We start from the raw sequence: 288,358 nt of genomic DNA on the forward strand, positions 1-288,358 counted from the left end.
GGAATACTTGGATACTAGACATAAGGTTGATATCCTTTTGACTAATAGAGCTAAACAAGACATACAGATGTACAAATATCAATTGCATAAGTGGGACAACAAGGCGGGCAAACTGTTGGCTAGCTTAATTCGAAATAGAGCCCCAAAGCAGGTAATCAACAAGATTTGTACTAGTCAGCAGTGAAAGGGACATCCACAGTGCCTTTGTAAACTTTTATACAGATTTGTACAATAAAGACTGTAGTGATACGAGGAAAAGGGAAAGTTTTTTCAGTGGGCTGGAACTTCCTGCTCTGACCCCGGCTCAGTTGGAGGCCCTTGATAGCCCGATATCAGGTACAGAAATGCTGCATGCGTTGAAGCACCTTAAACTAGCAAAAGCACTGGGACCGGATGGGCTGGGCCCTGAATTTTATAAAATATGGGTCCTTTCCAGGCATTGTGTCATGCTTTATTTCAACCGGAGCAAGATGTAGGAAGGTTGGCACATGCCACCATTGTGATTCTACCCAAACCGGGGAGAGATACAAAGTTATTGGGGTTGTACCGACCTATCTCCCTCTTAAATCAGGATCTCAAGCTATTTGCGAGTATACTGGCTGCCAGGTTGGGGAAGGTCTTGCCTATACTGGTGCATACAGATCAAACTGGGTTTGTGCATCCACCAACATACTGAGAGCGCTAAGTGCCTTGCAGGTGAGGGGGGGAGGGGAGGCCAGGGGATGCGATTATTGCCAGTCTAGATGCTGAAAAGGCATTTGATAAGATCTTGTGGGATTATCTATTTTGGGTTTTGCCTCAGTTTGGAATCATGGCAAATTTTCTAACAGGAGTACGTACGCTCTATTCTAAGCCTACGGCGCAGATTTTGGTTAATGAACCGCTTACCCCCTCTTTCACACTAGAGCGTGGGACGAGACAGGGATGCCTGCTATCTCCTATGTTGTTTGTACTGTCTCTGGAACCCCTGGCGTGTAATATTTGGCAGTCTGAAGCCCTTCGAGGTATAAAGGTAGGAGACCAGGATTATAAGATTAATCTGTTTGCAGATGACATGTTAATATTTCTGGAACATGTTTCCCAGGACGTAGGTGTCATGGTGAAGCTCATTCAAGAATTTGGCTCCTTTTCGAGGTTACGGATTAATTTTGACAAGTCAGAAGCGATGGCACTTTCCTTGGGTTGCCCTTGCAGAAGTCTAACTTCCCCCTTGCATGGAATACAGGCCCCCTGAAATATTTGGGCATGTTCCTTCACTTAGATGCTGGAATTAGGTATCAGAAGGTTAGGGATCGGATAGCTAGTATTAGATCTTTGTGTAATAGTTGGAGAGACCTTCCTTTGTCTCTGCTGGGAAGGAGGGTTGCCCCTGGTAAAGATGGTGTTACTGCCTCAATTATTGTATCCTCTTCAGATGATGCCTCTGTGGGTTGCCAGGCAAGATGAGGCGGTGTATAGGGGTATAGTGTCTTCTTTAATTTGGTCAAATTGCAGGGCACGGATAAGCTACTCTAAGTTGACGAGCCCTAGAGAGGGGGGAGTGAACCGCCTAGATTTGCGCTTATATAATGTAGCAGCTGCACTTCGTTGGTTCCATGAATTACATACTGGGGAATCATGATATGCTCCAGTGGGCCTATGGGATCATGAAGCATCACCATATACTGTCTTTAATGCGCTTGCATGCTAAGGCTAGGGGGCCTACTATATCGCCATTACTGCAGCTGCTGCGTAGGCTTGGTGGTGCTCGAAACAGGGAGGTGCAGTGGGAGCCTCGCCCTTCTTGGAGTTGGTGAAAAATCCAGATTTCCCCGCAGGACAAGGTTTTAGTGTTTGGGAGTTGTGGCGGCCAAGACGGTGTAGATATGTGGGACAATTCTTTGAAGGGGGTGCAGGGGCGATACCCTCTTTTGGGGAGTGTCAGAAGTGGGGGTTACCTGCCAACTTTCTATTCTCATATCTCCAAGTACGACACTATGTATTGTCATCCCTACGGGAGCAGGGGAATCATTACCCAACTTTTACCCAGCTAGATGAAATGTTTTTGCAGCTGCCCCCTGTAGCAAATAAACTCTGTGTGGTATAGGATGGGAAAGAAATTCCGGGAGTTTATCCCCATTGAGCAATTAGCGGAAAAAATGGAGTGAATGTTTGGGGGAAACTATGAGTGGGCGAGACATCTTGTTTTCGTTTAGCATTTCAAATCACCCCAGATGCGAAGTTGCAGGAGACGCAATTTAGGATACTGAATGATTCGTACATCTCAAAAAGCTGAGGGAGGGCTATGGCACTTTGGGACACAGACGTATGTGATAAGTGTGGGGTGGGAAAGGGCACAACGGTTCATCACTTCTTAGAGTGTATTAAGTTGCAACCTTTCTGGGCTGAAGTTTTGGATGTCATTGAAATGATAGTGGGCACTCAGTGCGAATGGTCCTACGCAACCCTGCTTCTGGGGTTGGGTGGGGCTCTGGACGCTCAAGGACTGTTACAGTACCAGCAAAGATTTGTACTAGTAGCATTGATGCTGGCACGAAAGGTAATTCTTCATCGCTGGGTGGGGAGCGATCCCCCATCTTCGGCTGAGTGGAGAACCAGTATGATCCAGTTGGCTATATGGGAGCTCCACCGCGCACAACATCCCATGAGACGCTCTTCCTCAAGATATATGGATGTTTGAACACTAGCAAAAACTTACTTACAAGGACAATCAGTGGTCGCCCCAGTGAGCACGGAGGGGTACAACAACAAAAAGAAATGAATGGTGCATATATTTTGGGAATCTGTTATTGATACTGCATCATTGTTTCATTACCACCTTGAAAGGAATGTTTAACGATACTGTTTTTGAGAGTTGCTGAGCACGTCACAAGTGTTTGACTATTATGTTGTGCCATTCTTCAATAAAGATATAAAAAATAAATCCTTTAAGTGATAAGCCTATGCGGTCCTTGGCTAATGCTGATTTATCTAGCCCTAATTGCACAGGCTCCACAACAGTTGGAATGTGTACCCTTACAGAATGCCGTTTTTCCTTTTTTATTTTTTACCTTATTTAAATTTGTATTTTTGTTGATTTTGGCCTACCTTTTCCCCCTTTGTTGTGGACTTAATATTTAATTGGATTTCATATTTTGTTGTATTAAACTTTCTTTCCCCCTCTCAAACCTGTTTACTGTACATTGTAGACTTTGAATTTAATTTGAAACATGTAATAAAGAGTAAGCAAATTGAAAAGTGCACACTTATAATATGATAAAATAGCACATTTTTCTCTTCCTCCATGGGCAATCTCATACATGTCTATCTGGGGACTAGGTGTGAAAAAACTTGGTAAAATATGTCGCTTCTTAGGTGTTAGGGGTGTGAAGCATGCCTGTGTACAGTCAGACAGATGGAACCTCCCATAAGATGCTATCGCTTGGGTAAAACATGCCTAAAAAATCCACACAAATCAAGAGATGGCCATATTTTTTGCTTAACCAATTTGATTGGTGGTTAGGATAGGTTTAAAACTCAAAACATAGTTACAATCTCATTGACCCAACAGATCCAGAGGACAAGGATGGGCAATGTTTCTCTTTATTGAAATGAGAATATAGAGAAAAGGGAGTTGCTTACCTGTAATTGGGGGGGGGGGGGGGGGGGGGGTGGCGCATAGGATTTCTAAGTAGACAGTAGGTCAATGTAGTCACACTTGTTAGTGATGTAATCCTGACATCACAGTGCCAGAGCCAGCTCATGAGCATGTGCAGCCCTTCTCACCCTCACTGTTGCGATTATATATATATATATATATATATATATATATATATATATATATATATATATATAACATAAGAAAAGATCACAACAGGAGCAGAGGCTACCTGCTCGGCTCCTCTGTCTTCCCACCGATAAAATCCACTGTTTTGATCTATATCTTTGACAGAAGTTGGTAATTTTTGCATCCTGCTTTTGTTCCTCCTCTTGGTTTGATGGGAGGTGTGTTTGAAAACCTTAGTCGTTGAGATGCCTCACTAGAGGAAAGTTGTGCAGAAAGGAGTATCAGCTAACATGGCGGTTATATCGCCCCCACCGAGTCCTTCAGTAAGCATTATGTGGACTTCAGAAATTGTATCAGAGGTGTGGGCTGCGGTGGAGGCGATGTTGGATGTTAAATTACAACAGCTTCATGATAGAATAGAAGCTGCATACAAGCATTTGGATAATCTTGATTTGGAATTGGATTCACAGTAGTATTAGAATCCCAGGCCCAAAGTTCTTCTCGGGAAGTGGAGCAATTGTGTCTTATGATATCATCAATGGAACATAAACTGGATGACTTTGAAGGACGAGCAAGACACTGTAATTTACGTCTCATGGGCCTAGTTGAAACTTTGAGAGATGTAGATGTTTGGGGTCCCTGGATCCCTCTTGGAAGTTCTTCCGCATGGCAGGTAGTCATTCTATAACTCTACTCTGTGTTTGGAGTGGCAACAAAGTGCCCTATATAGGGTAGTGCACACAAGCTTTTGTTCTCTGTTTCCATCTACAGGTAGAAGGGCATAACCCATCTGTTCTGGGCTGGAGTGGTAGGACTCAAGGAAAGGAAATCAGTTTGCCATCCTGCCTGAGCACTCTCTACATTCACTTTAGATATTAACATTTCCATTTTATAGTAAGTACCAGAATTTACTCTCTTGTACTTGCTCAGGTGAAGAATTCTTTTAACATTTTTTCAGAATAGCCAGTCAGAAAGACAATGTGCCCTAAAGGGAAAGCAGGAATTAACATACCTCTTAGCTAGTGCACATTTCCAATTTGAAGATGCTTTCTTTTTGCCAAGTAGTAGTACCTCATGTGAGGGAATATACATTTTCATTAGGGCTGCTAGATGATCGATTAATCTTGTGATTACAATTTTTAATCTTGATTTAATTGGTCCAGCATTGCTGTACTTGTCTGGGTCATGGGCCTGTGCAATAGAAGTGTGTTTCTTTTACCTGCCTTGAGAGCCTTCCTGCAGCCATAGTCCGCGTCCTCTGATGCAACTTCCTGTTTCTGTAGCTGCAGGAAGGCTCGTGAGGCCAGTGGAAGAAGCCTGCTTGCACTGCCTGCAACCCAGGCAAGTACAACAATGCCGGACCAAGATTAATAGTGATTACAATTTTTAACAGCACAAACATTATACTAGTTAATCGCGCTAGTTAATGCGATTAAATCTACAAGCCTAATTTTCATGTAATGGGATATGAACATACGAAAATATTATTTCCTCGAAAATATCGATCAGCAGAAGGATGGCCTTGTGCCAAAGGAAAGCCAGACAGCAAAAGTTTAGAAACCTGAAAGTCTTTATTTACTTTTAGGCTTTGCTTTCAAAACATGCAAATCCTATAAAATGCCCACAGTTGACAGAAATGCAGCACTGAGTGCAGTTCCTAAAATAAGCAGGCCCCTACTCTCAATGGGAAGCAGCTACCTGGAGCTAAGGCCTCTGTCCTGGGATCCCCCAATGGTTTAAACAAGGATGGAGAAAGCTTTTTCCTTTAGATATCAAAACTTTTATAAAACTTGCCAGCATCAGAGGAAGAGATGGAAGGTACAAGGCTTGCTGCCTGGATATAACTATAGCCATTAACTTCCTCCCCTCCTCCTAACAGATCTGCCATCAGTGCTCATTTCTTTCAGACTACTCAAGTATTTAAATTAGAAGATTTTTAAAACCTAGCAGGTTACTTGTTTCACTCTGCTCAACATAAAAGCCACCCCTAGGTGGGACCCAAACCTCAACACTGGTGCTTATAAGATACATTGTTGTCATATTTAAACTCATAAGAAAGAGGCAGACACACACACTGTATCAAATCAAGGTCTAATGTATTTATCAAAATTAAAATAATTCAAAAACAAAACAGGGAAACACCACACTGAAAAGGTAGCAATGTCTACAAATAAAGCTGGAGCTTGAAATCATATACAGCAGTAAAAAAACATAAGTACCTCGGGTTTTTCACATCTGCAACAATAAATTTGCATTGAAGATGAAATTGAAACCTAAAAAACCTAATAGTTTATTAGCTGCTTTTAGATGCAAATGCAACATAATTATACTTAAATCATACGGTGCTGACAGAATTTCATAGCTCCTGAGCTCTTCCATTTACATAAGCTATTTGATACTGGCCTTAGTTAAAAGAACAGGGAGATAAGGCCTTCACCACCAGCCACATGTCCTCCCACCAAAGAGATATGAGGTCACCTCGCCCACACTCTAGAGGCATAAAAGCTGCTACCCCCCACCCCCCCCAAAACCAGAGAAGTACATATGCCTATCTGACAGCAGCAGAGTAGCCAATTTGCAAGAGGTCACACCGCTTCTGTCACTTTTGCTACTCCAGATTAACATGGTGCTCCCCCCCTCTCAAAGGTTCATCATCACAGATGCTTATAGTGTCACCCATTCGAACACCAGCAGCCAATCACGTGGTCACAAAATCACAACAGGCTGGGCCGCCTGGATTAGAGAGCAAAAGCAAGATTAACTAAGCTCAGGGAGCAAAGCAGTGTTCTGACTGCCTTCCCAAGGGACCTCCAAATCTCTTCATGTGCCTGACATCACTCCAGTTTTTGTATCACATAAAGCTACGAAATATCACAAAACCTGTCAGTCCTAAACAGCCCAAATGGCTCTACTGGCACCAGGCAGGTGACGGGAGCCACAGGTTAGCAGAACATTGCTGCAGAGGAATAACTAATTTCAGACTCACATTTAACTTCACTCTTGTTATAGTCTACACATATAAAAATGGATTTGCACTTCCAAAACGTGTTTCCCTTCAAAACTTAAATGGCTTGATTTTCAAAAATGAAGAGACTTTTTCTATCTACACAACACAAGCATGTTTACTTGCCCTCAAAAGGCAAGCACATACTACTGAATCCAGCAAATCCCCTTCCCCACAGACGAGCAAAAGCAACGCTTTCCACGCGGACTGTACAGGTAGAAGAGAGCAACAGACAACCAGCCTTCACATACACAAATATATCTCTCCTCAAATTGGAGCAGCCCTACAGTAAGTACACTGTACAAAACTGATAGAAAAGAATATGCACCATCAGTAACCTAGTGCTCATTTTAATATAAAATAAACCAGCTTACATCTTTGCTGTAAACAGGCTATGTACAGAATTTTGTATAGATACAGCTACATGTATAAAGCTTCATTGTAAGCATTTGATACATAGAACAATGGTTTCCAGAACCATTTTAGAGAGTCTATTGGAAAACCACCACTTTTTCCTTTTTTTTCTTTTTCTTTTTTTAGTAATATGAATGTGGAATAAATACAATAGCAAAACATGAATCTCTTTCAAAATAGTTAAAAAAAATCTGTCTTAAAACAGGATTTGTGTGCTAAAAATTAAAATATGAAAAAGGCAATATTCCACTTTTTATCATGATAAAAAGGGAGCAGCGAACCTGCCACAGGCAGAGTATGAGGTTGGCGCCCTGCAGGCGCACAGTTGCTTCCACACACGCTCAACCCTTGATCGTGATTTTGTTCTCTGCAGCAGCCAACATGGCATAGAATCGTGAGTTTTCATTGGAGAGGAGGACAGAGGGCATGTCAAATTCCATCACCTAAAACACATGAGGACACAATGCTTCTTCAGTAACAGAAATAAAGGAAGTCACTTTCAGCAAACGCAAATGAAGTTCTGCATACTAAGAAAGCAATTATTCCCCCCCCCCCCCCAAAAAAAAAAAACAAAAAAAACAAAAACAGAACATAGCAGAAGAGGACTGTATGGTCTATGGAGCCTGTATGTCCACCCTTCTTCCTCTGCCTTACACTTCCCTTCCCCTCCCCTCAGCTATCTTGTCTGCTAGTCCCATACTTTCTTGGGTTCAGATATGATCCTTCTCTATCCCTTCACTAAAAAGTGATTTCACACCCACTACTATTTATAAAGAAATATTTCTTTAGATTACTTCTACCCCTCCTTTTCAGCCTCATCCTATACTAGACCCTCCTTTCTAATAAAAAAAAATAAAAAAAAAAAAAGGCCCGACTCTTCTGTCTTTCTACATTGGGGATCCATTTTCTCCAAGGACAACCAGGATAGCATATTCTCATATGTGGATGACGTCAAGTGATGGATCCCGGCGTGGGAACAGCTATCCAGCTTTGCAACAAACTTTCGAGAGTGTTCACTGCACATGAATGTGATGGGAACCACACACAAAAAAAAAAAAAAACTATGTGGAAATTAGGCAATCGCCTAAGTAATATCAAATTACCCGTTTTTGACCTGCATATAAATACAAATGTATCTCAGTGCGTAATGTTATTAGTCCAGTAACCTAGTTTAGCTGATGTCTTGGCATGGCATTGTATTCCTATGTATTTCATTATTTTACCTAATATTAGTAAACTGCATACTCTTTGTTGAAACTTGACCTGCATTCTGAGCTAGGTCAGAGTAACAGCCAGATTCCTCACATTCCTTCCCATTTGATAAGAAAAGAGGTCCTGGCCTGGAAGCAGGTTTTCCCTACATGGTCACCGAAATGCTCTGATGTTTCACTTATATATACTGTCACCTACCAACATTTGCTTATTTCCGATCCGACGACGAAGGGCAACCTTCGAAAGCTAATCAAGAAATGTACTAAGTTATGCCCAATAAAAGGTATCATCTTATTTTCTTTTCCATGGTTTTATTTTGTTTGATTTCTATTGATTACCTTTAAAAGTGGACTAACACGGCTACCACACCTCTCTACTCAATAATATATTAAAAACAATTTGCTTTCTTATTGACCTCTAAATAATCCTCCCCTTCACCTCCAAGTCTTATAATTGTATTTTTGCACTAACATGTCAAGTTTTGCCTCCTTGTTCTATCATATTAAATATATCAAAGTCAAGTCAAATATAACTTTTCTTCTTCCCATTGATCCTCTGTCATCTTATTTTTCCAGCTTCTCTTATCTTTGCAGGACTATGTTGCCTGTTCTCCTTTTTCTGTGATCTACTATAAAGGGATGAAGCTAACCTTTTCCCCTCTTGCCTTTCTAGCTACCTCTTTAGAAAACCAGAGTGGCCTACGTTTTCCTCAGATGAGGAGGGTGGAGGCAGCCAGGTAGAAACAAAACACTGGCTTTGGTGCCCTTCCCATCTAATCAACCATCTTCACTTTTGTGCCCAAGAGAAGTAACGCTAAGCAAGCTACAAACAGATCAGGACTGGCTTCAAGGGCTTCTGGGTTGTTGGTCTGGTCTATGCTACAAGGAAGCACTTGTTTCACTCTTAGGTCTGCCTCCTCATTTCTTGCTGCAAGCCATACAAGGCAGGAGACCTGGGTTACATTCCAGCTCCAACTGCTGCTTCTTAGGCTCTCCACCACCAGACAGGGGACTGGAATTCAATGCCCAGTAGGGGAATCACTATTCCTTGTGCCAGCCTCACAGACCCCAGGACTCACCTGTCCTTGTGTTAGTACCATAATGCGATCAGAGCCAAGCACAGTGTGAAGGCGATGAGCAATGGTCAGCATGGTGCAATCTGCAAACGCCTCGTGAATTGTCTCCTGGATCAGTAGGTCAGTCTCTGTATCCATTGCAGCAGTAGCTTCATCTAAAATCAGGATCTAAAAAAACAAAACACCCCAAAATAAAACAAAAGGTGCTAAATTGGTTCAAACAAATGGCCTGTCAAATTCAGCATCCTGTCTCCAACAGTGGTCTCTCTGGACCATTTCTAAGTACAAATCATGTTATTCATATCTCCTATAATAATTTGTCACTCTGCATCCCTGGATGGCTGGCTGGGTTTGCAACCGTATGCAAATGAGCTACCACCACCACACACTGCTCCAGGGAAGCAGAGGCACATTCCAACCTATTGTACATCACACGTCATCTACTGCAACACACCTTAACTACTATCCACCACGATCTGCCAAATTTAAAACACGTGTCTCTGTCGGTTCTGAAGTGCTGAACTGAGTCCACGTGTTTTCGTCTAACGCAGACCTCCCATTTACATTGCGTCGAAAGCAGTTTCCTGTAAAATCGGCTTTTGCAATTAACAAATCACAAAATGTAAGTGGCATTTTCCCAGAGTTCGAAAGTCTTCGGATGCAATTATAAAAGTCATAGATGATCCTGAGCAAGGAAAGCCTTGCTAGGGAGGGCTCGTTTCATTGTTTCGCGAAACAGGCTTTTTTTGCTTGTCACAAATAAGGCAGCCCATGCCATTTTTAAGGCTCTTTGGCCCCCTGAATTGAATGAAGAAGTACTAAGAGATTAGTGCTCCTTTATTGGTATACTTTTGGGCTCATCTGTTCTATCTCTGGCTGCCTTCACAGCATCAGAAGATTTGTCCCATTCACCTGCTCACCACTTCCTGCTTCACCTGCAAGACGATGCTATCAATGGAGCATCCCAAAGGGATGTACAGCCACTGGACAACCTATTACTATTCCTGCCTGATAATCTATACTTATTTTCAATGTGGTTTGATTTTGGTATGCTGTTTGGACTAAACAGAAAAGACTGATCTGGTGGCTATCTCCAATTGTCCTTCTCTACTGGCAGAAGAGGATTATAATTTACTAGAAGAAAACTTGAGCTACGAAGCGAGGGAGATTACGTTTATATCAGTCAATATGGTTGATCTGAAGGCTTCTCTCTAAGATGCTGGCAAACTTTGTTACCGCAGATTCTAACTCAGCATCAGGATGCTTTGGATGCTCTTTAAGTGGTTCTTTATTTGTCTGGCAACGTACCCCCTCCAGATAATGGTGGCACCTAGCTTGGTTTATTACAGATTCTGATGGCATTGGAAAGACCTCCATCTCAACAAAGTGGGTTCCAGCTAATTATAATGAGGAACTCTTTCTTTTGCACTCTGTTGCTTTCATTTGGGCATTTTGTAACTTGTTCTGCATATAATCTTTTCTTATTAAGTTATACAACTGGATGATTATCCAGTAAGAAATCAAGCCTTTTACTGGACATTTTAACACAAGGGTGAATTTTTCTTCTCTAGGCTATTTTAAAGAGAAGTAGTCTTGGTTCTTACTCGATATTTGGAATATACCTCATTGACACTTTTCTCTATAGACGTTAGTCCATATCAGCTTACCTATTGTCATTATTTGGCTCGATTACTCCAACCACCACTGATTTTAACAATAACTACCAGAATTATAATGGTAAGGATTATTTATAGTTCTTATTTTCTTCATACGCTTCCATTAGTGCTGTTCTGTGGTGGTGGTGGGTGATGGGAAACAAAGCAAACTATGTGGAAGTAAGGCAGTCGCTTAAATAATACTAAATTACCAGGCTAGCATATCAAACATATAAACGGCGAGTGACCGTACTCAATCGCAAATGCGCAGTAGAGACTTCCCTCTCTGCCCCGCCCCCGCTTCAATATGTGATAATGGGGGCGGGACAGAGAGGGAAGTCTCTACTGGCATGCTGCAGACGTCGGAACCGCTCCCCCTCCCCCGGAGTCGCCGCCGCCCCTCCATCTGGCCCGAGCACTGTGAACTTACATCACCACGCAGCAGCAGGCACATCAGCAAAGCTGCCGTCAGCCTTCCTTCTCTGCCTTTGTCCCGCCCTCGCCGACGTTACGTCACACGAGGGCGGGACACAGGCAGAGAAGGAAGCCCACCCCGATGGCAGCTTTGTTGATGTGCCTGCTGCTGCATGCTGATGTAAGTTTACAGTGCTGCTCGGGCCGGGTGGAGGGGCGGCGGCGACTGGGGAGGGGGGGGGCTCGGGACCCCCCCCCCATTCCAAAAGTAGTCCGTTTTCACGAGCTCAACGGCTAGTCTATATATATATGTATACACCCACGTGTCCTAGTTTCAGTATATACCATGTTATTAGTACGCTTGCCTAGTTTAGCTGGTGCCCAGGCAGTTGCCTAGGCATGGCATTGTATTCTTGTGTATTATATTATTTTAACTACCATTAGTATAATAGTAAACTGCATACACATACTTTTTGTTAAAACATGAATTTCATTCTGAGCTAAGTCACAGCAACAGCCAGATTCCTCACATCCCAGCCTGAAAGCAGTTTTTCCCTACATGGTCAGGGATTTCCCTATTGGCTGATAGCAATCTAGGATGGTCACAGATGGGTATATCCTTAAGTGTCTTGTCTCTTTTTGCGTCCGTTTTCCCTGACTCTCTGCCTTCTCGTTTATTGCATTAACATCTCTTTGTTGGGACTACTGACCTTATTTTATACAAAAGAGCTCTGCAGCTAGGTAGAGCTCTGAAGACAGACATGAAGGATTTTAGAGTTTGCTGTTCTTATATTTTCTTGTAATCCTTGGTTCCTGGCACCATACCAGTATGCAGACATTCACCAATTCTCCAGAATGCAAATTCAAGCTAAGTGGTTCTATTTACCTATTCTGACTGAGTGTTGCCTCCATATACCTATAGGAAATCAAAAACACTCTGAGGAAAAACATGTTATCAGTGGTGTACCACAGGGATCGGTCCTTGGGCTGGCTCTTTTTAACATCTTTGTGAATGATATTGCGTAAGGACTGTCTGGTAAGGTTGGTCTCTTTGCAGATGATACCAAACTCTGTAATAGGGTGGACACACCGGAGAGTGTGGATAGCATGAGGGAGAATCTAGCAAAGCTTGAAGAACGGTCCAAAAATTGGCAACTAAGATATAATGCTAAGAAATGCAGGGTCATGAATTTGTGTCGCAAGAACCCAAGGGAACAGTACAGTACAGGTGGTGAAGTGCTTCTGTATATGAAAAAAGACCGGGACTTCGGGGTGATTGTGTCTGATGAACTTAAGGTGGTCAAACAGGTAGAAAAGGCGACACTCAAAGCCAGAAGGATGCTCGGGTGCATAAGGAGAGGGATGACCAGCAGGAAAAAAGAGATGATAGTGCTCTTGTATAAATGTCTGGTGAGGCATTTAGAATACTATATGCAAGTCTGGAGACCGCACCTATGGAAAGATATAAACAAGATTGAGTCGGTTCAGATGGCGGCTACAAAATTGGTTAGTGGACTCTGTCATAAAGCATATAGGGACAGGCTCACAAACCTCAAGATGTTATGTGTATAATTATGGTACAGCCAGAGACCCCCCCCCCCCTCACTGGAATGGTGGCGGGCCCCAGTCATAGAGCTCAGGCTATTACAGACATTGGCTGAGTCAGAAATCTGATGGCTGACATAACTGGGAGCTTACTGGCAAAGTATGGCCTAGTTGTTAGCACAGATAGAGGCCTGATGGTAAAGCCAAGTGTAGTTGTCTGGCTTAGGAAAAGGCCTGAATGACTTAAATTGAAAAGTTAGGTCAAGGAAAAAAATGAAACAAAATGGAAGATTAGAGAATTAAAATGGAAACTATCAGTTACAAAGTGGACTTTTCTCTAATATAAGTTAGAAAAACAAGTTGAGAAATGAGTGAGTCATGCCAGGTGCAAAGAAAATAGGGAACTAGCTGTCCAAGAGGGGAGGGAGACTTTCCTGTGAGCAGGATTGTGGTCAGCCAGTTTGGAATTTACATTAGAGTCATTGGTTTTCTATGTACTTGAAATTGTATAAGAGAGGGCAAAAACTGAGCATTTTAGAAGACCTTCTGACTTGCTACACGAAGTGCTGTCCGGCCGTCCACCTATCTGCTTGTATTCCTGATCCTACTGTGTTATTGTGGTAAGATATAATAAAGGTAATTACCCTTGCTATCTGTCTTCTCTCCTTCTTAACTAATGACTAGCAGGATGCTTAACCTCCTGAGCCTAAATTAGTTATGGGTAGGACCCTTACACATCTACTGATATTGACGGATATCAGGAGTCAGATGAAAGAGGTCATGTTAGAGGAATATATTTTAAGCCTTCTGGGAGACTCCCCTCGTCCATTTGGACACATGTCCATTGTGGGAGAGGGGCAATTCTTCCCGGGATAGAAAGGAAGAATTAAAACATATGTTACTATGTATATGCTGGAAGGGAGGCGGGAGAAAGGGGATATGATGAGACGTTTAAATACCTCAATGACATTAATGTTAGGAAATGAGCCTTTTTGAAATGAAGGAAACCTCTGGAATGAGAGGGCATAGGATGAAGTTAAGAGGAAATAGGTTTAGGAGGAATCTGAGAAAATACTTTTTCAAGGAAAGGGTGGTGGAGACGAGAACTGTGTCAGTGTTTAAGGCGGCGTGGGTTAGACACATGGAATCTCTTAGGAAAAGGAGGAGTTAGTGATTACTGAGGATGAGCAGACTGGATGGGCCACTCGGCCCTTATCTGTCATCATCTTTCTCTGTTTCTAAAAAGAAAAGAAAAATAAATAAATATACACAAATTTCTCTCATGCATATTCATTAATACCTCCCCAAAAAGTAACTACAAAAACTATTTTCTTATTCAACTTTATTTTCTAACAAAATATTTTAGAAACATCCTCTAAGTACTGAATTCTATACAGCTCACCCTTGCTGATTATATCTTATAGATTCATACACACTCAACCTATTTACACTCTACCAATACAGAGTAGTTACTTACCTGTAACAGGTGTTCTCCGAAGACAGCAGGCTGCATATTCTCACAAGTGGGGTGACGCCACGTCGGCCCCGGAGGATTTTAAAGCAAAATCTCAAAATCTCTTTACGGCGTTCCGTCGCGCGAGCGATCGTACTGCGCATGTGCGCACACCTATTCCCGCTCGCCGAGCGGACACGCCCCTCAGTTATATCCAAAAGATGGAGGAGACAACTCCAAAAGGGGAAGGTGGGAGGGTTTGTGAGAATATGCAGCCTGCTGTCTTCGGAGAACACCTGTTACAGGTAAGTAACTACTCTTTCTCCAAAGACAAGCAGGCTGATATTCTCACAAGTGGGGTATCCCAAGCTTTCAGGCTTACACAACAAACAGTGGTCAATAGAGTCTCGCAACGGCGAGGCCAGAATAAACATTGACCCGAAATATCAAAATGAGTGTAGCCTGGAACAGAACAAACATGGGCTTAGGAGGGTTGGAGTTGGATTCTAAACCCCAAAGAAGTTCTGCAGCCCCGACTGCCCAAAACCGACTGACGCGTCGGCTATTCTGCTGAAGGCAGTAGTGAGATGTGAATGTGTGGACTGATGACCACGCCACAGCTTTGCAGATCCCTTCAATAGTGACTGATTTTAGATTAGTCACCGATTCAGCCATGGCTCTAATTTTGTGAGCCGTGACATGGCCTTCTAGAGTCAGTCCAGCTTGGACAAAAATGAAGGAGATGCAATCTGCCAGTTAAGAAGAAATGATGCGGTTTCCGACAGCAACTGGCATTAAAAGAAATAAACAACTGGGCGGACCTTCCGAGGGAGCTCGTCTGCTCCACGCAAAAAGTGCGCAGCTTGCTTTCGCCAGGGCTTGTAAGATGAGGGAGAAAGCATGTTGGCAAGACAATTGACTGGATCAGATGGTACTCTGATACCAGCGCCAGTAAGAACATTGGCTGCATGCGGAGAACTACTCTGTTAAGATGAGAAGTAAGGTAAGGAGCTTGAGCTACTAGAGTCTGAAGCTCACCGACCTTTCGAGTTGAAGGAACAGCCACCAAGGAGAATGACCTTCCAGGTCCAATACTTCAGATGACAGGAATCCAGTGGCCCGAATTGAGCTTGCAGCAGCTGGATGAAAACGACATTGAGACTCCAAGATACTGAATAAGGAGTGATAGGGGCTCTGACCGAAGCATAAGAGCCAACTTGAAAAATTATTGTGGGTGCTAAGCCCAACAGAAATAATCCCCCTTAGATACAGACAAGGAATTCTCTCAATACTGTGGGAGAAGTAAACGTCATGAAGTGGACAGCTGAAGGCTGACGTTGTACACGTTGATGATAAGCTCTTATTGCACGAAGATGAATACAGACCGAGTTGGTCTTGAGACCAGATTCAGACAGGTGTGGAAAGAACTCAAGCAAGGTCTGTATAAGACTAGAGGCAGGATCTAGGACCTCGCTGTCACACCAGACGGCAAACCTCTTCCATGAAAAGAATAACACCTCTTTGTGAAATCTTTTTCTGGAAGCAGGCAAGAGTCGGGAGACACTCTTCTGGAAAAGTCAACGAAACCTACACTCTGAACATCCAGACCGTGTGAGCCATAGATTGGAGGTTGGGATGTAGAAGTGCCCCCTCGTTCTGCGTAATGAGAGCTGGAAAACATTTCAACTCCAGAAGAAGAGGGAATCGTATCTGACGTAGCTAGAAAGGAGCAATCAGAATCATGGCTCCACAATCTTGCTTGAGAATCAGCAAAGTCTTTTCCATCAGATGTATGGTAGGATATGCATACAGAAAACTTGTCCTCCAAAGAAGGAGAAAGGCATCCGATGGTAGTCTGTCGTGAGCCTGCAGCCTGGAACAGAACTGAGGGACTTTGTGATTGAACTAAGTTGCTCAGCCTGTCGGCCAGACTGCTGTTTACGCCAATTAGATAAATGGCTTGGAGAAACCAAGCCGCGTTGGCGAGCCCACCGCTACATCTGCATGGCATCTTGACTCAGAGGACAAGATCCAGTACTCCTTTGTTATCGAGTACATCACAACCCGATTGTTGGTTGATTAAAATAATTAGGTTGGATAGTCAGGAGGGATGCAACCTTCGTCAGCAGCTTTTGACTGAGTAAGGTGGACTGGACACCTCAGAATCAAAATGGAGAGAATTAACCACCTCTGAGGGGAATTCCGAAGACTGGCGAACAGTTGGGTTACATCCTCTAGATGTGCAAAAGTGTCAAGGGAGTGACGTGAACTGTGGAAGCCATGTGTCTAGAAGTCTCAATATTACTGTGCTGTAATCTGTTGAGACGGGCAATCAACGTGGTAAGGGAACACTTGCACTCCCAGTCCATGAAGATACGCTGCAACAACAGCTAGGCACTAGGAAAAACATACTCTGGACGCAAAGTGAGTAGAAGTATCTTGTAAGTCCAGAGAGCATAACCATTCGTTTTCCTGAAGTATGGGAAGAAGGATGCCCAGGGAAATCATCCTGAACGAAATCTGTTGAGGCCCCTTATGTCTATGATGGGACGGAACCCACAAGGAAGGACCTGGGATAGAAACTCAATCCTTCTTACCCTTGTGGAACAGGCTCGACTGCATTGGTACTGAGAAAGGCAGAGAGTTTCTCTGCAAGTACTCACTGTTGATGGAAGCTAAAGGATTAAACTTCCAATGAACAATGTGGAGGGTTTGATTCCAGACTGAGAATGTATCCTAACCGGACTATTTGAAAAAACCCCCCGGTTGGAGGATATAGAAGTCACCTGTGGTGGAGAAAATTTGAACTTCCCCCCGACAGGCAGATTGGCCGGTACGGACATTTGTTGCCCCTCTCTGGTTCCTGCGGAATAGCTGCAGGAGCCTGATTAGGTGCACGCCGCTGACTAGAACGAGCGTGCTGATCTCTTTAAAGAAGTTCCGAGATGAGGAAGTGTATGCACAGCATATCAACAATTTTCTGCTGAGTCTCCTCCTCCAGGTGAGAGGCACACAGTCATGAGAGTCTGCGCATCACCATACCTAGAGCAGAAATCTAGGTGTTACAATACAAGTGATGAAAACGCCATTGGACAGGAACTTGCGACACTTGGAAAAAAGATGTAGCCTACTCCGGTGGGAATGCTCATAAATATCTGGCAGGACTTGGTCTTGGATGCGATCATGCCAGCCTGGTACGCCAATCTCCAAAGGAGGCTAAGGATGTATGCTCTGGCCTCGGGGGCGCCGAAGCAAGTTCTTAGAACTGCTATCAGTTCTGAGTTGAAGATGGTAGTCCAGGACCTCGAGCATCTGGCATTGGGCTGATTGACAATCTCCATTGCAATGTGTCAAGACAAATAGAGGATCTAGAGGATTCTCAGCAGAGAAAACCCCATGACCTTCATATGTTCATCAGATGAACCATCATTGAACTGAGTCAACTACTCAAACAGAGCAGGTCAGATGCAAACATTGACCAGTATAGAGCAACTGTCATACATACAATTCTAAAGAACAGCTATGGAAAAATATGTTCTCCTGTAGCAAAATGGCTGTTCTTAACATGCATTTCTGGGCCTGGAAGCCAAGGTATGGAGGCGCGGTAAGTTCTACGAGCGAACACCCATACCAGAGGCAGCATCGGTGAAGGAGACCAGTTGAAAAGCTAGATGCCGCGGGAGGCGGTAGCATCCATGGCGTCCAATGGTACCCATGGTCTCGAAGCCAAGGACAACATCTGGCAATGCAAGGGAATCGAAACCAGACTGCCAGATGACTTCCATAACAGAGATATGACCGATGGTACTGATAGTACTCATGGCACCGACGGTGCCGATGATACACATGGTACCGATGACCCCCGGTACCAATGGAACCCATGGTACTTGGTACCGATGATAGTCATGATATCTGGTATCGATGGTACCCATGATACCCTAGTACCGAAGGGACCCTTGACATGTGGTACCGATGGTACCCATGATATTCGGCACCAACAGCACCGACGGTACCTATGGTACACATGGTATCGACGGTGCTCAAGACACCCGGTACCAATGGCACCCATGGTACCGATGGTACCTGGTCATGATATTTGGTATCGACGGTACTCATGTACCGACGGTATCCATGATAGCTATCCATGGTACCGACGATACCCGATACCGATGGACTCGTGATACTCGGTACCGATGGGCGATGATACCTGTGATCGATGGTGCCCATGATATCTGATGCCGATGGTGATACCTGGTGCCGACGGTGCCCATGCACCGAAGACACTCGGCACCGATGATACCCGGTGCCGATGGAATCCATGGCACCGATGGTACCGGTACCGACGGGACCCATGGCACCGACCATGGTACCAATGTTCCCGGTACCGATACTCCTCGGTACCGACGCACCGGTGACATTCGGCACCGACGGCACCCATGGTACCGATGAAACTCGGTACCGACGCCATGACACCCGGTACCGATGATACTCGGTACCGACGGTACCCATGACACCCGGTACCGATGATACTCGGTACCGACGGTACCCATGACACCCGGTACCGATGATACTCGGTACCGACGGTACCGATGATGCCCGGCACCGACGGCACCCATGGTACCGATGATACTCGGTACCGACGGCACCCATGGTACCGATGATACTCGGTACCGACGGTACCCATGACACCCGGTACCGATGATACTCGGTACCGACGGTACCGATGATGCCCGGTACCGATGCGGTGTATCGACGTCCAATGCCAGGATACCTCCATAATAGAGGGAGCAACGCTCTCGGCACCGACTGATGTCTGAAGCCCGAATACCTCCATAACAGAGGGAGCAAAGCTCTGGGCACCGATGGTACCGACACCCGCTGATGCGCCCGAATGACCTGCCAAGCAGGAGGCGCCGAGGCAGGTGGAGACCTACTCGATGCATAACTATACCCAGCGTGCATCGGTCTCTGTCGGACTCCCTGACAAGTAGCATAAGTCTCGTCTTTGAGACACTACTTGCGCTTCACAGGGAGATGATCCGTCCTTTGGGCATCCCTGGCAGAGTAGAATACGTCTCGGTACTTTGAGACACTACTTGCGCTTCACAGGGAGATGATCTGGTCCTTTGGGCATCCCTGGCAGAGTAGAATACGTCTCGGTACTTTGAGACACTACTTGCGCTTCACAGGGAGATGATCCAGCCCAAGACACTTCCGCCGATGCGTCCGAATGACCTGCAGAGCAGGAGACGCCGAGACGGGTGGAGACTCACTTCAAAGGTTACACCACTGATATTGTGTCACCAGGCTGCCCATTCAGTGGCTGTGACATACACCTTCACCATGAAGCAGGCTCTCACAGCTCTCGAGAGCAATTTGTATAAGTTTTAATAAATGGATCAAAAAATGTGGGCTTGTTTTATTTGCTGGCTAGAGAGAGCCCACAGATAACAATATACCAGCACTTTTCAAGTAAAAAGAAAAAGAGAAGCTTATAAGCTTCGTTGAGGCACAGCCCCTTGTGACTCTGGCAATTACTTAAATTTTTTTTTTTTTTTTTTTTCTTGCCTCAGGTACAAAAAATACCTGTATATATAAGCCACAATGAGCCTGCCATAAAAATAAAAAATAAAAAGAGATTTACTCCAAAGACCTGAAGAAAACACGAAGCCCTAACGAACTCCGTGTCTCCTCAGACGCGGAAAAAGAAAAACTGAGGGGCGTGTCCGCTCGGCGAGCGGGAATAGGTGTGCGCACATGCGCAGTACGATCGCTCGCGCGACGGAACGCCGTAAAGAGATTTTGAGATTTTGCTTTAAAATCCTCCGGGGCCGACGTGGCGTCACCCCACTTGTGAGAATATCAGCCTGCTTGTCTTTGGAGAATAAAATGATATCATACTCAGGGGTGTGCTGGTAAATTTTTAACAACAGGCTCTTTCTCCGGATGTAGCCAGCTCTGCAGTTGGAAGGGCCAGGGGTGGCCAGGGTGGGGGAGCAACACTTGCATCTCTTTCCTCCCTTCCTTCGTGCGGGCATGCTAGGCACACCTTTGCTGGCAGCCAATAAATGGACTGCCACCACTCCCATCGTCTTGCTCTGAGCAGCATGCTGGAACTTCTCTCACATGCTCGAGAAGTCCCAGCCTGCTGCCCAGAGCTGGGAACAAGGAGCGGGGAGCAGCAGTAGTCTATTTACTTGGCTGGCAGGGCTCAGCATCCCCACCAGCAAAGTAAAAGTAATTCAGCAGGGGGCCCAAGCCCACATTTTGGGAGCCAGTTGTTAAAGTAGCCATGGAGGGCCCTACTTTAACAACCAGCTCCCAAAATTCTTAAAAACTTAACAACCAGCTCTTGCGAGCCTGTGAGAGCCTGCTCCAGCACACCACTGATCACAATCCTCCTTCTGAGGAAATGATGTAAAAACACATACAAGCTCCATAACATATACCACTAAACAAAATATTCTTCTACAGCTTTCAGATATGAACAGCAATTATAAATCATCCATAGTTAACTGAAACAACTTGCTAGCTGTTACAGATGTAACATTAATAGAACCTCTTTTAAACCTAGATTACTAGCCTTAACCTGCCACCAGAAGGGAAGAGTGAGAACAGGAATAATTAGCACTCCCACCCCAAACACCCTCCACAGCCAAAACTGTGACAAACATATCATGTACCTTGCAACGGCGCAGCAGAGCTCTGGCAATGCAAAGAAGCTGCTTCTCCCCTACAGAAAAATTGTCACCATTTTCCAGCACTTCAGACTCAAGTTTTAGAGGTAGCTGAGCAATCTGAGGAAACAGAGAAAGTAACAATAAGATTAGGGAGGTGCGTAATATACAAGATCACCATTCTACCCATTACGAATGCCTCTTACAGCAAACAGGATGAGAGAAGCAATTATATAACAGACCGACCAGTGGCTGTAATCCATATGGCAGACATTCTCAACCGTTTTCAGCACCGAACAGGTAAAAAAATTGGTAGCTACTCTCTAGTGCTGTTGCCACCCACCTGCTCCAATGAACACTTACACATTCTTTCATATGAGTCCTTTCCAAGGAATCCCAGATCTGGTCCTCACTGTACTGGTTAAAGGGATCCAGGTTTGATCTAAGAGAAGCATACAATTTAGTAAGCTACAGTTTTAATTCCAAGCTCTACCTATGCTAACAGAATTGGGTGCTGCCCTCATTTCAGAGAGAGAATGTTCTGGTTATCCTCCCAATGACACAGCTTCTGTGTCCTAGAATTACATTACTTATGGCTAACTGAACATTGCACACATCAGAAAGGGAATGAAGGAAGACAGGTCTGCAGAACAGTGGATATGCCTGTGACAATACTAACCTGACTGTACCACTGAATAAGACAGGCTCCTGAGGGATAATAGAAAGTTTGCTGCGCAGATCTGCTAAACCAATGTCACTGATCTTCACCCCATCTATTTTAATGCAGCCTCCAGACAGCTCAACAAGTCGGAAAAGTGCCATACCGAGTGAAGATTTTCCTGTGGGTAAAGAGTCAAGTATATCAGCACTCCCTTATTACTTCATCATGGTTTGTACCCCTGACAAATGTCTTTAACTGGTACTTCTAGGGCAAAAGAGGTGGGGGGGGGGGGGCACTTTTTATTTATTTATTTTTTTAAATATGTTCCCACTAAGGCCTGTTGTTTCACTAGAAATATATCTTGAAAGTGGCAGTCTGACTTCTCTCTCTTAGGCTAGCTAAGATGGTGTACTGAAAAACTCAGAATTAAGCATGGACAATACGTTTCTCAAAATTCTCCAGAACTTGTATGGCTGCAACGTTTCTCCAGTGTCACTGGTAAGAGGGCTACTGCTTTGTCCTTTGACTGATCCTTCAAACACAGGCTATGAGAACTAACCCTGAAATGCTAAATCTTTCAGTCTTGGCAGAGTGAAGGAGTGGCCTAGTGGTTAGGGTGGTGGACTTTGGTCCTAGGGGACTGAGGAACTGAGTTCGATTCCCACTTCAGGCACAGGCAGCTCCTTGTGACTCTGGGCAAGTCACTTAACCCTCCATTGCCCCAGGTACAAATAAGTACCTGTATACAATATGTAAGCCGCATTGAGCCTGCCAAGAGTGGGAAAGCGCAGGGTACAAATGTAACAAAAATAAATAAAATGAAGTAGACTTATCCGTCTTATCCTGAATGTCCCCAAGCTACTACCTAATTACTGTGAAACATGTCTAGATAGCAGCATTTGTATGAATTTTTGACATTTACCTGTTGGTTTACAAAATTAAATATTTTTCTCGCTTGCTCTTTGTTAATAAACTTTTTGGTTTACTTATTCTGATGGCAGGACTCCCCAAGTGTCTAACCTAATGGGTAGTAAGGGTGGCATTAACACCTCATCTTCCCTTTTGAAACGCTTCCCACCCTCAAACTTCAACCCCACTCCCACCACCTTCAACGGCAAACTCCTGCTCTTTACCCAACACTGTTCCTTTTCTTATTTGACCGTATCCTCAGTTGCAGAACAGTCCTTCAACCTTACCTGAGCCTGTCCGCCCAACAATGCCAATTTTTTCTTTGGGTTTGATAGTGAAGGACACTTTCTTCAAGACCAGAGGCAGGTTCTCTCTGTATCTCATCTCAGCATTTTCAAAAGCTATTTCCCCTTCCTGGGGCCAGTCGGCAGGGGGAGATTTGTTCTTAATCCGAGCTGGAGCCTCCAGTGTCAGAGTCTAAACAAAACAGAGCAAATGAGAACGCATAGACCTTCCACACCAGCAGGTAATCACTGAACACACAAAGGCCATGAAGCAAAGAAAGGCCTTCAGATAAGAGAAGTTACAGAAAGTCTGAAACTGACCAGTATTTGTGACAGATGTCTTCTATTGGAAAAATAAAGTATATTCTGTTTATCTAAAAGAAATCTGGTTGAAAAATGCTATGTAATAGGTTTCCCATTGACCTATGCCCTTAGACTTTTTTTTTTTTTTTTTAGCATACTTGCTTTGATTAAGTTCAGCCTTTTGCTGATGCTATGGAATTTTGTATAGATGAAACAATTACCTCCTATGTGTTTAAGGGGTACAAAGGTAAGCACTAGATTGTCATACTTGAGGGGAGATTTGTAAGGAGAGAGCCTTCTCTACCAGTCTTCACGCCTTATTGCAGTAAGATATATATTATGCAGCTCTAATTTTACTGATCCTGTGTGGGACAATGTAATACCTTCTATAGGTTCTTTTGGTTTTCTAAGAACGGGATTTGTCTTTCTTTGTCCCCAGTCTGGGGCGTAATACAAAACACTATATATAGCAAATCGCCGAGGCAGAGCGGCTCAGGAAGATGAGGTAAACCTCATGTAATTGCAAATGCTGGCTCTACAAGACCAATGAGGTACTGCTAGAAAGAGTGGAGTATCAGGAAAACCACACCTGCCCCAGGGACAGTAAAAGATGATAACTAGTAAGAATTATTGAACACAGGTTGCCAGAAGCAGGGAAGCACCTTGGTTATGAAAAGGTTCCCAGGATTAGCCAGTTGAATGAGAATGAGCAAAAGCCTAGACCAGTAACTGCAAAAATGTTGTGAAAAACGAGCTAAACCTCATGCAGGCCTTCAGGAAGGATGTCTGCTATGAACAGCATAAACTACTATTCAACTTTTAATTGTGCAAAGTCGAGGCACAAAGGAAAGTGATGGGCCATATATGCGCAGCCTGTACTGATGAGGGGTGCGATTTACCCTTATTTCTGGCAAATTTGAAGAGCAGGGAAAGCAAAACATTTGAGCAGTAGAGAGGAAGCCCAGAGTTATGTGGACTAGTTCAACCATCCAGAACTTGAGCCACATTAAAGACATAGCCGATACACCCTGACCTTCCAAGGAGAATAAGATTGAGAGAAATTTCACTTTTATTTCAATTTACTGATCCGCCAGTCAGAAGTGCCATCTAGGCAGCTTACAAAGTCTTCAACTATAAGAGAAGGTAATAGTGTGTGCACGCAGACAAATAATCAGAGAATGAGGTAAAAGGGGAGGAAATCCATTTATTTAAGAAAAGGAAAAGGATGGAACAGACAATACAGGAGTAAAAGCAAGTGCAGGCATCTTACCGACATGTTGTGTAACAGACTGGCTCCTCTGCCCATGGACGTCACTCTACCCTGATGAAACCCCAAAATAGGAGAGGTAAAATGTGATCCTTTCCCCTCAATCCTTTATCCTCTGCCTCAACCCTACTTAAGGACTAACCTGCAAGGATGAAAGACAAGGAGGAATGGATGGAGCAAGATAGGAAGGCAGGCCAGACATGCAAAGAATACTCGAGAAACAATGTGGACTAAGAAGTGAAGTAGTTGATGGCAGTATTGGCTTGGGCTTGGGGCACCCATACCAGAGAGATAGCAAGAAATGAACGAGGCCTCTGCCCAAATGGTTAATGGGATCAGGAGTGGGGAAATTAGAAAAGACAAAAAAAACTGGAGTGTGAAAACTGGGATATGGGCAGGGGAGTGGAGGTGAGGAATGTGGGCTGGCAGGGAGGAAATATGAGAAGGAAATAAAATAATAAAGGGGAGGTCTATCTGGGTACAGGCTACGCAATGGAGCAAGGAAGAGGGGAACACATGGTGTGTGAATGGAGGGGGGGGGGGACTGAACAAGGGACAAGGAATAAGAATGAAGAGAAGAAGATAATGTGAGAACTGGTGTGGAAGGCGGGGGATCAGGGGAGCAGGAGAGACAATGTGATAGTTATAAAGGAGGCAGAAGTAGTGAGCAAAGTAAAGGACCTGAAGAGATGATGGACTGGGCTCCAAGATTGGTTGGGGGAGGGGGGTGAGACGAGGAGAAATTAGACCTTACCTACTAATTTACTTTCCTTTAATCCCTCCAGACCAGTCTAGATGATGGATTATGCACTCCTGCCAGCAAGCAGATGGAGACCGAAAACTACAGAAGTCTGGGGGAGCTTATAAGTCCCTCCCAGAGTCAGTGTGAACGTAACAAGCAGAAAGAACTAACAAACAGAATAAGAATCAATAAATCTCCTCTAACCCTTCTCTCCCATAGCTTCAAAAACCCACACGATGTGCAGGAATGCTGTGCTGCAAAGGAAGCAGCTGCCTCAAACAGCAAGAGCTATCACAAAATCTGCTGCCGAAACCGAGCTATACAGTATACTCTGGTTTCTTGTCTACTCTCCACGAACAGAGCTCTCTTATCACCTAAAGAGGGGTTTTTTTTAAAAGTCAAAAACAAACACTTCCATCCAAAAGGCAGCACCCCCTCAGGAAATACACAAATTCCCCGCAGAGATAACAACCAAAAGAAGGAGGCCAGACCCTAACAGTACGAGTGGGTCCAGGCCAGTCTGGAGGAACTAAAGGAAAGCAAATTAGAAGGCAAGGTCTATTTGCTTCCATAACAGGACTAAAGGTAGCTGAAGGGAAAAGAATGAAAATCCAGCTGGTACTAGAAGATACGTAGTTGAAACAGTTAGGCTAAGCCACTTGACATGTGGAATTGATAAAACAGGACAAACGCCTACAGAGTACAAGGAGGCTGGGGGGAGAAGGTCAACTTAATCTTAAAAGAAAGGTTCAAATGGGACCAAAAGGTTAAGGCCCAGTGAGGTTGTGAAATAAAGATCAGGTGAGCCTGTGCGTTCAGAGACAGAACAGACTACAAGGTTAAGTGCAGATGTGTTGTGAAACTGCAAAAGATAACCCAGCTAGAGAACCCAAATGCACTGGGCTTCAGGAAAAGCAAGATATGTTGGTAAGCTGTGAAGCCAAACAACTGAATAGCTATAAGACAGCTCCCTCGAACAGCAATGTGGTATAGCTTTCTCAGCAAGCTGTATTTATTTATTAGGAGTAATGTACTGCCTAACTGCATTATCCAGAAAAGCAAAGAGGCTGGGTTCCACTGAAAGGTTAAACCCTTAAAATCGTTGTCTTTTTTTTTTTTTTTTTAATAAATATGACTGACCAAGTAAATGGAAATAAGTCTTACCAGACTAGCAACGGTTGCATGGGAAGCCTACCACCTGCTGGAGAATGAGAAATACTGACTGGCCAGGGGTTCTTAAATATGGGCAAGGGTCATGCATTTAATACACTGCCTTTCTGTGGTACAAAGTGGTTTACATGCTATATGAACGTATTTCTCTGTCCGTCATGGGCTCACAATCTGGGGCAAAGGAGGATTAAGTGATTTGCCGAGGGTTACAAGGAGCTGTAGTGTGAATTGAATACGGTTCCCAAGGTTCTCAGCACAAATCCAAATGTCTGGACTGGTCTAGTGGGACGATGAAGGTGATTCTGAAGAACTGGGTGGGTGAGAAAAATCTGTCAGAGGAACCATGGGTGAATGCTATACATGAGATGGCTGTTTCAGGATGCAAACTTATAAAACCAGGAGTCAGCCAGAATGGAGAAAGTATATATACTTATGGGGCCAATTTCTGATTCAGTATCGGAAAGTGCAAGGAATCAAGGACTTGCAAATGAAGGAGGAAAGAGCTAGGAATGAGCGGGAGTGACTAGAAGACAGGTTGGACTGGGAAGGAATAGGGAGAATATGATACTGCTGAAATTGAAGGGAAACTCGATGTGGATAAATGATAGATTATAAATGTTTTGTTAAGGCGTAGCTATAAGTGATAGCTTTATTTTGATCTAGTCATATTACAAATGTTATGAGTCCGCCTTGTTGTCCTGTGGTATGAATAAAAAAAGTGTTAAGAAAACATTTGTTCCCCAGTAACACTTCCTTTGTCTTGAAATCTTTGAACTGACAGGCAGGAGCAGACTAACTCCTTTCCTTTAAGCTAAGCTTGCAACACTGATTCACTCCCCCAAAATTAGTTTGCTAATTGCATATCTGCAAGGGCAATTGTAGCAACTGTTTTATATTCAGTCTTTAGGGGCTGAGGGTATTTGCTTGTTTCCAGAGGGCTCACTTCTAAATTTGTTCTTCAGGCAATGGGGGGGGGGGGGGGGGGGGGGAGTGATTTTCTAACATGAGCAGAGCTCTACCATGTCTGCTGCAAAGCACACCACCTGCTATATGCAGTACCTTAATATAATGGCTGATCCTCTCCACAGATGTGAAACGTGCTTCCGTCTCTGAGGCTAGTCTAACAGTGAACTGGAAGAGCCCCGTGAGCTACAAAGCAAGAGAAGAAAACCGTCACATGTACGGTATAATACATAGTAACATAGTAGATGACAGCAGAGAAAGACCTGCACGGTCCATCCAGTCTGCCCAACAAGATAACTCATATGTGCTACTTTTTGTGTATACCTGACCTTGATTAGTATCTGCCATTTTCACGGCACAGACCGTAGAAGTCTTCCCAGCACTAGCCCCGCCTCCCAACCACCGGCTCTGCTGTCACCTCCCTCCTATCCCAATTGGACAAAAGCATATCAAGAGATTATAGTCTAGTGACTAATCCAGGATCAAGTGAAAGCCCTGGGACCTAGGAAAGAGCCTTGTACTATCGCCGCTAGGGTAGCACTATAATTCATCATTCAAGTGTGTTCTGGTTATTAAGTTGTAAACAGCAGGCTCCTTCCCTTGCTCCTCCCAAAGAAAAGACTCAAATTAGAACCAGGAGGAAACCAGAATGAATACATATAGCTTAAGCCAAGAGCAATCAGATACTGCACTTTAGAAGTGCAAAAGCCCACACTGTACCTGGTCACCCACAAACAGCATTTAAAGCAGGAGACGCAAGTGTCAGCACTGACAGAAGATCATGTAAGTAAAGCAGTAACCAGGGTGATGATATCTGGTTTCCTTCCCTAACCCCTGAATTGCTATGAAACATTCTTTAAAACTAGGAACCGTATTTCTAATGAAACTCCTAACCCTTATTCACTTGTTCAGTACCAATGTCTGTTTTATCATTCCCACCTTAGTAATTCCCTTATTTATCCTGTTTGTCCTGATTAGATTGTAAGCTCTGTCGAGCAGGGACCGTCTCTTACATGGTCAAGTGTACAGTGCTGCGTATATCTAGTAGGACTGTAGAAATGAAAAGTAGTAGTAGCAGTCAATGCAAAGCTCCCGAATACTATCTAGGGTAGGGCTGACCAGGGCCGTGCCAACACGGTAAGTGAGGTAAGCATGGCAGGAGGGCGCCATCCTCTGGGGGGCGCCCCGCCGCACCATGCTTACCTCACCCTCTTCTCCCCAGATCCTTTTCCTTTTTTTTTTTGTTTAAATTTACCTCTGTCTGGCAGCAGCGTAGCATTAGTGAGAAGGATGCGGTGCTCCCCCGCCCCGACGTGTCAGTCTTCCCTTCGCTCAGTTCCGCCTTCTTCTGACATCAGAAATGACATCAGAAGAAGGCGAGACACTGAGCGAAGGGAAGACTGACACGTCAGGGCGGGGGAGCGCCGCCTCCTTCTCACTAATGCTACGCTGCTGCCAGACAGAGGTAAATTTAAACAAAAAAAAAAAAAGGAAAAGGATCTGGGGAGAAGAGGGCAGGTAGTGTAGTGATCGTTTTTGGGGGGGGGGGGGGGCCCAACTGCAGGGGGGCACCGGAGACCCTAGGCTCGGCCCTGCACCTTTATGCTTCCTATAGGCTACTTTCACCATACACAAAGAACCCTGCTGTCTCTCCAATCAGAAGGGATAACATGCACATGCTTTCAGAGTGGTTAGTTGCTGACCTGGACAGCGTAGGAGATAGCGAGTCCAGCGAAGGCTGGAGAGAGATTGCCATGCATGAGGACAATCATCAGCCCTGTGGTGGTGATCAGACACACACTGATCACATCCAGCCGTACAGCCAGCCATCGCATAGCACAGCTGAAGAGATACAAGGGAGCTTGATTCTCATCCAGCAGCTCCTGGTACCTGCATAAATATATAACATTAAACATCTTCATGTTCCTCAGAATTTGTGAACACCCAAGATCCCCAAGTCCACTCACAACAAAAAGTGGCAACAATTATGAACAGAACGAGAGCCAGAGAGATCTACACCAACCATATACAGACCTGGAACAGGGGATTTGGAGGGGGGGGGGGGGGAGGAGGGAGGGGACTGAATTACACAGAAATAAAAGATGAGGATAAAGGGGAAAAGGGAAATGGGACTTGATATACCACCTTTCTGAGGTTTTTGCAACTACATTCAAAGCGGTTTACACATATTCAGGTACTGAGGGACTACACTAAAGTACTTTGAACTTGAACATTTGTATGTTATCTCTACGGTAACGTCTATCCAGAAGGACCCACTGGATAACTGATGGTTTAGCTTCTTGTTTGTGTAATTTGCAGTGAACTGAGTAGGAAACTGCAGAATATAAAACTCGAATAACATAAACTTCTCTCGTGATATTGTGCTGTCAATGTTCAAGCTTCAAATTTTGACAAATTAGGGTTTACCTGCTAATTTTCTTTAGTTTAAGCACTCCAGACCAGACTGTTGGGTTATGCTCGCCTACCAGCAGACGGAGACTATGAACACATGACTTTGAACTGGATAAACCTGTGCAGTCCCTAACCAGCCAGTATATCAAATAGCAAAGCAGACAACCTCATGGGTCCCCCAAATGGCTGTTTCATTGACTCATCAGGCATATGCATGCAACCATCAAAATGACTGCCTAACATTCAGTTTATGGGGTTTTACAGATTTCCTTAAAAAAAAAACCAAAACTATTTACATCTCTTTAATATCTATATAAGCCAGCTGGGGGGTTATATTTGAAATCACTGACAATATTTTCTATGTCATATGCGGATGACATTTTTGTCTTATGTCCGGTACAGGAATCATTTAAAATTAGTGGAAAACTGGTCAACTGCAAACTTTCAAAAACTAAATACTCAAAAAACCAAACTAGTATGGTTTGGAAATTATCACAAAGTATCTACTGAAACAATACAACTTTCTTCAGATATATCCTTGAAGATAAGATTCCAAATCTAGGGTTCTAGGTGTAATCCTAGACTCAAAACTCACTTATGAATTCCAAATGAATGTTCTTATAAGGAAGTTCTTTTTTTCTTTCATATAAACTTTGAGCGATTAGATCATCATTGAGACCACTAAGATTTCACATTATTCTACGGGCAATCGTGATTCATCTTCTTGATTACTGCAATTCATTGTATCATAATATTAACAAACAAATTTATTGTCTTCAACTTATGCTCAGAAAGTCTACCTACACATTGTCGACACCCACGACATGCGCTGCCAACAGATCCAGAGGGTGAACTTCTGCTCATGTTAGGAGAGCAGTTGCCTCCAGTCACCTGACAACTGACATAGGCCACTATTATGGCATTGTCAGAAAGCACTCTTACCGCTCTGACCTGTAGAGAACTCCAAAAGGCCTGTAGGGCGGGGAATATTGTTCCCAAGAGGGACATTGGAACCAGGAGCCGAAACAGAGCCTGGGAGAGGAGACTCTGATGCTACCCGTGGTGTTTGATCCTCTACACGGGACAAATCAAACATGGCAGCATGAAACTAGCTGCCCTGAGAAACCACGGTGGTCCCCACCCACAGCCTTATGACACATCGCCTAAGCCGCTAATGAACCACTGCCTGGACTTCCTGCAGAGTCTACACTGCACTCCCGCGGAGCCTCGATGCCCTTTTTCCCCCACAGGCCTGACACCGGCAGGAACGACCAGTGCTCAACATGTAGCTGCTGACACATGTGTAGGACCCGCAAAGATGATTCCTGCTCACCTGTCGCAATTAAGGGAGAGGCGAGACGGGCAGGACCTTTGGTACAACCTGGCAGACTTGGCAGCCACCAAGGCTCTAAGGATTTAATCCATCAGAGCTGATATACAACAGTCCTCCCCATTAGGTGGGGGGAGGGGGGAGAAAAAGGGGAAGGACCAGGCCACCTGGATATGGGGTCTACATGGCCCCCACAGACCGACACTCCCTGCTGTGAATTACTACCAAAAAGGGTCAGCCACAAAGGTAAGAAAATCTGATTTAAATTTTTTTTTTCAAATCAGGCACAAAACAATCTCAAAACAAGGGACCCCAGAATCTCAACCCTCCCCCCCTTTGGGCCTACCAGACCAGCACAGACTGCACATTCACCATCTGTTGGAGACTGAGAACAAACTGGCTGGCAAGGGACTGTACGGAATTATTATTCAGTTCAAAGTCAGATGGTAGGCGAGCATAACTCAACAGTGTGGACCCGTCTGGAGTGCGGCAATGAAAAAAAAAAAAAATATATATATATATATATATATTTTTTTTTTTTTTAAGAGGCCGCAACAGTCGGCCCTTTACACCAAAGCAGACATTCTAAAATCTTTTCCTTATACACAGGGCTGGATTAAGGCATAGGAAAACCAGGCACATGCCTAGGACCCAAAAGTGTAGAGGAGCCATATTAGATGTGCTCAGGACTCAGAAGGCTAGGATTACTAACTATCTGGAAGTTTCCAGGATTGTAGTTTTATAAACATCATTTGAACATTAATACATTGCCGCGTTACCTGTTATTCCGATAATGTTATCTATATATATGATGCTTTTATACACTATGTTTCCCATGTTCTTATGAAATTAATAATTGTATATGTTATTCTGTCGTGGTGACACCATGGCAGAACAATGTGAGCCACAACGAGCCTGCAAACATGTGGGAAAATGTGGGATACAAATGCAATAAATAAATAAATAAATCATCTATCTTGAAGTCAGGAGAACAGCAGTTAAGTGTTTGGATATTTTTCAGAGTTTAGCCTTCTAAAGCTTCCCAAGCCTTCCCCTACCCCCATCTTATTATGTATGTTAATTTTGTAAACTGCCTAGCACTGCTGATAGTGCGGTACTATAACTGTGTAAATAAAAAAAATAAAATAAATCTTCCAGTGCAGACTGTGACGGGATCCAGCCAGAGGAAGGAGGGAATGAGGTGCAGGTGGTAAGTGTGAAGCGTGTAAGGGGGCAGCTGCAGGCTGAGAAAGCTGACGGCTAAGGTAAGAAGTTTATATTATGGTGGGCAGAGCTGCTTGGGGGTGGGCACCAACTGAATTAGCACATTAACAGCGCAGCATCATAGAAGTGTGTGAGAGAGACTGAAACGTGTGTGCATGTCAATGAGAGTTAAGAGAACATACATGTGCATGCGTCTCTAAAGAGTGAGAACGCATGCATGACTATGTTTGTCTCTCTGGGGGAAACAGTCCCATATAAATAGTGCTTCCCTGATTGTAAAAGCTCACTGGTAAATATGCACTTGTGTGTATAGTAAGTGAAGGAAAAATTTCAGCCCAGGAAATTTACCCAGCTAACTATTAAGCTATCTGGACGAATTTCTTTGAAACTGTCCTAATACTGCCTCCATTCTGCCTATACCCTTTCACAAGCACCGAAGAAAGCCAAGTATCACCTTTTTTTTTTTGTTAAATTTATACCTCAGGCATCACCCAAAAATCCCCCTTCCTTGGCATCTCTGATTTCTACCAGAGGAAATGGACAGTGAAAGTGACTTGCTCAACTTCTCTGGTCTCAGCCCATTGCTCCAGAGCTGCCAAGTTATCCTGCTTCAGGAGGGAGACTTGCTCAACTTCCCTGGTCTCAGCCCATTGCTCCAGAGCTGCCAAGTTATCCTGCTTCAGGAGGGAGACTTGACTGTTTTTGAACCTATATCCCGCTTCAGTATTTTATGTGTAGTCCTACTGAAATGAGCACTACACGTCCAGGACAGAGTTATCAGCCATCCAGGGTCTTGGGTAACTGGGCAGCTCTCCAGCTCTAACCATTAAACCTCTCCATTTGAAGTACGTGCCTGCCTTATCCCCCCCACATTCATTCACACATTACTGCTGCCACACCCATAGCCAGGCTCTGCACTTTTCCCTGATACTTTTGGGGAGATGAAATGTAGGGGGTTAGGCCATGACTGAAGACCCTTAGGAGATGGGGGGAGGGTGTGCAGAGAAAGTTAGTTAATGTGACTCAGGCAGAGCGTTAGGGAAAAATAAACCGGGGCACCATGTTTGGGAAAAGGGGTGGGGGGAAGACATAAATGCATGTTTGCCTAGAGCCCAATATAGTGTTAATCTGGCCCTGCCTGTACCATGGCATTAGAAACCTAGGGCCCGATGATCAAAAGTAAATGTGGGTGCTAGAAGCCACTAGCGCCGGAATGAGCTCTCCGGTATTCCATCCGTATGATCAGAGCACTGTGCTCTTATCATACGAGCTGAATAGTGCCTTAACCTATGCCAGCTTTGAGCTGGCCTTAGGGTTAAGGCTCTTCCTCCCCCGTCTATGCTAGGTAGCCCAGGCTGTCACTGTCAGCCCGGGCTGCCACCATCAGTCCTGAGGACCCCCCATACCCTCAATGGTTGAGGCTCTGGTGGCCTAGTGCCCCACAAGCCCCCACATCCCTCGCTGGCCTAGTGCCCCCCACACCCACCTCTAACACAAGGATGCACTGGGCAGGGTATCGCCATTCTAAAGGCAGCACTAGGTGGTACGGGGGAGGGAGCCACTAGACCACCAGGGTGGGTGGGGGGTGGGGTATGTAGCCCACTGGGCCACCATGGATTTTTTTTAGGGCGTCAGGGAGAGTACAGGGGCTGGAGACTCACTGATCTCCAGCCCCCTGTGTCACAGTTTGGGGGTGGGGCACTAGGCACCAGGGCCTTGCTTTGGAGGGGGGGTGTCCCACAGGCCTCGATCTCCTGTGTTTGACAGGTCCAGACTTTTCACAACCCAGACTTGTCAAACAAGTGCACAGGCACAATCCTCCCGCACTTTTCTCCAGATGATCAATGCTAATAACACGCCTAAATTAGCACTGATCACTGAGGAGTTAATTCCCAGCGTTATTTTTAGGGAGCTGTTTCGGAATAGTGCAGGGAATTGATCATCGGGACCCTAGTTAGCAGAAAAACCGACTACCCTGCGAAGAGTGAGGGGAGTTACCGTGTGTTAGTTTATGTCCTTTTCAATAGCCAAACAATGCTCAAACATGGTTACCATTCTCTAAAATTACTTTACTACATTAACCTGTAAAATTAATCACATTAAAAGCAGTAATTCTCAACTTTTTTTTTTGTCCTGTGGCACACTAAAGTTCTTTCAATCCTCAGGGCTCACTAACCCAAGTTTTTATGATCCACGCCACCCTACTGCCTCCAACAAGCAGCAGTCAAGTAGTGCTTTTACAGCTGTGTGCCATCACCTCCTTCTTCCGGCTTCACCCCAGCATAGAGAGTTCAGTGGGCCTGTGCATTCAGACATCAGATTGAGGTTGTACAGACACAATGCACTCCTAGCAGGACAGGGAAAGGAAGGAGGGAAAGGTTGTTCCCCTTGCAGCCTAGGGCCGAGTGAGGATAGGGAGAGTCCAGTAGACTCTCTCCATGGAAAATTGTAGTAATAAACCTACTCTCAAACTATAGTTAAACACATCCCTGAATAGACAGCCGACGGTGGTTGTTTATTTATTTTTTTTGAACGGTGTTCGTCGCTGGCTAAATTATCCTCCGAGATTCAAGGCTGGGCCATCTCAGGACACTAGCACTGAGTATCATGGGATAATTTTGGGAGGGCTGGGCACCCAAAATCATGCGGGCCTGGCTGATATTCAGCTGGGGCCTGCATAACTTTATTTATTTTTAATTTAAAAAAACAATACAGAGCCCCTTCCTGCGGCAAGAACCCCCCCCCCCCCCCCCCCCGGGCTTACCTGTATCCCTAGTGGTCCAGAGCGGTCATTGGGGGCACGAGCACAGAAACCTCGCAGCACCTCTCCAAAATGGCTGCTGCAAACAATTGCGGCAGCTCATGGTAGTACTGCAAGAGGTCATGACAGCCATTTTAGAGGGTGCTGCAAGGGGCAGGAATGAAGGGGCTGTGCTCCTGCCCCCAATGCCCCCACCCCAAGACCACCAGGGATATGGATGGTTGGAGGGGGTTCTTGCTGGGGGAGAGAAAGAGGGGGCTCTAGATTTTTTTTTTTTAACATATTCAGTGCTGGCACCCAAACAGCTAAGCGGCCTTATTTAGGACAACTTTTCAGCTGTCATACATTAAGCCGCTTAGCGAATTGGGTGCTGGCACTGAATACTGACGGGCACCCACATAAATCAAATCAATTCTTGCATACAGCTAATATCCCCTTTCCAGGGTTAAGTGCAGTTTACATTCTAGGTGAGACAAAAGCCGATAATGTTAGTGTGAGGTATGAGAACAATTCGAGATCACTGGTGTTATGCATGAAACCAAAAACATTACAGGAAAGGAGGTAGAAGTCAATGGGTTGTTATGAAGTGAAATTTTAAATGTGTGTGGCAGGCTGTCCCCAGTGCAGTCCCTGACCTGTCCACTTTTTATCTGGGTGGTCTGTGGGGATATTCAGGGGCATTCTCTGGTTAAATGCCACTGAATATCCCAACTTAGGTGTCGGGAAGAGATTTAAGGGAGCAGGAGAGGCTCCTGCCCACTTATGTTTCAACATTTTTATTGATGACTAAACAAAAGAACAAATTCACCATAATGAATGTCATAAAAAATAACAATATGTTCACAAAGGGCAGCTCCTTCCCACAAATTGCTTTGAATATTGGCCTCACATTCTTTAAACTTAGGTAACGCAATATTTTTTAGACCAATACAATAGACTCGGGGCTGGCAAGTATAAGAGAATTAAAGATGCCCCATAGAAAAAGTCACAACTAGCGAACACAATCCAACATGTAACTGGGAGTCACATCCATAGCACCCAGTTTACTGCAGCAGACAACAGTAACTAGATCACTGATTTGCATATTCCAGTCACTAAACTGGAAAAAAATGCTTCTTTCTTTTTTGTCTAGGAGGGATTTTTCCCCTTATATTGGTCTCAAGACTCTTTTTTTCTCAACTCCTTCTCCAGGCTCTCTTCTTTTACAATTCTTCTACCTATCTTAATCATTTCTTACTTTGCCCCCGACATTGGTCTCTGTTTTATTTCCCTTTTTCTCGTCTATCTCAATCTCAAACCTGGATCTCACCCCTCCTTCTCTCCTTTATCATCTCTCGTCTTCCAATTCTTCCTCTGTCAAAAATTTGTCTCTCTCAGCTGTACATTTCCCCATCTGGGTGGCTCCTCTATCAACACCCTACTATCTGGATTCCTTTCTTTCAAACAGACATCACATTTCTGGCTTTCTCTCCATTCTGACTCAATCCTCCAAAGCTACCACCCTCTCACTATCATCCCCTGCCTTCAACCATCTCTTTTCATTCACCTCCTTCCTTTCCTTCAGTTTGAGTCTCTCACTATTATGTTCTATTATGCTTCCCAAATCATCCTCATTTATTTTCATACCCAAGCCATCTTCTTGCATAACACCTCCCACCTCCCCAAATATCTTTCTCTATTTCACCACCACCCTTGTTTATTTATTTATTGCATTTGTATCCCACATTTTCCCACCTCTTTGCAGGCTCAATGTGGCTTACAATATATCATGAATAGTGGAAATACATAAGAAAATATACTTTTGGCATTACAGAATGCTCTTGGGTAACATGATAATAGTAGAACATAATAGTAGATTAACATTCAGTTATTAAAGACAATTCTGGGTGTATGTATAGGAGTTCATATTTGTTGTTCTTTGTGGTATATCTTGTTGAAGAGATGGGTCTTCAGAAGTTTGCAGAAATTGGTTAGATCATAGGTCGTTTTTAAGTTCCATGGTAGCGCGTTCTAGAATTGTGTGCTCAAGTAGGAAAAGGTTGATGCATACGTTTTGTATTTTAGACCTTTGCAGTTGGGGAAGTGTAGATTAAGGAATGTGCGGGATGATTTTTTAGCATTCCTGGGTGGTAGGTCTATCAGGTCTGACATGTAGGCTGGGGCGTTTCCGTGAATGTTTTTATGAACTAGGGTGCATATTTTGAACGTGATGCGTTAAGTGGGAGCCAGTGTAACTTCTCTCGTAAGGGTTTAGCACTTCCGTATTTTGTTTTTCCGAATATTAGTCTAGCTGCAGTGTTTTGAGCTGTTTGGAGTTTCTTGATTATATGCTCTTTACAACCAGCGTAGAGTGAGTTACAGTAGTCTAGGTGACTTAGTACCACTGATTGTACCAGGTTGCGGAAAATGGTCCTTGGGAAAAAAGGTCTTACTCTTTTTAATTTCCACATTGAGTGGAACATCTTCTTGGTTGTGTTTTTCGCATGACTCTCAAGTGTTAGGTGTCGATCAATAGTGACCAAGAATTTTTAGGGTGTTCGAAATTGGAAGAGTCAGTTTTGGTGTGTTAATGGTAGTGAATTTGTTCGTGTTATATTGCGAGGTGAGTACTAGGCATTGGGTTTTTTCTGCATTGAGTTTCAGTTGAAATGCATCCGCCCATGTGTGCATAATGTGTATGCTTTGGTTGATGTCGTTGGAAATTTCTTTTAAGTCTTGTTTAAATGGGATGTAGATCGTTACGTCGTCAGCGTATATATATGGGTTGAGGTTATGGTTTGATAAAAGTTTGGCCAGTGGTATCATCATTAAGTTGAATAATGTCGGTGAGAGGGGGGATCCTTGTGGAACTCCGCATTCAGGTTTCCATGTATCTGATATATTCGAGTTGGATGTCACTTGGTATGACTGTGTGGTTAGGAACCCCTTGAACCAATTGAGAATGTTACCTCCAATTCCCTTCAGGCTCTCACACCCCATTAGCCCCCTGTGTTTGTTTCTCTTGCAAACCTTTGAACTTCCCAACTTCCCAATCACTACCTTCTGACATGTTCTCCACTCCAATGCTATCTCTGCCTTTCTTTCACATACTAGCTCTTGTACCCTTCTCCCTTTTGCACCCATTGAATCCCTTTTCATCAGCTCTCTTGTGTTCCTGTAATTAACCACCGCACTTTCTCACACAGACCCCCTCCCAATATCTGATTCTCTAACAATCCCTACGCCTTGACTTTCCCACACAGCATACATTCAAAATTCATCCTCATCAGCACTTTTATCTTTCTACTTCCCCATGATCTCTCACTTAAGTGACAGCTATGCCCTCAGGTCCTTGCTCCTCCTCCTGTCCCTGCAGGCAAAAGACACATATTTGGAGGAGAAGAGGAGAGCCTCTTCCCAGAAACTGCTGCCTAGGGCAGTCTTTGTTCTGCAGTATCTGCTCCACTCATATCCCTGAATGAATGAAAGGAAAGGGCAGATTAGCAGGGTGGTCCTTTACTGCACATACTCCAGACTCACCCCCTCGCCTCTTACTCCTGTGGAGGGGATGGTGGGGGGGGAGGATGAGGATTGCAGCAGGTGGTTGTTCTCTGTGACACTAATAGAAATAGGGCAACGGCCTCAGGATCCTGTGCCTAGCCACACACCAATGTTACCACCAAGGTACAATGGTTGAGAAGCACTGGCGGTTTCCTTAGCATTTGTGCCAAACACAATAAACAATTCCTTTGTGCTTAATAGGAGGAGTGGCCAGATGGTAAGGGCACCAGTCTTGCAATCCAGAGGTGGCCGGTTCAAATCCCACTGCAGCTCCTTGTGATCCTGGATAAGTCACTTAACCCTCCACTGCCTCAGGTACAAACTTAGATTGTGAGCCCTCCTAGGACAGAGAAATATCCAGAGTACCTGACTGTAACTCACCTTGAGCTACTACTGAAAAAGGTGTAAGCAAATATAAAATATATAAAATAAATAATAATACTTCCTAGTCTCAAGCACAAGCGGCCACTCACCTGTGCAGAAATTCTGGGCCCTTGTTATAAGCATGGATAGTGGAGAGGCCCTGAATACTAGATGTTATGTGTGAAAGGAAAGGTGACTGTGTGATGTTATCCAGTCGCTTCAGTTCACGAATAAAAACTCTGCAAAACCAAGAACAAAGGTAATATAAGAAACAGAACCTACACAAACAACTCTGCTCTTTTCACCAGTCAAAACAGTATCTGTTCGAAAGAGTGCACCTCCTCCTAAGTACTACCCCCACCTGCAGCTCAGCACCCTCAACCCCCTACTGCTTGAAGATACCACCATCAGCAATGCAGGCAATTGACTTTTTAACAGTGCCAAAGACTTAGTCTTAAGCACAGTGGACAAGGGAGGAAAAATAAATAGCCAACAGTAGCATAGGATTAATCAACTAATTAGTATAACAAAAAGTAGAACCAAGTGTAAAAGAATGTGCGTGTGTATTCTATATATATAGTAAACCGCTCTGAGTTCCAGGTGATTGATTGGCCACAACATTCTTTTCCATAGGCATGGGCACTGTATTGAAGGCAAAGGGTTCCTCACTCCATCAAACTGGCATCAGTCACCACTACAATCCAAGGAGGGGAAAGGCAGAGAGGTGCCTTTGAAAAGATTTCTGGAGTGAAGCTACCATGAAATGCTCCTCTTTGCTTGCAGAGTCCAAAGCAGATGAACATCGTAATTCTGAGACACGTGACCACACGCCCGGGTTTCACCGGAAATGTCCTCCTTTTCAGGGGTCTGTCGGGGTTCCAGGCAGTTTTTTCAATCCTGCTCGGTTTTTTTTTTTTCAGGTTTCTGGGCTGGGCTGTATCTCCTCCCCCCCCTCCGGAACTTCAGGGTGCCTTCCCCGAACCTACCTTAATGTGCCCTGGTGGTCTAGCGGCCTCTTTGAGGCAGGAAAAAAATCCAATTCTTTCCTGCCTGCTGCTTCTTCAAAAAGGCTGCCGAGACTTAAGCACAGCAGAAATCTTGGGAGGCCACCACTTGAAGTCTTGGCAGATCAGCAACAGCGGTGAGGAAAGTAGGGTTCTTAGACCACCAGGGTGTGTAAAGGTAGGTTTGAGGAGAGCAGCATGACTCAGGGTGGGAGAGGAGATGGGTGGGTGTGTGGATGGAGTGTGGGCGCAGGGAGGGGAGCTGGAAACAAATTGGTATGGAGGACACATATCAGGGGGAAAGGAAACGGAGGACATACAGCACATGGATAGAAGGGGATGGAGAGAAGAGGAGAGTAGGGGGACATGATGCTCATGGATGTTTGCTTTTTTGGAAATTTACATCTTTTCTAATTTTGTATTTAGCAGAGTATGGAAGAAAATGCATTTCTGTTACTTTTATCACAATTTTCACTGCATATAGAACTTGGCTCTCTTGGGGGGTTCAAGGGGACTGTGCGGCGGGGTGCGGCATGGCATGGCTGGGGTGGCATTTTATTTTTTGTGTCCTCTTTTTTGTCTCTGCAAATATGGTAACCCTACCCATGGTACCACATCCAAAATTACTACCACAGAGTCCAATACCTGGATATAATTCCATGTGCGAGGGCTCAGAGTTTGCAGTAAGAAGCAAATTTAACACTACAGCTTGAGCATTCGCTGTGCCCTGGGCCATGTCAAACAAGGTATTCCAGAGTATGCGTAGGAACTAAGTGACGTTTGGGAAAATTGATACCCCAATGACTCCAAAAGAGATATTACCCTGGAGGTGACCTGACTACTTTCCTGAACCGAAGCCCTGATCAATTGTCCAGTTAAGGATGTACCAGCTTGTCTCAGAAATGCCGTCTCTACCATCCTCACCTTCGAAAAAAGTCCTGGGTGCAGTAGTGAGACTGAAGGGCGGAGCTTGAAACAAAGTGCTGCCCCAGAATTGCAAACCAAATGGTAATGCTGATGTGGTGGCAAAATGGGAACATGTAGGTAAGCTTCCTTGAGATCCAGCACTGAGATATTCTCCCAATTGCAGTGCCGCTATGATGAGCGTACTATTTCTATGCATTAGTGTCTGACTCTCAGAAATCAACCAAACTTTTTTGAGGTCTAGAACTGGGTGGTGGGGCCCTCCTTTCTTTGGCACCACAAAATAAAATGGAGTAACGACCCTGATCCTGTTCTCGAATGGGCACTGGAATCACTGCTCCAAACTCCTTTAAAGAGTGAAGGTGGAGAGAACCACTGCCCACTTGCGCAAAGCACTGTATGGAGACTCCAAGAAAAAAAAAAATCTAGGATGGGAGGGGCGAACTAAAATTTGTGACCTTCTAGAATTTGTGAATTTCTAGAACACATTGGTCTGTAGTAATCTTGGTCCACTCTTTGTAATAACAGGACCGCCACCCTCTGATGTTGTGTAATAGAAAGTGGACCAGAACCCCATCAATGTGAAGGAGAAGAAGTAGGAGAGGAAGATCAGTTAACAGAGCAACAGGATTGCTTCTGTTGATAACGAAGTTTCTGAAAGGAAAGCGACTAGCCAGGGTGATACTGTTCAGCATCCTTAAGACGAGGATGAGCTTGACTGGATCTGAATGAACTCTGTTTGTTCTCAGGTAAATAAATGATGAGCTTTCGAGTCACCTAGATCTTTGACTAAATATCCCCAAATCCTCTCCAAATAAAAGTTTTACCTGAACGGAAGCTTAGTAAGACACTACTTAAGAGACAGAATTCAAAGTCCAGTGGCATAGCCACAATAAGCGTCAAAATGTAATTACCAAACTCTGTTTAGCAGATGCTTGAAAGAGATCATAGAGGGTGTCCACCAGATAAGCAAACCTGTCTTCATGCTAGGGAACTCAAATTCCAGCAGAGTCTGCCAAGGTGTCTGCCACCTGCTGAAGCCAGCTAAAACATGACCTGGCTACATAAGAACTTCAAATTGCCACCTGCAGAGAAAATGCAGAGACTTCAAAAGAGTTTCAGTGATGATTGATTTTCTATCCTGTACATCATCTTTCAATGCAATACCACCTTCCACAGGTAACGTGGTCTTTGTTACTGCAGCCACTAAGGAATCGACCTTGGTTAATTTAAATTTCTCAAGTTCCTCCTGAGAAATGGGATAAAGATGAGACATGGTTCTGGCAACCCTAAAGCCAGCATCTGGCATTGTCCATTGCGCAGTAATCAATCCTGCTTAGCCTCATGTACAAGGAAAGATTTAGGAGGTTTCTTGGTGCTGGCCATCTTAGGGTTGGAAGAGGAAGCCTGTGAATCCAGAGCAGAAATATTGAGAACTGGCAATGCCTTTGTAATAGAGAAAGATAATTCTTCTTTATGGAGCACCCTAACAGCTGTAGGATCATCAGTTTCATCATTCAAAACATCTCCCCCCCCCCCCCCACTAACCAGGTACCTGACTAAACAGTGAGGCCAGTGACATCTAGAGACTGAGGAGAAGAAATAGTGTCAACCTCAGAAACAGCCTCTGAACACCTGTGCTTAGAGGAAGGGTCAAGCTGCAGAGGCTGAGAAGCTTGTACAGACCCAGGGAACTCCATTTGTTCAGCAGGTAATGCAGTCCCAGACTCCGAAAGCTGATGTGAGCATTTAAGCAAACAGGCTTTGTGGAGTAATAAAACAAATTCTGGAAAAGAACTGTTCTTGATTAGCTACAGAAGCATTTAGCCCGGGTATGGCAGAGAAAGAATTCAAAGTAAAATCAGCAATCTGACCCAGCAAAGAAGTAATAGCACCCATGGGAGATGAATCACGCTGCTGTAAAATGGCCACAGGAGCTTGTGTACAATCTGCATCAGAGGAAGACAACAGTTCCTCCATATCGGAAACACACATAGCTGAATTTGAGCCGTACAGCCCTCCGGACATTGCCCCAATGCTACTCTACGCTTTCCACAGCAAGAGCAGAGCATAACAGCCTTTGCTGCCATTGAGATAAAAATGAAAGTAAAACCGTGAGTTGACCCAAAGTGATATTAAAACTTAAACACACCCAAATGTTGATAAATGAGCAGTATTCCGTTTTCTGTTGCAAAAAGATTCACTACCAGCTCTCCTCACTTTTGGAAAAGAGTTTAAGAACCTTGTTGTCTACAGACTATTCGTGCGGGTCCAACTGTTGATTGAGCATGTCTTGATACATATGGAGTGGAGTTTATTTGGTGCGGGGGGGGGGGGGGGGGGGGGGAGAGTTTAAACACAACTTAATAAAAGTTACATTTTAAACATGTTTTTAAAAAGTTATACCAGGACAATGATTTGCGAGTTCAAAAAAAAAAGTCAACACATGGCATTTTAGCATGCTTTTTATGAGATTTTATATTGCTGCTTGCTTTAGAGAAATTAAAAAGGTGTTATTTTATTCTTTGTTGATAATGTAACTCATTTCAAGGTAATATGTGTAAACATATAATCAAAAATACATAAATAGAAACACCCATTTGAACAGCCAGGTCCATTTCCCAGACTGAATTTAGGGTCAGCAAGCTGTCAGAGATTACCTGGATATGACATGTAGAACCGTGAAGAGGACAACAAGTGGTCCAACTGCCAGCAGAAACCAGGGGAATACACCAGAGATGACACCCAAGCAAAAAAAGACCAGGATCACATTCTGCACAAACATTTCTGCCTGAAATGGCAGGCGGACATCAACTAAGAAGACAGAAAAAACATGTGTTCATCCTCTGAAACCTGATCTTTGTCACCACTTGAAAGAAATTTGCAACTTCCCACTGAGCAAGGGTAGTATGCAGACACGTAGCCAGAACTCAGATTTTTGGGGGTCCTGGGCCCAAGGTGGAAGGGAGGGAACAAAAATTTTGCCCTACCCACATCCATGAGCCAGCAGGGGTCCCTAAGCCCCAGCAATAGAAGCCCTCCTTCTCACGAAGCCAGGTGGTTAGCGGCCCTTTTCCTGGGCCACTATAGCCTGAACTCTTCCTCCCCGCTCCCCCCTTCCCATCATGTACATACTTGTTTTTTTGTGAAACTGAGCATGTGCAAGAGAGGTCCTCACCCCACACATGCAGAAAAGCCGAGCACGTGCAGGGGGTGTACCTTCCTTATGTACGCTCAATTGCACAGTGTGGGGTGGGGGAGGTCAGCCGGTGCGGCAATAACCCAGGAAAAGTGTCACTAACTGCCTGGCTTTGCAAGGAGGAGGGCTTCCGCTGGCAGGGCTTGGGGACTCCTGCCAGCCAAAGCAGCAGACTGAGTCTCAATTTGGAGGGGGGTGGAGGCCTGAACCCAAATTGGGGGGTTCCAGGCCCTCAAGATCCTCCCCTCTGGTGGTATCAAATAAATGAAAATGGATGTCATCCCTCCAAACCAATTGGGTTTTCAGGATACCCACAATGCATATGCATGAGATATTTAGCTTTACTTAAAATTGTTAAGCTCACAGCAGTTTACAAATAAAACAATTACAAAACATACATATCCTTTCACTGATAAGCCTAAAAAAGACATTTCTTCTTACATCATCATCTTGACAATAATAGAAACTTCTGACTAGGTTCTTCTATTTCCTTCAAGAAGCAGTTCACTAAGACTGGGATAAACCATGCCGCCCATCTATTACAGTGGAATTTTGTTTTTAATCCAGCAACCTTTGACAAGCCCCTACTCCAAATCAGTTTTTTCTTTAAAAACATACAACCTACTTCTCAGTTTCTTTGACGCTTTGAAATGAGCAAATATGCACAACATACATTCTTTTGTCCTTCCTCCAAGCAGCTCCAAAATAAAGTGAAACTTGCTCAAATCTTCAAGGCCAGCTATATTTCTGACATTTCTCTTTCTAGCAACAGTAGCAGGTCTGCACGTTCAGTTGATTTTTTTTTTTTTTTTAAGACTGTAGGTTGAAAACAATCAAATCCTGGTTATTTGCTACTATTTTGTTAGTTTGCTTTAGTCTCTTTTCCAGAATCAAATTTGCGTCTGCTCTTTCAAGTCATCGCCTACAAAAAATGATTCCAGTACTGGTTATCTTGCATCCTCTGCCAGTAACCCCCCCCCCCCCCAAACAAAAGAAATAGTTTTTTGTGATTGTCTTAATCCCTCTTGTCCCTCTTATTTCCTAGTTGCAGCTAATGGCTGTTATGTAGTCTTTTTGCTTTGGATGCTTAAGGTTATTAGATTTGGCTTTTTTGATGTTTCATCGAATTCTCAATAAAATTTGAAATGTTTATTCTTTTTTCCTGGGCTGTCAGAATGTATGGACATGACAGGCAGCTGCTTGGTGTGCCAGACCCTTGGGGGAGGGGACCAAAAAAAAAAGAGATGCGCCAATGAAGCTTTTCATCCCGCCACTCCAGCAAGCCTCTCGAGTTCTTATGATGATGTCAGCATGTGACCATGTCAGTGGAGATGTGATCTTAGCTAGCTGGCTCGCTGCATCAGAAAAGGGTGACCCATCACCTACTGATGGATCTGCGTCCTTTATTCCCAGGGCACCAGCACACCTAGTGACATCCTCATCAGAACTTCCCCCCCCTCCCTTTTTTTAAGGATGCTGGCTCTAAAATCCTCTTTTACAGCACTATTTAGCCACACAGTCACTGGGTGTACAAATAATAGTTCTAAAACAAGTCTGTCCTGCCAAAAAACAGTGGTTTCTCTTTGTGGAGCTAGCATTTGACTGGATGTTAGGTAAGCGGATGAGTAGCTTAAAGGTTAGAAAGAGAGGCTGAAAACCAGGGGATCTGATTCAAATCCCTCTGCATTTTCCCGTGAGCATGAGCGAGACACTTAACCCTCCATTGCCCCAGGTACAAACTCAAATTGTGAGCCCTCCAGGGACTGGAAAATGTCTACTGTAGCTGAATGTACACCACTTTGATAGCTTCTGGCCTTGCAGGCAGTACATATAAGTTGAGAGTTTGCCCACTGCAGCTGCTTGATTCATGTGAAACAGTCTGTGTTGTGTTAAACTTTGCTTTGGAAATTGCTATTTTGCTGGGTTAATGCAAGACATTCCTTTGCCAGTTCTACTAGCAGAAACAATTACTTTTCAGCAAGATAGACTTTAGGACTGCTTTTTTATTGAGATCATTCAAAACTCATTAACTCCCAGGTTAAGGAATACATCTTTTTCTTCAGCTTCGAAGAAAAAGATGTGTCTGTCAGTCCAGACAGGCAGAGGCAATAAACAATTGTTTATTTTCTTAAAAATATATTGAACAATGAACAAAAAAATATGCAATCAGCAAACAATAACAGGTAACTGAAATATGGCTCAATTATAACACTAACTAAACATTTGTTTACTTCCTAAAAAGTACCTGGGAAGATTAGGACATATAGTTGCTCACTGAGTCTCTGCAAAGAGCTCCCTCTCTCTTTTCTTCCTGGCTAAGACTGGAGGCAAAACCAGAATACTCTAAAGGAAATGAACTTCTGGGCCAATCAGAGCCCTGTCAACAAGATTTCAAAAATATACTGCCTCTTGCTTCCTGTTTGTGTTAAACTAAAGAAAAGAACATTCAGTTCTCTGTAACAGCTTTACAGCAAAAGAAACTCCACCTGCTAGCCAAATATGAGAAATACACTTCATGACATAATTAAGGAAGGAAAACATCCAATGTGAACGATTACAGGAGGACCTTGCGAGACTGGGAGAATGGGCGTGCAAGTGGCAGATGAAGTTCAATGTTGACAAGTGCAAAGTGATGCATGTGGGTAAGAGGAACCCGAATTATAGCTACATCTTGCAAGGTTCCGCGTTAGGAGTTACGGATCAAGAAAGGGATCTGGGTGTCGTCGTCGATGATACGCTGAAACCTTCTGCGGCTAGGAAAGCAAATAGAATGTTGGGTGTTATTAGGAAGGGTATGGAGTCCAGGTGTGCGGATGTTATAATGCCGTTGTATCGCTCCATGGTGCGACCGCACCTGGAGTATTGTGTTCAGTACTGGTCTCCGTATCTCAAAAAAGATATAGTAGAATTGGAAAAGGTACAGCGAAGGGCGACGAAAATGATAGTGGGGATGGGACGACTTTCCTATGAAGAGAGGCTGAGAAGGCTAGGGCTTTTCAGCTTGGAGAAGAGACGGCTGAGGGGAGATATGATAGAAGTGTATAAAATAATGAGTGGAATGGATCGGGTGGATGTGAAGCGACTGTTCACACTATCCAAAATAATAGGACTAGAGGGCATGAGTTGAAGCTACAGTGTGGTAAATTTAAAACGAATCGGAGAAAATTTTTCTTCACCCGTGTAATTAGACTCTGGAATTCGTTGCCGGAGAACGTGGTACGGGCGGTTAGCTTGACGGAGTTTAAAAAGGGGTTAGATAGATTCCTAAAGGACAAGTCCATAGACCGCTATTAAATGGACTTGGAAAAATTCCGCATTTTTAGGTATAACTTGTCTGGAATGTTTTTACGTTTGGGGAGCGTGCCAGGTGCCCTTGACCTGGATTGGCCACTGTCGGTGACAGGATGCTGGGCCTTTGGTCTTTCCCAGTATGGCACTACTTATGTACTTATGTAATACATTTTACAGGCTTAAAACACAGTTTCTTCACACTATGCTAATATTCAAATAGCTCTCTCACATATATTCTTTCATTTTTTGATTACAAGCAGTTCTAAGTTCTAGTGACTTTTCTTTTCCTAGTCCTCTCAGCTTTACTCACTTATGTAAATATTGGAGAGATTTCATATACTACAGAGCATAACAAGATGCAGACATCCAATCAATTTTATTAACAGCTATTCAATGTTGTGCAACTGAAGCATTCCAAAACTTAACCAATTCATTCAAATCCTTGCCAGGAGGAGCATCCTCCTTATAAGGACAATCCTCATAAAATCTCTCAGCATCAAATTTAGAGCACCGAAATTTCTGTTTTACATTCCCATTGACTTAACGGGTCCCACACAAAGATTAAATGGAAAAACAAATACAAATCAAAAGAGGGGACTGGTTGGCCCTTGTCTCTTAAAATGAAGTGCATTACTGCTCTCTGGGAAAAACAAAGATCTAATGTGTAGAAACATAGAAATATGACAGCAGATAAAGGCCAAATGGCCCATCCAGTCTGCCCATCCTCCGTAACCCTTAACGCCTCTTTTTCCTAAGGGATCCTACATGCTTGTCCCATGCTTTCTTAAACTCTGACACAGTCCTCGTTTCCACAACCTCCACCGGGAGGCCATTCCACATTTCCACCACACTTTCCGTAAATGAATACTTTCTTAGTGTATGCCCACCCTTGTGAGTCTTAAAGCCTATTTTTTTTATGTAAAATGAAGTAAAACTCAGCCCCCCAAAAATGCTGCATAGTATAGGAGAAAGAATCATCTTTATGTTAAAGTCATAATTATATTAGCTAAGCCGACATCCAGTGCAAGCTGCCATTCAAGAAATAAGGGAAAGTTAAATGCTAAAATATAACAGGGAATATATACTACACATATTCCCCAAGTGTTGTTGCTAATATGCCTTCAGAGGTATGCATATAAATTGTCAAAATTCTTAAATTCTTGCCTTGTAAGCATCATAGGCAGACCTAATGAAGGCCCCCTAGCAGCTGGTGGTGCTGCCGACACAGCCCATTCACTTTGACTGGGCTGTGTCAACATTGCTGAACGGCTTTGTAAACAGAGGTGCAAATATTCTTGAACCCCTGATCTTTTTGAACATTAGGTAAATAGTTTTGCACCTTTTCTAGTACAATAAAAAAATGTTGCAATTCTGGCATCATCATATTTAGGAACAGTTTCCTTCCTATTGTGCTCAAAATCTTGATGTCTTCCTGGAGGGGGGAAGAGGGGAGAGATAATGGAATGGTTACTGGAACTTTTACATCTTTAGAGAGTTGACTGAACTACCAACACCAGTGAGGAAGCTGGGGATTTCCATGAACCACACCTGACTGTACTCTGTACTTTGTTTCCAATTGAGAAAGTAGATAAAGGAACTTGCCAAATTTCCCCCTGTTGGTCTAGAATAATTTTGGGGACTGAAGTGCAGCTACATTCTTCAGTGCATAAAATTATTTTATCAAGTTCAAAAACATCTTGAATCTGGCTGCTCATTAGATATTTTCAAGTGGGATCGTTGGGTATGATGTCTTCACTTTCAGTCTCATTCTTTGGTTGCTGAGGGGACAGATTAGACCATCATCCTGGTGAGGGTAAATCACTGTAACTCCAGCACAGTCTACGGGAAAGGAGTAAGTCTGATTCCCATCTACTAGATGCAATTATCGGGGCACGTCATAATTTCCTCTTGAAGAGATAGACAGAAAATATAGTAGTCTAGCAATTTTTCATGGAATATGGACAGAAGATTTCTTATGTATTCCAGACTTACGTTTGGGGAGTTACCAACCTAGATTTAATCAGAGCCACATCGTTCCCTTTAACTCCCCCCAGAGTTATGGTCAGGTGTGGCTGTGATAGAGACGATTTCTCCTTGGAAGAGCAAGGGTCCCTCGAGTGTCTTGTTAGTGGAGGAGTATAACATGCTGTTTTTGTTTCTCGTTGTACTCAGGCAGAAGCTTGAGAATTAACTTGTAGTTTCTTGGGCTGGGATTGCCATTACACTTTTTCATGGAGCCTGATCTCTTTGGCACTGAAAAATCCCTTTCAATGTGGTGCTGCTTCGAGGCTGAAGATAAGCAGTCTCTTGCTGGAGAAGCCCTCTGGTTGCATCAAATCAAGACTGGGGAGGGGGGGAAGGGGAGGCCTTGGTCTCTAGAGTCAGTGCCAGAAAAACCCTTACTGGTCTGCATTGTTCTGAGGCTTGGGGGGGGGGGGGGGGGGGAGAGCAGTTATCAGCATCAGAGGAAACCAATTGTCTGTCCTGACTACTTATATTCCAACTCAAAATTTCCCTTTCCGAACGTGTGTCATCACTGGGGCCCCTCCTGCTTGCTCTCCAAACATACTTTTAGCTTATGGATTCTGGATCTGCGAGATTGTGGTGACATTCAAACACATTTACTGCGATTCTCAACAGCATGTGAGTGCCCCATACAACAGACACACAAACTGTGTGTCTTGTCAAGAATGTACTCTTACAAACTGGAAACTACTTGAATCCTGGTTTGTCAGACATTCCAAAGATGATCTCTGTGATACTGAACTTGGTTTTGAAGTACACATAGTAACGTGTCAATTAAGACAGGGGCAACAGACCTGACTGACTGCTGTGGAAGAAAAATAACTGACAGGATCTCAGGTGCTGCAGTGATGGAATATCTGCTCAAAGGTTTCTGAATTCTAGGAGTGAAGACCTGAGTTAGTTGCAGCTGATGATGGTGGTGTCCCTCCCCCTCCTCCCACACACCTGTGTGTGGCCGTAATGATTCTGGCTTGATCATACAGAAAACATCCTTGCCACTGGTCCGTCCCTCATGAAAAGCTCACAGTACAGTTATTTCTAGACCAGGGTTTTCTCAACCCAGTCTTCAGGACATAACCAGTCAGTCAGGTTTTCAGGATAGCCACAATGAATGTGAATGAGATAAATCTGCATGCAGTACTTTCACTGTATACAAATCTATCTTACGTATATTTATTTTGAGCAACCTGAAAACAACTGGCTGAATGTGGCCCAAGGACTGGATTAAGAACCCCATCCTATACACTATCCCTTGACAATGACATAATGCTGTTTCTCTCTCAATCACATTAGACAAATTTTGAAAAATGTACAACAAGACACTCAATCCTGTGAGAAGGGTGACTGTTTCTGAAGCTAGAAAACAATAAGATGGGGAGGCAACTTGTTTTTTGATGGAAAGAAAACTGTTGTATTATAGATGTTAATAGAATACCTTCATCCATGTCTTTTGAGAAGCGGTTGAGAATACGCCCCGTGGGTGTGGTATCAAAGAATTTCATTGGGCTGCGGAGGATACGGCGGAAGAGCTCATCATGAAGTCGGGAAGAGGCTCTTAGGGTGCCCTGGTGAAGAAAACATAGTCCAACCTTAATTCTAGGACATTCCTGACATCCTTCCCATCTCATCCCACCATTCAGCCTGGTCTCACTCTTTTATGCTCCCCTAGCTCTCTCAAGCACCTCATTCTCACCATGCTACTTGAATAGGCATTCATCCTTTCATTTCCCCTTCCTCCTCCTAGTCCTCAACATTCCCTTCCCATCACCCCTCTCTCCTAACCCCACTTCATTAAAAAAAAAAATCCTCATTATTTTATTCTCTGAAGCCAATCGTTTCTATCCCCATATCCTGGTGCATTCCATTACTCATTCCTCTTCTTCACTGTTACCTTCTGTTCAGCAATTATTTCTCTCCCTTAATAACATTTAGAGAGTATCAATTATATTTGAGACAATACAACAGTTTCTAAATATGACCCAACACACTCTACATCTGTAGCAGCATTAAAAAACGACATGCTTCTCTTTAGCTTAGAAAGAGAGAGTGTTCCAAGTATTTGGGGGGGGGGGGGGGGGGCAGCAGGAATCAATGTTCCTGTACCAAAACCAGGCTCGATGACTAGTGGTGGAGCAGGGGATAGGGGCAAAGTATCACAGATCAGGTACAAAATAAGAATACTAAATGGCAGGTGACGAGACTCTAGTCTATTTCTCTGCTATTTTTACTATCAAAACCCTAAAAAAAAAAAAAAAAGGCTAGGTAGAGGAGACTTTAGGAAGCATACCTTAACAAAGGCCACACCACGAATTGCTTTCAGTATCAGCATGATTCCCATGGAAAGTGCATAAATGCCAGCATAGTAATTCAGGTCAGGGTTATCTTTCATACTTTCACTCACTAGGGTCTTGTTCCCTACCAGCACAGATGTGTTCTGTGGGGAAAATTAGGTTACACATGGTCAATCTGCTTGCAAGCCTGGGCTATTAAAGCCAATATCAGACAGATTGTTTTGTTTGCCCCAGTTTCTGTTTACCCATTCAGCCAAGACCCTGGGGAAAACAAGACCTGCACGTCTCATTTTCACACTGTAGCATGACTGTATAATCTTACCAATAAGTTATCTTCTAATTACCTAAATCAAAGTAACTACATGCTATTCCTACTTTTTTCAGAGAACAAAGAACTTGAGAACTCATCCTCCCATAAAAACATGAAAAATAATTGTGCCTCAGTAAATGGTGTACAGAGATGGCTCTTCACTTTACCCCGCTTCCTTGCTTGATCCAGTAACTCAACCACCAGTTGCTGAAGGCAGTGCTTCCCACATTCAGGACAAACAGCATCACTATAAGCAGGAATGCAAAGGGCCCTCCAGCTGACTGGATATAGACACCATAAACAGACCATGGCACAGAACCTCTGCCCTTCTCTTCCAGCTGTATCAGCTGACCTAAAGAGCAGAAAGAGATAATATTACTGCATAAAACCAGCAAAATGTCAAAAGTTCTAACTGCAACAAAAAAACAGCTTGCAAAATCATAGGCTGCACCTCACTGTTCAAAAACCAAGACTTGGTCTCAACAAGAGACAAAAGTTAAGGGTAAATTAGTTCTTACCTATCTTTCCTTGAGTCCCTCAGATTTGATATAAGCTCTGGAGTAAGTATGCACAGGAAATCCAACACTTAAGCATTTAACTTTCAAAAGGAAATTATGATAAAACGAGAAGAATGGGTTAAAAAAAAAAAAAAGAGGAGCAGCTACAAAGGTCAAAAATTTACATTAGGCATGGATGATGTTCAAAAATATCATCATGGAAGCCCAAGCCAGATATATTCCATGTATTAAAAAAGGAGAAAGAAAGGTCAACTGACAGCCGGCATGGTTAAAAAGTGAGATGAAGGAAGCTATCAGAGCTAAAAGAAAATCCTTCAGAAAATGGAAAAAGGATCCAAATGAAAATAACAGGAAACAGTATAAGGAATGGCAAGTCAAATGCAAAGCCCCGATAAGGAAGGCAAAGAGAGATTTTGAAAAGAAGATTGCACTGGACGCAAAAACATATAGTTAAAACTTTTTTAGATAAATTAGAAGCAAGAAGCCGGTAAAAGAATCAGACTGCTATTTGACCAAGGAGTTAAAGGGGCACACGGGAATGACAAGGCCATAGCAGAGAGACTAAATGAATTCTTTGCTTCGGTCTTCATCGATAAAGATGTGGGAAAGATACCGGTGCCAGAAATGGTTTTAAATGCAGATGAGTCAAAGAAACTGAATCAAATCTCTGCAAACCAGGAAGATGTAATGGGGCTATTTGACAAACTGAAGAGGAGCAAATTGCCTGGACCAGATTGTATACATCCCAGAGTACTGATAAAACTGAAAACCGAACTTGCGGAACTATTGTTAATAATATGTAACTTATGTTTAAAATGAGCCATGGTTGAGGGAACCTCATATGACAAGACTGGTTTGAGACTTTTTATTTTCTCTCTTTTGCTTTGATGTAACCTTCTTAAAACCTTAATAAATATTTATTGTGGAAAATAAATAAATAAAATAAGGCATGGCACCGGAAGATTGGAGGGTGACAAATGTAGCACCGATTTTTAAAAAGGGTTCTAGAGGTTATCCTGAAAAAGTATAGACCAGTGAGCCTGATGTTGGTGCCGGGCAAAATGGTACAGACTATTATAAGGAACTAAAATTACAGAGCAAATACATAAGCATGGATTAATAAAACCAAGCCAACATGGACTTAGTGAAGGGAAATCTTGCCTCACCAATCTATTACATTTCTTTGAAGGGGTGAACAAACATGAGGATACAGGTAAGCCAGTCAATATTGTATACCTGGATTTTCAAAAGGCATTTGACAAGGTACCTCATGAAAGACTCCAGAGGAAATTTGAAAGTCATGGGATAGGAGGTAGTATTCTACCGTGGATAAAAAACTGGTTAAATAGTCAGTATTCCCAATGGAGAAGGGTAGATAGTGGGCTCCCGCAAAGGGTCTGTACTAGGACCACTGCTTTTTAACGTATTTATAAATGATCTAAAGATAGGAATAACTATGAGGTAATTAAATTTGCTGATGACACAAAGTTATTCAATCGCAAGAGGATTGTGAAAAATTGCAAGACGACCTTACGAGACTGGGCATCTAAATGGCAGATGACGTTTAATGTGAGCAAGTGCAAAGTGATGCATGTAGGAAAGAGGAATCCGAACTATAGCTACATGATGCAAGGTTCCCCATTAGGAGTCACCGATCAGAAAAAGGATCTAGGTGTCATGGAATGGAAAACAAAAATGAGGATGTTATAATGCCTTTATATTGCTCCATGGTGCGACTGCACCTCGAGTACTGTGTGCAATTCCGTTCATGGCATCTCAAAAAAGATATAGTAGAATTAGATACGATACAGAGAAGGGTGACAAAAATGATAAAGGGTATGGGAAAAATTCCCTAAAAGGAAAGGTTAAAGTGGCTAGGGCTGTTCAGCTTGGAGAACACAGCTGAGGGGAGATATGATAGAGGTCTTTAAGTGGAGTGGAGTGGAATGGGTAGGCATGAATCGTCTGTTTATGTTTTCCAAAAATACTAGGACTAGGGGGCACGCAGTGAAGCTACAAAGTAGTAATTTTAAAACAAATCGGCGAACATATTTTTTTTACACAATGTGTAATTAAACTCTGGAATTCGTTGCCAGGGAATGTTGTAAAAGTAGTTAGCTTAGTGATGTTTAAAAAAGGTTTGGATAACTTCCTAAAAGGGAAGTCCATATGCCATTAATAACATGGCCTTGGGGAAAATCCACTGTTTATTTCTAGGATAAGCACCATACAATGTATGCTACTGTTTTGGGACCTTGCCAGGTACTTGTGACCTGGGTTGGCCACTGTTGGAAACAGGATACTGGGCTTGAAAGACCTTCAGTCTGTCTCAGTATGGCAAACACTTATGTTCTTAATTGTCCCATCAGACCTGTCCAGACGCTTGAGATGTACGAAAGCAGAGACTGAAATCTCTGCCGCTAACACATTGGCCCCAAGGGCTGTTTACCTTGAGCTTAAACATCTACTCTGTAGCAATAGACAAAAGACTGCATAGATTTACAAGATGCCACTTTGCAAATTTCACAAGGAGCGCTCTCTCTAAGAATCAGATTGACCCCTAAAATTTATAGAACTGGATGACCACAAGAATATACATAAAAGCTACAGACCAGATATTTGAGGAAATGCTTTGCCATGGCCTTAGGCAACGCAAACTAATATCCAATATTATTTGCTGAAAACCTGGGGCCTCATGTAGTTAAACATATCCAAAACTGGGAAAGAGACTTGGCATATTCCCTTTCTGATCACGGCTTGTCCACTATTTATCAGAACATGTTCTGATTTTCCATATCAAACCTAGGGCCCTGTTTACTAAGGCACATTGGTGTTTTTAACAAGCCTACGTTAACCGTGTCGGCGCCTATAGGAATACTGTAGGTGCATACACGGTTAACGTGCATTAAGGACGCTAACGCACCTAAACGGGCACTTAGTGGAAAATGGGGTGAAATCACTGTATAGGTGGTATATGTCCCTGTCCCAATTCTCATGGAAACCTCTGTTGGAGAGAATGTAGGCAGGAAGGCACCTACGTATGCATATCCGGTGGGAATGAGCTCCTGTTCATTGTTTGCGGGAGGACTGTGCAGGGATTTTTTTCTAATTTGCTGGCTTTCCTGTAACAGCTAGTTCCGCCCTTTTTCTTTTACACCTACCACAAGCTTCGGTACCACCAGAGATTTTTACGGTGATTTTGTCTTGTATTGCGGTTACTTACCATGAGGTGACAAAGTGCTGGTGTACTACAGAGCTCCCTATTCTCTCCTGTTTGAGGAGTACATTATTATTTCAGCAAGCTGACCTCCCAGAAATCTGGCAGGTTACTGAAATTCGACAAGCTGTGGGCACCTTTTCTGTTGCGGCTTCAGCAAAATAAACTGACATGTATTCATGTGCTTCTGTTTTTGATATTTACTTCGCTGTTCACAACACTTTGATTTTCTCTGACTATGGCCTTTGGATTCTCCTTTGGGAATTTTCCTTCCATTACAGTTTTGTTTTGTTTTTTTTGGGGGGGGGGGGGGGATTTTATAAGCATTTTTCTTCAATTCGTTTTGGAATTTTGCTGTACGTTTACAATCTGTAACAATAAGAAAAGTAAGAACCTGAGGGCTGCCCTACAAATTTTAAACTTTTTTTATATTGTTTGCAAGCAGTGCAGTTGTAGAAATACTTTTGTTTTTCTTTTATTGCCTTTAAAAATGGACTAACACGGCTACCCTACCACTTTACCCAGAAATACTTTTATTTACTTAAAAGTTTCTATACCACACAATCCAAAAGTTCTCAGCAGTTTACAAGATATACATAAAATCAAAATACAATTCTTCACTCGACATAACATTACTGACCTGACTAAAACAAAATAACAAAAAACAATCAACATAAAAATCTTTCAAACTGTAATCAATCACTCAAATCTGATTTCTTCCACCTTCTCAAATCAGATGATCTTCAGCCTTGTTATGTATCTAGAGGTGGGGGCAAAGGACAAGATGCTGCTGACTTCAAAGGTTAGGAACTGTACTTCTAACAATATCTTGCAGTTTAAAGAATTACCTTCCTCCTTCTTGACCGTCTTTTCCTTCTTCACAGAGCCTGCCTTGCTTCCCTTCTCCAGAGGCTTCTTAAAGGAACTGCTGTTCTTTTTAACATTAATCTGGTTGTAGGAGAGATAATGAAAAAAGAAGTTGTATAAGTGCATTGCTAAGCTCTTAGAAAACCAACCCACCTGTTTATTGGCTTCACTGCTTTTCTTTTATTCCTAGATCTACTTCCTTTGTGCTCCCATCATTTCTTTACCTTCTAAAACTTAAAGGGAGAAATTTCAGAAAGCCCAGATAGCTAAACAGACCACATATCCTGAGGGCAATTCTATAATTGGGTGCTTCAATTTAGACACCCTGAGGGCAGGCATAGGAGTGTACTGCAGTAATGAGGCGCCTACCCTTACAATATTTTGTAAATTACATGCTTGAGAGCCCTGCCTCTGTTCTACCCATGCTCTGCCCAGGTGTATGTCCCTTTTGCAAATACAAACTATGTATGATAGTTGCATATTTATAAAGTAGTGCTTAGGCGGCATACTGGCTCCCTCCGCCCTGCCCCTCTCTATTCTGGACTATGACTCCTTCCCTTTTCCTGATTCCTCGTTACTTCACTTGGATTGTTCATAGCCTATTTCCTGGTTCTTTACATTCTCCCTTCTTCCCATGCCTCTACGATGCACTACTTCCTACAGTGTCTCACAGATGTCTCCTTACGCTTCTCTCACTTATTTTAAGTGACTTAACTTTCATTTGGACATCCTGACCATTTCACCTATAAAAGGGTTTTGACCCTGTTATCTGAACTATCCCTCCACCAATACGTATCTTTTCCAACCCACAAGGCTGGCCATGCTCTGGATCTGGTCTTCTCATCCCTCTTAACTCTATATCCTTGACTAATTTCTCTTTTTCTGCTCTACCTTGGATGGATCATTATTTAATTAAGTTTACTGCCTCTCTGTCTGGACTAGTTTCTTCTACCCCTCAGACTGAACTTTAGTTCTGTGGATGCTAATTCTGTTCCCCTCTCAATGTGGTCTTTCCTTCTGATTTTGAGGATTTACCACTCTCTACCCAAGCTACCACTTGGAACACTCCTTTGTGCTGCGCTCTGACCTTTTATCACCAATTGCATTACTTCATCGATTTCATCGCATAAACCTTGGTTCAATGGTGACCCGAGAGTGACAAAGTACCAGCTGCACCACACGTTCTTCTGATCATCTCCATACCTATCACTCTCTGTTTAAGGATTGTTTTTCTCACCTGAAAATTGCTTGTCGTAACTTCTACTCTAACATGATCTGTGATTCTCCTAACCAATCTCTTAATAAGCTCTCTTCACTTGGTCCCCGTAACTCACTTCCAGCTACTTTGAGCTCTGATGACTTTGCCAAATGCTTCACTGAAAAGATTCTTAAAATAATTCATGCACACTTTCCTCCTCCTTCTGACTCTCAGCCTAGTCCTTCTGTCTCCTCAGCCTTGCCTTCCTCTCCTCCTTCTTCAATGCTGGCTTCCATTTCTGGTTTAACTTGGTCTTATTTCAACGTACCTTCATGCTCTGAGATCTGTGAAGTATTTCAGCCCTTAAAAAAATCTTTCAACGCTCTGGATCCTCTACCAACATCCTAGCTGGGCAACCCGCTAAATAAACTTCTACCTTTAGCATCCGCGTTAATTAGAAAGTGTCTTTCCACAGAGATTGTTCAAACACCCTGGAAACCCTCTGTTGTTCATCCTGTACTCAAAAAATCTCTCCCTTGATAAGTCTGAATCATCAAATTATAGACCCATTTCTCATAGTTCCTTTCTGCTGAAGCTCTTCAGCTAACAGATCATGTTGAAATTCTAATACCCTGCACCCCATGCAATCGGGCTATTGCTAGGACCACTCCATGGAAGCTATTCTCATGTCCCTTCTAAAGGATATCCACACAGCTTTCAATCAATGTCAAGATTTACTAATAATTTCACTAGACTTGAGAGCCGCTTTTGATCTGGTTGACCATTCGCTGTTTCTTTCCTGTCTTGCCTCTATAGTTTTCACTGGGATCAACTATTCATGGCTCTCATTTCTCTCTAATCAACAATTTGCAGTACACACACCTGCATCCTCTACTCTCTTATGTGGGGTTCGATAGGGCTTTATTCTGTTCAATACCTTCTTGGCTTCCTTAGCACTTCTTATTCAGAGTCTGGGTATAAAATTCTACATCTTTGCAGGTGATATCCTTCTGATTTCTACTCATGATGATCTCTCACCCAAACTCTCTACTTTACAAGCCTGCCTTAATTCCACTGATAGCTGGCTTTCTTCTAATCATTTTAATCCTCAACCCTTCCAAGTCACTGGCACTGTGGGTATCTAAGCGCCCTCAAACCCCCAGTGGCATCTACTTTGCACGGTTCTCCTTTGAAGCTTGTTTACTCTTTCGGTCACTTAGGAGTCATTTTAGACTCCCAAGTTTCCTTTGCCCCTCAGGTCTCATCTGTTCTTCTTTTGTGTTTTGCGTCTCCATTCTATTTGTATTCTCTGCTCCTTAGGTGATAATGCTTGTTCTATTCTTCTCCATGTTCTTGTAATTTCCAAACTTGATTACTGTAATGTCATATATGCTGGCATTCCGTTGGTCCTTCTCACAAAGTGGAGGAGTGGCCTAGTGGTTAGGACGGTGGACTTTGGTCCTGGGGAACTGAGTTCGATTCCCACTTCAGGCACAGGCAGCTCCTTGTGACTCTGGGCAAGTCACTTAACCCTCCATTGCCCCATGTAAGCCACATTGAGCCTGCCATGAATAGGGTTAAATGGTCAGTATTCTCAATGGAGAAGGGTAGTTAGTGGAGTTCCCCAGGGGTCTGTGCTGGAACCGCTGCTTTTTAACATATTTATAAATGACCTAGAGATGGGAGTAACTAGTGAGGCAATTAAATTTGCTGATGATACAAAGTTATTCAAAGTTGTTAAATCGCGGGAGGATTGTGAAAAATTACAAGAGGACCTTACGAGACTGGGAGTCTAAATGGCAGATGATGTTTAATGTGAGCAAGTGCAATGTGATGCATGTGGGAAAGAGGAACCCGAATTATAGCTACGTTATGCAAGGTTCCACGTTAGCAGTCACGGATTAAGAAAGGGATCTAGGTGTTGTCGTTGATGATATGTTGAAACCTTCTGCTCTGTGTGCTGCTGCGGCTAAGAAAGCAAATAGAATGTTAGGTATAATTAGGAAAGGAATGGAAAACAAAAATGAGGATGTTATAATACCTTTGTATCGCATCGTGGTGCGACCGCACCTCAAATACTGTGTTCAATTCTGGTTGCCGTATCTCAAAAAAAAGGTATAGTGGGATTACAAAAGGTGCAGAGAAGGGTGACGAAAATGATAAAGGAGATGGGACGACTTCCTTATGAGGAAAGGCTAAAGCGGTTAGGGCTCTTCAGCTTGGAGAAAAGGCGACTGAGGGGAGATATGATAAGAGGTTTATAAAATAATGAGTGGAGTGGAACGGGTAGATGTGAAGCATCTGTTTACGCTTTCCAAAAATACTAGGACTAGGGGGCATGCGATGAAGCTACAAAGTAGTAAATTTAAAACGAATCAGAGAAAATATTTCTTCACTCAATGTGTAATTAAACTCTGGAAGTTGTTCCCAGAGAATGTGGTAAAGGCGGTTAGCTTAGCGGAGTTTTAAAAAGGTTTGGGCGGCTTCCTAAAGAAAAAGTTCATAGACCATTATTAAATGGACTTGGGGAAAATCCACTATTTCTGGGATAAGCAGTATAAAATGTTTTGTACTTTTTTGGGATATTGCCAGGTATTTGTGACCTGGATTGGCCACTGTTGGAAACAGGATGCTGGGCTTGATGGACCTTTGGTCTTTCTCAGTATGGCAGTACTTATGTACAAAGAAATGTGTAACCTCTTCTCTACACAAGACAGGGGAGATATACAAAGTCAGTTCTGATACTCATAAGTTCTCTCCCTGTGGCCAGCTCCTGTAGGCCCATGGCACATGCTTGGTCACTCCTCCACCGGGCAACCCAACCACCTCGTCTCTTCCTGGAATCCCCACTGCTCCAATTTCAATATTCCACACTGGACAACACTTGGCCCTGATTTCTAATGCGAGAAAAGGATGAGAATGAAAGTTCCAATTGTGTTTTGGGTCCCTGAATGGCGTCCACCCAAAATGCCACAAAACATTTTTCATGATGCAAATACACTGATCCAAGGAAACCAGTGGATTGCCTCAAAAATAAATACCTTCAATTCAAAAAGATAAACACTTAGAATCAGAAGCCTCTATCATACCTCAATATGTGAGGTCTCTCCCAGCTGCAAGTTGTTAAATATGGCAGCATAGTCACCATTTAAGTTAATCAATTGCTCATGGGTTCCTCTCTCTGTAATGCAGCCCTCTTTCATGAAAATCACATCATCACAGTCACCAAGGTACTGCAGGGAAAAAGAAAAAAAAGAAGTTAGCTACGACGGTGATGATAGCAGTCATACATCTATAACTTACATATTATGGATGGGATAAGATACAAAAGATTCCTATTTCTTCAACAGATATACCTCTCTGATCTTTACAAAAGCCGTAACTTGAAAACTGGCTTTACATACATCCTTTATTTACCTCTCATCATATGCCAATTGTCATACATGTCCCCCTCATGTCTCTATCTGCTCTCCGTACCTTCTTTATCCCCTATACCAGTTCCCTCACCCCTACACAAAAGATACCCCTCCTTGACCATCACTACACAAGGTTCTCTCCTCATGTTCCTGCCCCACCATGTACCTGAAGCTGGTGGGTAATGAAGAGCACCGTTTTGTCCTTGAGATGTTTCTTGATTGCACTGTTGAAGATGTGATTTCCCACATGAGCATCTAAGGCACTGAGGGGATCATCCAGGATGTAAATACTTCGGTCACTGTACAGAGCACGAGCCAGACTAATCCGCTGTCGCTGTCCCCCACTTAGGTTAGCCCCCCGCTCTCCAATCTAAAACAAAAACATCAATGCCATCACAAAATCTCCTTACAGTGCTGGTCCTCTGAAGTGGAATGCATTACCATTGGAGATTCGGTATGAGAGAAACCAGACAGCTTTTCAGTGTTAGTTAAAGCGGCGTTTATTACGTTTGGCATATGGACTATCTTGACAGGACTGACAGCCACCATTCTGACTTAATGTATATGCGGTTTTAGCTTTTGTGAAGACTGATTTTTTTTATTGACAATGTTCACATTTATGACTATGTACATGTTCTCTGCTCTGAATAAGGGTGAATCATAAATACTAAATCTAAAACAGAAAGCATGTCCACAATAAGTCTCCATGTTGGTCATCCTAGTGGCTCAGTGGCTACACTGCACCTCAGAATAGCAGGGGAGGTAGTTTTCACAGCTCAAGAGAGAAGTCGTGGTCATCAATAAGGGTGACAGGTAGTGGTGGCTTGATCTAAAGCCTACTGTAGTTTGCAGCCATGAAACTGCTGCTGAAGTTACCAGACTTCTCAAAATGACAAACAACAACAGGAAGGCCCTTACCTCTGTCAGGTCACTGTTAGGTAGGATTGCTAGGTCTGGTCTCAAGCAGCAGACATTCAGTACAGTATTATACCTGTGAAGTACAGAAAGCAACATAAAACTATCAGTGCTATGTACAATCATCCTGGTTTGCTCTGAAGCGGGTCAATCAGGAGAAACCATGGGCTAGAAGGAATTATGTCCGACTGAAGGTTACTCATAACTGAGCTCCAGGGTATATTACTGTCTCTAGGATAGCGAGTGTGAGAAAGGATCAACTCCTCTGGGCCTTGCACGGAGGATACTGTCCTGGTCAAGGGCCATCTTTCCATAACATCTAAAACTGGATTTTTGGTTTCTCTCTTTCAATTTCTGTTCCATCTGTTTTACTGACAGGTCTGTGCCTGTGGGTTGTCTTGTATCCACAGAACTTGTAACCAATACAGAACCTAGTTTTGCAAAGATGTGGAGGCATTTATCAAGACCAGGATCATCAGTTTCCTGTGTCAAAAAACTTCTAAAGAATCAAAAAGTTAAACACACACACTAAACAAATGTAGAATATCTCCTGAAATACAGAAGATCCTGAATATCACAACTAATGCTAAAATGAGAGTATTATAATGTCAAAGCATAGAGGGAATTAAAATAATCAACATGAGACATACCTACAAACAGCATAGGGAGTAAGCAAAAATAGAACATAGAGATAGATGTCAGGAGTAACAGGAGTTAGATAATAAGGGGACCAATTTAAGGAAGTTGCATATGAGGTCAGAAAGATGCTTGATTATTATCAGCTAGGGTAGGCGTAGATAAACATGTCCTGCAATATGTGCAGCCAATGTTAGTACTTGTGTGTATGTGACTAGAAAGTTCATTACCTTTTCCATTAAAGGCCTGGGTGAAGAGCCAAGCTTTCACCTGCTTCCTGAAGTACAGGTAGTCTTGTATTAAGTGAAGCCTTTCAGGGAGTGCATTCACAATGTGAGGGCTACTCTGGAGAAGGTTTGCTGGTGGGTATCACAATCACTGATGTTCTTTGAAGAGGGTATGGTTAGGGATACTCCTTGGGAGGACCTTAGTGACCTTGGAGGTGTGTAAAGGGAAATCCTGTTCTTCAAGTAATCTGGGCCATTTCCTTCAAGAGCCTTGAAAATTAGACACAGTTTTAAATTTATTGTAGTCAGTGAAGTCCTTGCAAAAATAGTGTGATGTGTTCAAATTGCTTGCAGCCTTCTATTAGTCTTCTTGTAGCATTCTGAATCAATTAGAACTGGAGTAAACCCTTTGTAGTCAGAGACAACCTAGTTGTTTCAAAAGATAGAAGCAGCTCTTGAAGGTTGCTTGGGGGATGGGGGGGAAATCAGCATTGACTCTAGAACTCTAGCTGTATTCCAAGGTTCCTGGCGTGATTTGAAAGGGAGTCTTGTATATCCTAAAAGAGATTTTGATGTCAGATATGTGCCCACTTGTGTTATGGACCCATAGAAGCTCAGTTTTACTTGGGTTCAATCAAAGTTTGTTTTTAACCTGTTCTTAAATTGATGTTAAATAGGTAGTCAGTTTATTCAGGACTGTGGGTAAGTCAGGTTCAGTGGGTATGAGAAGCTGCATGTCATCCGCGTAGATATAGAATGGAGTGTCCATTGACCAAATCAGCTTGACTAGTAGCTTGAAGATACTGAACAGAATAGATGACAGTATCAACCTTTGTGGTACCCACAGGTCAGCGTCCAAGGTGGCAATGAGGTTATGCCGAACAGGACTGTTGCCTGTCTGATGGGACCTGAACAAATCAAGTACTGTTTCATGGATACAGTGGGGGAAATAAGTATTTGATCCCTTGCTGATTTTGTAAGTTTGCCCACTGACAAAGACATGAGCAGCCCATAATTGAAGGGTAGGTTATTGGTAACAGTGAGAGATAGCACATCACAAATTAAATCCGGAAATCACATTGTGGAAAGTATATGAATTTATTTGCATTCTGCAGAGGGAAATAAGTATTTGATCCCTCTGGCAAACAAGACCTAATACTTGGTGGCAAAACCCTTGTTGGCAAGCACAGCGGTCAGACGTCTTCTGTAGTTGATGATGAGGTTTGCACACATGTCAGGAGGAATTTTGGTCCACTCCTCTTTGCAGATCATCTCTAAATCATTAAGAGTTCTGGGCTGTCGCTTGGCAACTCGCAGCTTCAGCTCCCTCCATAAGTTTTCAATGGGATTAAGGTCTGGTGACTGGCTAGGCCACTCCATGACCCTAATGTGCTTCTTCCTGAGCCACTCCTTTGTGCCTTGGCTGTATGTTTTGGGTCATTGTCGTGCTGGAAGACCCAGCCACGACCCATTTTTAAGGCCCTGGCGGAGGGAAGGAGGTTGTCACTCAGAATTGTACGGTACATGGCCCCATCCATTCTCCCATTGATGCGGTGAAGTAGTCCTGTGCCCTTAGCAGAGAAACACCCCCAAAACATAACATTTCCACCTCCATGCTTGACAGTGGGGACGGTGTTCTTTGGGTCATAGGCAGCATTTCTCTTCCTCCAAACACGGCGAGTTGAGTTCATGCCAAAGAGCTCAATTTTTGTCTCATCTGACCACAGCACCTTCTCCCAATCACTCTCGGCATCATCCAGGTGTTCACTGGCAAACTTCAGACGGGCCGTCACATGTGCCTTCCAGAGCAGGGGGACCTTGCGGGCACTGCAGGATTGCAATCCGTTATGTCGTAATGTGTTACCAATGGTTTTCGTGGTGACAGTGGTCCCAGCTGCCTTGAGATCATTGACAAGTTCCCCCCTTGTAGTTGTAGGCTGATTTCTAACCTTCCTCATGATCAAGGATACCCCACGAGGTGAGATTTTGCGTGGAGCCCCAGATCTTTGTCGATTGACAGTCATTTTGTACTTCTTCCATTTTCTTACTATGGCACCAACAGTTGTCTCCTTCTCGCCCAGCGTCTTACTGATGGTTTTGTAGCCCATTCCAGCCTTGTGCAGGTGTATGATCTTGTCCCTGACATCCTTAGACAGCTCCTTGCTCTTGGCCATTTTGTAGAGGTTAGAGTCTGACTGATTCACTGAGTCTGTGGACAGGTGTCTTTCATACAGGTGACCATTGCCGACAGCTGTCTGTCATGCAGGTAACGAGTTGATTTGGAGCATCTACCTGGTCTGTAGGGGCCAGATCTCTTACTGGTTGGTGGGGGATCAAATACTTATTTCCCTCTGCAGAATGCAAATAAATTCATATACTTTCCACAATGTGATTTTCCGGATTTAATTTGTGATGTGCTATCTCTCACTGTTACCAATAACCTACCCTTCAATTATGGGCTGCTCATGTCTTTGTCAGTGGGCAAACTTACAAAATCAGCAAGGGATCAAATACTTATTTCCCCCACTGTACCTTTTTCTGCCAGTCGCACTAGCACGAAATCGTGATCCATAGTGTCAAAAGCTGCTAAAAAAATCTAGCAGTACTAAACGTCAAGGAAAATCCCATATCTTGGTTTCTGTGAAGATCATCTAGTAGGGGTACAAAAACCATTTCTTTTCCATAACTGGGTCCTGAATGCAGATTGACATAGATCCAGCCAGTTTCTAACCAATCAGTGAGTTAAGCACAGACTGACTATAAGTTTTCCTAGAAATGGTATGTTAGATACTAGCCAGTAACTTTCAAGCTTGTATTGGTCAAAGCTGTTTTGATTTAGCAAAGGACCCACCAATTCCCTTTGTAATGCTGTTGGTAGCTGCTCATTAGAAATAGAGGCGTTCACAATTTTTGTGGTGTCTTCTGTGAGGCTCCTACTGCACTATCTTTGAAGGGCAGGAGTTGAGAGAGCAGGTAAGTTGATCGAAGGCCTCTTAGGAGTTTTTCAAGGCCCTCCTCTGTTGTTGGGTTAAGAGAGTCCCATGTGTCTTTGGCATGATTTCCACCAAGGGAAGTGTTGTCCCACCAATCTGCTTCATTTCTTTGAAGACACGAATGAATATGTAGATAAAGGTGAGCCGTTTGATGCAGCGTATCTAGACTTTCAGAAAGCTTTTGACAAAGTTCCTCATGAGAGACTCGTGAAAAAATTGGAGTCATGGGATAGGAGGCAATGTCTGTTGTGGGTTATTGGACAGAAAGCAGAGGGTAGGGTTAAATGGCCATGGAAGAGGGTGAATAGTGCAGTGCCACAGAGATATGAGACCAGTGCTATTTAACATATTTATAAATGTTCTGGAAATTGGAACAAGTCAGGTGCCTAAATTTGCAGATGACAAAATTATTCAAAGTTGTTAAAACACATATTGACTGTGAAAAATTGCAGGAAGGCCTCAGGAAACTAGAAGACTGGGCATCCAAATGACAGATGACATTTAAAGTGGACAAATGCAAAGTGATGCACATTGGGAATAATCCAAATCATAGTTACCTGATGCTAGGGTCCACCTTAGGAGTCAGCAATTAAAAAAAAAAAAAAAAAGGATCTAGGTGCCACTGTAGACAATACACCTAAATCTTCTACCCACTGTGAGGGGGCGGCCAAAAAAGCAAACAGGATGCTAGGAATTATTAGGAAAGGGATGGTAAATAAGGCCATACTATGTGTTGTTTTTTGTGCTTTTTATTGTCAATTCCTTCTGATACAAGAAGTTTTTTTTTTAATTTATACTCCGCTTTGCAACTCAAGGGTTAACAGTGCAATATAAATTCATTAACACAATACAATAATGCTTTTGTATCGCTCCATGGTGTGACCTCACTGAGTATTGTGTTCAGTCCTGGTCACCCTACCTCAAAAACAGATATAGCAGAATTAGAAAAAGTTCCAAGGAGAGTGACCAAAATAATAAAGGGGATGAACTCCTCTCATATAAAGAAAGGCTAAAGAGGTTATGGCTCTTCAGTTTGGAAAAGAGACAGCTGACGGGAGATATGATTAAGGTCTACAAAATCCTGAGTGGTGTAGAATGGGTTAAAGTGAATCAATTTTTTTACTCTTTCAAAAAGTACAAAGACTAGGGGACACTTAAAGAGGTTACATGGAAATACTTTTAAAACAAATAGAGGAAGTATTTTATCAACCAACAAACAGTTAGCTCTGGAACTCGATGCTGGAGGATGTGGTAACAGTATGGCTATCCTTATGATCAGGCCATTGCCAGGGGCATTGAGACACCAAGTATGCCTGATTCGCTGGAAATCAGTGGTGTAGTTGACATCAACTCCATGCCGAAGTATCTCCTGCAGGCAGTGCATGGGTCTTTCAGTTGGATCACGTCTGTTCTCACCATCGATGATGAAGCAGAAGAATCATGTCGAGTGAAAAAGATGATGGTCTCTATCAAGCTTGAAGTAAGGATGACCGAGACACTCAAAGTCAATGCATCCAGTGTTCAATGCAGCACTGGGAGTTATGGATGCGTCCAATGCCAAAGTCGATGGATTGGTCCTCACTGGAATGAGTAAGGATTATTCTATTTGAGATCTGACAATACAATGGGCTAGATGGATCATGATCAGGTCCCAGGCATTGTAGGCAACAAGAGTGGATATTCGTTATGGATCTAGTCAAACTGCATTGAGAAAGTTTTTTTTTAAACCAATGGGAACTTTCTTTTCTGGGAAATGTCCAGAAAAATAACCACAGCAAAAAGAAACCTAAGCAGGTGCTGAAAGCCTACTATGGTCACAACTGAGCTGATGAAAAAATAAAGGAATCTTTAGAACATCTGAAAAACCTAAGGCACTAATGGGAAAGGGAGACACTGCACAACAGCAACAGGACTTATACAATGTAACACAAGATAAAAACAGTAGAAAGAACTTTGAAAAAATTCTGACATGAGCTAGGAGAGTGTGGAAGAAAACTGCAAATGTTAAGCTCTACAGAAAAATGGTAACTGGAGAAGTCCAGCACGACAGCAACAAACAGGAAGGCACACACACACATGCGCAGCTCAATGCTCTCAAAAATTTGTGTAAAGCTGGAGAGTGGTTCCTATGGAGGGCTCTGTCAGATGACATCATACACCCTTGAGGGTATTTATAAATTGATTGTCCTTGCAGAAATCCTGGTCTCGTTTCAGGCCACTCAGTCTCACAAAACTAAATTCCATTTTGGTTTCAAGAAAGTACACAATACTGAAATCTCAACCTCGTGAGCAACACACAATTTCCTCTCAAAACTTACCTTTCTTCTTCAAACTCTTTGCCAAAAAGGATATTGTCCCTGAGTGTAGCATTGAGAATCCAAGCTTGTTGAGCCACGTAAGCAAAGGTCCCATTCACTGCTAAACTGCCCTCCAACAATGTCATCTACAGTAGAACAGAAGAACAAAGATACGTTCTTATAGAAGGTCCTGTATTTCCTTAAACCATGTTACAGTCCAACACAGCCTACAACAGCAGTTGAAATCAGTTTATGAACAATGGCACTGCAACAAGGACCTGTCCATCCCAAAAGCATCATGCTATTTTTAAGCATTATACAGGCATACTCAATCTGAACAAACCTAGCTGATTCTGCATTACAATTAAAGCAGTCAAAGCCATTTCTTTATTTGAATCCCTGCCATGAAGCATCCTACTTTATACTGCACCAAGAGGATAATAAATGTTCTCTTACCTGCCCCAAGATGGCAGAGATCAATGAGGTTTTCCCACTTCCAACACTGCCACAGATTCCAACCAATTTGCCCTGCATGCAACAACAAAAATTACAGATTTATAACTACCAAATAAAATAACTACTAATAAACTTAATTCACTGAAAGAAGTTCTCTTGATCTCACTTCTGTTACGTTTACCATGTACACTAATTCCTGCCTTCCCTTCAGTAGCTCACGTAAGCTTGCCAAATTTTGAACCGCTCAATTGCTATAAAATAAAAAAATCACACAAGAAATTCTTGTGACGGTGTCAGGGCCTAAACTTGCTGCACATTAAAAACAGGGGTGGTTAATCTTTTTTGGTTCCTGTAATCCTTTTATATTTAAATTTGTTTATTAAAATTTTCATTTATCAAGAATAGTCAACAGCATAACATAGGAGAACATAATACATAAGACGTATTGCATTACAGAATAATATCTCAAAGGGCCTTGTTTCTTATAGCCCGACTTCGAGACATCTCTGGTAAAAACATATTTATTGTATGTCCGTGCATTGAAATCTTATCAAAGTTTTACGCTCAGCTAGCAAGAATATTGTAATGTTTTTGCCTAACAGTGCTTGCTGACAGATATAAGCACCTTCTGTCTTCCGTTGATCAAGTTATGGTACCAAAAATGTTATAAACATCATAATGTCTCAATCCACATTTCAATACAACCCTTAACTTTATTTCCCCCTTACCTCCTCTCCCCTCCTTTCTTCCCAATCTATCCCCCCTCCTCCCCCACTTCCCTCCCCCTCCCTCAGCAAACCAAGCCTAATTAGGAGTATCCTCTGGGAGCCTCTGACAAATGGTTCCTGTAATCCTTTAACTGATCAATAAAATCCTCACACCCCCTTCCTAAACCACTGCTGACTTACAGCTACATATGTCACTTATAGCCACTAACAGTATAACATGTCACTAAAATGAGAGCAGTTCTACTACCAATAGTTGTCCTAATAACCCATTTCAAGCCCCCTCTCTGTACCCCACTGGGCCTCTTGGCATCGCCGATTAAGAACCCGTTAAAAGACATTAAAACAGAGCTGTTTCTGCATTACCGCAACAATTTAATAAAGAATGGAAAAGGGAGGATCCATAGTGGCAAGATAACAATGAAGCATAGTGAGGCTAACCTGTACATAGTGAGTGTTTGACCCTCAAAATCTTGAGGTGGTGGAGATAAGAACAGTATCAGAATTCAATAAATCAGTTCAAATACTGAGGACTTTTAAGGGAGCAGGAGTGGTGCAGACTGGGAGACCAATTTGGATGGATAAGCCCATAAAGTCTGTTATATTTTTATGGCTTTACTAAGGCTGCAAAAAAACACAAAGGGAATTCAAAAATTCAAACATCTGTCCCAAGCATGACCAAAAGTTATAAGAGGGTGTTAAGACATGGGCAAGAGTGAAGCTGTTACTGGCCCAACTGAATGGGTCATGTTCAACTTTCTAACGTCAAGATTCAATTTATCTGATAAGACTTAAAATGCTACAAGTGATTTACAATGATAAAATCATAATAGTACGGGGGGGGGGGGGGGGATAGGGCAGTTCAAACACAGACAAGACAAACAAGAGAAGAACATAAAAGAAGAAATAGGAAGGAAACATTGCAAAGTATTTGAAGGGGAAGAGGAGGAGGAGAAGACACTTTTCATTCTGTGATTAAACGGTAAGCCTAGCCAGAGCAAGAGGAAATGCAAAAGTGGAGGACGCCAGTTTCGTGGCTCAGTGTGAAATGCCATGAAAAAATATGCTTTATATGTGTGACCTGATGGCTCTAGTTCCAGAGAGAGAGAGAGAGCTGAGACAGTGAAGCATGAGTTCCAGATGATATTAAGAATGACATGACAAAAGGATGAAACAGACAAAATAGCGTTTTGTTTTGGGTTTTTTTTTTTTTTGGGGGGGGGGGGGTGTATAGAGGAATGAAGTGCATGAGGGTAATAGGGTATGAGACGGTTAGCCAAGAATACTGCAGAACCTAGGGACTGGAATCTGACAACATAATACTAAGATCTTATAGGATATTCTGTGAGTGACAGGGAACTAATGCTGTTAGAAAAAGTGAGGGGGACAATCACATTTTTTTGCAAATGTAGAGAATTTAACGGCTGTGTTCTGTATAACTGAACTCTAACTATGAGTTTGGGAATCCAACCAGAAGTCAGAATAAACAAGGCTAACAGTAAAACGTGAATAGATGAGAGCTCCAGAATAGGACGGAGTGATCAGATCTGTCCAAGTTGTAAACACATTTGTTACAGTCATAAGATTTATCCAGTCAGCTTTGGGATTTAACCAGATACAACCAACATTAAAATTTAGGGCTGCTGAATAGATGCCTGGATAATTTTTGTCTGGCCAAAGGTTAAGTAGCGAGCAGGGGAGAATGGGGGAGGCTACAAGGGTCCTCAACCCTTCCTAAAACTGGAGGGGACACAAGCTGCCAGTGAGTTTTGTGGCCCCCTTCCTAGTTTCTGCTCTGGGCCTCAGCATGTCTAACACCAGAGGCGTTTTAGGAGCGAACCAGAAAGTTCAACTAGATAGGACTGTTAACTCAAACTGCATAAACAGGTTTCCTACATATAGCAAGTTCAGCTACGTGATTGAACCGGATGTGCTTGTGCTGAATTAGGCTCACAGAATAAGCTTGACACTGGAGTAATGCAAACTGCCTTTGAGGTTATTTCTTACCTTCTCAACCTCAAGACTGATGTTGTACAATGTCCTCTGCAGCCGCGTGGTAACTTGGTGGACGTTCTTGTTCTCCTCCTCAGGGCTGGGATGGTCATCACTGTACAGAAGCAGATGTCCCTTCTGCTCAGCCAGCACTGCCTGGGCTCCTTCATGGTGCTGTAGCTTCAGTCTCTCTTTCTTGCCCTTGGTGATCTTGTCCTTTTTCAGTTTGGGAGTCAGTTTTGGCGAGCTCTGGGCACTGGCATGGGAAAAGTCCCATGCCAGTGTAGCATTTTTCAGCTCTATGGTGATGTGAGGGCTGGCTGGCTTTTTCTTTATCATGTGAACCTCTTCCATTAGAAATAAACTCTGATAGGAGTTTGAGAGAGGTGCAAAGATGAGACAGCTGGTCAAGGTAATGGCACACTCAGGCAGCATAACACATCAGGCTATACAGTGAGAAGCAGCTGCTGAGGAGCAAAAGGTAGCTCATTAGAGTCAGCTAACTCCAGGATAAAGCAGATGTATGCACGTAAAGCGGGACTTGCACACACTCATACAGCATGACAAGTTACGGTTTCAGGCATCCAAAATTACATAAAATTCCATTTCATATAGCTTGGCCCTTTAATGAACAGCTTACAAAATCTGATGTTCCATGGTGTTCCGATGCCTAGGAGATAACTTGCATTAGAACAAAGAATCTTTACCCACAAAGTTTACGGCCAAAAACAGAAAACATGAGTGGTTTTTCTTTGAAAGCTGTTCACAAGATCTACTTTATCCATGGATGGTGGAATCAGGCAACAGTGTGTGTGTGTATAACTGAAAATGCAATCATATGGGGGGATTGTTTTCTTTTCTTTTTGCTTTTCCATCCTAAACATCCCTAGCTGCCCCATCCCCTCCTTTCCCCTTTGGATCCAGATGAAAAGGTTCATACATTAACACATATTTTTAAACCAGTCAGACGAACAGTTCTTACCCAGAACAATCTTGCCAGGTGACTACTGAATTGCATAACTAAACCCCCTTGAAACTTGTCTTCCCTGTGAATATGAGGTGATCTCTTGCATGCAGTAGCACAGCAGAAGTGAACTAACTGCTTTCTGGAAAAGACCACAAAGCCAAGCTGAGATGGCAGGCAAGACAAAAAATTCCCCTAAATCCCATAACATATTGGAAGGGGATCAAAAGCAACAAAATGTGCATGAAAAGTATTTTAAAAGACATAAGCCCACAATCACCACGCTATCTCTACGTACATCAATATGGTTAACTTTTAGAAAAATAGGCGGGTGTTCACTAGCTATACCTTCAAAAGGAGGATGGAATCATCTGGTAGCTTCTGAAGGTTCTAAGCCATAAAACAAACCAAGTCAAGCAGCCTGAAGGAGAAAAACTAAATTCCTTCCAGCAGTCCAAGACACCAAGACTAACACAAGTAGACAACTGCAGCAGGACTCCCAAACTCTGACAGCTCTGCAAGAAGCTGCCTCTACTAGCTAAGGACTCAAAGATATAAAGCAGCAGCTTTTGCTTTCCATTATTCATTGCTGAGATGCAGTAATGAATTCTATTCCCATTCTCCTATGCCAAATAAAGGCAAACTGGGACAGGTACCAACTAAGCTGCAAACACAAAAGCAGAACGAAACCGCTCAGCAAAAAAACAGCAAAATCTGAAAATATGGTTGTGCCAAAGGCCCAGCAAAATCCATCACATTCTGCAACAGAGAACATCAGCTTGTAGTACACAGAGCGATGTAGACACTGGCAATGCAACATTCTGCCCCATTATGACTGTCAATGGCATCCCCTAGAACAAGGATATGAGCACTGCTGAATTGCTTCTGTTCAAAAAGCCAAAGGTAAGGTTGTTAATATTATAAAACTTCAAATAGTTCAAAAAGTAGACTAGCCACATTTGCCCCAATACAGGTTTGTGCTAGGACTGCCTGAAAGCGAAAGCCAGAGCCTACCGTATACTGCACTTGCTGGGGATGCAAGAGAAGCTAGCCAACATTACTCAAGACTACCCTTCCTCCACCTATTCCACTGGAGACATCATGCTACACCTGAGGAAAGCTAGCTGATGAGACAACACACGAGGGTAGGATGCATGGTTTGTCCCAAGTTAGCAGATTGCAACATACACCTATGGGTGCAGGAACCATCTCTCAGAACAAACTTTCCCACTATCACAACGGACAAAGCTGGTATAACTTACAAAACCTATGGTACCTGAGCTGTAATTACTGAAGGCTCTGAGACTGCTGACACACACAAGAAAAGAGCTATAAGAGACAAAAAGGTAACTTACTTTAAAACGTTCAACAGCAACAGAAGCCTCTGACAGAGACTTCACCGAAAACGGAGTTACTTTAAGTGCAAATGTCATGGAGTTGAAAACAGTAACAACTGTAAAAGCCTTGGGAGAAAAGAGAAAAAGGAGAAAAAGAACACCTTACATAAAAGTTGAAGGGCAGTTGTAAAGCAGAACAATGTGGCCACAGTTTGGAGAGAAAACTTCTGCTCCATCACCAGGCTTGCTCAGGATTTTAAATTAAAAGCAGCACAAAAAACCTGAACCCCCTCGTTTTATAGAGCTATTTCAATACCTGAGGGCAGGTTCTACTATCACAGAGTTCAACTGTTGACCCAAATATCGCTGTGAAGTTACTCACCTGTAGCAGGTGTTCTCCAAGGACAGCAGGACATGTATTACCACAGATGGTTTTAAGAAATGACAGCTGTTTGTCTTAGGCATATCCCACTTGTCCTTGGAGAAAAGGTCACCCTAAAAATGAAAAGAATGCTCTACCGGTACTATAGAAAACGTTTTGTGGATCAGCAGCAAAGTGGTTGTCTACTATAACAAGACATACATAAAAGCACTGAAACCTGAGAAGAAAAACAAAGTGTCACCTGCGCAGCTGTGAGGTCATATCCAAGGACCATGTGAACAGAGAATGTCACCACACTGGCAATAACTACCACAATGGGAGCCACACCCACAGTAATACTCTGGAAATAGCCAGCACGCTCCAAGATCTTCCGTTCTTCCTCCCGGATTTCTAGGAATAATTAAAACAATGTTTCAAAAATTCTGCTCTAGTGTTTACATCAAACAATACGTATTATAAATTCTATACATTAAAAAATGTTAAAATTAAAAAAAAAACATCTTTGGCAGCTATCCTGGCAAGTAGAGCGCTTCCCAAAGCCATAATGGCTCCCCTTGTGACTCCACTGGGAAACCATATGGATGAGCGGACAACTTTATAGAGACCATGTTGGTCCTCTCCAAAGCACCCTGTGCTCTTCAAGGGCTATCTTTGAAAATCCAACACGGAACCAGAAGACTGGAGGGTGGCCAATGTGATCCGGAAGTTATAGACCGGTGAACCTGGCATTGGTGCCAAACAAAACAGTAGAAACTATTATAAAGAACAAAATTACAGAGCATATACATAAGCATAGATTAAAGAGAAAGCCAACATGAATTTAGTCAAGGGAAATCTTGCCTCACCAATCTACTACATTTCTTTGAAGGGATGCATAAACATGTGAATAAAGGTGAGCATGTCTATACTGTGTAAATGGATTTTGGAAAGTCATAGGAAAGAAGGTATGTCCTATTCTGGATTAAGAATGAGTTAAAAAGAGACAAAAAAAGAGAGTAGGGTTAAATGGTCAGCATTCTCAATGGAGAAGGGTAGGTAGTAGGGTTCCCCAGGGGGGTCTGTGCTGGGACCGCTGCTTTTTAACATATTTATAAATGATCTAGAGATGGCTCTAGTGAGGTAATTAATTTGCTGATGACACAAAGTTACTCAAAGTTGTTAGTTGGAGGACCTGGAAAACCAGAGCCAGCGCTGGAACCTCCCACCTATGCAGATAGTGAGACAGTGGTGCAACAAGACAGCCAGCGCTCTTCTGTCCAATGGACAAACTACAATGGATCCCACTACAAGTCTTCTGGAGCACGACCTTGGGGAGTCCACGAAATAAACAGCCTAAAGACACCGTAGCTTGTTTTTGTGACTAAAGCTTCAAGGGTGGCCAAAATTTCCAATGAGAATCCTAGCAAGTGCAAGTTTAGCAAGATTTGGCTAGCACTATCCTCAAGCTCCGGTCTGAATTACAGTCCTTCACTGCCCATCAACGGGAGCTAGGATTAAGTATAGATAGTGGCATCCCTTTACTCTCCTGTTCTACACGGATGGCCAGCCTTCCTTGGCGGTGAACGACCACCCAAAATAGCAACAGGTGGCGAAGGAACATAACAATCTGCAACGTCAACAATCTGCTAGCAAGCTACCATGACTGCTCCCTATGGGCACGATTCCTGCTGTGTGCCTGTCTGTGCAATATTACTGGCTCCTCTCTGCACCTTTGAGCCTTACCTCATCAGGTTGAGGCCTTGATATGAGCAGGGTCTTGCCTTCCTCAGAGGGAGAAGACCTTAGCAATTCCAATGCTCTGGATTGGGATTCTTCATGTCCAGCTGCCATGTTTTGTTCTGATTTTGCTCTTGTTGCTGTTATACTTGCTGTTGTTGGGGAATTAGAAGGTGAGATTTTGAAGGCACTTCCTCGAGCTGGTGCCTCCCTTGGTATTTCCAAGGATGCTCCAGATTGACGCCGGGGGGGGGGGGGGGGGGGGGGAATTGCAAAGGTATGGTTGGGTCTTTGGGTTTAAGGTCAATATGAGCAAGTCAGAGATTTTGAATATTACCCTTCCGGATCTACAGATGAATTGCCTCTGTGTCCAGTTTCCCTTTCGCTGGGCCCCCCCACTATATAGGGGTCAATCTCACCCATCGACTGGATGACCTTTATAGGGTTAACTTCCCAGCTAAGGTCTGTGAACTTTTGGCACAGTTGGAGAGACGGGAGGACTTAAGGAGAAATTAGACCTTACCTGCTAATTTGCTTTCCTTTAGTCCCTCCGGACCGGCCCAGGATTGGACTGATGGGTTGTGCACGCCTACCAGCAGGTGGAGACTGAGAAAAAAACTCTGACTCTAGAGAGCCAATGAGAGCCCTGGTCATGTGACCCTAGTCTCAGTATTTGAATAACCAAGCAGAAAGGAAAAGAAGGACCTATATTCTGTGCCCTGAGGAATTTAAGCAGCCAGGCAGCACGAGAGAAACCAACGTGCTTAAACTACGGCTTTGCCGTGACACTGGGCGCACCAACAACTCAGTTCAGAGCCGTGGCATGGCCAATTATGTACAGAAATGTGTATCCCATAAACTGTGCAAGTTGTATAAAAATATGAACTGAATAACCAGAGAACTTGCAAAACATTTAACTTGTAGAACATAATGTATTTCTTGTAGAACATAATGTATCTCCTTTAACTGTCTAACTAGCAGAACAGCTCTGTAGACGACAGTTGCATCTCTGTACACAGTAAAATTGAGAACCATAGAACACGGGAGGGACCTGGGCCGGTCCGGAGGGACTAAAGGAAAGCAAATTAGCAGGTAAGGTCTAATTTCTCCTTCCTTAGCATCCCTCCGGACCGGCCCAGGATTGGACTGATGGGACGTAACAAAGCAGTAGTCCTAAGGGAGGGACCCCAGCAAACCCGCTGTGAGTACGCGAGATGCAAAGACGGTCTCCTGACGACACTGTACATCTAGCCTGTAATGCCTAGAGAAAGAATGAAGTGACGACCAAGTCGCTGCCTTACAGATCTCCGCTGGAGGCACCAAGGAACACTCCGCCCACGAGGCTGCCTGCCCCCGGGTAGAATGAGCTTTAAGCGCTGCCGGAACTGGTCTGTCTGCCAAGAGATAAGCAGACGCTATCATTTCTTTGATCCACCGAGACAAAGTAGGCTTAGAAGCTGCCAGGCCCTTGCGGTGACCAGCAAATAGCAGAAAGAGGCGGTCCGATCGACGGAAGTCCTCCGTAACCGCAAGATACCGTTTAAGTACTCTCCTAACATCCAGAGTATGCAACTTTCGCTGCTCCTGCGTTCCGGAGGAGGATCCCAGAATAGGAAGAAAAACCGACTGAGACATATGAAACCGAGATAGTACCTTGGGCAAAAAGGAAGGAACCGGCCGAAGGACCACTCGCTCTTTAGAAAATTCCAGAAATGGAGATCTACAGGAAAAAGCTTGCAACTCTGACACTCTTCTAGCTGACGCGATAGCCACCAAAAACACCGTCTTAAGCGTTAAATCCTTCAGAGAACATGTTTGTAAAGGCTCAAAAGGAGGCTTTGTCAGAGACGAAAGCACCAGATTAAGGTCCCAAGATGGAAAAACCGATCTGACTGGAGGACGAAGAAGGCAGACCCCCTTCAAAAAACGAGCCACCTCGGGAAGACTAGCCAAAGACTTACCCCTTATTTTACCTCTGAAACAGGATAGAGCTGCCGCCTGCACCTTCAGCGACGAAAGAGAGAGCCCCTTATCAAAACCTCGCTGTAAAAAGTCTAACATCTGAGGTACTGACGCCCGAAAAGGAACAATGTCAGCTTCTGCACACCAATCCTCAAAAATTCTCCACGTGCGAATATAGTTTAACGAGGTGGAACGGCGACGAGACTGCAGCATGGTAGAAATCACTGGCGTTGAAAATCCTCGCTTAGTTAAACGAGCTCGTTCAAGAGCCAAGCCGTAAGACAAAATCGAGCTGGATCTGGATGTAGAACTGGTCCTTGAACCAGCAACGCCTTGTGTGTCGGAAGACGAAGAGGAGACACCACGGACAGACGCTGGAGATCCGCGTACCAGGGACGCCGAGGCCAGTCCGGTGCCACCAAAATGATCGGCCCCCCGTGGTCTTCGATCTTCTGAAGGAGACGACCTATTAGTGGCCATGGAGGAAACGCGTAAAGAAGGCCGGAGGGCCATTGCTGCAAGAGGGCGTCTACCCCTGCCGCCCTTACATCTTTTCGGCGACTGAAGAAGCGAGGAACTTTGGAGTTGAGCCTGGAGGCGAAGAGATCTAGTACTGGAAGACCCCAGCGCTGTACTATCAACTGAAATGCCCGATCGCTCAGAGCCCATTCCCCGGGATCGAGAGTGTGACGACTGAGGAAGTCTGCTTGCACGTTGTCCACTCCTGCCACATGCGAGGCTGAGATGGCCGTGAGGTGAATCTCCGCCCACGCCAGGAGACTCTCCGCTTCCCGACACAGGAGACGGCACCTCGTACCTCCCTGGCGGTTGATGTAGGCTACTGCCGAGGCATTGTCCGAGAGAACTCGCACAGCTGTGCCCTCCAGAAGAGAACCGAAGTGCAGCAGAGCTAACCGAATCGCCCTGGTCTCCAGAAAGTTGATGGATTGAACTGCTTCCAGCGGCGACCAGAGGCCCTGGGCCCACTTGTCCAGGCAATGAGCCCCCCAGCCTCGGAGACTGGCATCTGTTGTTAGAGGAATCCACCGCGGAGGCTCCAACGGCATCCCCACAGTGAGATTCTGCATCCGTAGCCACCAAAACAGAGAGATTCGCTCCCGGAGCCGCAAAGGCAGTCTCACCAGAAGGGAATCTGTTTGAGCAGACCACCGGGTCAGAAGAGACCACTGAAGAGATCTCATGTGAGCTCTGGCCCAGGGAACTACTTCTATCGAGGCAGCCATGGAACAGAGAACCTGAAGATAGTCTCGAGCACACGGTACTTTCAGATGCAGCAAATTCAGAACTTGAGACCGGAGCTTTAGGATTCTGCCCTGCGGAAGAAAAACTCGACCCCTCGCAGTATCGAAGGTGACCCCCAAATACTCTAGAGACTGAGAGGGAACCAAACGGCTCTTGGCAATGTTCACCACCCAACCTAGAGACTGCAGGAACGATACTACTCGCTCCGTGACCTGACAACTTTCCTGATAAGACTTTGCCCTTATCAACCAGTCGTCCAGGTAGGGATGAACCAAAATCCCTTCCTTCCTGAGAGCCGCTGCCACCACGACCATCACTTTGGTAAATGTGCGCGGCGCCGTCGCCAGGCCGAAAGGCAGAGCGCGAAACTGATAATGCCGGCCTAGAATTGCAAAACGCAAAAACTTGTGGTGAGCAGGACGAATGGGAATATGCAAATAGGCTTCTGTCAGGTCCAAAGCTGTTAAATACTCTCCCTTGCGCACTGCTACTATGACTGACCGAAGGGTCTCCATCCTGAAATTGGTGACCTTGAGAGCGCGATTGACAGCTTTGAGGTCGAGAATAGGACGATAGGAGTCCTCCTTTTTGGGCACCACAAAGTAAATGGAATACCGACCTTGCTTGTACTCGGCAGGAGGAACTGGATAAATCGCCTGAAGATCTAAGAGCCTCTGGAGAGTCTCCCGAACCGCACGCGCTTTGAGGGGAGAGCGACAGGGAGACTCCAGAAAGGCGTCTGAAATAGGCCTTGCAAATTCTAAGGCATATCCGTCTCGAACCACCTCCAAGACCCACTGATCTGATGTAATGTGGGCCCACCTCTGATAAAACTGAGAAAGCCGAGCTCCGACAGGTACCAGAGAAGGGGCCCTCGCACCTTCATTGGGAAGTACGCGCAGGGGAGCGAAAATTGCCGCTTGAGAATCTGCCTCCTCTGCGGTAACCTCGAAAGGACTGGTTCCTGGTAAAGAAACGCGATCTCTGAGGCTGAGAAGCTTTATCAGGCTGAAATCTACGGAAAGACCTTAGCCTACCACGTCCAAACAAGGTACCCCGACTGGATAGGCGAGGCCGATCTTCAGGGAGACGAGGCACCTTAGAGTCTCCTAGGGAGTGAACCAATTTGTCCAAATCCTCTCCAAACAAAAATGAACCCCTAAAGGGAAATTTACTCAACTTAGATTTGGAGGCCGCATCTGCCGACCAACCTTTCAATCAAAGAGAGCGGCGAGCTGCAACTCCCAGGGCCAAAGATTTAGAAGAAGCCCTCAACAGGTCATATAGGGCATCGGCTAAAAAAGCAGAGCCCGTTTCAATCTTTGCCACCTCGACATCTATAGCTGCAAGATCATCCAAAGATCTATCCAAGACTCTCTCGGCCCAACGAAAGCAGGCCCTGGCCACTAAAGATCCGCAAATGGCCGCCTGCACTGCCAGAGAGGAAACCTCAAAATTATGCTTCAAAAGAGAGTCCAAACGCCTGTCTTGAGTATCTTTAAGCGCCGTTCCTCCATCTACTGGGACTGTGTTGCGTTTAGTAACCGCCGAGACCACAGCATCAACCACTGGCAGCTTAAGAAGTGCTTTATCAGCTTCGGGCACTGGATATAAACGAGACATAGATCTAGTAGGCCGAAAAGCAGCATCCGGGACCTCCCACTGCGCTTTAATGACATCCCAAATGTCCTCATGCATAGGAAAGGTCTTGCTGGAAGCCCTAGAGCCCTTAACCAACAAATCAACCTTACGGACTTGTGAAGCTGGAGGCTGATCATCAAAATTTAAAGTAGTAGCCACCATAACAATAAGATCCTGTAAATCTTCCTTATGAAACACTCTAGCCACCGAGGGATCTTCCCCCTGGCCCAAAGGAACAGTGTCAGGATCTAAAGAGGAAGGATCCCCCCAAGCCAGCTCATTAAGTGCCGGTCCTAAGTCTTCCTCTTCCTCCAAAAAAGGCATGTCTGAAGTATGCTCTGGTACCAGATCTGAAGGAAACTCACATGTCCTAGGCTTAGCTGCAGTAGGAACCAAACTGCCCATAGCCCCTGACAGCCCCGCTGTAGTCCCTGTCAGTCCCGCTGCTGGCCCCTCTCGCTGCATCAGGAAGGCCTGGTACATCTGAATAACAAACTCAGGGGGAAAACCTCCTCCCTGAGTGGCTGTCGAATGTGCCAGGACCTCCGAATTTAAATCTCCCAAAATCGCGGAGTTTAAAGGGCCAGACGCGGCACCCGACGTTGAAGGAGCAGGAGACAAAATGGCCGCCGTTCGCGCCACTTTCGCCGCGGGCGCTTCTAAGCCAGAGATCTCCGAAGTAGGAGCGAGGGAGCGCGACGGCGAAATCGGAACCCCCGATGGAACCGAAGGCAAAACCGGCGGAGGAAGAGAAACGTCAGGCATGTCAAGCGCTGTACAAAATTTACAGGCGCCGGAGGCATTAACCCCCCGACGCTGACAGACTGCACATCTTTTCAACTTCTCCGCCATCGCGGCAACAAGCAAGCACTGGCGAGAAAGCGGCAACGCGGTTCGCGCCTTTTTTAAAAACGCCAATTTAGCAGCTAAAAAAACCCAAGGGCTGACAGGAGCAATAAAGCACTAAAAGAGTAGCTTAGAGTAGCTTGCCTTCGTTCGCTTCCCCTATCTCAAAGCTCTTTTTTTTTTTTTTTAAACAGGTGCTGAAACCCACAGAGTTGAAAACACAGAGCTGCCTGACAGAGCTGCCTGCTCGTTAAGTCAGCGGGGAACAGATGGCTTACTCAGCTGTTTCAGTTCTTTTTTTTTTTTTTTAAATACTGGCTGCCTCTCCCAAAGGCAATACTCCTTTACAATGAAAGGGTAGCCCTTCCCTTAGTTATTAATAAAGCTGTGTGGGGATACACCAGAAGGGAGATGGGGAGGAAATAGGGGGGAGGGACTCGGGACACCCGAGTTTAACACCCCAGAGGCTGAACACTAAGGCACTTAGTATCAGGAATGACCTCAATAAAATTCCTGGGCACAGAAGAACCAATAAAGAAAATATCTACAAATACCAACAAGAGAGACTAATAGGCTCACGTCCTACCTGCTGGGAGACTGAGAAAATACTGAGACTAGGGTCACATGACCAGGGCTCTCATTGGCTCTCTAGAGTCAGAGTTTTTTTCTCAGTCTCCACCTGCTGGTAGGCGTGCACAACCCATCAGTCCAATCCTGGGCCAGTCCGGAGGGATGCTAAGGAAATCTCTCTTGGATAGGCCACATTCACGCAGTTAAAATAATGCTCCTCCCCAAGCTGCTCTATCTTTTCATGGCATTACCCCTCTCAATTACAAGAAAATCAGGCATTGACGTTATTCAAAAATTCTTGGAAGCCCAGTCCAAATACATTTTACGTATTTGCAAAGGTGGAAAGAAAACGACAGCCAGCGTGGTCAAAAGATTGCCCTTCAAAGAATGGAAAAAGGATCCAAATTAAGAAAATAAGAAGTGAAGTAAGCTCTACAAGTCAAATGCAAAGCATTAATAAAGAAGGCTAAAATATAAAGAGAAACTTGCCACACAAGCTAAAACTCACAGTAACTACTTTTTCAGGTACATTACAAGTAGAAAGCCTGCGAGGGAATCCATGGGACCGTTAGATTACGAAGGAGCAAACAGGTTGCTCCGGGAGGACAAGGTCATAGCAGAGAAACTGAATGAATTCTTTGCTTCTGTTGTTATTGAAGAAGATGTAAGAGATCTGCCTGTACTGGAAATAGTTTTCAAGGGTGATGATGCGGAGAAACTGAAAAATTTGGTGAACCTGGAAGACGTACTGAGCTATATTGACAAATTAAAGAGTAGTAAATCACCTGGACTGGATGGCATACATCCAAGGGTACTCAAGGAACTCAAGCATGAAATTGCTGATCTGCTGTTAGTAATATGTAACCTGTCGTTAAAATCGTCCATAGTACCCGAAGATTGGAGGGTGGCCAATGTGATGCCGATTTTTTAAAAGGGTTCTAGGGTTGATCCAGGAAATAACAGACCAGTAAGTCTGACGTCGGTGCCGGGACAGAGTCAGCATGGGCTCAGGCAAGGGAAGTCGTGCCTCACCAATTTGCTTTGTTTCTTTGAAGGAGTGAATAAACATGTGGACAAAGGTGAGCCTGTTGATATAGTGTATCTAGATTTTCAGAAAGATTTTGATACAAGATCCTCATGAGAGAAGCCAGAGAAAATTATAGAGTCATGGGATAGGAGGCAAGGCTCTGTGGTGGATTAGGAATTGGTCATTGGACAGAAAATAGAGGGTAGGGTTAAATGATCATTTCTCTCAGTGGAGGAGGGTGACAGTGGAGTGCCGCAGGGATCTGTATTGGGACCAGTGCTATTTAACGTATTTATAAATAATACGAAATTGCAACAATGAGTGAGGTGATTACATTTGCAAATAATACAAAACTATTCAAGGTGCAGACTGAAATATTGCAGGAAGACCTTAGGAAATTGGAAGACTGGACGTCCAAATGGCAAATGAAATTTAATATGGACAAACGCAAGGTGATACACATTGAAAAGAATAATCCGAATCATAGTTACCTGATGCTAGGTTCCACCTTGGTGGTCAGCAAGCAAGAAAAAGATCTAGGTGTCACTGTAGATAACACACTGAAATCTTCTGCTCAATAGGCTGCGGCGGCCAAAAAAGCAAACAGGATGCTAGGAATTATTAGGAAAAGGATGGTGAATAAGACTGAAAATACTATAATGCCTCTGTATCGCTCCATGGTGAGTATTGTGTTCCGTTCTGGTCGCCCTATGTCAAAAAAGATATAGCGGAATTAGATAAAGGGGATGGAACTTCTCTCTTATGAGGAAAGGCTAAAGAGGTTAGGGCTCTTCAGCTTGGAAAAGAGACGGATGAAATCCTGAGTGGTGTACAACGAGTAGAAGTAAATCCTTTTTTCTTTTTTTTTTTTACTCATTCCAAAAGTACAAAGACTAGGGGACACTTGCGGAAGTTACATGGGAATGCTTTTAAAACAAATAGAAGGGAAATATTTTTTCACTCGAATAGTTAAGCTCTGGAATTTTTTGTCTGAGGATGTGTTAACAGCGGTTAGCGTATCTGGGTTTAAAAACGGTTTGGACAAGTTCCTGGAGGAAAAGTCCACAGTCTGTTATTGAGAGACCCGGGATTGGTGGCATGGAATGTTGCTGCTAACTGGGTTTCTGCCAGGTACTTGTGACCTGGCTTGGCCACCGTTTGGAAAACAGGATACTGGGCTACATGGACCATTGGTCTGGTCCAATTTAGATACTCATGTTCTATAAACCAGGTGCTCAAATTTACCTGCACATTGCACGCAAATGGTTAGCATGATAACAATATGCATAATATGTAAATGCCAATATCCTGCAAATAGCCATTAAATTGATATAGCGCATATCTGCAAAGGAGTGTTCACAGGGATGGGACATGACATAGGCAGAGTTCCCACTTACGCACTTAACAGAATATGTATAATATGCGCATCCCTGCCAAATTTAAGTTTCTGCACTCAACACCAGTGCTATTGGCTGGCGTTAATTGCCAGTGTCACTTGTGCTGCAGAGAAAAATAGTCCGAGGAAGATGGTAGAATGTTGGTCAGTACAGGAGCCCCACACATGCTCAGAAGCTCTTCAAAGCAATGGTTACCTGAGCTTAAGGAGAGCACTGCAAACAAGGTCCATCCAAAGGATGTCACCAGTAAGCGTGCCTGCATCTCCCCTGCTCGTCAATGGAGAAAACTAGGGTCCCGATACTCAAAACTCCAGTGATAGTTCAACATGGCCGCAGAATTCTGAACGATCTGAAGTTTGGAAAGTTGTTTGGCCATTATTCTTAAATACAAAGAGTTGACGTAATCCAACAATGTTTGGATTGACAGTTGAACAATTACTATAAATGACCATACAAAAAGTATGAACATAACAGTCGAAACTGTCTAAGCTTAAACTATGTCTTACAAATTACATGTTTTATCTGTGAATCCATGAAAAGCAAGAAGTATCATACCTAAAACTCTACACTCCTGACTTGAATGGCAGTCTTTCAAATTCTTATAAATAATTGGTCAGTGGTGAATATCGTTTTTGGTGAAGTTAAGAGATACTATTGTAATAAGTCAATTGAATAGACATTTTGAGGTAATGGTCTTCTTGGCCCAGCTTAATCTGGCTTTTGTAAGGCCTTCAGCAATGAAGACAGTGCTGCAGCTTTTCTGGAAGAGATGACAATGTCCTGAAACAGGTATAACTGAATTTCAAAAAAAACAAAAAAAAAATTCCTTACTAGCCACTTATAATATTTATGATTCCCTATTGCTAGTCCAGCTTGTAGATTTTGAAGGAGGCGGCCTATTTTTCTCCTTCTCTCAATGGGTGAAGAAAATTTGGCAAGATGGTTATGGTTCCTTCTCAATTCTGGTCTCTAGAACGTGGAAACACCAGGGTTCTCAGTTGTCCCATATGGGGTTTTTTTTCACAATCAATTGGGGAAATCACAAGGCTGGATATTAAACTTAGTAACTACACTGACATTCAAATCTACATACTTTGTGAGGTTTCCTTGCAGGATACCTATTCCAAAATTGAGTTGTGTTTGAAATAAAGACACCAATGGATGCTAAAAAATCAACTGGAATGGAACACAACAAGAGTCCTCCTACAGGTCAGGGGAAAATAGAAATCACTGCCCAATTATTGAGAGCTATACTTCACCTTTACTGAATAATATTCATAGACTGGGGATTCTTTTAGGCACTTGATCTTGAAGATCAAATAAAGGAAGTAAAAATAAAACCAGCCTTAAATTACAGTAGGATTTAACTAATTAACACATTCCTTAGCTAGTCATATTAATGCCACATTGTACAGGTGACTGTCACACATTGATTATTGCAATATTTAATTGGGTCTTCCAAAGAGAATGTTAGGTCACTTGCAGCTTGTACAAATGCTGCAACAGAGTTAATCACAGGCAAAAAAATGGACAGGTTACATTGGCTCCCTATACATCAAGTGATTTTAAGTTGCTTATATTGGCTTTAAAATCTTGACTAGACAAGGGTCAGTAAACCTACTCATGTAGTTTGGAAAAACATATTCCCTCATAAACACTGAGACTTCAGTCCAAGGAATGCTTGGCAACTGCTTTAGCCAAAGCTCTTTACATTCGGGGATTATGTGACGTTTTCAAAGAAACTCAAAACATAGCAGTTCAACTTACTGATGCTGATCTCATAGCAGAAAGTGTGTCACTTTTTACTCATAGCTACTCATTTTAGTTTTAAAAAACACTATTGCTGATGTAAAAAAAACTTTGTATCAGATCTACACAGCTGGATTTGCTAGACATAGATACCCAATTTTCTTTTGCTGGCTTGTAAAGGGTTAATATTGGCTCCTATGTCCAGTTCTACCAGCAAGAAAAACAAAAGTTGCTTGCTTAGTTGGCGTGAAGGCTGTAGAGAAAATGGGGCAAAAATAAATATTTTCTGCATTGGAGAAATGGGCCTAAGTTGACAGCTACTAGAATTCTGCAGTGCTGTATCTGTCCAGGACAAATCTAGTTATTTGGGCTTTATACATTAAAATTCAAAGTGACTTTGCAAAAGTGCACTTGTCAGGCACTGTGTAATTTTTCATTTAATCTGACATTTTTTATTTTAAATTAATATAGCATTTATAGTCCTGCTGAGCCAAACTAGTAGAAGGCAGATTACGATCACAAGTAAAAAAAAAAAAAAAACTTTACCAAAGTGCGGGAGCCGTTCATCCTCTGGCACTCCAGTCAAGGAGTTCCGCGAGGCATATTCTTCATGTTCTCTGTGCTAGTCGGGAATCATCCTCTGGGGGGCGGGGGGGGGGGGGGGGGGGGGGGGATGTGCCTTACTTTCCTGTAGTATTATACCAAAGAGTGCTTGTATGACTTTTTACATTGTTATCTGATATGTTTGCTGTATTGCTCTGTTTTGCATTTGGAATTCAATTAAAACAAACAAAGAACTAACTCCCCCCCCCCCCCCCCCAAAAAAAAAAAAGGGAAAAAAATTAACATCTTCCTCAGAAAAATAAAACATACAAATTAACAAATGGCAATAGTGTTTTTTAAAACTAAAATGAGTAGCTATGAGTAAAAAGTGACACATTTTCTGCTATGAGATCAGCATCAGTAAGTTGATTATTCTACAATAAAAGACTTGGATTCCCTCCTCAGCCAGTTGCCTTCATAGCACAGGGTATGTATGTCATTGCACTAACACAACCAGCAGGGTAAAATTACACATACTCACTTTGGACACTCTGTGAGAAAGCTTTGACCCAGGCATACATTTTAATAAATTTAATGTAATTCAGAACTTCATTCATCTTTTGAACACGTTCATCAGTGATGGCTACACACTTTCTTCGGAAGTAGGCAGTAAGTCGTGATACAAACATCTGAAATAAAGGCAAGGAAAATGGAAATTGCAAAGATAAATATTCATTTAAAACAACAAAGCGAAGGTACTCACATTTGAGTTCTTCGAGGAGAGCAGGACTTGTATTCACATATATGGGTGATGTCACCCGGAGCCCGGTGCAGATTCTACCCAAAGTTCTGTAACTTTTTAGCAGCATCGCACCTCACATCAACAAGTGACTTCCCGCCCAATGAGTGCGCAGGGCCAGCAGTACAGTAACAAAGCCAAAAGAATACAACTGCTGGGGAGATGGAAAGGAATATGAGAGTACATGTCCTGCTGTTCTTGGAGAACACCTGCCACAGTTGAACACTTTCTCAGAAGACAAGCAGAACACTGTTTATCACCACCAAAAAAACCAAACACCCAAAGACAAGGAGAAATTACCTGACAATTTTCTTTCCATTAATCCTTCCCACCAGGGGCGTAGCCAGCCTTCCATGGGTGAGGGTTCCAGAGCCCGGGGGGAGGGGGCACATTTTAGCCCTCCCCCCGGCGCCGCCTCCCCTCCCGCCACGAACCCGCCGCCGCTGCAGCCTACCTTTACTTTTGCTGGCGGGGGATCCCACTCCCCGCCAGCCGACGTCTTCTTCTCAGTCGCTTCCTGCTCTTCAATTTGTTTGCTGACGTCCTGCACGTACAACGTGCAGGACGTCAGCAAACAAATTGAAGAGCAGGAAGGACTGAGAAGACGTCGGCTGGCGGGGAGTGGGATCCCCCGCCAGCAAAAGGTAGGCGGCGGTGGGGGTGGGTTCGCCGGGAGGGGGGTCCTGGGGTGAATCTGCGGGGGCCCCGGCCCCCTCAGGCCCCACGTAGCTACGCCACTGCTTCCCACTATCCTAGAACCTGTGGGGTAGTTGTGTCCCTTCAACCAGTAGGTGGAGATAGAAAACTGAAAACTCAGCTGAGACATCTCTGTCTTGGTACCTAGTCCAGCTCCTCAGTATTTACAAAGGTAAACAGTAAGGAGAAAGGCCGAACACACACAACAACCGTAAACAACTTCTTAACACTAACCAGACGAGCAAATGTGTGAGCCTCTCTCATCTCCAGACAACCTGCAGAGAACAAGAGATATGCAGGAATCACCATGCAAGGTGATAGCTGTTAATTGACCCATATTTCACACCGACTAAACATCTTAGAAACCTTGGGCAGGTCTCTGGAATAGTGGGAAGGACTCATGGAAAGAAAAAGATTTTATTTATTTATTTATTTAATTTATTGCATTTGTATCCCACATTTTCCCACCTCTTTGCGGGCTCAGAGTGGCTTACAATAAGATATGAATAATGGAAATACATTTGTTACAACTTGGTTATGGGTTACATTGCACAAGTTATGCGAGACCATCGAAGTATCGTTAGGTATTTAACAATGGGTCATCAACATAGAAACATTGGAAGGAGACAATGGGAAGCTTAAAGGGCAGTATTAAGACACAAAGACATATGGTGTACATATTTCTGTGAGTAAGTGTATGAGTGATGTGGAATTACGGGGGATGAGGGTCAGAAGTGGATGTATGATGCATTGATGAACAGTGAGTGTGGGACTCTATGTGTTTTGGCTCTTTCCGTAAATTGTTTCCAACAGATGGGTCTTCAATAATTTGCGGAAGGAAGCTTGTTCGTAAATCGTTCTTAAGTTGCGCGGCAGTGTATTCCAAAGCTGCGTGCTCATGTGAGAAAAGGTTGACGCATGTAGCGTCTTGTATTTCACACCCTTGCAATTAGGGAAGTGGAGGTTGAGGTATGTTCGGGATGATCTTTTAGCATTTCTGGGTGGTAGGTCTATCAACTCGGACATGCAGGCTGGGGCTTCACCGTGAATGATCTTGTGGACTAATGTGCATACCTTAAAAGTGACGCGTTCCTTAAGTGGAAGCCAGTGTAGTTTCTCTCGTAGTGGTGTTGCCCTTTCATATTTTGGTTTTCCGAAGATGAGTCTGGCTGCTGTGTTCTGGGCTGTTTGAAGTTTCCTCAGTATTTGCTCTTTGCAGCCTGCGTATAGCGAGTTGCAGTAATACAGATGGCTGAGGACGAGGGATTGCACTAGGTTGCGAAAGACGAATCTTGGGAAGAATGGTCTTATCCTTTTCAATTTCCACATGCAGTAGAACATCTTCTTAGCTGTGTTGTTTGCGTGGGTTTCGAGTGTTAGGTGGCGGTCGATAGTGACTCCAAGGATTTTTAGCGTTTCTGAGATTGGAAGGTTTTGGTGTGTTTATTGCGTTGAATTCATTTGTGTTGTATTGGGAGGTGAGTATCAGGCATTGAGTTTTTTCTGCGTTTAATTTCAGATTTTAGTTTAAGATCAGGAAAGACCTAATTTATCCTTCCATTACATAGCTTCCCACTATTTCAGAACCTGTGGGATGTTCAAAAGCAATCCATACAGTGGGTGGGATCCTAGCATCACCGCCCTGAGGCCCGAAGTCCCAAAACTGGCTTCCGAGCATCCCACAATGTCCACCCTGTAGTGCTTGGCAAAGGTATGCAGTGTTTACCACGTCGACACCTTGCAAATAAGATATCACTGTAGGCCTTGTAGAATGAGCCCACGAGGCTTGAGGAGCCTGCTTCCCCACAAGCAAATAGGCAGACGTGAAAGGTTTGCAGTGTCGACCACGTCACCACATTGAAAATATCCTCCACAGACAGTAAGGTAGTCTCCACCCAGGATGTCGCTGTACACTGCGTAGAATGAACCCGCAAGGCCCAAGAAGCCTACTTCCCTGCAAGCAAATAAGCTGATGTGATAGTCTCTCCTTTGGCCATCTAGAATCTGTGGGTTTGGAAGCTATTAGGCCAAGCTTCTGCTTCTCAAAAAGTGCTTCTCAAAAACCTCTCTCCTTTTGGCTTCAATTTCACATCTTGACTGAAGCCAGCAAAGCAGACAGACAAAAGTAATTGATGGTAAAGCATGATATTTCCAGCATGTGCCCTCAAAGTACTAGCAACTGCAGGTTATCACTTGCACACATTGGTCAGCAGAAGAGCAAACTCCTTCTGCAGAAACTGTGAGCACCTTTCTTCCACCTGGTGGTTGCAGCTTCCAATGCTCCTATTCAAGCCATTAATCTCTGAATAGCAACTGATCCTTAGTATTTTCTCAGTCTCCACCTGCTGGAAGGCGTGCACAACCCATCAGTCCAATCCTGGGCCGGTCCGGAGGGATGCTAAGGAAAAAGAAGTTAATACAGCAGAAAACCTACTCAAAAAATAATGGGGAGGATGAAGAAAGGACGGGAGGAGTAGGGGAACCAGGAGAGAAGAGGGAAGGGGAATGTGTCCAAAATTGTCTCTAGATTGATGCACATCCAACAGTGGAGACACACGCTGAGTCCTTGGGATAAACATTTCCAAATAACATGGTCTTAAGTGATTTCCTGAAAGTTAGGTGGTTGTTAATGGTTTTTATGGATTTTGGCAAAGAATTCCAAAGTTGAGTGCTGATGAAGGAGAAGGATGTAGCATACGTGGATTTGTACTTTATTCCGTTGCAGTTTGGATAATGAAGGTTTAGATATGAACGGGAGAGTCTAAATGTATTCCTGGAAGGTAGGATGATGAGATCAATCATGTAACAAGGAACTTCATTACATTTTATATGTGTACTTCTGGTCTTATTTTTGGTTAAATTATATGTTGGAAAACATGTTTTGCTTCTTCCTTTCACCAGTCATTGGTCACCCAGTGACCAGAAGGGACTGAATCAGCATCATGCTTCAAATCCCCTTATCTAAAATAACATTTCTAAACTTGACTAAATACACTCTAGCCTATTTCTATACCATCTAGTTTAGTTAAAAGTGCATCATTTGAAATTCTCATAGTCGAGTGATCAGCAACCACTAAGTAGCAAACGATGAATCTGGTTTGCTGTACCAGGAAGATCAAATGAATACTAATGTGTACTCTGAAATAAAAAGGTTGAAAAACACTACATTATAGAATGATTGTAATTAACGGGTGTCTTTTCTGTTCATTACCATACTGCCATAAAGAATTTCTTTTTTGGTTTTTAATTTAACCTTTATGCCATTTTAATAGTATCTCTGAATATTTTTTAAAAAAAGCCTTTTTATGGAAGGATCAGGGGTGTGGAGTCAGAAGCAAATCTGAGAGCAGTCCAAATGTGTAAAATGTACCAACTTCAAAATAAAAACGTTCATTATCATATAATAAATTTTATCATTTTACACTTATTTTTGTTCAAACTTCAAAACATATTTTGTGGTCTATTAGTCCTAATTTTGTACATAAAAATATTCTCTGTTTCTGTAATTATTTAAATTTCTCTTAGATCTACTATACATAGTAGGAGTTGGGTTGGTCAGTAGAAAAATAGAGGAGGCAGAGTTGAAGGTTTGGTGTATTGACTCCACAATCCTGAGTAGGATTAATGACAGTTAATCTCTCCCAACCACTGCTGACATACGACAAAAGCCAACAGTCAAGTGTCTCTAACTAATGCCTATAGATCATAGTGCAAACTGCCCATATTTCACCCTTTTCACTTCTTTATGAAATGAATAATATCTACACACTTACCATTGCTGGATAAAAGAGGACAAAGACAGCAGACCCCAAGAAGCCTGTTGGACCCAGAATGATGACATTGTAAACCATCCCAAGGATGGCCACGATAGGTCCACCAGCCAGCAAGCTGCCCACCGCTGCTGCCTCAAACATTCTCTGCCCATCACTGGAACACACATTTATCAACTGAAAAACAAAGGCAGTCCAAAATGCTTAATATTCATCTCATTTATAATCTCCTGCTTACTCACAGCTCTTTCAACTGCCTATTCTACTACTACTACTTATCATTTCTACTACTAATCATCATTTCTATAGCGCTACCGGAAGTACGCAGCGCTTCACACTTGAACATGGAGAGACAGTCCCTGCTCTATATAATAGAGCTTACAATCTAATTATGACAGACAGACAGGACAAGTAAGGGATAAGGGTTAGGACAGACAGGAAATATCAGGGATAGGGGACAGTTGAAGGTTTAGGTTTAGGAGTTAAAAGCAGCATCGAAGAGGTGGGTTTTTAGCCTAGATTTGAAGATGGCCAGAGATGAGGCTTGGCGTACCGGCTCAGGAAGTTTATTCCAGGCATACGGTGCAGCAAGATAGAAGGAACGGAGTCTGGAAGCGGTGGAGGAGAAGGGTGCAGATAAGAGAGATTTGCTCAGTGAGCGGAGTTCCCAGGGAGGAGTGTAGGAAGAGATGAGAGTGGAGAGGTACTGAGGAGCTGCAGAGTGAATGCACTTATCGGTCAATAAGAGGAGTTTGAACTGAATGTGGAAACGGATAAGGAGTCAATGAAGTGACTTGAGGGCTAATATGAGCATAACGACCCTGGCGGAATATTAGTCGTGCAGCAGAATTTTGAACAGATTGAAGAGGAGAGAGATGGCTCAGTGGGAGACCTGTGAGAAGCAAGTTGCAGTAGTCTAAGCGGGAAGTGATAAGAGTGTGGATGCGGCTTTTGGCTGCATACTCAGAAAGGGCGAATTTTGGTGATGTTATAGAGGAAGAAACGACAGGTTTTAGCATTCTGTTGAATATGTGAAGCGAAGAAGAGGGAGGAGTCGAAGATGACCCCAAGGTTATGTGCTGCTCACTCCTTCCCGCTACCTCTCCCAGGGAAATCACTGCCCTGCTCCTCCACCCCCTTCCACAGCGAGCTCACCTCTCCTAAAGATTTCTCCTTTATGTTCTTCAGCATCAGGATTTTTTTGAAGGCCATGGTCAGAACAGCACCACGAAGTCTGGCCCCAGTACGATAATTCAAAGCCCAAGTGAGAGCCAGTGACCAGGAACGAATCACCTCCGTCACAAACAGACCAAACACCAGGAGCAAGCTGTACCGCAGGTTGGACTCACTCTGCTGTGTGTATTCCAAGAGGCTCTTCACAACAAACGCCTACAGGAAGAAAAGCTGCAAGCGTGAGGACCTCCACTGGACTCAGAAACGCTTCCAACGCCTTTATGTTAAGTTAGGACCAAATCAAATTTAGCTTAAACACACCAATAAGATACAGATGTAATCATAATTTATACTTTCTCTAGAAGCTGGATTTGCATTCAAGCAGCTCTACTATAACATCTTTTAGAACTGGTCAAGGCAATGGAAATTTAGCAGAAAGTCATCTTGACATGGGACCTCTCGGTATTTACATACCAAGCTTCTGAGCTGCCAGGTCTTCTAACTTAACATAAACTGGAAAGTCAGTTGGCTGAAAGCAACAGATCATCATGTCAAATTATTTAAAAGAAAAAAAAAAAAAAACAAGAATTATTCTGTATTCATAGAACTAAGCACAATAAACAACATTCTACTGTGAGCTTACATCCATTGTTTGCTTTCAACGTGCTTTATTTGAGAAAAAGGAACGACTGTACCTACAGTTGTAACGGGGGAGAGTGAGAAGGACATTTTGCAAAACTTTCCTGAAAATAAACATCAGCAGTTTAATCAAACAGAACAATGACAGTGAAACACCAACCAATAAAAACAGTTAGTTACAGCCCAAAAAAAGCAAGCACTCCCCCTCCCCCAACCCCATCCCCCCCTTCCCTTCCCCCCTTCCCCCCAAAGAAATAATTACCTCAGGGTATCACATTTCAAACAGCATTTGCAGAACCTGAGCGGACAGCCCCCAATAATCACCACCGCGACTCTCACCTGTGTAGGCCAGCGGGCATAGTACAACCACACAATTGAATTCATTAGCAGTATTAAAATACTATTAACTGGGGAACAATATACTTTTATTAAAGAGAAAAAAAGGTATCATGTTAGGAACAAACACTTGTACAACAGAATACCAGTGCAATAAACAAACAGTTTTTCACATACAAAGTGAATGGCTATGAATGGTGCCCTATTACTACAGCTTTAAGCACACACAGAAAACTTTACTGAACAGCTGTAAAACTGCCTTGCTCTTATGGAAACTTTTGTTCAAATATATAATGCTGCTCTTTGCCAGAGTTGTGCAACTATCAATTCTCCAAAAATTTCCCAGACGTAAGCTCTCAGACTCTCCATCAGCTTGGTGCCTTTTGGTCCTTCGGTATGCAGCAGAATGCCAAAACAGAACTAAAGAAAAAATGCTGGCAACGGCAAAAGACTGCTTCGTGAAATCAAGTCTTTGAAGTCTGTGCGCATCTTAAACCAGTTTGCAGGTCTTAGGAAAACGGGGCATATTAATTGAAAATTAGTGTGAGCATCCAGTCTAGCTCTGATTGGTAGATGAATTTTCTGCCCAAGATGCCTTAAATCCAGGAGTGATACGAAATCTCAGTACTACAAAGCATTTCCCAAGCTTTTACATTTTCTTAGCACACAAAGTTGTGTATCAGAGCTCTGCAATGCATTGTGGATACATTCTCATCAGTCCTGGCAGAGTAATAAACACAGTTGGTGCAAAGATTCACAGACCATCCAAGCGCTTTAGGCTTCTCTTGCCTTATTTTCTATCCATTGGCCCAATCAGAACCATGGCCAGTTAGTATGGAGTTAAACATGAGAAAACTTAAAACGTGACACGACAGCAAGAGTCACGGAATACCTACTGCTCTCCTGCAGTAGCAACAAGTATTGCCCGACCATCACAGTACACACTGCTCAACACAAGAGAGCAGGAATTTAAGAGAAGTCTGAAGGGGCACTATATTGAACAGGAACTTTTCGATCTTTCTTGTGTATATTTCAGTACTGTTTTTGATGTACCAGCCTCTCCCGGCGTTGTTTATGAGAATATGTTAACACAGAAAACAAACCTACTCTTAAAATAGCAAAACCTTTTAAAAAAGCAAAAAAAAAAAAAAAATAAGAAGGGAAAAGATTAAAGAACTTGGAAAAGAAAAATAAACTACCACCAGTTGCACAATGAAAAAAAGTTTATATCAAATATTACTTTTTTTTTTTTTTTAATAAAAGCTTCTCTTAATAATAGGAAAAGAAAAACATGAAAGCTGAGCTGATTTTCATGAAGGTTTTCAGAGGGGCCTCTGGGCAGATGAAAGCATTCCCATGGAATAAATGTCACCTTACCTTGGGCGTGAGGATTGTAGGCTTTCTGCACAGCTGGACTGGCTCAGTCTGATCGCAGAACACAGCCACCCTGAAATTTCTAAAGAACAGCTCCTGTCATTGCTTCCACTACAGAGGATGAGCCCCTGCCCATGCTGGCCCAAGAACTGGCAAAGCTCGCCCCCCAACCGCTATCAAAAAAACAAATATTTGAAGAGAAGTACTTTCAACATTTGCAAAAAAATTTCCCAGCAATTATGTCAGTACTAGCATACAGTCAGGGCAATAAGCTTCCACACCCTCTTCCTACCCCAACAGGGCTACTCTTAAAAACAGGCAGAGCTAGCTAGCTACAGCTACCTAAATCTTGGAATTAAAGCCCTACATCATTTCAAAGAGAAAATAGATTTAAAAAGTCAGAGGATACAGAATATGTAAACCATGTGGGAATTTTATAGGTAAAATCTGGGTAAATTAAAGTCATCTTTAAAATGCATTAAAAAAAATAAAACATTTTACTTGCCCAATTAATAACTCAGCAGGATGTAAGCTAATGAAGGTTCCTCCTTCCCCACCCCTTCCATCACATACAGCTAGAAGACACAAATACAAGCAAAAGTTATTGAAAAAGTCAATAATGTACACGAGCCCTGAAAACAGATCAGTGCTGCATGAAATAAATATTCCTGGGAATGCCTGCCACTCGCGCTACGAGCAGGGATCTGCCTTTACCGTTTTCATTTGACTAACACAGGCATATTATGTAGCAGAGCCTTCTAGGGATACTGCCAAATTACAATTATTTCTATTACTTCCTAAAAAGTAATTCTTTTCTATTTGATTTTGGCACTTGTTTTTAAGATCTGAGACTGCCACAGTTTGCCCTGTTCTCCTTACGAAGTTTATGAACTCATGTTTCATAATGTAGGAGAGTTAGGACTACAAATTGCAAACATTTAGACTGGATCCTCTGGAATAATTCTGTTTCACCAGACTCAGGCCCACCAGAAAGAATTACTGCTGCTGCCACTCATTTTGGGGGGGGGGGGGGGGGAAGACTCCTCCCAGCAAGCTCAGATCTGCTGAAATAGTAGCTCCTTCTTTACAGCTGCACCAACAAGGGAGGCTATTTTTAGGCAGCAGAGCAACTTCCTTCCCTGAAAGATGAACATCATCTGCATAACTGCTTGGGCCATAGCCATTCCCCAATTAGTCATTCTGTTAACGCCTTCCTCTCATCAAGGCAAACCCAGAGACAAGTGGCCAAAGCCCTGCCGTTTCATACCACTGGATGTGAGTATTTTCATTTCCATTTCTATACATGTTAAACACACAGCCTACTACTTCTGTGGCTACAATAACGTTTTAATAAGCAAAGCTGAAATGTTAGAAGTATGGCATCTGCTCTGAAAACAGGATCTCACTGCTCATCTAATCACCAAGAAGACCTGTCAACTATTCTCTAATAGCTTGGGCAAAGGGTCACTTTACATCACTAGATCTGGCATTTCAAAACCCTCAAATAAAGGTTTGAGTACTCCATTACATCAACAAAAGTTGCTGTCTGCCTAATTTATTCAGGTCCACACAGTGAGCTCCGAGGGCTCATGTCACTGCCCCAGCCTTTCCTCCTCTGCTGCCACCAGGGAATTGGGCAGAATCAGCCCCTGCTGTGAGCACTGGGGGAATAAAGCCGCACACCCCTGTAGTGTAGCAATGACAGAAGCTCTTCTTGGTGAAGCTGGCGTGGTTAAAGCTTTAAGCAGGTTAATAAACAGGTGTCATAAATGCAGCATTTAGTAAAACCAAAAGATACTTCCACGGCATCAATAAATGCTAACACTCAAATATCACTAACTTTAATTAGCAAAAGGATGAACTTCAAAAATATTAAAACAGAAATGGCCCAAAAATGAAAACCTTATTTTGTTCTAAATCCTAACAGCACAGCACCGATACATACTTACCCAGCAAAGACCCTTCCAGCTTAGGAGCTTACTGAAATTTTGTACTACAAGTAGCAAACTGTTCGTACACCTCAAAACAGACTTACAAGAGAACAAAATTTTAGTGAGCAGATTACTCAGTTATTGATCTGCACAGCACAAGCAACAAAGAGATGGAAAAGTGAAGTGGCAAAAGTGGAAGGTTCTGCCCCTGAATCTACCCACTACTCAGGGGCTTTACACAGCTATCAGAGGGATCTAACCAGTTTGGAAGAACGCCAGCTCTAAGGGTTTCTCTGACTTGCCTCAAGTGAGATCCTGGCACAATCCCTTCCTTACATCAGCTATAATTCTTGACTAAACCTAAGAATACCCTCTGGCTTCTAACAACTAACCACAATTTGCTTCCTCAGTAAGATCGCAAAACAATTTCTTCTCTACCTCAAATCCCAAAACAGCCTCCCTTTCTAAATGAAGCATCCATCGAAACTTCATACTAAAGTGGTAAAAGGCTACAAAAGACTCTTTATAGTCTGAAAAGCTCTTCAGGAATCTATACCTGCTAGGAAACCACAAAGCAGTGAAGCTGTCCACCAGCTATTCTGACCCCTGTCCATTCTCAGCAGGCTGAACTTCCTCATCCGGCCGCACAAAGCGATATCTATATGAAGGCAAACCCTGCAATGGGATGGACAGATGTTCAAGCTGGCCATGGAATGAACACCTCTGTGGTCAAAACAGGATGGATGTTACTTACTGGTCCAATGAAGCCCGCCAGTTGGGTCAACATCAAGCACGAGATAGAGATGAGGAGTCTGGTGCGGCAGAACTTCCACACCACTCCACAGAGCGAGGCTTCCTCAATGGTGCATGCCTTCAGCTCTTCCATCCACAGCTTCTCTAACCTAGGCAAGAACACATGTTGGGTTGGTCCTAGCAAGAGAAATCTTCATACAGTGCTGTCTCTCTGTATCAGTCAATTTCAACAAATGGGAAGGCCAGATACAAATCACAATAAAGATGCTCAAATGTACACAGAAAACAGCTTCATCTACTGGCTTACGTTAATCTATAGTTAAACACTTATATTCTGCCAATCTCAAGTATCGTTATTATAAAATGTATAATAGCATATACAACACCACAATGTCCAAAATATACACTACAATGAAAACAATTCAAAACCATTACACAAATCATTTAAATAAAACTTAAAATATCATCCAGATACCATTAAGAGACAAATAGCCACGTAATAACTGTTGATAATTTTCACATCCTTTTGAAAAAGGAAAAAGCTTTTAAGTATAAATTGAGCAGGACAAGAAAAGCAGTCTAAGGGTGCGATTGCAAGCAGGATTTTCCCTCTGATGAAGAAATTAAAAAAAAAATAATAATAAGTTAAGGGTTTCATACCTTCTGCTATTAACTTCTGAAGACTCGTGCTTGGACAGGGGCCACACATCCTCCTGGAAGAGCTCCCCCTTCTTGTAGGCTTTATGTGCCAGAGCAGTGAGCCAGGAAAACGTCATAAATGAGAAGAGACCTGCGTTGTCTACAGGATGCTGATGCCTACCAACGACAGAAATTTTTTTACCATCACAAAAATAAATAAATAAAAGCGCACGATCAGCAATAACTAGAAAAGGAAGACTACTGCAGAGCAATAAAGACGCTGCAGATCCTTATGCCTCCATCACACAACCCCAAAATATTACTAGCTCTAATGATTCAAAGCAAAATCTCAAGCAGCAGGTAAGAAATTGGGCCATCAGCTGTGATATAGCAGGGGTTCTCAACCCAGTCCTCGGGACACACCCAACCAGTCAGGTTTTCAGGGTACCTACAATGAATATGCATGGGAAATCCGCATACAAAACTATCTCATGCATATTCATTGTGGGTACCCTGAAAATCTGAATGGCTAGGTGGATCCAGAGGACTGGGTTGAGAACCACCGGTCTATAGGGATAGGTATCTACAAGATTTTTGTGTTTGTTTAGTTTTTTGTTTTCAAAATGACATCAAGAGAACGCAGTATGGTAAAATTATGTCTTACCTGATAATCTTCTTTCCTTTAGTCGCAGCAGATGAATCCAGGAACTGGTGGGTTGTATCCGCCTACCAGCAGGTGGAGATAGAGAACACTGAAAGCAGTGACACTGGACGCCCAGCTCCCTTTCTCCTCAGTATAGGTCGTATCCCAAAGCAGAGAAAAGGAGACAGAAAAAGAACACTCTCCTCACAACAAAATGGCAACAGGCCAAACATAAAAACTTGAAACTGTATTAAAGTACAACTCCAGGAACTCAAAGGAGTCGAACGAACGGCTGAAATTCACAGTCTTCTATCAAATTCTTCTTCGTTCTTGTTTACATGTCAGCAAATGCCAACAATTACGGCGCGGTATCAGGAAACAGGGAGGGATCCAGGATTCATCTGCTGCGACTAAAGGAAAGACCTTCCTTAGCATCAGATGAATCCAGGAACTGGTGAGATGTACCAAAGCAATCCCTAAACAGGGTGGGAAGACGCCACTCCCTGAGAGAGCATTGCCGTTCCAAAACGAGCATTCTTCCTCACCTCTGCATCAAACCTATAGTGCTTAACAAACAAATGGCACGAAGTCCAAGTAGCTGCACGACAAATCTCCTCCAAGGAAAGAACTGCGGTCTCTGCCCGAGAAGCAGCCTGCACCCGAGTCGAATGAGCTCGCAAACCCTCTGGAGGACAGGAACCCTTCAGCAGAAACCCAGAAGATATGGCTTCTTTAAGCCAATGAGCAATCGTCACTTTGGAAGCTGCATAACCCCGTCTGGGACCAGAAAAGAGAACAGATGATCTGAGCACCGGAATTCATTAGTCCAGTGCAGATACTGGACTAATGAACAACGAACATCTAAAAGATGCAGTCAAGCAAAGTGGTCAGGAAAATCCGCTCTTTGAAAGGAAGGGAGAAAAAGAGGCAGATTTAAGTGAAAGGCTGACACTGCCTTAGGCAAAAAGGAAGGAACCGTTCTCAAGGTGACGCCAGATTCAGAGAACTGCAGTAAGGGCTCTCAACATGACAGAACCTGCAATTCCAAAACACTACTTGCCGAGGAAATAGCCACCAGCAACACCGTCTTCAAAGTGAGATCTTTCACCACAGCGGAATGCAATGGCTCAAAAGTAGGGCCCTGAAGTGCACTAAGGACCAAATTTAACTTCCAAGATGGACAAGGATGCCGAAAAGGAGGACGAAGGTGAAGAGAACCTTTCAAAAAACGCACCACGTCTGAATGAGCTGCAAGAGAAACACCAGCTAGGCGCCCCCGGAAACAGGCCAGAGCTGCAACCTGCACCCAAAGAGCGTTATAAGCCAGCCCCTTTTGAAGACCATCCTGCAGAAAGGCTAAAATCTGAGAAACAGAAGCCTTAAAGGGAGACCAAGCACAGTCGGCACACCATGTCTCAAACGTGCACCACACTCAGGCATAAGCCGTAGTTGTGAAACATTTGCAAGCATGTAGCAACATAGCAATCACCGAATCATCATAACCTTTCTTCCTCAATTTCACCTTCTATTTAGCATTTCTATAGCGCTACAAGGCGTACGCACCGCTGCACAAACACAGAAGAAAGACAGTCCCTGCTCAAAGAGCTTACAATCTAATAGACAAAAAATAAAGTAAGCAAATCAAATCAATTAATGTGTACAGGAAGGAGGAGAGGAGGGTAGGTGAAGGCGAGTGGTTACGAGTCAAAAGCAATGTTAAAGAGGTGGGCTTTCAGTCTAGATTTAAAGGTGGCCAAGGATGGGGCAAGACGTAGGGGCTCAGGAAGTTTATTCCAGGCGTAGGGTGCAGCGAGACAGAAGGCGCGAAGTCTGGAGTTGGCAGTAGTGGAGAAGGGAACAGATAAGAAGGATTTATCCATGGAGCGGAGTGCACGGGAAGGGATGTAGGGAAGGACGAGTGTGGAGAGATACTGGGGAGCAGCAGAGTGAGTACATTTATAGGTTAGTAGAAGTTTGAACAGGATGCGAAAATGGATAGGGAGCCAGTGAAGGGTCTTGAGGAGAGGGGTAGTATGAGTAAAGCGACCCTGGCGGAAGATGAGATGGGCAGCAGAGTTTTGAACCGACTGGAGAGGGGAAAGGTGACTAAGTGGGAGGCCAGCAAGAAGCAGATTGCAGTAGTCTAAACGAGAGGTGACAAGGGTGTGGATGAGGGTTTTGGTAGAGTGCTCGGAAAGAAAGGGGCGGATTTTACGGATGTTGTAAAGAAAGAAACAACAGGTCTTGGCGGTCTGCTGGATATGAGCAGAGAAGGAGAGAGAAGAGTCAAAGATAACCCCAAGGTTTCGAGCTGAGGAGACAGGGAGAATGAGAGAGCCATCAACAGAAATAGAAAACGGGGGGAGTGGGGAGGTGGGTTTGGGGGGAAAAATGAGAAGCTCGGTTTTGGTCATGTTTAATTTCAGGTGGCGTTGAGACATCCAGACAGCAATGTCGGACAAGCACGCTGAAACTGTGGTTTGGATGCAAGGTGAGATATCAGGGGTAGAAAGGTAGATTTGGGGGGAGTCAGCATAGAGATGGTAGGAAAAGCCATGGGATGAGATTAATGAACCAAGGGAAGAAGTGTAGATAGAAAAGAGGAGGGGACCTCCATCTGAACTGGACCTTGATGACATAACCCCAGAAAAAAAGGAAGCCACGGCGGGGACTCTACAAGGCGCATTAGATCCACATACCAAGGCCGACGAGGCCAGTCTGGGGCTACCAACACCATGAGACCCCAATGAAGCCTGACTCGATGTAGCAGTCATCTGATTAGCGGCCAAGAAGGGAAGACATAGAGCAGACCGAATCTCAGCGAAGGCTGCAAGAGAGCGTCTAGATATGCAGAATCTGACTCCAGCCTTCTGCTGAAGAACTTGGACACTTTTGCATTCCGTTTATTCGCCATGAGATCCATCACCGGAGTGCCCCACCGCTGACAGATTAGACGGAAGGCCTCCGTCACCAGCTCCCACTCTGCCAGAAGATGACAAATATAAGCCACTGAGAGACAGATGATGATTTTCCACCCAAAGAAGCAGGTCAGATGCCTCCGAGGCCAAAGCTACACTCTGAGTGCCTCCCTGGTGATTTATGTAAGCTACCGCCGAAGTGTTGTGTGACAGGACTCAAACCGCTTGACCCTCCAGAAGATCTTGGAACATCCTGAGAGCTAGATTGATTGCTCTCAATTCCATTCGGCTGATGGACCATGTCACCTCCGAGACCACTGTCCCTGAGCCAGCCAACGAAGTCAATGTGCTCCCCAACCCAAGAGACTGGCATCTGTAACCACATCTCCTTTATCATTTTCGTCGCCCTTCTGTGCACCTTTTTTAATTCCACTATATCTTTTTTGAGACGCAGTGACCAGAACTGAACACAATATTCAAGGTGCAGTCGCACCATGGAGCAATACAAAGGCATTATAACGTCCTCATTTTTGCTTTCCTTTCCGAATAATACCTAACATTCTAGTTGCTTTCTTAGCCGCCGCAGCACACTGAGCAGAAGGTTTCAACGTTTGATCAACGATAACACCTAGATACCTCTCTTGTTCAGTGACGCTCAATATGGAACCTTGCATTACGCAGTTATAATTCAGATTCCTCTTTCCCATATGCATCACTTTTCACTTGCTCACATTAAATGTCATTTGCCATTTAGATGCCCAGTCTCCCAGTCTCGTAAGGTCCTCTTGTAATTTTTCACAATCCTCTTGCGATTTGACTTTGAATAACTGTGTCATCAGCAAATTTAATTACCTCAATAGTTACTCCCATCTCTAGGTCATTTATAAATGTTAAAAAGCAGTGGTCCCAGCACCAGGATGGCGTTTTTGAACAGCATCCACGCCTGATGTAAATTTTTGACCCTTGCAGCTGCTCCTCTAAGTTTTTTTTCACCGTTCCTCTCATTTTATCATAGTCTCCTTTTTTAAAGTTAAACGCTAATGTACTGGATTTCCTGTGTACACTTACTCCAAAGCTAATATCAAGTCTGATCATATTATGATCACTGTTATCAAGTGGCCCCAGCACCATTACCTGCCGCTGCAGATCATGCACTCCACTAAGGACAAGGTCTAGAATTTTTCCTTCTCTTGTTGGCTCCTGTACCAGCTGCTCCATAAAGCAGTCCTTGATTTCATCAAGGAATTTTACCTCCCTAGCATGCCCTGATGTCACATTTACCTAGTCAATATCAGGGTAATTGAAATCACCCATTATTATTGTGTTGCCCAGTTTGTTTGCATCCCTAATTTCTGATAACATTTCTACATCCATCTGTTCATTCTGGCCAGGAGGACGGTAGTACACTCCTATCACTATCCTTTTCCCCTTTACACATAGAATTTCAATCCATAGGGATTCCAAGATGTGTTTTGTTTCCTGCACAATTTTCAATCTATTTGATTCAGGGCCCTTCTTAACATACGCTACCCGCCACCAATTCGATCCACCCTATCACTATGATATAATTTGTACCCCGGTATGACAGTGTCCCACTGGTTATCCTCCTTCCACCAGGTCTCAGAGACGCCTATAATATCTACTCTTTCGTTTAGTGCAATATATTCTAACTCACCCATCTTATTTCTTAGGCTTCTGGCATTCACATATAGACATTTCAAACTATGTTTGTTGTTTCTATTTACATCATGCTCAGTACATGACAGTATTAATTTGCAATCTTTTGTCTAATTTTTATTTAAGGACACCTGATCTACTTTGGTCTCTTTTGCAACCTCATTATCGGGATACCCTTTCTTTCATGTTTTGGTGATATCTTTGAAAGATACCTTATTCCAAACCATGCGCTTTTGAGTGACTGTCGGCCTTTCCCCAGTTTCTAGTTTAAAAGCTGCTCTATCTCCTTTAAATGCCGATGCCAGCAGACTGGTCCCACTCTGGTTAAGGTGGAGCCCATCCTTTCGGAATAGGCTCCCCTTTCCCCAGAATGTTGCCCAGTTCCAAACAAATCTAAAACCCTCCTCCCTGCACCATCATCTCATCCATGCATTGAGACTCCGGAGCTCTGCCTGCCTGTCTCTGATGATTTTAGGTTGGTTCTCCCCAACCCTAGACAGGCTTATTGGGAGATAACAAGAAAAAGAGCCTTTTATTTTATGGCTCCTTCTTATGGAATGGACTTCCTTTAGAAATCTGATGTGAGCAATCTTTGTATTAAGGCTTACTTTGACATCTGAGGATTTACTGGGAAAGGCAGGTGGCCCCTTAGCATTTCAGGGTACAGTGTTAGGTCATAAGTACATAAGTAATGCCATACTGGGAAAAGACCAAGGGTCCATCGAGCCCAACATCTTGTCCACGACAGCAGCCAATCCAGGCCAAGGGCACCTGGCAAGCTTCCCAAACATACAAACATTCTATACATGTTATTCCTGGAATTTTGGATTTTTCCAAGTCCGTTTAGTAGCGGTTTATGGACTTGTCCTTTAGGAAACCGTCCAACCCCTTTTTAAACTCTGCTAAGCTAACCGCCTTCACCACATTTTCCGGCAATGAATTCCAGAGTTTAATTACACGTTGGGTGAAGAAAAATTTTCTCCGATTTGTTTTAAATTTACTACACTGTAGTTTCATCGCATGCCCCCTAGTCCTAGTATTTTTGGAAAGCATGAACAGACGCTTCACATCCACCTGTTCCACTCCACTCATTATTTTATATACCTCTATCATGTCTCCCCTCAGCCGTCTCTTCTCCAAGCTGAATAGCCCTAGCCTCCTTAGTCTTTCTTCATAGGGAAGTCGTCCCATCCCCGCTATCATTTTAGTCGCCCTTCGCTGCACCTTTTCCAATTCTACTATATCTTTCTTGAGATGCGGCGACCAGAATTGAACACAATACTCAAGGTGCGGTCGCACCATGGAGCGATACAAAGGCATTATAACATCCTCACACCTGTTTTCCATACTTTTCCTAATAATACCCAACATTCTATTCGCTTTCCTAGCCGCAGCAGCACACTGAGCAGAAGGTTTCAGTGTGTTATCGACGACGACACCCAGATCCCTTTCTTGGTCCGTAACTCCTAACGTGGAACCTTGCATGACGTAGCTATAATTCGGGTTCTTTTTTCCCCACACAGGTCTTTGTGTGAATGTCCGTGATATGATTGTGTTCCTTTTCTTTAACTGTCTGCTTTTAATTATGACTGTACATCGCTTTGATTTACTTGTTAAAAATAAAAAGCAATTAAGAAAGTTTAATAAAGTATATTATATCCCCTCTCAGCTGTTTCTTTTCAAGCTGAAGAGCTGTAACCTCTTCAGCGTTTCCTCATAAGAGTGGACTTCTATCCCCTTTATCATTCTGGTCATCCTTATTTGAACTTTTTCTAATTCTGCTATATCTTGTCTGAGATACGGTGATCAGAACTGCACACAATACGCAAGGTGAGGTTGCAGATAATGACCTGCACAGTCCACTCAGTCTGCCCAGTAAGACAAACTCATAGCATATGATGCAATATCACATATATTCTTGCTCTTGACCAGTCTTTGTCATTTTCATGGCACAGACCTTAGAAGTCTTCCCAGCACTGGCCTTTATTTCCCCAATTACTGGAGTTATCATCTAAGCACCGCTAAGATTTGTTTCAATTCAAGGTCTCTTTCCATACATGAATCCTCCGTGTTTATCCCAAGTATTTTTGAATTTTGTTACCGTTTTCATCTCCACCACCTCCCATGGGAGTGTAGTCCAGGCATCTACCATTGTCTGTGAAAAAGTAATTCCCGTCATTACTCTTAAGTCGACCTCCACTACAACCTCAAGTCATGTTCTTATGGGGGGGAGGGGTTGTATCAATAAATTTTATTATAAGAAAACAAGTATATACACACCCCATCCAACCCCAACAAAATACACTGAAATATCAAACTCCCCCACCCCCTGCACAAGAAACTCCACACTTGTGACTCTGCAGTGCCCCCAGCATCTCAAGCAGAAGTTCACTCCTCTTCATCCGATCATAATTTATCCGATTGAATTTCGACTATGCTATTTTCTATGACATCTCCACCTTACCTACTATCAGTAATATTTTTATACTTATATTAACTTGTCTGAATTTCAATCATACTACTTTCCATGTAACACTAACTGCTATCTCCTAATCTATTATCTACTAATAACAACAGATTGTAAGCCACACTGAGCCTGCAAAGAGGTGGGAAAATGTGGGATACAAATGCAATAAATAAATAAATAAATATCCCATGTAAGCGATCAGTGAGTTTTTCCAGGTCTCATAGATAAGCCACTCTCACCAACCAATCCAACTCTGTAGGTTCAGTTGTTTGTTTCTAATGGGCAGCGATCACTCCCTTTGCTGCAGCCAAAGCAAGTCGTTTGAAGCAGACCTGCCATCGAAGACCCGCTGCATTGTCAGACCCAACGAAAAGGCCTGAGGAGTCAGTGGAAACCATTTGCCCAAACTCTTGGTCAGGTTCTGAACCACTCAAGTCCAATAGTATTTAATTGTCCTACATTCCCACCAAATATGAAAGAAAGTGCCTTTAGCAGCTAACCTCCAACATTCATCAGTATTCACATTGGGAAACATTGCCTTCAGTTTCACCAGTGTATAATACCAACCAGTAACCACCTTGTAAGCATTCTCTTTAATCAACACACAGATGGAGGCCTTTTATACCTCTTTAAATACTCTTTCCCTTTCACTCTGGGTAATCGCCATGCCCAAATCAGTCTCTCAATGAGCCATAAACCCAAATTGTTTAGAAGTCCAACCCGTAAAAAAAACCTATATACCATTGAGAGGGGTCTAGGCCACTTTGAAAATTTATAGAGGGCATTGGCTAAGTGTTTGGTGTCATCTGGGTCAGATTTAAGCCAGCCTTGTCCTAGCATATAATGCTTAACCTGTAAATATGAAAAAAAAAAAAAAAAAAAACACCACCTGCATTTAAACCAAAAGTGCTCTTCAAATCCTCAAAGGGAATAAACTCTCCAACTTCCAAAAACAAAGCCCCTTCTCCTCCAACCTCTTAAACACCCCATTTTCTCTCCCCACTTGGAATCTGGGCTCAAATTGAAGCAGAGCCAGAGAAACTCCGATTCTGAATCCCCCACGCTCCCCTGGGATTACTAATACGCCTCATACATGCCGAAGGTACTCAGGACATCCAAAGTAAATAATGAACAGGAAAAAAAGAAAAGTGATCCTGTCCTAGTAACACTCCCCCCTTAGCTGGGGACCCCTCCCAGTCCCATATTTGTCGATTTGGCCCACCCAGTAATACCACAAAATATTCGGCACCGCCTTAATCCCCCCATTGAAAAGCCCTGCCACAACACTTTAGCCAATCTAGGTGATGTACACCCCCCCCCCCCACAAAGATAAACTTAGAAAAATCCCCTTACAGCATCTGTAACATCCTCAGGAACCGCTATAGGAAGCATTTGAAATAAAAAAAAGTGGGGGGAAGTACATTCATTTTTAAGGCAGCAATCCATCCCCACCAAGATAACCAAAGAGGCTGCCATCTTCGCGAGTCCTCTCTAAGGGTCCAAAGCAAAGGATCATAATTAAGGGAATAAAGTTGCTGAAGATCCCTAGGCAACTGAATACCTAATATGAGTTGTCATCCATTTGAAAAGAAAATTACTGTGTAATAAAACCACTTCCTGAGAGTCAAGGGTAATCTCTAAAATCTGTTTTATCTAGGTTCACTTTAAAACCCGCTAGACCCCAAACACCCGTAATTCCTGTAATATAACTGGAAGAGAAAGGTGCGGATGCCTCACATATATCAAAATGCCATCTGCAAATAATGCCAACTTATGATGGTTCTTCTCACCCAGCTGGAAACCCTGAATATTCAGATTAAACTGGATCCGCTTGGCCAAAGGCTCAATGGATAAGGCAAATAAAAGAGGCAAGAGGAACACCCTTGACGGGTCCTTCGCTCTACTGCAAATGGGATAGTATATCCCTTATTAGCTAGCATCCAAGCAATAGGGCTAGAATAAAGACTACAAATCCAAGTATAAAACATCCCCCAAAGCAACCTTTGCCATCACCTACAATCAAACCCCCCAGCGGACCCAGTCAAAAGCCTTCTCCGCATCTAGAGCCAAAAGCAACAGTTTCAAAGTCCTTATGTTCTTAGAAAACCAGCAATACTAATTCACCACAGGATTAAAATAACACCCTCTAGTAATAACAAATGTAAAGCTTAGGGAGGGTTACTAGCTCATGTTCACTGCTCCACGCAGCATCACTCTCCACCCCAATAAAGTCAACTAAGAAGAGGACAAGAATGATTCAAATCTGTAGATGACTGATCAACAAGATACATTACTGGTAGCTTTTAACCTACATAAAAATTCTGACAGAACTGAAATCTTACTTGGAAGTTCTGCGTATGGGCTTCAGCAAGTGGAGACCCTGGTGGTATTTTCCCTTGTGGTTTTCCTCATCTAGTATTCGCAGCTGAGAATGTATAGAAACATCCAAAGGGAGGCCTTCCACTCGGGCTGCAGTTTCAAGTGCATCCTGGCAATCCAAGTGCTTCTACAATAGAAGAAAGCAAAAATGAGCGACAGTGCTCAAACACACATAGGAATACAACATCGACAAATGGATCTCAATGTGCATACATACCCCAATAGACACAGGGCAAAAACTGGCTAGGAAGAGGCAACAGGGTCCTTTTATGCTTATGTTGTGATGCAGTGGTTCTCAAAACTATGGGCAGGATGCTGGGCTTGATGGACCTTGGTCTGCCCCAGTGTGGCAATACTTATGTACCACAATTAGGGACACATCAGTATGGTGGTGGGGGAGGGGGGTGTCGCAGAAACAGGGCTGCACCTCCTCCATTTGGATCTCCACCTGACAAGGAAGGGACCTGCGAGTCAGTGAACCGGGCCCTCACCCCCATGAATACACACAGGTTCTTAGTTGACTGCTGCTGCTGCCTTCATGCTTTAAATAAGTGAGGGAGGAGAAAGTGGATGAGAGGGAAGAGGAATGGGGGTCATTTTGTTTTCTTCATAACTGGCGTTCATTGTAATTTTGACTAGTGGGAATTTTAGGATAGTGGTCCCAAATATTGTGACTCCTTATTTTGATTACTGAAACAGTTTACTTTCTGGGATTTCTAAACAGAGTTTAAAACTGTTACAAATAATCCAGAAAGCAGTTGTGCATTTCACCACATTACACCTACTTGATCGCCTTACACCGGTTACCATATGTTGTAACATTCTGATGTTGGTGTTCAAGGTTTTATATAAGATTTCGGTTGTGGTTTCTTCTAATTTACACTTATACCAACCTTCTCGTATAGGTCATTGCTCACAAATCTTTTGGATGTTCCTTCTTTTTGCGTAATACGGTTAGAATACAGAAGTGGTAGCTCCTAAATTATGGAACAAACTGCTACCTATATACGTTCTTTAAAGAATTTGAAAAAGTTAAAGTTGCCTAAAAGACACTTATTTCAACAGGCATTTGAACAAAGTCCGATTGATTCAATTTAGTGGAATTTATTTTAAATGATTGGAAACTGATAAATGAGTTGGCACTAACTGATGTTTTTCAGTAGACAGTAGGAATGAAGAGACAATTCTTTCCACCTCCCTTATTTGCATTCCCTTTTCTCCAAAGACAAGCAGGCCAGCAATACTCACATGTGGGGGACGTCAATGGACAATAAATGAGAAGTTGAGCAACCCTGAGCTTGGGAGTCAGTGCGTGACTCAGTGGATGGAGAAAGCATTGTTGCTTAACCTGTAACTGATGTTTTTCAGTAGACAGTAGGAATGAAGAGACAATTCTTTCCACCTCCCTTATTTGTATTCCCTTTTCTCCAAGGACAAGCAGGCCAGCAATACTCGCATGTGGGGGACGTCATCCACATTGCCCAGTGTGGAACACTGCAGTAGCGTATATAGCTTTAAGAGCCATGCACCAGTGTGTGAGTGTACTTAAAATCAATTAGGAACAAAAGCAACATGAAACATGCTGTGTACCTACTCCTTTTAATTAATCACAATTCTTCAAAAACAGCATTAAAAAGGAAATAACGAAGTGTTACAGGTTAAGCAACAATGCTTTCTCCATCCACTGAGTCACGCACTGACTCCCAAGCTCAGGGTTGCTCAACTTCTCATTTATTGTCCATTGGTTTATGGTTTATTTAGACTTTCTATACTGCCTATACTGATGTGCAGAGCTGGGTGGTGTGCAATCAAATAATTCAGAAACAGAAAAGGAATTACAATTAAGGACAGAAAACATTCACTCAGGAGGACAGAATTCAGTCAACCTCTAGGCTATTCTTCCCAAGGACCGTCTTCCGTAATCTGGTACAATCATTAGTACTCAGTCATCTAGACTACTGCAACTCACTCTACGCTGGCTGCAAAGAGCAAATACTCAAAAAACTCCAAACAGCCCAGAACACGACAGCCAGACTCATATTCGGAAAATCAAAATACGAAAGTGCAAAACCCCTACGAGAGAAGCTACACTGGCTCCCACTCAAAGAACAAATCACGTTCAAAGTATGTACCCTAGTTCACAAAATCATCCATGGCGATGCTCCAGCCTACATGTCAGACCTGATAGACCTACCACCCAGGAATGCTAAAAAATCATCTCGCACATTCCTTAATCTTCATTTCCCCAATTGCAAAGGTCTAAAATACAAATTAATGCACGCATCAACCTTTTCCTATATGAGCAAGTAAATCTGGAACGCGCTGCCACGCAACCTAAAAGCGATCTATGAACTGACCAACTTCCGCAAACTACTGAAGACCCATCTCTTTGACAAGATATACCACAAAGATCAACACATGTGAAACTCCCCACATATATCCAGAAATGTTTAATAATGCCTTCTGTTATATTACTATCATGTATTCCATTACCATGCAACCCAAAATCCTTCTGTAATACCAAATGTCTATTCTCTTCTTATTTCCACTATCCATGATGTATTGTAAGCCACATTGAGCCTGCAAAGAGGTGGGAAAATGTGGGATACAAATGCAATAAATAAATAAATAAACAAACAATCAAATTCAGCAAGTAACTATCCTATAAGAGATAGGATGCCAGAAACAGAAATGTCACCCACCGCGTAGATCAGGTCTCAAATGCCTAGCCGAAGAGCCAAGTTTTTATTGCTATTATGAACTCCTTTAAAGAAGAAATACTACAGACATTTTAAGATAGTTTACTCCTAGTGACATTGTAAAAGGAGAAGCCACACCACCAGGGAGGAAAAAAAAAGCACGAGTTGCAGTACCTCCACAGACAGCTTGACCAGCATAGCCCTGTCTTCCTGCAGATTGGTTCAAGCAGTACTGAGATGAAAATATACGATTGTGTTGGAGGTCTATAGACAACACCAATGTTGTCACAGGCTCCATCATTTCTTTTCAAGGTGATCCATATCCCTTCTTCCTTTCCCCAGGCCCCTGGCATGTCAGTCACTGTGATATCGTTTCTCACATATAGAGCTACTCCTCCACCTATGTGACCATCTCTATGCTTCCTAAATAGATTGTAGCCTGGTATGTTTGCATCCCATTCATGGGAATCATTGAATAATGTCTCCGTGATTGCAACAATGTCTGTCTGCCTCTAACATCAGGGCTTGCAGATCATGAACTTTGTTGCTTAGACTGTGAGTGTTTGTGATCACCGCTTTCCAGCTACATTTCAGTGGCAGTCTCATCTTCTGTTTTTTTTCTTTAGTTTCACTTTTGCTGTGTTATTAAAAAGTGATTTGCTAAGATACAGTGGTGGAAATAAGTATTTGATCCCTTGCTGATTTTGTAAGTTTGCCCACTGACAAAGACATGAGCAGCCCATAATTGAAGGGTAGGTTATTGGTAACAGTGAGAGATAGCACATCACAAATTAAATCCGGAAAATCACATTGTGGAAAGTATATGAATTTATTTGCATTCTGCAGAGGGAAATAAGTATTTAATCCCTCTGGCAAACAAGACCTAATACTTGGTGGCAAAACCCTTGTTGGCAAGCACAGCGGTCAGACGTCTTCTGTAGTTGATGATGAGGTTTGCACACATGTCAGGAGGAATTTTGGTCCACTCCTCTTTGCAGATCATCTCTAAATCATTAAGAGTTCTGGGCTGTCGCTTGGCAACTCGCAGCTTCAGCTCCCTCCATAAGTTTTCAATGGGATTAAGGTCTGGTGACTGGCTAGGCCACTCCATGACCCTAATGTGCTTCTTCCTGAGCCACTCCTTTGTTGCCTTGGCTGTATGTTTTGGGTCATTGTCGTGCTGGAAGACCCAGCCACGACCCATTTTTAAGGCCCTGGCGGAGGGAAGGAGGTTGTCACTCAGAATTGTACGGTACATGGCCCCATCCATTCTCCCATTGATGTGGTGAAGTAGTCCTGTGCCCTTAGCAGAGAAACACCCCCAAAACATAACATTTCCACCTCCATGCTTGACAGTGGGGACGGTGTTCTTTGGGTCATAGGCAGCATTTCTCTTCCTCCAAACACGGCGAGTTGAGTTCATGCCAAAGAGCTCAATTTTTGTCTCATCTGACCACAGCACCTTCTCCCAATCACTCTCGGCATCATCCAGGTGTTCACTGGCAAACTTCAGACGGGCCGTCACATGTGCCTTCCGGAGCAGGGGGACCTTGCGGGCACTGCAGGATTGCAATCCGTTATGTCGTAATGTGTTACCAATGGTTTTCGTGGTGACAGTGGTCCCAGCTGCCTTGAGATCATTGACAAGTTCCCCCCTTGTAGTTGTAGGCTGATTTCTAACCTTCCTCATGATCAAGGATACCCCACGAGGTGAGATTTTGCGTGGAGCCCCAGATCTTTGTCGATTGACAGTCATTTTGTACTTCTTCCATTTTCTTACTATGGCACCAACAGTTGTCTCCTTCTCGCCCAGCGTCTTACTGATGGTTTTGTAGCCCATTCCAGCCTTGTGCAGGTGTATGATCTTGTCCCTGACATCCTTAGACAGCTCCTTGCTCTTGGCCATTTTGTAGAGGTTAGAGTCTGACTGATTCACTGAGTCTGTGGACAGGTGTCTTTCATACAGGTGACCATTGCCGACAGCTGTCTGTCATGCAGGTAACGAGTTGATTTGGAGCATCTACCTGGTCTGTAGGGGCCAGATCTCTTACTGGTTGGTGGGGGATCAAATACTTATTTCCCTCTGCAGAATGCAAATAAATTCATATACTTTCCACAATGTGATTTTCCGGATTTAATTTGTGATGTGCTATCTCTCACTGTTACCAATAACCTACCCTTCAATTATGGGCTGCTCATGTCTTTGTCAGTGGGCAAACTTACAAAATCAGCAAGGGATCAAATACTTATTTCCACCACTGTAGCTGTTTTCATTACTACTGTCACACCTTGTCTTTAGCTGGGGGTGACCATTAGAAGTGACCTGCCTCCATATGCCACACCCACTTTCTAGTTTAAACGCCTAGATACATATTGTCTGAATTTTTCTCCAAGGATTTTTTTTCCTGCCACAGTGAGATTAAGTCAATCGTTACAATACAGACTTTTGTTTTTCTATGTATTGTCCCATCCTCCTATGTACCTAAAATCATTATAAACTACAGCTTCAAAGAGTCATGAACGAGCTGTCTCCTGTCTCCAATTTGAAAGGTATAGTTTGGGCCATCTCATGAACAAAGCCAGGGAAGGATATACTTTCTGGAGAAGACTTGCGTCTCTCTCAGGTGGCTGAGAAGGATCAAATGGAATGACATAGAACTCCTCAGTTAAGAGATCCTGTGGATCCTGGCTCTGTCTCCTAGGAGAGGTCTGAGTCCGACTCTTCAAAGTACTGTTCTTGGGAAGTATATGGAAGACTGGAAGACAGAGTCAACTACAGTGTTGGCTCTTTGTTGAAGTGCATCGAGCCAGATGAGTCTCCGAGGCTGGAGAGAGTTCCTCTTTCTATGTTGACGCATGCACTGGTCGAATTCATGATGCCCTGGTGTGCGGGACTCTCCCGTGACTGTCTCTCCAATGTATCTTCAGGCTGTGCCGAGACCGGTGCAAGCACTCTGTAAGTCTGAACAGACTGCATATGCAGTAGTCCTGAGAGCTCCTCTTTGAGACAGCCTAGATTTCCTCCAGTAGAGTGGGCATTGGTACCGGCTGAGAAAGCAGTGTGGACGAAGCCTGAGTTATAGCCTGTGCAGGCATAGGAGATCTCAAAGATCTTGAAGGCTCTTGATGAGCAATTAGGCTTCCTGTGCAGAGGACACTGATGCAGGGGAGGTGTTGGCAGAGTGCCTGAAAGGAGAATGATGGTGATGCTTCTTAGGTTTTTTTAAACTGCAGATTACTCGATGCAGACGGCAGTTATGTGTCCAATCCCGGACTTTGTCGATGCTGCATCGGTGTACCCAGTGTTGATGCCAACACAGATGAAGGTTCTGCATCGAGTGCTGAACCTCCTGTCATGCTCAATGTCAACGCAGAACCAAAATGTTTTTCACCCTGGACTCTGTGGGATTTAAGTGTCCTCGGCTTGCATGCACGAGCTGAGGTCACACTATGTCCCGGTGCTCCAGAACCAAGCACTGAACACACCAGTTATGGGGTCTGTGCCTGAAATGGTTCTATTGCATCGAGTACACTTGCCAAAGTCACATGGCACCCTCGTTGACACGGAGGGAAAATACTGCCTACACAAGGTTCAATGGCCCAGGGAGCTTGAGTAGTTCTGTACCTGAAAACTGTTGATGCTTTTCAGGCAAAAGAAGGGCTCAGCGGCCTGAACAGCCTAAAAAAAAAAATCAAATCAGTAAACTTAACAAAATAAAGAATATTAAGAATTATGAGAAAAAAAATCCCAAAAAAGGGAATGTAAAAAAAAATGTAACGTTTGATCAGACGAGGAGATTAGAAATCTAACCTCTCTGCTCAGTGGAATAGACTGCTGGTCCTGTGCACAAGCGTCAGGCAGGAAGGCACATGTGTATGCACAGTGGGGGGGGGGGTTAAAGTCCAGGTTCCATGGACATCACCCATGCCTGCTTGTCCTCAGAGAAAAAATATAATTTTATTTTTATACAAAACAGGTATCTAACATGTAGTAGCCAGACTAAAGATTTTAGTTACTCCTTTCTTCAGTTTTAATATGTATAAAGGAAGGGAGATTGGTTTGGTTAAGTTCAAAGAAATTCACACATTGTCGCATGTATTGTTCATTACAGAATATTTGTGCACATGTGATGTAATTTTGTAATGTCAGTTATAATACAACTAGAGATTTGTACAGTAAGGGGGAAAGGGAATTCGCTTCTTTATTCATGGCCATTTTTGAGAAATATGTCAAAATATGTCTTGTCTTGCTTAATTGCTCTCTAAAGGTTCAATGGCTTATATTTGTATTATTTCAATCAAAAGATTTAAACATAAAGTAGCCGGACATAAAGTGCCACTGCCAAGGCCGTCAATGTAATGAGGGTCCCTTGTAATTATAAACAAATGTAAAGGGCATCAGTGCGCAGCAGAGACTGCTTTCAATCAATCAAACTGGAAACTCAAAGAACTGGAACTTGCTGGGCCAATAACTTTGTAGTTTTTTTTTTGCTGTGAATTTGGGTGCTGCAGTCACAGAAAACTGCTGCCTGCAGTGTTCTGAGTGTTAACCTTATTTGTCCTTTTTCCTCCTCCTCCTTTTTTGTCTGCACAGCATGACTTGGCAAATTCTGTTGGACAAACATTACTCGGCAAACTACTGTAGAACAGCGACAAAGGCTTTAAAAAAAGTGTGTGTGTAAATTTGGCTCAGATTCATCTGACTCTGGATTTCTGAGTGATGTGCCTGCCTGTACTTGGTTGATTGGCTCCAGACACTAAATCAGTCATCCAGTAACAATGGTGCACTTTTTCTTCCTGGTGACAACAGTGTTGCCATTGGCACACAACATGCAGAGTAATGTCCACCTGTAACCTTAGCCTAGGGAAAGGCATTTGATTGGATGTCTTATGTGTTGCACTATCCACCTTCCCCAGAGACAGCAGTTGGGAAGGAGCAGAGACCTATAGAGAAGAAAAGCTGGAAAGCACAGAGCAGAAAGGTCTCTAGCTGTCAATCCTTTGAGTCTCACAAAATAGATGCAGTACACTAAGCCAGGGGTTCTCAACCCAGCCCTCGAGACACACCTGGACAGTCAGGTTTTCAGGATACCCACAATGAACATACATGAAATACATCTCTTTGCCCTACCTCCATGCTATGCAATTTTTTCTCATGCATATTCATTGTAGGTATCCTGAAACCTTGACTGGCTAGGTGTGTCCCCGCTCTAAGCAGATTTTATTAGTTTGAGCTGCTGTCCCCTCGTAAGAACATAAGAACAGCCATACTGGGTCAGACCAATAGTCCATCTTTTCCTCCAGGAACTTGTCCAAACCTTTTTAAAAACCAGATACACTAACTGCCTTACCCATCCTCGGGCAGTGAGTTCCAGAGTTTAACTGTCTGGCACTAGCCTTTTATATGTTGGGGTTTTTTCTTTTTTTTTTCACATTTCTCTTCGCTGCATTTTTAGTCACCCATTTGATTTTACCCTCATTCTCTTTCTCTAACCCTATAATCCTTAGTCTCCTTTTTACCTCATCTACAATACTGGCTTTTCCCCATGTACCTTATATCTCCCTTCCAGCACTCCCATTACCTGCCCCCCCCCCCCCCCCAGCTCCATCCCCATCTCTCCTTTCTTCTAGGCCATTCTTCTCTCTTACCCTCTATCCCATCTCCTACTCCTCTGTCTTTCACCATCTTTTTAACCTTATTTCTACCCTCACTCAGCCTCTTCATAGACCCATCCTCTTCCTCTCATAACAACATTCCCTAGTATGCCCACCCCTTTTCAATGCCTCTCATACTCTCCCCAGTCTTTCAGGTCAATCACATTATGTATCAACCTTTCCCCACACTTCATATCCTCTCTCTTGCCCACCGTATTCATATCCTCAATCTTTCTCCAACCTCCACTCAAACCTACCAATTGCCAGATCCTCACCATCCCCTTGACATTCCCACTTTAACAGAAAAGTTCCTACCAGACCAAGAACCAGCTGCACAGAACTTGCACTTGCTAGAGACGGAGAAATACTTATTAAAGGGGCTGCATGGGATATTTATAGATGAGTACATACAGCAAGTCAAAAAAATGTTTACTTCAAAATCCCATCAATAAACCACGGTCATCTTATCCATGAGTTATTCTCATCAGTACCACAGTACTCTTGCTATTGCTAGCTTCATGAAAGTAGTCAACACCTTCTGGCTGTGCTGAAGTTGCTTGAGAAGACACAACCAGTGCTATATGTGTCCCTCGTGTGGAAAGAGGACAGGACAACTTCCCTAACAGGAAAGGTTAAAGTGGCTAGGGCTGTTCAGCATGGAGATGAGACGGCTGAGGGGAGATACAATAGATATACTGAGTGGAGTGGAACAGAACGGGTGGACATGAATTGCTTGTTTACTCTTTCCAAACATACTAGGACTAGGGGGCATGCACAATGAAGCTATTAAGTAGTAAATTTAAAACAAGAGAAAAATTTTTCTTCACTCAACATGTAAATAAACTCTGGAATTCCTTACCAGTGAATGTGGTAAAAGCAGTTAGCTTAGCAGGGTTTAAAAAAGGTTCAGATAATTCCCTAAAAGAGAAGTCCATAAGTCATTATTAAGATGGACTTGGGGAAAATCCATTGCTTATTTTTAGATTAAGCAGCATAAAAGTAGTGTACAATTTTTGGATCTTGCCAGGTACTTGTGACCTGGATTGGCCACTGTTGGAAAATGGAAGGTAAAATTATGTATCATACCTGATAATTTTCTTTCCATTAATCATAGCTGATCAATCCATAGACTGGTGGGTTGTGTCCATCTACCAGCAGGTGGAGATAGAGAGCAATCCTTTTGCCTCCCTATATGTGGTCATGTGCTGCCGGAAACTCCTCAGTATGTCGATATCCAAGCTCCATCCGCAGGACTCAGCACTTAGAGAATTACACCCACGAAGGGACACTCTGCCCAGCTCACCACCGCCGAAACGGGGGAGGGGAATTAACCCAGCTCATCCCCACACAAGTGGGGGAGGGGAATCCGTCCAGCTCATCCCCGCGGAGCGGGGGAGGGACACCACACCCGCCGATGCGGGGGGATCTGGCTTATCCTGCAACCGCAACCGCGGGAGGAGCTGACTGACCCTAACACCGCCGAAGCGGGAGGGGTACAAAACTGCCCTACTGCCGCACGAAGCGGGAGGGAGCGCCAGCAGAATTTAAGTCTCAATCCAGCCCCGTAAAACGGAGGGGAGAGGAATGCAGCAGCTCACTGTAACACAAATTCGTCTCAACTCTTGAAGAATTCATTGAAAAACTTGAACACGAAGTCCTCCTGAACAGGAACTGAAGACTAAACTTGAACCTGAAATGCAACCAGAATATAAACAGTACAGATATCTGGGAGGGGCTATGGATTGATCAGCTATGATTAATGGAAAGAAAATTATCAGGTATGATACATAATTTTACCTTCCATATCATCATGCTGATCAATCCATAGACTGGTGGGATGTACCGAAGCAGTACTCACCCAGGGCGGGACATTGAAATCCCTGACTGCAACACTGAAGCTCCAAACCGGGCCTCCGCCCGAGCAGTCACAGTCAAGCGGTAATGCCTGGAGAAGGCATGGGCCGAAGCCCAAGTTGCCGCCTTGCAAATCTCTTCCAAGGAGACGGACCCGGCCTCTGCCATCGAGGCCGCCTGAGCTCTAGTGGAGTGAGTCTTCAGCTGGATAGGCGGCACCTTCCCCGCGGCCACATAAGCCGCTGCAATGGCTTCCTTGACCCATCTTGCCACTGTAGGCTTAGTAGCCTGCAGACCCTTACAAGGACCTGCAAACAGGACAAACAGATGATCCGATTTCCGGAAATCATTGGTCACTTCCAAGTATCTGATGATGACACGTCTCACATCCAGATATTTGAGAGCAGAGTATTCCTCTGGGTAGTCCTCCCTACAAAAGGAAGGGAGACAGAGCTGCTGATTCACATGGAAGCGAGAAACAATCTTGGGCAGGAAGGAAGGCACTGTGCGAATAGTCACTCCTGCCTCAGTGAACTGCAGAAAAGGCTCTCTACATGAGAGCGCCTGGAGCTCGGAAACTCTTTTGGCTGAAGTGATAGCCACCAAAAAGACTGCTTTCAACGTCAGGTCTTTCAGAGATGCCCTCGACAAGGGTTCAAAAGGCGGCTTCTGCAATGCTCTTAGCACCAGGTTGAGATTCCACGCAGGCACCACTGAGTGCAGAGGAGGGCGCAGGTGATTAACTCCCTTGAGAAAGCGCACCACATCTGGCTGCGAAGCCAGGGAAACACCCTTCAGGCGGCCCCTGAAGCAAGCCAGAGCCGCTACCTGGACTTTAAGGGAACTGAGCGACAGGCCTTTCTCCAGACCTTCTTGCAGGAACGTCAACACTGAAGAAATTGGAGCAGTGAGAAAGTGAGCCTGCTTCACACCACGCTGCAAAGATACGCCAAACCCTGGCGTAAGCAGTAGAAGTAGAGCACTTCCTCGCTCTCAGCATAGTGGCGATGACCTTGTCTGAGAAGCCCTTCTTTCTCAGACGCTGCCGCTCAATAGCCAGGCCGTAAGACCAAAGGGGGAGGGATCCTCCATCACCACGGGACCCTGATGTAACAGGCCCTGCTCCACTGGCAGCCGCAGAGGATCGTCGACTGAGAGCCTGATCAAGTCCGCATACCAGGGACGTCTGGGCCAGTCCGGACCCACCAGGATTATCCGGCCCGGATGCTTTGCCACCCGGTCTAGCACCCTGCCCAACATGGGCCAGGGCGGGAACACATAGAGAAGCTCTTGTGTCGGCCACTGTTGGAGAAGAGCATCTACTCCCAGGGATCGAGGGTCCCGTCCTCTGCTGAAAAAGCGCGGCACTTGGCAATTGGCCGATGACGCCATCAGATCTAGGCTCGGCTAGCCCCAGCGCTTCGTGATGTCCAAGAACGCCTGAGCAGATAGCTGCCACTCTCCGGGCTCCAAGGTATGGCGACTGAGAAAGTCCGCCTTGACATTCATGACTCCGGCAATGTGGGCCGCTGACAGCTGTTCCAGGTTCGCTTCCGCCCACTAGCATAGATTCATAGCCTTCTTGGCTAGAGTGGCGCTCTTGGTACCTCCCTGGCGGTTGACATAGGCCACAGCCGTGGCATTGTCAGACAGGACCCGTACTGGCTTCAACGCCAGTACCGGGATGAACTCCAAAAGCGCCAACCGAATGGCTCTGAGTTCCAGGAGGTTGATAGACCACTTTGCCTCTGCAGGAGACCAGAGCCCCTGCGCTGTCCTTCCCAAGCAGTGGGCTCCCCAGCCCGACAAAGAGGTGTCCGTCGTGACGACAATCCACTCCGGGGTCACCAGAGGCATTCCTGCAGACAACTTGTCTGTCTGCATCCACCAGCTCAGCGCCTTGCGCACTGCTGGGTCCAAGGGAAGGCGCACAGCATAATCCTCCGACATCGGAGTCCAGCGCTGCAGCAGAGAGTGTTGTAGTGGTCTCATATGAGCCCTGGCCCAGGGCACTACTTCCATCGTGGCCGTCATAGAGCCCAACAGCTGCACATAGTCCCAAGCCCGAAGAGGAGAGGCTACTAAGAACTGGTCCACCTGAGCCTGAAGCTTGACAATCCGATTGTCTGGCAGGAACACTCTGCCCACTTGGGTGTCGAATCGAACTCCCAGATACTCCAGGGACTGAGTCGGGCGCAGCTGGCTCTTCTCCCAGTTGATGATCCACCCCAGGGAGCTCAAAAGAGCAACCACCCGGTCCACAGCTTTGCCGCACTCTGCATAAGAGGGGGCTCGGATCAACCAGTCGTCCAGATAAGGATGGACTTGTACTCCTTCCTTTCGCAGGAAGGCCGCGATGACCACCATTACTTTGGAGAAGGTCCGCGGAGCAGTAGCCAACCCGAAAGGGAGGGCTCTGAACGAAGTGTCGGCCCAGGACTGCAAAACGCAGAAAGCGTTGATGAGGAGGCCAGATGGGAATATGCAGGTACGCTTCCTTGATGTCCAAGGAAGCCAAGAACTCTCCTGCCTTCACTGCCGCTATAACAGAGCGGAGAGTCTCCATGCGAAAGTGCCGCACTTTCAAGGCCCGATTGACCCCTTTGAGGTCGAGGATAGGCCGGACAGAACCTCCTTTCTTTGGTACCACAAAGTAAATGGAGTAACGTCCCTTGCCAGTCTGATTTTCTGGCACCGGAACGACCGCACCCAGGCGGATCAGGTTGTCCAAGGTCTGCTGCACTGCCACAGCTTTGACCGGAGACTTGCAGGGAGAGAGTACAAACCCGTCTCTTAAGGGTCGGCAGAACTCTAACTTGTAGCCGTCTCTGATGACTTCCAGCACCCAAGCATCTGAAGTTACTTTGGTCCACTCGCCCAGAAACGAGGACAGGTGTCCTCCAATCTGCACTGGGCCATGGACCAGGACCCCGTCATTGGGTACGAGACCCTGGGGGAGGACCGGAGGGCGTACCTCCGGGACGGCGGTCTCTGCGAAAGGAATGCTGCTTGGGGGAGAAGTTCCTTTTGAAGGAAGAGGGGGCAGAGGAGCCCAACTTGCCCGGGCGGTACCGATGGGCTTCTTGAAACCGTCCTCTGGAGATACCAGGGCGAGCACTGGCCCGAGCCCTGACCTCTGGTAACCTCTTGCCCTTAGACGTGCCGAGATCGGTCACGATTTTGTCCAGCTCGACCCCAAAGAGCAGCTTGCCTTTAAAAGGCAACTTAGCCAGGCGGGACTTAGAGGCGTGGTCCGCAGACCAATGTTTCAGCCAAAGCCAGCGCCGCGCAGAGACTGTCTGAGCCATGCCTTTAGCTGAGGCTCTCAAGACATCATACAGTAAGTCTGCCAAATAAGCCAAGCCCGATTCCAGGGCCGGCCAGTCAGCCCTCAAGGAAGGATCCGAGGGGGAAGCCCGCTGCACAATCGTCAGGCACGCCCTGGCCACATAGGAGCCGCAAACTGAGGCCTGCAAACTTAAGGCAGCCGCCTCGAAAGACGACCTTAAAGCCGCTTCCAATCTTCTGTCTTGGGCGTCCTTTAGGGCCGTGCCACCTTCCACCGGCAACGCCGTCTTCTTAGTCACCGCAGTGATTAAAGAATCCACGGTAGGCCAAAGAAAGGCCTCACGTTCACTTTCAGGCAAAGGATAGAGGCGGGACATAGCCCTAGCCACTTTGAGGCTCGCTTCCGGGACATCCCATTGAGCCGAAATTAAGGTGTGCATGGCATCATGCACGTGGAAGGTTCTAGGCGGGCGCTTCGTCCCCAGCATAATGGCAGAGCCAACAGGGGCTGAGGGAGAGACTTCCTCTGGCGAGGAAATCTTCAAAATGCTCATGGCCTGCAGTAACAGGTTGGGCAAATCCTCTGAGCGAAAGATCCGCGCTGCAGAGGGGTCATCCGCTCCATCCGAGCGGGAATCCGTCTCCTCCAAGGAATCCCCAAAGGACCGTTGGGAGAACTCAGATACGCTGCCCTCATCTACATCAGAGGAAACAGCGTCCTCTAAGGCCTGGGAATCCACCCGAAGGCGTTTACTTCCGGGGGCCTCAACCCCGTTATCGGACAAGGGAGAAGGGGCAGCGTTTTGCATAAGGAAAGCCTGATGCAGCAGCAAAATAAACTCGGGGGAGAAACCCCCCAGACTGTGTATTTCAGCTGTCTGGGCCACAGCCCTAGACGCACCCTCAACCAGCGCTCGCAAGAGCGGGGGAGCAACATGCTGCGCATCCAAGATGGCGTCCGGCGCGACACTCCGCGAAGGAGCCGCGCGGGAAGAACTGCGCTTAACTTTAGCCGCTTTTTTGCCGTCGCCCAAATCAAGGGCGGCCATGGCATGAACGTCTCCCAGCTCAAGGGCGACCCAAGAAGAAGCCGTCCGAGCAGAGTGGCCGGCCAAGATGGCGGAGGCGAGCAGCGGGGGATGGGCGTTTATGGCGGGAAAAACCGCCGCGCCGGAGGAAGACCCGGGACACTGACCGGCCTCCAAACTGACACCCAACAAGGGCGAATCAGACTTTAAAACCCCCGCATCCCCGCTAGAAGCGCACACGCGGTCCGGGGAGCGATTCTTCACGCCCTCGCCCTCCGACGCCATAGGCCAAGTGGAGATCAATCGGGGAACCCCCTGCCCGCTATAAAAAGGTAAAAATTACCTGCTTCTCGCTCCGAGCTGTAACGACCTGGTGTCCCAGTGAGTAGCTGCAATAAACGTTTAAATAAATGTCGAAATAAACGCCCTTAAGGACGTCCAAAATTTTTTTTTTTTTTTTTAACGGAGCCAGCGGGAGGGGGGAGAAAAGGAGGGACCTGGCGCCACCAGATTTGCACTTGCTCAAGAAGAGCCCTCAACCCCAGGCACTCAACAAAACCTAAAAATTAGGCTTGGAGGCCTAGCCAGAGCTGCTGCTGTGTGTGACCACCACCTGCTGAGATAGAGAACATACTGAGGAGTTTCCGGCAGCACATGACCACATATAGGGAGGCAAAAGGATTGCTCTCTATCTCCACCTGCTGGTAGATGGACACAACCCACCAGTCTATGGATTGATCAGCATGATGATATGGAAGCTTGGTTTGATGGACCTTCAGACTGTCCCAGTATGGCAACGCTTATGTTCTTATGTAAGAATTCTTAATTCAGGGTGAGCTAGAAGTGTTCAAATTAAAGAGAGGTCTGGAGGGAGGTGTGAAAGTGAGACTGGGGAGTGATAAAATTAAATAGTAGTGATTGTTTAAAATCTGCAAATGTGGCGACGCCATGCTCAGGAGCATATAGGTTACACTATAAGTAACACAGGTTGGTTACTCTTTTATATACCTCCAATAGAAGAATATTAGTTTACCTTCTCTTTCCCTTAAACTTGTTCATCACCTTACAATAGGCTTTTCTTTTTAACCTCACTTCAAAAAAAGGGAAAGAAGTCATCCTCTTTATGTATACTCTATAGAGATCTGGCTCTGCTGGCATTGTTAGCAGTAGTAGTAATGTTGGAAGAATAATCAAAAAATTATTGCCATTTAACAGTTACCTATAAATTGAGTTCAGTTTTATTTCTGGGTCTCTACTTTGTAGATTAATCCCTTGAATAAGGCCTACAAACACTACACATCAGATTTAAAAAAAAACCACCCTAAACCATGAAAGGATAAGCTAAATCACTGTATATCCCAATAATAAGCAAGGGAGTATACTGAACTACACCCACAGAGTAAATCTGAACAGGTTCTTAAATCTCACAATAAAATTACCTGCTTCCTATAACTTACAGAACAGGTGAAGGAAAAAAAGTAGGGCTGGGACTTTGGTATGCCTTCTCTTTTTATCCACATGTACAAAAAGCTCCTACACGAAGTGTAGCAAAGAAACATCGTTCCCCTAAAGCTCCTGCCTCTGTCCAGACTGAATGCTTGATCCAAGGTAAGGATCTGATTTCATGTGAAAAATGTATGCACATCGAATCCCTCATGAAAGTACATGAACTAAGAGAGGAGGTGGCAAGACTAAGAAGCATCTGTGACAACCAGAAAGTCATCCCAAAGATGCATATTGAACCATCAAAAATTTGTCTTTATCATCTACGGCAGCTACAAAATCTCTCTCCATATATTGAAAAGACGAGTCTGACCACAGTGGTCCATGCCATGATAACATCACGACTAGACTACTGTAATGCCCTGTACACTGGCCAAACCAAAAAGAGTTTGCATCAACTCCAACTGATTCAGAATGCTACAGCTCGACTGATAGAAGGCTGCAAGTGGCCTGACCACATTACACCTTTCTTGCAAAAACTACACTGACGACTACCAATACGTTACAGGGCTAAATTTAAAACTCTAGGTTTGATTTTCAAGGTCCTCAGAAAAAATGGGCCAGAGTACTTAAAGAATAAGATAGCCCTTTACACACCTAAGATCTCCAAGGTCCTCTCAAGGATCATCACTATCTGTACCTTGGTCAAAAGAAAATTGTACGATGCAATACCTGCCAGCAAGTCTTCTCAGGAGTAGCACCCACACTGGAATTTACTCCCAGAGGGGCTATGTATAACATTGAGACTACCTCTACTTCAGGAAACAGGTGAAAGCCTGGCTCTTCTCCCAAACCTTTAACAAACAGGGTGACCGACTACACACAACAAAGGAAACTTACTGTAGCTGCAATTTTCAAAAAGCCAACTATAATAAAATGAGGAAAATGATTAAAAAGCTAAAAGAATCGGCAACAAAGGTTAGGACACTACATCAGGCATGGATGTTTAAAAATACCATCTTGGAAGGCCAGGCCAGATGCATTCCATGTATTTAACAAAGGTGGAAAGATGAAAAAACAGCAGCCAGCGTGGTTAAAAGGTGAAGTGAAAGAGGCTATTACAGCCAAAAGAATGTTCTTCAGAGAATGGAAAAAGGATCCAAATGAAGAAAATAAGAAGCAACATAAGCACTGGCAAGTCAGATGCAAAGGATTAATAAAGAAGGATAAAAGAGAATATCTACAGAAACTTCCCGCAGAGGCTAAAACTCACAGTAACAACTTTTTCAAGTACATCAGAAGCAGAAAGCCTGAGAGGGAATACGTGGGACCGTTAGATCATGAAGGAGAAAAAGGGGCACTCAGGAAGGACAAGGCCATAGCAGAGAAACCAAATAAATTCTTCGCGTCTATGTTCATATAAAAAAATGTAAGAGATCTACTTGTAGCGGAAATGGTTTTCAAGGGTGATGATATCTTGGTGAACCTGGAAGACATACTGAGCCAAATTGACCAATTAAAGAGTAGTGAATCACCTGGCCCAGACGGCATACACCCAAGGGTACTGAAAGAACTTAAGCATGAAATTGCTGATCTGCTGTTAGTAATATCAAACTGTCATTAAAATCATCTGTAGTACCTGAAAATTGGAGGGTGGCCAATGTAACGCCGATTTTTTAAAAAGAGTTTCAGGGATGATCCGGGAAATTACAGACCGACAAACCTGACATTAGTGCCGGGTAAAACAGTGTAAACTATTATAAAGAATAAAATTACTGAACACATTAATAAACATGATTTAATGGGACAGAGTTAGCATGGGTTCAGCCAAGAGAAGTCTTGCCTCACCAATTTGCTTCATTTCTTTGAAGGCATGAATAAACATTAGAATTTCAGAAAGCTTTTGACAAAGTTCCTCATGAGAATCCTGAGAAAATTAAAGAGTCATGGGATAGGAGGCAATGTTCTAGTATGGATTAGGAACTGGTTATTGGACAGAAAATAAAGGGTAGGGTTAAATGGCCATTTCTCTCAATGTAGGAGGGAGAATAGTGGAATGCCACAGGGATCAGTACTGAGATTGGTGCTATTTAACATATTTATAAATGATCTGGAAATTAGAATGAGTGAGGTGATTAAATTTGCAGATGACAAAACTATTCAAGGTTGTTAAAACACATGCCACATGCAGGCTGAAAAATTGCAGACCTTAGGAAATGGAAAGACTGGCCATCCAAATGGCAGGCGAAGTTTAATGTAGACAAATGCAAAATGATGCACATTGGGAAGAATAATCTGAATCATAATTAACCGATGCTAGGGTCCACCTTGGGAGTCAGCACCCAAGAAAAAGATCTAGTTGTCATTGTAGATAATGTGCTGAAATCTTCTGCCCAGTGTGTGGCGGTGGCCAAAAAAGCTTACGGGATGCTAGGAATTATTAGGAAGGGGATGCAAAATAAGATCAAGGATATATAATACCTCTGTATCGCTCCATGGTGCGACCTTGAGTACTATGTTCAATTCTGGTCTCTGTATCTCAAAAAAGATATAGTGGAATTAAAAAAGGTTCAAAGAAGAGTGACCAAAATGATAAAGGGGATGAAACATCTGAATTGCTGCCATCTTTAGAATTAAGACTAAATCTGTAGCTCAAGGAGTTAAGAGTACTGTGGGGCTCATTTTCAAAGCACTTAGACTTACAAAGTTCCATAGGTTACTATGGAACTTTGTAAGCCTAAGAGCTTTGAAAATACACCTATCTGTGGATTAAGTGCCACACAAGAGTAGTGATAGGAAGCCTCGCTGAAATATCCCTCACCGGATCACGATGTTAGGAACGACAAATTCAGATTGGTGTGGTCTACCACACTTTCATGGTGAACTTCATGTACTCAATCAATCTATGGTTTATTTTATATATTTCAAGGCACTTTATTATCCAGGAATGTGGGATGCTATCAAAGGCTTATTCGCAGTCAATTCATACTGTACTGAGATTTCTGCTTTTCTTAGCAGTAAGTAGGCTTTCTTTAGCTTTAATTTGCCTTTGGTTCCATAAGTTGCCCCCTTTTTTGCCCTTCTGGTATGTAGTCATGATGCTTATAGACTATAGCTTATAGACTAGATAAACAAGTCAGGATCCTGTAATTTTTGGGAATATTACTTGGATATCCCCAAGGGAGAAGGCATGCTCTTCCTGTTAGTCATTGTGGAGGTAGGGCTTGACAGCCTGATCAATTGATTGTCAGTCAAAGTTTTGGTGGAGGGATAATAAGTTTCCAAGTGTATTTAAAATTTGATATACCACCCATTTGGAAGACTTCCTGAGTGCTATTTACAATATTAAAATTGAATAAAAAAACAACAAGAATACTATTTTCTTTCCAATAGGAAGAAAAAAAGGAGAAAAAAAAACCAAAGAAAATAACACATTTTCAACAGATTATCAAACATACAGGGCCTTTACTAAAGCCGCACTAGCAATTCCAGCACAACAAATGCAACAAAGCCCATTCAGTTCCTATGGGCTTCGTCATATCTGTCGCACTGGAACTGCTTGTGCAGCTTTGTAAAAGGAGTCCATAATAACTTTACCAAAATGTAATCTTAACAGTTAAAAGTAGAGCCACCACATTTTGGTTCAAAACATATACTGCCTTGAGTGAACTCCTTCAAAAAGATGGTAAATAAATCCTAATAAATAAATAACAAACATCTGGGCCAGGGCTCTTTTTAACCCACTTTCCACCTTTTGTTACTTCAAGCTATTCCACAGCCAATAGCAGCCTTTTCCAAACTCTCCTGTATGCAGGATAGTCATTGTACAAGTTTCTCCAGAATGTTCGAGTCAGACTTAGTTGATGGCGTTCTCACTATTCTAAAGCTCTTCCCCAAGCATTTGGATGGTAAGGAAGAAACGTTCTTTGGAAAAATATTAATTTTGGATTTTCTAATTTTTGATCTATGCTATTTGCTTCATAACTCTGCAGCTTTTCTGCCTCAGTTGCTACTTATTCTATATCATATCATATATACTTTCAGTAGCATACGAATTGAAGGATTTCCTCTGTTTTGTGTTTTGAATCTCTCTCGTTATCTTTAATCAGCTCTGTCAAGGACACCTTTGCTGGTAGTGATTTTATTTTTCCTTCAAGGTATTTTTCTAAGGAGGTGTTAATCTTATTTTCTTGCTTATCACCCCACCATATCAGTCCAAATGTTTGGACTGTGCTCTCCTGCCAGCAGGTGGAGGCTGAAAACGTATAAGTCAAGGGCAGTTTTAGGACTAAAAATGTCCAAAATTGCTGTGACCCATGTATAAGCCAGGGCTGGGTCCCACATTGCTCCCCCCTTTCTCCCTCCCTCTCCAGGTCCAACGTTGTTTCCTCTCTGTCTCCCTCCTCTCCATTATCTGCCTCTCCCAAACCTTTTATTAAGGGTACTTTCTACATTGATCTGCTAAGAGGGATTGATTTGTCTTCAAGAATAGTTCTGATCAGTTTCTGCAGCCAATTTTCACCCTATGCTTGGAATAAGCTTCCTGAGCCCTTACGCCAAGCCCCCTCCCTACCCATCTTCAAATTCTTGCTCAAAGCCCACCTCTTCAATGTTGCTTTTCTCACCTAACCTTTATACCTTTCAGGAAATCTAGACTGCCCCAATTTGACTGCCCCTACTTGGCTGACTGTACATTTGTCCTTTAGATTGTAAGCTCTTTGAGCAGGAACTGTCCTTTTATGTTAAATTGTACAGTGCTGCATAACCCTAGTAGCGCTTTAGAAATGTTAAGTAGTAGAATTCAAGTACCCAAGCATGTGTCGTTATTGAAAGCCAAAACTTCATAAAGAACATTAGTCTTCCACCTTTTGATGGAGGACTGTTGTTGGCATGGTGTCGAATTCCTGTCTGTCCTGTTTGCCACTCCAATGTTTTTTGGGGTTGGTTTTTTTTTTTTTCTATTTAATCTTTATTAGAAACCACAAAAATCACAAAATATACAACCATAATCCTGAACAGACCAGAAACAAAAATACCTACAATAGATTCCATAAGCCTAAGTGGTAACTTTCATAATTTCACCCTTCCCGCCCCTCTCTTCAATACCCACAGGTGAAAAAACATAAGGAATAAGGTCCAGATAGCCTATGTTTGTCACACCAATATTTAATCATGAAGGAATGTAACCTACATGGAGTGGCAGGTGTGGCTCTGGACACCTTGCTGGGCACAGCAGATGTGCTGTGCAGGTCTTTATTGCTGTCATTTAATATGCTACAGTATTATAACTCTGGCATCAAACAGCAGAGAGAAAAAGTTTAAGAATAAAGTGGAGCTTTAGGAACAAATTTTAAATTGCTTTTTAAACAAAATTCTTTACTCAGGATTAAAGTAATTTGTAATCTGAACACTTAATCACATTAGGAACTTATGTAAAAGTCTCACAAAAACGTCACATGTTAAAATCTCTGATAAGCTGCTATCTTTAGCCCTATGATTCATGGGAACAGAATCCCTGTGCATGTACAATGCACGTTAGCTTTGTCTCCAAAGTTGTTTGCTGCACTAACAATGACACAACCTTGAAAAGCTGCCTCAGTTAAATATTGGGCTGAAATTAAAATGAAAGATACAAACAGAGCTACCACACAGTAAGGCAGAAAGCCGACACTGACCTGTTTTGAGTGTTGGAACTTCAATCCTTCACATGGAGGCCGCTGCTGCTCTGGGCTGCTGTTCTCCATTACGCTTCGATACCCAGGACTGGGTATAACGTACTCTTTTCCTAAATCTATATCTTTCATCTTCTCTCTGCATTGAGTGCCTGAGAATTTAAAAAACTATTCAGAGCCACATAAACTTTACAGCCTAAAGCTCTTCTTATTCTATGATACATCATTGCAAGAAACACTAGGCTGCAAAGGTTTGATACCCTATCTACTTGGCTACAGTGCCTCAAAAGAATATACTTCTATTCACAGCAGGTTGTGACCCTGCTCCAGGAAGTAAGAAGAGGTTAATGAGGTAACTTACCTGCAACAGGGTTTCTACACAGATAATAGGATAAATCAGCCACACACCAGTGATGTTATTCAATGTACCACAGGACATATTTTAACTCTCCTAGTGCTCAGAAAAGACTGGAAAGGCCTTTAAAAGCATGGTGCCAGCCAGCCACTCACCCCACAATGCCCCACTCATTTCTGCTCCAATGCATTTTCTAGCTATAGGCAGGTGGGTCTGTGCAGCTGATGTAAATAACCTCACTTTCTCCATGGACAAGTAGGATGAGTTGGCCACACCGGCAACTCCAAAGCAGTGGCCGCAAAGGGATCTTACGTAAAGGAATGTGTGTAGCATGCTGTGGTAGAATAAAGCTGCACTGATGTAGCAAACTGAAGGTTAGATGAAGGCAAGGATGCAAGCCTCTATGTGAGGAATTAACAGGTGCTGACCTTTTGTTGATAAAAAAAACACCATATTCAAATTCACAAACTCAACACAGACTGAGCAAGGGTGCCTGACATTTAATCAAAATAGCTACTGTCAGATTAAAGCAGATACAGGAGAAAGGACAGTTCATCCAAGGGAAGTATTGTAAGCAGAAAATGGAAGCATTCAAGAAGCTGCTTAGTAAAAACACCACTTGCTTTAAGTGGCCCACTGGCTGGGATAACAGGAAAATGCAATTATATGGTTTAAGCGGCTTGATTTTTTTCAAGGTGAAGATGATGGATCCTTTGCAGTCTCAAGTACATAGCCTTTTGCCTAAATTATCATACAGATTTGACAGGTGTTGATAACCAAAGTCTTTTCCAACTCATAAGCAGAAAGGTTGCAATCCATCAGCCAGATTGCAAGAATGTGAAATTCTATGGCTACAGACAACCCATTTTGGATCATAGGAGGACAGGCAACAGTGAAGCTCCTTATCCAATTTGGTTACTTTGAGGAATGGAAAAAAAACAAACAGCTAGGATGAGCAAGGGTGGTTCCTCTTTCCCAAAAGGAGTGTATGGGAAAATTAGGTTCTTACCTTGGTAATTTTCTTTCCTTTAGTCACAGCAGATGAATCCATTACGAATGGGTTGTGTCCACCTATCAGCAGGGGGAGATAGAGAACACTGAAAACCATAGTGCCTGTAGGACGGCTAGCTTCATCTGCCTCTCAGTATTTTGAAGCTTCCAAAGCAGTGTTAAACCGCAAAGTAGCATAACATGAACTTTCCTCACAGCGAACGAACGCCCAGAACAGGAGCAATAACACAAAGGAGGGACGAACTCAACCTCCTGTAGTAGAACAGAAATCCTGAAGACTGTTTTCCAACTTCTCCCAATGAGGGAACATGTCTGCAGGAAAAACTGAACACAAAACAGAGTCAACCGGGAGGGATCATGGATTCATCTGCTGTGACTAAAGGAAAGAACATTACCAAGGTAAGAACCTAATTTTCCCTTCCTTGTCATCAGCAGCAGATGAATCCATTACGAATGGGATGTATCAAAGTAATCCCTAAATAGGGCGGGAAAAAGCCACACCACGCGCAAGCACTTGCGCTCCAAAAAGCGCATCCCTCCTGGCAGCCACATCCAGCCAGTAATGACGGGCAAAAGAGAGCTTAGAAGCCCAAGTAGTTGCACTACACATCTCTTGAAGAGAGAGTGCTCCCGCCTCAGCCCAAGAGGAAGAAATCGCTCTTGTGGAATTTGCCTTAAAGGCGTCAGGCGGAGGCCGGCTAGATAGCAGAAAAAATGGCTTCCTTAAGCCAACGGGCTATAGTGGCTTTAGACGCTGGAGACCCTCTGCGAGGACCTGACAACAATACAAAAAGATGATCAGAGGTCCTGACAGCATTAGACATCTGCAGATACTGCAACAGAGCCCTGCGCACATCCAGAAGGTGCAACTGCCCAAAAGATTCTGGAAACTCCTCCCTAGTAAAGGAGGGCAGATAAATAGGCTGGTTTAGGTGAAACGCTGAAACCACCTTAGGCAGGAAGGAAGGCACAGTATGTACCGTTACTCCGGACTCTGAGAATTGCAGAAATGGGTTTCGACAGGACAGCGCCTGGAGCTCAGACACCTGTCTAGCCGATGTAATGGCCACCAAAAAGACTGTCTTTAGAGTCACATCCTTCTCCAAAAGCTCGCCTCAGCGGCTCGAAGGGCAAACACTGAAGAGCCTTTAATACTAGCCCTAGGTGCCAAGCCAGACAAGGGGCCCGCACGGGAGGCCAGAGCCGAAGCACCCCTCTAAGAAACCGTGCAATGTCTGGATGCGCAGCCAGGAAGAGGCCAGCGACCTTCCCCCGAAAACATGCCAAGGCTGCCACTTGAACACGCAGGGAATTATAGGCCAAGCCTTTTTGTATACCATCCTGCAAAAAGTAAAGTATCGGCAAGACAGAAGCCCGCATGGGTGTGATCGCTTTAGAAACACACCAAGCCTCAAACTGGCGCCAGATCCGAGCATAGGCAACGGAAGTGGAACGCTTGCGGGACTGCAAGAAAGTGGAGATGACCTTGTTACAATAGCCCTTGTCTCTCAATTGCGCCCTCTCAATAGCCATGCCGTAAGACCAAAGCGGCAGGGATCCTCCATGGGCAACGGACCCTGCGTCAACCGGTTCGGTACCAGAGGCAAAGGAAGGGGAGCCTCCACCAGCATCCACCGGAGGTCCGCATACCACAGCCACCTGGGCCAATACAGGGCAATGAGGATCACCACTCCTTGATGCAGCCGAATTCGCAGGAGTCGCCGCCCTATTAAGGGCCAAGGAGGGAACACATACAGGAGGCCCGGGGGCCAGGGTTGAGCCAAGGCATCCAACCCCTCCGAGCGAGGATCTCTCTGTCCGCTGAAAAAGGACGGGACTTTGGCATTTGTGCTTGAGGCCATAAGATCCGCTACGGGTGTTCCCCATTTGGCACAGATCTGAAGGAACACTTCGTATGCCAGTTCCCATTCCGCTGGGTCGATTTGATACCTGCTTAGAAAGTCAGCTTGCACGTTGCTCTGACCTGCTATGTGAGCTGCTGACAGAAGCTGCAGATGTAGCTCGGCCCAGTGGCAAATCTGAGCGACCTCTGCAGCCAGTGCTTGACACTGAGTGCTGCCTTGTCGATTTATGTAGGCCACTGCTGTCGTGTTGTTCGACAGAAGTCTGACAGCCAGTCCCTCCAGAGTCATGTGAAAGGCCAGAAGAGCCTGGAATATCGCTCTCAGTTCCAAGCGATTGATGGACCACCCTGTTTCCTCGGGTGTCCACAGACCCTGGGCATAGCTTCCCTGGCAATGTGCTCCCCAGCCCTACAGGCTAGCATCCGTTACCGCCAGGCACCAATCGTGAAGCGCTAGCAGCATTCCTCGCCGCAGCATGCTGTCTGAGCGCCACCACTCCATACTGAGTCGGGCCGCAGGGAGCCATGTGAGTCTGCGTTGATAATCCTGGGACATAGGAGACCATCGTTGAAGCAGGGCAATCTGCAGAGGTCTCATGTGCGCTCTCGCCCATGGCACCACTTCCAAGGTGGCCGTCATCGACCCCAACAGCTGGACAAAGTCCCAAGCTCGCGGGCGAGGCATCCTCAGGAGCAGACGGACCTGATTCTGAAGCTTGCACCACCTTTGATCGGGTAGAAAGACAAACCCCGAGGCCGTGTCGAACCAGACCCCCAAATATTCTCGAAATTGAAAGGGGATCAGGTGACTTTTGGGTATATTGACAACCCAGCCCAGAGATTGCAGTACTGAGACCACTCTGGCTGTTACATGACGTCTCTCTTCTGCAGAGTCCGCTCTGATGAGCCAGTCGTTGAGGTACAGCTGAACCCGGATACCCTCTCACCTGAGAAAAGCAGCTACTACCACCATTACCTTGGAAAAGGTTCAGGGAGCTGTGGTGATGCCAAAAGGCAAGGCCGAAACTGGAAATGATTTCCCAACACCGCAAACCGGAAGAACCGTTGGTGCAGGGGCCATATAGGAATGTGCAAGTAAGCTTCTTTTAGGTCCAGATACGTGAGAAATTCTCCTAGCTGTACTGCCGCAATGACGGAGCGCAGGGTTTCCATGTGAAAATGCCGCACTCTTAGTGACTCGTTGACTTTCTTTAAGTCGAGAATGGGCCAAAAAAGACCCGCCTTTTCGCAGCACCACAAAATAAATGGAGTAACGACCGCAGCCATGTTCGGCAGGAGGCACAGGGATCACCAATCCAAGGTGCAACAAGACTTGTAAGGTCTCCTCTACCGCCGCCTGTTTGACGGCAGTACTGTATTGGGACTCCACAAACACGTCTGTCACCGGGGCACCGAATTCCAATCGGTACCTTCTCTGATCAGGTCCAGGACCCACTGATCTGAGGTAATCTTGGTCCACACCTCGAGAAAGAGGGAAAGGCGTCCTCCTACAGCTGCAGTGGAGGAGTGGACCGGCGTCCCATCATTATGGAGGACGGCCCTGAACTCCATCATAATGCAAGACGGCCCTGAACTCCTGGCCTTGAGCCTGCCGCTACGGAGCGTTTGTCCGAGCGAAAGGAGTTCCTCTGCTGAAAGCGGGAACGTTCAGTAAACCCAGCAGAGCGCCCCGGGTGTAGATACCTTCTAGCTTCACGGAAGTGAGGTCTGGAGGAGGAGGGAACCACTTGACCCTTGGAAGAAGACCGCGACCTATCCTCAGGTAACCGCTGGAGTTTAGCATCCCCCAGGTCTTTAACATTCTCCTCCAACTCCTCTCCAAATAACAGAAGGCCCCGACAGGACAACTTCACCAGCCTTTGCTTAGAGGCCATGTCAGCTGCCCAATGCCATAGCCATAGAAGGCGGCGGGCGGACACCGCCACAGACATGTTTAGCCGAAGCTCTGACCAGATCATAGAGGGCGTCAGCTAAAAATGACAAGGCCGACTCCATGCAGGGTGCAACCTCAGCGAGGGACTCCGCACCATCCACGGGCTGTTCCACTGCCTGTTGCAACCAAGAGAGGCAGGCTCGAGCAGCATAAGAACTGCAAACAGACGCCCTTAAGGCTAGGCCCGAAATCTCAAAGGACCGTTTTAGCGCTGATTCCAGCCACCGATCCTGAATGTCCTTCAGGGCGACCCCTCCCTCTACTGAGAGGGTGGGTCTTTTTTTTTATTTTGTCACCGCCGTGACTAAGGCATCCACTTTAGGCATCCCAAAACGGGCCAAGTGCTCCTCACTCAGAGGGTAAAGATGCCCCATCGCCCTGGTCACTTTCAAGGGCCCCTCGGGGTCAGCCCACTGAGCAGAAATAAGCTCTTGGATGGAGTCATGCAAAGGAAAGGTACAAGCAGGCTTCTTAGTACTCACCATCCTCGGATTACCAGAGGAGGCTTCGCCTTGAACAGGGTCATCAATAGAGAGGGCCTGTAAGGCATCAGAGGTAAGTGCTGGCAGCTCATCGAGGTGGAAAATCTGAACCGCAGTGGGATCCTCCAGATCCAGTGGCAAACCGACTCCTTCCTCTGGCTCTTCAGACCACGAAGGCCTGTCAGATCCCTCAGAGTCCCCACAGCCCAATCACGGTGGGGGAAAAGGGGGGAGCGCCACTCTCCGACGGGGAATTTACCCGTCTATGCTTAGCGTGCATCCAAACTCACCATGACCTCCCGTCTCCGAATTAGGAGCCACGGGGAACGGAGCTCCTCTGGTAGCCTCGGCCCGAGGTGCCCCTCTGCTCTCAGACTCCTCCGCAACCGCGGGAGTCGAGCTATGCGGCGCTTCCATGATGGCGCCCGCTGCCAGCTCCATCGAGTGGGAAGAATCATCGCTCGCCATGCTCATACTGGCTCTATCGTCTAAACAGCACGTTTTACAGAGCCTCGCTGCTGATCTGCGCTTGCCAAAACGGGAACAGCGCTTAACTCCCTCAGCAGCCATCGCCGAAAAACGGCGGAATAAAATTCAAAATGGCGGCTTCACGCCAAAATCACCCCGATCGGAACGCCATCCGCGGGCCCTCCCCGGAGGAGCTGAGTACTGCTCTTACCTCAAAGGACCGAGACCAAGAGCTCCGGTCATGCTGCACAGTAAGGATAAGCCTCAGAAATAGCAGCGCTGAAAAGCGCGGTTTTTTTTGTTTATTTTACTCTGTGAGGAAAGTTGGAGGAAAACAGCTACAGAGGTACTCCGGAGGCAGAAGAGGGTGGGAAAGGCAGGGAAAGGGCGAACCTATATGCCTGCATCCACACAGGGGGAAGGGTAAGGCAAGGAAAAGGCGAACCTATGTGCCTTTAAAGTGGGCTCCACTTAGCCACAACACCCCTGCTACAACTGGCAAAAGCACAGGAGCCACCCCAGACAGAATCTTCAAGGAGCTGAACAAGCTGCGTCCAACCCTGCTGGGAGACAGAGAAATACTACTACTACTATTTAACATTTCTAAAGCGCTACCAGGGTTACGCAGCACTGTACAATTTAACAAAGAAGGACAGTCCCTGCTCAAAGGAGCTTACAATCTAAAGGACAAATACTGAGAGGCAGATGGAGCTAGCCGTCCTAGAGGCACTATGGTTTTCAGTGTTCTCTATCTCCCCCTGCTGGTAGGTGGACACAACCCATTTGTAATGGATTCATCTGCTGCTGATGACAAGGAATAGCATGGTAACCTGCACAGGGGTAGCCTCAAAAGGGCAGGAATAGGATGGGATTTGATATACCACCTTTCTGGGGTTACAATCAAAGCAGTTACATATTTATACAGGTACTTATTTGTACCTCGGGCAATGGAGGATTAAGTGATTTGCACCTTGATGGGCAGGTAGAAAAGGATATACAGGTCTTAACTTGCCAAATTTTAGTTTTATTACAGGGCATCTATGCTATTATCAACCTGATATCCATTTGGGGGTTCTGAAGATCTTCAGGGTATTTGCTTAAATTTCTGCAATAGGGAAGTTGCCTGGACACAGACAAGAAGAGAGTCAGCACCAAGGGGGGAAAAAAAAGCTATTGTTCATAGGAGTGGGTCTCTCTCCTGGGGCAATAAGCTTGTGGGGTGGAGTAAAGAGCTGCTGAATTGCACCACACTCATTTTAGAGTTGCAAGGGGTGGCTTAAATTAGAAACCTCTAGTCCACTTACAAAAGTCTGTAACCATCATGGTTACTGACTTTTGTAATTGGACCAGAGCTTTTTCTGTGCAGGTTTTGAAGTACATGCATTGAATTTGTGAATGTATTGTGGAAACCTATGTGACCCGACAACGTTTTTTCTGAAACTTGGCCAGGTTGAGTCCTGTTTCCATTAAAGTTCACATTTTGTTTCTGAATCATCCTGCTAGACCAGTCCAAACAAATGAAAAGTATCCAAGCTTTATCCCTCAGGGAAGAAGGAAGTCAAGGCCCAATCCAACACTGCCCTACAGAAGGCACCGTCTGCCTATGCCGGTGCACCCAACTACAGTGTTTAACAAAGAACATAGTGATGTCCAAGTCACTTCCTTACAAATATCCCCTGGAGAGATCACGGAAGCCTCAGCTAAGAAAGCTGCCTGTGATCTAATAGACTGCACCTCCAGTCCCTCGAGCACGACATTTCAAGCAGACTCAAAAGGCAGACTTGATCCACCAAAAAATAGTGGAAGCATCCAGCCCTTTTCAAAGGCCATCAGAAAGAACAAATGTCCCGAACACCTGAAGCTATTTGAAATTGGGTGGCGGAGCAGGTGGGGGGAAGAGGGGTTGGTGGTTCGGAGGCTAGGATAGGGGAGGGCAGACTTATACGGTCTGTACCAGAGCCGGTGATGGGAGGTGGGACTGGTGGTTCGGGAGGCGGGAAATACTGCTGGCCAGACTTATACGGTCTGTGCCCTGAAAAAGACAGGTACAAATTCAAGGTAAGGTATACACATATGAGTTTATCTTGGGCAGACTAGATAGACCATGCAGGTCTTTTTCTGCCGTCATCTACTATGTTACTATGAATCCTCCAGGTACTGAATCAGAAGTCTCCGAATACCACCACTAGAACCATCTCTTTCATGAGCCTAAAATGTTGGAAATACTACAGATTGATTCAAGTGAAAGGAAGAAAAGTACTTTAGGCAAAAAAGAGGGAACTCTCTGAAGTTAAAGAATTTTCCGAGAATTGAAGGAATGTGTTTCCAATATCGGGGTGGGTGCCCACCTATGTAACAGTGATCATCGCACTATATGATTTGATATAGTGAAGACGGAGTGCGGACACACTAAACTCAAAGTACTGGATTTCAGACGTACTGATTTTGATAAAACAGGGCTGTTGGCGTGGGAAGGCGTAGCTGTGGAAAATCAGTGGTCAAAGCTAAAGGCGGCTATAAATATGGCAACTGATCTCTTTGTGAGAAAAGTAAACAAAACACAAGAGAAGCAGGAAGCCTATATGTTCTCCAAACAAGTAGCTGGGAAAAAAAAAAAAAAAAAAGAGAAAACGAGGCTTTGTTCAAGAAATACAAAAGAATGCAACGAGAGGCTCATGGAAAAGATTATCGGATTAAACTCAAAGAAGCGAAGAGGGAAATATACGGCTAGCGAAAGCACGAGCGGAAGAAAAAATGGCTAAAGATGTAAAGAGAGGTGACAAGACCTTTTTCAGATACAATGGAGAAAGGAGAAAAGATAGGAATGGAATTGCGAGACAAAGATAATGAGAATGGCTATGTGGAGAGTGATGAAGATAAAGTGAACGTGCTAAACAATTATTTCTCTTCGGTGTTCATGGAGGAAAATCCTGGAAAAAGATTGCGGTCATCTGCCGAGGGAACATCTGGGAATGGAGTTGATATTGCGCTGTTTACGGAAGAAAGAGTTTATAAACAGCTGGAGAATCTGAATGTGGACAAAGCAATGGGGCCGGATGAGATACATCCCAGGATACCGAGGGAGCTCAGAGATGTCCTGGCAGGACCTCTTAAAGATTTATTTAATAGATCTTTAGAGACGGGAGAGGTTCCGCGAGATTGGAGACAAGCAGTTGTGGTCCCTCTTCATAAAAGTGGACAGGCAAGAAGTGGGAAACTACAGACCGGTAAGTCTCACGTCGGTGATAGGAAAAATAATGGAGTTGCTGCTGAAAGAAAGGATATTTATTTATTTATTTATTGCATTTGTATCCCACATTTTCCCACCTATTTGCAGGCTCAATGTGGCTTACATAGTTTTTTCTTAACATTGTCATTCCAGGATATCGGATACAGTTAGTATTGTGCAGAGATTAAGTAGGGAAGAGAGAAGCAGGAGGAAGTGGTTAGGGTAGTTATAGAAGGTGGGCTTTCATAACTGAGTGGTTGGTGAGGTGGATTATTGAGGTTATCGGTTCTCATTGTAGGCTTTGTTGGAGAAGTATGTCTTCAGAGATTTGTGGAAGATAGTTATTTCGTTGATTGTTTTCAGGTCCGTAGATAGTGCGTTCCATAACCGAGTGCTCATGTAGGAGAAGGTCGTGGCATGCATCAGCTTGTATTTTAGTCCTTTACAGCTGGGGAAGTGCAGGTTGAGAAATGTGCGGAAAGAATGCTGGCAAAACAATCGACTGGTTCAGATGGAACTCCGACACCACTTTCGGCAGGAACTTAGGGTGCATGCAGAGGACTACTCTGATGTGATGAAACTTAGTATAAGATTTATCCACCACTAAGGTCTGAAGCTCACTGACCCTATGAGCTGAGGTAACAGCCACCAAGAAAATGACCTTCCAGGTCAAGTACTTCAGATGGCAGAAATTCAGTGGCTCAAAAGGAGCTTTCATCAGCTGGAAGAGAATGACGTTGAGATCCCATAACACTCGTGGAGGTTTGACAGGGGGCTTTGACAAAAGCAAACCTCTCATGAAGCGAACTAGAGGCTGTCCAGAGACACACTGATGATAAGCACTAAGGTGAACCCTTATGGAGTTGGTCTTCAGACCAGACTGATAGGTGTAGAATGTATTCAAGCAGGGTCTGTGTAGGGCAAGCAAGGGGTCTACGGCCTTGCTCTCACACCAGATGGCAAACCTTCTCCAGTTAAGAGAGTAACACCTCTTAGTGGAATCTTTCCTGGAAGCCAACAAGACCATGGAGACAGTATCTGAAAGACCTAAGGAAGCAAACTCTAGGCTCTCAACATCCAAGCTGTGAGAGCCGGAGACTGGAGGTTGGGATGCAGAAGTGACCCTTTGTCCTGCATGATGAGGGTCAGAAAACACTCCAATCTCCACGGTTCTTTGGAGAATAATTCCAGAAGAAGAGGGAACCATATCTGCCACGGTCAGAATGGCGCGATCAGAATCATGGTTCCACGGTCTTGAGTTTCAACAAAGTTTTTCCCACTAGAGGTATTGGAGGATACGCACACAGAAGACCTGTCCCCCAACTGAGGAGAAAGGCATCCGACACTAGTCTGTCATGGGCCTAAAACCTGGAACAGAACTGATGGACTTTGTGGCTGAGCTGAGTGGCAAAAAGATCCATTGAGGGGGTGCTCCACGATTGGAAGATCTTGCAGGCTATATGCCCATGTTGAGAGACCACTCGTGAGGATGCACTATCCTGCTCAGTCTGTTGGTCAGTGTGTTGTTTGCACCAGCCAGATAAGTGGCTCAAAGAAACATGCCATGGTGGCAAGTCTGATGCCACATCCGGACAGCCTCCTGACACAGAGGGCAAGATCCGGTGTCCCCCTGCTTAATCATTTAATACATTGCAACCTGGTTATCTGTTTGGATTAAAACAATTTTGTGAGACAGTAAATCTCTGAAAGCCTTTAGAGCATTCCAGATCACCTGGAGCTCCAGGAGATTGATCTGTAGATTTATTTCCTGAGAAGACCAAGCTCGTGTGCGAAGCCCATCTACATGAGCTTTCCATTCTCAGAGAGATGCATCAGTCATCAGCACTTTTTGTGGCTGAGTAATTTGGAATGGAAGTCCCAGAGTTAAATTGGATTGAATGGTCCACCACTGAATGGAGCATACACGCTCCCAGGACACTTGGATGACATCTTCCAGACTTCTTGTAGCTTGATACCACTGAGAAGCTAGGGTCCATTCAGCTATCCCATGTGAAGACGTGTCATGGGTGTGTGTAACGTACACTATGGAAACCATGTGGCCCAACAAACTCAATATCTGCCAAGCTGTGACCTGCTAAGAGGCTCGAACTTTGGACGCAAGTGCAACTACATTGTCCAGGAGGAAGGCTTGAACCAACTGAGTATCAAGCAGTGCTCGATGAACTACAATCTCTGAACAGATTGAAGACAGAACATGAGGTAGTTTAACATGAACCCTAGTAGCTTGAGCACCCGAATAGTCATCTGCATGGACTCCTGAGCTCCATCTGGAGAGATGTTCTTCACCAATCATCTAGACACAGGAACATATGGACACCTAGGCTGCATAGCGATGCTGAAACTACCGCTAGACATTTAGTTTAGACACTAAGCTGACACGAGGTCAAAAGGCAACACGCAGTACTGAAAGTGATGTGTGCCCAGCTGAAATCAAAGATACTTCCAGTGGGCTGGAAGAATCAGGATGTGAGTATATGCATCCTTTAAGTCCAGAGCGTACAGCCAATCATCTTTCTGAATCATTGGGAGAAGGGTGCCCAGGAAAACCATCCTGAACTTTTCTCGGACTAGGAATTTGTTCAGGGCCCTTAGGTCTAGGATAGGACACATTCCCCATTTTCTTCTACGAATCCCTGCCCTTCCTCCCTTGGTGGAACTTGTTCGACCACATGGGCCTTCAGAAGTACTGAGGGTTCCTCTAGTATCTGCCCATTCTGACAGCTGAATTAATTAGCTTTTGTTGAGCCATTTGGAGGTTTGAGATGCCAATTGAGGGCCTACCCAAGAAAGACTATTTGAAGAACCCACCAATCAGAGGTTTATAAGAAGCCGCCTTTGGTGAAAAATATTTTAAACCTCCCCTCACTGGCAAGTTGTTCGGAATGGTTACTTTTACTGCTGCTATGCTCTGCTGGAGCCAGTTAAAAGCCCATCCCTTGCTATACATGGGGAGAAGCAGTGGTCTTAGGAGAACACTGTTAACATGAACAAGCGTGCTAGGGCTGCCTGAGTAGGTTGACGAGCCACAGGATTGTACCTACGCCTAGGACAGTAATAGGACCTGCTCCTGGGCTTGCCAAAAGTCCTCTTAGATGAGGAGTTGGATGCAGAAGGCACCCGGCAGGAGACAGAAGAGATTGTATCAGTGTGTTTCTTTATTTGGTCAGCGACCTCCTCAACCATCTCTCCAAAAAGCTTATCCCCCCAGCAAGGGGCATCCACCAACCTCTGCTGAACAGAATGTTCTAAGTCAGAAACATGTAACCATGAAAGTCTGCACATTGTTATACTTTGAGAAGATCCTGGATGCCAAATCAAAAGTGTCGTAAGTGCCCCTGGCCAAGAACTTTTGACACGCCTTCTGCTACTTGACCAACTGGTGAAAAGGCTTGGCGTGTTTCGGAGGGAGCACGTCCACCAAATCTGACAGCTGTCTCAACGAGTTTCACAAGTAGACACTCGTGAAGAGCTGGAAGGACTGTATGTGGGAAATGAGCATTGAAGCCTAGTTCATCTTCCTGCCCAAAGAATCCAGAGTTCTAGCTTCTCTGCCTGGGGGCACCAAAGCATAGTCCCTAGTACTCCTGTCTCTTGAGAGCGGGCTACACCACCGTGAAATTGTGAGGTAACTGAGGCCTAACAAAACCAGGTTCACTGTGGATCCGATACTGGGTGTCGAGCATGACAGGGACCTGACAGAGGGGACTCCCAGTTCCTGATGAGAACCGCTGGGGTCTAAGCAGAAGCAGGATCTCAGCTGCTTGGAGACAGACACATTGGCACCTCCTGTATGGAGCTCCCAGCACCATGTGTCAAGGGTGACCAATGATGATGCTTCTTGGCATTCGCCTGGTGTGTTACCAAGGCTCCTTGGTGCTGATGAGGACAACACTGAATCCTCACGTTGCCTTGGGGTCGGGTCAGAAGATGGACTGTCCTGGGGCCCTGCACAGGAGGCGTCAAGACAGGTGGAGACCAGCGTCTAAGGGTCTCGAAGCAGCCATGCTTACTAACGCTCCTCATATTCGTACGATGCTCAATGTCGACGCCTCTGACCTTGATGTCAAGGAACTGGACTTGGCTCCAAAAACCTTCTCTTGTTGAGCCTCTCGGGAAAGCAGGCTCCTCGTCAGAACACAATAAGCAGGGCTATGGTCGGGCCCAAGACACTGCAGACACCAAGAATGGGTGTCCGTCCCTGAGACAGTCCGACTGCACCAGGTACAGCTTCAAGAAGCCACTGGGAATCTTTGTGAATGGTAAAACTTCACCAGCTAAATCAAACAACTCAATGGTGCCTGAAAAAAAAGGGACAAGGCATGGAGAAATACCCAAAGAAGGAACTCGGCCAAAGTCCGGGTCTAAAACCACAAAGCTATCTTTTTAGCTTTGGCAAAATGCTGGACCAGGCGACATGAATCAGCGTCACCCACTTGAGAGAATACAGAAGTCTGTTTGTCCTCAGAGAATTACCTATCCACAAAAGCCATGGAAACGTGGATGGTCTTCATACCAATTTTAAATTTACCCTCCAAGAACATAAATGTCACCTTAAACGACTATTGAGATGGAAAGAATGTGAGCTAAATCCAAAGATCCCATTCTCCAGGTTTCATTGTTCTTCCCTCTGATATGTTTCTCCTTACTGTTCCTTATCATCCTTTTTTCCTACCACTTTTTCCCACTTTTCATCCTTCCTTTCTCTTCTTTCATATCCCCTTTACCATTTTCTCCCCCTTCATCTCCTCTGTCATCTGTCTCTCTCTTTTACCCCCACCCATCAACTCTCCCCTTCCTCACAGCGAGCTGAGAACCAGGAAAGCCAGGGTTCAAAATTCCCCTACTGCTCCTTGTGATCTGGGTAAATTACTTTGTTTCTTTGTCTCAGGTACAAACTTATGGGCCCTGCGCTAGTGATGGCAGCCATTTTTGCCATGCACCAGGGCCCCTTTTATCGCTGCAGGTGAAAACAGCAAAAAGTGAAATGTCTGTGTGGAAAGTTCGCACTTGCCACGCGGCCATTTCGGGGAGGAGCACTTGCTACCACCCACTGAGGTGGCGATAAGGGTTCCCTCACTAATCCAGCAGAAACCGGGCAGCGCGTGAAGTTGCCTGATTACCACCAGGTAACCCCCGCAGAAATATTTTTCCATTGGTGTGTGCTGGGGGTTGAACTACCCCCAGCACCCACACTGGGCTGGCAGTAGTTCCAGGTTGCCACATGGCAACCCTTTAGTAAAAGGGCCTGTTAAATTGTAAGCAACCTTACCTACTATCAGCAATGTTTTTTGCCTACATCTACTTGTTCGAATTTCGATAACGTTATCTTCTATGGCATCTCCACCTTACCTATTATCAGAACTGTTTTTTTACTTATATCTACTTGTTTAAACTTCGATTATGCAATTCTTTTATGTAACACTAATTGTTATCTCTCATTCTACTATCTACTAATAACAACACATTGTAAGCCACATTGAGCCTGCAAAGAGGTGAGAAAATGTGGGATACAAATGCAATAAATAAATAAACAAGCACTCCTGAGAGAGAAATACCTACTCCATCTTGAGCTACTACATAAACAGATGTCAGGAACATTCGAAAACTCCTTCCTTTCCTCTGTTTTCTTCCTCAGTCTTCCCATTACAAATCATTGCCCTCGTTCTTCTTCCGCTACCCTCCCATTGCACGCTCGTCTGCGCCCCCCCCCCCCCCCATTCTACTTCCTCTACGCCCTCTCCGTTGCTCATCATGCTAGTCCCATTTGGCCTCTTCTATCCCCTCATCACTTGCCCCATTCCCCTTCCTACACCTTCTCGTTGCTTGCTACTGGCCCTCGCCCCATTCCCCCTTCCTCTATCTCTGTCACTTGCTCCTGGCCCCGCCCCATTCTCCTTCCTCTACCTCCTCGTCACTCACTCGCTCCTGGCCCCACATCCCTTCCTCTACCTCCTCATCGCTCGCCCCTGGTCCTCACCCCTTTTCCCTTCCGCTACTTCCTCCTTGTCACTCACACACTCCTCTTTGTCACTTGCTCCTGGCCCCCGCCCCATTCTCCTTCCTCTACCTCCTCGTCACTCGCTCGCTCCTGGCCCCATTTCCCTTCCTCTACCTCCTCTTTGTCACTCGCCCCTTTTCCCTTCCTCTACCTCCTCTCCGCTCGTTCCTGGCCCTTGCACCATTCCCCCTTCCTTTACCTACTCTTCGCTCACTCGCTTCTGGCACTCGCCCCATTCCCCTACCTCCTCCTTGTTGCTCGCTCACCCCTGGCCCTTGCTCCATTCCCCTTCTACCTCCTCATCACTTCCTCTTGGCCCTCAACCTATTCCCCTTCTTCTACCTCCTCCTTGTCGCTTCCTCCTGGCCCTCGTCCCATTCCCCTTCCTCTACTTCCTCGTCGCTCGCTCGCTCCTGGCCCTTGCCCCATTCCCCTTCCTCCGCCTCCTCGTCATTTGCACACACCTGACCCCTGCCCCATTCCCCTTCCTCTGTCTCGTCGATAGCTCGCTCCTGACCATCGGCCCATTCCCCTTCCTGTACATCCTCATTGCTTGGCCCTCCCCCAATCCCCTCCATCTACCCCTTCGTCACTCACGCCTTCCCTACCCCTCCTCATCTCATTCCCCTTATCCACCCTTTTGTCACTCACTCCTCCCCTGCCCCCTCACCACTCCTTGCCCCATTTCTCTTCCTCTACCCCTTCGTCACTCGCTCCTCGCCTTCACCCACACCTCATTCCCCTTCCTGTACACACCTGTCACACGTTCCTCCCCCCCCCATTGTCTCCAGTACCCCGTCACACGTTCCTCCCCCCATTGTCTCCAGTACCCCGTCACACGTTCCTCCCCCCATTGTCTCCAGTACCCCCTTAATGCTCACTCCATTCCCTTTCATCCTTCGCTTCTCGCCCTCACCTCATTCCCCTTCATCACTTATCTACTTTGCCTCATTCCCCTTCCTCTACCTTTCCATCCCTCGCTCCTTGGCCGCTCCACTCAGCCTCTGTCGCTCGCTCCTCGGTTATCCCACTCGGCCTCCGTCACTCACTCCTCACCCCATTCCCCCTCATCGTTCGCTCATCGCCTGCCCCACTCGGCCACTGTCACTTACTCCTCGCCCACCCCACTCGGCTTCCTTGCCCCATCCCAGACTCCATGGCTCTCTACTCACCCCATTCCCCCTCGTCACTCGCCCCATTTCGCCTCTACTACTGCCTCACAGCTTGCTCCTCGCCCCATACCCCATTTGGGCTCCGCTGCCCCCTCAGGGCTCGTCCCTCACCCCATTTGGCCTCAGCTACCCCCTCACAGCTCGCTCCAATCCCCTTTGTCGCTCACTCCTCAGCCCATTTGGCTTCCGCTATCCCTTCACCCCATTCCCATTCGTCACTCACTCCTTGCCCCATTTGACCACCTCACAGCTTGCGCCTCCCCCCATTCCCTTTCATCACTCCTCTCTATATTCTGCTTCCTCTTTCACTCCTCACCCCATGCCCCTTCCTCACGATCCTTGCCCCATTCTGCTTCCTCTATCACCCTTCATCGCTCACTCCACGCTCCATATCCCCCTCTCTCTTCACCCCATTTGGCCTCCGCTACCCCCTCACAGCTCACTCCTCACCCCATTCCCCTTCCTACCCTCTCACAGCTCGCTCCTCACCTCATTTGGTCTCTACTACACCTCACTCCTCACCCCATTCCCCTTCGTCGCTCGCTCCTCAGCCCATTCCCCTTTCTCCCTCACTCCTCCCCACATTCCCCTTCATTGCTCCATTCCGCTTCCTCCCTCGTTCCTCACCCCATTCCTTTTCCTCACTCGCTCCATTCCACTTCATCGCTCGTTCCTTGCCCTGTTCTCCTTCCTCGCCCCATCACAGCTCGTTCCTCTTCCTCGCTCATTCCATTTCACTTTGCTCCTTGCTGGTTCCATTTCACTTTCCTCCTCGCCCCATCTCCCCCTCACTCCTCACCTCATTCCCCTTCCCTACTCCTTGCCCCATTCTGCTTCCTCCCCCCAATCTTCTCGCTCCATTCTGCTTCCTCTCGCTCCTTGCCCCAGTCCTTCATCACTGTTCCACTTCCTCCCTTGCTTCTCACCCCATTCCATCCTTGCTCTCTTCTCGCCCCATTCCTTTTCCTCCCTCGCTCCTTGCCCCATTTGGTCTCCTCTATCCCCTCACAGCTCGCCCCTTGCCCCCATTCCCCTTTCTCGCTCGCTCAACTAATTCCCCTTCCTCGCTCATTCCATTTCACTTTGCTCCTTGCCCTATTTTCCTTCCTCAATCGCTCCTCACCCCATTCCCCTTCCCCGCTTGCTCCATTCTACTTCCTCCCTCACTCCATTCCGCTCCCTCTCTCTCTCTTTGCCCCATTCCCCTTCCTCGACCCATTCCTATTCCTCAGTCACTTGCGCCTCGCCCCATTCCTTTTCCTCGTTCGCTCCTTGCCCAATTCTCCTTCCTCACCCCATTTGACCTCTGCTACCCCTTCACAGCTCGCTCCTTGCCCCCATTTCCCTTTGTTGCTCGTTCCATTTGACTTTGCTCATTCTATTTCACTTTGCTCCTAGTCCTATTTCCCTTCCTCACTTGCTCCTCACCCCATTACCCATCCCCTCTCACTCCTCTTCTACCCGTTCATCACACACTCCATGCCCTACTCAGTCTTTGCTACCCCCTCAGCACTCACTCCTCAGCTCATTCTCCTTCTTCTACCCCTTCGTCACATGCTCCTTGCCTCATTCGGACTCTGCTAACCCCTCAGCGCTCGCTCCTCCCTCCACTCCCCTTCTTCTACCCCTTTGTCACTTGCTCATCACCCTCCCCCAATTCTTCTTCCTCTGTCCCTCGTTGCTAACTCATCACCCTCCCACAAGTCATCTTCTTCCTCTGTCCCCTGTTGCTTGCTCATCGCCCTCCCCCAATTCTTCCTCCTCTGTTGGTCACTCATCACCCTCCCTCGTCTTCTTTTTTTCTTTCTCCTGCTGCTCACTCATCGCCCTCCCCCTCCTCTGTTACTCACTCATCGCCCTCCCCCAATTCTTCTCCCTCCTCCTCTGTCCCCTGTTGCTCACTCATCGCCCTCCTGAATTCTTCTCTCTCCTCGGTCCCGTTGCTCACTCATCGCCCTCCCGAATTCTTCTCTCTCCTCGGTCCCGTTGCTCACTCATCACCCTCCCAAATTCTCTCCCCTTTTGTCCCGTTGCTCACTCATGGCCCTCCCCAAATTCTTCTCACTTCTCTGTCCCCTGTTGCTCACTCATGGCCCTCTCCAATTCTTCTCCCTCCTCTGTCCCGTTACTCACTCATCGCCCTCCCTCCTCCGTCCCCTGTTGCTCACTCATCGTTCTCCCCCAATTATTCTCAATCCTCTTTCCCATTACTCACTCATCGCCCTCCCCAATTCTTCTCATTCCTCTGTCCCCTTTTGCTCACTCACTGTCCTTCTCCAATTCTTTTCCCTTCTCTGTCCCCTGTTGCTCACTTGTGGCCCTCCCCAGTTCTCCCTTCTCGTCTCCCTCTTGCTCACTCATGGCCCTCCCCAGTTCTCCCTTCTCGGTCCCCTGTTGTTCACTCATCGCCCTCCCCGTTTCTCCCTTCTCAGTCCCCTGTTGTTCACTCATCGCCCTCCCCAATTCTCCCTTCTCAGCCCCCGTTACTCACTCATCGCCCTCCCCAATTCTTCTCCCTCATCTGTCCCCTGTTGCTCAGTCATCTCCCTCCCCAATTCTCCCTTCTCGGTCCTGTTGTTCACTCATCGCCCTCCCCAATTCTTCTCAGACCCCTGTTGCTCAGTCATCACCCTCCCCAATTCTTCTCCCTTCTCAGTCATCTCCCTCCCCAATTCATCTCCCTTCTCGGCTCACTGTTACTCACCCATCGCCCTCACCAATTCTCCCTTCTCGGCCCCCCCTTGCTCACTCATCGCCCTCCCCAATTCTCCCTTCTGGGTCCCCTGTTGCTCCCTCATCGCCCTATCCAATTCTTCCTTCTCAGTCCCCCGTTGCTCACTCATCGCCCTCCCCAATTCTCCCTTCTGGGTCCCCTGTTGCTCCCTCATTGCCCTATCCAATTCTCCCTTCTCAGCCCCCCGTTGCTCTCTCATCACCCTCCCAATTCTCCCTTCTCGGTCCCCCGTTGTTCACTCATCACCCTCCCCAATTCTTCCCCCTCCTCTGTCCCCCGTTGCCCACTCATCACCCTCCCCAATTCCCCCTTCTCGGTCCCCTGTTGCTCCCTTATTGCCCTCCCAATTCTCCCTCCTCGGTCCCCCATTGCTCCCTCATCACCCTCCCAATTCTCCCTTCTCGGTCCCCCGTTGCTCCCTCATCGCCCTCCCCATTCTCCCTCCTCTGTCCCTTGTTGCTCACTCATCATCCTCCCCAATTCTTCTCCCTCCTCTGTCCCGTTGCCCACTCATCACCCTCCCCAATTCCCCCTCCTCAGTCCCCCGTTGCTTACTCATCACCCTCCCCAATTCCCCCTCCTCGATCCCCCGTTGCTCACTCATCACCCTCCCCAATTCCCTCTCCTCGGTCCCCCATTGCTCACAAATCGCCCTCCCCAATTCTCCCTCCCCCGTTGCTCCCTCATCGCCCTCCCCAATTCCCCCTCCTTGATCCCCCGTTGCTCACTCATCGCCCCCCCCCCAATTCTCCCTCCTTGGTCCCCCATTGCTCATTCATCGCCCTCCCCAATTCTCCCTCCCCGGTCCCCTGTTGCTCACTCATCACCCTCCCCAATTCTCCCTTCTCAGCCCCCTGTTACTCAGTCATCTCCCTCCCCAATTCTTCTCCCTTCTCGGTCCCCTGTTACTCATCGCCCTCCCCAATTCTCCCTTCTCGGTCCCCTGTTGCTCACTCATCGCCCTCCCCAATTCTTCTCCATCATCTATCCCCTGTTGCTCAGTCATCTCCCTCCCTAATTTTCCCTTCTCGGTCCCGTTGTTCACTCATCACCCTCCCCAATTCTTCTCCCTTCTCGGTCCTGTTACTCAGTCATCTCCCTCCCCAATTCTTCTCCCTTCTCGGTCCCCTGTTACTCACTCATCGCCCTCCCCAATTCTTCTCCCTCATCTATCCCCTATTGCTCAGTCATCTCCCTCCCTAATTTTCCCTTCTCGGTCCCGTTGTTCACTCATCACCCTCCCCAATTCTTCTCCCTTCTCGGACCCCTGTTGCTCAGTCATCTCCCTCCCCAATTCTTCTCCCTTCAGTCCCCTGAGTTCAATTCCCACTGCAGCTCCTTGTGACTCTGGGCAAGTCACTTAACCCTCCATTGCCCCTGGTACAAAATAAGTACCTGAATATATGTAAACCACTTTGAATGTAGTTGCAAAACCTCAGAAAGGCGGTACATCAAGTCCCATTTCCCTTCCCCTCATCGCCCTCCCCAATTCTCCCTTCTCGGTCCCCCGTTGCTCACTCATCACCCTCCCCAATTCTCCCTCCTCGGTCCCTCGTTGCTCCCTCATCGCCCTCCCCAATTCTCCCTTCTCGGTCCCCTGTTGCTCCCTCATTGCCCTATCCAATTCTCCCTTCTCAGCCCCCCGTTGCTCTCTCATCACCCTCCCAATTCTCCCTTCTCGGTCCCCCGTTGTTCACTCATCACCCTCCCCAATTCTTCCCCCTCCTCTGTCCCCCGTTGCCCACTCATCACCCTCCCCAATTCCCCCTTCTCGGTCCCCTGTTGCTCCCTTATTGCCCTCCCAATTCTCCCTCCTCGGTCCCCCATTGCTCCCTCATCACCCTCCCAATTCTCCCTTCTCGGTCCCCCGTTGCTCCCTCATCGCCCTCCCCATTCTCCCTCCTCTGTCCCTTGTTGCTCACTCATCACCCTCCCCAATTCTTCTCCCTCCTCTGTCCCGTTGCCCACTCATCACCCTCCCCAATTCCCCCTCCTCAGTCCCCCGTTGCTTACTCATCACCCTCCCCAATTCCCCCTCCTCGATCCCCCGTTGCTCACTCATCACCCTCCCCAATTCCCTCTCCTCGGTCCCCCATTGCTCACAAATCGCCCTCCCCAATTCTCCCTCCCCCGTTGCTCCCTCATCGCCCTCCCCAATTCCCCCTCCTTGATCCCCCGTTGCTCACTCATCGCCCCCCCCCCCAATTCTCCCTCCTTGGTCCCCCATTGCTCATTCATCGCCCTCCCCAATTCTCCCTCCCCGGTCCCCTGTTGCTCACTCATCACCCTCCCCAATTCTCCCTTCTCAGCCCCCTGTTACTCAGTCATCTCCCTCCCCAATTCTTCTCCCTTCTCGGTCCCCTGTTACTCATCGCCCTCCCCAATTCTCCCTTCTCGGTCCCCTGTTGCTCACTCATCGCCCTCCCCAATTCTTCTCCATCATCTATCCCCTGTTGCTCAGTCATCTCCCTCCCTAATTTTCCCTTCTCGGTCCCGTTGTTCACTCATCACCCTCCCCAATTCTTCTCCCTTCTCGGTCCTGTTACTCAGTCATCTCCCTCCCCAATTCTTCTCCCTTCTCGGTCCCCTGTTACTCACTCATCGCCCTCCCCAATTCTTCTCCCTCATCTATCCCCTATTGCTCAGTCATCTCCCTCCCTAATTTTCCCTTCTCGGTCCCGTTGTTCACTCATCACCCTCCCCAATTCTTCTCCCTTCTCGGACCCCTGTTGCTCAGTCATCTCCCTCCCCAATTCTTCTCCCTTCAGTCCCCTGAGTTCAATTCCCACTGCAGCTCCTTGTGACTCTGGGCAAGTCACTTAACCCTCCATTGCCCCTGGTACAAAATAAGTACCTGAATATATGTAAACCACTTTGAATGTAGTTGCAAAACCTCAGAAAGGCGGTACATCAAGTCCCATTTCCCTTCCCCTCATCGCCCTCCCCAATTCTCCCTTCTCGGTCCCCCGTTGCTCACTCATCACCCTCCCCAATTCTCCCTCCTCGGTCCCTCGTTGCTCCCTCATCGCCCTCCCCAATTCTCCCTTCTCGGTCCCCTGTTGCTCACTCATTGTCCTTCCCCATTCGGCTTTTTCTACTCTCTCATTGCTCAATCATTCTTCCATCCATATTCTTTCAGCTCTTTCTCCTTTTCCACCATCTCTCTCTCCCCTCCCCCTCTTCCTTTCTTGCTTTCTCTCCCTCAATCCCCCTTCCCCATCTCTGCCTTTCATCCTCTCCGTTTTCCTCTTCTCCCTATCCTTCCTCGCCTTTCTTTTTCCTTCTTTACCCTTTCTCCTTCCACTTCCATCGCTATCCTTCTTGCTCATCTCTCGCCTTTCTCCAACCCATCCACCCTTTTTCCTCAGGAATTTTTTTTTTCTCTTCCTTTCTTCCTCAGCCGCCGGTTTTAACTGTAAATCCTCCATCCGATTAATTCCACACTTTTATCGTCCAATATGCTCCTTTCTATTTTCTTTGCCTCCACTAGTTCTGAACGCGAAAAAGCCAAGAACTAAACCACATAGGACGTCTCTCCCACAGACTCAAGTCTCCGTCCCGGCTCATTTCCCGTTACCTGCTCCGCTCCTCCCGCCCGCTCTGCGGCTCCGGCAATAATCAGCTGAAGAGCAAAACAAGTCCTAATAGCAGAGCCTACAAGTGCGGTGCGCCTGCGCGCAGCCGGCTCGGCGCAGGGGCCGCTGGGATTTGTTGTCTCCGTTTCGGCTTGTCGTGTTGGTGTTGCCGGAAGCTCAGCGGCCGATGGACTCCAACGACCAGAGGCCGCAGAGCTCCGCACCCTGTCGCAGCACGTCCTCTCGAACGTTCTCTGCGGTGCCCCGCCTCACAGGAGATGCAGGTGTGCACGAGCGCTGCGGTTTCTTAGGCAACGGGAGCGCGCGGGGTAAGGCGGGGCCTGTGTGCTGTGCTTCAGCTTTGGTAGGGGGACGGGGGGAGAAGGTTGAGGTGGACAACGATGAAACGCTCGAGGCACGTGACTGATTCATCGCGCGACGCTTTGGGCGGAGCAGCCTGGGATTTAAAGGTGTAGTGCTTAATGGCACCAAATAACCTTATCTCAAAGCAGCGGGGATTCTTAGCCCAGTCCTCCAGGCACTGTTGAAAATATCCACTATGAAAATACATTAGAATCTTTGCATTCACGTCTATCTCGTGCATATTTTTTGTGGGTTTCCTGAAAACTGACTGGGTGTGGCCTGAGGACCAGACTGAGAACCTCGGGCCCTGCCTCATAGTAATACCATTTAAGCCAAGGAGCTCGGATAGAGCAGGAGACGAAGTGAGCCTATCTAGTCCATTGTAAGAGCTGAAGCCAGTAGGCGGAGCTTCACAATAGCCAAAGATTATTAGCAATAGAAATCAAACAAAATAAAACATGGAAAATAAAATGATACCTTTTTTATTGGACATAACTTAATACATTTCTTGATTAGCTTTCGAAGGTTGCCCTTCTTCCTACTACTACTACTACTTAACATTTCTAGAGCGCTACTAGGGTTACGCAGCGCTGTACAAATTAACGAATAAGGACGGTCCCTGCTCAGAAGAGCTTACAATCTAAAAGACAAAATGCCAAGTTGGGGTAGATGAGATTTCCTGAGAAGAGATGAAGTGATTAGGTGCCGAAGGCGACATTGAAGAGGTGGGCTTTGAGCAATGATTTGAAGATGGGTAGGGAGGGTAGAAGGGCAACCTTCGAAAGCTAATCAAGAAATGTATTAAGTTATGTCCAATAAAAAAGGTATCATCTTATTTTCTTTTCCATGTTTTATTTTGTTTGATTTCTATTGATAACCTTAAGAGTGGACTAACACGGCTACCACACTCCTCTACCAAAGATTATTAGAAATATATACTAAGGGACTGTCTGTACGAGGTCCATCTGTAACAATGGATAGGCAATGCCTTTAAAGGTGGAGGAGAAAAGTTTTTATGTTTGTTTTTTTACTTATTGGACAGCTTTTTATTTTATTTGACAGCCTCCCGTGTTTATTTTATTTTTATTATTTTCTTTGTTGCGTTTGTATCCCACATTTTCCCACCTTTTTGCAGGCTCAATGTGGCTTACAATATATCATGAATGGTGGAAATATGTTAGAAGATATACTTTTAGTGTTATAGAAGAAGCTTGGGTAACATGATAATGATAGTAATATAACAAGCAAATAAGACAATTCTGAATATAAGTGGAGGAGTGGTGTATGTTCACATTTGTTGATCTTTGTGGTATGCCTTATTAAAGAGATGGGTCATGAAATAAATATTTAATATCTCTAAAACAGATTCAAAAATTATTGTAACTGGTAGCAAAAACAGTTATAAACTCTGTATCATGTTCTCGTTTTTCTGCACTGTTCTATACAATACAGATGGCCACATTTCAGTGAGGATATAGCCTCTTTCCTCATGGGTTATTCTTGACTGTTGTTGTAATCTGCCTTGGGAAACCTGGTGTTATAAAGATGGAATATATTAAAATTTAATATATTGAAATTAAATGGAAGTAAAATTAAACTCGCCTTTCATTGGGGCACATGGAATCACATCTTCGTCTGTTTTGTAGAATTTGACATATTAGATACTCAAATGGATTTTTCTATTTAGAACGTATTTTAGGGGCAAGTGGTTTTATAGTCAAAATAAAAATAAAGATTTTGTTTCATGCAGATCTCTTTTGTTTAAACATAACTAAATGGGCGATAAGCCCCTAAAGCAATCCATTGGTTTTGTTATATTTTGTCCTTGTGATGATTTATACTTGCCAAAACTGAAAACTTTTATCTCTATTTGGTCGATAAAAGGAACTCATTGTGAACACTATCCATCCTAAAAAGCTGTTTTGTGGCTGTACAAGAGGAACTGTGATATTGGATAAATAAGTGTGTGTTTGTGTCCCTAGTCATGCATCCACTTATATAATCCTTTCAAGAAAGCCACTTAATTAACTTACATAACTACATAAGTACATAAGTATTGCTATACTGGGACAGACCCATCAAGCCCAGCATCTTGTTTCAAACAGTGGGCAATCCAGGTCACAAGTAAACAGAGAGTAGGGTTAAATGGTCATCATTCTCAATGGAGAAGGGTAGATAGTGGGATTCCCTAGGGGTTTGTGCTGGGACCACTTTTTTTTACATATTTATAAATGATCTAGAGATGGGAGTAACTAGTGAGATAATTACATTTGCGGATGACACAAAGTTATTCAAAGTTGTTAAATCGCAAGAAGATTGTAAAAAATTACAAGAGGACCTTGGGAGACTGGGTATCCAAATGGCAAATGATGTTTAAATGTGAGCAAGTGCAAAGTGATGCATGTGGGAAAGAGGAACCCAAGTTATAGCTACATAATGCAAAGTTCCACATTAGGAGTCATCGACCAGGAAAGGGATGTAGGCATCATCGATGATGATACATTGAAACCCTCTGCTCAGTGTGCAGTGGCAGATAAGAAAGCAAATAGAATGTTAGGAATTATTAGGAAAGGAATGGAAAACAACAATTAGGATGTTATAATGCCTTTGTATCGCTCCATGGTATGACCGCACCGCACCTCGAATATTGTGTTCAATTCTTGTCACCGCATCTCAAAAAAGATATAGTGGAATTAGACAAGGTACAGAGAAGGGCAACGAAAATGATAAATGGGATGGGACAACTTCCCTATGAGGAAAAGCTAAAACGGCCAGGGCTCTTCAGCTTGGAGAAAAGACGGCTGAGGGGAGATATGATAGAGGTCTATAAAGTAATGAGTGGAACGGATAGACATGAATTACTTTTTTACGTTTTCCAAAAATACTAGGAGTAGGGGGCACACAATGAAGCTAGAAAGTAGTGAATTTAAAACGAATTGGAGAAAATATTTCTTGACTTAACATGTAATTAAAATCTGGAATTCGTTCCCAGAGAATGTAGTAAAAGCAGTTAGCTTAGCGGGGGTTAAAAAAAGGTTTGGCTAGCTTCCTAAAGGAACAGTCCATAGACCATTATTAAAATGGACTTGGGGCAAATCCACTGCTTATTTCTAGGATAAGTGGCATAAAATGTATTGCCAGGTACTTGTGACCAGGATTGGCCTCTGTTGGAAACAGGATGCTGGGCTTGATGGACCTTCGTCTGTCCCGGTATGGCAATACTTATGTACTTATGGCTAGGGCTCTTCAGCTTGTAGAAAAGACAGCTGAGGGGAGCTATGATAGAGGTCTATAAAATAATGAGTGGAGTGGAACGGGTTGACGTGAATCGCTTGTTTACTCTTTCCAAGATATAAGGAACTGGTCTAAGTTACAATATGTGTAGTCCAGGTGCAGAATGATTGTATAGTCAGTCACCCTGTGTATTAAAGACTTGGGAAAAGAGCCAGGCTTTCACCTACTCCCTGAAGTGAGGTAGCCTCATGTTATATGTAGCCCCTTTGGGAGTAAGTTGCAGAGTGTGGGGGCTATTCCTGAGAAGGCTTGCTGGCGGGTATCACATTGCACAATTTCTTTTGATAAGGGTGCAGGTAGTGATTCTCTTTGAGATTACCTTAGAGATCTGAAAAGTGTGTAAAGGGCTAACTTATTCTTTAATACTCTGGCCTAGGAGTAATTACAGGAAATTATTTTCCACAGAGAGGGAGGTCAATGCCTGGAATGCCCACCCAAGGGAGAAACAAAAACGGTGATAGAATTCAAAAAGGCGTGGAATGAACACAGAGGATCTTTAATTGCATTTTATTTCTGTTATTTTAATTTCAGTGCTGTTAATTGTGAATATTGTTGATACTGTTTCATAGTAGTCCTATTAAATTTTAATTTGCTGTTCTCAAGACTACTTCATTTATATTTGTGACAGACCCATCAAACCCAGCATCCTGTTTCCAACCTTAATTCATGTCTTCTAGTTTTACCATTTCCAAAACAAAACAAAATATTTGTTTCTATATTAATATCTTTCAAGTATGTAAACATCTGTATCATATCTCTCCTGTCCCTTCTCTAGGGTGTGCATATTCAGGTCTTCCTGTCTCCTCTCATGCGTCCTTTAGTGCAAATCCCACTCCATTTTTGTTGCCTTCCTCTGGACTACTTCTAGTGTTTTTGCATCCTTAGCAAATTACAGTCTTCAAAACTGAACACAATTCTCCAAGCTGGGCCTCACCAACAACTTGTACAGGACATCAACACCTCCTTTCCTCTGCTGGTTATGCCTTTCTGACTACTGCCATCACCTTGTTGTACTGTTTCATCGCCTTCATATCCTCCAATACCATCGTCCCAAGGTCCCTCTCCCTGTCTGTGCATATCAACCTCTCACCTACTAGCACATACGGCTCCCTTGGATTTCTACACCCCAAATGCATAACGCTGTACTTCTTTGCATCAAATTTTAACTGCCAAACTTTAGACCATTCTTCTAACTTTTGCAGATCCTTTTTCATGTTTTCCACTCCCTCCAGGGTATTCTCTGTTACAAATCTTGGTATCATCCACAAAAAGATAAACCTTACCTTTTAACTCTTCGGTGATGTTGCTTACAACTATACTGAACAGAATTGGCTCTGGACCAATCCTTGAGGCACTCCGTTACTCACCTTTCCTTCCTCTGAATGAATTCCTTTAACCACCACTCTCTGGCATCTGTGTCTGGCAACAGTTTCTAATCCAGTTCACCACTTTGGGGTCCTAATTTCAGCCTGTGAAATTTTTTCAAGAGCTTCCTATGAGGAACTATGTCAAAGGCTATGCTGAAAGCCAAGTAGATTACATCAAGTGCATGTCATCAATCTAATTATCTGGTCACCCAGATTCATTTGGCACGATTTACCTTTGGTAAAGCCACGTTGCCTCAGATCTTGCAACCTGTTGGATTCCAGGATCACAATATCAGATGTTTTATCTACGCGGATGATATTCTTGTAATTTTTCCTGCATTTCATATTTTTTATTTATTTATTGCATTTGTATCCCACATTTTCCCACCTTTTTGCGGGCTCAGTGTGGCTTACAATACGATATGAATGATGGAAATACAATTTGTTACAACTTGGTTATGGATTACATTGTGAAGAGTTATACAAGACAATCAAAGTGTTGTTAAGGAATATAAACACTGGAACAAACCTTGAAACATTGGAAGGAGACAGCGGGAGGTTAAAAGGGCATTATGTATGGTATACATATTTCTGTGAGTAAAGGTATGAGTGAGGTGAGACTACGGGGGATGAGAGTTCAGAAGTGGATGTATATTGCTCCGGACCTCACCCCATTACAAAATTGCTTAGATGCCCTCACCAATTGGCTAGTTAATCACAAACTAATGCTCTGTCCTTCTAAGACAGTAACTTACTGAATCACAAGGTTTCATTGTACTCCTTCTGTTACCCCTGTTCTCTTTCACAGACCTATTATTGTAATTGCCTCTTTATGGTATCCATGGCATAATTTCTGACTCAAATTTAACTTTTGCACCACAGGTAGCTTCTTAGTAAAATCAGGCTTCTTCATTCTCAGAAGACTTTGTTCTATCCGCAGTTATGTTGAACCCAAAGCATTATAGATACTAGTACACATTTTTCTAATATCATGTAAAGACTATTGTAACACTGTTTATTGTGGGATTTCTAGATCTTTAGCCCACAGACTCTTAAAAACTCAGCTGTCCTATTATTATGTAGGGCCCATAGGTTTGATCATGCCACTCCCTTCCTGGCAAAATGACATTAGCTACCTTTTCACTGTTAACCAATTTTCAAAACTCTCTGTCTTACCCATGAAGCTTTGCACTTAGGATTACCCTCATATCTTTCATCTGTAATTGTTCCCTACAGCTCCCAATCGTAGTGTAAGGTAATTTGGATGCTAATCGTCTGTCCACTTAAGTTATCTCACTATGATTCAACACGTTCCACACCTTTCTTTTATCTGGGCCCAAAATCATAGAACAATCTCCCAGTCTTAATTAAAGTGGAATCTCCATTCCCAAAGTTGAAGCAACTTTTAAGGACCCAGTTTTTTTTTTTCAACTGGCTTTTGGACATATTAACATTAATATTTAAGGTGGATGCTTCTCCTTGATTATAAGTAGTATTTTGTTTTTGCTAAGGTCAGCACCACATGTCTACTCCCTGCCTCCTCCCCTTGGATGAATGTTGACTTTCCTGTTCTTTATTGCGTTCCTTTCATGCTTTTATTAATATGATTTCAGATTGTAAACCGCTTTGCCCAACTTGCAGCATAAGAAGTATATCAAGCTTTTAATAAACTATCAACTACGTCCTTTCCTTCAGCAGCACTTCCATTACTTTTCCAATAACCAAAGTGACAGCTGGTCTTTTTTGTAATTGTCTGAAGTTGAATACATTGAAGACAAAAGTCTTATAGTTTGATGATTTTGAGTCCCTGCCAGACAGAGAATTAACATTGGAGACTGGCGAATTGTTCAAAATTGAGAATGAATCAAGAGTATTAGGTGTTACCCTGGATTTAAGATTAACATATCAAACTCAGATAAATAATCTAAATAAGACATTTTTATTTAATTATGTAAATTAAGGACTATTAGGTCATCTTTAAGTAAAGAGAGCTTTAGGGTTATATCACAAGCCCTACTTCTCCCTCATTTGGATTCCTGTAATTCCTTATATCACATACTGTCTTTGAAGTTACAACGAAAGCTACAATTTTTACAGAATACTGCTGCTAGACTTATTTTTTTTTGTAAAGGTCAATTTGAAAGAGCTAGTCCTGTCTTAAGTTCTTTACACTGGTTGCCAATTAACTCACATATTGTATTTAAGATCTCTTGTTTGATTTTTAATATTTTCTACGGATTAAATGATGAAGGTGTTGTTAGGATTTTAAATATTCCTTCCAGTTTTCTTACTGATAGATTGAAACTTGGTTTTCCGTTCTTTATATGGGTTTTGTACTGTTTCTCATCATTATTTGTCACAGTGTTTATTATGTCTCTATAATCAATAAAAAGATTATTTAGTAATAAAACTTGGCTTTCCTTCTTTAAAAGGAGCTTGACAAAGGAGACAGATTGAACTTTCTTTCCCCTTTCAGGGGGCCAAAGTATGGAGTTCTTTCCTGAGACAGATAAGAGAATTGCCTTCTTACTTTTTTGTTGTTGTTGTTGTTGGAGAGCACAAAATATATCTGTTTTCTTTTTATATATATCTTTATTGAGTCAAAGGGTGGGCACATCACACAACATCAAAAGTTAGGCCAGACAATACAAAGTGTACAGGAAATGGAACAACCAGAACCACATGATAAATCACAGAGAGTCAAATCAAAGAAGGGGCTGTATGAACTGATGTTGCCTGGACAAAGGGAGAAACTCAAGTGGTTGGTTACTACATAAATGGTCCAAATTGCCTTTTCTTTTTTTTTCCTTCTCTTTGTGTTACATTGACTGTTTAGTTATATTGTTCGTATATCTAATTATATTATTTTGTATTTAATACAGTTGTATTTAACCTGTTTTGTTGATATATTGTATATTTTAATATATCTTATTTTATGTTATAAACCACTTAGAGGGGCATAATCGAATGGGGTGCCCAAGTTTTCCTGAAGACGTCCTTGCAGGACATCCCCGTGAAGGGGCGGGCAAACCCATATTATCAAAACAAGATGGGTGTCCATCTTTCGTTTTGATAATACGGTCAGGGACGCCCAAATCTCAACATTTAGGTCGACCTTAGAGATGGTTGTCCCCGTTTTTCACCGATAATGAATAGAAATAAAACAAAATAAAACATGAAAAAAAAAATAACGACCAAAGCCAAGCCATTTGGTCATGGGAGGAGCCAGCATTCGTAGTGCACTGGTCCCCCTCAAATGCCAGGACACCAACCAGACACCCTAGGGGGCACTGCAGTGGACTTCAGAAAAAGCTCCCAGGTGCATAGCTCCCTTACCTTGTGTGCTGAGCCCCCCAAAACCCACTCCCCACAACTGTATACCACTACCATAGCCCTTAGGGATGAAGGGGGGCACCTACATGTGGGTACAATGGGTTTGTGGTGGGTTTTGGAGGTCTCACATTTACCACCACAAATTTAACAAGTGGGGGGGATGGGCCTGGGTCTGCCTGCTTAAAGTGCACTGCAGTACCCAATAAAACTGCTCCAGGGACCTGCATACTGCTGTCATGGAGCTGGGTATGATATTTGAGGCTGGCATAGAGGCTGGAAAAAAATATTTTTTATTTTTGTTATGGTGTGAGGGGTTTAGTGACCACTGGGGGAGTAAGGGAAGGTCATCCCTAATTCCCTCTGGTGGTCATCTGGTCAGTTAGGGCACATTTTTGTGTCTTGGTCCTAAAAAAAAATGGACCAAGTAAAGTCGCCCAAGTGTTCGTCAGGGACGCCCTCCTTTTTTCCATTATCAGCTGAGGACGCCCATGTGTTAAGCACGCCCCAGTCCCGCCTTTGCTATTTTCCGACATGCCCCCGCGAACTTTGGTCGTCCCCACGATGGAAAGCAGTTGAGGATGCCCAAAATTGGCTTTCGATTATGCCAATTTGGGCGACCCTGGAAGAAGGATGCCCATCTCCCGATTTGTGTCAAAAGATGGGCGCCCTTCTCTTTTGAAAATAAGCCTGATAGTCAACTTGTTTTGATGAGCAGTATATTAATTAAATTGATCCTTGATCCTGGTGCCCCAGAATTTGGAAGAGCTGATCTGGTGTTGTAATAGAATTTTTTTTTATGCCATGTGGTTCAAACTAAGTGTTGCCAAGACCAAATTGTTTGGTTATCTGAACAGGTGAGGAAATCACACATTTCCCCCTCTCCGCTTGGGGAATGGATTTGGCTTTTCTTTCAAGGATTCCTGCCACAATCTGGAGAACTTGGACGATTCAGGTTTGCAGTTGAGGGATAGTATCTCAAGGGTGATGTGGGATCCTTTTGGTTCTACATCTTATGGCCCTATCTGTCTAAGCAGAATGTGGCACTGATTACAATAGCATTAGTAGGGGGTGGAGTCAAGATGGCGGCATTCTGACCTTGACTTCTCCAGTGTCTCCTGAATTCCTCCTGAACAACGTACCTTATGCCTTTGAAAAAGAAGGGGAAGGTGGTTATCTGCACCACTACAACTTCTTCTTTGTTTCAGCTGACGCTTGAAGCTTTTGCGGTACGGCAAACAGGAGCAAGTGGGGAACCAGTTTCTCCTGCCGCTGCTTGGGAGATGAGAAACTTTTCCGCCTGAAGTCACAAATACTACTGGGAGGCAGTTGCTTGAAGCAGAGGGGAAAATGCCCACATTGGAGGTCAGTGATCAAGTTCGGGCAGGCCCGGTTGCACCTATAGAGCAAGAGAAAAGCTCCGGGAGTGTTGCTTTGGCCTTAGAGGAAACTCGACCTCTAGCTGGAGGGGCCTAAATGCTCCGAAGACATCTTCCACCCAGATACCATCAGTGGACTCTCTTACCCCCCTGCAAAGTCCAACAGTCGTCTCTTCGGGCTCTTTGTGGAATGTGTTGTTATGTTATGGATTCATATCTCTTTTGTAACAAGATTGTATTGCTTGTTCTGTTTTGAAAATTCCAATAAAATATACAATTTAAAAACACAATAGCATTAGTAATGATGAGAATGTGTAACGGTTACAGATGGTGTAGAATATGGGGGCAAAATTGATTGAGATCTTAGGCAACTGAACCATATTTAACCAGCTTTGAAACAAATGTACTGGCTGCTTGTTTAATTGTTCATCCAGTACAAAATTCCTGTGTTGGTATTTAGGCTGCTGAAAGGCCTCAAGCCAAGTTATTGACAGCCAGGTTGACTTGTTATGTCCAAGGGAAGAGCGCTCACAAAGCAATGAAAGGTTAAATATATCAACCTCCCGATATTTAAAGCTATTTAACTGGCCAGTTAAATAGCACTTAGCCGGCTAATGTTCAGTGTGAAATACAGGGGCGTAGCCAGACACTCAATTTTGGGTGGGCCTGGGCCCAAGATGGGTGGGCAGAAGAACTCCACCCTATCCCACAGTGATTTGGTCTCTCCTTCTCTTGCCTGCATGCCATATGGTCTCTCAAACATCCCCCCCACCCCGAATACCTTTTAAATAGCAGATTTTCACCGGAGTAAGCAGCAACTAATACACACTGCTCATGTTGGCCCCATAGCCTTCCCTCTGATGCAACTTCCTGTTTCTGCATAGGTGGGAATACATCAGAGGGAAGGCTGTGGGGCCAGTGCACAGTATGTATCAGTCGCTGCTCAATGCAGGTAAAGATCTGCTATTTACAAGGTATGCAGGAGGGACAGTTGTTGGGAGTTTTCAGCTGATGTGGCTTATAGATCCCTGCCTGCCAAATCATAGGTGTGCTGCTACTGGGTGGGCCTGAGCCCAAAGAGGGTGGGCCTGGGCCCCCCGAGCCCAACCTTGGATACGCCACTGGTGAAATAGCTGGTTATCTCTGCTGAATATTAGTGCTTAGTGAATAGCAGCTAACCAGCTAGCTGCAACTATTTAGTGCTTCACTGAATAAGTTTAGTGGCCAAATCAGACTGCCTAAATAGCAGTATTTTCTTTGGCCACTATGAGCATTAACTTGGCCAGTTAAGTTTAAGCTGCCCCCCCCCCCCCAAAAAAAAAAAATCCAAGTATTCATATATTCAACACCGGTCTCTGGAAACGGCCTGGCATTGAACGTCTGGGCTCAGCATCAATCGCAGGACTTTAGCTGGCCAACCTCCCGTGGTCTGAATATTGGTCTCCAAGTGTACAGGTTATGAGAAAGATGCACTACTGGGATAAATCTGACTTTGTTCAGGCACCATGATGCTGGAATGAAAAGGAGTTAAGTAGTTTAGAGATGGGACTGAAGACTCATTTGCTTAAATGTCTATTTGAAGGGAGGGTAAGCTGCTATGTAGGATCTGTTGTCCTGTCACTTTTCTGATGCAGTTTAGGCTTGTTTTGTACATCACAGTTTTGGATAGTGCAACAGGTAAATAAATAAAATGTGAGAGGGGCAGGGCATCTGTCCTGGGTGCACAAAAAGCTGGTTTCAGCTCTGCACATACCACTTAATTTCCAGTGTGAGCAGCAGGTCATAAAAGCTTTCTAAGTTTGAGGTCCTCTTCCAAGCACTGCTTCTCTGCCACCTCAGCAGTATCAGAGCTTCCTGTTCTTTCAGCCTAACAAACCACTGCATGTGATTAGCTGCCAGCCGGAGTTCTGCTCCTCAGAGAGCTTGGTAGCTAAGCTCTTCATAATTCTAACCAAGGAAAAGTCAAACACCCAAAATACTTGTTTCATAAGAAATAATCTTTTTCGCTTTCCTGTATTCAGAACAGATCCTTCTCATAAAAAATGGATTGAAGCGCACCCCGAATTAGCATGACAGTTGTCAAGCAGTGCATAAAACATTTTAGAGCATCACGCTGAAAAGTCTTCACATCAGTTCAGAGGTTTCCAGCTCTGAAACCCAGAGATCCAGCAACAAAACCAAAAATGGACGCTTGGTGCAGCCTTTTTCTCTTCCCTTTCAACGCAGACGTCCTGGCTCTTCAGCACTGCAGGACTTATGAATTCTCAGATTCTTATTCTAAGAAACCAAAGTAACTTACAGTCCATTCTTGGTATTCGTGACGGTATGATTCTGCAAAAGCATAGTGAACTGTGAGATGCGAATACAAAAAAAAAAATTACTTATGGGAAATAGGGGTAAGTACCAGCAACAACAATTTTCCCTCATTACTGCAAAAAGTGAATACTTATCCCTATAAGGAAGTACAGGGTTTGGCTCCTGCACTGGACAACACATGACTAAAACCAGAGAAACATACTGTGTTGCAAACCAAAAAAAATGTTGCTGAACCGTATACAATACTGTAGTAACACTCAAATTCAAGAAAATGAATACTGTACATTATTGCACAACAGCAAGCAAGGGGTTTTGCCACCACATTTTCTTTATTTGCTGAACCGCTTACAGTATGTACTACTACTACTACTACTACTATTTAGCATTTCTATAGCACTACAAGGCGTACGCAGCGCTGCACAAACATAGAAGAAAGACAGTCCCTGCTCAAAGAGCTATGTAATAAAAGTGAGCCAAGTATAGGACAATCAAGCCATTGTGACATCACTGATGAGGTTGGCTCTTATTGGTGGCCTGAGGCATTATGACATCACAATATTAGCTCTGGTTACAAGAGACTACTACTACTACTATTTAGCATTTCTATAGCGCTACAAGGCATACGCAGCGCTGCACAAACATAGAAGAAAGACAGTCCCTGCTCAAAGAGCTATGTAATAAAAGTGAGCCAAGTATAGGACAATCAAGCCATTGTGACATCACTGATGAGGTTGGCTCTTATTGGTGGCCTGAGGCATTATGACATCACAATATCACCTCTGATTACAAGAGACTACTACTACTACTATTTAGCATTTCTATAGCGCTACAAGGCGTACGCAGCGCTGCACAAACATAGAAGAAAGACAGTCCCTGCTCAAAGAGCTTACAATCTAATAGACAAAAAATAAAGTAAGCAAATCAAATCAATTAATGTGTACAGGAAGGAGGAGAGGAGGGTAGGTGGAGGCGAGTGGTTACGAGTCAAAAGCAATGTTAAAGAGGTGGGCTTTCAGTCTAGATTTAAAGGTGGCCAAGGATGGGGCAAGACGTAGGGGCTCAGGAAGTTTATTCCAGGCGTAGGGTGCAGCGAGACAGAAGGCGCGAAGTCTGGAGTTGGCAGTAGTGGAGAAGGGAACAGATAAGAAGGATTTATCCATGGAGCGGAGTGCATGGGAAGGGGTGTAGGGAAGGACGAGTGTGGAGAGATACTGGGGAGCAGCAGAGTGAGTACATTTATAGGTTAGTAGAAGAAGTTTGAACAGGATGCGAAAATGGATAGGGAGCCAGTGAAGTGACTTGAGGAGAGGGGTAGTATTGAAACAGGTGGGAAATCAGGAGACGAAAGGCAAATGGCAACTTTATTGCTAGCAAGTGAACAGCACCGAGTAGCCTCGGGACACTGTGTGTCATAAATCATCTGACGCTTACATTTATACTTCCCTACTGGGCCTGCGCATTTGGCCCCTTACACGTCATACCTGTCATGCGCAGTAAACATTTGTAGTTCTTACAGTACAAAAGTGTAGTCCCAGTACGTACACACGTCATAACACTAAAATGATACTGACAAGAAAAACGAAACTTAGCAGCTTATTCTTCACACACACACAATGCTCCTTTCTAGCACAGGAGATAAGGTTCGGCTCAGGAATGCAGGGGGGGGGTGTCAGCACCCTCCAAGGTCGTCTATTCAGATGGCGTTGCTACAGGCAAGCTGGTCTTGTATAGGCCTTGCTAACTACTGTTACAAGCTATATGTCTAATAGCCCTGCATTCTGTGTTTTCATTAGTAAACAGCAACTTCTTTCATTAGTAAACAGTAAAACTGGATAAGGCACAAATGTCCAGTGCAGTAATAAGGTGTGGCCAAACAGCCAAAAGCAGAGGTAGAGTGCATAAGTAAAAGTCCATCAGTAGGCACAAAACATGAGGTTGTCCTGTTGCTCAGTAGTATTCAGGTAGTACCGGCGTTCCACTCCTTCATTCCCCCCTTTTGATACTTGAACATCCATTCTGGTGGAGAGTATCACCTCCATGAACCCTGAAAAGGAAAGAAGGACAAGGACAGTTAGCGAGGGAGGCAACAAGCGAGCCCTAAGCCCTTGCGCAGCCGTTGGTTGCTTCGCCGGGGTTGAGACGGAGGGCCCCTAGTGGAATCCCCCCCCCTTTGTAGCCGGTCTTTTGCTGGCACAAGGGTGATGGCCCATTGAGTGACTCAGGGGGTTCAAAGTGCACATCAGCCACAAGGTGCTTCATCGTCAGCTTCATCAGACTGGGGAATGGGGGAGTACATCTGGAGAGCCATAAGTTGGGCAGCAGCACGGCGGTCAGCGATGCTTTCCATGGTGGAGCGGAGACACCTGAAAACTAAGGGAAGAGACAAAGGTATTATTAGGCAAGACAGCAAGAACAGGCCACCCATGACGAGGAGGCCTTGCAGGCTCCCGGAGGTTGGGAGCCAGCTGGTGAGGGAGGAAGTCCAATCCCACGCACTGTTCCAGGTCTGGACGGGGACGTGGGCTAGTTTGACCATCCGGTCAGTTATCTCCCTGATGACATGGCTCTGGTCATCAATCTGTAAGCAGCAATTACTGAGGTTAAACTTGCCACACACCCCGCCCTCCTGGGCTAAGAGGTAGTCAAGAGCCAAGCGATTTTGGTAGACGGCGGTAATGAGCTTAGTGTTCTGTCGAGCTAGGATATTGAGGGCCAGGGCAGAATCGTTAGTAAGGATTTCGAGTACGGCCTGTAGGCGAATAATGCGATTCAGCATGTAGATAGGGGTGCGGTACCCGTATGTACCATCTTCAGCCCATGTGGCCGGTCCATAGTAGTGAATGATACGTTCAGGCGGCCACTCGTTGTCCTTCCAGTCTCCAATCTGTACTTTGGGCTTGATGATTGGGAAAGACCGTTTTCGTCGGGTAGGTTTATCAGGCCCCTTTTCCACGTATAGGGGGATTCCCAAAGTTTCGCCGACTTGTATGGGCAGAAGGAAAAAACTAGGTCGGACCGTGCCCAAGAGGCAGGTACCGTACCAGCGGGTCGGGAGTTGTTCATAGGCCCTGCGTCCGCAGATATAGTAGTAGCCCGCCGGGGCTACCCACTTGAGGGAGGCGTTCCCTCCGTATGTCCATGTCGTGTTCAAGGTGGGTTCTGTCCAGATAGGTTCCGGGGCGGGCAGGTTGTCCGTTTGCCACCAGGTCGTCCGGCTGCCATTATACTGAAGAACCCCCGTACAAGCAGAGTCTCCCACTGGTACAGAGTAACGCTTCGATGGCGCTCGACTAGCGCAGAGGGTACCTATGATATTTGTTCTCAGGGCCCATTCGTACGGCTTCGGCCGTTGGGGAAAGGTAATGTTAGTGGTGTTGAGTGCATCCCATGTGTGTTGTCGGATCTCTCTCGCTTCCCAGGGCCATTGTTCACCCATGTCGGTGCCTCCACAGACGAAACAGTTGGCAATTCCGAGGGAGAGGGCGATGTTTTCAGCCAAATTGAGGAACATATTTCGGGCTTCTGGGGAAATGGGGAATTTAGTCTCGGTCTGCTCAGCACGAGCAATTTCATCAAATACGTCTTGGTAGCCGACAACAGTAGTCTGGTAGTGCGTAGGAGGCTTCGTTTCGAGACTCTGATATATGGTAATATATGTCAACGGATCCATTCCGCCGCCGTCAATGCCGAGGCCCCACGTTCCTCTCCAGGGCATGTCGTGTCCTCGGATGGGCCAGTCTAGGGACACGTAGTTACCAGAACCTCGACGAAATTCGCCCAGGCCGGCGCATCCGGCATATCCTCCTCCCGTATAAGCACATACTCGGTCCCAGCCCGAGGCTCGAGTGTCGCCGGCGCATGGGAGCCACACCCACGGGGAGCAGCATCTCATGTCTGGACTGAAGGGGCAGACATACTTGTGGTCCTTAACGTATGCCTCTCGCCAACTCTGGCTACCACACTTGCGAGACCAAGGGTGCTTGTCCATGGCGGCACAGACATCGAAGGTGAGGGTTGCTACAGTTTGGATGCCACCGACAAGGATACGAGTAGAATTAATGTAATACAGAATGCCATCTCCCTCGACTCCCGGAGGTCCGGCCACATACGCAGGTAGTCCTACGCTGAGGGTGATATTGTAGTATCTTGGTTTGGTAGGGCTGTGGCAGATAGTGAGATTTCCTTGGAGGCATCTGTGGAACTGTTGGAGGCCATTCGGAGTGATGAGGGCACAAGTCGGGAGAAACTGGCAATCGCCTTCCGGGGGCTGCGTCTGGTGAATGAGGGTAGTGACTAGGTGATATCCTCCCTCTATACGGTGGCGCACGAGGCGCAAACATTCAGTGCAATTCAGGCTCAGGGTGGCAGGATGATAGCTCGGAACTGCACACAGGAGAAGGAAGATGGTCAGCATTATATATGTGGTGGGAGGTATCCGAGCTTTTGCAGCAAGAAGATAATGAGGCCCACGATGAAGGCTGCGATAAAGAGAGAGCCAAAAACGCAGTGGGTCCAGAAACTGAGTTCCTGTTGCTGGGCAGGCATGAATCTGGTGGTTCACGTCTTTCTTAGAGTCAGCCGTAGTGGAGCGTCAGGATGTTGGTGCGCAGTCCAACGCTTCAGGGTGCTGCTAGTGGGAGCAGCAGGCTTCAATCGGGTCCAATGTATCCACACTGGGCTTCCTGCAATTTTAACAGCGGTGGAGGTCGTTAGGAGAACAAGGGAGGGCCCCTTCCATTTTGGCTTGAGGCAGTCAGATTCATCCCACTCTTTTACCCAGACCTCGTCTCCCACCCTGAACCTGTGCGTAGGATTGGTGAGGACCAAGGGAGCTACTCTTTCAGTGTACTGCTGGATGTCTTGCACTACCTGGTGTAAGGCTCTCATCTGTTTCACTAAGGAACTCTCACCCTGTATCTGCAAGGAATCGGGAAAGGAGGGTAGTGGTGGTGGCCTAGCATACATCATCTCGTAGGGAGTAAGGCCGGTAGCCTTGGGGGTACACCTAAGATGCAGCAAGGCCAGTGGAAGCAGGTCGGGCCATTTGGCTTTTGCTTCTTGGCATAGCTTGGCTAGCTGGTTCTTCAGGGATCGGTTAGCCCTCTCCACTACTCCACTGCTTTGGGGTCTCCAGGCACAATGCAACTTCCAGTCGAGGCCCAGTCTGGTACTGAGCTGTTGCGTTACTTCACTAGCGAAGGCGGGACCGTTGTCAGAGTTTATTTGCTTGGGGAGGCCGTATCTGGGTAGGATTTGATGAAGCAGTAGGGAGGTAACTTCTTTAGCCATTTCCGTTCTAGTAGGCTGGGCTTCAATCCATCCGGTGTAGGTACACACGGCGACGAGGATAGCTTTGTAGCCGCGCGCCGGGGGCATGTGTGTGAAGTCAATCTGGCACACGTGGAAAGGGCTGGTGCCTCGGAGAACATGTCCTGGCATAGGGCCGGGCCCCGTTCGAGGGTTGTTCCGGGCACAAGTCGCGCATCGGCTGGAAGCGTTTTTGGTCCACAGGGATAGTTTGTTGATGTAGTAGGTCTTCTCAAGTAAGCGCCCCAGGGCGTCCCTTCCCAGGTGGGTGCGGTCGTGAGCCTCCTTGGCCACCGTCCAGGCCAAGGCGTCGGGTATCCATATGCGCCCATCCTGTAGTATCCACCAGCCATTGCGTGACTGTAGACCCTCCTGTTGGGCCCATTCCGTTTCTTGGGGGGTGTAAATAGGGGTCTCCGTAGGAAGCTGGACGACGAGTACGGGGTCAGAAGGGTGAGAGGAGTAGGGGAGCTGACTTGCCCTTTTTGCAGCGTCGTCTGCCCGCTGATTTCCCCGGGCGATAGGGTCCGTTCTTCCAGTGTGGGCCCTGCAGTGCATCACAGCCACCTTCTTCGGCTTCCATACCGACTCGAGTAATTGGCAGATCTCAGCGGCATTTGCAAGTCCTTTCCCTTCAGCTGTTAGATATCCCCTCTCCTTGTACAAGGCTCCGTGCACCTGGAGGGTGAGGAAAGCGTATTTGGAGTCGGTGTAAATGTTGACAACTTTTCCTTCAGCCCACAGGAGGGCTCTGGTGAGGGCGATCAGCTCCGCCTTCTGGGCTGATGTTCCGGGTGTCAGAGCCATAGCCTCGATCACATGGTCCTCAGACACCACCGCATAGCCAGCTTTTCGAATTCCCTCTACCACCTGGCTGCTTCCATCGGTAAAAAGGGTGATGCCCCCTTGCCAGGGTTGATCCTTCAGGTCAGGTCTGCTCGAGTGCACAGTGGCCATTACCTCTTCACAGTCGTGGAGTGGTGGTTCAGGGGCCGGAAGGAGGGTGGCAGGATTGAGGTTGGTCGTGTCCAGGATTCGCACCTCCGGATTTTCGCACAGGAGGGCTTGGTATTTGACCAATCGGGAGTTGGTCATCCATCTGGGTCCGTGGCTCTCGAGTAGGCCGCGGATGGTGTGGGGTGTGGTCACAAAAAGTGTTTGGCCGAACGTGAGTTTATTGGCCTCGTGTATCAGGAGACAAGCAGCCGCAATGCTTCGTAGGCAGCCCGGCCATCCTCGTGCCACGTTGTCCATGCTCTTGGAGAGGTATGCTACAGGGCGTTGCCAGGTACCGACCAGTTGGGTAAGGACTCCAAGTGCCAATCCCTTCTTTTCGTCGATGAACAAGTAGAACAGCTTAGTCACATCTGGCAGTCCGAGCGCTGGTGGGGCCACAAGGGCCTCCTTGAGGTCCTGAAGGGCTTTCAGTTCGTGTTTCTCCCACTGGAGATTTTGGCCCTCGAGTTCAGGTCCTTTCAGTTTGGCGTACAAACTGTGGGTCAGGATGGCAAAATTGATAATCCAAATGCGGCAATATCCAGCGGCTCCGAGGAGTGCCCGTAGTTCCTTCTTATTTGCAGGAGTGGGTTGGTTGCGGATGGCTTGGGTTCGGGGGATACCGAGCCTTCGGGTTCCTTCTCGGAGGCGAAACCCCAGATACTCGACTTCGATCTCGCATATCTGTGCCTTCTTGCGACTGGCCCGGTACCCCTGGGCTTCCAGGGTCTTCAAGAGGTAAAGGGTAGCTTCTGCACAGTCCGTGTACGTTTCACGGGCCACCAACAGGTCATCCACGTATTGGACAACCGGCCCATACTCGTCCTGATACGTCCTCAAGTCCTGGGCGAGTTGGTTGCCGAAGAGGGTAGGCGAGTTCTTGAACCCCTGAGGAAGACGGGTCCATGTATATTGCTGCTTGGTTCCCGTCTGCAAGTCTTCCCACGTGAAGGCAAACAATTTCTGGCTGTCGGCGGCGAGGGGGATGGAGAAGAAGGCGTCCTTCAAATCAATGACACTGTACCACTTGGTCTGAGATGGCACTTGGGCTAGGATGGAGTATGGGTTTGGTACGAGGGCAACTATGTCGGCTACCTGGTTGTTGACTTTCCTCAGGTCCTGGACGGGTCTGTACTCGGATGTTCCTGGCTTCTTAACGGGCAACAATGGGGTGTTCCATGCGGATCTGATTGGTTTAAGGACTCCCTGTTGAAGGAGTCTCTGTAGATGTGTGTGCATACTATGCCGGGCTGCATAGGGGATGTGGTATTGTCCTTGGTTGACAACTTGAGCATTTGGTTTGAGCTCAATCCAGATGGGGATAGCGTTAACGGCCAGTCCGCCGGGGTTCAATTCCGCCCATACATCAGGCACTTCATCCATTATGGCCCGCCTCTGCTGGGCGAAAGGGGTGTTCTGGTCGTAACGGCAGTCGCCGGGTCCCACAGTTGGGAGAACATGTAGTCTCCATTCTTCTCTTACTGGACAGATAAGTGTTACTGGCCGATCTTCAAAGTGAGCTTCCACTTCACCCGTAGTCTTGAACTTCAAGGTGGCCTGGAGCTTACAGAGTAGGTCTCGACCAATCAAGGGGACCGGGCATCCAGGGATGTGTATGAACTGATGGGACACCATCGTCCCTCCGATCTGGACTTGGCGCTCTTTGAGGAGGGGGGCCGCAAGGGATTTCCCGGAGGCTCCCACAATTGGTATAGTTTCTTTCGTGGCTGGGGCTATGGCAGTGGTGATAACAGATCGCTGGGCCCCTGTGTCTAGTAAGGCCTTCATAGATTCTGTCCCCACCCGAATTTCCACCAGAGGGTCAGTGGGGACTCTGCCCTCCCGGTTTCTTCATGCTGTGCCGTCTCGGGTAGCGTCCACAGCCATCTGCCATTCCCTCCGGTCATCCCGTCCTCTCTCTCTTCGGCCCCTCCCACGGCCTCGCCTAGGGGCCCCCGTACGGTCGCCGGTCTCCTCCTCTCTCTGCCGGTCCCATGATTCCTCTTCTCTCGGGTTGTCCCGTATCTCCTCTGGACAATCAGCCCACCAGTGTCCTTCTTGTCGGCAATTTGCACACTGGTTACGCCCTATGGGGGACCGCGTTCCTCTTGTTCTCCTGCCCCTCCCCTTTGGTCTAGACCTCATTCGTTCTTCCAGCACCGTAGCCAACACATCTGCCTTCTCCCGCATCCGTCTGGTCGATTCCTTCCGGGCCTCCACCTTTTCCTCCTGGTCGCGATATCCGAACACGCGATCAGCTATAGCTTTCAGTTGGCTGAGGCTCATCCCTTCGAACCCCTCTGTTCTCTGTAGCTTTCTTCGTATATCCGGTGCCGACTGGCTAACAAAACTCATAACCACGGTTGGGAGGTTCTTAGGGTCCTCGGGATTTATCGGGCTGTGCCTCCTAAATGCTTCCATAAGTCGTTCAAGGAAGTCCCCTGGACTCTCGTCCTTTTGTTGGACCACACTGTGGATTTTTCCCATGTTGGTAACCTTCTGCTTCCCCTTCTTTAAGGCGGCCAGGTACGCCTGCTGGTATCGGCGGATAAAGGTTTGGCCTTCGGCGGTTCGGTAATCCCACGTGGGGGCAGCGATGGGCGCCTCCGTTTCTAGTAGGTTCTGTAAATTGGCATGGGCCGGATTCGCATCCCGGATGGCTTGCTCCATATTTTGTTGTAAAAGGCGGCATTCTTCAGAGGTCAGGATGTGGGCGCTCAACTGCCTAAGGTCGGCCCAAGTTGGATTGTAGCTGTATATAATGCCTTCCACCAGCTCTATCAGCTGCTCGGGTTTCTGGTCGTAGGACGGCCCATGGAATTTCCAGTTATACAAATCGGCACTTGAGAAGGGAACGTGGCTATAGACTGTTGATTCGATGGGCTGGCCCCCCCCTTCTGCCGGGTTAGGGGTATAGGTGGTGGACTGTCGAACTGGGAATAAGTGAGAGGTTCCCCCTTTTCGGCTGGACGGAAGGGCCTGTTGCGGACTCGATTGGGGGAACCGAGTAATATTCTTCACAACCCGTTTACTCTTCCGTGTGGTTGCGAGGCCAGGTGACTCAGGTGAGGCTGGGCGGGACGTCTCCCCGGCATCCGACTCTGACCCGGAAGTCCCGGCGTCAGCGGGGCCTTCTGCTAGGCCCGTAAGGTCAGGGTACATAGGAGCATAGGGCGGCGGCGCAATGTCGTCTTCGTATGCTTCCGCCGTAGCAAGTATCGGGGCTTTTGGAGGCTTCTTCTCGGCCGAACCCTGAACTTTCCCTGCGGTTTTCTTTGGGGGTTTTTTCCTAGAAAGTGTGTTGGTAGTACTGGGCGTAGTTCCTGCCTTGACTCTGGTAGCAGGGGGCGTGGTCTCAGTGGCATCAGTGCTAGGGGCGGTAGGCCGTATGGGGGCGGTCCCTGCGGCCTTCGGGACGGCAGCGGTTGCCGAGCTTTGGAGAGCGAAGGCATGGGTCGGCAGGGTTCTAAGTTTGGTTTTCCGGCCTTTTCTCTGCTTTACCAACATAAGGGCGGCCTTTTCTACCTTCCGTTGGGCCCAAGCCGGCGGATCCCGGACTACATCCAACCACGCTTCTATGTATGGAATGTCCTCGGGGCAGCCTGGGTTTCCCTCAATTATAACAATATTCATGACCGCCGCCACTTTTTCATACTCGAATGACCCTTCCGGGGGCCATCCAGCAATTCCTAGCCCTGGCCACATAAATTGACATCTCTGTATCATCCCGGCCCTGCTACATTTATCTAGGTCGAACACTTCGCTAAAGTGTTCCGCCATTAAATCTAACGGTGAAGACCCACCCCCGCCCATCCTAACCTGAGTGCCAAAGGACAGGTGACGGACAAAGGGGGAAAGGGGAGGTGGAGGAGTAAGGGGTCTCGTTCCACCAGACACAGAAGGGTCAACACTCGGCCTGACCAGGACGCGGTCGCCCGGCCTGGAACTGCAAGCCCACTCACACACTTTCATACGCCACAAGAAACCCCCCCGTTCGTTCGCCGCTCGGTTTCGTCGCCGGAGCCTAGTGAGTTTCGGGACCTAGTCGGATACCAATAGTCCGTATTAGTCACTGGCTAAAAGAGGGTGATCACGCCTCTTCTTCGGTCCTTACTGGGCCGGTCACTACGTAGAGTATACTCGCCTGTCCGCCGGGGTCGCAGGCCGCGCCGTCGTGCGCTTCTCCCTGAAATAGAAAAGGTGCCTTGTCGGAACCACACAGCCCCCTCTACAGTCAGGCAGAGTTGATCGGCCCTCCTCCGGGAGATGGACGCTGAAATCAGCGGTGGCCACTCACCACCTCCTCGGGTGGGAATCGATGACCCGATCCGACTGCAGTGGGGGAGGGGAAGAATATAATCCGATTCCCCTTTCTACTTCTGTCCCATCTGGGTCGCCAATGAAACAGGTGGGAAATCAGGAGACGAAAGGCAAATTTTGGTTCCAAACAAGGCAACTTTATTGCTAGCAAGTGAACAGCACCGAGTAGCCTCGGGACACTGTGTGTCATAAATCATCTGACGCTTACATTTATACTTCCCTACTGGGCCTGCGCATTTGGCCCCTTACACGTCATACCTGTCATGCGCAGTAAACATTTGTAGTTCTTACAGTACAAAAGTGTAGTCCCAGTACGTACACACGTCATAACACTAAAATGATACTGACAAGAAAAACGAAACTTAGCAGCTTATTCTTCACACACACACAATGCTCCTTTCTAGCACAGGAGATAAGGTTCGGCTCAGGAATGCAGGGGGGGTGTCAGCACCCTCCAAGGTCGTCTATTCAGATGGCGTTGCTACAGGCAAGCTGGTCTTGTATAGGCCTTGCTAACTACTGTTACAAGCTATATGTCTAATAGCCCTGCATTCTGTGTTTTCATTAGTAAACAGCAACTTCTTTCATTAGTAAACAGTAAAACTGGATAAGGCACAAATGTCCAGTGCAGTAATAAGGTGTGGCCAAACAGCCAAAAGCAGAGGTAGAGTGCATAAGTAAAAGTCCATCAGTAGGCACAAAACATGAGGTTGTCCTGTTGCTCAGTAGTATTCAGGTAGTACCGGCGTTCCACTCCTTCAGTATGAGTAAAGTGACCCTGGCGGAAGATGAGACGGGCAGCAGAGTTTTGAACTGACTGGAGAGGGGAGAGGTGACTAAGTGGGAGGCCAGCAAGAAGCAGATTGCAGTAGTCTAAACGAGAGGTGACAAGGGTGTGGATGAGGGTTTTGGTAGAGTGCTCGGAAAGAAAGGGGCGGATTTTACGGATGTTGTAAAGAAATTGCACAGAACATTGCTGAAAATAACTACTGTACCTTGGTTTTACCGCTATATTTTACAGTCCTTGCAGTTGGTAACACTTTAAGAAAAAAGTGCTTGATAAACATTGCTGCATACTGTAGCCAGAAAGCTACAGAAATGGTACTGTACTATATCATATGAAAACATTGCTGGACAAGCAGAAGGCTACAGTGTGAAAACTACAGATATGCTTACGAGGGGTACAGAGACAGAGAGATTTGCTTGAAACGATGAGGGTGTAAAATCAGCCAGGTCGACCTCTGGAGAGTGACAGCTTTGCAGAATGATAGTAGATGATGAAAATGGGGACCCTGGAAGGCCAACTTCTGCCTGATCTACCTCAGGTGCCTGGGTTTAGTGCCTCATTGAGTGGAAAAACTGTGTCAGCCTTGCCTGCTTGGCTCTCCTTCTGACATCCTTAAGTGTTCCTTTGTAAGGGGCAAACACAGAACTTGTGAGAAGACTGGGCTCCAGCATAGGATCACATTCCTCCGTGTTACTGAACACTTTTTCCAGTGTTGATGTCCACTCTGCTATTTTTGCAGATATGAGAAGCACAATTTTTGGAATCTCACCTGTCTCTTAATCGTTATCGCTGCCCCTGAGGCTTTGATGTGCCATCTCTTCCAGGTCTTCATTGCTGGGTTCTATTGTAGTCTCTGCCAAGATTTCCTCGACATCTTCTTGTGTCATGTCCTCAAAGCCTTCTCCAGGAATTTGTCGCTCAAAGCGCATGATGTTTTCCACATTTGTACTCATGTGTTCTGCCACACCTTTAAAGCCCTTGAAGTTCGTTACGCAGTCCAGCCAACAATTCTTTATAGTAGCCTGTGTGACACCATCCCAGGCTATCTAGATGTAGTTGATTACATTGCTTATTGTCATTGTCTTCCAGTAGTCCAGCATGATGGTTTCCTTGTCGACATCTAGAGCTTCTCAAGTCTTGATGTAAAGCTCCTGCATGTAGTGTCACTTGAAAGTCTTTATTATTGCTTGATCGAGGGGCTGGATGATGGATGTTGTGTTCGGGGGAATGAAGAGAACATAAGTACATAAGTATTGCCATACTGGGAAGGGAAAGGGAAGGGAAATGGGACTTGATTTACCGCCTTTCTGAGGTTTTTGCAACTACATTCAAAGCAGTTTACATATATTCAGGTACTTATTTTGTACCAGGGGCAATGGAGGGTTAAGTGACTTGCCCAGAGTCACAAGGAGCTGCAGTGGGAATCGAACTCAGTTCCCCAGGATCAAAGTCCACTGCACTAACCACTAGGCTACTCCTCCACTCCAAAGCCATCAAGCTCAGCATCCTGTTTCCAACAGTGGCCAATCCAGGTCACAAATACCTGGCAAGATCCCCAAAAAGTAGAAAACATTTTATACCTCAATGTCGAGATGTGCATTTTCAAGGTCTGCACGACAGTGCACTGGTGCATTATCCAAAATCAGCAGTACCTTAAAGGCAAGGTTCTTACAGTGGAGATATAATTCGACTTCTGGAACAAAACAGTTGTTGAACCAATCACAGAATAATTCAGACATCATCCAAGCTTTGCGGTTCCATCTCCAATGGACTGGCATGCAGTTCAGGGTATTTCCTTTAAGAACACAAAGGATTTTGGGCTCTGTACACCACAAGAGGCTTGCATTTGAAGTCACCCTTGGCACTGGCACGATCTTTAAATGCTTTTAGTCTGTCCAATGTGGTGTAATTGATGATGGGTTTAGCACCCCCCCAATCATTCTAAAAAGTTGGCTTGGGGGATCAAAGCAGGGGTGAGACAGTTACTGGGGTCAGGTTGTATATCAGGTGTAATTTGATATACAATGCTGAAACCCTGCTTAGGAAAGTGGGCAAAGTTAGAACTGCCTTTTGTACAGGTCTTTCTTCTCACTTTGCTATGTGAACACTGGTACTGAATTGGCATAACTGCCTGCTCCTCCCTGACTTTGCCCCTGGACTGCCCAGATTCTGCCTGGTTGGTTAGAACCGATATACAGCAATGCTATTTGGTTATGTGCCACTTAATATTCCCCCAAATCTCCTCAGTCAGACAGACACCAGTATCTCTTCCTCTCCTCTCAGTGGCCTGCAGTGAGACAGACACTTTGCTGTCAGGTCATTATGACCTTACTGTGCATCAGTTACCCCACCAGCAAGGTCACTTTTGCAGTTGACTGGTTACAAATCCTTTTTGCACGCATTGTTACTGTGGAGTGGAAATAGCAGGCTTAGAGACTTGGCGATCTTACTGTTGGGAGTACGGATACCTGAGTAACTGAGCTTAGACAGAACTATTTTTTTGTTTGTTGTTGCCCCTATCAGTTCTTTTAAAAAGAAGGTTAAGTCACTACTAGGTGGTTAGAGAGATATATTTTATTACCAGGATTTTAGACTGTTGAACTCAGGAAAGAATAAGCAAGATGTAATCACTGGAATATCACCAGTGATATAGCAATCCAATACATACACCCAGTTGAATTTAGTGATTTTTCATTGTTTATATATATATTTTTTGATAATCTTTTTATTTATTAATAACTTTTCAATACAAAATAGCAACTCAGGCTAACAGAGAAATCTAGGCATCTTACATATACGCCACATCAAGACATTGTTTATATGTTTAATTGAATGTCTGTCCCCATTATCCATAGCGTAATGCACACTGCATATTGAGAGAACATTTTGGATAGTTATTAGCCAGGCAGATCTTTAACATACGTGCCGACTCCATGGGTGCTCGAGCACCCCCAATATTTTGACCCACCGGAAGTTCTCTTCCCAGTCAGCCCGACCTGCCCGGTGCCCGCCCTCTTCTCCCTCAACAGTCCTCTGGCCTCACCTTCCTGTGTGCCGCCTAGAATTTAAAAGTCATCTTACCTCAGGGTCCCGGCAGCAGCAGTGAAAGGCAAGGAGGCTTGGCGCTTCAGCCTTTCCTTCTCTCTCAGCTTTGGTCCCACCCTTGCGGAAACAGGAAATGAGGGCGGGACCAGAGCTGAGAGAGAAGGAAAGGCTGAAGCGCCAAGCCTCCTCGCCTTTCACTGCTGCTGCCGGGACCCCGAGGTAAGATGACTTTTAAATTCTGAGCAGCACGCAGGAAGGCAAGGATGTTGAGGGAAAAGAGGTCAGGCTGGGGTTGGGACTGACACTCGGAGGAGAGGGGGGGCCTGGAACTCAGAGGAGAGGGATGGGACCGGGCCCTGGAACTCGGAGGGAGGGAGGGGGGCTGGAACTCGGAGGGAGGGTGGGAGGGAGGGAGGGAGCGGGGCATGGAACTCGGAGGGAGGAAGGGAGGGAGGGGGGCCTGGAACTCAGAGGGAGGGAGGGAGAGGCCTGGAACTTGGAGGAAGGGGGGGCCTGAAAAAGGGCAGGTGGTGTTTGGGGCGAGTTACTGGACATGGAGGGAGGGGAGGGGAGGGAGGAGAAATCGTTGGACATGGAAGAGAGGGCAGGGGAGAGATGAGACTTGTTGGACATGGATGGAGGGAGGGGAGGGCAGGGGAGAGAGGAGAATTGCTGGATCTGAATGGAGGAGAGGGCAGGGGAGAGAGGAGAATTGCTGGATATGAATGGAGGAGAGGGCAGGGGAGAGAGGAGAATTGCTGGATATGAATGGAGGGGGAGATGGGGGAATGCACCACCTGTAAAAAAAATAAAATAAATTTTAGCACCCCCAATCATTTTGAAAAGTTGGCTCCTATGATCTTTAAGGTCTGAATTACAAGCTTTATGAGTAATTTATACGGTAAGGGATTGAAAGGTAGTAAAGACATGTTGAGAGCACTGTCAATAGTAAGGACACATTGAACATTACTATCAGCAGTAAGGACAGTATGAGGAGCACTGTCAGTAGTAAGGACATATTGAACAGTACTATCAATAGTAAAGACAATGTAAGGAGCATTGTCAATAGTAAGGACACATTGAACATTACTATCAGCAGTAAGGACAGTATGAGGAGCACTGTCAGTAGTAAGGACATATTGAACAGTACTATCAATAGTAAAGACAATGTAAGGAGCATTGTCAATAGTAAGGACACATTGAACATTACTATCAGTAGTAAGGACAATGTAAGGAGCATTGTCAATAGTAAGGACACATTGAACATTACTATCAGTAGTAAGGACAGTATGAGGAGCATTGTCAATAGTAAGGACACATTGAACATTATTATCAGTAGTAAGGACACACTGAACAGCACTACCAATAATAAGGACATGTAGAGGAGCATTATCAATAGTAAGAACAAATTGAACAGCACTATCAGTAGTAAGAACATGTTGAAGAGCACTGTCAATAGTAAGAACATATTCTGGAGCAATGCCAGTAGTAAGAACACATGAAGGAACACTGTCAGTAGTAAGGACATGGTTAGGAACAATGCCATATTGAGGAGCATTGTTAATAGTAAGGGCATGTTGAAGACCACTGTCAGTAGTAAGGATACTCAGGAGTACAGCCAGTATTAAGGGCATTTTGAAGAATACTATCAATAGTAAGAACCAGTTCAGAATCACAGTCATAAGTAAGGAAATGTTCAGGTTCACTGACAGTACTAAGGATACAATGAGGAGCGTTGTCATTACTGGGTTTTCAGTTGTGGAATCAGCTGAATATAGAAATTAGAGCTCAGACAGACTGTTTAACCTTTAGGAAAATATTAAAAGTTCCCTTTTTTTGTTAGAATCTGGGATGTCTTTGGATATGGAGTGGTGAGGATTAATGTTGTTATTACTTAGGGCCTCTACTGTATGTGAAGGAATCTGTGGTAATGTAATTCATTTGTGAAATGCATGTGTTTATATTCTATGATTTGTATTTAATCTGAATGAGCAGTGCATTTGTGTATTTTATTCATTTAAAACTGATGCAGAAGTGTCAGTCTGGACACAGCAGTAAGTGGAAGAGGAACTGTCCTCTCTCATATGAGGACACATCATTTCAGAGTAAGTAAACTTCTGGAAAAGCAATTGCTTTTCTATCCAAACACATAGGAAATATAAGTATTTTTTGTACACCTCATTATTCTAATGAATGTCCTATCTCTACCAAATGTCGATAAAAGGCCCTAAGCATTGTGTTTCTAGGTAAAAGAAAGATGGCAGAGAATGAGAGCAGCCCAGCTGCCAAGGTCTTCATCCTGGTGGGCTTCAGCATTCTCCTGAAAGGTAAGATGTTTGCTGAGTAATACACTTTTCCAGAATATGAGCATCAGGGTATGATTTTATTTTTTATTTATTTTTGTTACATTTATACCCCGCGCTTTCCCACTCATGGCAGGCTCAATGCGGCTTGCATGGGGCAATGGAGGGTTAAGTGACTTGCCCAGAGTCACAAGGAGCTGCCTGTGCCTGAAGTGGGAATCCAACTCAGTTCCTCAGTTCCTCAGGACCAAAGTCCACCACCCTAACCACTAGGCCACTCCTCCACTCAAGCAATGTGCTCCTCGGAGCAGGAACCTGCTTTTTCCACTGCCACAATCTACTGCCTTCCACAGAAATTGGGACATTTAACTGATTACACTAAGCGTAGTAAACTATTGAAAGAATATGGGAGTTTGTGACAAGAGATTTTTTTTTTTTGTTACAATTGTACCCCGTGCTTTCCCACTCATGGCAGGCTCAATGCGGCTTACATACTGTATACAGGTACTTATTTGTACCTGGGGCAATGGAGGGTTAAGTGACTTGCCCAGAGTCACAAGGAGCTGCCTGTGCCTGAAGTGGGAATCGAACTCAGTTCCTCAGGACCAAAGTCCACCACCCTAACCACTAGGCCACTCCTCCACACGATGGAGTGTAGACTGAGGGGACATGGGGGTGGGTAAAAAGAGAGAGAGAGAGAGTTGGACTATTAACCGGAAACTGAAGAAAGAAAGAAGTCATAGATAATCGGAAATATTACAAGTTATCACCTGCTCTGTAGCCATACTCAGCCTGCTGGATGCAGTGGGGGTTGAGTGTTCGGAGCTCTCTGATTCTTCTTGCTGGTTTAGGATGACTAGCAGTCCTGTATTCTATAGGAAAGCCTTGGGTTTTAAAAAGAAATCTCACCATGTCCTACTTAAGCAAGAATAATCTGGCAGGATACAAGACTGTTTTCATCTTATCTGGCCAAACACAGGAAAAGAAATTAAAGTGAAAGGGTAAAGGGGTTATGGACTTAATTTACTGCCTTTCTGTGCTACAACCTAAGTGGTTTACATGTATTATATGCAGATAATTAGTGGGCTCACAACTGACGTTTTTGTACCCAGGGCAGTGGGAGGTAAGCAGGTTACCCAGAGTCACAAGGAGCATCACTTCTGGTACTTTCCCTGGCCTAAAGCAACTCTTTGATCACCCAGTTAAAGGAAATGATCAAATCTGTCTGACAAGGCAGGGTGAGGCAGGCGGTCCAGGCTTCCCTCACTCTTTTTGGATGTCATCAATGGTCTTTATTTAGGATCACAACTTCTCCTGCAGAGTGAAGCACATCAAAGACACCACTCCTTCATAAGGACAGACTTTACACTCACATTAGATTTCCTCAGAAGAAGGGGCAAGGGGCTGGCGCAGGACTGGACCGATCATTGGGACAACAGGACAGTGCCTGAGGGTCCAAAATAGAAGGGGCCCACTCTCCCCTAGCCTCCATCTAGTTTAATCATCCTTGATAGGTGGTTAGGGACCCATAACCCTCACTGCCTGGGGGACTAGATCACGTCAGTCCGCCCTTGAGCTGGCATTAAAACAAGAATGGTTCAGACTATTGCAAGGGAGAGGTAATTGTAATGGGAGACCGGGCAGCAAAAACATGTTTTTAAAAGGTTTTATTTCATCTTTAGGAGATAAGGGTAGAGGGTGGGTTGGAGGGGTTGGGTAAGAGGATAAAAACAAGAATAAGAAAGCCAAGTTGTTCAGCAATACATAAGGGTAACCAGTAAGTAAAGGTAACGTTAATCAATCGGTTGAAGAAAACATTTAGACTTTTTTTTAAATCAGTTTTAATTTTTTGTTGTAATTTTTAAATTTATGTATGTTATTTTGGAACTGGTCCAGATTTGAAGATAGAATATATATATATATATAAATATATATACAGTGCACTCCATTTAAGTGGATGTCGGATAAGCGCATGCTCTGTTTAACTGCATGCCGTACTTCGGTCCCGTTTTTGGCACCATCAATTTCTATGGGGACAAACTTCAGTTTAACGCACCACTGATAAGTGCAAGATTCGCTTATATGCATGGTTTATGGCAGCTTTTCTGCAGGAAAGACTCCGCATAAGCGCGCGCATGGAATATGGAAGCCGATTGGAGCGTGACAACCAACAAGATTTCAAATTTACTGCCCCTTTAACTGCCACAGGCAGAATAAGTGAAAGAATGTTGTTCAGTAATTACTGTGGATTCTTTTGGATTCATATTAGGTAAATGAGACTTTTATTAGAGGTTCTAAGATCTAAGACATAAAATGATTTATATACAATGACTAAGCTATATACAATGATTAGCTATATAACTGAAAAGAAACAAAACCTATAAACAATCATTACATCACTGGTCCCTACATCCAAGCAATGCTAGGAGTTTCTAGATCAGGAAAAGAAGCAATAATACACTATACATACATACGTCCATCACTGGTCCTTAATCTCTACATCCAGGCTTTTTACATCAGCTGAGAAAAGCCCCTTTTCAGCGAAGCCAGAATTTGACCAGGAGTCTGGTTCTATGCAATGTGTCTACCCATAGAACCAGACTCTCAGTCCAGGTGGCCAGTCTGAACTCGAAACAGGCTCCACCTCTCCCTTCACATACCAAATTAATTAGAGCTGTGTCTTATCTTCTACATTCAAACTTATTTTCACAAGTCTTGGAGCACTATAGGGAAATAATTTGTAAGAATTCTGCTTAACTTTGCAGTGACATCCAGCATTAGTAAGGCTGAAAAGCAGTTTAAATGTGGGGTTTGCTGCCTTGTCTCTTCACCTCATTATTCTTAATTTACTTTGGTAAACCACCACAAGACAGAATTTCAAACCAATAAATTCTATACCCTGTAGAAATTCTGGTTGAAATGCCCAGGGCATTTTTTTGGCTAAGCAGTGGACGCATAGCAGAGCCTACTAATAAGTGGGAAAAGGTGGGATACAAATGTAGCAAATAAAAAAAGATCCAACTTCCATCCAGGAGCTTTAGGCCTGACATGAGCAGCACAAGTCACTGTAACCAGGTGATTCCTCCTCCTCCAGTAGTAAACAAATAAAGAGCAGCAGCGCACGCGCACGCGCACTTCTCCACTTCCGCCTTCGCGCTGGCAGTTTGTATCTAGACACTCGCCGTACTCTGACGTCTCTCTCGGTGGTGGTCTCGCGGGCGGGGGGAGGAGACAGCAAGATGGCCGCACAATCCGGCAAACGTGGAGTGTCCGGTTCGGCCGCCGTGAAGAAAAAAGAGGAGGAGGAGGAGGAGCAGCAGCTGCCGCTTCAGGCTGTGCTCATCGCCGACAGCTTCAACCAGCGCTTCTTCCCCATCTCCAAGGACCGACCGCGGGTGAGAGAGGGACTGACACAGTGTCACGACCCCCCCCCCACCCACCCACCCAGTGACACGACCCCCCCCCCCCCACCCACCCAGTGAGAGGCAGATCTCCTCCCACATATCTAATGAGAGGCAGATAGCGACCCCTGGTGACAGATACCCGCAATACATATCTACCTCTCACTGGACGGTCACTAGATAGGGGGGGTTGGGAGAAAGAAAGAAAGATATCCACCATGGGGGGGGGTACATCTACATATCTTACATTTGCAGTGTACAGCGCTGCGTATGTCTGTATGTCAAATAGCATAGTAGTACTACTACTACTACTTAGCATTTCTATAGCGCTGCCAGGGTTATGCAGCGCTGTACAAGTTTAAACATGGGAAAGGACAGTCCCTGCTCAAGAGAGCTTACAATCTAAAGGTAACAAACTATGTAGTAAGTGTAGGTATCATGAATGGGGAAGGTGGTTAGGTGCCAAAAGTAGTGGGTCACTATATGTGGGGAGGGGGGTGTCTGCATCTCATTGGGGGTCCAGTAGATCTATCTCTTGCAGGGGGCCACCAGACATCATGAAGGAGGAGATATGACCCCTCCCCCCATATCTAGTGACTTCCAGTGAGAGGTAGCTATCTCCCCCCCCCCCCACAAACACACCTTCAGTAAGAAGTAGATATCCCCCCTCCCCATGACATCAAGTGGACCCCCCCCCCCTGAAATGTAGATTTCTCTTCTCCCTTGATGTCTACTGACACCCAGTCAGGTTTAGATCTCTCTCTCTCCTCTCTCATGATGTCTACTGATCTTACGTTCCCACCCGTAACCTCCGTTCACAGGATAAATCCCTCCTCTCAGTACCCTTCTCCACCACCGCCAACTCCAGGCTCTGCTCATTCTGCCTCGCCTCACCCTATGCTTGGAACAACCTTCCTGAACCCTTACGCCAAGCCCCCTCCCTGCCCGTCTTCAAGTCTTTGCTTAAAGCCCACCTCTTCAATGCTGCTTTCGGCACTTAACCCTTGCCGTTCACTGAATCCAGACTGCCCCTATCGGACCGACCGTTCACTTGTCTATTAGATTGTAAGCTCTTTGAGCAGGGACTGTCTCTCTTTGTTAAATTGTACAGCGCTGCGTAACCCTAGTAGCGCTCTAGAAATGTTAAGTAGTAGTAGTACTGATAACCATAAGATGCAGCTACTTCTCATCTCTTCCTCCCCCACCCCCCCAGGTCTGGTTAGATACAGTAACCCCTGCTGAAGCACTGAGACCCCCAGTTAGTTCTCACTGCATCAGCCCCCAGGAAATGACTGGAGATAAGCTACTCTGCTCCCTGTGTTTGCTTCACTTACCTCTCCCCTCCAATTCAGATAACTTTATTGGTATGATGATTTTATATATGTTGCAGAGTTAGTGTTTTTTTTTTAATTTTCATGGTTTCTCACTCATGTGCTTAGTAAATTACACATAAACATAATAAAAGAGCACTTTAGAAAACCACAGTAATAAAACTTGTTGGGCAGACTGGATGGACCATGCAGGTCTTTTTCTGCCGTCATCTACTATGTTACTACAATAATAATTTGTATATATTTTGGTCAGAAAGATTTTTGTTCTAGTTAAATCTCCCATATACATATGTTCCAAAAAAAAGCTAAAACTTAACAAAATTGTGCACAAGAAGTCAGCAAACTAGGCTGAAAGGCTCTTCTTTATTATGGAAGGAACTAGGACATGTCAGATCAGCTGATTATACAGTATTTCATAGCCACAGCAGGAAGATTCCCAGGGATCAATATAAGCCAATTAAAACAAAGGAAATTATATAAATGCATAAAATTACCCCTTAGTAAGCAAAGCCTTTTCTGCATATACATCTTGATTTATACTTCATCAGCGCTGCGGGTCTCCCCCCACCCCGGCATTGGCCTGCCGCTCGGTCGGTTGCTGGCCGTTGGACGTGCGGCGGCACCGTTGGGTCTTCTAGGAAAGTGCTGTCCTGACCATTCCAAATGTGAAAATGGCCTGATTTGACAGTTTGTTGGCTTCCACTTTTCATTCAGCTGTTTATCGTGGAAGATGTCAGGGAGTGAGCGGGTCGTTGTGCCAGATGCCATGGGAGCAGGAGTTGGCAGATAAAGGAGCGGATTTCAACTCCATTTCCATCATGCAAGGTCATCTTGGTGTGTCCAGTCCATTTACATCTCTTCCAGCCTAAAGAGGTTCAGCCTACTTCAAGGATTCAATATATAACCTGAAGTCCTTCCTAACAACATATCTACGGACTCTTATCCTTTCCCTATTTTGTTTTTTTTAAAAACTTATTTCCCTGTTTCTTCTACCGTGTTTCCCCGAAAATAAGACACTGTCTTATATTAAATTTTGCTCCCCAAGACCCGCTAGGTCTTATTTTTAGGGGAGGCCTTCTTTTTCGGGGAAACATCGGGTCGCCCCCCCCCCCCCCCACCTGAGATCGCCAGCTCCCCCCGCCCTCAGTTGCTCCTGGAACTAACCTCTTAAACGCTTCCTTTCACCATTCATCTTCGCACTCGCCACAAGCAGCAGGGCAGGCCACTCCTTCCTTCCGTGTCCCGCCCTCGCCTGACGTAACGTAACGTCAGGTGAGGGCGGGACACGGAAGGAAGGAGTGGCCAGCCCTGCTGCTTGCGGCGAGTGCGAAGGTGAAAGGAAGCGTTTAAGAGGTTAGTTCTGGGAGCGATTGAGGGCGGGGGGAGCTGCCGATCGAGGGGGGGAGCCGGCGATCTTGGGTGGGGGGGTGACCCCAATGTTTCCCCGAAAAATAAGGCCTCCCCTGCTAGGTCTTATTTTCGGGGGAGGCCTTATATTTTCAAATTGCAGCAAGACCTCTACTAGGTCTTACTTTCGGAGGATGTCCTATTTTCGGGGAAACACGGTATTCTATCTAATTGAATTGTAACCGTATCACCACTGATCTGGCGATAGCCTATCAGTTGTTGTAAGCCACTTTGAGCCTGCAAGACTGTGGGGAAAACATGGGGTATAAATGTGCAAAATAAATAAATAAATATGTAATAAAATCATCCATAGCACCTGAAGATTGGAGAGTGGCCAGTGTAACGCCAATTTTTAAAAAGGGTTCGGGGGTGATCCAGGAAATTACAGACTGGTAAGCCTGACTTCAGTGCCGGGGAAAATAGTGGAAACTGTTATAAAGAAATTAACACATAGATAAACATGGTTTAATGGGACAGAGTCGGCACGGGTTCAGCCAAGAGAAGTCTTGTCTCACCAATTTGCCTCATTTCTTTAAAGGCGTAAATACATGTCAATAAAGGTGAGCTAGTTGATGTAGTGTATCTAGATTTTCAGAAAGCTTTTGACAAAGTTCTTCATGAGAGAGACTCCTGCGAAAATGAAAAAGACATGGGATAGGAGGCAATGTTCTGGTGTGGATTAGGAATTGGTTATTGGACAGAAAACAGAGAGTAGGGTTAAATGGCCATTTTTCTCAGTGGAGGAAGGTGAATAGTGGAGTGCCACAGGAATCTGTACTGGGACCAGTGCTATTTAACGTATTTATAAATGATCTGGAAAACGGAACAACGAGTGAGGTGATTAAATTTGCAGATGACACAAACTATTCAACGTTGTCAAAACACATGTGGATTGAGAAAAATTGCAGGAAGACCTTAGGAAGCTGGAAGACTGGGCACCCAAATGGCAGATGAAATGTAATCTGGACAAATGCAGTGATGCACTTTGGGAAGAATAATCCAAATCATAGTTACCTGATGCTAGGGCCCACCTTAGGAGTCAGCACTCAAGGAAAGATCTAGGTGTCATTGTAGACAATACGCTGAAATCTGCCCAGTGTGTGGCGGCGGCCAAAAAAGCAAACAGGATGCTAGGAATTCTTAGGAGAGGGATTAAAAATAAGACCAAAATATTATACCACCTCTGTATCCCTCCAGGGTGTGACCTCACCTTGAGTATTGCATTCAATTCTGGTCACTATAGCTCAAAAATTAGAAAAGTTTCAAATAAGAGTGACCAAAATGATACAGAAGATGGAACTCCTCTGATAGGAGGAAAGCTTGGAAAAGAGACAGCTGAGGTAGGATATGATTGAGGTCTACAAAACCCAGAGTGATGTGAAGATAAATCAGTTTTTCACTCATTCAAAAAGTACAAAGACCAGGAGACGCTCAATGAAATTACATGGGAATAATTTGAAAACAAACAGGAGAAAATATTTTTTCACTCAAAGAATAGTTAAACTGTGGAACTCACTGCTGGAGGATGTGATGACAGTGGTTAGCGTATCTGGGTTCAGAAAGGATTTGAACAGTTTCCTGGAGGAAAAGTTCATAGTCTGTTATTGAGATGGACATGGGGGAAGCCACTTCTTGCCCTGGGACTGGTAGCATAGAATGTTGCTGCTAATTGAGTTTCTGCCAGGTACTTGTGGCCTGGATTGGCCACTGTAGGAAGCAGAATACTGGGCTAGATGGACCATTGGTCTGACCCAGTATGACTGTTCTTGTGTGGACAGCCTTTGTGTGGATAATGTGCATCTGGTTTTTATGTGATCCTTGGGAAATTGTTTAGGCAGAGTGAAGACGGAGCTGCAATGTACCTTCATATTTTGTACGAAATTGCCATGCTTTAAGTAATGCACAAATTCTCTTCTATTGTAGAGCAGGTTTAAATTTGTGCTTGTGTCTGATCCTAGGAGCTTAGCTAATACATGTCATCTCTCTTTTGGGCGGAGCATGGACACCCTTTTGGATTTCTTACATTAAATTAAGCCCTGTTTTACTTTGGATAATGTCCCTCACAGATTATAGTAATTAAAAAGTGGAAAATTGTTGGGGAGGGGCTGTTCTACTGGCTTATACAGGACGTCACAAAAGCCTACTACTGATCCGTAATATTACTCCCTATATACCTGGCCTGTAATTTGAATTACTGCTATTGGCATATTATGCTTTTTTTGTTGTTGTTGTTGTCTGTTTAGCTATTTGGGGGAATTACAGATGCAAAGCAGTATAAACCAAAACCTAATGGTTAGTTTGCATTATCTGCCACAGGGCCTCCAGTGACTTTAATTGCTTAGGAGAGACTTTGTCAAACACTTCTGAAAATCCAGGTGCACTCAACAGCTGGCTCACCTTCATCCACGTTTATTTACTGCTTCAAAACTTCCCTCTGCTAAATCTGTGTTGACTCTGACCCATTAAGCTATGTCTCTCCATATGTTCCAAAAATGTTTTTCAGAATGGACTCCACCACTTTGCCAGGTACCAATGTCAGCGTCACTGGGCTATAGTTTTCTGGGACTCCCTGGAGCTCTTTTGAAAAATTGCCATTACAATCATTGGGTACCGTAGCCAGTTTTAATGATAGTTACAGATCTGCACTTTTATCCGGTTAGTTGATTTCCTGCTTTTAGTGTGTCTCTTTGCTCTTACATCTTTCAGTTTACTTTGATTTGCTTCAGTTCCTTCAAATCTTTACCTTCATAGTCTGTTTCTATTCTGGGTATCTGCCCAACATCCTCCTCGGTAAAGATCAATGCAAAGAATTAATTTAGATTTTCAGCTATGGCCTTTTCCTCTTTGAGAACTCCTTTTATCCCTTGGTTGTCTAATAAATTCAGAGCTTCCCAAACTATGGGTCACAAAACTCGTGTTTGAAATCATGGTGTGGGTGGGCTCTCAATATATCAATCATTATTCTGCACCTCTGGGAAGTGTTGAAGTTTTATTTGGCTGCGATCACGGGGTGACAGCCACAAAAAAAAAATTGGTGAGCACTGTCTAATTAACTCCCTTGAGTTTATGGCTATCTTCTTTTCAAATTCTTTTTGACATTTTAAAATTAAGTTTACACCTAACTTGCTAGTAGCCTTCTCTTTTCTGTTTTCATCACTTGGATCCTCACAGTTTTTGAATCTCATCCTCTTTGCTTTAATAGACTCTCCCCCTGTACCCCTAATCATGTTAGCAATCATGTGGTCTTTCTTTGACGGGTTCTAATGACTAGAAGGTGAGGTTACTTACCTGTAACAAGCCCTGTGGTGGTGGGTGGCTACCACATGCTCAGAAAGGCCTTTCCAGACTATTCTGTGCTGTAGGAAAGCTTATCCATCCATAGCACCTTCCGATGATGTAACCAGTGTGTGTCCGATTCATCTTGCTTGTCCGTGGAGAGAATATTTTAACTGGGCTTCCAAGATGGTATTTTTAAACAGCATTCAAACCTAATGTAAACTTTTAACCTTTGCAGCTGCTCCTTATATATTTTTCCTAAATAATTTTCTCCTTTTGCTATAGGCTTCTTTTTAAAAATTAAGGGGCCCTTTTACTAAAGCTTAGCGTGTGCTAAGGGACATTAATGCTAAGTGCCATGAGGCCTGTAGGTAGAAAATAGGATGTGCAGCGTCTGTTAGCATGTTCTAAGCTTTAGCAGACGTCCTCCCAGTTATGACAACATTTGATCAAGTGGCCCCACCACTGTTACCCCTCGCACCATGTTGTGTGTTTCAGTAAGAACCATGTCTAACATAGTTCCTTCTCTTGTGGGTTCCAGGCCAGATGCTCCATTAAGCAGGTAATTTACAACATCCAGAAACCTTTTCTCCATAGACGTTTACCCAGTCAATACTGGAGTAATTGAAGAAGCTGAGTTCCTGGTTTTCTGATTTTGAAATTGTAGCCCCAAGATTATGGAATGAATTGCCAGGTGAAGTTAAGGACAGAAACAGATTCTATTCAAGATATTTATATCCCACTAATATCCATAAAGAGTTTATGTGGGAAAGTTAGAAAGGCTTACAAAATTAATCATTCTGCTGTTTACTAAAAAGATAAGTTTTCAATCCCTTACAAAATTGTAGATAGCTAGTGATCACACAAACTTGTGTAGGTATGGAGTTCCACAATTTACTAGCCTGAAAAGAAAGAGCCCTCATGAATTCTCTTATAATGAACTTTCCTAACAGATGGGAACCCCAACAACAAAGTAGAATAGAAATGAGAATTTTCTCATAGCACTGGATAAGCTATCAACTGTGGGAGGAGAGAAAAATAATTCCCCTGCAGTATACTAAGTACAATACAAGCAATCTTAAAAACTATCCGAGCATAAACTGGTAGCCAATGTAGTCTTCTAAGCAATAGTGTTACATGGTCATAAGATGAACATCCATAGGTCAATTTGGCTGCAGTATTTAGCAATAATTGCAGTTTATTAATTAATCTTAAATTTAAACCAACATATACAATAATCCAACTGAGGTAATACAATTTATGAAGCCACTAAAATCTTTCTTATCCTCCGAGGCATAGTCAGCTTTGTAATTTTGTATAATATTTTTTTTTCTAGAATTGATTTATGGTATGCCTTTTCTGTTTGTATTTTGTCAACAATTCTGGTTGTCTTTATGTACACTGCACTGGTTGTTAATCAGTGGTGCTATAGATAAATGCACTAATAATGAAATAAACTGTGTTTTCAAATATTTTAGCTTTCCTAATTTGTTAGCATTTCACTGTCTGTTTCCTCATCCTGAATAGCTGGATGGTAGTAGAACCCCACCAGTATACTCCTCCCATCACACATGGAATTGCAATCCAGGGAAGGAAGGAATGAGCTAGTAATAGTTTTCATAGCACTGCTGGACATATGCAGCACTGCATAGTGCTGATAAGTATTGAGGTATGATACGTCCTCCCCCAGGGAGCTTACAATCTAGATTACAATTTAGATTGTAAGCTCTTCTGAGCAGGGACCGTCCTTAGTTATTAATTTGTACAGCGCTGCGTAACCCTAGTAGCGCTCTAGAAATGTTAAGTAGTAGTAGTAAGTGGTAGATGTATACCTAAGGCAATAGATGGTAATGAATTGGGGGGGGGGGGGGTGCCAGTGGCTTCCCTGGTTCTAAGCCCATTGCTTCCCTCTCCTGAGGTTATAGGGGTTTTCTAGGTTTGTGTTAGTAAGGAAATGCTGAGTGCAGCTGGTTTCATGCATATGTGTTTTTTTCTAATTCTCTTCATGTTCAGTTTCATTCTTGCACGGTAAAAAGCTTAGGGGTCCTTTTACTAAGGTATGCTAACGGATGTAGCATGTGCTAATGATTAGCACACGCTAAATGATACGACACCATCATAGGAATGTAATGGGTGTCTTATTTAGCGCATGCTAAATCCATTAGTTTTTCTGTTGTCAATCATGAAGCTTATTTGCATTATGCTAGGTTTTAATTCTGCAGTGGAAGATGTTGCCAGTTGTCATAAGTATCAAAGATTAAGCTGGGAGAGCTTAGTTTGTGTCATAAACTGGAAAGCTGCTTAGCCCCTAACTGAAATGGTTATACTTTGCAGCTTCCAGAAAATGTAATTTTTCCCCAGTCTTTTAAGTGATTGTAGGGTCTTGTATGACCGATGTAATTATTTATGTATTTTGTTTTAATGTAAACCACCCAGAACTGCTAGAAATGGGGGGTATAAGTGGTTTTTTTTTTTTTTCAATAAATACATGTATATAAAGGGAGGTTTTGAACAGGGAGACTTTCTGTCATGGGCCCCCACTTTTTTGGCTGAGCAGTTGATCCTTATATTCCATTTCAGTCACTGTGTTTACAAGACAGTAATTTTCTGAACTTTTAACACAGCTGTGACCCAAAATCACTACGTTTCTTATGTGAAATCAATGACTGCAAGCCGTGGTCTTATCTAATGACCTGATGTCTTTTACAACTATTTTATTTCTCCTCTGTGATGTTCATTGATACGTTACTTGATTTTATGTTTTATCATTTTTATTGATGATAAACAAAAATCTATACATCCAGTAACCAGTAGATACAGAAATACAGTTAGCAAAACATTCAAACTAACAAGATACATAGACGTCTATCATCAACCATTTTCACATTTTCTCCCTTCCCCCCTGCTCACCCTCCCTCCCCCTCTTCTTAATGGTATTCTGTTGGCAATATTATCTGTAGTTGGCAGCTAATGAAATAAACAAATAGGTCTTGTAGGAGTAACATCTGACTGTGGAAGAAATATCGCTCAGCGTTAGTGGATCAAAATGTCAACTCCCAGGCATGTCCAAGTATCCGTGATTTGTCTAATTGCCTCCTTGCTTCTATGTCACGTTATTTTATTGATAATAGGCAAGAAACAATAGAAACAATCTTTTATTGCACGTGTATTTATTTCTGCTATGGTTTAGACATTTTTATTTTGTTGTAACCTGCCATGAGTGTTCTTGGAAGGACAATTAAAAAAATGTTTATTAAAAAAAATTATAGTCTGCATTATCCCTAGATCCATAAAATATCAAACTAAAATCATGACTATAGGACAATATGACTAACATCATTTTCTGTAGGTCCTGCTTCCCCTGGTGAATGTAGCGATGATCGATTACACCCTGGAATTTCTCACTGCCACTGGAGTTCAGGAAACATTCATTTTCTGCTGCTGGTTCTCCAACCAGATCAAGGAGCATTTACAGTAAGTGCAGACCCAGCTCCCCTTCTGCCTTGTTTTAGTCAGCCACACTGTGGATACTGTGGTAGCCAGATGAGAAAACCATATCGAGGTGGATGGGATGCTCAATGCAGTTGAACAGCAGGCAGCATGAAACAGTGTTTGTTAAACTTCAGTCCTGGTACATAGTCTGCTATGAATTTTTGAAATGTTAGAAAGCCTCTGTCTTCATCCTTCATTATAGGAAATCCAGATGGTGTCGTCCCACTTCACCAAATGTATTGCGTGTTGTGACCTCTGACCTGTATCGCTCCTTGGGTGATGTGTTGAGGGACATAGATGCGAAGTCTCTCATGCGCTCAGATTTTCTCCTGGTCTATGGTGATGTTATCTCCAACATTAACATTTCTAAAGCTCTGGAGGAGCACAGGTGAGATTTCTGATGATTGGGAAGGGTTAGCGGTGCTGATGGGGAATTCCATGCCATCTTCTTATCTGCTAATGCGGCATTTCACTGAGTGGTTAACAGCAAGAAAGTGCTTCGTCCACCCATCGCTCTGCTTTATGAGCCAGTCCCAAAATAGCTTTCATTTTAAAAATGTCATTCCAATGTGCTAAGTTTTGATACGTTGCTTCTTTCTTTAGGATGCGTCGTAAACTGGAGAAAAACGTTTCTGTGATGACGATGATTTTCAAAGAGTCATCGCCAGGTCATCGGGCCAGATGCCAGGAGGATGATGTTATTGTTGCTATGGACAGCAATACCCAGCGTGTGCTGCATTTCCAGAAAACCCATGGGCTGAAACGGTTCCACTTTCCAATGGTTAGTGCTAGGAGAAGATTTCCATATGTGGTTTCTTTGACTTGGCAGCTTCCAGCTCTATTGGGCTTTGCTACCATGAGACTTCATTTACAGCTATCTGGTGTTTTCCACCTATTTTTCACTCTCGCCTAACTCGACTTTTCAGAGTGATTGGGGGGTACTAAACTTAATACAAATTTCCCCTCCTTGGACACAGGTTGCTAAATGGTGGTGTGCTGAAGCACTTACTGCACCCACAAAGCTGGAACTCACATCAGGGGCAAAAAAATGTATCTCGTTCAACAACCTGGCTAATGTGGAGCCCAAGTCTGTCCACTAGGTGTCACTGTTAAGTAAAGATCTGAGACTCCTTTTCCCCAAGGGTTATAAACTTTCTGCAGCATTTTCTTTCCCTTAATCACAGTAGAGGATTCCAGAGTCCCATCCCTCCACGAGGCTGACACTATCAGTTCAGTCTGTTTCTGGCTGTGGTTGTGCATAGTAGTTCCTGGGCAGCATTACAAACTTGATTTCTCAGTAATACCTTGGCTGGTCCAAGGATAGCTTCCGTAGGAGAACCTTCATCAGTGCAACCCCAACCCTGGGGCGGTACAAAGCTCTCCCCCACCACACTCATGTCCAGCATCTCCCCTTCATCTCTCCCCCGAGGTGTTCAGTGGCTTCTCTTTGTTACTCAGTCTGGGACAACACCAGTGTGGCAATCGGTGTGCCTGTGGAAAACATTGCAGCCAGAACAGGGCTTTGAGCATCCACCCGTGCTCAAGGCTCATCCCTTTTGAGACAAGAAATTCAGAGGGGGAAGGACGGATGCTTAAGGCCCTGCACTGGCCATAATGTTTTCCATAGGCCAGCTGACAGTGACATTGGTGAGCCCATCTTTGCCTGTTTTGTTGATATGTTGTGTCGTATTGTTTTCTGGTTAACTGGCTCAAGCTGACCATCCAGAAGCATGATGACTTTCTGCAAAACTGTACCAATTCTGTCCCTATTTGGTAGGAGAAACTGTGCTACTCTGTTGAAAATGACCTTGATCTGAGAAGGGGGGTGTCAGAGAGGAAAAATAGCAGACAATTCCTAGTGAAGCCTGGTAAAAGGGTGCACTGTGGTTGCTCTCAGGGAGCTGCTGCTTTTTAGTCTACTCTGTGTCCATTATGCAGCAGCATCCCAGCGTAGTTGGGCCCATTCCTGTGCTTCTCTGCAAGGCAAGGGTTGAATTCAAATACTCACTGTAATCTTTAAATGCTTTTACGGACTAGCACCACACTACCTACAAAAGCTCATACAAATATACCAACCCAGAAGAGCGCTTAGGTCCTTAACAGACATCAAACTGGTACCTCCAGCAACCAAATCAACTGCCGGTACAGCAATGATGGACTAAGGTGCAGAACTATGGAACTCATTACCAATAAAGGTTAGACAGATCCCAAACTAGCTGCGTACGCTTTGTAGCGCTATAGAAATGCTAAATAGTAGTAGTAGTAATCTTCCTTAGAAAACTGAAAACCTGGCTTTTTTACAAATACTGTGGACCACAAATGAACTCAACCTAGTGACCACTCAACTCCCTGCATACAAAGGAAGGAGAGCAATGACGCAGACAATTCTGTACAACCAAGACAACTGCTACTTAGACCTGACACACATACGAATGTAACAAAGTGCTCTTCTGTTTAACCTAACAATGTTCCTCCTCTTATTTCATTGTAATGATTTTTTTACAGTTTTTCTCTTCAGTTTCAGTGTTCAAGCTCTTCCAAATCTGGATTTGGAACTTTAAAGTTAAGCGGACTATAAATGCCAAAATTAAATGAAATAAACTTAAAACTAACATGTTGCTTGTCAAAAAAAGTACTAAATCAGCCGTAATGAAAAGAGCATGAGAAAGAGGGAGAGGTTTGAATCCATCAATGCCTGGCTAAGTTCTGTAAAAGGTTCTCTGTTGATGAAACTGCTTTTAATGGTATTTCTGTACTGCCATAGAATTTCCTGACTAGAGCAGAACTGAGAGCATCTAACTGAAGAAGGCTTAATAACAAAAAACTGTATATTAACTTATTTTATTTTCCATCTGTTCCTCTATTCAGAGCATATTCCAGAATAGTACTCAAGTGGAAGTCCGTCATGATTTGTTGGATTGTCACATCAGCATCTGTTCACCTCAGGTGAGCCCCCGTAACTGCAGGAAGAGCTCTGTACGCTCTGATCTCTTTACTGTTAGCACCTCCGTCCAGGTGAGCCCTAGGAAATACCAAGAAAGGCTCTGTACGCTCTGAGCTTGCTGCTGTTAGCACCTCCCTCTAGGTGAGCCTCAGTAACTGCTCTGAACTCTGTGCTGGTAGCATTTCATTCCAGGTGAACACCAGTAATTCCAGGAAGGGCTCTGCATGCTCTGAGCTCGCTGCTGTTGAAACCTCCTTCCAAGTGAGCCCTAGTTAACTGCAGGTGAACGCCAGTAATTCCAGGAAGGGCTCTGAGGCCCCAATGATCAATTCCCCATGCTGTTCTGAAACAGCACCCTAAAAATAGCACCTGCACAGAGCATGGAATTAACTCCTCAATGATCAACTAATAACATTCAAATGTTAGAAACCTATGGAACTTTGGAAGGCTAAGTGCTTTGAAAATATGCCTCTGCGTCACTCAAATTCCGGAGAGCCATACAATCCCAAAACTGTTCCAGAGGCAGTGCTGCAGCAAGCTTCGAAAGTAGGGTGGGAGAAGAGTGTGTATACAGAGGGAAGAGACTTGGGAAGCCACATCTGGGTTCATTGGGGGCTGGGTACAACTCTAAACGCCATATTTTGCAGGTGAGATGGACCATACAGGTTATACACTGTCACTTGCTATGTTATGTCATGATTTGTCTTTGATAAAGTCGTCTTGCTTCAGATGTTGTACCTCACCAATGCCTTGGTGGCCTAGTGCATTTCCCCAAGATTTCCCCCGACAGCCACACGGGGGGCTGGAGGTCCAGCGGATCTCCATCCCCCCCCCCCCCCGAAAAGAGAGCACAGGGGGGGCTCGAGGTTCAGTGGACCTCTAGGCCCCCTAACCCCCCTCCCCCTGACACCACTAAAAGTAATCCTCTGGTGGCCCAGTGGGTTACATACGCCCACCCTCTACCTGCCCTGGTGGTCTAGCGTCCCTCCACGTACCTTTTAGTAAGTAGTGATGAGGAGGGAGTAGCACTCCCTCCTCCTTTTAGTGCCACCTCCAAAATGGCGGGTCCTGCCCTGCTCAGTGCATGCTGGGATGCGGAGGGGCAGGGTGCCGCTATTTTGGAGGCGGCACTAGAAGGAGGGCGGGAGTGCTACTGTCTCCTCATTACTACTTACTAAAAGGTACGGGGGGAGGGTGGTGGTGGTGAGGGGCCACTGGACCACCAGAGCGTGTGGGGGTTGGGGGTATGTAGCCCACTAGGCCACCAGGGTTTACATTTTGTGTCGGGGGGTTAGGGGACCTAGAGGTCCAGCAGACCTCCAGCCCCCCTGTTCCTGGGGGTGGGGGCAGTAGGCTACCAGGGCCTTAGTCATTGGGTTGTCCAGGCAGCTACATTTAAATGTAATTCTGCAGTATTCTGTGCACGCTTGCGCTACTCCTCTGATCATGGGTGCTGGGCAAATGTGGTGCTAGTTCAGCGCTAGTGGTCTCTAGTACGTGCATTTACTTCTGATCATCGTGTCCTGAGCTTGCTGCTGTTATAACCTCCCTCCAGGTGAGCTCTGAGCACTCTGCTGATAGCATCTCCCTCCAGTTCAACCCAGTAATACCAGGAAGAGCTCTGCGCTCTTGAGTTCTCTGCTGCGTTTCCCTCTAACTGAGCCCTAGGATGGCTCTTTGTTCAATATCACAGTAGAACATGGTTTCTCAGCCCAATCCTTGGGACATACCTGGCCAGTCAGGTTTTCAGGATGCCCATAATGAATATGCATGATATATCTCATGCATATTCAACTGGCTGGGTGTGTCCCAAGGAATGGATTGACAGCCCCTTTAGAATTACTTGGCCTATAGAGGAGCTGCAGAAAAAGGGTCACGTCTACTAATCATCATCTTTAGATTTTCCTTCCACACACTTTCTACTCGTAATTGTATCTGTCTCCTGAAATTAACTGTGAGCGTGTGGTGTGAGTGATTCAGATGGGATTTCCTTACAGCCTTCCTCACTTCTCTTCACAGGTGGCTGAACTTTTCACTGATAACTTTGATTTCCAGACCAGGGATGATTTTGTCCACGGGATCCTGGTGACAGAGGAGGTGAGGCTATGGCGTGCACCAGGGGTTTCGAAAGGTCTTGGTGTTCCTTATCGGGGGGAGGGAGGGGTGCAGTAAAGAAGGTATGGTGTCAGGAATACCACCCTTCTCTTCCCTTTTTTTTTTTTTAATAGGTTTTTTGTTTCTTAAATTTGAGCTTGTTAAAGGAGCTAGACTGACAGCATCAGAATGTGAAAGGCTTCATTTAATCATAGAACAGGTGTAGAGTGGGAACTGATATGCAAAGCTTTCCCAACGACCTGCCAATGTTTCCTCAAACCTCTTCCTGACTGACCATTTATTGGAGCAAGAGGGTTGCTGAGTCTGGACATTGAGGTGTATCTTAACCTCTTAGACTGCCATTTTGAAAGTGAGTTACATGGATATAACGTTTTAAAATTAGATCTACACCTTGTGAATGCTAGCTTCCTGATTTTATACCCTAGTGGAGTAAGTTTTGTGAGAGAACTTTGGGCTAAGACTTAGTCTTCTGTACAGTATGTTTCTGTCAGTTTTCCAGTTTCTGGCCAGCATAAATTTTTTTCTGTTTTAAATCCTGGTAGTGTAAAGGAAATGAGCATTCATTTGTTTTTTGTTTTTTTTTTAATACGTTGCAGACTCAGGGTAACCAGATTCATATGCATGTGACAGCAGAGGAATATGGGGCCCGGGTCTCCAACCTGCTGATGTATGAAGCTGTGAGTTCTGATATTGTCCGACGCTGGGTTTACCCCTTGACCCCTGAGGTGAACTTCATGGATGAAGAGTCGCAGAACTATACCCACTGCAGGCACAATATCTACCGGGGCGTAGAGGTCAGCTTGGGGCACGGAAGTGTGCTGGAAGAGAATGTTGTGATAGGTCACAGGACTGTCATTGGCAGCAACTGTTATATCACAAACAGCACCATCGGTCAGAACTGCAGCATAGGTGAGCGTGTGCAGGTCCCAACCTCTGCTTTACTCCTGCATGGATCTGTTTAACTTTCTTCAAAAATGATAGGCACAAGGAACTTGGAAAAATGATCAGAGCAGTGCTTGTGCTACTTAGACTGTGAGGGAAAGAGAGCACGTGCAGAGTAGTGCATATGGGGAGTTTGGCAGGTCTTGATTTAGGCATCTGCCTAGGGTGCTGAGCTTTGCAGGTGCCAGAAACTCAGGCCAAAGAGGAGCTTGCTCCCACTTACTTTAGGGCTGTGTGCATGTGCTGCTTCAGAGCGGTGGCCTTAAGAACATAAGAGTCGCCCTCCGAGGTCAGACCAGGGATCCATCTAGCCCACTATCCAACAGTGGCCAGTTTTAAGTAATGAAGCCTAAAGTGCAAATTGTGGAGTTGGTAGGGCTAAAACACTGAGAGAGAAAAAAAAACTCTCTGGATAGTTATGAATGAAAGGTTGTGGCACAGCAAAGGCCAGTTCTGACTGGGCAAATTAAGGCTCAGAAGTGTCAGAAGGTTTGGGGTTGTTTTTTTTTTTTTTTGTATTGTGGGGGAAAAAATCACTACATCTGTCGTGCAGATAGGAAGCCCTTTCTCAGCTAGAGCGCCCAATGCCTCCCGAGCTTCTGGTTCACTCGTCCTCCGGTGGGAGGACGTCTTCAGGCGTTTCGGGAGGAGTTGGCCAAAATCACGTCAGACTAGGTGCTTCTTGCATAGTCCTTGTTCTCTACAAGTTGTCCAGATATGAGTGAGGTCCACACATTTTTGCTTGTCTGGTTAGCATTAAGTTAGCGAGATGCTTAAGGTGGTTGTGTTTATTCTGAGTTTTTCCTAATCTTTCTTCATCTCTGAATCATACTTAACCGCAGGTCAGGTGCCCACCTGCCCCTCCTTTCTAAGATTTCTTCATAATGCCAATTTCAACACTTGTAAAACCTCTTTCCTAATATTGAGAGAGATCTGTGCCTTTGTATCTTGTGACTCTGGGAGCCATCTTATAAAGACAGACTCCATCTTAAGAACCAAACTTCTTATCATTTCTGTCATTAATTCCTCCATCTTAAGTGTTACACTTAATTTGAAAGTTGTACCAGGTTTAAATAAGACTCACCAAGCAGTCCTGCTCTTGCAGGCTCTCTGCTATAAGGCCATCAGCTGATTATCAGGCCTATTCAGTGCTTTTCAGCTGTTTAAGTTATGTAACTTGGCCCACCACTATTCCAGTGGATGGGTCTCACGCTGGGACACATATTAACAATTCCGAGGGAGAGATGTCTCAGCTTTCAGTTCTGTATTTCCACCTGATGGTCGATAGACACAACTATCTCACAGGTTCTATTTATTTATTTATTACATTTGTATCCTGCGCTTTCCCGCTCATCGCAGGCTTAATGCGGCTTACATAGTAACAAGAGAATACAATCTGTAGTATCTGAATCAACAAAGGAGGTATGTGGTAGGACAAATGAACAAGGGTAAATGGGATAAAGGATAGGGGTAGGTAAGGAAGTGGAGCGATGGGGAAGAGCATGGAAGGTAAGAAGATTGGTAGGAGGTAATTTCTGAGCCATTGTTGTTAATGATTAGATGAACCGGTAAATGGATGGGTTGCTTATGCTTGCTTATGGTAGGTCAAGTCATTTGGGTAAATCTGTTTCCTGAAGGATAGAATAGTGGAAAGGACTAATGGAAACAGGTAAGACCTAATTTCTCCTTCTGAGTTATTACTTTTGACCGTAATTTTTTGAAATGGTGAAAATCATTGAAATCAGAGTGCCAGAAGCACCTGCCTTCTAGCAATATACAAGACAAGAGAGTTCATAACAAACAGTGATTGTAAACACCTACATCTGCACACAACGTTGGAATGCACTGCCGAATGCCATAAAAACAACACACGATTTGGCAGCCTTCCGGAAACTTATCAAAAGGACCCTTCTTAAAAAACATGACATCAGAACTGTTCCAGAATTAGTTAACATTGAATTATTCTTATTTTGGTTACTTTATTACATTGTCATTATTGAATGCTTTTTCAACACCTGAAATGTATTAGTTACCGATTTTCTTCTAATTTACTGTGTATTCTATGTACTTTAACTAGAACATTACTCTGTATTTCTTATTCCGGAAATGGCGATCGCCACTACGGTATTTGTAAGCCACATTGAGCCTGCAAAGAGGTGGGAAAATGTGGGATATAAATAAGTAAACATAATAGTCCCATCATGCTAGATCTGAACTGATGTAAGCACACATCCCTTGGAGCTTCTGGTCAGAAACAAATGCAGAAATACAAAGGAAAATGTATCAATGTTTCTTAACAAAGAAAAAAGACAATTCTAAGGAAGAATTCTATTGCCTAACCAAAATAAAAGTCTAGATTGTCTCCAAAAATGATATTAAAGATTAATGTGAGCTATTTGCTTTTATCAGGATGCTAAAACACCCACAAAAAAACGGCACAATTATATTGTTGAGGTTTTGGGGCTAATAGTACTGCTGTTTTATCTTTGCTCAATTATGTCTTTGAAGTTTTATTTGGAAAAGGAAGGTTTTTTTTTTTGTATATAGTAGTATTATGAGTTGGTAAGTATGTTTAAACTGTGTTATGCAACTCTGCCTTTCGGGAGAGTGTTGGTAGAGTAGACATTTCTGTGCATTTTTCTAGGATGGATGTTGTACTATTTTTCTGTTTTCTATTGTAAAGGAAAATGGGACTTGATATACCACCTTTCTGTGGTTTTTGTAGCTACATTCAAAGTGGTTTACATAGTATATAAAGGCATTTATTTGTACCTGGGTTAAGTGACTTGCCCAGAGTTGCAGGAGCTGCAGTGGGAATCAAAGTCCACTGCACTAATCACTAGGCTACTCCACTTTTTTCACATTTGTTTTTTTTTTTGGAGAAAGGCCATTTTGAGTTCTTCCATCCTAAATTCATTGTAGACAGGGTCATTCACCAGTTTCATTAATTTAAAGGATGATTTTATAATTCTGTAGTTGCTCTTTCTGTGGCTTTTCAGGGTCTCTGACAGCCTCCTCTTCCTACTGTTTAGAATGTGCTTTCTAGTTTAGCCTTTGGTTGCCAGAATCTTAAATCCAGCCCTGGAAATTGGGTTTCGGGAGTGGAGGAGTGGCCTAGTGGTTAGGGTGGTGGACTTTGGTCCTGAGGAACTGAGTTCAATTCCCACTTCAGGCACAGGCAGCTCCTTGTGACTCTGGGCAAGTCACTTAACCCTCCATAGCCGCATTGAGCCTGCCATGAGTGGGAAAGTGCGGGGTACAAATGTAATTAAAAAAAAAAAAAAAATATTCTTAATGCTGATGTGTGTTTTCTAACAGGTGACAACGTCATCCTGGATGGCGCACACATTTGGAATGATGTCCATATACAAGACAATGTTGAGATCAAACTGTCAATAGTTTGTGATGGAGTTGAGGTGAAAAAAAGGGTCAAATTAAACCCCCACTGTGTTCTAACTGCTAAGGTAAGTTGTTCTGCTGGGAAGTATTTTCATCCAGACCTGTTAACATAGTAGTACAATAAAGGGAAGGTTGAACATTGTGACCATCCAGTCAAAGTTTTTCCTCTCTGTGTAGATAAACATAAACTTCTGCTCTCTGTCCCTGCTCCCTCCATGTCTGTTGCCAAACATTTAAATCCTTGTCCTGCCATGGGTCTCCATATCTCTCAAACGTTTACATTTGATTACAGTGCTGGTCCATCTACTTCCTCTGATATGTCTTTCCGACCAATGCCTTTCTAGTCCTTTGTTTAATTTGGCATCAAGATCTCCTCCTGTGTCTTACCGCTAAACATTACGGTAGTCCAAAGAGCCATCGGAACTAGTGAAACTGGTGTCTGAAAAATGCAACGTCCCATGTTCATTGATGTTAGGATTGCAGCTTATCCTGTTCTTCTTGGAAACCTGATGCAGCCGGAAAGGAAAGGGGATGGGATTTGATATACTGCCTTTCTGTGGTTACAGTCCATGCAGTTTACATAATTATATGCAGGTACTTATTTTGTACCTGGGGCAACGGGGAGGGCTAAATGACTTGCCCAGAGTCACAGAGAGCTTTAGTTGGAATGAGATCCAGGGCCGCCGAGAGACTGAGCCGGGATCGCCGCCTCCCATCCCCCCCCTCAAGGATTGCCTCCCACATCCCTTAATCACTACTTCTGTCGCCTCCCTCTCCTGCTCCCAGGCCGCTGGCGTCGCAGTTCCCAGTCTCCACCTACCTACCCTCTGCTCCCTTCTGCCTGCCGTCCGACCCCCTTCATTTAAATTTAAAAAAAAATCTCTAAAGCAGCAGGCGCAGTGCCTTCTCTGCGAAAGCGGTAGATCGCCTCGGGTGGGCCTTCCCTTACTGTGTCCCGCAATCCTATGATGTAACTTCCTATTTCCACGAGGGCGGAACACAGTGAGGGAAGGCCCGCCCGGGGCGATTTACCGCTTTCGCAGAGAAGGCGCTGCGCTGCTGCTTTAGAGATTTTTTTTTTCTAAATGGAGGGGGTTGAGCGACAGAAGGGAGCTGAGGGTAGGAGGTGGAGACGGGACTGCAGCGCCAGCAGCCTGGGAGCTGGAGAGGGCGAGAGACTCCGGCGCCAGGCCCTCCTTGGTGGCCCAGGCCCGGGGAATTTTGCCTCCCCCTGCCCCCCCCTCAGCGGCCCTGATCAAACCCAGTTCCCTTGATTCTCTCCTCAACCATGTCATTGTTAAGGTTGTAATGGTGGTCACTTATTGCCCATTGGCCTGTTTTTATCCCTCTTTTACTCTTAAGTGTTATATGACTGACAAACACTTCAGCCCACACCTTTCCTCATTTCTTCTCTTATCCGTTTGCCTGCCTTTATCACTGTACTCTGTGTCATGGATTTGGTTGGCAGTACCTTTGCTGGAAAATTATTCCAGACATTTTCCACGCTCTGTTTCCTCCTCCCTGCAACTTCAGATCATGATGTGTTAACCTTGAATTTTCTTTTGTAATGACAGTTTCTCTTTATTGAACCCTGTCAAATATTGACATTTCTATAATATCCTCTCTTATCTCTTTTCTGGTAGGTACATTTTGAGTGTCTTAAGCCTCTCTTTATAGAGTTTGTATGTAGGGTGTGGTGAAACAGATGTTATGAGCAGAGAGACTGTTTGTTTGGTAAGACTTTTTCCTGCAGTCCTTGAAATGATAGGTAGGTGGCAGCCTAACTCTTTCCCCTTCATCGAGTCCAGTATCTTCACCATTTTTCAAGTGTAAGAGAGCCGAACAGTGGCCAGCACCCAGTGCCCCATGTCCCAAGCAATAAAACAAAGGGAGGTCCTCCTGCAGTGATGCATTCATTCTAGGTATTAAAGCACACTAAAATGAAGTTTGATTCTTCAACCCTATCGTAGCCAGTCTCAACTCCCATCTTCATGTCCCCTTTCTCCAAACCAGATCTCCACCCATTTTGTTACTGCTCCCTCACCTTACACAAAGTCCTGCTGCTGGTACCTCCTCTGAGACAGCTGCTCACTTTTCTTTCAGCATCATGTGTCTCCAGATGAGTTTTATCCATGCGGTATTGAAATTCCTTCACAGTTTTCATAGTCTCATGAGAATAACCCTGGCGTTTGGACACTGCGGGGCTCATTTTCAAAGCACTTAGCCTTCCAAAGTTCCATAGAAACCTATGGAACTTTGGAAGGCTAAGTGCTTTGAAAATATGCCTCGGTGCGTCACTCAAATTCCGGAGAGCCATACAATCCCAAAGCAAAACTGTTCCAGAGGCAGTGCTGCAGCAAGCTTCGAAAGTAGGGTGGGAGAAGAGTGTGTATACAGAGGGAAGAGACTTGGGGAGCCACACCTGGGTTCATTGGGGGCTGGGTACAACTCTAAACGCCATATTTTGCAGGTGAGATGGACCATACAGGTTATACACTGTCACTTGCTATGTTATGTCATGATTTGTCTTTGATAAAGTCGTCTTGCTTCAGATGTTGTACCTCATTAGATTGTAGAAAGTTGACTTATCCTTTCCTTCAAAAGAAAACTTTAAAAATTGCTCTATGTAGTTCCAACTCACTCTCGATCAATATAGAGGCGTATTTTCAAAGCACATAGACATACAAAATTCCATAGGTTATTCTATACAGAGAACTTTTTAAGTCTAAGTGCTTAGAAAGTGAGCCCCATAGTCAACTAGTCAGAACATAGTCTCCAGCAGTATAATTCACTGTTAATAATTAATGGACCCTTTGCTAACTTGTGCACACAGTGGAAACACTTTTATCAGAAGGGCCTTGTATATATAAATAAACATTCACCAATAAACTCAACTCAAATATATATATTTTCTTTTAACTTATCTGAAATTCCCTTTCTTCAACACGATCATGTTTAGAAATCTGCATCAGGAAGTTAGGAATTCAGTCTTCAAATTTCTGGTTATCATTAAAAAGCAAAAAAAAAATGGCGGAGATTATTAATACCCCGAAAATTGGCACAAATAACATATGTAATTAAGAGCAGGAATCAAATAACCACGTAACTTCAAAAAAGGATTACGCATAGCTCACTTATTTTGTAAAACAAATGAGTTTTAAGGTATGATGCCTCAGTGATGCAAATCCCACAGTATTTTTGTCAATAGGATTTTCTCTGCATCTATTTCTTCATCGGTACCATGAAGAATTTTTAACATTTATTTTTAGTATTTTAAATTGTTTAATATTTTAAACTTTTAAATTTTTAAATACTGTGAAAACGATAAATATAATTTAGCTGAGTAGTTATTTTCAAAAGGTGAAGCATGCCGACATGAGTTTCATCCGTAGCTGTTTCAAGGTGCTCACATTCCCCTATTGTGGAGATTATTAATATCACATGGGCTGTGATGTCAAACGCTGACAATTTCAAAGTCAGCAATCACTACAAAGAGAACCACTCAGTATCAACATTCAGACCATTTGGAATCGGAGTTTAATTTGAAAATCCACCATTATTCTTTGTAATTGAAATCATGAACTCTTTGGGTGATATTCTTTTCAGGAACATGATCAATTATAGTCCATTTTAAATCTTGTAAAGTATAACCAATCATCAACTGAAGGAACCGTCACTGTTTTAGTTTGAATTCTGCTCCTGTGTTCCGTCAAGCGTATTCTCATGGTTCGGATTGTCCGACCAATATGTAGATAATCACACGGGCAAATTATAGTGCAGATTACATGGGTTGTTTAATAATGTCAGAATTTTCCAAGTTCTTCCCGGTGGTTGCCATTCAGTACACGTTATAGTGCATAGTCCCCACAGGGTTGATGTCACACATTTGTCACAGCATAGCATCGGGAATTCACATTTTCCGCCAAGTAATTCTTCAATATTGTAACTGTGTCTAAATGCTATCAGCGGTTGCTTTTGAAAGATACTGTGCACAGAAAATACCAGCCAGTGTCGATAGGTAGTTCTCACTAGCCATTTTGAAATTCTTGCAGATGGAAGAATACAAATCAGATTATCTGTGTCTAGGCAACATTTATAGCTCACAATAAATCTAGCTCTTCTCTATGCCCATTTCAAAATCTTCAAAGGATATTCACATTCTTGAAATCTTTCAAATAAGTCTGTCGCCCATATTTAGAAATCCTCAATGGTGGAACAAGTTCATCGCAGTCTTAAAAAAAAACAAACAAAAAAGCTGGCTTTTAGGAATCCCCGATTTTAGTTTAAAGGGATGGGATTAGTGCAATCCACTTCCTTCCTGTAAAACACAGTCTGTAATTTTGTATTTGTCTTATAGATAATAATATAAAAAAATCAAATTGTTTCTGATTATGAGTCTGTGTAAATTTGTCATCATCGATTTGTGTTTAACCATTCAAAAAGAACTCCAAAATCGATTGTTCAGATCCTTGCCAAATAAAGAATACATCATCTAAAAAAGTGTTTCTGCAACAGAACCCTTGAGATGTAAATACATTTTTCTTCCAATTGTGCCACATATTAATGGTGCTACTGCTGCCTGCACCCATGGCATTTCCATGCTTCTGTTGAAAAAATTCATCCCAAAAGTAAAAAAAAAAAAAAAAAAAATTCTTGCTTAAAGAGATCTTCAATAATTTCATCAAAAACTAAACCCAATGAGTCCACTGTTGTTCACTCAAAAGTTTTATTTTTGGGGTGTCTGTGTGGGATCGTGTTATATTTGTTGAGTGTATGTGTTGATTTTATTATTTATGTTACGCTGTTTAAGCAGAGTATGAGTTTTATAAATAAATAGCATTTTATAGATGCTGTTCCATCTAGTTGGAACAGCCTGTTTAAGGCGAGTCTCAAGCTTTTAGAGAATGACACTGGGACAAAGTTTGTCTCATGGGTTCTGTCCCTGCCTGTCCCTATCCTTGTGTCATTCTCTGGGCTAGATTGAGCATTCGTGCTCATAGCCTTCCACCAATAATCACGCGGTTTACTTGTATCTTGTAACGTTTTAGTTTTGGTCACTTCTCCTTTCTTGACATGATGTCACTTGTTATTTTACCATTATAGTGTTTTTGTTGGGGGTGATTTCCAGAAATTATTTTATTCCACCTGCTGCTCCCTTCAAAAGTAAGATAGAAGAAAAGCTAAGAAATCAATAATTTAGCCAAAGAATTTCAAAAAATAAAAATTTACAAATTTAAGATGCAGAAAAGGAAAAGCGGTCGTATATCTAGACATTAAAAAGACCAAAGATGATTCTCTGCCTAATAATTTCTCAAAGAGACAAGATTTTACTACAACTACTTCTTGTCATTTCTATAGCGCTACTAGATGTACCTGCAGGTACTTTCTCTGTCCCCAGAGGGCTGACAATCTAAGTTCCTTAGCATCCCTCCGGACCGGACCAGGATTGGACTGGTCCGGTCCGGAGGGACTAAAGGAAAGCAAATTAGCAGGTAAGATCTAATTTCTCCTTGTGTACCTGTGGCAATGGAGGGTTAAGTGACTTGCCCAGGGGAATTGAATCCAGTTCCCCAGGATCTCAGTCCTCTGCACTGTTAGGCTACTCCTACACCAGCTAGAAAGAACTAGCTCTGATGTGTTACGGTAAGTCAGTCATTCCAGATCTGTGGTGGTGAGCCTACTAAACTATGCTTCACTGTGGAAGCCAGTTTTATATCTCTCACTGAAGGAACATCTAATTGTATCGTAACATGTTCGCAGTGGGACATACTGCATAATATTTGATTGTAGATAAATTGTTCAATACTGTGCAATACCTTAAAAATGAACATCGGTAGCTTAAAAGGTATTCTTAAATCCAAAGGAAGCCATGGCAAGGCCATCAAGCAAGGTGTTGCCATGTCCCGTGTGTTACACTGAAGATCGATGCAAGAAGAGAGAGGATCAGGAGATGTGAAACTGCCCTCGGCTCAGAAAATCTTTGTTGGAGTTCTTGTTTGATTGGAGTTTGGGAGGCCACAAAAACTGCAGTTTGTTTTGATTTTGGCCTTTCTCTGTTCTAGGTAGTGGTGGGTCCAGATATCGGTCTACCTGAAGGCACAGTGATCTCCTTACACCTTCCTGATGTAGAAGAGGAGGAGGATGAATTCAGTGACGACGGTGGAGTGAACAAGGAGGAGAAGAAAGCTAAGTTTAAAGGTGATGCCCATTGGTGGTGTTGGTGGAGGGGGGACGCTTTTTAAAGCTAGCATATAGCAGAAACGTTGGCATTAAAGTAGATGGAAAGAGGGGTAGTGAGGTCACCTGGGTAGAATAAGTCCTGTTACCAGTGTCGCTCTCCTGAACAAATCATCATCTTCCAGGTTACAATAAAGCAGAAGTGGGGTCAGAAGGTAAAGGTTATGTCTGGAAAGAAATCGACCTGAATGAAGAGGAAGAGGATGAACTAAGGCAGAACTTATGGGGTGAGTGAGTGCTTTAGACCATGTGATGTGACTTGTCTTGCAGCTGTGATGTTAATTCTCACTTTATGAGCTTGGCATCTTTTCTGCTTAAATATTTGCAGAGAACATAGTACAAATATGCATTTTCAGTTTCTTGTAGTGTACATTAAAAATAAGCCCAAAACACATGTAGCTCCCAAGGAGATTCCTCTGCTGCAGGTCAGGGGTGGGAAGGTCTCCTTGGGGTCACCATTGTGAAGAGCTGCTTATTTGGGGTGCAGATGGAGAAAGCCCAGCCCTGAGAGGGCAGGGTAAAAAGACGAATAAAAGAACTGAGCACTGTTAGAGTGGGGTCTTTGTCTGGTCCCCGCCAAGACCCTAAGCATCAAGGGGGGGGGGGGGGGGGGAAATCTCAGACCTAAGAAAAGTGGACCTCTGCAAATGAAGGTCAGTTTCAGTCTTTATTTATTAGGCTTCCTATAAAACAACAGAAGGGAGGGAAAAAGAAGAAAAGGAAGGCCATTAAAATTAAACAAAAGTAAAAAGGGATAGTTAGGTGTATCTGTGCTCTGAGCCTCTGCCCCCCACAACTAGCCCTGTAGGTCCTCTCAAAAAGCAAGTTTTAAATTTAGGGAGAGATGGTTCCATACAGAGAGGCAAAGGCAGGGAGTTCACAAAAAGGGAAAGACAATTTACTTAAACACATGTGTCCTATCTATAGAAGAAGCAAAATAACGGCTATAAGGAGGCAACAGATGAGTCTGTTTCAAAGCATTTGGAAACCTTTTTACAGGTTATGCAAATATTGGTACCACGAAGTATTATTGCAATCTGCCTAGATAATGGGCAACCTAGAAATGAGTAAGTATAAATAAAGTTCTTTGTTGTAAGGTTAGATTGATGACAAACTGGAGTCATGTTGGTCAGGTAGCTGAAAGGGGGGGGGAGTGGGTGGGAAGAAGGGGAAATAGAATGAAAACTTGTTATATAGCTCTATGTAGAATGATTTAACTCACTGAAAAGTATATAATGTTTGTTTTTCTGTTTATGCTACAATAAGTATTAAAAAAAAATTACATTGAAAATATAAATGAACGAGAAGCCAGTGGGCTCATCTGCAGACTGAGAGCACCCAAGTACTGAAATCGTGTGCTAATTGTAATCTCCTGATAGACCTTAATGGAAGCCTAACATAGAGTACATTACAGCAGATCAGAACAGCTAAATCAACCCTATTTTAATCGGAGTCTAATACGTTTCAAGTGGATCATGGAGTTTCCTTGTCTTTCATGCCATACCAGCCTAGACAAATGAGTTATATCCGTTGTTGTTGCTCCCATTAGGGGGGGGGGGGGGGGGGGCTACTGCTGTTTCCTTCTGCTCTTTGGTATTTCTCTGTTTCTAGAAGATGGTACAAACACATGGACTGGTGCAGCAGGATTTCTAGGCCCCAGGCCATCTTTCTCTTATGGAGCTTGTTCATAGTCTATAGGCTGATTCCTCTGGTTGAGCAGGGACTGGTACGTGTTCTCCAGTCAAGTAGGCTCCCAGGATTCAGCTGCCAGTCTGCCACAGTGTTTCTCCAGCTGCATGGGAGACTCCACGAGTCCTTGACTGTTCTGGCCATGACGTTGATGCTGATGATAACCTTGTTATTCTAGCACATTAGGATTCTTGTCAACAGTATTTGTCTGTATGCAAAGTTGCAGCTTCAGCAATAAAAGATGGAATAACTCTTGAGTCTTCATCTTAAGGTTAGATTTCTATTGCTGGATAGTGCCATGTATTATAATCCCATATATCTTTTTTTTGTTATATAGGAACACATATAGTGCTTATTTTGCTCCTACAGCTGCACACTGAGCAGATAGTTTCAAAGTATCATCAACAGTGACACTTAGATCTTTTTCCTGGACAGTGACTCCTAATGTGGAACCTTGCATCGCGAAGCTATAGTTTGGGTTCCTCTTTCCCACAAGGCTCACTCAACCAGGGTGCTTTCTACTTCCTTCATTGAATCATAGGCAGTGTCGGACGAAATTTGCAGATTAGCTACATGGTCTTCACGTCATTAATTTTCAAAGCAATATCAGTTGGATGTGGCTGCCAGATCTGAAGCTTCCTTGAGGATTGATTTCTATGTCCCACAAGTCTGGACTGATTCTTGGAATGAAAGGAAGGATAAATTAGATTTACCTGCTAATTTTCTTTCCTCTGTCCCAAAGGATCACTCCATAACCCTCCTGTGTTTTACTCAGTTTCATGTTTATAGGCACAAAGCTGAAAGTGTTTGAAGTTTTTTTTTTTTTTTTTTAATTTGCATGTTATGTTTGGTTCATATTAGCTTAAAGAGGCAGGAGTTATTGGTTCCTTCTTCATGCTGGAAGCCCAGACCAAATAGAAGAAGGAAGGCGAAACGCCAGCTAGCATAGTTAAAAACAGAGGTGAAGAAAGCTATTAGACATAAAAGAAAATCCTTTAGAAAATGGAAGAAGGATCCGACTGAAAATAATAGAAAAGATAAGAAATGACAAGTCAAATGCAAAGTGCTGATAAGGAAGGCAAAGAGAGACTTTGAAAAGAAGATTGCATTGGAGGCAAAACACATAGTAAAAGAATCAGTTGGACCACTAGATGACAGAGGGCATTCAGAGAAGACAAGACCATAGTAGAGTGATTAAATTAATTCTTTGCTTCGGTCTTCACTGAGGAAGATGAGGAAGAGATATCAGTACCAGGAATGGCATTCAATGCTGACGAATCAGAGAAACTGAGACAAATCTCTGTAAACCTGGAAGGTGTACTGGGGCAACTTGACAAACTTATATGGTGTTTAGCCCTGCCCAGTGCATCCCATAATGCACTGGGCAGGGCCTGGGTGCCACCATTTTGTTCCGGGCAGGCAGGAGGGAGGAGCCGTTGCTCACAAATGGGGATAGTGTGTCAAATGTCCGAGTGGGTGCCCACCTGGGCAGCAGTGACCATCAAACAGTTTGGTTTGATATGACAGCTGAAGTGGAGGGCGGCCACTCAAAACTCAAAGTCCTGGATTTCAAGCATGCTGACTTTAGTAAAATGGGGGAATACCTGAAGAAGGAGCTGATGGGCTGGGAGGACGAACGAGAAGTGGAAGGACAGTGGTCCAGGCTGAAAGAAGCTATAAATAGGGCCACGAACCTTTATGTAAGTAAATAAAAGCAAGAGAAAAAGGAAACGGATATGGTTCTCCAAACAAGTGGCTGAGAAAATAAAGGCTAAAGAGTTGGCGTTCCAGAAATACACAAAAACTCAAGAACAGGAACACGGGAAGGAATACCGGAGGAAACTGAAAGAAGCCAAGAGAGAGATACGTCTGGCGAAAGCGCAAGTGGAAGAACAAATGGCTAGAAATGTAAGGAGGGGTGACAAAAATTTCTTCAGGTATATTAGTGAAAGGAGGAAGACTAAAAAGGGAATTGTGAGACTGAAAATTTAAAACCTTTGGAATGTGTTTCCTGTAAAACCTATCTCTAGAACTGTATAATAGTCAATGTTGTCCATAGTTAGGCTTTGAACTTAACCACTTTTGTATGATGCTTAGATCCTTCTTCCTTGAGTTGAGATCATGTATGAATACTCCCTTTGCATTAATACAGCTCAAACCCCACCAGGGTTCACGCTGCTAGCATTCTCCGGAACTATTTGAGCTACAAACTTCGCGGCCAGCTCTGGAGAGGTAAAAAAAAGCTGAGTTTTATTACTCTGTGTAACGCGGAGCCACGCCGGATACAGCAAGGCAAACGAAATTTTCCTTGAATATAACAAATGACAGATTTTTGAAAACTCCCTCCGTTGTGCCGCCACTGCTGTGGAAGAATCTTGGAAGCATAAAATGCGCTCGTTTGCATAAGTTAGCATGCCCACCAACCTGATTGCTCGGAGGATCTCCATCTTTTGTGCATAGTTTAATTAATAGTTTGAAAATTAGAATTCTTGGCCTGGCTTCCCCCAAGCGCTGCGGTCCCAACTGATGGGCTCTCTCAATCTTAATGGGGCCTCCGCTGATTGTAGGCAACCACGACTCCAAAAAGCTTCTTAAGTCTGTTTCCTTGATCGATTCTGGGAGCCCCACTAACCTTAGATTGTTGTGTCTGCCGCAATTTTCCAGGTCCTCTACTTTAGATTCAAGACGCTCCGTTTTTTTGTAACACTTGATATGCGGCCTCATATTGTAGGCTTTTATCTTCCACCTCTGAAAGCCGTTGTTGATATTCTGTAAGGTCTGTCCTGAAACCCCCCCAATGTGCCATCTATTTTTTCCAACTTATCTGTGATAAGCTGCAGCTTCTGGTCGACCGAAGATTCTAACAGCGCTGAAACTTCTAGCACGATCTCCGCCACCCACGCTGAGCTTACTGTTGGTGCTTCCGTGGAGCCACCCTCTGCCATCTTAGCTTCTCTGGCACAGCCCCGGGCTCCTTCCTTTCGGTGGGGTGGGTCTTTGTCGCCATAAAGTCCCTGGTAGGCAAGTATCAAAGCACTTTTCCTCCTCAGCAATGCTTCTCTTGTTGCCTTGTCTGCAGAAACGGCTATTTGCAACAAATCTGCAAGGCGCTTGAGGTCAGGTTTTAAAACGGGGGTCGCGGAACTCTTTCCTGCGGCTTCCTTCTGCTAGCCTAGCATCACGTGACCTCAGGAGATGTCATTTTATTGTTGGACAATGCACCTTCACATCCTACAACTGAAAGCCTAAAGCGAGAGGAAGTTAGATTCAAAGTGCTTTTTTTGCCACCAAATGTGACATCTTTAATGCAGCCAACGAATCAAGGAGTTACTGTTTCATTGAAACGACTTTACAGGAAACAACTGCTAAAAAAAACGTATTTGGCTGACATAGAAACTGAAAGTGGCATGATCCAATTCGTAAGAGAATTGAACATAAAAGATTGTTCCTACATGGTTGCTGATGCTTGGAATCATGTTAAAAATCAAACCCTGAAAAACGCGTGGAACATAATTGTAAACAAACCAGAAAGACCTGGAGAGGGAGAAGAAGAAGATGATGTCTTTGAAAACATTGCCAAAGATCTTCTTGGTTGCTCTGTTCCTGATGCTGAGAATGTAAGTGAATGGATATACGGTGATGCAAATGATCCAGGGTATCAGATTGTAACAGATGACAAAATCATGGAATCAGTACAGTACAAGGAACATGAAGAATTAGAAACTGATGATGATCACCAGGTTGATGCTGATGCAGGACCAACACATGCAGAAGCCTTTGAATGTTTAAATACATCGATGGCTTGGCTGGAAAAGCAGGAAGACAGTAGTGCAATCCAACTCCTTTTTCTGAAAAGACTGTGCAATCTTGCAGCAGAGAAACGAAAATCGGCCTTGAAGCAAATAAGCATTACTTCCTGTTTTAGTGTATATACAAGAAATACAACACTGTACTGTAATTTACTTTTGAAAACAGTACTTTTTGATTAGAATTGTATTTTATACTTTTTTCTGCAAACATATTGAAAATAAAACTGTTTAATATGCAATGCTGTAATCTTGTTTTCTTTACAGAAATGCGATATATCTAATTATTATTATTAGCATTTGTATAGTGCTACCAGACGCACCAGCGCTGAACACCTGATACAAAGAGACAGTCCCTGCTCAAAAGAGCTTACAATCCAATTATCCGGATTTATGATTATCTGAATCACCCTCGGCAGAGGATAGTCTGGATAATCGGCGTGCTACTGTACTGACTAGTAGCAGCTGCCACCTGCTGGTAGATGGGCATAACCCAAAAGTCTGGACTGATCCTTTGTGGGATGAAAGGAAAGAGAATTAACAGGTAAGATCTAATTTCTCCATTTCCATGAATCCTGACAAGCAACCCTATTGTGATGTGTTCTCGTAAACTGCCTTGGGCTGTCAAGAGAAGTAATTTAGAAATGTGCTATTTCCTCAAATTATTTATTAATGAAACTTGTATTGGAGGTTGCAGGCTGCCATACCAACAATGAGTGTTTGATTCCTTCAGGGCTGGAGCTATTACTGTCCCTGAGAAGGTTTATATCTAAGGCAGAACAACAGTGGGTGGGGTAAACACAGAGTTAGGCGAGGCGATAGTAAAGGCCTGTGATAGAAGACTGTGCAACTGCACTCCCTTATTATTGGTATTTTACAAGCTTGCAGGTAGTTGGTTTCCTGCCATTGGAGGTGGAAATTGTGGTATTGCACGCCACCTCCCCCTCCCAACTCGAGACCCTTTAGAATCAGTGTATGTGAGTATCAGGTGGGACATGCTTCCAAACATGCCTGCTTCCAGTGGAATAAGGAAATTGCTGGGTATCTGTTAAGCATTACCAGAAAACCCTGTCTAATGTGTTTGGCCACATCTTATAATGGGTGTTTTTATTATGTTAGAATACATGTCAGGATGCTTTCCTTGGACACTTTGATCCTTTCTTGAAGCAGCGTGTTTGTGTCATCAGGCTTAACCCTGCACTCAGAAGAGGAGAGTGAGAGTGAGCAGAGTGTGAGCTCTGAGCAGCTGGATGTTCGCACCACTTCCCCACAGCTGGATGACATTAAAGGTGAGAAACCAGGGCCTGCGCTATGGTCTGCCAGACACCTTTGGCCACGTCCCCTTATATCCTTTAAAGAAAAGCAGCCACATGCTTAAAGTCAGATGGTTTGATTTTACTTTTCATCTTTAAAAAGATGATGTGAATTAGCAAAATGTGGTTCCTATTTAAAAAAAAAAACCAAAAAAAAAACGGTATAACATTTCGAGTCACCTGTTTAGCGCTTAGTACTGGAGATTCTCAGCTGGCTAGCAACATTCCATGTAGAAGGTTGCGCAGGCTTCTGTTTCTGTGAGTCTGACGTCCTGCACAGAAGCAGAAGCCTGCGCGGCCACATTGGTGATCTGCAAGGGCCGACTTCTACATGGAATGTTGCTAGTGGAATAGCAACATTCCATGTAGAATCTCAAATAGTAGCAACAGTGGAGGAGTGGCCTAGTGGTTAGGGTGGTGGACTTTGGTCCTGGGGAATTGAGGAACTGCATTGAGCTTGCCATGAGTGGGAAAGCGCGGGGTACAAATGTAACAAAAAAAACCCAAAAAACACTCGTTTATTAAAAAAAAAAAAAATTACACCCAGTGCAGCAGATTACATGTAAATAATTTCTGTACAAAAATCTGCCCAGACACAGGAGAGCAATGCTGATTGCCTTGGAAACCTGCGGGCATCGGGTGTGCCTTAGCAGCAGAACTGTGTACCTGGAGGTGGGGGAGGGGAGGACACACGTTAATGGGATCTATATTTTGCCCAGTCATGTAAATGTTTGCCCATAATTTCACAGCTGCAACACCTCCCCTTAACTCTGCATTCAGCCACGTGATCATATCAGCTCCTCGTGCCTCATACCCTTCAGTGAATAGTGCACGATCGACATGAGTCTTTCTTGTGCACTGGAACCTATGCCGTTTCTCTGTTAAACCTCCCGTACTTGATATGAGGATTTATTACTTTTATATGTGCAGCTTTATTCTTTGCTGCTGTCAGCAAATGACAGTTTAATTTTCTATGCTCCTGCTGCTGTCTAATCTTAGGATGACCAGTTCTGCTGATTGGGTCTGTTTGGGTATTGTTTTCCCTAGTGATAAGTGTTAAATTTTAATCCCTAACTGAGATGTGAACTGTACCAGGCAGATACAAGGGGGGCAGTGTCTCCAAATGGTTTAGTTTAAACCCACGGCTGCCTCTCCCAAAATCTTAACCCACTCTTCCCCTGAAGAGTTGAAGGCTGGCTAACAACCTGCAGACCTATAGATGCAGGGAGACCAAGGGAGACCCCCACGGATCTCAGCCTCCAGCCACAGCAAGAGACACTGAATAACTAAGTCACTCTCAATTCCAGAATGAAAAAAAAATTATTATTTTAAATACAGAAGAAAGAGAGGAAAGAAAAAGAGACTGAAAGGGCTCAGTACCTTCCACCTGCTGGAGACTGATAATACTGAGTCTAATTACAGTTAGCCAGGGCTCTTATTGGCTCTCTTGAGATGGGACAGGGATTTGACTGAAATGTCTGGTAATTTGTGGGATAGATCTTTCTACAGAACCAGGACACTGCTTCCTGGCCAATTTTGACTAATCTTGAAATATTCATGGACGATGACATTATTGTATATTCCTGGGGGAATGCAGGACATACTGCCATTTTGAGTCAAAGGGGCAGTTCTAGCTGACACAAAGGAGTGCTTCCTGCTGCCAGGATTTGCAGAACAGTGGAGAGGTGAGGAGGTCACTTGTAACAATTTGCAAGGGGAAGGAGTTCTTGCTGGGGAAAGTAAAAGTGCCAGGTCAAAACAAGGAACCTCATTGCACAACATAAAACCCTTATCTTGCCTCATGGATGTCAAGGCAGGTAGGAGATGGCTCATGTTTTCTTAATGGTCCTCACTGTGGCTCCTCTGAGAGAGACAACAACAAAACGTGAAGAGGGAGAATAGTAACACTGAAGGTGAGTGGAGTGTAATAATCTCTTTGTGTCTTTTTTGCAGTGTTTTATAATGAGGTCCTGGGAACGCTGCAGAGGGGTGAGGAGGAGAACATCTCCTGTGACAACCTGGTCCTGGAGATCAACTCGCTCAAGTAATGTCTGAGATGCTGGTTCCCCTTCTGTTTCCTTTAGTGATAGCTAATGTCTGTGATGGTGATACATCTCTATCTCTTTTATGTACCAGGAGTTCTCTAACGTGTTCTCTGTGGTTCAGGCTCCCCCTCTTCTCTTTCCCATTTCAGCTATAATGTACCCTGTGAAATAATGTCTGAGACACTGGATTCTCTTCTTTGCTTTCCAGTATGAAGAACAGCTAAAATCTGTTGGAGTGGAGGAGTAGCCTAGTGGTTAGTGCAGCGGACTTTGATCCTGGGGAACTGTATCGGGCAATCAAGCCATTGTGACATCACTGATGAGGTTGGCTCTTATTGGTGGAATGAGTGGAGGAGTAGCCTAGTGGTTAGTGCAGTGGACTTTGATCCTGGGGAACTGTATTGGGCAATCAAGCCATTGTGACATCACTGATGAGGTTGGCTCTTATTGGTGGAATGAGTGGAGGAGTAGCCTAGTGGTTAGTGCAGTGGACTTTGATCCTGGGGAACTGTATTGGGCAATCAAGCCATTGTGACATCACTGATGAGGTTGGCTCTTATTGGTGGAATGAGTGGAGGAGTAGCCTAGTGGTTAGTGCAGTGGACTTTGATCCTGGGGAACTGAGTTCAATTCCCACTGCAGCTCCTTGTGACTCTGGGCAAGTCACTTAACCCTCCATTGCTCCAGGTACAAAATAAGTACCTGTATATACCATGTAAACTGCTTTGAATGTAGTTGCAAAATACCACAGAAAGGCGGTATATCAAGTCCCATTTCCCTTCCCTTTCCCTCTGAAGTAATGTCTGTGGTGCTGGCACATCTTTCTGTTTTTCTACCCTCTGTGCTCTACAGTAATGTCTGTGGCATTGGCTTCCTTTCTTCTCTTTGTGTATTAGGCATGTGCTCGCTTTCTCTGCTATCAGCACTTGGTGAATTATAAAACATATAAGGATCAAGTTTGGATAATCATGAAAATGACTTTATTTTGGCGTGGTGGTCTGGTTGGTCATTCCTAGGAGATGCTGTAGTTTGTACAGATGTCTCTTGAGGTTGTAGGATAGACTGGTGATTTAACATCTTGGTGCTTTTAGAGTTCCCTGGGGATATGGGAGTCTGAAGCTACACTTTTTGAGAGGAAGGTATTTTGAATTTTTGATTTTAAGAAAGACGCTTTATTCTTAGTATATTTTCATCACAAAGCCATCCTCTCCTTCATGAGATTGGGAGATTCCCCATCCCTGTACTGCACCAACATCTAGTGTTAAATTGAGCATTTTGAAAGGGGATTTGGATTAAACTCGCACGTTTCTCAGTAGTGGCTCAAAGTGAGGGTCAGGTACAGTAGGCATTTGCCTGTTCCCCGGAGGGCTTACAGGCCAACTTTGTACCTGAGGCAGTGGAGGCTGAAATGGCCTGCTTGAGATGACTGAAACCCTAACATCCCCTGGTTCTTAGCCCGATGGGAAAACCCGGGCAAGTTGCTTCACCCTCCATAGCTTATTTACTAACCTGTGCTGACGTGCAAACCCTAGTCTTAATGGGGCCTATTTATTAATTAAATATATAACTTGCATTAAAGTTAATGCAGGTTAGCAAATGAGACCCTTAGATTGTAAATCCTCCATGGACAGAAAAATACCTACTGTACTGTCAAGTTAAATTGGAAACATGGATCTGAAAGGCCTAAATAAATAAATAGGTGTGTATGTATATATATATATATATATATATGAAGGAAGACGCAGAGAAATAAATCTCTCCAGTATTGCTGCACAGATAATACTCCACAACATCAGATCAGTGCGGGGTCTTGCCCTTTACTACTGCCTGTCTCTGTTCTAGTCTCTGGTGAGTTAAGGGGTTTCTTCTTTTAGTGTGATGCGAAGTTAAAGCACCATTTCTGAAATGTACTACTACTACTATTTAGCATTTCTATAGCGCTACAAGGCGTACGCAGCGCTGCACAAACATAGAAGAAAGACAGTCCCTGCTCAAAGAGCTTACAATCTAATAGACAAAAAATAAAGTAATCAAATCAATTAATGTGTAGAGGAAGGAGGAGAGGAGGGTAGGTGGAGGCGAATGGTTACAAGTGGTTACAAGTCAAAAGCAATGTTAAAGAGGTGGCCTTTCAGTCTAGATTAAGTGTGACTTTTCTTTTTAGAATGAGCGCTGAACTTGTTTAATAAATGTCACTGAGGACTGAATTCAGTAAATAGTGCTATGGATTATTCTCTAAACAGTGCTTAAAGTTAGGTACCGTTTATAGAATAGTGCTGAGGCAGGAACTGTGACTGCATTTAGGCGTAACCATTTAAGGTACTCCAAGGAAATCTTAGTGAAAATCCCTGCGCTCGATCCCCTTTATTCAATAACGTGCATAAATTAAAGGGACGCCCCTGATCCGCCCATAGCCACTTTCCCTTTTTGGACCTACACATAAAATTTACATGCAGATCCTGTTCCTAAATTTACTGGCATACATTTTAATTAAATCCAGTTATTGCTTGTTTAGCTCTGTTATCTGCTAAGTGGTTCATTATTCAATTTGGGGGTGAATGAATAGTGGTGGGGTTTGAGTAGAGCAGCAGTGTTTGAGGCCCTGGTTAGTGTAGAAGTCACAGCTGATGCCTCTCTTTCTGTTACAGATATGCTTATAACATCTCTTTGAAGGAGGTGATGCAGGTTCTCTCCAAAGTGGTTCTGGAGTTTCCGCTGCAGCAGTTGGAGACAGAGAGAGCAAACCTGTACTCAACAGCACTGGTGCCAGTAAGTGAATCTTTTAGCCAGATGTCGCGTATATGAGTAATTCCCAGCTCTCCTACGTGATGCTATTCACCGTCAATTTCATTCTTCCACAAAGGGCTTGACCTAGTGTTTAGTGCATCGGCCTGAGAACCAGGGGAGCTGGGTTTGAGGCGCACTGCAGCACCTTGTGACTCTGAGCAAGTCACTTAACCTTAAATTGCCCCAGGTACAAAATAAATACCTGTATATAAAATGTAAACCGCTTTGATTGTAACCAGAGAAAGGCGGTGTATCAAATCCCATCCTCTTTCCTGCTTTTCAGCTGAGATCTTGATGTTCTGATAGTACGGGTTTTGGGTTATGTGGTGCAGAGACTTTGAACTTGAGTCTTGGATAAGCCTTTAGCACTGATGTGAGAGTGAATGGAGCCAGAAGGTGACGGACAAAGACATATTTCCTTGTCCTGTTCCTCCCTGCTCTTCCCTACCCAGACACAAGTTGTGATTGATTCTGGCCAGGCCTATACACAAGTTTGGTTTATGATTTCATACACACTGGATTACTGGGTGTCACTTAGTCACCCACCTCTTCTTTTTTTGTTTTTTTGCAGCTGTTGAGGAAGTGGGCTCCATTGTTCAAGAACTACATAAAGAGGGCTTCAGACCACCTGGACTTCCTGTGGGCAATCGAAGACTTCTTCCTTGAGCATGAGACCCTCTGGGCAGCTATTGCCAAAGTAAGACTTCTACTAGTATTGGGATCCAGTATCAGATACAATTGCATGTGCACAAATATTGAATTCCACTGGATGGGACGAGTCTAAGGCTGGGAGGCAGGGAAGGGGCGGAGAATTTGCTTGGAATGAACTGAGGCAGCAGATAACTACCAAATTCTTGCACCTAATTGCTCCAGGTATATCCATGTACAAATGGTGCTTAAGGCCTGCTGCATTCTATCCACTCCCTTATCGCAGAGTAGAAAGGTGTACAGAATAGGCAGATTGATAAACTGAATTCCTAGGAGTTCATTGCAGCCTGGTACACGCTGCCCAGGGCCCTTGGACAGGGATAGGGGGAACTGTAACTTTGCAGGGGGCACATGTTCAGTTGGGGAGAGAGAAGCCATAATCCTGCTTGGGGTGCGTGTTAGGTTGGAAGGGATATTTATTTATTTGTTTATTTATTATATTTGTATCCCGCACTTTCCCACTAAAAGCAGGCTCAATGCGGCTTACATAGTAATAGGTAACACAGAATTTAGTTATGTAAAGTAGGAAATTAAGTATAACATAATAATAGGATGGATAGGTAGGTAGAGACAGGTGTTAGAGAGAGGAAGGTAAGGTGGGAGATAGAGTCTGGGTCAATGTCGTTTTCTCTTCAGTATATGTAAGGTAGATGGGTTCAAGAGATTAATCTGGGTCTTTTGGGTAGGCTTGTTTGAATAGATGGGTTTTTAGTGCTTTTCTAAATGGTAGGTGGTCATGGATTGCCATGGATTATGTTTTAAGCAAATCACATCATCTCTCTATATAAAAAGCAACACCAACGTTCTATGAAGCCTCCAGCCGGAAGTGTGAAGGGGGCGAGATATCCATTTTCCCTATGAGTGTCTGCCCCGCCCTCTCTGTAACACAGTCAGTGAAGGAAAACAGCAGAGCACGAAATCAAATCGCTGGCTCTGTAACAGTGAAGGACTCAGAGGGGGGAGGGGAGAGAGGCCAGAGGGCAGGGACACACACACTCCCACATGCACACAGAAGAAAACATTGCATCAGAAACGGGGCTTTTTTACTAGTATCTAATAACAAATTATAAATCATCCTTTCAATTAACACAGGATTACAGACATCAGTACCCATACTTGAAATCACATAAGCATAACAACATCTAAAAAAATTGACAAAATCTGTAAGTTAATAAGCACAACAGTAAAAACAAGTTAAGACCTAAAGAATCAGTAAAAATCATAAGACATCATTAAGTCTGCTATTAAATCTAAAGGAGACAAATGGTCAACCCGACTATGTCCAGAGGTACAGCTGACTAATGGGCAAGTGTAGAATGCAACCTGCTAAACGTCAAGTAGGCTTCTGATAGAGCTTCTTAACCAGAAGTGGGTTTCCTTTACAATGCCTAAGACAGGACACATGAGTTCAAGGGGACATGCACATATTCCCAGTAACATAGTAGCAGAGGAAGGGCCGTACAGCCCATCCTGTCTGCCCAAATTCCTTCTGGTTGTAGTGCCAGAGAGTGCAGTTGATCTTTGGCTTTCCCTTCTTCCCATCACAGCTAGGGTTCCTCTGTGCCTGACTCAGGCTTGCTTGGGTTCTCTTACTGGTTTTGTCTCCACCACTTCCCTTGAGATGCTGTTTCATGTTTCCACCATCCTTCTGCAGAAATATCTTGTGTCCTGCCCCTAGAGCTCTAAGTCTTTGTTCTTTTTTTTTTAATTGCAGGTGCTCATGACCTTTTACCAGTTGGAAATCCTGGCAGAGGAGATGATCTTACGTTGGTTTTCTGAATCAAAAATGTCTGAAAAGGGCAGAAACCTTTGCAAAAGCCCAGGTGTAAGTCAGACTGCCATTGCTGGGTTTTTCTTACGAGGTTTTGGATTTAAATTGTCTTTTTAGTAGTAGTTCAAGGGAGTTACATTCGGGTACAGTAGGGATTTCCAGTTTGTACCTGAGGCAATGGAGGGTTAAGCGATCAGAAGGAACCACAGTCTGACTTCAGCCCCGGCTTCCCTGGTTCTCAGTCCGCTGCTCCTCCAAGCCAACATGACGATTCATTGGTGAGCAGAGCCATAGCAGAGGCTCAAGCTTGATTACAGAACATAAGCCCGGATCTTCATGTAGCTGAGCGGTGCATGCTTCAGAGGGCGCTTGGTGAGATAGAGGGGATGAAGAATCCTATCAGTACATGTATGAGCTTCATAAAGGAGCCACAATCGACATGGTCCCTTGTGCAAAGATTGTTGGCACAGTATCCAGAATAGTGTTTTCCACCTTTTAACTACATTTTAAAAACTGCGCTGCACATCAGTCTCTGAAGCAGATATGGGAGAATAGTGAAATGTCCAAAAGAAAAGAAGGGGAATCGTCGAAGGCCCCAAAGGAACAAACTCAAGAATGGGAAGAGGAAGAGGTACTGTATGCAATGAGTGGGCTGCACAGAGACAAGGCCTGGCTCGCTCTGCTTTTATATATTGCCCGTTAGGAAGGAGAGAGAGCTGAGCATCAGGCAGCGGTGACTTTCTTTCCATGTGCTGCTCTAAGCAAAGTATAGTGTAGCTTAAACAGCCTAGAGCTAAACCATCCCCAAGTAGAAGCTTTACCAGTAGACTCTTAATTCTTAAGCAAATCTTCTTTATTGTAGTGCTCATAATAAACAAAGAAAATCCAACGTGCAGTTCAGTTGCTTAGAAAGAATTGTGGCCTTCTGCAATAGAGTCTGCATCTAGCCACCCCAAAGGCCAGGAGATGGTCAGAACCTCAGTCATGCTGAGAGGAAAAGCTGTAACTCGCAAAGGAAATAAGGAGGAGAAACTCGGGATAAATAAAAGGGGAATGTCTTGAGCAGATGGGGAAAACTCTTGATGGAATTACAGTAGATTAGGGAGGGATCAGCCCCTAGAACAGCTGCTAGGAAGACAGGGCACTCACACAGCCCGCAGGGGCAAGGAGGGAGAGCTGGCCCTAGCTCAGACCTATGAGCCAATAGGGACAGCTTACAAGGAGTCAATCACAGGATATGGCAAACTATGGGGGGGAAACCCCAGTACACAGTGCTGTCTGTTACACCTGATGGGTGAATTTCTTCATAAAGGTGGTTAATAGATAGACCATGCAAGTGAATGCCGATAATACTCATACAAAATATACATAACAATGCACCTTGCCACCATGAATATGGGGGCAGAACACACACCTGATGTGGTCTGCAGACAGCACTGGTTTGGAAACTCTAGCTTAGAGGGTTAGGAAATTAAAGAAGATTCCTTGCTAAGCCCAGGATACAGTATGACAGTGGCAGCCAGGTCCAAGTAGGGAAATTCTTTCCATTGCTCATTCCCAGCTTTAATAAATGGTGATCCCCAATTCTGCCATTAATAAATAAGTCCTCCCCAAATTTTCCAAATCTGTATTGCTTTGGTGTGTGGTGGTGGCTACAAGGCTTAGGGTACGATTAGCCCAGCCGTGGAAGGAACCAGCTAGGCCAAGTAGTGTGTGGTTTTTTTTTTTTCTTTTGCTGCTTCCTTGTAATGTCACAAACCTTAAAGTTCCAGCATTGTGTTTTGTCTGTCCCTCACTTGCCACTCTTCGTTATTATAGGTCTTTCCTTTAGCCACCTGCTCTCTGAAGTGAGCACGGAACTGTAGTCTACTGCCCTATCAGCCGAAAGCACTAAATCAGCACATCGCCAGCTCAGATATTTCTTACACTTTTTACTTGAAACCCCATTTTCCTTGTCATCTGCCAGTTTGTAGAGGAAGGTACAAAGTTTGAGTGCTGAGTACTTGATGTATAAAATCTTGGGCTGGTCCTGATGGAGGACATGGGACTTGTGTTCTGTGGATCACTCTCCTTGTGGGAGGGAGTCCTGTTCATCAGGTAGTAGTAACTCCGAGTGGTGTTTTATGGTCCAAAATTTTAGGGCCTTGTCTCTGTATTGAATGGCAGGGGATTTAAAACAAGGGAAAAATCTGCACCAAATTGTGAATGGAGGCTTATTGTGCCAGATCCCAGCCCTGGTTCCGATTGAGAGAGAAATACCAAGAAATGTGTAAATTCCAGTAATTCTTGTGTATTTGTTTCTCATTACTGACAGCTTCAGAAGTTCATCCAGTGGCTGGAGGAAGCAGAGGAAGAGTCATCAGAGGGAGAAGAAGCCTGAGCTGACTTGCTGACAAAGGACCTCTCTGTACCATGGCAGTCCCATGCCAGCATGTTATATACACATTTGGAAGCTGGAGTCTTGGCTCTGGCCAGCAGTTCCATCTCCATACCCTCAGCTACTTGCAGCTGCCTTCGATATTCCATTTTTAAAACTGAAACAGGATGAAATCACAATCTAGTATTGAAAAGTTAAGCGAGTATATTTGAGGGACTAACTAGACACAATGCTCGCCTTAACTTGGTGACATCATCTTGGGTTTCTGGATAGATCACAATGAAAGCATGACAACATCTTATTTCTGTAAGAATGTCTGAGCACTTTGCCATTCCAGTTGAGTGACTCTGAACGTTTTACAGTTCCGATGTAGGTAGGTGTTTAATTACTTGCATCCTCTGGAGCAAACAGAGCATCTTCTATGAGGGGAGAGTTTTCAGTGTACGAGTGAAATAACTGCCAAGTGCATTGTAAATAAAAACAAAACTCGTAGCTTGAAATGTCTGTATACAAATGTTAGAAGTCTAAAAAATAAGATGGGAGAATTAAGCACTAAGCAAAGAGGTAGAGATAATAGGAATATCAGAGAACTCCTGGGAAAAGGATAACTACTGGAACACTAATGTCAGTGCAAATTATATCGCAATGATAGGGAGGATCAAATTGGTAGAGGGTGAGTCAAACAGATTAAAAGCTCTGCAGGAAACAAAATGCAATGTGGAGTCTTTATTCCATGTGTGAAGAGTAAGAGAATAGTAGTGGAGTTATACAGCCGTCCGACTGGCCATGATGAAATGCTACCAGAAATCAGGAAAACTAACCAATTTGGCAACACAATGGGTGATTTCAATTACTGTAATATTGACTGGATACATTTCAGAATTGGCCAAGCTAAAGAGGTAAAGTTTCTAGATAAAAGAAATGACTGCTTTATTGAGTATGTGGTTCAGTACGTAGTCCGTAGTGGGACATAGGATTTGGTGTGAAAAGTAATAGTGTTGGGGCTGCTTGGCAATGGTGATCATAACATAATGAAGCTTGACTTAATTACTGGAGGGAGGACATTAAGGAAATCTGTTGCATTAGCATTTAATTTTCTGATGGGATTCTATGCTAGAAGAAACTATAAGGAATTGCTGCAGTGGTTAACGAGTTGACAGTAAGTGAAGGTACTGTTGAAAAATGGCATCTTGGAAGCCCAGACCAGCAACAGCTGGCATGGTTAAAAGGTGAGATGAAAGAGACTATTATAGCTTAAAAGAACATCTTTCGGAAACTGGATCCAGATGAAGAAGCATTAGACATCAAAAGAAAACCTTTTCGGTGCTTAGATGGCAGTTCCAGTACTGGGCAGACTTCTATGGTCAGTGTTACAAATGTGGCAAAATGGCGCAGACTTTGACAGTCTCTGTCCCAGTTATGGATGGAGAGGAGTGGATTCTGATGGCAACTCCAGCGATTGAGAAGTAGGACCAGCGTTGGGCAGACTTTGCAGCTTGAGACCTGAAGATAGCAGGAACAGGTGAAGAACAAGTGTGAATTGTTTGTGTCACATTCACTTAAAGGTGATAGTGGGTAAAATGTCAGTTTGCAATGTTGTTGGCATGCTGGTTTAATCAAGTATTGACAATGAATGTGACTTATACGACCAGTCTTCCATGATTGTGTGACTGCCCTATTTGTTACGTCAGCATTTGATCATGATGGAGTGTAACCTGCATAGAGTGGCAGGTGTGGTGGCTCTGGCCGCTTTATTGGGTGACTAGACGGCCATGTGGGTCTTTATCTGCCGTCATATACTATGTCACTTAGCAAGTAAGATGCAAAGCATTGATAAGGCAGGTAAAGAGAGAATTTGAAAAGAGGCTGACTGTAAGGGTAAAAACTCAGAAATCGTATCAGGTACATTTGGACCATTAGATAATCAAGTGGTAAAAGGAGAACTTAAGGAATATAAAGCCATAGCGGAGAGACTAAATTCTTTCCTTCGTCCTTTACTAAAAATGATAGAAAGGGTATATCCATGCCAGAAAATGATATTTCATTGCTATGATTTGGAGGAGCTGAAACAAATCTCAGCAAATCTGTTTGATGTAATAGAACGCATTGACAAACTAGAGTAGCAAATAACCTGAGCCAGATGGTACACAAGCAAGAATTCCAAAATGAAATTGCAGACCTACTGTTAGTAATTTGTAAACTCACGCTAAAATCATCTATAGTACTTGAAGTTTGGAGGGTGATCAATGTAACATCGATTTTTAAAAAGGGTTCCAGGGTGATCTGAGAAACGTTGAGGAGTCAGGGCCATACAAAATAGTAGAAACTATTATAAAGAACTAAATTACTGTACACATAGATAGTCTTGGTTTAGTGGAACAAAAATAACATGGATTTAGGATAGGGAAATTCAGGTCCCTCAAAAAAGATAAGGAAGCAATAATATTTCAATCTAAACAGAAACATGGAAGGAAACAGCCTGAAAGGAGCTCCAGGTCATTCAAAACCTTCAGAGATAAAACTTTCATCATAGACATAAAAACCTTGAACCAACCATCTGTAATATACGGTAATGAATGAAGTCCACTTTCATAAGCATAAATAGGAATATCGCTTATCCTTAAGAACTCTGCTCAAGTGGTGATCTTGCTGTGAGCCATTTTCGTGCTATAACAAGCCAAGTCTCATAACGACAACCAACAGTGGCCAGCGTTTCGCTGTGCTGCTTCAGGCTACTGCCATCTGGGATTCCTAAGAGTGCACTTAAGTTGGCATTATGGGACTTGTTATAGCACGAAGATGATTGTTCAGGAAGGTTTTGTGATGAAAGTTCTATAGCTCTGAAGGTTTTGAATGTCCTGAAGCTCCTTTCAGGCTTTTTCCTTCCACTTTTCCATCTGTTTAGATTGAAACACTATTGCTTCCTGTGATTTTTGAGGGAACTGAATTTGCTCTGACTTTTGTATAGTATTTACTCATTTCTTCCACTCTGCAAATTGTTTTAGCATAGAGAAGTCATACCTTACCACTCTGCTGTTATTTTTTGAAGACATGACTAAACCTGTGGATATAGTTGAACAGCATGCTATACAGTAATATATCTAGATTTTCAGAAATGTTTGACAAAGTATCTCATGGAAAATTCCTGAGGAAAAGTCATGAGAATATGAGGCAATGTCTGTTGTGGAGGAAAAACTGCTGAAAGGGTAGAAAACAGAGTAGAACTAAATGGTCAGTTTCCTCAAGGGTGAAAGGAGGAGTCGTCCTGGGACCAGTACTTTTCAACATGTTTATAAATGAACCTGAAATGGGAACAAGTATGATGATCAGAGTTGTAGATGACACAAAATGTATTTAAAGTTGTTAGATCACAAGTAGATATTGAGAAATGCAGTAGGGCCTTGGGGGACTGGGCAGCCAAGTAAGAGATGAAATTTAATGTGGACAAGTGCAAAGTGATGTTCGTAGGAGAGAACAATCCAAATTCTAGCTACATGCTGTTGGGGTCCACATTAGACATCACCACCCAGGAAGAAAATATGATGACGTCTTGTGTTCAGTGTGTGGCAGCCAAAAAAGCAAATAGACTATTAGGCCAGGAATAGAGATTAAAGCATAGAATAGCAGAATGTCTCTTGTGCACCCCCATGATGTCACCACACTTCGGGTAGTCACTGGATCTCAAACAAGATACAGTGGAATCAGGAAAGGTGCAGAGACTGCTGACCAAAATGATAAAGGGGATGGGACGACTTCCCTATGAAGAAGGAAAGGCTTAAAGAGGTTGGAGCTCTTCAGCTTGGAAAAGAGATGAGAGAGAGAGCGCGCTGCCAAGTTCCCCATTCCAGGAGGACGATTTCTTGGTCAGTCCTGGATTTTAAACTTACATCCCAAAGCAGTGTAGTATTTGAAGTATGTGATTTTATCCAATGAAATCGGTACTGCAGGTCCCATAATGCACCAGCATGAGGTTGACAGACATCAAATACCAGCCAAAAAGTCTCCCTCCTGGAATGGGTAATATGGCAGCTGTGTCTTGAGTGGAGCGGAATGAGTCGGTGCAAATTGGTTGTTTACTCTTTCAAAAAGTACAAAGATAAGGGTCCACGCCATCAGGTTACTAAGTAGCTTAAAACAAATTGCAGGAAAATATCTACGGTCAGATACTTGTGAACTGGATTGACACTGTTGCAAATGGGATACTGGGCTTGACAATTCTTGTGTTCTTATGAAAATACCATGATCCTTTCTCTGCTCCCCTAATCTGCAAGCTCCATACAAGGTCCGCAGAGGGAGAGAGCAGTCCCCTGGACCAGTTGCTCCTCTTGATTCCACAGGAGGAGTGGGGTCAGGCAACATGCTCAATCTAAAATTTAAAGGTCTGACTCTCGTGCCAACATTTGCTGCTGCCATAAGGACGGTGCTAAAAAATTATAAACCGCTTGCTCTGATCTTCAGATATTGTCCACAGCAGCAACAGGAAAAATTTAGTGTGAGGCCTGGGCACGGATGCATGCTCATAGCCCTGGTAGAGATGCTGTACATAAGTATTGCCATACTGGGAAAGACCAAAGGTCCATCAAGCCCAGCATCCTGTTTCCAACAGTGGCCAATCCAGGTCACATACCTGGCAAGATCCCAAAAAAGTACAAAACATTTTTTCTCCGAGGACAAGCAGGCTGCTTGTTCTCACGACTGGGTGACGTCCGCGGCAGCCCCCACCAACCGGAAATAAGCTTCGCGGGACGGTCAGCACGCAGGGCACGCCCACCGCGCATGCGCGGGCCGTCTTCCCGCCCGTGCGCGACCGCTCCCGCCAGTTACTTTTTTTCCGCGACTGAGAGAGTTGTGTTTTTCCCCTCTCTCTCGTTTCAGCCGCCGGATTTTTTCGACCGCGTTTACGCGGATCGTCGCTTTTGGCCTGTTCGGCCTCTTCTTTTTCTTCTTTCTCTTTTAAAAAAAAAAAAAAAAAAAAAAAAAAAAGAATTTTGCGTGTGTGGAGCACGCGCTCCTTCTTTTCCCTCGCTTTCTAGCGGGGACGCCTCGTTGCGGCCTAGTGGCCGCTCGGTCGGTTACAATTTTCGTGGTGTGATTTTAGCCACCATTGCCGACTTTGACTTCGCCGACGCGATTTTTCCGTCGATGTCCTCGAAGGTCCCGAGTGGATTTAAAAAGTGTGGTCGCTGCGGCCGGCCGATCTCGCAGACCGACACCCACGCTTGGTGCCTCCAGTGCCTCGGGCCGGAGCACAATCTCAAGTCGTGCGTTTTGTGTCTCGGTCTCCGGAAACGGACTCAGGTTGCGAGGCAAGTTCTGCGGGACCGTCTTTTTGGAACTTGCGCCGGCCCCTCGACGTCGACCTCGACGGCATCGGTATCGAAGGCCGGTTCTTCGGTACCGGTATCGATGCCCGAGACATCGGCACCGATGGCAGCGACCCCAGGAGAACAGGTCCCGTCGGCCCGCCGGTCCGCCGGCGTGAGTGGGGTAGAGAGACCGCGTGGGCAGTCGGCCCCGGTCACTCCCTCAACTCGTGAGCCACGGGACCGAACCCTGTCGGACCCGGTACCCCGAGACCGAGGGGGATCGACCTCCTCCTCCTCCATGCCCTCCGGCACCGGTGACGTGCACCGGAAAAAAGACAAGAAGCGCCGTCACCGGGAGCCCTCGGTGCACCCTGAAGAGGAGTCGACGCCGAAGCGTCATCGCAGAGAGGAGAGATCTCCGTCGGTGGTGGAGGTACCGACGCGTCGGGGTTCCGGCACCTCGGTGCCATCTCCTGGCCCCCAGCAGCTTCCGGCACCGACACCCTTACCGGCCCCACCGCCTTTCCCGGCAGCGGGCCTGGACGAGTGCCTCAGAGCCATCCTTCCGGGGATCCTGGAAGGGCTGATGCGCCAGGCTGTGCCGGCGCCGGGGGTGCTTGCGCCCCCGGCGCCGATGACTGTGGCGCCGGCGAGCTCTAGCCCGGCGCCGGGGCAGTCGACACCGCCGCCGCTTGCGGTGCCGGTCTCGACAGCCACGCAGGTGGAGTCCCCGTCGACGTCGATGGAGGGAGCTCCGTCCCCGCCGGCGCGGGAGTCCACCGCTCGACGACACCGAGACCTTGGTGCCTCGACGTCGAGCCGGGCCCGGTACCGGACTCAGCTACATGAGCTAATGTCCGATACCGAGGACGAGGACTCGTGGGGGGAAGAGGAGGACCCGAGATATTTCTCCTCCGAGGAGTCTACAGGCCTTCCCTCGGACCCCACGCCGTCACCGGAGAGGAAGCTCTCACCTCCTGAGAGTCTCTCCTTTGCCTCCTTTGTGCGGGATATGTCTATAAGCATTCCCTTTCCCGTGGTCTCTGTGGAAGAGCCGAGGGCCGAGATGCTCGAGGTCCTCGACTATCCATCACCACCTAGAGAGTCCTCCACGGTACCGCTGCACAATGTCCTGAAGGAGACGCTGCTCCGGAACTGGGTGCGACCACTAACTAATCCCACCATTCCCAAGAAAGCAGAGTCCCAGTACAGGATCCACTCTGACCCAGAGCTCATGCGGCCCCAGTTGCCCCATGACTCAGCGGTCGTGGATTCTGCTCTCAAGAGGGCACGGAGTTCGAGGGATACCGCCTCGGCGCCCCCGGGGCGGGAGTCTCGCACTCTGGACTCATTTGGGAGGAAGGCCTACCAATCCTCCATGCTCGTGACCCGCATCCAATCTTACCTGCTCTATATGAGCATCCACATGCGGACCAATGTGCAACAGCTGGCGGACCTGGTCGATAAGCTCCCGCCGGAGCAGTCCAGGCCTTATCAGGAGGTGGTCAGGCAGCTGAAGGCGTGCAGAAAGTTCCTGTCCAGGGGGCATTTTGACACCTGTGACGTGGCATCTCGTGCTGCGGCCCAAGGTATAGTGATGCGCAGGCTCTCATGGCTGCGTGCCTCTGACCTGGACAACCGCACCCAGCAGAGACTGGCTGACGTCCCTTGCCGGGGGGATAACATTTTCGGTGAGAAGGTCGAGCAGATGGTGGACCAACTGCATCAGCGGGAAACCGCTCTCGACAAGCTCTCCCACCGGGCGCCTTCAGCACCCGCCCCCACGGGTGGGCGTTTTTCCCGGGCACGGCAGGCTGCACCCTATTCTTTTGCAAAGCGTAGGTACAACCAGCCGGCCCGAAGGCCTCGTCAGGCACAGGGACAGCCCCAGCGCGCTCGTTCTCGTCAACAGCGTGCGCCTAAGCAGCCCCCTGCGCCTCCACAGCAAAAGCCGGGGACGGGCTTTTGACTGGATCCACGGGAACATAGCCGCCCTACAAGTGTCCGTACCGGACGATCTGCCGGTCGGAGGGAGGTTAAAAATTTTTCACCAAAGGTGGCCTCTCATAACCTCCGACCAGTGGGTTCTCCAAATAGTGCGGTGCGGATACGCCCTAAATTTGGCATCCCTGCCTCCAAATTGTCCTCCGGGAGCTCAGTCTTTCAGCTCCCTTCACAAGCAGGTACTTGCAGAGGAACTCTCCGCCCTTCTCAGCGCCAATGCGGTCGAGCCCGTACCACCCGGGCAGGAAGGGCAGGGATTCTATTCCAGGTACTTCCTTGTGGAAAAGAAAACAGGGGGGATGCGTCCCATCCTAGACCTGAGAGGCCTGAACAAATTCCTGGTCAAAGAAAGTTCAGGATGCTTTCCTTGGGCACCCTTCTGCCAATGATTCAGAAAAACGATTGGCTATGTTCCCTGGATTTAAAGGACGCATACACTCACATCCCGATACTGCCAGCTCACAGGCAGTATCTCAGATTCCGACTGGGCGCACGGCACTTTCAGTATTGTGTGCTGCCCTTTGGGCTCGCCTCTGCCCCACGAGTGTTTACCAAGTGCCTCGTGGTGGTAGCGGCCTATCTACGCAAGCTGGGAGTGCACGTGTTCCCATATCTCGACGATTGGCTGGTCAAGAACACCTCGGAGGCAGGAGCCCTCCGGTCCATGCAGTGCACTACCCAACTTCTGGAGCTGCTGGGGTTTGTGATAAATTACCCAAAGTCCCATCTCCAGCCAACTCAGTCTCTGGAATTCATAGGAGCGCTGCTGAATTCCCAGACAGCTCAGGCCTACCTTCCCGAAGCGAGGGCCACCAATCTCTTGACCCTGGCTTCGCAGACCAGAGCGTCTCAGCAGATCACAGCTCGGCAGATGTTGAGACTTCTGGGTCATATGGCCTCCACAGTTCATGTGACTCCCATGGCTCGTCTTCACATGAGATCTGCTCAATGGACCCTAGCTTCCCAGTGGTTCCAGGCCACCGGGAATCTAGAAGATGTCATCCGCCTCTCCACCAGTTGCCGCACTTCACTGCTCTGGTGGACCATCCGGACCAATTTGATCCTGGGACGCCCATTCCAAATTCCGCAGCCCACGAAAGTGCTGACGACGGATGCATCTCGCCTGGGGTGGGGAGCCCATGTCGATGGGCTCCACACTCAGGGTCTGTGGTCCCTCCAGGAAAAGGATCTGCAGATCAACCTCCTGGAGCTCCGAGCGATCTGGAACGCACTGAAGGCTTTCAGAGATCGGCTGTCCTGTCAAATTATCCAAATTCGGACAGACAATCAGGTTGCAATGTATTACGTCAACAAGCAGGGGGGCACCGGATCTCGCCCCCTGTGCCAGGAGGCCGTCGGGATGTGGCGTTGGGCGTGTCGGTTCGGCATGCTCCTCCAAGCCACGTACCTGGCAGGCGGTAAACAACAGTCTGGCCGACAGACTGAGCAGAGTCATGCAACCGCACGAGTGGTCGCTCCATGCCAGAGTGGTACGCAAGATCTTCCGAGCGTGGGGCACCCCCTCGGTGGACCTTTTCGCCTCTCAGACCAACCACAAGCTGCCTCTGTTCTGTTCCAGACTTCAGGCACACGGCAGGCTAGCGTCGGATGCCTTTCTCCTCCATTGGGGGACCGGCCTCCTGTATGCTTATCCTCCCATACCTTTGGTGGGGAAGACCTTACTGAAGCTCAAGCAAGACCGCGGCACCATGATTCTGATCGCGCCCTTTTGGCCCCGTCAGATCTGGTTCCCTCTTCTTCTGGAGTTGTCCTCCGAAGAACCGTGGAGATTGGAGTGTTTTCCGACTCTCATTTCGCAGAACGACGGAGCGTTGCTGCACCCCAACCTTCAGTCTCTGGCTCTCACGGCCTGGATGTTGAGGGCGTAGACTTCACTGCGTTGGGTCTGTCTGAGGGTGTCTCCCGGGTCTTGCTTGCCTCTAGGAAGGATTCCACTAAAAAGAGTTACTTTTTCAAGTGGAGGAGGTTTGTCGTGTGGTGTGAGAGCATGGCCCTAGAACCTCGTTCTTGCCCTGCACAGAACCTGCTTGAATACCTTCTGCACTTATCAGAGTCTGGCCTCAAGACCAACTCAGTAAGGAATCACCTTAGTGCGATTAGTGCTTACCATTATCGTGTGGAAGGAAAAGCCATCTCTGGAGAGCCTTTAGTCGTTCGATTCATGAGAGGCTTGCTTTTGTCAAAGCCCCCTATCAAGCCTCCTGTTGTGTCATGGGATCTCAACGTCGTCCTCACCCAGCTGATGAAACCTCCTTTTGAGCCACTGAATACCTGCCATCTGAAGTACTTGACCTGGAAGGTCATTTTCTTGGTGGCAGTTACTTCAGCTCGTAGGGTCAGTGAGCTTCAAGCCCTAGTAGCTCATGCTCCATATACCAAATTTCATCACAACAGAGTAGTGCTCCGCACCCACCCAAAGTTCCTGCCGAAGGTGGTGTCGGAGTTCCATCTTAACCAGTCAATTGTCTTGCCAACATTCTTCCCCAGGCCGCATACCCGCCCTGCTGAACGTCAGTTGCACACATTGGACTGCAAGAGAGCATTGGCCTTCTACTTGGAGCGGACACAGCCCAACAGACAGTCCGCCCAATTGTTTGTTTCTTTCGACCCTAACAGGCTAGGGGTCGCTGTCGGGAAACGCACCATCTCTAATTGGCTAGCAGATTGCATTTCCTTCACTTACGCCCAGGCTGGGCTGACTCTTGAGGGTCATGTCACGGCTCATAGTGTCCGAGCCATGGCAGCGTCAGTGGCCCACTTGAAGTCAGCCACTATTGAAGAGATCTGCAAGGCTGCGACGTGGTCATCTGTCCACACATTCACATCTCATTACTGCCTCCAGCAGGATACCCGACGCGACAGTCGGTTCGGGCAGTCGGTGCTGCAGAATCTGTTTGGGGTGTAAATCCAACTCCACCCTCCAGGACCCGAATTTATTCTGGTCAGGCTGCACTCTCAGTTAGTTGTTCTTCGTAGGTCAATTTCTGTTATACCCTCGCCGTTGCGAGGTTTAATTGACCTGGGTTCTTGTTTTGAGTGAGCCTGAGAGCTAGGGATACCCCAGTCGTGAGAACAAGCAGCCTGCTTGTCCTCGGAGAAAGGGTATGATACATACCTGTAGCAGTTGTTCTCCGAGGACAGCAGGCTGATTGTTCTCACCTTCCCTCCCTCCTCCCCTTTGGAGTTGTGTGTTTCATACTTTTTGCTAGTCATTCAACTGGCGGGAGCGGTCGCGCACGGGCGGGAAGACGGCCGCGCATGCGCGGTGGGCGTGCCCTGCGTGCTGACCGTCCCGCGAAGCTTATTTCCGGTTGGTGGGGGCTGCCGCGGACGTCACCCAGTCGTGAGAACAATCAGCCTGCTGTCCTCGGAGAACAACTGCTACAGGTATGTATCATACCCTATACTGCTTATCCCAGAAATAGTGGATTTTCCCCAAGTCCATTTACTAATGGTCTATGGACTTTTCCTTTAGGAAGCCGTCCAAACATTTTTTAAACTCCGCTAAGCTAACTGCCTTTACCACATTCTCTGGCAACGAATTCCAGAGTTTAATTAGTTGAGTGAAGAAATATTTTCTCAAATTCGTTTTAAATTTACAACATTGTAGCTTCATTGCATGCCCCCTAGTCCTAGTATTTTTGGAAAGCTTAAACAGACGCTTCACATCTACCCGTTCAAACCCACTCATTATTTTATAGACCTCTGTCATATCTCCCCTCAGCCGCCTTTTCTCCAAGCTGAAGAGCCCTAGCTGCTTTAGCCTTCCTCATAGGGAAGTTGTCCCATCCCCTTTATCATTTTCGTTGCCATTCTCTGCACCTTTTCTAATTCCACTATATCTTTTTTGAGATGCGGCGACCAGAATTGAACACAATATTCAAGGTGTGGTCGCACCATGAAGCGATACGAAGGCATTATAACATCCTCATTTTTGTTTTCCATTCCTTTCCTAATAATACCTAACATTCTATTTGCTTTCTTAGCCGCAGCAGCACACTGAGCAGAAGGTTTCAACGTATCATCAATGACGACACCTAGATCCCTTTCTTGGTCCGTGACTCCTAATATGGAACCTTGCATGATGTAGCTATAATTCGGGTTCCTCTTTCCCACGTGCATCACTTTGTACTTGCTCACATTAAACGTCATCTGCCATTTAGACTCCCAGTCTCGTAAGGTCCTCTTGTAATTGTTCACAATCCTCCCGCGATTTAACGACTTTGAATAACTTTGTGTCATCAGCAAATGTAATTACCTCACTAGTTAATCCCATCTCTAGGTCATTTATAAATATGTTAAAAAGCAGCGGTCCCAGCACAGACCCCTGGGGGACCCCACTAACTACCCTTCTCCATTGAGAATACTGACCATTTAACCCTACTCTCTGTTTTTCTATCTTTTAACCAGTTTTTAATCCACTACCTCCTATCCCATGACTCTCCAATTTCCTCTGGAGTCTTTCATGAGGTACTTTGTCAAACGCCTTCTGAAAATCCAGATACACAATATCAACCAGCTCACCTTTAGCCACATGTTTGTTCACCCCTTCAAAGAAATGTAGTAGATTGGTGAGACAAGATTTCCCTTCACTAAATCCATGTTGACTTTGTCTCATTAATCCTTGCTTTTGAATATGTTCTGTAATTTTGTTCTTCATGATAGTCTCTAGCATTTTGCCCGGCACCGACATCAGACTCACCGGTCTATAATTTCCTGGATCTCCTCAGGAACCTTTTTAAAAAATGGGCGTTCCATTGGTCACCCTCCAATCTTTCGGTACCACGCTCGATTTTAAGGATAAATTACATATTACCAACAATAGCTCCGCAAGCTCATTTTTCAGTTCTATCAGTACTCTGGGATGAATACCATCCGGTCCAGGAGATTTGCTACTCTTCAGTTTGTAGAACTACCCCATTACATCCTCCAGGTTTACAGAGAATTCATTAAGTTTCTCCGACTCATCAGCTTTGAATACCATTTTTAGCACCGGTATCCCACCCAAGTCTTTCTCGGTGAAGACCGAAGCAAAGAATTAATTTAATCTCTCTGCTACGGTTTTGTCTTTCCTGATTGCCCCTTTTACTCCTTGGTGATCTAGCAGTCCAACTGATTCTTTTGCCGGCTTCCTGCTTTTAATATGCGTAAAAAAAATTTTACTATGTGTTTTTGCCTCCAACGCAATCTTTTTTCGAAATCCCTCTTAGCCTTCCTTATCAGCACTTTGCATTTGACTTGATATTCCTTATGCTGTTTCTTATTATTTTCAGTTGGTTCCTTCTTCCATTTTCTGAAGGCTTTTCTTTTAGCTCTAACCACTTTTGACTCGTAACCACTCGCCTCCACCTACCCTCCTCTCCTCCTTCCTGTATACATTAATTGATTTGATTTGCTTACTTTATTTTTTGTCTATTAGATTGTAAGCTCTTTGAGCGGGGACTGTCTTTCTTCTATGTTTGTGCAGCGCTGCGTATGCCTTGTAGCGCTATAGAAATGCTAAATAGTAGTAGTAGTAATAGCTTCTTTCACCTCACTTTTTATCCATGCCGGCTGTCGTTTGGTCTTCCGTCCTCCTTTTTAATATGTAGAATATATTTGGCCTGGGCTTCCAGGATGGTGTGTTTGAACAGCATCCACGCCTGATGTAAATTTTTCACCCTCGCAACCACTTCAAGTTTTTTTTTCACTGTTCTTCTCATTTTATAATAGTCTCCTTTTTTTAAAGTTAAACGCTAACATATTTGATTTCCTATGTATACTTCAAAGCTAATGTCAAATCCAATCATATTATGATCACTGTTATCAAGCGGCCCCAGCACCATTATCTCCTGCACCAGATCATGCGCTCCACTAAGGACTATGTCTAGAATTTTTCCTTCTCTCGTCGGCTCCTGTTCCAGCTGCTCCATAAAGCAGTCCTTGATTTCATCAAGGAATTTTACCTCCCTAGCGTGCCCCGATGTTACATTTACCCAGTCAATATCGGGGTAATTGAAATAACCCATTATTATTGTGTTGCCCAGTTTGTTTGCGTCCCTAATTTCCTTTAACATTCCTGCATCCGTCTGTTCGTCCTGGCCAGGCGGACGGTAGTACACTCCTATCACTATCCTTTTCCCCTTTACACATGGAATTTTAATCCACAGTGATTCAAAGAAGTGTTTTGTTTCCTGCAGAATTTTCAATCTATTTGATTCAAGGATCTCGTTAATATACAATGCTACCCCTCCACCAATTCGATCCACCCTATCACTACGATATAATTTGTACCCCGGTATGACAGTGTCCCACTGGTTTTCCTCCTTACACCAGGTCTCAGAGATGCCTATTATATCTAATTTTTCATTTAGTGCAATATATTCTAACTCTCCCATCTTATTTCTTAGGCTCCTGGCATTCGCATATAGACATTTCAAACTGTTTGTTGTTCCTATTTACATCATGCTTAGTACTTGACAGTATTAATTTGCAATATTTTGTCTGATTTTTATTTAAGGACACCTGGAGGCATATTTTCAAAGCACTTCGGGAGGCTAAGTTCCATAGGTTTCTATGGAAATTTGGGAGGCTAAGTGCTTTGAAAATGAGCCTCTTAGTCTACTACGGTCTCTTTTGCAACCTCACTATCAGGATACCCTATCTTCCCTGTTTTGGTGATATCTTTGAAAGATACCTTATCCTGAATCATGCACTTTTGAGCGACTGTCGGCCTCCCCCCCCCCCCTTGTTTGGGTTTCCTTTACAGTGAGCCCATGGGCCAGCTCACAGGCCTTCTGCTGACTTTTCCTCCTGTTGCTGCATTGGGCAACACTAAAGATTTCCATGAGATAGGGGCATAGGGAAGGGCAAAGATATGGGTAGGGGCAATCTGGTGGACCCTCCTACTGAGGGTAATTGTGAAATGCTTTGTCTGGCTCTAGGATTGATAGTATATGTAAACTCTGCTTCTGAAAAACAAAGCACATTCTGTTAACGGAGTCTTGGCCCATTTCCTTTCTGGAGCTGGAATTTCTGTTGTAGAAACCACCTCAAACCTCATGTATTCTTCTTCATAAAATATTTTTTAAAACATCTCACACTTTATCTAATCTGCGCAGACTTATCCTAGCAAGAAAAGAAAGAAAGCAGTGTGTCAACTGGAAGTGTTTGCTAATCTAATCTGGCATTTTTATTCCACTTAACCAAAATAAGGTTCAATCAGATAACAACAGAAGAGGTCGGGCAATGTCCCAAGCAAGGTACATATTTCTCACAAAGTACAGAAGCTGATAGTGTGCTGCTGCTTTTATCCCTTTCCACTGGGTTCAGAGCTTGCACAACATGCCTGCAGGCTGTCACAGCTCCAGAGATCATGTCCTGGTTGTTTTTCTGTGCATTTGGGGTATTTTGCTTAGATTACAGTTTAAACCTTCAGTTGTCTTCAGCCTGTGATGAGTAGCACTTTGATGAACTGAAAAAGTTCATCTGAAAAGTGATGCAGCTCTTTGGAAAGATGTGTCAATGTTTCCTTAATTGTGTAAAGTGGCTTTGCTTTTGATAGGAGATGGAAAACATTTATTCCCCTGATGTTGTCATGTCAGATATGGAAAATTGGATTGTTAACATTGCTGTCAGCATAGACCAGTATCAATGTGAGGGAACCATTAAACCAAACAAGAACTGGTCAGCTAGCCATTTTCAATCATTGAGTACTCTTAGCTTGTGAGTGTATGTACAAAAAATGTATAAGAAAATTCTGGTACCAATTATTACTATTTAATATTTCTGAAGCACTATACAGTGCTGTAACCATGTCATAAATCATGTCGTGACTGGGAAGGGTTAAGGTTCTGCTGGCCTGTGCTTGTATCTTACTGTGTTCTGTCTGAGAGTTTTTATTAAAATAATTCATGTCCAGAGTAAATGAGGGCTGTGCCTTTCCTGATCTAATATAATGTTTATTTCAGCCAGACTTGCTAACACAGGGGTGAGTTTCGAGAGGTTGCATGGCCATATGGAATTGTATATTTTGATATTTGTAAACTGGTTGCTACAGTGTACCAATAAAGTTATAAAGACAGAGACTGGTTTGTTTTTTCGGCGAGAGCGAGTCCATTGTTAAACATTTACCAGAATAGCACTGGGTATTACATACAGACGTAGATAAATGATGGCAGAAAAGACCCAATTGGCTGATCCAAGCTGCTCAGGGCCACTTTGGAGTGTCACAGACTGAGGTTCCAACTCCAAAGCTCAATGAGGAAGAATTTGAGTTGGCAACTGTAATGTAGAACTGGAGGTGAAGTGCAAAGCTCCAGTTAGTCTATGGCGTTACTGATTTCAGCATTACAGACTGTGTTTATATAATCTGTGCATTTCCCCTTCTGGGTTCTGGGTGGAGCAGAGAAGCTGCAGCCGGCCCCGGGGGAAGCTCGCGAGCGTCCTTCTCGCGCTGTGGGCGGGGCGTAGAAGTCGCGCGCACGTTTCTCCTCGCTCGCGCCTGCGCGCGTAGCTGGCAGCCAGCCGGAGAGACGGAGGGGGGAGTTGTCGGACCCGGCCGGGCTCGAGCCACGGCACCTCGGGGCTTAGCGGGCCGGAGCCACGTAGCCCCAGACAGGCGCCTTTGCACTTCGGGGGTCGTTTATGCATTTTCTGGTGGTTTTGGGGGTCGACTGAGCAGCAATGGGGGAAACGAAGATCATTTACCACCTGGACGAGCAGGAGACGCCCTACCTGGTGAAGCTGCCCATCGCTGCCGAGCGGGTCACTTTGGCCGACTTTAAAGCTGTTTTGAACAAACCCAACTACAAATTCTTCTTCAAGTCTATGGACGATGACTTCGGGTGAGTGACAGAAGGGGGCGGGGAGGGTGTCAGGCTGTGGAAACAAAGTTATCTTTAAAAGTTTTATGGCCATGAAACTGAGCGCTTGCAGTTAGACGTTCTATTTCCGTTTCAGACTGGACGCCTAAAGTACAGAATTGGAGGGATGTGTCATCCCGCATATTAACTTGGTGGTCTAGAACGGGCTGCAAAACCACATCAAATCCCTTAAAAACTCTGCTGAACCAGGGCTTGTTAGAAGAAAATAAGAAGAGCAAAAAGGAAGAAAGGGAATTAACGTTTAGCTGATGACATTTTCATTTATAGTTCAAGGCAAGTTCAGGTGCTTCCCAGTCCCTGGGCGGCTTAGAGTCTGTACCTGAGGTAATGACACATCCATCACTGACAGCCCAGTGCACTGTTTCTAAGAATGGCCAATTCATTTTACAAATACCTGGTAAAATCCCCAAAACATGATAGTCTGTGCTGCTTGTCCCAGTTCTGTCGTGTTAGAATTGATTTATGGGTTTTCTTTCAGGAGTTTGTTCACTCCTTTTTTTATACTAGACTATGCTAACTGCTTTTACATGTCCCCTGCTTATTTGTTTTTTCAAAGACTAAAACAATCAATTTGCATTTACCTGTTCCGCTCTGAAGGTTTTTATAGACATCGTATTTCTTTTCCAAGTTGAAGAGCCCTAACCAGCAGGAACTGTCGGAGTTGTTGCAGGGTGCTTCGGTTTCTCACCCCACTGCCCCTTCAGCTCCTAAGAGATCTCATTTAGACCTGGGGAAGTGGGCTGATAAGGCTCTCTGCGTTGCCCTCCCTCGTGTTTGGCGGGTGAATCCCTCGATGCATTTGTTCATGCCTAGCTGGATTTGCAGCTGTTAAGGTTCACATTTCACATTGAATGTTCAGCCAGGAAAGGTTTATAATTCATTTGTTATAGATCTAGTTTGAGTCTAGATCTATGTTCTCCATACAACAATCAGGCACCTGATGCCAGACCCTGTCACCAAAACATGATCTGTGTCGAGTCACATTGAAGATTTGACAATAAACGATCCCCAGCCATTTTCTTCAAGTCCTTTGCTGGCTGTATTTTGCCATGGGCAAGGGCTCATATGAAGCCTTTACAAGAGTCTCTTCTCAACCGCTGGTCTCTGGTGTCACAGCATTACGACCTTCATCTTCCTTGGACACTGGTTTTCAAACAGAGTATGCAGCGGTGGTTGTTGCTCAGGAATTTGACAGCGCTCCCTTTCCGATAACACAATGTGACGTGGTGACAACGAACGCCAGCAAGTCGGGTTCTGGAGCTCATTATAAGTTCATAAGAACATGAGAATAGCCATACTGGGTCAGGCCAGTTGTCCAACTAGCCCAGTATTCTGCTTCCAACAGTGGCCAATCCAGGTCACAAGTATCTGGCAGAAATCCAAATGGTAGCAACATTCCAGAACCCCAAAGAGTAGCAACATTCCTGAAACCCAAATAGTAGCAACATCCCTGGTACCAATCTCAGTAAGCAGTGGCTTCCCCCATGTCTGTCTCAATAACAGACTATGGACTTTTCCTCCAGGAACCTATTCAAACTTTTTTTTTTAAACCCAGATACGTTAACCACTATTACCACATCATCCAGCAACGAGTTCCAAGAACTTAACTATTCTTTGATTGAAAAAAGTATTTCCCCCTATTTGTTTTAAAAGTATTTCCATGTAATTTCATCAAGAGATCCCTGGTCTTTGTACTTTTTGAAAGAGTTAAAATTGATTCACTTTTACCCATTCTACAACACTCAGGATTTAGTAGACCTTTCTCTGCTATGCAATGGGGGTTACAAAACAGAAAAATAAACCTTGCTTAGATCCTGTGCAGAGTACTTGGAGGTATTTCACATGAGTAACTAGGATTGGAGGACATTTCAAATAAGATAAATGCTTTAGAGCGGACTTAAAACTCTAATGGATAAAATGTACACAATTTTGGAAAGGTACCATCATTTCCATATTGTAACTAATGTTTTTGACCATTATTGCATACCGGTAAGTTGAGCTCTGTGGAATCAAAAGCACAACTTATGTAGCGTATTTGGACTCTTTTGAGATCTTTTCTTCCTTCTTCAAAATCAGTTTTGTCTAAATACTTAAAATTGAATTAATATTGTGGTTTTACCAATGTGAGCTGGAAGACATGGTTTCACAGACCATAGTTTAGGGATCTAATCCAATGCTAACTTCTCTTCAGTAAAGGTCAGTTTGGCACATTTTACATAGAAACAGAGAAAAATGTAGGCAGATAAAGACCATATGGGCTTATCCAGTCTGCCCTTCCATCCCATCTACTCTCCCTACCTCTCTTCCTTAGAAATCCTATGTACTTGTCCCAAACTTAAATTCAGATACAGTTTTCATCTCCACCACCTCCACCAGGAGGCTGTTCCACAAATTCAGCACCCTTTCTGTGAAGAAGTATTTCCTCAGGCAACTTCCGTGTCTATCCCCTTTCACCTTCGTCTTATGCCCCCTCGTTCTAGAGCTTCCTTTAAATTGAAACAGACTTGCCTCTTGTGCATTTATGCCGCATAGGTATTTAAATGTCTTTCATGCATGGACTGTTGTTTGAATATTTTTACTTCTGTAATTGTTGCCTACATTCAGCTTATTCTTGCTGTACACTGTCTTGGATGATTGTTTTCAAAACGCAGTATGTAAATCCTGATAAAATAAGTATCTCCCATATGGGGGGGGGGGTAGAAGGGGAGAAAATGTTGTAAAAATTGATGATACAGTTAAGATGTACATAAATTTATATGATGTGTCAATATGATTACAGAACGTTTGCTTTTCATAAAGCTGTTTCAAATGTTTGATCATCAATAAAAACCGTTTAAAAAATAAAATAAAAATAAGTATCTCCCCCCTCCTGCCTTTCTTTCGATGTATACATATTAAGATCTTAATGTCTGTCCTGTACACTTTATAACAAAGTCCACTGACCATTTTTATAGCCGTCCTCTGGACCAACTCCATTCTTTTTATATCTGTTTGACGGTGTGGTCTCCAGAATTGTACCAACTATTCCAAATGAGGTCTTAACTGTGCAGACTTTAAGGTCAAATAATATCCTGTTATCTAAGAAGTTCTTCACTATTAAATGACGGCCGTGGGAGCTGCTAAGCTTTTGTGGTTTCTTGTTTCTTGGATTAACTCTGCTTGTTTCTTCCCTTTGGCAGGGTGGTGAAGGAAGAGATCTCCGATGACCACGCCAGCGTCCCTTGTTTCAATGGCAGAGTGGTATGCTGGGTAAGTGTGTCCAGGTCATTAGGGTTATCAAAAAGTGAAGCTGCAAAACTGACACTTCACAGGGAGCGAAGTGATTTTGATTGTTTTAATAGTAATGTGATCATGGATTTTTAAAATTTGGTTATGATTTTGCACAATGCAAAAGATATTGGTGAAGGAAAAGAAACACGTATTTAGTTTTGGACCAATGTTTTACGTGGCCAATGATGATCATCATAAAGCATATACAGACAGACTTAAAGATCTCTTGCACATACACCATAGACCTTTTATAACGTGACTCAATTTAACACGGATCAGTTACAACACAGTCAGAACTTGGACCCCAGAATTTCATGTGGTTCAGATGCGAACTAATTAGATGGTCCAGGGCACTTTCTACTGTTGATGTTCTTTCTCCTTCTCTTTTCACAATCCCTTCAGATCTATCTTCTCACAGCCTTGATGATCAAGTAAACATTTGGCATTCTGTACTGAAAAATGGTCTCAATTTGGCCATGCCAGAATTCTTCTGCCATCCTAGAGTTATAGGAACCCTTGGTACACTTCTGACCTCCGTCTCCTAAAACGTCAGTATCGTCATGTTGAACGCCTCTGAAGGAAATCAAAATCAATCCTAGATCAAGAAAAATGTAGAGAGCTGCATCGGATTTATAATGCACGTTTAAAAAAAAAGCAAAAAAGGATTACTTCCATAAACTTTTGAAGTCCCCGAATTCTTCGTGGGATTTTGTACTCGATATGCTGATGTATGACAGTCTCCGGTTTACAATCTGAGATCAATGTTGCATGTTCAGCTGAAGCTTTAGCTGTTTCCTTTGTCAACAAAATTGACATGTTACTAGCCCCTTTCCCTCCTTTGTCCTTAATGCTTCCGTCTGCACCTCCTTCTCCACTGGTCCCCTCTACCTGGTCTGCCACTTGGTCATTGTTTCAAACTCGGTTCTCCTTGAATAAAATTATTTCTACCATGAGACCCACCTTTTGTGGTTGCGATCCTATTCCACCAGCTTGGTTGAAGGTACGTTCTTTAGGCTTACTCCCTACGCTCTTGTCCATCATTAACCTTAGTCTTTCCACTGGACAATTTTTAGACTTCTAGAAAAATGCATTAGTCTGCCCGATCCTAAAAATGCCCAATTTAGATCCCACTCATTATTGTCCTGTGTCAAACCTATCATGCATGTCTAAACTTTTAGAAAAGGCTGTATTTCATCGACTTGTCTTCTACACAGATAAGATCTTTGCCTTACATCCTAGACAATCGGGCTTTATATTGTGTCACAGTACCAAAACTGTAGTGGCAGCAACGCTTAGCGAGATTCATAGCCACCTTGATCAACATAGAATAGTCCTGGCTGCCTCCCTTGATCTTAGAGCAGCCTTTGACCTTGTCAGTCACTCTTCTGCTCTCCCATCTTGCCTTGCTCGGTATCTCAAGTGAAGTCTTTGCTTGGTTTCAATCATTTTTCACATCATACCTTTCAGGCATCTTCGTCCACTTCAACTACCAAGAAGCTCCATTGTGTCGTCCCCCAGGGCTCAATTCTTTCCCCTTTTCTATGTAACCTATTTTTAAGCCCTCTTGCCACCCTTATCCAGTCTTATGCAATTTCGGCCTACTATTATGCAGATGACATCCTTCTCATTTATCCCACTTATTTGAGTTCTTGCACCCTTCCGTTGACTACTTCCCTTCAGACTTGTTTAGATAACATCTCCCTTTGGTTGAAAGACCATCGCTTAGTCCTAAACCCACAAAAAAACAACTGCCTGCTGCTTCACAGGCTACTTCACACCTCCGTCCATACCCCTAACTCTGTTTGTCAGCAGTTTCAGGTATTTGGGCTTCATTTGGGATTCTGCCGTCTCTTTTAAATCTCACATTGTTCATTTAGCTAAGACATCTTTTTTCACCTTTCATCAGCTCCAAATTGTGCGTCACTATTTTAGTCGGAAAGATTTCCACACACTGTTGCTTTCTTTTTTTTTACCACACGATTGGATTATTGTAACATTGTTTGCAGGTTTACCTCAATCATCACTGAAAAAATTACAAACGCTCCAAAATACTCCAATTAGGATATTATGCCATGCCAGTTTATTGGATTATTTTACTCCTTTTTTTGAAATAATATCATTGGTTACCCATCAAGCATTTGCATTATTTATAAAAATAGCTAGTCTCATGTTCCATGCCTTTCACTCTGGTCTTCCCAATTACCTTGCCTGCCTCACGATCCCTTATTCTCCTCCTCCTCGTCTTCATTCTCTGAACTGAATGACCATCGTCTGGTCCTCCCCAGTCCAAAAATGGCCCACTACGAATCCATTAGACGCAGTGCTTTTTTCTTTCTTGCTCCGCATGTATGGAATAGCCTCCCCCCCCCCCCCCCCTCATCGTTAAAAAATGTTGTCTGCATTTAAGACCTGGCTTTTTAAACAGGCATTTGAAGGGCCAGACTGAACAGCTGCTTTGAGTCCCCAACAGGGAGTCCTTTCCATATTCTCCCGTTTTTTCTTACTTTCTTCTCGGTGTGTCTGTTTTTTCTTTCTTATCTAATATTGGAGTTCATTTCTTTTTCTTTTTAAAATAAAATTGTTATCCTGTACACTGCTCTGTCAGCTAGAGCAGTCTAGCAAGTTTTAATAAACTATAAACTATTTCTGATCTAGTTCTTTGAATTGGCGCAAGGCAGTACTGGCTGACATGGACATTTCTAAAAAAAAAAGAGGTAAAAGAAAAGCATGGCCAGAACAAGAAAAGCTACAAGCCTTAGACCTTTTAAAATCAGGAAAAATGCAAGCGGAGACATGCAAACACATGGGCATTCGCGAGTCCATTTTATGGGGGTGGATGAATGATGAAGCAAATTTGCATCAAACCACAAGTGATTTTGACGCAGACAAGGGTCTCCAACGAAAACGGCTGAAGCAAGCGATACCCTATTAGCTAAATCTGTGTTCACTTGTTTTACCCAAGAATGAACAGAGGAACACCTATCTCCCGAGAAATAATCAGGGGTCAAGTAGAAAAACTGAAAAAGGACCTAGATCAACAGCGTTGGGCATCAGAAAAGTTGCAATTTCTGGTGAAGTTCGATCAGCTGACACTCAAGCGGCTGATAATTACCCACCAAAGTTAAAAGCTATCATTGATGGAGGTTATGTTCCAGAGTAAATTTACAACTGCAACGAGACAGGACTTTGCCATCACATGCTTCCTGAGCAGACCTTACCCAGTAAATCTGAGGAACAGTTTTCACCACAAAAACTTATAAATGCTAGCATTTTGTTACCGTCACAGTAAAAATGCATGGACAACTGCCAACATTTTTGAGGAGTGGTTTCACAAACTTTTTGTGCCATCCGTGCGTGCACATTTAAGGAAGAAAAAGTTGGAACCTAAAGCACTTTTGCTACTGGACAACTGCCCAGCCCATCCCTCGGAAGAATACCTTATCAGCTGTGATGGGAAAGTTAAGGTTAGTTACCTTCCAAAAAAACACCACCTCCTAGATTCAACCTTTGGACCAAGGTGCCATTTCAACATTCAAGATACATTGTTACAGAAATTTAATAAAACTGATCATTGATGAGAAAATAACCATAACTAAATGTCTGAAAAAAGTAACACTCGCCAGTGTTTTCAATCTGTCAAGAAGGGCACGGGATGTAATAACACTGTCTACGATTGAAAAGTGTTGGGAGAGAAGGTTACATGAAGCATTTGCGTCAGAAACAAGGGAACCGGAAGGTAAGTCAGACTCTGAGGAGAAGACGGAAGCTCTTTGTCAAGAACTGATCAGGCAGTGTCGTATTGAGGACACTATGAAATGGATTCATATTGACGAATGCCCTAGACAATTGCAACGAATGCTTTCAGTTGTCATGCACATACTGAAAATCAGTCTCAGAACAGCAGTGATGAAGACGACTCTTCACCTCCACCACCAAAATGACATTGGCTTTAGCGGTAATAGATACTGTTCTTCAGTGGCTGCAATCTCAAAATGTGGACATGATTCATAGCCTTCATTTTGAGTAGAGAGGTGTGGTAGCCGTGTTAGTCCACTTTTAAAGGTAATCAATAAAACAAAATAAAACATGGAAAAGAAAATAAGATGATACCTTTTTTATTGGACATAACTTAATACATTTCTTGATTAGATTTCGAAGGTTGCCCTTCTTCGTCAGATCGGAAATAAGCAAATGTTGGTAGATGACAGTATATATAAGTGAAACATCAAAACATTTCAGTGACAGTCTAACAGGATGAGGGTGGATAGGTGAGAGACCAGGAGATATGCATGGGAACATCAAAGCATTTCAGTGACAGTCTAACAGGATGAGGGTGGATAGGTGAGAGACCAGGAGATATGCATGGGAACATCAAAGCATTTCAGTGACAGTCTAACAGGATGAGGGTGGATAGGCGAGAGACAAGGAGATATGCATGGGAACATCAAAGCATTTCAGTGACAGTCTAACAGGATGAGGGTGGATAGGTGAGAGACCAGGAGATATGCATGGGAACATCAAAGCATTTCAGTGACAGTCTAACAGGATGAGGGTGGATAGGTGAGAGACCAGGAGATATGCATGGGAACATCAAAGCATTTCAGTGACAGTCTAACAGGATGAGGGTGGATAGGTGAGAGACCAGGAGATATGCATGGGAACATCAAAGCATTTCAGTGACAGTCTAACAGGATGAGGGTGGATAGGTGAGAGACCAGGAGATATGCATGGGAACATCAAAGCATTTCAGTGACAGTCTAACAGGATGAGGGTGGATAGGTGAGAGACCAGGAGATATGCATGGGAACATCAAAGCATTTCAGTGACAGTCTAACAGGATGAGGGTGGATAGGTGAGAGACCAGGAGATATGCATGGGAACATCAAAGCATTTCAGTGACAGTCTAACAGGATGAGGGTGGATAGGTGAGAGACCAGGAGATATGCATGGGAACATCAAAGCATTTCAGTGACAGTCTAACAGGATGAGGGTGGATAGGTGAGAGACCAGGAGATATGCATGGGAACATCAAAGCATTTCAGTGACAGTCTAACAGGATGAGGGTGGATAGGTGAGAGACAGGAAGAGTCGGGTGGATGAGGGACAGGGAGATATGCATGGAGACAGGAGGGTGACAAAGCAGTACAATTTTATGCTTTGTAATGGGCTAGAAAACCCAGATCTTTGTTAAGTCCTGTCTGGTGGGTGTCAAAATATTTAATAATTCTGACTTCAAAGGTCTTGCGTTCCTGTACTGTTTTAAAGTTCTCTTTTAAGATTCTTACCATGAAGTCACTGGTACAGTGTTCTGGTTTTGTAAAGTGCTGCCCCACAGGCGTGATATCTTTATTAGTACTGGCATTTTTCATATGATGTCTATGTAAATTAAATCTCTTCTTTAGCATCTGGCCTGTTTCTCCAATGTAGTAGCCTTCGTTGCATTTTTTACACTGAATGATATATACCACATTGGAAGATGAGCAAGTGAAAGATTCCTTAATGTTGAATATTTTTCCTTTGTGAATGACTGTGGGGTCCTGTGAAATGTTTTGGCATAGCTTGCAGCTGGGTATATTACAGGGAAATGTGCCCTTCTTTTCCTTTTCAGTCTATGTTGGGAGTTTACTTCTGATTAGCTTGTGTTTTAAGTTGGTTGGCTGTTGGAAGGCCAGTACTGGTGGGGATGGGAATATCTCTTTCAGTAATTCATCCTCCTGGAGTAGAGGCTGTAGATCTTTTGTGATTTTTCTTAATTTTTCCAGCTCTGGGTTGTCTGTGGCTTTTTTTTCTTTGTACTGTAGCAGATTTTCCCTGGGTGTTTTGAGGGAGGAGGCAATATTCTTGGAGATTATTTTGGGGTTGTAGCCTTTCTGTTCAAAGGATGCAGTCAGGGTTTCAAGGTGTCAGACTCTGTCCCCTGGGTCAGAGCAGATGCGGTGCTATCTTGTGACTTGGCTGTAAATAATGGATCTTTTTGTATGTGAAGGGTGGAAGCTGAAGTTGTGGAAGTAGCTGCATTTGTCTGTGGGTTTCTTGTATATGGATGTTTGTATATAGACATCGCTGATTGAGACTGTGGTGTCCAAAAAATTGACTTTTTCTGGGGAGTAGTCAATTTTGAATCTGATTGTAAGATGGTATGTATTGAAGAAATTATAAAATTGTTTCAGAGTTTCTTCCCCCTCAGTCCAAATTATAAAAATGTATTTTAGGGGTTTTGTCTGGTATGTATTCAGAAATTTCTCTTCCAGTTCAGCCATAAAGAGGTTGGCATATTGGGGTGCTGTCCTGGTGCCCATCGCAGTGCCCGTTATTTGTAGATAGATATCATTGTTAAAGTGGAAATAGTTGTGAGTTAAAATAAATTTGATTAATTTTGTAATGGTTTCTGGTGAGTATTGATGGTCCAGTGTGGATGTTTTTATGAGCTTCTCACATGCAGCTATGCCATTCACATGGGGAATGTTGCTGTATAGTGATTCTACATCCCAGGGGCGTAGCCAGATGGCTAATTTTGGGTGGGCCTGAGCCCAAGGTGGATGGGCATGGAATTTGTCTCCCCCCCTCCCCGGCTCCACTCTCCACCCTTTCCCACCCACCCGCCTGCCAACCCCAAATATTAAATACTTGAGATGGTAAGGATCTCCAAACCCCACCAGCTGGGCTAATGTCAGCGTCAGCTCGAGGCAAGTGCTGCCTGCCGGCTGCTCTTTGGAAGAGTGCTGGCTGTCCAAGGAGGAGGAAGTCTTAAGTTGGCAAGGTTTAGGGATCCCAGTCAGCCACAGTAACTGCCACAATTTTGGGTGGGCCTGAGTCCAAGATGGGTGGGCTCCGGCCCACCCAGGCCCACCTGTAGCTACGCCACTGCTATATCCATCGTGACCAATACCTGATATGATTGGTCTGCCCGGGTTTCCAGGTTTGTGGATTTTGGGTAGCATGTAGAATGTGTCCACGGAAGGTTGGTTTGCTATGAGTTTCTTCAGATGTGGCTGTACTTGTTTAGGAAATGTTCTGATCAGGTCTTTCAGCTGCTTTGCATAATCCTGTTTGGGATCCTCAGTTAGTTTCCTGTAGTATGTATTGTCTGAGAGCTGTCTGTGCCCTTCTTCAATGTATTTTTTTGTGTCCATAATCACCACTGAGCCTCCTTTGTCTGCGGGTTTGATGATAATGCGTTTATTAGTTTGTAGAGTTCTTATGGCCGCTCTTTCTGGTGGAGTAAGATTGTACAGAATTCTCTTTTGTTTGCTGGAAAGTTGTGATTTTACCCTATGTCTGAAGATTTCCATGTAGTTGTCCAGCTTGTTGTTTTGTCCATCCTGTGGGGTGAAATAAGTGTTCTTTTGTTTAAAACTGTATTCCGGTCTGTTGGGAGTTCCTTTGTTGTGAAAATGTGCCTTCAGGCGCAGTTTTCTAAAGAATTGTTCCAGGTTTGAGTATAATTGAATTTCATCTAGCTTGCTGAATGGGCAAAATTAAAGTCCTTTGGAGAATACAGAGACTTCATGCTGTGATAATTGATGGTTCGAGTGGTTTACTATCCCCATTTGATCTGTATCTCCAATATTGTGATCAGTGGTTTGTCTGCAGGGTCTCTGCAGACTTCCTTGATTTCTTGGTTTGTTTGGGCTCTGATTTTCACATATCTCAGATGTGTATCCAAGTTGCCTGGGAATGTTGGTTCTGCAGTGCTGTTTCTGCTCCACGATAAGCTGTTTTTCTCTCTGTGATTCTGCAGGAGAGAAGACAGCTTTATTTCTTTTTTTGCGGATAGCGATATCCTTCATTTGAAATCGATTATTGAAATTGCAAAACAGAAGAAACTGGAAACATCAAAACAGTCAACTCTGGGCTCATTTACTAAACCGGGATGTTAATTTTAGCCTGTGTTTTCTGTGTTGTGACTACATTCACTTTTAATGTGTAGATATGATATTTAATAAAGTTCATTTGATTTTTTTTCAATGAAAAGTATAGCCTTTTACTGAACTAGAGTGCAAGTGCTGGTTTGGGTAACAGAGACCCGGATATAATGAGGCATATTTTCAAAGCACTTTGGGAGGCTAAGTTCCATAGGTTTCTATGGAACTTTGGGAGGCTAAGTGCTTTGAAAATAAGCCTCAATGTGTACCCCAACGCAGTGTAAAAATTTGGACCCCCTGTCTTCTGCGTTATATCAGGTCTATGGTGTACAATTCAACTTCTCTTACTGATCTGCAAAAGCATTCTCTCATGTCTCCGTACAACCCTCCCCAGGAACGCTGTTCATCAGGGAAGTCACTCTTACCTGTGCTCCCCTCCATTGCTGTTCCTTCAGTCTTGCTGTGTCATTCACCTTGAATAGACTTCTTGAGTCGGTGTGTCATGCACCATCTTTGGTCCAATTCAAATCCAGACTAAAAGCCCATTTTTTGGAGACTGCTTTTAAACTTAACCCCTTATTTGCTTGTTTTTAATACCTATGTTTTAATGATTCCAGTTATAAATAAAACTCTCTAATCTCTTGGTTGTCTTGAGTAGACTGTAAGCTCTATCGAGCAGGGACTCTCTCTTATGTGTTTGAGTACAGTACTGCATATGTCATGTAGCAATTTATAATGGGCATCAATAAATGCCCAGGAGGCGAGTCTCTTCCAGTTGAAAGACGTTTTGGAATGAGGGAACATAGGATGAAGATGAAAGGGGGTAGGCTCTGGAATAAGCTAAATAAATATTTCTTTAAGGGGAGAGTGACAGATTCGTGGAATGGCTTCCCGAGCATAGGTGGTGGACATGAGGACTGTATGTGAATTCAAAAAAGCATGGGACAAGCACAGAAGATCTGAGGATGAGGAAGGGATTGCAGAGCTTTGTAGCTGATGTGAAGGGGCAAAAATTGAGAAAAATAACAGATACATAACAAAAAATACATATAACATTCAACAATTTGCGTTGTTTGAGTGTAAGTTGTATCCCGCCTAGATGAATTGGATAAGTGGAATATAAATTTGATAAATATAAGCCATGTGGTCTTGGTCTGCCATCATTTTCTGTATTTATCTTGCACCTTTACTACTACTACTTATCATTTCTAAAGCGCTACTAGACGTACGCAGCGCTGTACACTTTGAACATGAAGAGACAGTCCCTGCTCGACAGCTTACAATCTAATTAGGACAGACAGAGGAGAACAAACAAGAGACAAGGGAATATTAAAGTGAGGATGATAAAATAAGGGTTCTGAACACGTGAATAAGGGTTAGGAGTTAAAAGCAGCATCAAAAAGGTGGGCTTTTAGCTTAGATTTGAAGATGGCCCGAGATGGAGCTTGACGTACCAGCTCAGGAAGTCTATTCCAGGCATATGGTGCAGCAAGATAAAAGGAACGGAGTCTGAAGTTAGCGGTGGAGGAGAAGGGTGCAGATAAGAGAGATTTACCCAGTGAACAGAGTTCCCGGGGAGGAATGTAGGGAGAGATGAGAGTGGAGAGGTACTGAGGAGCTGCAGAGTGAATGCACTTATAAGTCAATAAGAGGAGTTTGAACTGTATGCAGAAAGTATAGGAAGTCAGTGAAGTGACTTGAGGAGAGGGCTAATATAAGCATAACGACACTGGCGGAATATTAGTTTTGCAGCAGAATTTTGAACAGATTGAAGAGGAGAGAGATGGCTAAGTGGTTGACCTGTGAGAAGCAAGTTGCAATGTAGTCTAAGTGAGAGGTGATAAGAGTGTGGATGAGGGTTCTGGTAGTGTGCTCAGAAAGGAAAGGGCGAATTTTGCTGATATATTATTGTTCCCAGCTCTCAGTCTCGCTAGTTTTCATCTCTTGCCTACCAAACAGCTTTCTGTCTCTTCCATTCCCATTTTCTCCCCTTTCCCTTACTAGACCCTCCAGTCTCTGTTTTTCCTCGTTAACCACTCCGTAGTATTGCCAGTTGGCTCCAGCTTTGTACAGCAGCGTTGATCCAGTCCTGAATTTCTCATTATATATATGGATCTAGAATTATTTTTGTTAGCGAATGCAATTGGGAAGCTAGGTCCCTGTATATGGCGGGGTAAAGTTCACCACTCTCTAGTCCTTTATTTTCCTCCCCTCAACCCTCATCTACTTTTTCTGCCTCTTGTCATCTCTCCAGCTCAGTGTTACTTGCCCTCTTCCCTGGGGAAACTGGGTTATTGGGGAACAGGAGGTCTCCATAGACGAAAGGATAAATCACAGTTCTGCCACCTCCTCAGTTTTAATTGTAAGCTACAAATGAAATGAGTTACTAGCACAAGGGCAATGATATTTGGGATGGCTACAGAGCCTTGGAAGTTTTTTTTGTTTTTTTTTTTAAGCTAATTCAGAGTAACCTTGAGAGCTGCTTTGTCTCCTGCACTGTAGAATGAGTACAAGCACTGGTGCCTGATTTATCCTGTTATCTGTGGAGAAACCCCTTCACAAGTAAGGAGCTTCACTTAATCTGCTTCAAGCACGCTGTTTCGGAATAGTGGACTCTGTGTCCTGTAAATTAAATAAATGATCCAGCCCTGCCGCACTGTTAGCTCTGTGTGAATAGAAATCAAACCCTTTGTTGCTGAGAGATGGTAGTATTTCATTCCCAAAAGCACCTGGAGTGGGGATTTTGCACACAAGCGCATCTGTCTCTACACAGAAAAACCTTGTAACAGTGACCTGTTTAACTTTTGTCTTATATTGTGTTCCCCTGAAGAATTCCTACTGGAACACAGCCATTTGATTATTTTAGCGCCGAACTTCCTTGTTGCCAAAATACTTTGTCAGTGAGTTAGTAGCTAAATTTCTGCTACAGTGGCTGTCTGCTGTTTTCTCCATCCTGCTTTATACCCTTCAGCTGTTCACTCTTGCAGTGTAATATGCTTTTGTCTATTCTGAAATGCAAAGCATTGGAAACTCTCACACGTGCAGGATTCTGATGGCTGCTTCCCAAGTACTTTGAAATGTTTACAGGCACTTAGTGTCTTCTGGCACTGGTTCCTGACTGCTCACCCAAAGCATGTAAGTGGGCACCATCCTGGCCTGTCAGGAAATATTTATGCAGTTGGGGAACTTCAGTGAACTTCAGTGAACTTCTTTGCATGATCTTTCCATATTCCTTCATATCTTGCTGTTGCTCACATACTCACTCCTGATATCTCTCTATACATAAGAATAGTCATACTGGGTCAGACCAATGGTCCATCTAGCCCAGTATCCTGCTTCCAACAGTGGCCAATGCAGTTCACAAGTACCTGGCACAAACCCAAATAGTGGCAACATTCCTGCTACCAATCCCAGGGCAAGCAGTAGCTTCTCCATGTCTGTCTCAATAACAGACTGTGGACTTTTCCTCCAGGAACTTGTCCAAACCTTTTTTAACCCATTATTTTGCATTTCTTTGTAAAACTTGTCTTGTTCTGCTTTTCTTCTCCCCTAGTGGTCTCTGAAGATGTGCCACCTTCCAGGTGCCCTGCAAATGCTGCCTGTTGGCTTACAGAGACCATCGCACTATTTGCACTCAGCTTCTCAGTCCTGAACAAGTTCTCTGTACTGGACTCAGCAGACAGGGACTCTGAAGCTTATTTATAAGATTTTCTATACCACTTTCCCTTCTCTGGAAAATAACAATACCTTTCAAGTATTAAATGTTTGTATCATATCTCCACTGTCCCTCCTCTCCTCTAGGGTATAAATATTCAGGTCTTCCAGTCTCTTCTCATATGGCGCAAGCCCCATGTCATTCTTGTCGCCATCCTTTTTCAGTTCTTCCCCCCTTCCCAGCTATAAAGCCTCTGCTCTAGCCTTGAGTACACTGCTAATGCTCATTTTCTCTCCTTCCCTCCCCACCCTTGCCATCCCATGTGCGCACTTCCCCCTTCAAAGCTCCTTGTGACTCTGGGCAAGTCACTTAACTCTCCTTTGCCCCAGGTACAAATAAGTACCTGTATACAATATGTAAGCCGCATTGAGCCTGCCATGAGTGGGAAAGCGCGGGGTACAAATGTAACAAAAAAAAAAAAGTCATGCACACTCTCCTACGACTTCTATGTGATTCACAGGCACCGTCCACTTCTCTCACTTTCAGGCTAACCCAAGAACGGTCCTCCTCCCACTATTTTGTAAGCTGGCCTGGGCACCCTGTCTCCAATTCCTTTACTTCACCTCGCTGAGGCACACATCTGCACCCAGTTGACTTGACGTCATTGGGATCTTCTGTTGGCTGCTCAGAGAAGTGAATGACTGGGGCTGAGTCCAATGTGCACACCACCCTCCGGCAACTGACAGCCGCCGACCCATTCTGCCACCTGTTATAAACATAGATTGGTTCATGCATGGGGAATGAGATGGCTACTGCCCGATTTGACCTAGTTGGCCTTCTGTGCAGCCCTACTTCAGCTTTGAATAGCAATTGGTGCCAACCTTCCCAAATACCTATTTACAAGTCCTTTTTTTTTTCCAACATCAGAATAGGTGAATTAGTCTCCTAAATGATTTCTATTGTTTTTGGAGTTCCTGCGTTCTAGTATTTTTGTTTCCTTCAGTTCCTTATCCTGTGAAGGATATCGGTTCTGGTTCTGCTGCTGCTTAGGGGCTGCAAAAATTTTCACCACTAGCTGGCATCAGATCTACTTATTTCCCTAGAGCAGTGGTTCTGAACCCAATCCTCAGGACACGCTCAGCCAGTCAGGTTTTCAGGGTATCCACCATGAATATGCATGAGATAGATTTGCATATACCATCTCCTTTGTACTTATATCCTGAAAACTTGGTTGGCTGAGTGTGTCCTGAGGATTGGGTTAAGAACATCTGCGCTAGAGTTGTGGGATCTGTGAAGCTCCGTTCAGGTCATGTTTTCATTTTCTGCGTTTGCTTTTTACAGCTGGTGTCTGCTGAAGGGTCACATTCAGAGGTGGGGTCTGTCTGTGCCGATAACCAGTTAGATCTCCCTCCTATCGAACGGACAGGTGGAATAGGAGACTCCAGGCCTCCTTCTTTCCAGTAAGTATATTAGTTTTGGGCTATTTGTGTTTTGCTGATTTTATTTTTTTTTTTGGGGGGGGGGGGGCAGAGGATGTCTTTTGTTGAACCTAAAGTTACAACGTTCCCTTTTTGTTTTTTGTCATGACTTGCTTGGCATGGAGGGCCCAGTTATATAGATAGATAGATAAATAGAAGTTCCTCCATTTATCAATAATTCTACTAAAAAAAACCAACATTCAACACTTTAAAACATTTTTTTTTTTTTTAAGAAACAACCAGCACACTTACATCATACAGCAAAGTACAACCATTTCATGTCCAACCAACACAAAACAGGGGCGTAGCCAGAACTTGATTTTAGGGAGGGGTGAGGGGGGGACAAGCATTTCCTCTGTTCCCTCCCCCCCTTCCACCCGCTGCCAACCCCATATCCTATCTTTCCTAGTGGGTTGCTCAAATGCTTAAGCCTCAGCAGCCGAAGACATTCTCTGCCAAGTCCAGTGCTACCTGAAGAGCAAGGAAGCGGGCATGCCACTCCAGCCGGGCATTCAGAGCTGGACTTGCATGAACTGAGCATGTGCGGAAGAGCTGGCATCAGTGGCTGCAGCACTGCACTGACTTGTGCTGCTCAGACAGCTTAGGCGGGGGCTCATTCGGTGAATCTCTAGTTGTCAGGGCTTGATACAAGTTGCAATTGTTTTGAGTTTGGTATTTAGGAGCTGAATGTCATGCTTATTGGTTGGATCAATAGTGGTTAGAATTTGAATGTCATCTGTGTGTCATACATGCATGATGAGCACACTATTATCGACAAACAAAAAGCCATGAATCTTTGGTAATGACTTGCAATGATACGGGATATGCTGCAGCCCCACATTGGTGATCTGCAAGGGCCGACTTCTACATGGAATGTTGCTAGTGGAATAGCAACATTCCATGTAGAATCTCAAATAGTAGCAACAGTGGAGGAGTGGCCTAGAGTGGTTAGGGTGGTGGACTTTGGTCCTGAGGAACTGAGTTTGATTCCCACTTCAGGCACAGGCAGCTCCTTGTGACTCTGGGCAAGTCACTTAACCCTCCATTGCCCCATGTAAGCCGCATTGAGCCTGCCATGAGTGGGAAAGCGCAGGGTACAAATGTAACAAAAATAAAATTATGTGTCTGAAAGGTATTAATGTGTGGTCATCAGGGGAGGTCAGTGTGGGCCTGTAGTGGAAGACCCTGCACTGGCACAAAGTACTTCTGGGGCCTCTCTAGAAGAGGTAGAGGAGCAGCACCTGGGGAAGGGAAGGAGGAGAGAAGATGTTGGACCCATGAATGGGGGAGAGGATCCTCTTCTGCCTTGCTGGACCCAATTGCTGCCCCTGTCTAGAGCTTCATAAATAACAGGGACTTAGTTTATTTAAAATTAATATTTTGTTAAAGGTGAAGGGGCGGGAGAGAGAGAAATCCATCCTGCCTATCTGAGCAGGTCAAACAGACTGATGGGGGGAGGACTGACTGACACCTCCATTTGCTGAGAGAGCTTTCCAGGCTTTTCTGAGCTTTGGGAGAGCCGGTAGAAACTGGCACATCACCTGTGTGTGGCTGATTATATCTTGATTGTCTGTGCAAGTGGGGTTCTCCACAATCTGATAACTGGTTTTCCCTGAGAACAAGCATTATTGTTTCTCTGTAATGGACGATCTCTGTGAACAGCAAAATCAGCCAGAGAAAACCATCCTATACAGAACCTATGGGGGGGAGGGGGGGCCTTGTACAATAGTGGCTGGGCAGAAAATACCACACATATGAGGAAAAGTCTTATAGGACTTATGGTACCATCAGATGAAATTGTATATTTGTGTGACTGATTATCCTACTGCCATCAATGGAGAACACCCATTACAGGTAAGCAACCTCCTGATATTGAAGGCAGCAATTCATAACTGAGAGAGAAACCCGGGTCTTTTTCTTAGCAGTGCACTGCATTAGCTATTAGCCTTCAGGCTGGCCATTTTCAGTTTCTTTATACAATTTCATTTTAATATTGCAGTTTGACTCTACAGAGGATTATTTTGAGGCTGTCTTGTAGAGTTTGCCTACCTTGCTGTTTAGTTACCCGTGTGGGTCTGTTTTATGTTGGTACTGATTTTTGTCTTGGTTTTTGTGTGTTGCTATCAGCCCAAATACCGGTGGGAGCCAAGAGAACCTGGACAATGAGACTGAGATGGATTCTGTGGTCTCTGCACAGCGAGAAATACTTTGTCGCAAAGAGAGACCTGAACGCGGTGAGTTAACGGTCTACTTGTGAGTGAGGAGGTAGAAAAACTGACAGAGCCTAACGGCCTGGACATAGGTGTTCTGTAAGTTAGGTACAGGAGGACACACTGAAGCAGCCTGAGGAGAATCGGGAGCTCCTCCCTTCTCTTAGTGAGCTCCTCTCGTTTCTGCCTAACAGAAAAGGCCCTGTACAGTGGAAAAAGTGTCGCTTACTAGATTAAAATAACCAGAGATTTGGAAGTTTCTATTATTATGAAATAAAGAGAAATAAAACAAGACAGAGACAAGAAAATAAGATGATACCTATTGGACTAACTTAATACATTTTATTGCTGAGTTTTCGAAGGTAACCCTTCTTTGGATCAGAAATTAAGAAAGGTATCATCTTATTTTGTTTTCTCTGTCTTGTTATTTATTTATTTGTTTAATTTTTGTTACATTTGTACCCCGCGCTTTGTTACTCATGGCAGGCTTAATGCGGCTTACATGGGGCAATGGAGGGTTAAGTGACTTGCCCAGAGTCACAAGGAGCTGCCTGTGCCTGAAGTGGGAATCTAACTCAGTTCCTCAGTTCCCCAGGACCAAAGTCCACCACCCTAGCCACTAGGCCACTCCTGCTAACACAGCTACCCTATTATTATGGGAAATGATTAAAAACAATGTGGGTATAAAACAGGAGAATAAGATTTAAAAGCGGCTTTGAAAAAAAGTGTGGCTTTCCATAGGAGCCAACTTTTCAAAATTATTGGGGGTGCTAAGCCCAATGGAAATTACCCCTCCGTGGACACATACAAGGAATTTTCTCAATATTGGGGGTGCTCAAGCACCCACAGCACCCACAGAGTCGGCTCCAATGATTTGAATAGCGCTAGAGAGGGAGCATGATTCAGGGCCTAATGTAACTGGGGCCCTGCACTGCAGAAAATGAGCCCCATCAGGCCTCTGGAGTTTTCCTTGGGCTCAGCTCTCCAGGGCCTGTAATCGGGTTCTGGGACTTGTGCCAGCTAAAGTGTGGATGGCTTGTATCAAGACTGCACGCCATTGCATTTCCTGGCAGCTGGAGGGCTTTGGGCCTTGTCAGTTGTGGGTGCTTTCTCTAATTTCTCTGGAGGTTAGGGATGCGAAAATGCTGCCCAGTTCCTTCTCCCTTCCCTACATCCTAATGCAGTGTAGCTACATTACCCAGCATCCTTCAGGGCCAGTTGGATGGGGCTTGATGTGGAGATGGTCCACTCCAGCATTTGGAAGAAAAGGAGTCAGCAACTGCTTTCTGGCAAGTATTGTGAGTGTGAACCTCAGGAGACACAGTCAACCTGGTCAGGGACCCTTGAGATGCCTACGAAATGCCATCTGGTGAGAGAGTAGACTCAGGGATTGCTAGGGACAAAATGAGGAAAACAAATATTATATAATTAAGATGTGAATATTTAGTAGCCCAGTGAGCCAGAAATTTCTAATGAATTTTACCTGAATAGCCAGTGGCAACTTATAAGGTTTGTCTATCTTTTTGCTTTTAAGTTGTGCTTTATTTAGGTTCATGTTAGTAACATGCTGAATATAAATCATTATTAAATTAATTCCCCTTGATTATACTCAGATTTAACCAAATAAAGATTACATGTAGAAAGAAATGGTCTGGAATGCTTCCCATTAAATTTTATGCAGCTGTAACCCAAATGCTGAAGGACGGAGAATTTAAAGCACCACTTTGTCATTCTAAGTTAACTGGACATAGGGCCACTTTAACCGTGAGACAAGTTTGGGGGTGGGGGGTGGGGAGGCCAAAGGTATCTGTGATCAAAGCAAACCAATAGATACCGACAGCCATACAAATTAAAAAACCATAAGCACACATTTTACCTGCTGGGAACATGGGCAAATTGTCCATTACCTGGGGAAACGACTTCAGGAAATTATATAAAGCAAGCAGTTTTTAAAAGTATGTTGTCCAGTTAAGCATTTTTATAGGATCGTTGTGGGAGGGGTAGTGGTAGGATGATCATGATGAGTATGTCAAAGTCTTGAGGTGGGGAGCAAAGGGTCTGAAAGTTAAAGGAGGGGGACCTACATCTTAGGGTGGACTCGGGGCTCCCATTGCCTCTCCTGACTAGACAGATTTTTAAATACTGACCTGTAGATGATCAAATTTTTCTGTCATTTATTAAGAGGCAGTACCTAAACCAGCATAAGTAAAGCATGCTGACAATGGGAAATAGAGGCTGAGTAAAGAAGCACGCTAGCGGTACGTTTGCAAAAGTAAGTTAGAAAATCAGTAACCACAAGTACAGTGGGAAATTGCATTTTTTAAAATTAGTGCAGACAAAGAGCTGGCCAAATACACTAAAAGGTGAAAGCAGTAGGCAATTTATTGAGAACAGAAGAGATAAGCAGCACCTGACATGGCCACATTCAGCCTATTTTCACCTATGTTAGGCTGCATGACTGTTAAGTAAACATAATTCAAAGTCATATTATAAGAATGTAAAATCACATACAACATAATGCAAGTAGTAAATTTTAACTCCCCCCCCCCCCCCCAAAAAAAAAAAAAAAAAAAAAACCCCAGAGAAAATATTTCTTCTCAAAATGTAATTAAACTCTGGATTTTGTTGCCAGAGAATGTAGTAAAAGCAGTTAGCTTAGCAGGGTTTAAAAAAGTATTAGATAATTTTCTAATATGGACTTTGGAAAATCCACTGCTTATTTCTAGGATAAGCAGCATAAAGTCTGTTTTACTGTTTTGGGATCTTGCCAGGTACCTGGATTGGCAACTGTTGGAAACAGGATACTGGGCTTGATGGACCTTCGGTCTGTCCCAGTATGACTACGCTTATGTTCTTATGTTCCTAAATAATATCTTAAAAGCAGAAATGTAAGACAAACATAAGTAGTAAATGTTAGCAACACTTCTGATATAAAAACATATAAATAAAACACTAAAAACCTCAGTAACCTTATAATGCTCCATGTGAGCTACAGTGTCACATAGGTGAATCTCTTCATAAAGGCGGTTACATAAGTATATAAGTATTGCCATACTGGGAAAGACCAAAGGTCCATCAAGCCCAGCATCCTGTTTCCAACAGTGGCCAATCCAGGTCACAAATACCTGGCACATCCCAAAAAAGTACAACACATTTTATACTGCTTATCCCAGCAATTGTGGATTTTCCCCAAGTCCATTTAATAATGGTCTATAGACTTTTCCTTTAGGAAGCCGTCCAAACCTTTTTTAAACTCCGCTAAGCTAACAGCCTTTACCACATTCTCTGGCAACGAATTCCAGAGTTTAATTACATGTTGCGTGAAGAAAAATTTTCTCCAGTTTGTTTTAAATTCAGTACATTGTAGCTTCATTGCATGCCCCCTAGTCGTAGTATTTTTGGAAAGCGTAAACAGACGCTTCACATCTACCCGTTCCACTCCACTCGTTATTATATAGACCTCTATCATATCGTCTCTCAGCCGCCTTTTCTTCAAGCTGAAGAGCCCTAGCCGCTTTAGCCTTTCCTCATAGGGAAGTCATCCCATCCCCTTTATCATTTTCGTCGCCCTTCTCTGCACCTTTTCTAATTCCACTATATCGTTTTTGAGATGCGGCGACCAGAATTGAACACAATATTCGAGGTGTGGTCGCACCATGGAGTGATACAAAGGCATTATAACATCCTCATTTTTGTTTTCCATTCCTTTCCTAATAATACCTACCATTCTATTTGCTTTCTTAGCCGCAGCAGCACACTGAGCAGAAGGTTTCAACGTATCATCAACGACGACACCTAGATCCCTTTCTTGGTCCATCACTCGTAACGTGGAACCTTGCATGACGTAGCTATAATTCGGTTTCCTCTTTCCCACATGCATCACTTTGCACTTGCTCACATTAAACGTCATCTGCCATTTAGACGCCCAGTCTCCCAATCTCGTAAGGTCCTCTTGTAATTTTTCACAATCCTCTTCTATTTGACTTTGAATAACTGTGTCATCAGCAAATTTAATTACCTCACTAGTTGCTCCCATCTCTAGGTCATTTGTAAGTATGTTAAAAAGCAGCGGTCCCAGCACAGACCCCTAGGGAACCCCATAAATAAAAAGCTGGTTATCATAAGTGGTTCTTATAAAAAGACACTTAGATCTGATTCATTATTCAGACCAGGCCATGTGTCTGTATTGTATCTGAAAATAAACCTTTGTTCTTTATAAGAGAATCTTATCAACATTACGTCCTCTCCATGGATTCTGAATTCTTAAGACCAGAAATCTAAAATCTTCAAACTTGTGATTGTGGGTGACATGTTCTGCTACTGGTTTCTCTGTCCCCTTTCTCTTAATAGCACTTTTGTGTTCAATGCCCTTTTAGTTCTTTAAATATATATAAACTGCATATACTACGTTCTGAGTTTTACAATTGGAAAACTGTCATAGTTCGTGACGGTCTCCAGTAACCGGATGGATAAAGGTTCCTGTTTTTAAATTAACATGATGTACAGAACAACTGTGGTGGGGTAATGTCTAGTGATGGTGTCCTTCAATGGTGCTTCCGGAGGAGTGGAAGAGCAGAATGCTAAAATATTCTTAAGATTTTTGTATCTTTTGAAAGCGGCCATGTTTCCTGAGTATTTTTTTTTTTTTTGGGTTGAAAATTATGTTTCAACAGTTTTTTATTGATGAGGTCACATGGTATACAATTCCATCTCAGTCAATATAAATCGTATAACAGCAAAGTCTAGTACATATTACTAAACCTGAAATGTCCATCATCAATGTTTTCCAAACTTTTCTCCCCTATCCCTTCCTTCTTGTCTTCTCCTATATCTATAATGTGTACATGTATATTTACTGTGCAGTTGCATAACTATTAACAATAAACTTTTATATGAAACTCCAATATTTATAACTCGTGTTTTACTCAGTGTATTATCCCAACAGTATTTACTGGTGGGTCCTCTTAATATGCTCCTTCAAAGGATTGTTCTCCTATCTAATAATACACATGTCCCTCTATTATGCATTGAACATTACCCTTCCCCCTCTACTCGCTTAAAATGTTCTCTACACATCATGGTTAGTTACCTCTACCTCTGCACATGCTATTCCTACCAGAGTGTAAAATATTGGTCTTGCTTCTTTTGGCACTGTGCTCCTCTTATAATAGGGGCAGATTATTGAGCACTGCACTTCTTGCTTTATGTGAGATACTGTGTAAATATCTGTTCCAAATTGAGTTTCCTGAGTATTTTAATGGTATCATAGGACAAATAGTTACACAGCAGAGTGCAAATCACTTTGTCATTATGTTTTTTGGGGAGTTTAGATCGATGAAAGGACTTTTTATCCTAACATAAATCTCTTCAATCCTCCTTTTATATCCTTCTCAGGGTATCCTCTTTCTCTAAACTTAGTCTCCATGATTTTGTTTTGTTTGATAAGATCTCTGACAACCGTGCTGGTTCCAGTCGTGTGTGTGTGTATGTGTGTGTGTATATATATATATATATATATGTATGTGTGTGTGTGTGTATATATTTTTATTTTATTTTTGTTACATTTGTACCCCGCGCTTTCCCACTCATGGCAGGCTCAATGCGGTTTACATATTGTATACAGGTACTTATTTGTACCTGGGGCAATGGAGGGTTAAGTGACTTGCCCAGAGTCACAAGGAGCTGCCTGTGCCGGGATTCAAACTCAGTTCCTCAGTTCCCCAGGACCAACGTCCACCACCCTAACCACTAGGCCACTCCTAGTGGTTATAAATAAATAAATATATATATATATATATGCATATGCATAAAAATATCAGTATAATATCTAGCATTAAAGGGGAATTATAGCTGGATCACTCTTCAAATGCTTCTGTATACAGGTACGTTATTAATGGCAACTCCTTTCACTTGTAAAAAAAAAATACTTATTAATACCAAATCTTTATCACAAATTCTGCCAGGGTATAAAGTAATTGCAACTTGCCTGTAGACACTTCTGGTTGTTGCAATTTAGTCTCAATCTCAAGAACCCATCCCGTTGTGCCAATACAAGGTATAAGTCACGCGACCCCATCACAAGTAAGCGGTTTCTCTTTCTGTGGTGCTGGTTAATGAAACTGTATTTTCTTATAACGAGGTTTGAAAATGTGAATACTAACTAATTGAATTTGTAAGAACAAGCTAGAAACAGCAGTTGTCATTCAGGTTAGTTCTTTGAGTACAAGAAGCTGAGCGGAAGTAGATGAAATACCTACTGCACCTGAATGTAATTCACCCTGAGCTACTACTGAAAAGGCAGGACCTTAATCCAAATCAAAATGCTGAGATTACCTTAGTAACTGGAGCTTGAATTTCTTTCTCTTTTTTTAGCCCCCCGAGTGAATGGCACAACCAAATTGGAACGGAGACATGACATGGGCGTGTACAAGAGCTCCTCCACCCTTATGAGCAGTGAGCTAGAGATCACCAGCTTCTTTGATTCCGACGAGGACGACTCTACCAGTAGGTAGGAGACTTTGTTAGGGTTCATATTTGTGTTTTGAAAGCAGTATTTCTTTTATTTATTTATTTATTGCATTTGTATCCCACATTTTCCCACCTATTTGTGGGCTCAGTGTGGCTTACAATACATTGTGAATGATGGAAATACAATTTGTTACAGTACGATTATGGGTTACATTGTGAAGAGTTATGGGAAGACAAAGTCAAAGTCAAAACATCATTTGGGGAATTGTGCTGTTGGTGTTCTAGTCCTAAATAGCTCACAAGTACCTGCTGTTATCACTCATTGGGAGGTTGAGCTTGAGTCTCGGAAACCTTGGTAGACATCCCATCACTGCAGATGTGGAAGTGGATGAGGGTCAGACACGCAGCTTTTTCTGTAGCTGTTCCAGTTGCCGGTATTTGTTAGTACCTAGGGCTGTACCGAATATTCGTATTCCATTTGATAGTCCCTGAATAGTGATTTAAATTCAAATGCGAATAATCGGGGGCTCTACTGAAATAAACACTTGATCTCTGATTTCACATTCCTTCTTTTATTATTTCTTTTGTTAAAGCTCAATGTCCATTATTCATATGTGGCCAGATAGTAAAATATGCGTTCAGTTCTCTTTGGACCTCTTTTATCAAGACATGGTAGTGGCACCTCGCAGCAATGCCGACGGAGCCCGTTCAAAATGAATAGGCTTTGTCGGCATTACCGAACCAGGAGCCGCTAGTGCTGGATTGATAAGAGGTCCTTTTGTTACCCAAAGACATAAGATAGTTGTAGATTATCCACCTACTTTTTAGTAAAATAAAATATGGCTCTCTTTATGTTTGGATTAACTAATTTGCTGCTGCTTATGCTTGTTTTAATCAGATAAGATTACTAGCGTAAATAGTACGAAGGATTATTTAATTGGAGGTTGGACAGGGAATTTTGATTTATGCTCAAGCGTTACATTTTTATTTGATGAGATGGATGTTAAAGCATATTTCATGCAGTGCATTGATTATTATGCTAATAGTTCTGTGGAATTACTTTCTAATGTTTGCTGTTCATGATTTTACTGTGAAATTGGCAGTGGCAAAAACCTATTTGTGAGCATTCATCCCGTATAGTGATAGCAAGTCATATCATTGAAAGTGCACACAGAGTATTGATGGGGTGCTATTACACCCTGGATAGGTTGCAAAAGATTTTTGGGTATGGCTTGAGATTATGTTGGAGACAGTGTGGGGAGTGAGTGAAATTTAAACATATCTGGTGGGAGTGTGCTTTAAATATAAGTATACTGGAAGCAGGTGACGGCTGTGTTAGAGCAGATGGAGGCAGGAGACATGGAAGTGGCTGTGCTCAATAAGGGGGTGGAGGATATCAAGGGGGCCCAAGATAAACTGTTGCTGAGATATGCTGCAGCCAGGAAGCAAAATGACTGACATACCCCCTCTCAGGAGAGTAACAGAGAAAATCTCCCGGTATTGCTGGATGTATAAGCCGTCTGCACTCAGATGTAGGGGGAAGCATATTATGAGACGAGAGAGCCTGTTAAAGGAGATGGGAATGGGTTTAATTGAAGATCTTGAGAGGAGGGATGATTCGGGAGGGCAGGGGGTATTATTGACATTGTACCCGTTTTGAGGGGAGGTGTGGGAGGGAGGTGGGGTATACTCCATTGAAAATTACTGTGTTAAACTTTGAAAATTGAGTTTAAAAAAACCCAGTATCTCCACCTCCATCTGCTGGTCAAGAAGGGACACAACACATTGGTTTGGAGTGGTCTAGTAGGCCTCAAGGGAAGGAAACTAACAGGTATGAAAAAATGTCTCCATTATTTATAATGGTACATGTGGAGCGTCTGGGTCCGATTTAATAACTCAGTTGACCCACAATCATTGTGCATCTTACAGGCTTTACTCTGCATTTTTCTTTTGCTTCTAGGTTCAGCAGTTCAACAGGACAAAGCAGCACCTCCCACCTAATGCGAAGGCATAAGAGACGCCGGCGAAAAACAAAAGAACCACGCATTGAACGGGTATGGCAAGAGAAAGAGGAATAGCTTTCAACCAGATGAATGGGACTTAACCAGAAATAGCAGCCAGTGCTGGTTAAGCAGATATCTTGTAGTGATTTGGTTATCATGATATATTTGTACTAATTTGGTAGACGTTTTGCAATTGAGAAATTACTAAAAATTGTTTTGAAGATAAGTCCACTGATTAGAGTTCTCCATTGGGGAGAGGGTGGTCTAACAGGGTATGATGGGGCTAAAGAGGGTATGTAATTGTTGAAAAATAGTGAACTATTCATGTTGATTGATACTTATTTTTGTACTGCACTTGAAATTCAGTAAAATTGTTTTAGTTTTAAACAAGACAAAATAAAAACAGCAAAAAGTGAAAAAGTTTTCCAGTGCTTGCTCCTCCCGAGATGAACTAAAATTGGTTCTTTTTATCAGAGAGATTCAGGTTGCAGTTCAAATTCATAAGTACATAAGTAATGCCATACTGGGAAAAGACCAAGGGTCCATCGAGCCCAGCATCCTGTCCCCGACAGCGGCCAATCCAGGCCAAGGGCACCTGGCGAGCTTCTCAAACGTACAAACATTCTATACATGTTATTCCTGGAATTGTGGATTTTTCCCAAGTCCATTTAGTAGTGGTTTATGGACTTGTCCTTTAGGAAACCGTCCAACCCCTTTTTAAACTCTGCTAAGCTAACCACCTTCACCACATTCTCTGGCAACGAATTCCAGAGTTTAATTATGCATTGGGTGAAGAAACATTTTCTCCGATTTGTTTTAAATTTACTACACTGTAATTTCATCGCATGCCCCCTAGTCCTAGTATTTTTGGAAAGTGTGAACAGACGCTTCACATCCACCTGTTCCACTCCACTCATTATTTTATATACCTCTATCATGTCTCCCCTCAGCCGTCTCTTCTGTTTGTTCTTTTTATTGCAGTCATCATCATTCAGCAGCATTACCGATTCAACCATGTCTCTCAACATTATCACAGTCACTTTAAACATGGGTGAGTATCAGTCTGTCCTCTTAATTGGTTTGTGGTGTGGACATGAGATTTCATCTGATAGTCATTGTGGAGATGAAGACTGCATCACGTGGGACAAGCACATAGATGTAAGGGAAAGGAAGGCATAGTAGGTGGCATGGGTGGGCAGACTGGATAGGCCATATGGTCTTTATCTGCCTTCATGTTTCTCTGTTTTAAGTGTAGGGGAAAGGGGTTCCTCCTCCATGTGTCCCATCCAGAGTTCCCTCTAATTATTATGTGGGGAGGGTTGTCTTCTACCCCTGGCTTCCTCCCCAGTTACCCTTCTAACGTATCACTGCCAGCGGTCACTGATGCAACCAGGGAGTCAAGCTTTATCTTTCTGTCTTTCCTTCATTTGCCATCTCTCTACTCACTCCTCCTGTTTCATCACTTAACATTTCCTTCACGAACCCTTAGTTTTTCTCTGTTTATCCTTTAGATCCCTACTTTTTACTTCTTTCTCTAGAATCTGCCCTTCGTTTCTTTTGTACATTTTTTTTTATTTTATTTTTGTTACATTTGTACCCTGCACTTTCCCACTCATGGCAGGCTCAATGCGGCTTACATGGGGCAATGGAGGGTTAGGTGACTTGCCCAGAGTCACAAGGAGCTGCCTGTGCCTGAAGTGGGAATTGAACTCAGTTCCTCAGGACCAAAGTCCACCACCCTAACCACTAGGCCACTCCTCCACTGTTGCTACTATTGGAGATTCTACATGGAATGTTGCTATTCCACTAGCAACATTCCATGTAGAAGTCGGCCCTTGCAGATCACCAATGTGGCCGCGCAGGCTTCTGAAACAGAAGCCTACGCAGCCTTCTACATGGAATGTTGGTAGTGGAATAGCAACATTCCATGTAGAATCTCCAATAGTATCTATTTTATTTTTGTTACATTTGTACCCTGCACTTTCCCACTCATGGCAGGCTCAATGCGGCTTACATGGGGCAATGGAGGGTTAAGTGACTTGCCCAGAGTCACAAGGAGCTGTCTGTGCCTGAAGTGGGAATTGAACTCAGTTCCTCAGTTCCCCAGGACCAAAGTCCACCACCCTAACCACTAGGCCACTCCTCCACTGTTGCTACTATTGGAGATTCTACATGGAATGTTGTTATTCCACTAGCAACATTCCATGTAGAAGTCGGCCCTTGCAGATCACCAATGTGGCCGCGCAGGCTTCTGCTTCTGTGAGTCTGATGTCCTGCACGTCAGACTCACAGAAACAGAAGCCTGCGCAGCCTTCTACATGGAATGTTGCTAGTGGAATAGCAACATTCCATGTAGAATCTCCAATAGTAGCAACGTTCCATGTAGAATCTCTAATAGTAGCAACGTTCCATGTAGAATCTCCAATAGTATCTATTTTATTTTTGTTACATTTGTACCCTGCGCTTTCCCACTCATGGCAGGCTCAATGCGGCTTACATGGGGCAATGGAGGGTTAAGTGACTTGCCCAGAGTCACAAGGAGCTGTCTGTGCCTGAAGTGGGAATTGAACTCAGTTCCTCAGTTCCCCAGGACCAAAGTCCACCACCCTAACCACTAGGCCACTCCTCCACTGTTGCTACTATTGGAGATTCTACATGGAATGTTGTTATTCCACTAGCAACATTCCATGTAGAAGTCGGCCCTTGCAGATCACCAATGTGGCCGCGCAGGCTTCTGCTTCTGTGAGTCTGATGTCCTGCACGTCAGACTCACAGAAACAGAAGCCTGCGCAGCCTTCTACATGGAATGTTGCTAGTGGAATAACAACATTCCATGTAGAATCTCCAATAGTAGCAACATTCCATGTAGAATCTCCAATCGTATCTATTTTATTTTTGTTACATTTGTACCCTGCGCTTTCCCACTCATGACAGGCTCAATGCGGCTTACATGGGGCAATGGAGGGTTAAGTGACTTGCCCAGAGTCACAAGGAGCTGCCTGTGCCTGAAGTGGGAATCGAACTCAGTTCCTCAGTTCCCCAGGACCAAAGTCCACCACTCTAACCACTAGGCCACTCCTCCACCTTTTTCCTTTCCTTTTCTTCCCCAGCATCTGCCCTTTGCTTCCCTGATTTTCTTTCCATTCCCCTTCTCTCCTAGCTCACAGGCCACCACTATTCCTTCTCTTCTGTCTCTGTACTTGGAGGCAAGACCCTCTGAATATTAGAAACCTCTCTCCCTTCTGTTTTATAGATAAGCGAGATTGCTTGTCCTTTGTAACACACAATCTTCCTGTTCCGTTGCTCTCCTTTTTCTAGAGAAGGTTTATAATGCATCACTTGATATTTGATGAATGTTGACACCCTGTTAAGACGACACATTTTGACATTCTGTGTTCAACGTCCAAATTTTCTTTGAACCTTTTATCCCCTGACTGTTGTATCTTTTTATTCTGGTATCTACAGAAAAGTATAACTTCTTAGGCATCAGCATTGTTGGACAGAGCAATGAACGGGGTGACGGTGGCATTTACATTGGCTCAATCATGAAAGGTGGTGCTGTGGCAGCCGATGGGAGGATTGAGCCAGGAGACATGCTCCTGCAGGTACCCATGGATCTGTACACCGAGCACGAATACCAGTCTGTTTCTTTTTAAGTTTAATAATTTTTTATTGATGAATGCATATATGAAACAATTCCACACCAATTGGTATAACTTTGCTAATAAGCTTTTCAAACCTGTACTAATACAGCTAAACAGCTATCATCAACATTTTCTTTCTTTCCACCCTCCCCCCCTTCCGTATTAATATATTGATTAACTTTGGCTTATATATGCAAATGTGCTGTACATAACTATTGTCATGAAATCTATATATTAACTTTGAAATGTATCAAGTAGCAATCTAGGCATTATTCAACAATTTTTTTTTTTAATAAAATGTAGACTGCTGACCATATTCTGTGATCTTGGTTTTGTATTTGATTGCTCTACCAATTTCCTTCCTTCCCCGCCCTTTATTATAATTCTGCCAATCAACAATGTATCATCCACTAAGCAGGAGAAACACATCGCATCCGTGTGGTGCCACTATCTATGTCCCACCCCCAGAAGCTTCCCCCCCCCCTCTATACTGTGCCTACCCCTTCATCCCTTCCAACCCTCCCCCTAAGGTATCTAGTCTGTTTCTCATTAATGGTCACCATGATGATATTGTTGCCCTCATCTGTGACTTTGTAACCTGGATATATGGCAGTAAATGCCAGTGTCAGCATTTGTGTAACATTGTGTGTTGGCGTTAGCATGTGATCTCACTGAAAGATAACGTAACCAACAGACATTTGGAAAGAAAGTGTAGAGTTTGCAAATGAAGGTTGTCTCAGGAGACTCGGGGGAAGAACTTGGCTTTGCTTTCTTTGGCTTGTTTGCTGTGGACACAGTTTCTAATTCGTTTGACCATCTCCTGCCGTTGTTCCTTGCTTGCAGGTGAATGATATAAACTTTGAGAACATGAGCAATGACGATGCTGTGAGAGTTCTACGAGAGATTGTCCACAAGCCTGGGTATGTGTCCACAGAATAGGTTTAAGATTACTGGAGTCGCCAGATTGAAATACACATGGGGGAAAAAGCCGACATGAACAGAAGAGAATGATTATGTTTCAACGTGTTTATTGAGAAGCCAGTACAGAAATACAGCTATTACAAATGAGCCTGCAATAAAACAAAGGCAATTATCATCTGTGTTCATTATCATAGTCTAACATTTTTCCCTTTTTCACCCTCTCCCCCCTACCCTCCCCCCTCTTCCAAAGATGTTCTCAAACCTCTCATTAAGAGCATTTAACATAACTATAATTCCCACCGAAATCTTCACCAATCCCCATAGGTTAAATGTGACCTCAGGTGCATAAATGTACTAGTACCCAGCGCTTTGGTCCATCCCTCCCCTCTTCCCCTTCCCCCCCCATCCCCCTCTGGACTTGTGTTAGAAGAGAATGATTAAAGAATGCAGATGGGAGCAGAAGTGGAAGAGGCCCCCAGGTCCATTTACAAAAGAGAGATTGGATGGAGTTAATACAGTTGGAACTGGGCAGAGTGTTATGAGAGCTCAGAAATACAGGCAGCACCACTGATGGTCAGCTTCGAGACCAGAGTGATGCGGAAAACCACATGTAGTCCTTTCTCCACTCTCAGATTGTCTGGTGGTTAGAGCAGCAGACGGAGAAGCAGGGAAGCCAGGGTTCAAATCCTGCCCTTACTCCTTGTGATCTTGACCAAGTCATTTCACCTTCTCTTGCCTCAGGTACAAAAAACTCTCAACATGTTGATACAGTTTAATACACGTTACTTAGTGCAAACCCCATTTTTCTCACAACATTATCATGAGTTAATATGTTAATGCAGGTTAGTAAATGAGGGCCCTCTGTCCCTTTAAATTTGTTACAGAATTTGACCTGTTTGTGCTTAAAAATCCTTGTATAGGTATAATCTTGTTTGGTATTTTTTCATTATTGGACACTGACAGGTTATGTTTCTGAGTGGAAGGTCTATGAGGTCTGTTCAACGTTAATCATGAAAATAATTTTTAATGGTGACCTCAGAGGTTACCTAGGGAACGTGTGCACACGTACACAGGGTGATCTCTCAAACCTTTTTCTCTTCGGAAGTGGACTGTGGTGATTTTTCTATCTAACTTGCTTCTGTGCTGCAACTCATTTACTAATGAACTGAAGGAGATGGGGAACACACCAAGTCCGTTCCGATTCAAGACTCTCAACCCATTATACTTTACAGACTTGTAGCTCTGCATTTCTTAGGAAGTTTCTACATTCAGTGAAGAGTACACGAAAATTTGGGTTATCCTGTGAGTGATGACTCGAGTTATGTTAACTGTGTAAATCATGTGACATTCAGTGTACCGTTTGCCAAGCGGTGGTGTTGGATGTACTGTTACTGTTACGTACTATTTAGTATTAGAAAGCAAAGTGTAGGGTCAATGGTAGTCTTGTGCACAGACATGCAGTTTGATTCCTGGATCAGATCTTCTGGGCATGTTACAGAAGCAGTGTTCACAAGCTCAAAGGGAAGAGTTGTGACCATTAATGAAGTTGACACCTGGTAGTTGGATATTGAAGCCCATGATACAGGCAAGGAGGAGCTTTTTAAAACGGGGAAAAATCTCCAGGTCTTGGTGGGTGACAGCTCAGGCCACCAGACCTTAGTTCTGGCTCCTATTCAGCTGGAAGGAATTGTAGGGAACTACTAGACCAGAACAAAAATGAAATGTCAGACAACCAAATGAAAACTTCAGAGAATTATTACTTTTGTACAGACAAAGCCGCAATATTTTTCAGTTCTTTTGATTGGTTGCTCCTTTAGCAGAGGGCTTCCAGGGCCAGTGCTCTTAACTCTGCTTATCCAAACTGCATTTCAGGCAGAGGTTGACCTGCAGATTGAACAGTGTCCTGTGTAGACTGTTCTTTGTGAGAGAACACCATGAATGTGAATAAATGTACAATACAGCATCAGGGAAATGATCAAAAGTATTGGCATGCTTTTATTTGCGTTCCCAGAGACACGAAGAAGGCAGAGAATGGAAGAGTGCACAAAGCTTTGGTTGTGTGAAAAAAATTACCCAGAGAGATAAGACATGCAGATCACAGTGGATAATTTTTTGTTAGGCAATAATCAAAGCCTAGACGTGTCTGAGTGATGCACTTTTGGTTATTGCCTACTTTAGATAGAAAATTGTGATAAAGTATCTCTGTTTATTGGATAAATGTCCACAGATCTTGTTCACTGTTCTTACAAAGAGTTTGTGTTTTGACACAGGCCTATCATTCTGACTGTTGCCAAGTGCTGGGATCCTAACCCTCGGGGCTGCTTCACGTTACCCAGGAGTAAGTGGCTATTGAACTGTTCCTTGAAATAGATTGTGGTGTGCAGTGGCGTTCCTAGGGGGGCTGGCACCCGGGGCGGATCGCCGATTCGCCCGGCCCCCCCCCCCCCCCCCCGGGTGCAGCGCCCCCCCCCCCCCCCCCCGGCGAAAGGACACCCCTGCGAAGGAACCCCCCCCCCCGCCGGGTGCATGCCGCCGGGGGGGGGGGGGGGGGTGCCGTGCGCACCTGTCCTCCGTTGTTCCATGCTTCTTCTCTGCCCCGGAACAGGAAGTAACCTGCTCCGGGGCAGAGAAGAAGCATGGAACAACGGAGGACAGGAGCGCGCGGCACCCCACCGGCGGCGTGCACCCAGGGTGGACCCCCCCCCCAGGAACGCCACTAGTGGTGTGCTGAATAGCAGACACAAGAATTGGATAGTGTTCTCATGGAAAGTGAGCCCTAAGGAACACTGAGAGTTTTAGAACTGACAGGCTGGGATAGGGCATTGTAGTGTTAGGGAAATATATGCGGGCTCAGAGTGATGATAGTGAACTGTGGGTGACCTATTCACCAGGGGCCCAGGTGGAGTAACCTCCTAATTAGTCTCATCTAGAGAGATTTTTATTCCACTATTTACCAGTTAGGTTTAATTTGGATTAGAAAAAGATTTTTCGCTCTTTCAAAAAGTACAACGACCAGGGGGCACTCGATGAAATTACGTGGAAATACTTTTAAAACAAATAGGAGGAAATATTTTTTCACTCAAAGAATAGTTAACCTCTAGAACTCACTGCCAGCGGATGTGGTAGCAGCAGTTAGCATATCTGGGTTTAAAAAAGTTTTCGACAAGTTCTAATCTGATGGAGCTCACCCCATCCATACTGTCTGCTGGAAGAGATGATACGTTGAAACCCTCTGTTCAGTCTGCTGTTGCGGCTAAGAAAGCAAATAGAATGTTAGGTATTATTAGGAAAGGAATGGAAAACAAAAATGATGACATTATAATGCCTTTGTATCGTTCCATGGTGCGACCGCACCTCGAATACTGTGTGTAATTCTGGTCACTGCATCTCACAAAAGATATAGAGGAATTTAGAAAAGGTAAAGCGAAGGGCGACGAAAATGATAAAGGGAATGGGATGACTTCCCTATGAGGAAAAGCTAAAGCAGCTACAGCTCTTCAGCCTGGAGAAGAGACGGCTGAGGGGAGATATGACAGAGGTCTATAAAATAATGAGTGGAGTAGAACGGGTAGACGTGAATCGCTTGTTTACTCTTTCCAAAAATACTAGGACTAGGGGGAATGCAATGAAACTCTGGAATTCCTTGCTAGAGAATGTAGTAATAGGCGTAGCTTAGCGGGGTTTAAAAAAGGTTTGGACAGCTTCCTAAAAGAAAAGTCCATAACTCATTATTAAGATGGACTTGGGAAAATCCACTGCTGATTTCTAGGATAAGCAGTATAAAATGTATTGTACTGTTTTGGGATCTTACCAGGTACTTGTAACCTGGATTGGCCACTGTTGGAAACAGGATTCTGGGACTGATAGACCTTCAGTCTGTCCCAGTATGGCAACACTTATGTAATTATATAGGATCGTGATAGGAAGCAGATAAAATACTTGATATAATTGGGAAGTCTTTTCTATAATACTTTTGAAAATCTCTGTTTTTATTTTCAAAATGATTTGCAAGTTGAAGAGCTGTTGGTCAGATTTCTGTTGATTTGGTAATATTGGTTATGGAAAGCAAATTTAGTGATGTGAAATGGTTTTCTGGTCCAAACAATTTTGTTTCAATTAAAGTAGGGTGATACTTTTTTTTCATTCTTGTAAAGAATTCTTATAATGATAATCATTTTCCATTCCTCAAACCTTCATCAGCAAATTTGTTTCAAAACTATTACCGCTGTAGAGTACCAAGGGGGGGGGGGGAGGGGGGAGCTTCATGGCTCTGAAGTACAAAGTAAAAGCACATCATAAGAATCCTGTAATGGAAATTATATTGCTTGTTCAGAAGACGTATTTGGGAAGGTAACATCTACCATAAACTTAGCTGTGAGTCTTCTGTTAAAGCCACAACCTGTAATTTGAGGAAAGTGCTTTGGATTAAATTGTGTAAGTGGCTAGTTACATGTTTGTATGTTAACTGTGGAAAGTTGTTGGAAACATATAGAGAAGCTTACCATTTAAGCGTATAAATAAACATGATGTTGTATACCAGTGTCCTGCTCATTCATATTGAATGTCCCTTGTCATCTATACCAGACCAGTCCAGATTAATGGGTTGTGTCCATCTACCAGTGGAAGGAGACAGAGAAAATAGTTCCAAGTAAACCGCCCCTCAAGGGTATCGTGCAGTATTTTCTCTGTCTCCTAGCGGATGGTGGACAGATCGTGCAGCTGCTCTGGATTGCTGGCTGGTAGCTCCTGTCCCAGATTCTTCTGGTGACAGTGGAGCCAGGGGTGTGCTGGTAGCAGTGTTGGGGCTAGTTTTAGATGATACTCAGTGGTCCTGAGTTCCTCATCTGCCAGCTAGGGCGATATCCAGTGACCCTGGTTCCCTCCCTTCCTCCCCTGGCTGTCTTTCTAGCAGGGTGATGGTTGATTGTGGCATGGAGTAACTTCTCTCCCCTGTGGGGTTCTTCTCTTCTGTGGTGGCAGGTATATCTGAATTTCTGCCTGTGAGGTAAGCCTTTATTTATTCCTGTCACTAGTGAAGAAGGTTGTTTATGAAAAAGGAAACTGTTTTTCCCTCCTTTTCTGCCTCTGAGGTAAACCTTTATTAATTCCTTCTTTCTTTTGCCTGTTTACCTGATTTATTTTCCCGCCTTTGGCAATGTATTCTAGGGGGCCGCTTGCGAAGTTTCTTTGAATTTCGCTGGCCGGCGTCTGATTCTGATCTTGGGCCTTTCCAAGCTGGTACCAGTTGCTTTGATTTTTTTTTTTTTTTTGTGGGGCACGGTTCATGTCTGGATCACGAAACTCAGTTGTTTTTCTCCTCTTCTCGGTCCTAGACGGCGGCTGGTTCAGACGGCGGCCCCGTTGCTGGAACTCATACGTTTTGCGGTTTGGAGGTTTTAGTCTGCAATTTCTAAAGTGGGGGAAGTCTCTCGCTGGCTCCGTTTGGCTGCCCAAGATCACAAGGAGCAGCAGTGGGATTTGAACTGGCCACCTCTGGATTGCAAGATCGGTGCTCTAACCACTAGGCCACTCCTCCACTCCACTGTGAACGATAAATATCAAGTCTAATCTATCTAAATGTAGGAACGTCCAACAATAATTTATCAGACGATGTCAGGTTACGATTTCCTGTTTCTTTTCAAGACTGATAGGACAACTAGAAGTTTACAGGAGACAAATCGAGCCAGGGTCAGCTGTGGCTGGACTTGTTCAGTGGAGCACACACTTAAGTTCCTGCTCTGCTGTTTTTTCACTACCTTGTTTCTCTCTGACTTTTGGTTTCCTATTTTTTTTTACTCAGTCACCATTCAAAGTCTACATTTGTAATGGATTTTGATAAGTAGAAATCTTCTTGTAGAAGTAGGAAACGTTGGGGTTTCTTTTCTGTCTCTTCTGGGTAAGTCCTGTTCTCGGACACACAAGTACGTACCAAGGAGGCAGTGCGTGCAAATTGATTTCATGCATATTCATTGTGGATATCCTGAAAATCTGACTGTCCGGGAGTTCCCTGAGTACAGGTTTGGGAACTCCTGCCATAGGGCCTCAGTGTGGTTCTAGCTTAGTTTATGAACCTTCCCTTTGAACTTATGGAATCAATAGAATGCAACAACACTTATTTCGCAAAGCTTTTTCTTAATAGCAGTAACATTTTGGCTAAAAGAGTAAGTGAGTTTCAAGTACCAGTCTCTTATTCTTCATATCTGCAGTGCCGCTACAATTGGGCATTTTTTCAAAGTCGCCTCAAATTCTTCCCTCAGCTGTAATGTATCTAACTTCTTACCAAGGACCCTGAACAGACTAGATTCCAAAAGAGCATTTACTTAACATATTGCATGAAAAGGACACACCAATATTTTCAGACCACGCAAACCAGGAATTTCAGTGATAAAAGGAACATTATCAAACTGATCAGCATAGTGTGCTTCGCACTGACACAACGTAGCAGGATTGTGACTGAGTCATCCAGTGAGGGCACTTGGAGTCAGACCCATGGGAACCTCATTTACACATCTGTGTATAATTCTGATAGAAGGAATATATAGAAATGGATCCTGGTCGTCCATTCACATCTCACTGCAGTTAAGACTGTGTGTCTCAAAGGGACCATGCATAAGATCCAGCAGTGCTATGAGGGTTTTTTGATAGTCAACTATCCAATACTATTTTCCTTAAATAAAAATTATATAGGGAAAGGTGGCAATGCTTCACTGATTTTTTTTTTGTTATTTTTGTTACATTTGTACCCCGCGCTTTCCCACTCATGGCAGGCTCAATGCGGCTTACATGGGGCAATGGAGGGTTAAGTGACTTGCCCAGAGTCACAAGGAGCTGCCTGTGCCTGAACTGGGAATCGAACTCAGTTCCTCAGTTCCCCAGGACCAGAGTCCACCACCCTAACCACTAGGCCACTCCTCCACTCCACTGCTTCCCGTTTGCTGCATCTGTTGACAGAATTGCTTGGCTGTAATGGAGGTTCATGGTAGACATCAGGAAAAATCATTGACAAAGACTCGCCCACCTCCCCAGGGAGGTAACTCTTAAGTTGTGTGATAAACGGAGGGTTCATATGAGGTAGCAGTAGCACAGGAAGTCCAGGATGGGCTCTGAGATAGCTGGTCTGTTTATATTCTAGGTGAACTAGGCATTATGCCTAGGGTAACGGCTTTGATGGTGGCCCAACTGGCAGGGTACACCTTCTCTGCCGCTGTCTTTGCTGTCCTTCAAAGATCTGCATTTTCTTAGGGCTCTTAAAGTGGTAGAGTGGTGGGGTCAGGGGGAAAGGGAAGGAGATGCTGGATACCTTGGGGAAGGGGGAAGAGGAGCAAGGGGGTGCTGAACACTTTGGGGGGGAGGATGCCTCCAGTTGTGTGTCTGATTTATCTTTTGTCCATGGAGAACAGCTGTTACAGGTCAACAAGTTCACTTTTTCTTTAGAGAGAATAATACTTGGCATGGAATTATTTCTAGGAAGGAGGAGGTGTAATTATGCTAATTTTTGTTTCTTCAGGTGAGCCCATACGACCGATTGACCCTGCAGCATGGGTTTCCCACACAGCAGCTATGACCAGTACCTACCCAGCATATGGTATGAGTCCCTCCATGAGCACAATCACTTCCACTAGCTCCTCCATCACCAGCTCCATCCCTGAAACTGAACGTAAGTCTTGCAGGAAGTGCCTGCTATGGGCCTCAGCTGCCGTGCACTTGACACTGCATGGCTTTTCCTCCTCCACACTCAGTGGTGAGGAGGGAAATACATTGCCGTTATAGGTGCGAGTCTAAATAAGCCCTGGAGAAAGAGACGATACATGAAACCTTCCTGACACGGAAAAAGTAAACCCAAATCAATGGTACTGTGAAAGACAGAGATTCCAGGAGAACAGAGTGCCTGACTTAGCACCTAAAACTGAGACTGTGATCTAACCTATGATCTCCAAGACATGTCATTGCCTGCCTATGGAGTTTCTCTGTACGTTCAAGGTCATGGCTGTTCCTGGGACTGTGTGGCATCTAGTTATTGAGTGATATTTTGACTGGCTGTCAGCCAGGGAGGTTCTTGAGGTCAGAATGACAAACCCTGCTTGTGATCCACACTGTAAAAGATGGTAGGAGCAGTAAGAACATGGTCTAGAACATTTATTTGGTAAAATGTATTAATCGCCTTGGTCATTCATGGGCCCTCAGCTATGGAATCATTTGCCGGTAGAAATTAGAAGCTTGACAGAACTCTCCATTTTCATCTGGCTTTTGGGCTATCATTTTTTTCTTCAGAATTTCATTTATTCATTGTTTTTATTTATATTCTGTACTGTGCACACTGACAAAAGGGGAAATAAATAATAAGCACAAGATAAGTACTTCAGAAAATATTGCTCACAGTTTTGAGGTACTTTTATAATTTAAGTTGCAGTGATTAAACCCGGGCTGGTGCCACTTCATAATAGCACAATATAATCATTTTTGAAAACTTTTTTTGAAGATCTTGTGTATAATTTTACATTGGAAGTTTTTTTCTTATGTTGATATGAAGTTGCAACTGCCTAGAATGGTTAGATAGTGGAGGTTAAAAAATGTTTTAAATAGAATAAAATTAAAAAAATCAAATGTATAAATACAGTACAGAACAAAATACCTAAAAACAAGAACAGCAAATAACCCTTCACTGGCCCAAGGAATCCAATGACTTCAGTCGTTATGCAGTTCACTAATTACATAGTAACATAGCAGATGACGGCAGAAAAAGACCTGCACGGTCCATCCAGTCTGCCCACAAGATAAACTCATATGTGCTACTTTTTGTGTATACCTTACCTTGATTTGTATCTGTCTTTTTCAGGGCACAGACCGTATAAGTCTGCCCAGCACTAGCCCCGCCTCCCAACCACCAGTCCCTTGATTTGTATCTTTTTCAGGGCACAGACCGTATAAGTCTGCCCAGCACTAGCCCCGCCTCCCAACCACCAGTCCCTTGATTTGTATCTTTTTCAGGGCACAGACCGTATAAGTCTGCCCAGCACTAGCCCCGCCTCCCAACCACCAGTCCCTTGATTTGTATCTTTTTCAGGGCACAGACCGTATAAGTCTGCCCAGCACTAGCCCCGCCTCCCAACCACCAGCCCCTTGATTTGTAACATAGTAAACATAGTAGATGACGGCAGAAAAAGACCTGCACGGTCCATCCAGTCTGCCCAACAAGATAACTCATGTTTGCTGATTTTGTGTATACCCTACTTTGATTTGTACCTGTGCTCTTCAGGGCACAGACCGTATAAGTCTGCCCAACACTATCCCCGCCTCCCAACCACCAGCCCCTCCTCCCAACCACTGGCTCTGGCACAGACCGTATAAGTCTGCCCAGCACTATCCTCACCACCCAACCACCAGCCCTTCCTCCCAACCACCGACTCTGGCACAGACCGTACAAGTCTGTCCAGCACTATCCCCGCCTCCCAACCACCAGCCCCTTGATTTGTATCTGTCTTTTTCAGGGCACAGACCATATAAGTCTGCCCAGCACTAACCCCGCCTCCCAACCACCAGCCCTGCCTCTGCCATCCAATCTCCACTAAGCTCCTGAGGATTACATCAACAGATATTACAATTGATTCTGGAAATCTAAATAATTGCTTTGTTTCTATAATGTGGAGGTAAAACATTCCATAGCACAACTGCGTAACTCTTTGTGAGTGTTTTGTGTGTACAGTAGAAGTCCGAGAACCTGGACCCTTTAAATTTACCTGCCGGCCACCCTAGAACCTGGATTCCCCCCCCCCCCCCCCCCCCCCCCCCCCCCCCCGGTACAACTTCTCTCCCTCTGTTCCTGGCTCTGTGTAAGTGCGTCTCACACTCTCCCAGGCCCCCAAGGCCTCCCTCCCTTTCTGACCCATCCCACCCTTCCAACAACAGGAAGTTGCATCAGAAGGGCGGGACGGGCTTCCACAGGTGCTGTAGCACCAAAGACTTCAGGAAGGGTAACAGAGCAAGCGGACAGGGCAGGGAGTGGGGGGGGGGGGGGGAGATGGTGGAAGGGAGGGAAAGGGGAGGTGGGACCTTGGGGGCCTGGGAGAATGGAAGAGGGGATGGATGCTGGGTAAATCATGGTAAAACAAGTAGTGCTTCAGAAACCGGACTGACCCAATCCCTGAACAGTCCAGATTTTTGGACTTGTTTTAATGTTGTGTGCATTTTTATTGTGTATGAATGAATGGTGCATCAAGTGTTTCAGTATCTCTTTACCATCCTGGCTAGATGCTCATAATGGATCCCATGCTTAATCTAGCATGTTACCCGTCCCCCGTTTTACATCAGACTTCGCAGTAATCCAAACACAACCAAAATCAGTGAACCGGTACCTTGGATTTGGATTTTAGATTTAGTTATTTGCATCTTCACATTTAAGCTCCACATGCTTTTCCATTCATATAATGTAGTTATTTCCCTACCCTCTGCGACAAACCTGTTGGTACCATTGAGCCCTCTTGTACTGATTAAAGAACTGCAGCTGTGACCAAGGAGGTTCTTGTGTTTCACGAGTAGGAGCACTTTATGAACGATTCTTGCAGCTTTTGCCTTCTAGGATAGAGCAGAAATATACACGTCACCTTACGTTTTAAAAGTAATAAGTTTATAAAAAGTTACAGAGATGTGGGGACTCCCTGGAATATTTAGGCAGACTAAGGGAGAGGATGGTCTTCCTCGGATGATAACTGCTACACACTAGCAACCGTGCAGTTGTTTAAACTCGTAACTACCATCATTGTTATAGTGGCAGAGGCATGAAGTGTTGGTACAGAGATTTTTTTTTTTTTTTTTTGTTACATTTGTACCCCGCGCTTTCCCACTCATGGCAGGCTCAATGCGGCTTACATGGGGCAATGGAGGGTTAAGTGACTTGCCCAGAGTCACAAGGAGCTGCCTGTGCCTGAAGTGGGAATTAACTCAGTTCCTCAGTTCCCCAGGACCAAAGTCCACCACCCTAACCACTGGGCCACTCCTCCTGTCTTGCTCGCCAATTCTGACAGCTCCCTTTAGGATTCTGCATTGTCCATAAAAAAAAAAAAGTTTTATTGAAGTCATGCAAGTATACATTCGAAACATTCCAATAATACAGCCATCAGAAAAACAGAACTTCACCCCTTCCCTGCATTGTCCATTTTGACAAAAATTGTCAATTTCGTGATAAAAGATTTATCATCAAAAAAAGTCGCTCTCGGGCTAATGCAGGGTAAAAATGGTCATAAATAAATAAAACGTAGACAGAGAGAATTTTGTGTCTCTGCTGCTCCATTAAACATACATTTCAATATACATAAAGCTTGCACTTTGGCTGTCCTCGGCACAGCGATGTTATCAGATGTAATATTCCATCTGTTTGTTCATTCTGCCTATATCCGTATGTGTTCAGCACTCATCTAAATTTCATGCAGTACATTTTTTCCCCTAGTTCTGTTTCACCCTTCCCCTTCTATTCTTACCTCTTTCTTTTCTCCTCCTCTCTTGGATCTACAGGCTTCGATGACTTTCACCTGTCCATCCACAGTGACATGGCTACCATCGTTAAAGCCATGAGCTCTTCTGAGTCTGGCCTTGAAGTCAGGGACAGGATGTGGCTAAAAATCACCATCCCCAGTGCATTTATAGGTAAGCTGGAATTTATGGTAGACGTTTAATGTTTTATGTGTGCAGTGTTTTGCCCCTGAAGGAAAGCAGATCCTCATTTAGGCAGCTAGTGAATGTGACTTGTTGATCATTTTTATATGCAAAGTTTCTGTGGGATTCCTTAGCACTTGCGGTAAGATGGTATGACTTGCTGTCTTCTGACCCTCTTATGCCTTCAAAGGAGACAGCAGGAACTTCGCTTGAGGTTGACCTGATGATGAGTATGTGAATCTTCACAGATGATGATCACTATTCGCAAGGTCAAATGCCTGAAAACATTCAGATTAAAATCTTTTTCATCCCCTGTTTAAAAACTTTCTTCCTACTAATCTGGACACTTAAGGTCTGTCCTCTAGTTTTCCAGTTTGAGACTAACAAGAACTGTCAGCAGGTGCCCTCACCCCCCCCCCCCCCCCCCACATGACCGAGCTGTGTGGTGCATTGGTCTTTGCAGGCGACATGTTTGTTTTCTTGCAAACCTACAGGAAGAGTCCAGAGACTCTGCGTTCTTTCTGTTTTCAAAAGCTAATGCACCGGACGGCTCTTATTACCAGTCTGGCAACACCTCAGGACCTGGGCAGCATCTTTACCAGTGAAACTGAACTATCTAAAGGAATTTTTCACAAAGCATCAAGTGTGTGTGGAAGCCATAGGCAGTAGCAAGAAGCAATGACGCAAAGCTGTACACAGCACGGATAATCTTTCAGCTAGTAGTGATATAGAAATTATACGTAGTTGTGAAATTAAATCATTTTTCTTACCTTTGTTGTCTGGTGATTTTATTTTTCTAATCATCTTATTCCTTCTCTGGTTCTGTTCCTCTGTCAGTTCTCTGAACTCTATTTTCAGGGCCTCCTCTCTCTCCTCACTATTTTTTTCTCTCCTCCTCTCTTCTTCACTTCTTCCCCTATAACATCTTTCACATTCAACTTTCTGCCATTTTTCTCCTCCTTATAGGAGACAGCAGCACGATGCGATTAATCGAGTTAAAATTATTAGTGTGCGCTCGAAATTTTGACACGATTAATCGCGATAAATGGACAGCCTATATATATATATATATGTGTGTATGTGAATTTAAGGTAGGTTTATTTGCTTGACATACAGGAATAACATCAAGCTGATTCTGAAAGTTAGAACACCACAAAGTTATTAACACTAAAATCGGCAGTCCTGTGTCAGAAGTGAAATCGAATTGAACACACTGTTGTATGTTTACATTGGCCTTCCAAAAAGTATCCAAAAAACTAAAAATAAATAGAAGTACATGTAAAGAAAGGGAAAACAATAACAAAAATACAGATGGCCAAATTTCAGTGAGGATATCCTGTTTCCTGATGGGTTCATCTTAACTGTTGTTGTAATCTACCTTGGGAAGCCTGGTGTTATAAAGATGATGGAATATA

The 288,358-nt window shown here is 44.4% G+C and overlaps 3 protein-coding genes across 13 annotated transcripts in view; 2 read left to right on the forward strand and 1 right to left on the reverse strand.

The window, feature by feature from the left end:
- Positions 1-5,845: 5,845 nt before the first annotated feature.
- On the reverse strand, positions 5,846-153,796 carry ABCC5 (ATP binding cassette subfamily C member 5). 7 transcript variants are annotated; one of them, XM_030215965.1, is made up of 30 exons: positions 153,741-153,796; positions 130,879-131,027; positions 109,200-109,363; positions 99,174-99,329; positions 98,515-98,662; positions 93,463-93,696; positions 92,311-92,484; positions 87,584-87,731; positions 74,570-74,718; positions 73,965-74,072; positions 71,661-72,011; positions 68,929-69,000; positions 68,494-68,618; positions 62,323-62,395; positions 61,571-61,774; positions 61,078-61,221; positions 56,772-56,871; positions 52,356-52,540; positions 51,875-52,021; positions 51,023-51,152; positions 43,733-43,886; positions 39,255-39,383; positions 29,218-29,404; positions 27,611-27,700; positions 23,073-23,262; positions 21,895-22,054; positions 21,579-21,657; positions 21,222-21,335; positions 9,475-9,639; positions 5,846-7,627 (listed from the first exon to the last, which is right to left on the reverse strand). In XM_030215965.1, exons 2-30 carry the CDS (start codon positions 131,005-131,007, stop codon positions 7,526-7,528), a joined length of 4,311 nt encoding a protein of 1,436 aa, XP_030071825.1. In that variant the 5' UTR covers positions 131,008-131,027; positions 153,741-153,796; the 3' UTR covers positions 5,846-7,525. The 7 variants fall into 7 exon arrangements, with proteins under 7 accessions (XP_030071825.1, XP_030071826.1, XP_030071829.1 ...); XM_030215966.1 differs by lacking the exons at positions 5,846-7,627; positions 9,475-9,639; positions 21,222-21,335; ... (15 more) ...; positions 68,929-69,000; positions 71,661-72,011 and adding an exon at positions 72,030-72,112; XM_030215969.1 differs by lacking the exons at positions 5,846-7,627; positions 9,475-9,639; positions 21,222-21,335; ... (20 more) ...; positions 92,311-92,484; positions 93,463-93,696 and adding exons at positions 94,528-95,579; positions 98,317-98,435.
- A 31,972-nt stretch (positions 153,797-185,768) lies between these two features.
- On the forward strand, positions 185,769-232,187 carry EIF2B5 (eukaryotic translation initiation factor 2B subunit epsilon). The gene is made up of 16 exons (XM_030215790.1): positions 185,769-185,940; positions 195,310-195,434; positions 195,655-195,840; positions 196,056-196,233; positions 198,321-198,398; positions 200,416-200,493; positions 201,108-201,420; positions 204,772-204,917; positions 210,915-211,050; positions 211,215-211,316; positions 217,772-217,873; positions 219,851-219,941; positions 222,591-222,711; positions 223,301-223,426; positions 225,152-225,262; positions 227,523-232,187. Exons 1-16 carry the CDS (start codon positions 185,785-185,787, stop codon positions 227,586-227,588), a joined length of 2,115 nt encoding a protein of 704 aa, XP_030071650.1. The 5' UTR covers positions 185,769-185,784; the 3' UTR covers positions 227,589-232,187.
- Positions 232,188-243,403: 11,216 nt separating this feature from the next.
- The window catches only part of DVL3 (dishevelled segment polarity protein 3), a 49,868-nt gene continuing 4,913 nt past the window's right edge, over positions 243,404-288,358 (forward strand). For 2 of the 5 annotated variants that reach the window (XM_030216252.1, XM_030216251.1), the window contains exons 1-12: positions 243,404-243,741; positions 246,960-247,029; positions 259,912-260,030; positions 262,176-262,282; positions 268,631-268,766; positions 270,687-270,780; positions 271,711-271,780; positions 274,195-274,334; positions 275,217-275,293; positions 277,565-277,632; positions 282,802-282,879; positions 286,803-286,934. In XM_030216252.1, the coding sequence (XP_030072112.1) occupies positions 243,581-243,741; positions 246,960-247,029; positions 259,912-260,030; positions 262,176-262,282; positions 268,631-268,766; positions 270,687-270,780; positions 271,711-271,780; positions 274,195-274,334; positions 275,217-275,293; positions 277,565-277,632; positions 282,802-282,879; positions 286,803-286,934 (1,252 nt within the window). In that variant the 5' untranslated portion in view covers positions 243,404-243,580. Of the gene's footprint in view, positions 243,742-246,959; positions 247,030-259,911; positions 260,031-262,175; positions 262,283-268,630; positions 268,767-270,686; positions 270,781-271,710; positions 271,781-274,194; positions 274,335-275,216; positions 275,294-277,564; positions 277,633-282,801; positions 282,952-286,802; positions 286,935-288,358 lie in introns of all 5 variants that reach the window. The other 3 variants (XM_030216250.1, XM_030216249.1, XM_030216248.1) reach the window with 2 other exon arrangements.

The sequence above is a fragment of the Microcaecilia unicolor genome, chromosome 10 (genome assembly GCF_901765095.1).
Source record: "Microcaecilia unicolor chromosome 10, aMicUni1.1, whole genome shotgun sequence".
Classification (NCBI taxonomy): domain Eukaryota; kingdom Metazoa; phylum Chordata; class Amphibia; order Gymnophiona; family Siphonopidae; genus Microcaecilia; species Microcaecilia unicolor.

What these genes read in the sequence shown, in the direction of transcription:
- ABCC5 (XM_030215965.1), bottom strand. Translation starts at nt 131,007, where the DNA reads ATGAAAGATATAGATTTAGGAAAAGAGTACGTTATACCCAGTCCTGGG. An exon ending in TTGCTGTTGAACGTTTTAAA is followed by an intron (nt 72,012 to 73,964) that starts GTAAGTTACCTT and finishes AACTCCTATCAG; the next exon opens with AGTTTATTTCTAATGGAAGA. An exon ending in GACGGTCAAGAAGGAGGAAG is followed by an intron (nt 52,541 to 56,771) that starts GTAATTCTTTAA and finishes TCTGCTCTTTAG; the next exon opens with GTCAGCTGATACAGCTGGAA.
- EIF2B5 (XM_030215790.1), top strand. Translation starts at nt 185,785, where the DNA reads ATGGCCGCACAATCCGGCAAACGTGGAGTGTCCGGTTCGGCCGCCGTG. An exon ending in CAGATCAAGGAGCATTTACA is followed by an intron (nt 195,435 to 195,654) that starts GTAAGTGCAGAC and finishes CCTTCATTATAG; the next exon opens with GAAATCCAGATGGTGTCGTC. An exon ending in GAAGAAAGCTAAGTTTAAAG is followed by an intron (nt 211,051 to 211,214) that starts GTGATGCCCATT and finishes ATCATCTTCCAG; the next exon opens with GTTACAATAAAGCAGAAGTG.